The 286,201-nt window shown below is 42.1% G+C and overlaps 23 protein-coding genes and 4 non-coding genes across 63 annotated transcripts in view; 11 read left to right on the forward strand and 16 right to left on the reverse strand.

Moving 5' to 3' along the window:
* The window catches only part of LOC121599113 (polyserase-2-like), a 2,178-nt gene extending 2,030 nt beyond the window's left edge, over positions 1-148 (reverse strand). The window contains exon 1 of the mRNA XM_041926640.1: positions 1-148. This exon is cut by the window's left edge and continues 644 nt beyond it. Coding sequence (XP_041782574.1) covers positions 1-143 — 143 coding nt within the window. The 5' untranslated portion in view covers positions 144-148.
* A 6,312-nt stretch (positions 149-6,460) lies between these two features.
* On the reverse strand, positions 6,461-9,919 carry LOC121599343 (trypsin-like). The gene is made up of 3 exons (XM_041927078.1): positions 9,875-9,919; positions 7,280-7,615; positions 6,461-7,209 (listed from the first exon to the last, which is right to left on the reverse strand). The coding sequence occupies exons 1-3, from the start codon at positions 9,889-9,891 to the stop codon at positions 7,014-7,016; spliced, it is 549 nt and encodes a 182-aa protein (XP_041783012.1). The 5' UTR covers positions 9,892-9,919; the 3' UTR covers positions 6,461-7,013.
* A 10,603-nt stretch (positions 9,920-20,522) lies between these two features.
* On the forward strand, positions 20,523-20,594 carry Trnad-guc. The gene has a single exon. It is a non-coding gene; the product is annotated as a tRNA-Asp (tRNA).
* A 4,886-nt stretch (positions 20,595-25,480) lies between these two features.
* On the forward strand, positions 25,481-25,552 carry Trnad-guc. The gene has a single exon. It is a non-coding gene; the product is annotated as a tRNA-Asp (tRNA).
* Positions 25,553-26,884: 1,332 nt separating this feature from the next.
* Trnad-guc lies at positions 26,885-26,956 on the forward strand. Its single transcript has one exon. It is a non-coding gene; the product is annotated as a tRNA-Asp (tRNA).
* A 1,541-nt stretch (positions 26,957-28,497) lies between these two features.
* LOC121599443 (protein toll-like) lies at positions 28,498-32,939 on the reverse strand. Of its 2 annotated transcripts, none has more exons than XM_041927246.1 (3): positions 32,344-32,939; positions 30,800-32,270; positions 28,498-29,276 (listed from the first exon to the last, which is right to left on the reverse strand). In XM_041927246.1, the coding sequence occupies exons 1-3, from the start codon at positions 32,937-32,939 to the stop codon at positions 28,926-28,928; spliced, it is 2,418 nt and encodes an 805-aa protein (XP_041783180.1). In that variant the 3' UTR covers positions 28,498-28,925. The 2 variants fall into 2 exon arrangements, with proteins under 2 accessions (XP_041783180.1, XP_041783181.1); XM_041927247.1 differs by having other exon boundaries at positions 28,500-29,255.
* A 502-nt stretch (positions 32,940-33,441) lies between these two features.
* LOC121599441 (protein toll-like) lies at positions 33,442-49,106 on the reverse strand. Of its 11 annotated transcripts, none has more exons than XM_041927235.1 (7): positions 42,478-42,499; positions 40,757-40,954; positions 40,042-40,694; positions 38,183-39,376; positions 36,639-38,109; positions 34,203-35,115; positions 33,448-33,537 (listed from the first exon to the last, which is right to left on the reverse strand). In XM_041927235.1, the coding sequence occupies exons 4-6, from the start codon at positions 39,346-39,348 to the stop codon at positions 34,909-34,911; spliced, it is 2,844 nt and encodes a 947-aa protein (XP_041783169.1). In that variant the 5' UTR covers positions 39,349-39,376; positions 40,042-40,694; positions 40,757-40,954; positions 42,478-42,499; the 3' UTR covers positions 33,448-33,537; positions 34,203-34,908. The 11 variants fall into 11 exon arrangements, with proteins under 11 accessions (XP_041783174.1, XP_041783169.1, XP_041783171.1 ...); XM_041927237.1 differs by having other exon boundaries at positions 40,042-40,242; positions 40,330-40,954; XM_041927234.1 differs by having other exon boundaries at positions 34,203-34,855; positions 34,918-35,115; positions 40,042-40,954.
* Positions 49,107-54,094: 4,988 nt separating this feature from the next.
* LOC121600471 lies at positions 54,095-58,322 on the forward strand. The gene is made up of 2 exons (XM_041929095.1): positions 54,095-55,213; positions 55,282-58,322. Exons 1-2 carry the CDS (start codon positions 54,246-54,248, stop codon positions 55,322-55,324), a joined length of 1,011 nt encoding a protein of 336 aa, XP_041785029.1. The 5' UTR covers positions 54,095-54,245; the 3' UTR covers positions 55,325-58,322.
* A 2,615-nt stretch (positions 58,323-60,937) lies between these two features.
* Positions 60,938-64,543, reverse strand: LOC121599994 (probable ATP-dependent RNA helicase CG8611). The gene is made up of 5 exons (XM_041928172.1): positions 64,392-64,543; positions 62,631-64,309; positions 62,391-62,557; positions 61,174-61,426; positions 60,938-61,109 (listed from the first exon to the last, which is right to left on the reverse strand). Exons 1-5 carry the CDS (start codon positions 64,434-64,436, stop codon positions 60,953-60,955), a joined length of 2,301 nt encoding a protein of 766 aa, XP_041784106.1. The 5' UTR covers positions 64,437-64,543; the 3' UTR covers positions 60,938-60,952.
* A 2,223-nt stretch (positions 64,544-66,766) lies between these two features.
* LOC121600363 (actin-related protein 8) lies at positions 66,767-68,913 on the forward strand. The gene is made up of 4 exons (XM_041928870.1): positions 66,767-66,884; positions 66,967-68,136; positions 68,206-68,404; positions 68,498-68,913. Exons 1-4 carry the CDS (start codon positions 66,858-66,860, stop codon positions 68,794-68,796), a joined length of 1,695 nt encoding a protein of 564 aa, XP_041784804.1. The 5' UTR covers positions 66,767-66,857; the 3' UTR covers positions 68,797-68,913.
* A 779-nt stretch (positions 68,914-69,692) lies between these two features.
* LOC121600210 (succinate dehydrogenase cytochrome b560 subunit, mitochondrial-like) lies at positions 69,693-70,763 on the forward strand. The gene is made up of 2 exons (XM_041928625.1): positions 69,693-69,855; positions 70,041-70,763. The coding sequence occupies exons 1-2, from the start codon at positions 69,833-69,835 to the stop codon at positions 70,543-70,545; spliced, it is 528 nt and encodes a 175-aa protein (XP_041784559.1). The 5' UTR covers positions 69,693-69,832; the 3' UTR covers positions 70,546-70,763.
* A 517-nt stretch (positions 70,764-71,280) lies between these two features.
* On the reverse strand, positions 71,281-109,476 carry LOC121598374 (protein enabled). Of its 10 annotated transcripts, none has more exons than XM_041925094.1 (12): positions 109,376-109,476; positions 105,736-106,500; positions 101,473-101,794; positions 101,053-101,378; positions 79,936-80,098; positions 78,971-79,321; positions 78,770-78,892; positions 78,348-78,636; positions 77,342-77,427; positions 77,008-77,235; positions 76,730-76,875; positions 71,281-75,802 (listed from the first exon to the last, which is right to left on the reverse strand). In XM_041925094.1, the coding sequence occupies exons 2-12, from the start codon at positions 105,738-105,740 to the stop codon at positions 75,697-75,699; spliced, it is 2,145 nt and encodes a 714-aa protein (XP_041781028.1). In that variant the 5' UTR covers positions 105,741-106,500; positions 109,376-109,476; the 3' UTR covers positions 71,281-75,696. The 10 variants fall into 10 exon arrangements, with proteins under 10 accessions (XP_041781028.1, XP_041781031.1, XP_041781030.1 ...); XM_041925097.1 differs by having other exon boundaries at positions 78,372-78,636; positions 78,770-78,901; XM_041925096.1 differs by having other exon boundaries at positions 78,369-78,636; positions 78,770-78,901.
* Trnas-cga lies at positions 104,450-104,531 on the reverse strand. Its single transcript has one exon. It is a non-coding gene; the product is annotated as a tRNA-Ser (tRNA).
* A 15,098-nt stretch (positions 109,477-124,574) lies between the features above and the next one.
* Positions 124,575-129,641, forward strand: LOC121598424 (leucine-rich repeat-containing protein 4B-like). Of its 4 annotated transcripts, XR_006005552.1 has the most exons (4): positions 124,575-125,008; positions 126,470-127,669; positions 127,956-128,033; positions 128,133-129,641. XR_006005552.1 is itself a non-coding variant. In XM_041925266.1 (3 exons), the coding sequence occupies exons 1-2, from the start codon at positions 124,989-124,991 to the stop codon at positions 127,662-127,664; spliced, it is 1,215 nt and encodes a 404-aa protein (XP_041781200.1). In that variant the 5' UTR covers positions 124,575-124,988; the 3' UTR covers positions 127,665-127,669; positions 127,956-129,641. The 4 variants fall into 4 exon arrangements, 2 of the variants coding, with proteins under 2 accessions (XP_041781200.1, XP_041781199.1); XR_006005551.1 differs by having other exon boundaries at positions 126,470-128,033; XM_041925266.1 differs by having other exon boundaries at positions 127,956-129,641.
* A 191-nt stretch (positions 129,642-129,832) lies between these two features.
* On the reverse strand, positions 129,833-152,336 carry LOC121598423. Of its 7 annotated transcripts, none has more exons than XM_041925261.1 (8): positions 152,265-152,336; positions 139,842-141,707; positions 132,271-132,713; positions 131,567-132,176; positions 131,086-131,196; positions 130,769-131,008; positions 130,597-130,705; positions 129,833-130,525 (listed from the first exon to the last, which is right to left on the reverse strand). In XM_041925261.1, exons 2-8 carry the CDS (start codon positions 141,342-141,344, stop codon positions 130,224-130,226), a joined length of 3,318 nt encoding a protein of 1,105 aa, XP_041781195.1. In that variant the 5' UTR covers positions 141,345-141,707; positions 152,265-152,336; the 3' UTR covers positions 129,833-130,223. The 7 variants fall into 7 exon arrangements, with proteins under 7 accessions (XP_041781195.1, XP_041781197.1, XP_041781196.1 ...); XM_041925263.1 differs by having other exon boundaries at positions 152,252-152,324; XM_041925262.1 differs by lacking the exon at positions 152,265-152,336 and adding an exon at positions 152,154-152,243.
* Positions 152,337-184,201: 31,865 nt separating this feature from the next.
* Positions 184,202-188,987, forward strand: LOC121599217 (ankyrin repeat domain-containing protein 13D). Of its 2 annotated transcripts, none has more exons than XM_041926849.1 (5): positions 184,202-184,660; positions 185,051-185,183; positions 185,257-186,351; positions 186,677-187,022; positions 187,437-188,698. In XM_041926849.1, exons 1-5 carry the CDS (start codon positions 184,562-184,564, stop codon positions 187,552-187,554), a joined length of 1,791 nt encoding a protein of 596 aa, XP_041782783.1. In that variant the 5' UTR covers positions 184,202-184,561; the 3' UTR covers positions 187,555-188,698. The 2 variants fall into 2 exon arrangements, with proteins under 2 accessions (XP_041782783.1, XP_041782782.1); XM_041926848.1 differs by having other exon boundaries at positions 184,204-184,660; positions 188,605-188,987.
* Positions 188,988-190,083: 1,096 nt separating this feature from the next.
* Positions 190,084-192,633, reverse strand: LOC121599218 (flocculation protein FLO11). Its single transcript, XM_041926850.1, has 3 exons — positions 192,207-192,633; positions 192,020-192,092; positions 190,084-191,915 (listed from the first exon to the last, which is right to left on the reverse strand). The coding sequence occupies exons 1-3, from the start codon at positions 192,246-192,248 to the stop codon at positions 190,759-190,761; spliced, it is 1,272 nt and encodes a 423-aa protein (XP_041782784.1). The 5' UTR covers positions 192,249-192,633; the 3' UTR covers positions 190,084-190,758.
* Positions 192,634-200,746: 8,113 nt separating this feature from the next.
* Positions 200,747-201,562, forward strand: LOC121599720. The gene is made up of 2 exons (XM_041927751.1): positions 200,747-201,104; positions 201,207-201,562. The coding sequence occupies exons 1-2, from the start codon at positions 201,067-201,069 to the stop codon at positions 201,358-201,360; spliced, it is 192 nt and encodes a 63-aa protein (XP_041783685.1). The 5' UTR covers positions 200,747-201,066; the 3' UTR covers positions 201,361-201,562.
* On the forward strand, positions 201,496-202,203 carry LOC121599719 (mitochondrial import inner membrane translocase subunit Tim10). The gene is made up of 2 exons (XM_041927750.1): positions 201,496-201,649; positions 201,732-202,203. Exons 1-2 carry the CDS (start codon positions 201,499-201,501, stop codon positions 201,857-201,859), a joined length of 279 nt encoding a protein of 92 aa, XP_041783684.1. The 5' UTR covers positions 201,496-201,498; the 3' UTR covers positions 201,860-202,203.
* On the reverse strand, positions 201,951-205,922 carry LOC121599718. The gene is made up of 2 exons (XM_041927749.1): positions 205,361-205,922; positions 201,951-205,282 (listed from the first exon to the last, which is right to left on the reverse strand). The coding sequence occupies exons 1-2, from the start codon at positions 205,410-205,412 to the stop codon at positions 202,302-202,304; spliced, it is 3,033 nt and encodes a 1,010-aa protein (XP_041783683.1). The 5' UTR covers positions 205,413-205,922; the 3' UTR covers positions 201,951-202,301.
* Positions 205,923-206,835: 913 nt separating this feature from the next.
* LOC121599110 (7-methylguanosine phosphate-specific 5'-nucleotidase) lies at positions 206,836-209,830 on the reverse strand. The gene is made up of 4 exons (XM_041926636.1): positions 208,698-209,830; positions 207,775-207,967; positions 207,439-207,672; positions 206,836-207,371 (listed from the first exon to the last, which is right to left on the reverse strand). Exons 1-4 carry the CDS (start codon positions 209,060-209,062, stop codon positions 207,255-207,257), a joined length of 909 nt encoding a protein of 302 aa, XP_041782570.1. The 5' UTR covers positions 209,063-209,830; the 3' UTR covers positions 206,836-207,254.
* A 553-nt stretch (positions 209,831-210,383) lies between these two features.
* On the reverse strand, positions 210,384-211,083 carry LOC121599112 (putative gamma-glutamylcyclotransferase CG2811). Its single transcript, XM_041926638.1, has one exon. The coding sequence runs from the start codon at positions 210,963-210,965 to the stop codon at positions 210,516-210,518; it is 450 nt and encodes a 149-aa protein (XP_041782572.1). The 5' UTR covers positions 210,966-211,083; the 3' UTR covers positions 210,384-210,515.
* Positions 211,084-211,177: 94 nt separating this feature from the next.
* Positions 211,178-212,580, reverse strand: LOC121599111 (troponin C-akin-1 protein-like). The gene has a single exon (XM_041926637.1). The coding sequence runs from the start codon at positions 212,010-212,012 to the stop codon at positions 211,533-211,535; it is 480 nt and encodes a 159-aa protein (XP_041782571.1). The 5' UTR covers positions 212,013-212,580; the 3' UTR covers positions 211,178-211,532.
* A 1,472-nt stretch (positions 212,581-214,052) lies between these two features.
* Positions 214,053-216,571, reverse strand: LOC121599109 (zinc finger protein 454-like). The gene is made up of 3 exons (XM_041926635.1): positions 216,267-216,571; positions 215,963-216,196; positions 214,053-215,893 (listed from the first exon to the last, which is right to left on the reverse strand). The coding sequence occupies exons 1-3, from the start codon at positions 216,471-216,473 to the stop codon at positions 214,850-214,852; spliced, it is 1,485 nt and encodes a 494-aa protein (XP_041782569.1). The 5' UTR covers positions 216,474-216,571; the 3' UTR covers positions 214,053-214,849.
* A 674-nt stretch (positions 216,572-217,245) lies between these two features.
* Positions 217,246-219,241, reverse strand: LOC121600045 (aladin-like). The gene is made up of 3 exons (XM_041928325.1): positions 218,951-219,241; positions 217,929-218,880; positions 217,246-217,847 (listed from the first exon to the last, which is right to left on the reverse strand). Exons 1-3 carry the CDS (start codon positions 219,011-219,013, stop codon positions 217,507-217,509), a joined length of 1,356 nt encoding a protein of 451 aa, XP_041784259.1. The 5' UTR covers positions 219,014-219,241; the 3' UTR covers positions 217,246-217,506.
* An 801-nt stretch (positions 219,242-220,042) lies between these two features.
* On the reverse strand, positions 220,043-234,824 carry LOC121600042. Of its 7 annotated transcripts, none has more exons than XM_041928319.1 (7): positions 234,427-234,824; positions 228,161-231,203; positions 227,278-227,590; positions 221,657-226,584; positions 221,447-221,570; positions 221,173-221,352; positions 220,043-221,074 (listed from the first exon to the last, which is right to left on the reverse strand). In XM_041928319.1, exons 2-7 carry the CDS (start codon positions 231,187-231,189, stop codon positions 220,676-220,678), a joined length of 8,973 nt encoding a protein of 2,990 aa, XP_041784253.1. In that variant the 5' UTR covers positions 231,190-231,203; positions 234,427-234,824; the 3' UTR covers positions 220,043-220,675. The 7 variants fall into 7 exon arrangements, with proteins under 7 accessions (XP_041784253.1, XP_041784257.1, XP_041784256.1 ...); XM_041928323.1 differs by lacking the exon at positions 234,427-234,824 and adding an exon at positions 233,808-233,963; XM_041928322.1 differs by lacking the exon at positions 234,427-234,824 and adding an exon at positions 233,693-233,781.
* An 11,994-nt stretch (positions 234,825-246,818) lies between these two features.
* LOC121600044 (phospholipase D2) lies at positions 246,819-255,856 on the forward strand. The gene is made up of 9 exons (XM_041928324.1): positions 246,819-247,963; positions 249,466-249,973; positions 250,046-250,235; positions 250,304-250,486; positions 250,563-251,342; positions 252,923-253,826; positions 253,902-254,472; positions 254,545-254,785; positions 254,851-255,856. The coding sequence occupies exons 1-9, from the start codon at positions 247,900-247,902 to the stop codon at positions 255,289-255,291; spliced, it is 3,882 nt and encodes a 1,293-aa protein (XP_041784258.1). The 5' UTR covers positions 246,819-247,899; the 3' UTR covers positions 255,292-255,856.
* Positions 255,857-286,201: the final 30,345 nt, after the last annotated feature.

Below are 286,201 nucleotides of genomic sequence, written 5' to 3' on the forward strand. Positions count from 1 at the left end.
TCGTCCTGTGCAAAACTGTAACGCACATTATGTAGTAACAGTATAGCAAATAAACCAGCAAAACAAATATGCCACGGTCCAGTGCCGTGGACCATGATGTGATCTTCTCCGACGCACGTTCCAGTTCGTACTGCCAGTTTCATTCGATCGGCAGTTTGGTTATCGGTTTAATATTTAGTAAGTTGAGAACCTCGGGAAAATCCAACATTAACTTTCGGTGTTGATTCTTAAATAAGGGTAAACCGTAAAGAGTCTTACAAACAAAAAACGCTAACTTTTTTATATTTTTCAAAGAATTTTACATTTGCTTCGGGCAAAATATTGTGTAGCTGAAAATGTGTATTATTATTGAAAGGTGTACTTCTCGTCAAGAGAACAGGAACAGACACTTTTCGTACAACCTATTCAAGCTTCATCAGCAACTGATGCTCTGTTTTGTTTGAAACCTAGATAGTTTGATTTCTTAGAGAGTACTAAACAGGTTTGGACACATCTTTTACACAATGGGTTTTTGGCTCGATGAACAGCAGCGACCTTGAACAACACTGTACGGTACAATCCAAGAACCATAGATGAAACATAAACGATTGGACTGGATCCTGGACTGGAATAAAACTGATACCAGTTCCTCGAACGATAAGGGTTTTTGATCAGTTCCAGAACCGGTATGGGCTCATTTTCACGTAATCACGGTATCACGATGCATATTTTTATATTTCTTCTTTTTTTGGTTTGCCGTAATCGTCTCGTTTCTCTAAACTCTTTCTTTGCTGCTCTCTCTTACCTATTCTTTGCTACTCTCTACTGCTCAATCGATTTGCCTCATCATCGTTAATGTTAGACATACTTGAGTGGATGTCTGTGGAGCAAAGAGTCACCTACATGACTGTGATCTTTGTATAGAAGCTATTAAACGGCCAATTGCCAGATTATCTGACGCAGCACATCCAAAGAGACTCGGATATTCATAACCATAGAACATGCAGTGCCACTATTCCTAGATTACCATACGTCAGGTTAACATCAGGTAGTAATCCGCTACTTTTCAAAGGAGTCGTGACATTTAATAGCATGTCAAGAGATGTAAAAGATCAAATAACTCTAATAAAATTCAAGCGAACGTGTGCAGAGTATATTACGACTAGACCTAGATTATAATTAGTTTGTAGAGTATTTATTTATTTATTTGTGAGTTATTTGTTAAATGAGATTGGTATTTATAGTGTGTATGTTTGGTGCGTAGAACCAGACGATTGTATTTGTATATGTCATAAATGTATAGTATAGTAGTCAAACAGGATCGACCGTCAACACCACTCTGTGATGATGATGATAAGAGAAAAATATATAATAACAGGATTGCATAATTTCGAGCCACGTGCGCGAAAACTGAGCATTGATAAACTCCAGTCTGAAGAACTGATCAGAAAACACCTCTAACACCTAGGGGAAGGTAGGTAAAGACGGACACTGCGGGTAAGATGGACACTTCTCATAAATGCATAAAAAGGCTAATTTTCGAAAAAATCAACAATGCAGCATCCTAACTTAAAGTTAAACAACACATTTGAGAACTTTTTAAGCATAATTTTTAATATGCAAAATTGTGTGAATCCACGAATAAAATAAATTTTCAATCGTGTGCACCCTTGTAGATCTAATTTGACTACTGCGGAGCTTAAGCTCTACAACTTGTATTGTTTATATTTCCGGAATTTTTTATTTCATAAATTAGTTGTCGCGATTATCAATGAAAAAACTGGCGAAAGAACGAGGATGAAAGCAATACAAAATATTGTTTTCTGGTGGTTTAAACATCCTGACACCAAAGCGGGAAAGACGGACACTTTGTTGTAGGGAAAGATGGACACCAAATTTATTGATTTATTTTACTTCTTGTATCAATTGGTCATGAATAGATTTCATCAAATACCTTAAATGAGGGTATTTGAAAGATGTAAACCATCCAACAACTAGATAAGTATGGAAACATGCGAGAAACGGCACACTAGGCAAAATAGTAGCTATTCGTTATGCTATTACTAGCTCGACGCTGATGAGGGGCTTCACGAAATCAAATATCTTGTCACGACTTGGACAACTTTAAGCAATAAAAGGATGATGCATTGATACGACATCGTTCAGGAATAGATGAGAGATGCTATGGGATTACAAATATCAAATGTTGAATTTTGACATGGTGAAAAATGGCTTAAACTATTAACAAGTCCCTCAAAAAATACTGAGATTGTGGACTTTTCGCGGAGTAATTTTTCAAAAAGAAGTTCTAGACTGTTTTTCTGTAAGCTGGAGCTACGTCAGCTGTTAGTGCGCGATATTTCAAGAATGTGATAATTTTAATAATATAGATTCTGCATTCTACGATACATTACAAACGCCGCTTACAATTCCTAAATTAACGGCTGAATGAACCGTCGTTGCAATTGGCCCAGAATTGGTTTATGTACGTACCAAGATTCAAGCCTAGAATGGACATAATTCCGGAAATGTGTTCCGCAGAATTCCAGAGCTGCGTTCCGACGCATTAAATGCAATTAACCGATGTTACCATGGCCAAGTTGGTTTAAGATCCTGAAAAACCGATACCAAAAATTCTAGGCTAGAAACTTGGATGTTTTCTTCCACAATTTCGCACTAACACCACCTCAAGGCATGTCGGTCAGGCACACATACTGTAACAAGCAGTATGGAATAAGACTGAATATTGTTAATAATAAACTATTTGCGTTTCGAAACATTACGAGAACGGTCACTTCAGAGTGTTCTTCTGTTGAGTATCCATCTAGCTGGTGCGTGAAGCTCAACAATTTCTTTGAGCCTATATTCTTTTAACAATATTCTCTATATTTGCTTCCACTTGTACTTTGGTTATAAATTCAATTTAAGAAGTTATGCTCCAGGTTTTATTTATTTGATATTTATTGATTAAAATTCAACGGACCACGAGTAGCCTTCTTGAAGCGGTGAATTACATACATAACATTATGGTTGTCTGACAAGCCTATTCGATCGTTTATCTGGTCTAGATTCTGGTATACATTCAGAAACGATTTTCAATTCCCCTTTGAAATTGTGTTGCGTCGAATATTGCATACGGTTTGAATTGGCTTGCACTACGTGATAAATTCATTGCTCTGATTGACCTCTGATCTGATTGACGGAAAAAATAATTACCCACCAAATGAACCAAAATAAAAGCAAAAAATCTGTTCCATTAGTCTTCCGTAAAAAGCTGTCCCATCGCATTCCAGCCTCCGATCCCGGAACCGAACCGATGCTTATCCTGCGTAATAACGTATGGGTATAAGTATTACATTTATTTCTTTTTTCCGGATCAAGCGAGACTCATCCAGACTCGCCAGACATTTTCACGAGATTGCAGAGTCGAGTTTGATTAGGGTACGGAGTTAGGCTCAGTTGGGTACGACTACTCGGCGGATTACAACCAAGATGTTAGTCATTTTACGAAAATGCTTTAATCAAATAACACTGTGCAGCATTTATTTTTTAATACATTTTAAATTCCCGCATGTGTTTTAATAAATGACCCAATGGCAGGAGTTGTAACTTTAGCAAAAACGGAAGGTGGACTACTGTCACAGGGTATTCCGCCAAAAGAAATGACACCTGTTAGCTTGCCTTTACAGACCAATGGGCCTTCACTATCGCCGTTACATAAATTTCCGTCCGTGTCTTGCTTAGTGCAAATGTTCCTAAAAGTAAAACAATAAGATAAAAAAAACCTAAAAATTTTCGGATTGGGGTACACACAGTGAGCTGCAGTCAACGCGTGATAGTATGTAATAACACTAGCTCCACATTCACAAGATTTGTTCTCAAGTAGACATACTACGTAACGGTATGATGCGATATTAGCATTCTTTCCATTAATAATGCGCCCTGAATAGGAAGAATTGCTGGTTTCAAGCTGTAGTGAAGTTGTGAACGCTTTTTGAATTGCTTCTTCAGTATAGTTTTCCATATTAATGTCACTAGCAAACACATGACTTGGGCACGACACCAAAACCACGGCACAAAAGACCTTTACCAGTGATACCATCTTGATACTACAGCAACTGTGGTACTGTGGTGAAGCTCTCATGGTATTTAAAATACATCAGGATTATCTTCTTACGTTCTTTGGCATTTATTTGCGTGTCAGCTTGCAACAGCCGCAAACCCAGACACTCATTTTTACAAGTGTTGTACCTCATCGCACAGTGAGATATGGCAAACATTCATGACATTTTTTAAAGACAGATAAACATATAACAAACAGTAGCACCAAACTCCTGGAAAGGAATAGTTCATATGTTCACCGATCGTGTGGTCATGTGACTTCCTGGACTGTTCCTTGAAACAGTTTTCAGAGTACCTTTTATCACACATCGATGAGGATACTCTTTAGTTATGGTCTTACATCCATCCAATTCAGATCGAAATACACTTTCTGTGTAAGTGTTTTCAAGATAATAAATGGCTAATTTAGTTTTTTACATAAACTATTCCTTTTATTTTATAACAAATATCTGACACTCAAATGTTTCGCAAAAACTATAAAAATAATCAAAAGCATGCAGACTCTCCCTCATGTACTTCGATGAAAAACATTTTTCTACGAAACTTCATGATCTTAATGTTAGTTGTTGCTTAGTTCAAACATTCGTTTGAATTATATGTAATATCCTTGGGATTCTGCATACTCCTATTTGATTCAACCAGTTTTAGTAAGCCATAGTCTAATTGTGTATGTAACCAGTTTTAGTAAGTCAGAGTTCCATGGTGAACGTAAAATCCGACAGACATTATGCATTGACGTCATAGATTTTGTATTTGTTGTTGTACGTTCCGGAAATGTTCGTATATTTACACAGCTGAACAGTTGTTTCGCAATGCAACATTCGCTTTTACATTTCATATGTTTTGGAGCAAGAGTCGGACAAAATCTTAATAGGTTGTTGTAGTTCTATTTTTAATAGCCTATTGTAGTAATTCAGAGTATTATAAGAAAATCTCATAGCATTCGTTTAATTGGAACAGTTTGTAGAATTTAAATTGTTTAAGAATTTAGGTCTAGAGTTACGCGATGAAACGTTTTGCTAACACTAGCTACGGCCGGTTACAGGGCTTCATTTCAAGCATACGCAAAAACCAAACCATTTGATATTTTATTTCTTAAAGAGTGTTTTCTCATATTGTTTCATCGTTCCTGTTTCTTAGTTTAAGTCTTCAGCAATAGGTCACACAGTGCCAGGTCCGGTTTCGCGCCTTCGTTTGTGAGTCCGTTATCCCGGCCTTAAGGGCGTACGCCTCCACGCCATCTTGCCACCTCATTTTAGCCCTACCACGCCTTCTCTGTCCTTGTGGATGGCCAAAAAAGACTTTACTTTACGCTAATGTTACCACCATCAGTTTCGTCTTTGCCTCGTTTATCTGCAATCCAAGGTTCTTCTCCGCCTGATCGATCTCTTGGTAGGTTTCTGCTACATAGGAGAGTCGCAGATCAATGATGTCTATATCATTCGCGTATGCCAGGATCTGGGTTGACTTTTAAAAGATGGTTTTCGAGTCCCGGATGGCTTGCTCTAGCGACAAGTGGAATACGAGACAGGCAAGCCCTTCCCCCTAGCCTACCTTTGGTGGTAGCAAAAGGCCCTGACAGTTTTCCATCCACCTTCAACTGACAAGTGACATTGGTCATAGTCATTCTAACCTTATCAGTTTGGCCGGGATTCCATAAGAGCTCATAGCGTCGTACAGTTTTACCCTGGCTATGCTATCGTATGCGGCTTTGAAGTCTATGAAGAGATGGTATGTGCCGTTTCTGTATTCAGCCATCTTCTCCAAGATCTGGCGCATGGTGAAGATCTAATCTGTGGTTGATTTTCCGTTTCGGAATCCTCTTTGATAGTTTCCGACAATCTCTTCGACGTGCGGAACAAGACGATCCTGAAGGATCAGGGAGTAGTGGCGGATTAAGGGTATCGGGGGCCCTAGGCGGTAATACGAGTTGAGGCCCCCTTGTAAATGGTAAATGGTGTTCGAGAGGGGGGGGGGGGGGGTTGGGGGGAGGATCGAAAACTAAACTTGAAATGCCCCCACAATCATCAATTTTTTGCTGACGGGGGCGGGGGGCTGAGGGGGGGTGCAAATGATTCGCCATTCTCGGGCCCATCCATCCTTCCGGGGGCCCTTGTCGCTAGTACTCTGTCCATAGGGCATACTATAGACTTGCGATCTACGGGGCCCCTACATCGGCGGGGCCCCAGGCGGCCGCCTAGTCCGCCTACCGTTAGATCCGCAGAGAGTGGTCAGGGAGAATATTTTATATGCGGTATACAACACCGTAATATATTATAACCCGTTATTTAATATTTTAATACCGTATTAAGCACAGATAAACCTGTTATCCCGAACTCAGCTTCTACCAAATATTCTAATCATACTTTTTTCATTTTTGGCCATTTTATTTGCTTCTGAGGTTCGTGATACCGGTTACATTTTTTGGTGTTTTCCAAATCTTGCTTCATAATATGGTCCAGAGACCTTGTTGTAAGGTTTTATTGAACACATCTACCTTCATGTACGCGTATACTAATATTGCTATTATTGATTTTTATAGAATACTATTACGTTCATGTACCCACATACTAACATTGCTATTATTGTTTTGAAATACATTGGATCATATTGCTCTCTTTATCCCGTTTAAATGGCCTATCCTACCAGATCCATGTTTCACTTCAGGCGACTGACTCGATGACGAAAGACTACTATTATTATGCGTCCCTGGCTTGTTGCTTTTGTTGTACTTTTGAAAATCTGAATATAAAATTGGGAAACATACCTGGAATGATAAAAAGGATAATGATTCTGCTCTTCTAAGCTCATCAGTGTAACAGTTTGCACACGCTTCAATAGTCGTTGCTTTTCAAGCGAAACGGTCCAAGAAGTCCTGCAAGTAACGCAGGAATAGGAGGAGGAGATGTATCTCAAATTCCTGCATAAGTTTTAATAAAAAGTCTAATAGCAGGAGCCGTAATTTTAGTGAAAACAGACGGTAGTTCACTCCGGCAACCTTCTCCACCATACGAAGTTACTCCTGTTAGCTTTCCGTTACAGACCAATGGACCTCCGCTATCGCCATTACATAAATCGCCGTTTTTGCCTCGCTGAGCACAAATATTTCTAAAATTAAAGCAGGTGTATGTAGAAAAACAACAATTAAATAATACTGAAAATCGTATTTCCAACTCACTCGGGTGTAGTTAAGCCAAACCATGCTTCTGAGCATTGCCGTTGTGATATTGCTAGCAGGGCGGCATATTGCAGATTGTCTGGATATGTTTTTCCATTATAACCCCATCCAACCACGCAGCATAAAGTATTGCTAGGAACTTCCGCGTTTTGGAGAGGTATGCGAGCAATGTTTTTGTATCCTTGGAAGGAGTTTTTCACCTGGATTATTGCTGCGTCGTAATCAGCTGTTTCAACGTTAAACAATGGATGAATTACGATTTTGCTGGCGTAAAACACGATGCCACCTTTGCCCAGCGACGCACTACCACCGTATAGCGTGATCTGTAGAGGTAGACTGTGAGAAGCAGAATCAAATTAAGACAGGTACGTAAGGATGCCTTCCTACCTTCGAAATATTCTGATTGAAGTATACACAGTGAGCAGCAGTCAATGCGTGCCAGTACGTAATAACACTAGCTCCACATACACAAACGTTTTTCACGCGCAAACCCACTATGTACGGGAATGATGTGATATCTGCAGCCTTTCCGTTAACAATTCGTCCAGAATGGGAATATTTGTTGGTCACATGCGGCTGTGCGCTTGTGGATACTTTTTGGATAGCTTTCTTATTATGGTTATCCATATTAGTGTCACTGGCAAACGTATTGCTTAGGCACAGCACCAACACCACGATACAGTTTACGTTTAAGAGTGATTCCATGTTACTTACTAATGATAGTAAAACGCTTTAATTTTTCTAGCGCTTTAACCACAAGAGGACAGTCCTCTTATGTTGTAATTCATTGCACAATGGGTTTTGGCAAACAATTGATGGGAAAAAAATCAACGCTTCATGTAAAGCAATTACAGTCGTTGCCAGCAAATTTGGACTTAAGGCATCAATTTTTGACTCTAACGCATCTATTTTTGTCTGCAAGTCATCAATTTTTTACTCTTGTATGAATTATGATATTTTTACAGGGTATTTCAGTACTTTTTTGACAATTGTTATTAAACATCACATAAACTATTTTATTATTTTTTAAGGGAAAAAAATAATAAAATTTTTAAGCCCTTGCTTACTCCTAAAAATACAAGGCATTTTTACTCCATAAAAATTTGTTGATTGAACATTGATACTTTCGAGACAAAACTAGGTGAGTTAAAGTCAAAATTTAGCGGTAACGACTGTTTTTAATATACAGATATGTACACGTGCTAGACAAACACACAGTTGCAAGCGAGTCGCGAAGTCCTGTTCCAACGGAAACCGCAGTAGAAGCAGGTTCCCACGATAACCGACGAAGATTGCGACACGTGCGGTGTCATATTGATGGGATGGACCGTCCAACATGCAGACGACACCATGCAGACGGGATGAATATGATCACATCAGGTGGTTGTCAACGTGACCGGCAGTCGGAAGAACACCTACCAGCACCGAGACCCGAATCTAGCAAATTAGTTTTAGTCCAGGCTTTCGTGAATACAGATCCCCAGATTCGTTTACCTTTTTTTTAGACTTACTCTGGGCAACAACACACATCATTATAAGCTATTATAAAAGCTATTGTAAAAAGTAGTATTACCGATTTGAAGGCACTTTTACAAATATTATTATTTTCATTTCGTCTATTGCGGCATTAGGGAAAATATTCGCCAACAAAGATTCCAAACAAAGATTAGACCATATAGCCTAACTCTTATTTCTTTGGTATTTCTTAGTTTTCCCATCTGCTTACAGATAATAAATTTTGCATTTAATTATAATGGGACTATAATCTCATTGTCCAAATCAAAACGACAGATTTTTTTGTATAGCAGTTTTTAATTATGTGTTTGTAATTGTACTGAAACGTTTCAGACATTTTCTTGTGTATACTCAGCTGAACAGTTGTTATCCAACGCAATATTCGCCTGCGATTCGAACACAACAACAATGTGTGCGATTTTAGAAACAGCTGGGGAAAAAATACGTCCTCAGAAGTTTGTTACATCTATATTTTATGCAGCCTCAATAATAACATTTGAACTGATCTTGTGTTTATGTCGACTCCCTCTCTCGACTTAAAATGCCTGACACATCCATGACTGACTTCTATGAAAACATCAACAAACCAATTCAAGTAAGAAGAATAAGAATAGTATTTTATTATGTTTAATGCACATCTTTTTCTAGCTGAAATCTAGTAGGTTCTAAATATTTTAAATCTTTAAGAATTATGGCCCAGTCGTTTTCAGTAAAGTAAAGTTAAGTAAAGTTCTACATTAAACTTACTGTAGCATATCTGCTAAACAGAAGTTATTATAAACCACACTTTCAGCTGTAGATACATTGTAATACACTTCGGAAAGCCAGACCACACCATTGCAACCTACCGGGTACACGCAAGTTGCAAGGTGCTCACAAACTCGGATTAGCCCGTAAACTCTGGAAGTATGAGATGTAGCAAAACAACTCATGTGCTTACAGTGAACAGACGATTTACATATATTACCTATACATAGTATATACAGAGTATACATCATTTTACCTTTTGTTTTGGAACCACAATCCTTTGCTTTTACGACTCAATGATTTGTATTTTAAAGAATGTGATGTTGTACTTACTTCGAATTATTTGTCATAAGGATTCGTTTTCTGCTTTTAAAGATTAGTAATATATCCTGATTGCATTTTGAAAATCATATACTATATAGTATTGTTGCGTCCAGCAACAAAGCTCTTTCTTTCGCGAATTTAAAGTTGAAACATCAGTTTTCTTAATTCACTTAATTTCATTAAACTGTATTAAAAATTCACTGAACTTTCTTCTCTTGGCGCGATGGTAGAAAGAGGTCGATTTTCGTCTTCGTGCCCGTTTTAAAACTTCACGCAAAACCGATTGCGGTCATTCCACTTAATTTGCGCAGGTTCATCCGTTGCACGCGAAGCTCCTTCGGGATGAACCATTCCTACTCTCTCTATTTCGCCCGTGTTTGTTTCGCCTGTGCTACCTGTCCCTCTCTCTCACTTCACCACAACGCATCTGTCAAACTAGAACCGCTGTTGGTAAACAACAAGTATGTTTTTATTGCAATATTCATAGACTGCTCAAAAAAAAATTAGAAGCAAGACCTCTAGTTCGACAATGATTTCATTACAGTCAGTCGAACTATGTGCGTCTAACAGTTGAATTACGTTGAAACGTCAACAACTTCCTTGTAGACGATGTTTTTCGTGGATACTCCTTGATCATCTTGTTTTTCAGGATTGCCAATCAGTATGCTCATATTATCCCTAGACGTGACGCGCAACAATGCAACATATAGTTGACCATGAGCAAACACATTCCTTGGTAGATACAAACCCACATGATTGAACGATTGTCCTTGTGACTTGTTTATCGTCATCGCGTAGCAAGTTTGGACAGGAAATTGCCTTCGACGGATCTGGAATAGTGCGCCTTTGTCGTTACTATCGCAATAGATTCTTGGAAGCAGCACGTCATCACCACGACGCTTGCCTGTAAGAATACGGACATGAATGCAATTCGCCTTCATTTCGATGATCTGCAACCGTGTGCCATTGCACAATCCCATCGCGGTATTGAGGTTGCGCAGCAGCAAAACTGGGACGTATCTCTTTACTCGCAGACGGTGTACAGGTATGCCGCTCAAGTTAATTGAGTTAAGGTACTCTGGCGGCAGTTGAAAATGTTCCTGCTCCTCTAGATTCACAAGTGAGTCAACTGAACGGTACTCCATGAGCCTCTCGGGTAGTCGGTCCAATACAACATTATTAATGGTAGTAACATCAGCGTTCAACGGCGATAGTATGGATCGATCCGAGAAGAATTTTGGGTCCCGATAGAAGCGATGGAGTTCTGGATACATCTTGGTGGCGCAAATCATCTTCGAGTTTGTTGGTGCGGGGCAAAATCATGTCAATTGGTAGCTTTGCCAGTGATTGATCCAATCCGGAAAATGTAGCATGACGCCCCTCACCAATTTGAAGCAAAAAGTCAACAAAGTTTTGCAAAACGCTGGCATGACTTGCGTCGGGTGCCGATCGCACTCGCATGTTGATAGTCAGCCGCTGCTTGATAAAATGCTGCCAAAGTACGCTATGCTTGATGCACTGATCGATTATCTGTGTCTCCGTTTCTTTAGGTACAATCGGAAGAATCTGACGGAAATCACCTGAGAGCAACATAACTTTACCTCCAAAAGGCCGCCGAACACCGATGATATCTTGAAGTGTGCGATCGACTGCTTCAAGCGCGTACCGACTGGCCATGGAAGCTTCATCCCATACGATAAGCGAAGTCTCGCGTATTAACTCGGCTAGTTTAGACTGTACGGGTATAGCACATGTAGAACGATCGTCCAGATCGAGTGGTAGCTTAAAGGTCGAATGAACGGTTTTACCACCGCTAAGCAGCAAGGCAGCAATCCCGCTCGACGCTGTCGCTAGTGCGATTTTACCTTGACGTCGCGTATATGCAAGAATCGTCTCGAGTAGGTACGATTTTCCGGTACCTCCTGAGCCGTCAAGGAAAAATAGTCTTTCATCATCATTGTGTGTGGAGTCCAAAGCATTTTTTAGTTGGTCAAATACCCTACGTTGGTCCTCATTCAGCAGATCCACGGCAGCAAGTGTATTATCGAGAACGCTCGCAGAGTAGTTTCGTTCAGCGGCGATCAATGAGTTCGTACCGTCATTGATTAGGTACTCTTGAACGTGAGCATAGTCGGCGAGCTGCGGCATATTCGGATAGCACGTCAGATCCTTTGGCGGTGTGGCACGTCGAAGGAAGTGATCAATTTCGCTGAGGGCACAAAAAGGCTCGATGTCACGCAGTAGTCGGTTATGGTCATTCGCTTCATCCGCCGTGTACCGGTCTCGATTTTCACGACGAAAGTCTTCTGTGAAATGCTCAGCAAAAGTGTCCCATAGAAGTGGTGGATTCTGTGGTTGTCCACACGTTAGTATTGTGACGAAGCAATACCTTAGCGATCGAGGCAGTTGCAACGATGCAGCTTCTCTAAGAGTCCTATCCCACACAGTGTCGTCCTGCAGCAGACCCTCCATGACCGCGGCTTGTTGGTAAGTGGAGCACACTGTTCCACGGACAGTGCGTAAATCCAAAAAAGACTTGGGTCCTTTGCGGTAGCATAAAAACAGCCGTAAGCAATATCGCTCCATATCCGTCATGGGAACATATACTATTCAGCCGATGATCATTTTTTCGTTACGGCTGCGTCTAATCCACTGATTGCCTGTGCCGTGCCACTGCTGTCGCTGAGCTGCTGTAGGTTTGGTAAAGCGATAATGCGTTGGAATTTCGTGATATAGGAGATTCTTAGCAAAATCGTCATGCGTTGCAAGCTCGAAAAAGCAAGTCAGCATGGCATTTTTACCCCGTTCCAACACCGTTTCAAGCGATTCCTCTGGCCTGGAAAGGACACTTTGCTGATTCATCAGATGGATCGGAAGGGTGACTACGACATGTGATTTCGCCTGCACTTCGAAACGCATTATTCTCCAGCATGCTTCGGAAGCCGAAATGTAACGCGCGTCCTCATACATTTTGATTTCATTCACCGATTGTCCTAGTAATATCGCTGCTCGATCATGTCCCTTGAAAAGGTATTTATAAAGATACTTGACTCCTGTAATAGATGTACATATCTGTACGTTAATATGACAATCATATTTGTGGGATAGACACGGGTTGTAGGGAACAACATGTCGGTTGTCTAGCTGTACCCCTTTCACCGTTACGGTACGTCCGTTGTTCCGACGACGGTATTCTGGGTAGCCGTTATCGCTGGCATGCGTCTGGTCGCAGAAGGGTTTCGGGTAACGTTTCGAACAAACCCCGTCCTTCATACACGGAGATTGCCGATTGTGACTTCCACACGGGCCGTGCATCATGCACTGAGTTACGGTGTGGTAAAGTTGTTCGTTGGTCGGGTCCGGGATTTCGGCAGAAACGAATTTATCATAATCATCCGGCGTCTGAGGCTTGTCGTCGTCCCCGAGAATAAGTAATAGATGCGCATGTGGCAATCCACGCTTCTGAAATTCTATTACGTACACATTTGCGACCTCCACGCCAAGTGCACCTTTGTGTAGATCGTCCAGTATTGCGTTTTTCTTTTCATGGAAAACTCGAGCCGTGAGATCGGGGCGATCGTACGCATGTTGACCTGGTAGGAGATTTTCCGTGATCTCAGGCCACTTGGGATTGCACGTGATGGTTATGAAAAGATCTGGTTTTCCAAGAGCTCGAACGATGGCCATCGCATCCTAGTACTGTGCTCGCATGTACCTGTCGCCTCTGCCATGGACCTGTCCTACCTCTGCCACCGACGGCCGGTTGTACCGACGTTGATCAATACCTTCGATCCGAGAGTGCAGACGGATTTGAATGTTTTGGCATGAACCTGCTGACATTCACTCGTACGCGTGCTTAAATACCCCCGCCAAAGAGTTGTGTTCTGTGACTACACGTTGTAGGATCGACATGATGGACCGATCCAAACCCGAACAGAAGGACATCCTTGTCTCCAGCATTACGTTGTACTGGTTAGCATCACTGGAGTCATAAAAGTATAACTGAGCAAATGAAGGCGCACTTCCAGGAAGATTTGTCAGGGAACCAATGCGGTGACATAGTGTTCCCTGTATACGGTAATTATATACCCCACCAGTAGCAACAGTCTCGTCTTGTCGTACGGGGTCATTAGCTCTGGCCGAGGCGCCCATCGACGTGAAAGCAAACGCGTTATTGTACTTACGGATGTCCTTAATAAAGGTGGTATTGTTAAATAATTGAATCAACTCTGATGGAGGTCGGTCGAACGGTGACAATATCACCTGGCCACTGTTGCAGCATACCGTAGGTGCTTCACCAGGCCACTTAGGCGCACTACAATATGCACAGATCCGTTGTGAACCCAGCGGATGGCGTTCTGGGTGGTTGTAGTGCTCATGGTAACCCAATCCAACACGCAGTGTGCTGCTACCATGTCGCGCAATGAGCCGACGCTGCCGTGCTGCTTCGGTCTCCCGACGTAGTCGCAAATCATCCGGATTATAATGCAGCATAGAAGGCTGCTGCGGCAACGATGGCGCAGCTGATGGTTCAGGAAGCAAAGTCTCCGGTTGTACAACTGTTTGCAATTGTAGATTACGACGATAAAAAGCTTCCAGCTTACGTGCAAGTCGTCGTTTTTTCGCTGCAGGTGTTTCGTTTGGAGGGGTGGCAAACTCACCATCCAACGATACGTCCAAGTCAGAGCCGACATTGATTGTGTTCTGTCCTTGTTGTAGAGCAGCAGTAGATGTGGTTATGGAGCCCGTCCTCGGCTCTGATACATCCTCCAAGGTAGATTCCCGTACTCGTTTGCGATGCCGGTAAAGCGCACTGTTAATTCGTGCAAAGCGCTTCCTGCGCTCACCCGTCGTTTCGAACTGGGGAGCGGGATATCTCGCCCGAATTTCTGCTTCAATCGCTTCTTCCTGCCTAGCGCCTGATGTACCTCCGACTCCGTTCATGATGAGAGCAATTTTTTGTTTTTAACTGTTTTACCAAAAACATTGAAAAGATCAAACATGGGCACACATTACACACACACATAGCCAACACATAATAGATAACTCTAAAAAACACCACAGGCACTAAGAATCTTACTTGCAACGGCCGCTTCTCTTGCACAGCACTAATTGTTCCACTTAAGCAATGCAATGCAATGAAATCTTTTCCGAACCTCGGAGAGATCTACAGCTTTTTGTAATACTAATCAAATGTTATGTAATGTGCTCAAGAAGCTAACTGTTAACATACAGCATCCTTTGATCCCAGTCAAAGGTATAATACCAAGGTGGCTAGATAGAGTACAGTTGGGTTGTTAGGTTAAATTTGGTAGCCATGATGGATGGATTTTCAAATTTTGTGATATGTGATATTTTTATTAAAAAATAATACAAATCATGTTTAAGTACCATATTTTATTAATTTATATATAATAGATAGGATTATCAAAAAAAATATTCCACCGTAAAGATGCTTCACATTTCTCACAATCGGCAAGCCGAAAATCTAAGTAACCTTTTTCATTACTCTTTCATGTTCACACACACTGGTTGAGGGATAAAGAAGAGAGAGAGATAGGAAGAATAAAAATACGTGGTGGATGATATCTTCACACGCAACGCAACTTAGCAACGCGCGTTGCTAAGCGAGCTCTGCTCTCAGCACCCTCTCTCTCTCCTCGCTGAACGTTTGCTCTGACGTCATTGTGGCGATTTTCGATTTTATATATAGTGAGATCAGCAAATCAATCCCCACCATAGCAACACCGTTTCATACCATACCGTTCATATAAAAACAATTGAGACACACTTATCGAAAACAACCGAAACACGCAATTCAAGCGTTACTGCAGCAAAGTAGACAAACAGAGAACGGGAAAGATCGACCGACGTTCTTAGGCTAGAACAGTTTAAACTTTCTAGAACCTTCTTAAAATCACTAAAAACGCAGCATAGGCACAAAATGACAGATACTTCACTATGATACAGTGTATAAATTGCACCTCATATCAAGAATCTTTAATTGGGACAAAAACAAATGTACGAAACCCACAACATCTTTTGAGAATAAATAAAACCAACTGATGGTTGGTTGGTGGTAAACCAAATGGATGGTAAACCAAATGGTATTGAGGGCCAATTTTCCGTTGCCTGTATCTAATGCAAACCTTTCAATTTCGTCTTTATAAGAAAATACTAGCATAATATAGAAAACTCCTATAGCTTTCTATTATTTGAACTTGGTATACGTCTCTAAGAAGCAACAATTGCATTTCTTTAAAAATAGTCACAATAATTTACTATTTATTTTAACCTTCACAAAGTTGCTACGGGCTGTATATTAGGCTCTCGATGGCCGCATGCGGCCCGCGGGCCGTATTTGGAGACCCCTGGCCTGGACGAGCTAGTGTCGAAAAGTCCGTTTCGAACAAAGTGTTATTCTACCTTGATACATGGCAGCGAAACGCTGACCTACCGCGATGGTACTCGATCGTACAGGTTGTATGATCATCTCATTATCACATGGCGACTGTAACTATCTCCGAATTTACTACATTACATTTTAGGTAGGATATTTAAACGTATATCGTACAAGAGTGCAACAAACGTACAAAAGAGCTGTTTCAAAATGGTCTAGAAGAAATAACTGACTAAAACACTTAATAAAAGGTTTCCGAAGTCTCCACCCTTAAGTCCCTTGGGGCGTCGGAATTGTAAATATTGCGCGTTATTGTTGCTGAACTATTAATACCTCCAACAATTTTGGCAAAAACACAATAGACAAAAGATTTCAGTTCTGGGAAGTTACGAGATCAAATGTGGTGTATTTCCCTCTATGTCTTTACTACAGTTTACAGAAGCTTTCAGTAGTTATTCGTAATGAGTTTGATGCTCTGATCGTAAAAATGCGGTAAAATTACGTCCCATTTGAAAAAAACAACATGTATTTTGCAGCACATTTGTCAGAAAAACAACTTTCGATTCGCTTTTGTTAATATGTCAAGGCAACCACTACTGTACGAAGCCACGAACTGTGCCGTAATATGTCATTTACTGACCAGCTTTTATAGTCATAGTATATAAAAGGATATCTGGCCATTGGAACGAAAACATCAGTATAGGAACTTTGGGTAGTTTCGACACCTTAAGGGTTTCCCCTGATTGCAATACTTTTGCCAATGTAAACTTACTAGTAGACAACGAAAAAGCTTTTTTGATTCATTATGTGTTTGATTCATTATGCTTGTGCACCAGTTCTCCCCTATCGATTTATGTACCTTACATAGTCTATAAGCACTAATTTAAGTACATTCATGTAGGATCTTCAAGATCCCGATGGATTAATCAATAAACATATTAAACACATATTAAACACTTTAGTTATAACTTTTAAAATTATAAACTCAGGCCAGTTGTTTTTAATTGAAGTTCAACAAAGTATTTCGTACCAATTTTATGAAAAATTAACACAAAACGTTATTGAAATATGGGAAAGAAAATGAAGTTACAAGCAAAAACAAAAATTTCATTACAAATAGCATTGGACCAGACTCCATATAGTAGAAGCTGCGGCAATATCATTTGGTTTACGGAATGAATGATAAGATAAGATTCCTTTAAAAAATAACCTGACAGCCAGTATCTTCCAGTAATCTTTTTTTTTTTTTTTATAAAATTGAAAGGTGTTCAATTTTATTTTTCTCTGCCAACTCGAAAGCTAAAAGTCAATGTGATTCCATAACAGCGACTATTTTTTTCTTCAGTTAAGCCCGGCCTAACGTAAGCATACGGTCAAATCCATATTAATATTAATTTTCATAAGCCTAAGCCACAAATTAAGTACATGTTATGAGTCAGAGTTTGGCAAACTTTCTTCTTCTTCTTTGGCTCAACAACCGATGCCGGTCAAGGCCTGCCAACACACTTGTGGGGTTGGCTTTCAGTGACTAATTGATTTCCCCCCATAGCAGGATAGTCAGTCCTACGTATGGCGGCACGGTCTATTTGGGGCTTGAACCGATGACGGGCATGTTGTTAAGTCGTACGAGTTGACGACTGTACCATGAGACCGGCTGGCAAACTTTCTATGAGAGAATAATAGCTAAATTCCATAATTATAACCTCCTTAGTTTGTTGACATCACGAGTTTTAAAGCTTCTAAGGTAGTTTTGATTGCGTGTTTGCTCAGCTTGATAATTACTTTTGCAGTACATAGTTACGGGATATCTGTAGAACATATAAGCACTTTCAAATTACGATATAAAAAAAGTTAACATGCTACAAATAAGCATTACACTACTATCGAGTGTGGTGTCGATTTTACTCCCATTGCCACACAAGTTTTAGTGATATTTTATACTATATAGTTACATATAAAAATTTGGCACTTTGATACAGAACTAATCAAAAATGTTTATAAAAAAGACTTACCTAATTAATCGCACATACATCGCGAAAATTGTTAAGCACATGTCCAAAGAAATAGTCAGCAGCTCGGGTGTGCCACAAGGAAGCAATATTGGCCCGCTTCTCTTCATATTGTTTATCAACGATGTTACCCTGGCTTTACCTCCCGACAGTATCAGTCTGTTTGCCGACGACGCAAAAATTTTTGCGCCTATTCACAACACAGGTGATTGTACATTCCTGCAAGACTGCATCGAAATTTTCTGTTCGTGGTGCAAGCATAATGGACTGACTATCTGCATCGAGAAATTGCTACTGTGTGTCTTTTAGTCGATGCAGGAGCCCAGTGACTGGGACCTACTTCATGGACGGCTCTGCAGTTAATCGACAGAATCATGCCAAAGACCTGGGCGTTCTGCTTGACTCTAGTTTGAACTTTAAACAGCATATCGATGACGTTGTAGCCAGAGGAAATCAATTACTTGGCGTGGTTATCCGGACAACTAATGAATTCCGCAACCCCATGTGCATCAAAGCTGTGTACAACTGCATCGTTCGTTCGGTTCTGGAATATTCGTGCGTAGTCTGTTCTTCAATTGCTCGACTCGAGGCGATTCAACGTAAGCTCACGAGATATGCCCTACGCCTACTTCCCTGGCAGGATCGCAATAATCTTCCTCCGTATGCTGCGCGGTGCCGTCTTCTAGGCCTTGAACCTCTTTCGGTTAGAAGACGCAATGCACAGTGCTCTTTCATCGCTGGATTGCTAAATGGCTCTATCGACCCATCGCCTTTGTTGCATCGAGTCGATATCTATGCACTATCCCGAACACTTAGGTCTAGAGAAACTCTACGGCTCGCTCAACCCCGTTCCAGTGCTGGTCGGTCTGACCCTATGTTCCGCATGTCGGCTGTCTTCAACACTGTCTCGGATTGCTTCGACTTCGACATCTCAACTCAGTGCTTCAAGGAACGTCTCCGGCTTTTGCCGTGGCCGCAGTGAATTGCGATGTAAATCTTATTTTTGCTATGTATTTTTTTTTCTCAATTGAACTGTTACATCTTAATTAGGCCATACGGCCCGTTGAAGATTAAATAAATAATAATAATAACAATAATAAAAACAATACTATTAACACGGAAACTATAATTTTATTGAATTAACGCCACAATTCCTTAAGTCCCAGCAGTAAAAAATTACATCGGTTGTCAATATATTTATTTTGTTGTTTTTTGACAATTGACAGGTTTCTGATCAGTGAAATGTGACTCAAATATTCGAAACAGTTGACATAAATCATGTGCACTAATTTTTTTTTTCAAAAGTTCTATAAATACAAAAACGATAAGGGGTCGAACTTACCCACAGTGTCGAACCAACCCTGAAGATTACAATTATGTACCTTTTCAATTGTTTTTTTTTTTTTATTCGACCAAAAGGGAAATTATTTTACATTTGAAAACTGATATGTCAAATTAGTACAATTTGCTCAAAGAAGTGTCAAATTTAAAAATTGCGTGTTGCGAAATCGTTTATATCAGGTATAAGGCCCTAAGGGGTTTGTATGCGGCCTTCGACGTTGAGAATTTATGGATAATACAGTAATCCAGGCGTAGATATTGCAGCCCTGAATGGTTTTTTGGACTAGCAAGTGGCCGGCAAAACAAATGAGTTTAACTCACCTGGTGTATATCATCGCGTATAGCGTATAACGGGTAATACCTTTATGTCAGCAAATATTTGTTATCTTTAATCACAGAAATGTTGCAAAGATAATTAATGCAATCGTGTCCAATTCGTGCTAAGTGTAAACGAAATAATGGTAATAAATACACTTATAAATATTCTGCTCTGCCCAGTGGCGGATCTAACGGTAGGCGGACTAGGCGGTCGCCTGAAGCCCCGTAGATCGCCATTCTATAGTATGCCGTATGGACAGAGTATTAGCGACTAGGGCCCCCGGAAGAATAGTCGTTGGGCCCCCGATGCTGGCGAATCATTTGCGCCCCCCCCCCCCCCCCCCACCAGCAAAAATTTTAGAGCCTGTGACTGATGATCGAAGGGGCCCCCGACGGCATTTACAAGTTTACTGTTAAATCTCCCAACAGCAAGTTTAGAGCCGCTATCACACACCCCCCCCCCCCCCCCGGCCCAACAATATTTACCATTTATTAGGGACCTCAACTCGTCTTTCCGCCCTGGGGCCCCCGATACGCTTAATCCGCCACTGGCTCTGGCTGAAGTTACTTGTACTTAATTTGAATAACATCCTCGATAGTATAGTGGTCAGTATCCCCGCCTGTCACGCGGGAGATCGGGGTTCGATTCCCCGTCGGGGAGAGAATTTGTTTTGTTTCTTTTTTTAAATTATGATTTAATTTAATCGTTATTCTTCTAATTTAACTATTGATTAAATTATGCTTTATCGGATATTATTTATATGTAATCTATATTTATATAAATTTCACGTTTCAATTGTTGATTTCTTTGCTGAATCAAGAATAAGTGGTATCTGGCAGAAGAATGCTATACAGTATTTTTACGAATTACACGGTTTTCGACTGATGCGGATTCGGAGATACACGGATTTCTTAATTTAATACACATCAAATGTCAAATCAGTACAATTTGTTTCAAGAATTGTCCACTGCAGCATAAATTGTCTTTTTATAAAAAAAATGTCCTCTTAAAAGCCAGAAATATCGGAATTTTTTGCACAAACCGTGAAAATCGAGTTTAATTTAACACACAGGCAGACCCCGAGATACACGATACCTCATAGATGCGGATTAGTAGATACGTGTTTTTCCTAATTTGACAGTTGATTGAGCAAGTTTTACGGATTTGACACATCAATTGTCAGATGTAAAATAAATTCCCATTCGGCCGAATAGTAAAAATCATTCAAAAATATTCCAATTTTAATTTTTAATGTATCATATAATCAATTTACACGATAATTCGTGAACATTACCGCGCGGCTACATGAGGTGAAATATACAGCGAAATGAACTATTTGACAGGTGAAATATCTGACAGGTATAGCTAAAGGGTTGGAGGAGACACAACATCCGCTTTCGAAATTCTATTTAAAATAATATCTTCTCAAGCAGAACATTCCCTAATTGGAAGAAATTATTAACTGTTGACTGAAAATTAACGAAGTACTCTATATTGAAGCTATTTAATGGATTTAATTACGATTTTGTGCACGTTATTTGTTTACATTGCACATCAGCTGGTTGCTGTGATGCTTTATCCGTCAGATATTTCGCCTGTCAAATAGTTCATTTCGCTGTATATTTCACCTCATGTAGCCGCGCGGTTAGCATCTTTTACAACTTCGTTAAAATTACTAGTTTCAACTAATAGAGTTAGTCATTGAAAGTTTAGTTAAATTTTAGTTTAATCCAATTTTAACTCATATTATGCAAAATTGAACAAGTGTTCAAATCTTTAGATGTGAATCTTTAGAACAATGTAAGATATTACGATGTTTCGATTAAAATTGGTCATTCTTAATTTACTACTTGTTGCACTATTGCTTTTTGAAAAAAAAAACAAATGAAGAAAATGCGCCTTACATGCTGCTACCGTAAATAAATCTTGCTATGCAGATCAAATAGTCGTTGCCCAACGTAATTTCTTATTTATTTATTTATTTATTTATTTCATATATATAAACCGACGGACCATCATGTCTAATCGGCAACCTTATAATTAAATTAAGGAGCATATAAATAAACATCTAGTTATAAGCAAACATTACATGTGGGGGGAGCGAACAAATTGATGCTGGCTAGTAATGCCGGGGAATCGATCTCTCCGTTAAGGAGCCGAAATATGAAAAGACATTGGGCGTTTTTACGTCGAGAGCAGAGTGGTTCAAGTCCGAGAAGCAGACACCGCTGATGGTAGGTGGGCCGAGCGTGGTGGGATTGCCATGGAAGGAGTCGAACCGCGTACCTGGTGAGTCTCCGTTGAATGGCTTCGAGGCGATTGATGTCACCAACGCCAAACGGGCACCAGATCGGACAGCAGTACTCCAGGCACGACCTTACGATGGCACAGAAGATCGACTTGACGCACATGGGATCGGTAAACTCGCTACAGGTCCGCGTAATTAAACCAAGTAGCTGATTTCCCTTCGCAACAACGCTATCGATGTGAGGGCGAAATGACATCTTCTGATCGAGTAGCACCCCCAGATCACGGATACATGTCGTGCGAGCCAAAGCCGTGTTGAGCATAGTGTATGTAAACGTGATGGGGTGACGGGCTCTGCTGAATGATATACACTGGCATTTATCAGCACACACTTGGAGAGCGTTTCTGCTGCACCAGCTATCCAGATTCTCAAGGATCGTTTGAAGGCGTACACAGTCACTGTCGTTTCTAACTGGAGCGAATATTTTTACATCGTCGGCGTACATTAGGTGTTGGCCTGGCGGTAAAACGAAAGATAGATCATTAATATAGATGAGGAAGAGTAGCGGTCCCAAATTACTCCCTTGAGGCACACCGGAGGAGCTGGTGAAAGAGTGAGAACGATGAGATCCTATACTTATGTAGTACGAACGACCAGTTAAATATGAACGCAGCCAGGTGATGTGCCAGTCGAGGAAACCGAGTTTTTTTAGCTTCGAAAGTAGAATATCATGAGAAATACTATCGAACGCAGCCCTGAAGTCGATATATACTGCATCAACTTGAGTACCACGATCCATGTTGTCGAAGCAGTAGCCAACAAATTCAGCAAGATTTGTGGTGGAAGATCTCCTTGGGAGAAATCCATGCTGACTAGGGCTCATATAGTTTTGAACTGCTGTGAGTAGCGGATTGTATAGAATGAGCTCAAACACCTTTGCACAAGTGCATAGGGATACAATGCCACGATAATTACTAGCATGAAGTCGACTGCCTTTTTTATGGATAGGAATCATTCGCGCGTGTTTCCAGGACTCAGGATACGTGCCACGCATAAGGGAATCATTAAATATTTTGGCAAGAATGGGTGCGAGTGATTGACGGCAGTGCTTCAATATGTATGCGGGAATATTGTCAGGTCCAGATGATGTAGATGGTTTTATATCGTTGAGTGTGCGCGCAATTAATGCTTCGTCAATTGTGGGTATAATAAAATCGATAGCATCCGATGGAGTATTGCGGGTGGCCTCTGCTAGTGTGTTAGGATTGTGAACAGGAAGGGTGAATGCATCAGCGAAACGATTGGCGAGAGTGTTGCAAATATCGGATGTATCGATACTAGTTTGGCCATTGTAGCTCATTGACGGAGGGATACTTCTTATATTGCGCCGTTTGTTCCAGAAGCTCCAGAACCGTGTCGGCTTAGAAAATAGCTGCCTTTCAGTACGGCGAATGAAGGAGCGGTAGAGCACACGATTATGTCGACGATAATTGTTCAGTGCATCGAAAAATATTCTCCTATGATCTCGTTCTACTGTAATCCGCGTAGGCTTTAGATTTTATTTTTTTCAAACGTCTTAAAGATGCATTAGACCAATCGGGGCCAGGCTTTCGTTGAGCAACAGGAACGCAGGAATTAATCGCTGAGCGCATAAAAACGCTAAAGCAATCGGTGGCTTCGTCGATAGTGGAAAAGTTGGAGCAGTCAAAATTACGGTCAAACGACACAATAAGGGCATTCATACGTTCCACATTCGTTTTGAAGAAATTTCTATTGACTGTACTGCGAGTGTGACTGTTGGTGGTGTGGGATAGTTGTACGGGATAATAAATCATCATATCCAATGAAGGATGATGAAAGTCCTCACTTAGAAGTGGAATACTACAGTGTGTTACGTATGGGAGGAAGTTCTCTAGAGCCGAAGTACCATTCACAGAGTGCAGAGGTGTGATTGAGTCGCACAAAATATTGGTTGCGGCAAGGTTTGCGAAGACCAGATCCAATTGACGCCCAGATTGATTTGCAATACCACTCAACTGAAATAATCCGGTACTATGCAACCCATCAACGAAATCGGTATTAGCCACGGAATTGCATAAAGGTGCATAATGCATGACAGAATAACATGGAGAGCAATCGGTGGCTTCTGATGTATTAGTCAGCTCCCATCTGATATCAGGTTTATTGAAATCTCCGAAGACGTATAATAAATCGCTCTCTTTAATGCGGCTTGAAATTTCACGTACACTATCATGTAAAGCGTTCATCACTGCGGGGTCATTCGCATGACTAGGCGGAATGTAAACAACGCCGATGTAAACAGAGACACCTGGCAGCAATGTTTTGATCCAAAGTTGTTCCAGTATGGTATTAGGCGATGCGATTTCACATGTCGGTATTGAAGAGGAACTTGCAATTAAAACACCCCCACCGCGTGAGAGGGCACTGTTGGAAAGATTCCTATCGCACCTGTAGATATGATAATGATCGTCAGTGAGGAGCGAAGAAGGTATGGACTGAGTAAGCCAAGTCTCGGTAAGAATGATAAAATCATATTCTGATTCTGATAGCGCCAGGCGAAGATTTGTAGTTTTCGTTCGTAGACCACGTACATTTTGGTAGTAGATAGAGAGACTGGGATGAGCTGAACGAGGTGCATCGCCGGATGCTGTGCAAGATTGCTATTCATCCGACGGGCCAGCGTCAGCAGATTCATCAGTCCGTTTAGCGTTTCGCTTCGATCGTTTTTTAGGAGCGGCTAAGCATTCGGGAGGTGACCTAGTAGGTGTGGTGGTAACAAGCATTCGCTCATTAAGGTCAAGATGTGGTTCGTTTGTAAACAAAGCTGCGTCTGTAGTGGTCATGGCAGGTGAGGAAATCGTAACGGGCTGTGCGAGCGTATCTGTTGTAGTAGTTGGCATCGCGGCACTCCCTCCAGAATGTGAGAGAGGATTATGATAAGTGTCGGTAGCGGGAGTAACGTTTTGATCGAGCATCGAATTTGTTTCAGTTGTTGCACAGGTATTAGTGTTATAATTATTGGTCCGATAGTCTTATGATTGCCTATTACAAAAAAATTCTATCACATCAAGAATATCAAGACAGAACAAAACTTAGAGCTACAGTTTCTGTTTGTAGCAACTAAAAATTTAAATTAAGAAATTCAATTTGTCACATTCATTTTTAATCAATTTGTCCGGTAAAAATAGATTAGACACGATCATAGACATGATAGCTGTAAGAGTCTCGGCTGCTATGCTGTTAATCTATGTTGTAATTAAACACAAAGATTTCAACTTCCTCGATAGTATAGTGGTCAGTATCCCCGCCTGTCACGCGGGAGACCGGGGTTCGATTCCCCGTCGGGGAGAGAATTATTGTTTTATAAATGTAGAATTTGTTGTGCACTTTCGGATGAGAGTAAATAAAATAAAGCAAGCAAAACTCGTTTCTTTGCTTTCTTTATCTAGAATTACTGAAATTTGACAGAATATGCTATTCTTATAAAATTGGTGGTAGTTTTGTCTTCTTCTATACAAAGCTTCATTTTTTATCTAATTCTTGGAAAGTTTAATTGAATCTCTGACAGAAAAAAATGATTTTGCGATAAAAATAATAGGAAGTTGAGACTATTTAATAATAATTTACGATAATTTATTCACAAATATCATTATATTACATCAGGGTTCCATATTCAACAGAGGATCTATAAATCTTGCAAATTTAAAAGCAACAAAGAGTAGCAACGATTGAGCTCTAGATAAATAGTTTTTTTTTTTTCATATGTTTGGAATGGAATATAGAACCGTATTAATGGCCAAGATTATTATTACCAAAATATTCATTTATTTAGAGTGTGAATAAAATAATTTTGCACTAGCATTTTCTTGATCATCGAACTATCGATTCTAACTATCAAGTACCAAATTGTCAAAATAAATTCCGGTTTTAAATACTAACATTTATCAAAAACAAAACAAATTAAGTAAGAATCATATCGAATAACGATTTTTAAGCTAAACTTGATATTTTATATGAGTGTTACGAAATTTTACTCACAAGGATATTAAAAGTACAGTTTCTCCGCGGTCCTCATTAATGGCGCATCTAATGAACAACCTGTTTTATGTAGCAACTAGGGCTCCCCAAACTAAAAAAGGTTGATTTAAATTCTCAATATTCTTATTTTTTATAAATAAATGCTCAACGTTTAAAGAAAAACTACTCGATGATATAATTATTTTAAAGGGATTTGAATCAGATTTGTTTAAAACTAGTTTGATAGAATTGCACTCAAATGAAGCAGAACGGATCAACCTATTCCACACCGAGAAGCAAGAAGATGTAATATAACACGATGTGTTGACGGGTATATTCAGTTATGATTGCATGATGGATTGAATGTTCACCATCTCAAGCAATTGAAAAACAAATTAACGGCATGTTGCTGATATTACTGATAAAATATCTATGGAAAATCGAAGCATAACATATCAAGCTGTCATTTTCATTTCTTCTCAAAATGTTCGGTAACAGTAAGATAATTGAGATCATAGCTGAGATCTCAGTTGTGTGGATATTGACTTTTGAGATCCAGGGCTCCGAAAATAATTTTGAGAGTGGCGTTATTTGTAAAATAAAACTTATGTTCTACCAAACATGCTGCTGACCAGTCCTCTAATTACGCAATTATTATTTAACATCCTCGATAGTATAGTGGTCAGTATCCCCGCCTGTCACGCGGGAGACCGGGGTTCGATTCCCCGTCGGGGAGGAGAAGTTTTATATTTTGCCGTACAATTAACATGAACAGTTATAGCGTTTAACTATAATGAAAATAGACACTTTTGTAAGTATTAGCAATTACATTGAACAAGAAAGTAAGTCAGCAAAGTGTTTTTATTTGGTTTATAACAATCACATTAATTGACAATTTGGGAATAGTTCCGATCGTTTTTCCTCCATTCAATACCAGTGCAATGGAACGAAAGCATATGTATACTCATGTGAGTTTTTTTGATACGATGCGATATAATGTAATGATCGGTTTTAAAATAAGCAAAGCAATTGTTACTTACCACTCAAAGTGTAAAGAAATATCACACGAGTAAATTTTTTTTTATTAGTTTTTGCGAGGAGGTGTAAACCGTCCTATCAACTTACTTGATTTGCTTGATGTGGTAGCGAAATGTTTTGATGGAATTGAATGTTTCCTGAATGGAATGTTGTTTATGAATTTTAAAATATATTTTTCACATACAACAACTCAAATGCACTGTTAAACTTAAACCAAAACACTCAAAACCACGAAAATTTACGCTGCCATCTCCTTCAATCAAAACCAAAACGTAGACTGACAGTTAAGTCAAAGCCTACGTAAATTTGAAATAACTATCAATCTTAGTTTACACTTGTTAGATAAACTGGTTTGCTTACAAGCACTTTTGCGTTAAAAATGCGTTACAGTTCTTATGTAACAGTGGCCGGTAAACTTTGCAGCATACATAACAAAAACTGAAAAAATAACGATATGGCTCACAATCATCGTCACAATGCCACATGAGACTTCATGGTTCATCCCAAGGCCTCGGGACGCTTTTGCGATTCCATCACAGCGGCACCATGCTTGAAACGATCGTGATAACCGGATAACACGGATACAAAACTTCATTCTAACGTTTCTTCTTATTCTACTTCTGCCTGGGCACTCTGAAGCAGCCCTTGAACAGTGTTAAACTATAAATAAACATTTAACGACCAACTGAATTGCTGATGCTTTGCTGAACAGCGCAACGGCGCAGGACGGTACGCCAAAAAGATTAGTTTTTGGACATTTACAGTTTATATTGGTTTCTCAGTTGTTTCAACAAGATTTAATTGTTATAAAACCGGTTGATAGTTTTATTTCATAAATAAAATATCACACCACCCATGATTGATGTCAAATCATCAGGGCCAATTAAATTACTAAATGAGAAACAGAACACAATAGGCATTTTGGCTCAAAAACGTCTACTCGTATTTGAGATCGCTTTGAGATTTCTTATGTGTATGTTAGCCATTGCCGTTTACCGCGACGAATATGTAGAACAAAATGCATACTAGGCCATTTCTCATGGAGCCGCCACTGATCTGCTGTTAAGATGGGTCCCTAAAATTAATTGACATTAAGAATTTGGCATAATTATCCCAAAGAGGACAAGCTTATTCCAACAAATTAAACTGTATGTGCAGTTGTATGGGCGTCATCTCATAGTACAAATCCTTTGCAGCTGTATTATCAGTAAGCCACTATATTTACAAACTGTCATTCTTTTATAAATTATTTACAATTAATAATAAGATTTTATACTACACTTTACGCTTATCACTACTTAAATCCAACGCTCCTAGTGCTGTAAATGACATGCCAATTGCATGATCAATTCTTTATTTTAAGCTTGAGTGAAAATTGATGTGAAATTTTGGTTTGTTTGCTTATTGCATTAAACATTCATCAAAATATGGCTTATCGTACACCAAAAGAAATGAAATTTCAATTCCTCAAAGTTTGCCGTCAGCGTTCTTACGCGTTCCACTATTGACTTCCAACTTTAGCTGGATATGCCATTACTGATGATTAATGGCGACATCGTGAACATTCAGACAAGGACAACATAGCTAGCCAGTAGACACCCTTTTGCAACGCCTTTTTACAGCCACGGCGTATTTGATTGGAGGCATCATAGTACTTTCGGCAAATTTTATTTATCCACTGAAGCCATGTGCATGTTTTCGATTGTCTGCACATTCTTCGGCCTACGCTTACGGGGCATGGCGTAGTGCAGCTTATCCCAGAACCACGGATCGTCCCAGCGGACATACGTGTTGGTCTTGAGGTACGCCCGGAGCTGTGGATTGAGTTGATCAATATCTCCAATGTCTTGATAAATGATGGGAATAACGCGGTTGTGCTTGTCTACCAACGACTGTAAGTACGCCGTGCTGAATTCCATTTGGCCCCACATGGACTCGATATAATTGAGCGAGAGGATAATAATTGTACGACGCGAGTCTTCAACAGCTTTCGTTATCTGGAAGTAGTAACATAACAGCTACAGATAAATAGAAAACGCCAATTATTGCTGTATGGAATGAGAGCTAGTTTAACGGGGTATTTAAAAATGTACAGTCTGTTCCCGAGTTACGCGGTTTGTGCGTTCCAGAGGAATCCGCGTAACTCAAATATCCACCAAAGTCAAATTTCGCAGTTTTCGACCGAAATAAAATTGGTGACTCAGTATTTTTATTCAATTGAGTACTTTTATACACTTTATCATTTATTTGATACAATTTAAACAGAATATTCGAATGTTTTTAAGATTTCGCTCATAAGTGGGTTGAATTAATTAGCACAAATGCAATTTATACTGCATTGGACATTTTTTGAAGCAAATTATACTGATTTGACACTTCATGTGAATTTCGAAAACCGCGTATCTCTGAATCCGCGTAATCCGAGAACCGCTAAACTCGGGAACAGACTGTATAGAATAAGTGAGTTAAGCATTGGTCTAATGTTGTTGCGCGCAACATTGTTGCTCGGCAACATATCGATGATGTAGTCTAAGAATGTTGCTGGCAACATTTGGATTTGACATTTCATAGCGTTAAAAAGTAGGGCAATTCACAGCTCCGAGATTATTTTTTATCATTTTTTTGTTGAAAAAAACATTCAGTACACGTTGAAAAATTCAGTACACGTTGAAAAATGAATGCCCCGGTTCACAAGAATAGAACGCTATGGTTAATTTGTTATATCGAAATAAAATAAGAATCAACAAGATGAGTGATTGTATTCATTATCATTTTGAACAATTTATGTGCAAAACCATGAAAGTTCGATTTTAATTGCGTGTTGTGTTGAAAGATTGTCAGTATTGGCTTACTATTCAGGTGACCAGGCCACCCGATATGTAGTCTACCGTTTTTCGAATGGTGTACTGATTCACAGACTCTAGAGGTATAGCTATTTTTAAAAGAACGAATGAACCGAAATCACGTTCATGTTCATAATGGTGAACGACTCGGTTCATTCACGTTCACTTAAAAGAACCGAAATGTCCACCTATAGTTTGAATTTGGTCAGAAACAAAGTTGCGCTAGCTGTGAAATCCATTCATTTTGCCAGCAACAATGTTGCGCGCAACAAGATTAGACCAATGCCTTAAGAATTGAAAAATAGGAAACAATCAAAATCCATAAATTAGTACAGGTCGGTTCGTCTACTGTAATTTGACAAATTTTCATTTGACAGCTATGGAGTTACTTAGCAACTCTTACAAAGTTCTTAGCCACCCTTACTCCCTTTGTGCCAATCTCCATACAAATCTTCATTCATCATAGCTACCAAAATCATAGCAAACGACCCACCCATAGTATGTCTAGGAACCTTGAAAACAGTAGAACAGATGGTTCGAATGTTAGAAGAGAATGATCTAGTGTAGATAAGAACAGTCTATTAATAAATCGATGATGGGAAGGTTGACAAAAAATATTTAGACTTGAAAAACTTGCAAATTACAAGCAATTTAAAAAAAAAGTGTTACAATCATGGAAAATCAAGACAATCACTAACCTCGTTGGCGATCATCTCCCCCGGTATAAAGTCACGCACGTGCCAGCAGATTTTGAAGTTGAGCTCTTCGCTCTCAAGCCTCGGCAACAGTTCCTTCGAGACGAAATCCTCATCCTTGTGCGAGTACGAGATGAATGCGTCGTACCTCTTATTCGTATCAATTTGTTCCTCTGTGGCAAACCACTGTAGCAAGTTATGCTTGAAGAGCCACACTTTGATCGCCAAGTTGAATTTTGCATACAGCCATATGCAGAGTAAACAGCCAACGGACGCCATTGAAATTGCCACGCTGATATACAAACGAGACAAAGTTATCGTACGACACAGCTCTTTCAAAGTAGCCAGGTTGATCGGTCTACCGTCGATACACTGGAGGGTATAATAATCGGTTATGCGCGCTACATTATCGACTACAAAGGTAAGCAGTTGATTTTCACAATAACAATTCCATGGATTCAACGCAAGGCTGATGTTATGCAGGGTGGATTGATTTAATTTGACTATGAAGGCGGCATCGATCTCGGTTAATTGATTGCCAGAGACATCGAGCAGCTCAAGCATTTCGGGTAGACTTTCTGCAGACAGTGTAATAAGGCTGTTGTTTGATACGTTAAGCCATCGAACGAAATTCCATCCCTCGCCCGCGTTGGATAGATGATGCAGTTTGTTCTGTGCAAGATGCAGCTCAATAAAATTGCACCCGATGTTAGAGGGGCTGTGGATGACGGGCACACGGGTAAGGTTCGCTGCGTTACAGTTCACAATGGCACATTGATCTACGGCCCGTTTGTAGCATTTACACTCGGCCGGACAGAATTCCGTGAAGGTATCAATTTCGCAAACCAAATCTTCTAGTTGCACGTCTTGCGGTTGGAGTCCAAACAGTTTGGACGGCTGAGTGCATTCAAGACCCTTTAGCAGGACGGATTTACTGGCGTATGATATCGCTTTCAGATATGTAACTAGCGGGTAGGACATGCAGTCACAGTTGAGTGGATTATCAGCTAGAAGAATTTCCCTCGGTAAGCGATGGTGCGTTTCAATCCGGCTACGGTCGAAGCCGAAATGGGTAATCTTGTTTGACTCCAAATTTACTTGATCGATATTGGGTGATGGAAATAGCAAGTCTTTATATTCTATGTGTGAAATCAAATTGTGGGACAGGTCGAGCGTTCGAAGACCTTCCATAAAATTTTTAAAAGGATCTAATATTTTTACGATTGCATTATACGAAAGATCCAGGACCTGAACTTTGTTCAAAGTGTTGAAAATAATACCGGACGTGATGTTGATTGCCTCATTGCTGTAGAATACATCTCTGTTATCTTCATTTAGCGTAATGCTGTTAAGACTGAGATTGAGCGTTATTAGAGACTCTGTCTGAGACGTGAACGCATCCACATCGATCATATGTAGCTGGTTATGTTCGAGATGTAACTTTTCCAAATGCGTTAGATTTTTCAGTAGATGTCTAAAATAATTGGACGAGATGGAATGAAATTACTTGGATTTATTTTCTGCAAGGAGATATGAAGTGACCTTACCTGTTCAGCATGGTTAGTTTGTTATAGCAAAGGTGAAGAACACGCAAATTGATTACATCCTCCAGCAGGGTGTCTGGTAGCATTCTCATTAGCTCGTTGTTCTGTAAATAAAGCCACCGCAAGTTGGACAAACCACGAAACAAATGTTCTGGAAGGCTTTGCAGCTTGTTGCTGCTGAAGTCGATAAATGTTATCCCGGTGGCTCCAGCGAAGAGACATTCCGGTAGCGTTGTTATTTTACAGTTGGATACAGACACTTTTATAAGCCTCCTTAGATCGGCGAACAGTTTATCTTCTAGTACAAGTCCGGAACCATTCTGATTATCTGCGAGAAAGTTGTTCAGGTTCTTGTTCATCCGCAACAAATTGGCTGATAGCCTGGATAGTTTATTTGACGACAGGTCAATAAATGTGAGGTTTGGCAGTTCATAGAACATCTCATCGTGTAGTGACATCAGTTGATTCGAACTGATGTTAAAATAAGTCAAGCTTGGTAGCTTCGCAAAGTGTTCGACTTGCTTAAAGTTATTTCTGTGGAGAGTCAACATTTGAAGATTGGGCACCATGGAAACCAACCCGTTTGGCATTATATTCATTTCCCAATCACCTTCAGCAATGGTCTGGCGGTGCTGTTTTTCCTGGAGCTGGTGTAAAATTGAACCCGCAAAGCGATTGACATCGCTTGGCAGTTGTTGGAGCGGCAGTGGTTTGTCGAACGATACAGCAAAATTATCGATCACAAGAGTTTGTAGTTTGTGGAGTCCGACAAATAGCGGCGGATCAAGCGTTACATTCGCTGATAGGTCTGCATTGTTTATTAAAATCAACTCAACAATATATGACAGTTGGGTGTGATCGAGAAAGGCTGAAAGGAACTCCAGAAGCGACTGATAACCAACCGGAAGTTGGCAGTCTTGATAGATCAGCTGGTCGAACGTGAGGCTGCGTAGATTGGGTTGGTCCCGAAGCAGCTCAAAGTTTGGTTTGTCGGAACAGGTCACATTAAGTTTGCGATTTTTGAAGTTGATCGAGAAATGAACATTTGAACCTGGGCATTCAACTATCCAGCATATTCTAGACCTATTTGTTATGGTACAGTCATTGCCGCTGGTGTTTGGTACCAGTAAAACCGTCAGGTAAACACAGTACATCCAAACGAGGATCATTGCAAAGGGTTGGAGATTTGTTGGAAATCTGGAAAGAAAATCACAAGATTAGTTATCAATAGAATTGCTTTAGAGCCGGTCTCATGGTACAGTCGTCAACTCGTACGACTTAATAACATGCCCGTCATGGGTTCAAGCCCCAAATAGACCGTGCCGCCATACGTAGGACTGACTATCCTGCTATGGGGGGAAATCAATAAGTCACTGAAAGCCAACCCCACAAGTGGGTTGGTAGGCCTTGACCGGCATCGGTTGTTGAGCCAAAGAAGAAGAAGAAGAAGAATTGCTTTAAGAGGAGATCATAGATAACATAAGAACACGTGGAGATTAGTAAACAAGGCATAAAGTAGCCGCCACCTAATTTCGGAAACATAAGTTTGCCTATGAATTACACCAGATATGTGTTAATTGTTTGACGAACAATAGATAGTTACTTGAACCATAATTACAATAAAAGCATCTATATAAAACATGTATTGTCATAATCTTTGGCAAAGGTGTATTTTATGAATTTCTGATACTACTGTTTAAAATGCATATGAATATGCATATGAAGTACGCGGCTATTTAATACCCTAATGATGAAGTACCATGTGAGACCTTTTGGCTTACACTATTGAGTAATAGCTATAATTGATCAGTAACTACTGCTACTGAACCATTTTTTAAGCATTGAAGATTATGATCTCATACCTGCATGAAAAATTGACCAGATTTTTTACAAGCGTATATTGGTACGGGTGTTATTGATCATCACCACACTTCCCGTCAAATCCATCTTCAAATTATCCACAGCTGGCTTCTACCAAAATACTGTCCTGACAATGGGAATATTTTCAAAAACAATAACACAAGTTCACCATACCACCATCCGCTGTGTTACCACCATCTGATCTATACCGACAGATAAGTACAAATGATTACAAAAGTTGTGGAATCTACAAGTGTGCAAGTGTGCTTCAAGCTTGAATCTGAAACTACCAGTGAGCCGAACATCCAACAACTGTGCAATATACCGAAATCACCCCAAGTCGCATTCTGCTGGATTCTTAGTCACACAAGTATTCACAAAACGGAATAGCAGTGGTCCAAGTAATGCCTTAGCGGGCGGTCCGGCCAGTATTCCTTGAGGCACAAGAGAGTTTTAGTGGGTTCAAATCCAGCTGCATACATAGGTACTGGTGCTCTTCGTATCGTGTGTCCTATGATAAGGTTCTCTCTTGTCTTAAACGGGGAAACGAAATAGCAGATCGACTAGCCAACGCAGGACGTAATAACCCGGCCTGCTATCATAACACCCTTACACACCGTGAGAGAGACGAATGTAGTCACGAGACTCAAAGTCGCTATAAATAAAACAATCTAGGGTAAGTGTACCAATTATGGCTGCAATATGTCATTAAGATACCGATTTTACGCCTGTAAAAAAAGTATTGTATAAAATGATGGGAATAACGCGGTTGTGCTTGTCTACCAACGACTGTAAGTACGCCGTGCTGAATTCCATTTGGCCCCACATGGACTCGATATAATTGAGCGAGAGGATAATAATTGTACGACGCGAGTCTTCAACAGCTTTCGTTATCTGGAAGTAGTAACATAACAGCTACAGATAAATAGAAAACGCCAATTATTGCTGTATGGAATGAGAGCTAGTTTAACGGGGTATTTAAAAATGTACAGTCTGTTCCCGAGTTACGCGGTTTGTGCGTTCCAGAGGAATCCGCGTAACTCAAATATCCACCAAAGTCAAATTTCGCAGTTTTCGACCGAAATAAAATTGGTGACTCAGTATTTTTATTCAATTGAGTACTTTTATACACTTTATCATTTATTTGATACAATTTAAACAGAATATTCGAATGTTTTTAAGATTTCGCTCATAAGTGGGTTGAATTAATTAGCACAAATGCAATTTATACTGCATTGGACATTTTTTGAAGCAAATTATACTGATTTGACACTTCATGTGAATTTCGAAAACCGCGTATCTCTGAATCCGCGTAATCCGAGAACCGCTAAACTCGGGAACAGACTGTATAGAATAAGTGAGTTAAGCATTGGTCTAATGTTGTTGCGCGCAACATTGTTGCTCGGCAACATATCGATGATGTAGTCTAAGAATGTTGCTGGCAACATTTGGATTTGACATTTCATAGCGTTAAAAAGTAGGGCAATTCACAGCTCCGAGATTATTTTTTATCATTTTTTTGTTGAAAAAAACATTCAGTACACGTTGAAAAATTCAGTACACGTTGAAAAATGAATGCCCCGGTTCACAAGAATAGAACGCTATGGTTAATTTGTTATATCGAAATAAAATAAGAATCAACAAGATGAGTGATTGTATTCATTATCATTTTGAACAATTTATGTGCAAAACCATGAAAGTTCGATTTTAATTGCGTGTTGTGTTGAAAGATTGTCAGTATTGGCTTACTATTCAGGTGACCAGGCCACCCGATATGTAGTCTACCGTTTTTCGAATGGTGTACTGATTCACAGACTCTAGAGGTATAGCTATTTTTAAAAGAACGAATGAACCGAAATCACGTTCACGTTCATAATGGTGAACGACTCGGTTCATTCACGTTCACTTAAAAGAACCGAAATGTCCACCTATAGTTTGAATTTGGTCAGAAACAAAGTTGCGCTAGCTGTGAAATCCATTCATTTTGCCAGCAACAATGTTGCGCGCAACAAGATTAGACCAATGCCTTAAGAATTGAAAAATAGGAAACAATCAAAATCCATAAATTAGTACAGGTCGGTTCGTCTACTGTAATTTGACAAATTTTCATTTGACAGCTATGGAGTTACTTAGCAACTCTTACAAAGTTCTTAGCCACCCTTACTCCCTTTGTGCCAATCTCCATACAAATCTTCATTCATCATAGCTACCAAAATCATAGCAAACGACCCACCCATAGTATGTCTAGGAACCTTGAAAACAGTAGAACAGATGGTTCGAATGTTAGAAGAGAATGATCTAGTGTAGATAAGAACAGTCTATTAATAAATCGATGATGGGAAGGTTGACAAAAAATATTTAGACTTGAAAAACTTGCAAATTACAAGCAATTTAAAAAAAAAGTGTTACAATCATGGAAAATCAAGACAATCACTAACCTCGTTGGCGATCATCTCCCCCGGTATAAAGTCACGCACGTGCCAGCAGATTTTGAAGTTGAGCTCTTCGCTCTCAAGCCTCGGCAACAGTTCCTTCGAGACGAAATCCTCATCCTTGTGCGAGTACGAGATGAATGCGTCGTACCTCTTATTCGTATCAATTTGTTCCTCTGTGGCAAACCACTGTAGCAAGTTATGCTTGAAGAGCCACACTTTGATCGCCAAGTTGAATTTTGCATACAGCCATATGCAGAGTAAACAGCCAACGGACGCCATTGAAATTGCCACGCTGATATACAAACGAGACAAAGTTATCGTACGACACAGCTCTTTCAAAGTAGCCAGGTTGATCGGTCTACCGTCGATACACTGGAGGGTATAATAATCGGTTATGCGCGCTACATTATCGACTACAAAGGTAAGCAGTTGATTTTCACAATAACAATCCCATGGATTCAACGCAAGGCTGATGTTATGCAGGGTGGATTGATTTAATTTGACTATGAAGGCGGCATCGATCTCGGTTAATTGATTGCCAGAGACATCGAGCAGCTCAAGCATTTCGGGTAGACTTTCTGCAGACAGTGTAATAAGGCTGTTGTTTGATACGTTAAGCCATCGAACGAAATTCCATCCCTCGCCCGCGTTGGATAGATGATGCAGTTTGTTCTGTGCAAGATGCAGCTCAATAAAATTGCACCCGATGTTAGAGGGGCTGTGGATGACGGGCACACGGGTAAGGTTCGCTGCGTTACAGTTCACAATGGCACATTGATCTACGGCCCGTTTGTAGCATTTACACTCGGCCGGACAGAATTCCGTGAAGGTATCAATTTCGCAAACCAAATCTTCTAGTTGCACGTCTTGCGGTTGGAGTCCAAACAGTTTGGACGGCTGAGTGCATTCAAGACCCTTTAGCAGGACGGATTTACTGGCGTATGATATCGCTTTCAGATATGTAACTAGCGGGTAGGACATGCAGTCACAGTTGAGTGGATTATCAGCTAGAAGAATTTCCCTCGGTAAGCGATGGTGCGTTTCAATCCGGCTACGGTCGAAGCCGAAATGGGTAATCTTGTTTGACTCCAAATTTACTTGATCGATATTGGGTGATGGAAATAGCAAGTCTTTATATTCTATGTGTGAAATCAAATTGTGGGACAGGTCGAGCGTTCGAAGACCTTCCATAAAATTTTTAAAAGGATCTAATATTTTTACGATTGCATTATACGAAAGATCCAGGACCTGAACTTTGTTCAAAGTGTTGAAAATAATACCGGACGTGATGTTGATTGCCTCATTGCTGTAGAATACATCTCTGTTATCTTCATTTAGCGTAATGCTGTTAAGACTGAGATTGAGCGTTATTAGAGACTCTGTCTGAGACGTGAACGCATCCACATCGATCATATGTAGCTGGTTATGTTCGAGATGTAACTTTTCCAAATGCGTTAGATTTTTCAGTAGATGTCTAAAATAATTGGACGAGATGGAATGAAATTACTTGGATTTATTTTCTGCAAGGAGATATGAAGTGACCTTACCTGTTCAGCATGGTTAGTTTGTTATAGCAAAGGTGAAGAACACGCAAATTGATTACATCCTCCAGCAGGGTGTCTGGTAGCATTCTCATTAGCTCGTTGTTCTGTAAATAAAGCCACCGCAAGTTGGACAAACCACGAAACAAATGTTCTGGAAGGCTTTGCAGCTTGTTGCTGCTGAAGTCGATAAATGTTATCCCGGTGGCTCCAGCGAAGAGACATTCCGGTAGCGTTGTTATTTTACAGTTGGATACAGACACTTTTATAAGCCTCCTTAGATCGGCGAACAGTTTATCTTCTAGTACAAGTCCGGAACCATTCTGATTATCTGCGAGAAAGTTGTTCAGGTTCTTGTTCATCCGCAACAAATTGGCTGATAGCCTGGATAGTTTATTTGACGACAGGTCAATAAATGTGAGGTTTGGCAGTTCATAGAACATCTCATCGTGTAGTGACATCAGTTGATTCGAACTGATGTTAAAATAAGTCAAGCTTGGTAGCTTCGCAAAGTGTTCGACTTGCTTAAAGTTATTTCTGTGGAGAGTCAACATTTGAAGATTGGGCACCATGGAAACCAACCCGTTTGGCATTATATTCATTTCCCAATCACCTTCAGCAATGGTCTGGCGGTGCTGTTTTTCCTGGAGCTGGTGTAAAATTGAACCCGCAAAGCGATTGACATCGCTTGGCAGTTGTTGGAGCGGCAGTGGTTTGTCGAACGATACAGCAAAATTATCGATCACAAGAGTTTGTAGTTTGTGGAGTCCGACAAATAGCGGCGGATCAAGCGTTACATTCGCTGATAGGTCTGCATTGTTTATTAAAATCAACTCAACAATATATGACAGTTGGGTGTGATCGAGAAAGGCTGAAAGGAACTCCAGAAGCGACTGATAACCAACCGGAAGTTGGCAGTCTTGATAGATCAGCTGGTCGAACGTGAGGCTGCGTAGATTGGGTTGGTCCCGAAGCAGCTCAAAGTTTGGTTTGTCGGAACAGGTCACATTAAGTTTGCGATTTTTGAAGTTGATCGAGAAATGAACATTTGAACCTGGGCATTCAACTATCCAGCATATTCTAGACCTATTTGTTATGGTACAGTCATTGCCGCTGGTGTTTGGTACCAGTAAAACCGTCAGGTAAACACAGTACATCCAAACGAGGATCATTGCAAAGGGTTGGAGATTTGTTGGAAATCTGGAAAGAAAAGCACAAGATTAGTTATCAATAGAATTGCTTTAGAGCCGGTCTCATGGTACAGTCGTCAACTCGTACGACTTAATAACATGCCCGTCATGGGTTCAAGCCCCAAATAGACCGTGCCGCCATACGTAGGACTGACTATCCTGCTATGGGGGGAAATCAATAAGTCACTGAAAGCCAACCCCACAAGTGGGTTGGTAGGCCTTGACCGGCATCGGTTGTTGAGCCAAAGAAGAAGAAGAAGAAGAATTGCTTTAAGAGGAGATCATAGATAACATAAGAACACGTGGAGATTAGTAAACAAGGCATAAAGTAGCCGCCACCTAATTTCGGAAACATAAGTTTGCCTATGAATTACACCAGATATGTGTTAATTGTTTGACGAACAATAGATAGTTACTTGAACCATAATTACAATAAAAGCATCTATATAAAACATGTATTGTCATAATCTTTGGCAAAGGTGTATTTTATGAATTTCTGATACTACTGTTTAAAATGCATATGAATATGCATATGAAGTACGCGGCTATTTAATACCCTAATGATGAAGTACCATGTGAGACCTTTTGGCTTACACTATTGAGTAATAGCTATAATTGATCAGTAACTACTGCTACTGAACCATTTTTTAAGCATTGAAGATTATGATCTCATACCTGCATGAAAAATTGACCAGATTTTTTACAAGCGTATATTGGTACGGGTGTTATTGATCATCACCACACTTCCCGTCAAATCCATCTTCAAATTATCCACAGCTGGCTTCTACCAAAATACTGTCCTGACAATGGGAATATTTTCAAAAACAATAACACAAGTTCACCATACCACCATCCGCTGTGTTACCACCATCTGATCTATACCGACAGATAAGTACAAATGATTACAAAAGTTGTGGAATCTACAAGTGTGCAAGTGTGCTTCAAGCTTGAATCTGAAACTACCAGTGAGCCGAACATCCAACAACTGTGCAATATACCGAAATCACCCCAAGTCGCATTCTGCTGGATTCTTAGTCACACAAGTATTCACAAAACGGAATAGCAGTGGTCCAAGTAATGCCTTAGCGGGCGGTCCGGCCAGTATTCCTTGAGGCACAAGAGAGTTTTAGTGGGTTCAAATCCAGCTGCATACATAGGTACTGGTGCTCTTCGTATCGTGTGTCCTATGATAAGGTTCTCTCTTGTCTTAAACGGGGAAACGAAATAGCAGATCGACTAGCCAACGCAGGACGTAATAACCCGGCCTGCTATCATAACACCCTTACACACCGTGAGAGAGACGAATGTAGTCACGAGACTCAAAGTCGCTATAAATAAAACAATCTAGGGTAAGTGTACCAATTATGGCTGCAATATGTCATTAAGATACCGATTTTACGCCTGTAAAAAAAGTATTGTATAAAATGATGGGAATAACGCGGTTGTGCTTGTCTACCAACGACTGTAAGTACGCCGTGCTGAATTCCATTTGGCCCCACATGGACTCGATATAATTGAGCGAGAGGATAATAATTGTACGACGCGAGTCTTCAACAGCTTTCGTTATCTGGAAGTAGTAACATAACAGCTACAGATAAATAGAAAACGCCAATTATTGCTGTATGGAATGAGAGCTAGTTTAACGGGGTATTTAAAAATGTACAGTCTGTTCCCGAGTTACGCGGTTTGTGCGTTCCAGAGGAATCCGCGTAACTCAAATATCCACCAAAGTCAAATTTCGCAGTTTTCGACCGAAATAAAATTGGTGACTCAGTATTTTTATTCAATTGAGTACTTTTATACACTTTATCATTTATTTGATACAATTTAAACAGAATATTCGAATGTTTTTAAGATTTCGCTCATAAGTGGGTTGAATTAATTAGCACAAATGCAATTTATACTGCATTGGACATTTTTTGAAGCAAATTATACTGATTTGACACTTCATGTGAATTTCGAAAACCGCGTATCTCTGAATCCGCGTAATCCGAGAACCGCTAAACTCGGGAACAGACTGTATAGAATAAGTGAGTTAAGCATTGGTCTAATGTTGTTGCGCGCAACATTGTTGCTCGGCAACATATCGATGATGTAGTCTAAGAATGTTGCTGGCAACATTTGGATTTGACATTTCATAGCGTTAAAAAGTAGGGCAATTCACAGCTCCGAGATTATTTTTTATCATTTTTTTGTTGAAAAAAACATTCAGTACACGTTGAAAAATTCAGTACACGTTGAAAAATGAATGCCCCGGTTCACAAGAATAGAACGCTATGGTTAATTTGTTATATCGAAATAAAATAAGAATCAACAAGATGAGTGATTGTATTCATTATCATTTTGAACAATTTATGTGCAAAACCATGAAAGTTCGATTTTAATTGCGTGTTGTGTTGAAAGATTGTCAGTATTGGCTTACTATTCAGGTGACCAGGCCACCCGATATGTAGTCTACCGTTTTTCGAATGGTGTACTGATTCACAGACTCTAGAGGTATAGCTATTTTTAAAAGAACGAATGAACCGAAATCACGTTCACGTTCATAATGGTGAACGACTCGGTTCATTCACGTTCACTTAAAAGAACCGAAATGTCCACCTATAGTTTGAATTTGGTCAGAAACAAAGTTGCGCTAGCTGTGAAATCCATTCATTTTGCCAGCAACAATGTTGCGCGCAACAAGATTAGACCAATGCCTTAAGAATTGAAAAATAGGAAACAATCAAAATCCATAAATTAGTACAGGTCGGTTCGTCTACTGTAATTTGACAAATTTTCATTTGACAGCTATGGAGTTACTTAGCAACTCTTACAAAGTTCTTAGCCACCCTTACTCCCTTTGTGCCAATCTCCATACAAATCTTCATTCATCATAGCTACCAAAATCATAGCAAACGACCCACCCATAGTATGTCTAGGAACCTTGAAAACAGTAGAACAGATGGTTCGAATGTTAGAAGAGAATGATCTAGTGTAGATAAGAACAGTCTATTAATAAATCGATGATGGGAAGGTTGACAAAAAATATTTAGACTTGAAAAACTTGCAAATTACAAGCAATTTAAAAAAAAAGTGTTACAATCATGGAAAATCAAGACAATCACTAACCTCGTTGGCGATCATCTCCCCCGTATAAAGTCACGCACGTGCCAGCAGATTTTGAAGTTGAGCTCTTCGCTCTCAAGCCTCGGCAACAGTTCCTTCGAGACGAAATCCTCATCCTTGTGCGAGTACGAGATGAATGCGTCGTACCTCTTATTCGTATCAATTTGTTCCTCTGTGGCAAACCACTGTAGCAAGTTATGCTTGAAGAGCCACACTTTGATCGCCAAGTTGAATTTTGCATACAGCCATATGCAGAGTAAACAGCCAACGGACGCCATTGAAATTGCCACGCTGATATACAAACGAGACAAAGTTATCGTACGACACAGCTCTTTCAAAGTAGCCAGGTTGATCGGTCTACCGTCGATACACTGGAGGGTATAATAATCGGTTATGCGCGCTACATTATCGACTACAAAGGTAAGCAGTTGATTTTCACAATAACAATCCCATGGATTCAACGCAAGGCTGATGTTATGCAGGGTGGATTGATTTAATTTGACTATGAAGGCGGCATCGATCTCGGTTAATTGATTGCCAGAGACATCGAGCAGCTCAAGCATTTCGGGTAGACTTTCTGCAGACAGTGTAATAAGGCTGTTGTTTGATACGTTAAGCCATCGAACGAAATTCCATCCCTCGCCCGCGTTGGATAGATGATGCAGTTTGTTCTGTGCAAGATGCAGCTCAATAAAATTGCACCCGATGTTAGAGGGGCTGTGGATGACGGGCACACGGGTAAGGTTCGCTGCGTTACAGTTCACAATGGCACATTGATCTACGGCCCGTTTGTAGCATTTACACTCGGCCGGACAGAATTCCGTGAAGGTATCAATTTCGCAAACCAAATCTTCTAGTTGCACGTCTTGCGGTTGGAGTCCAAACAGTTTGGACGGCTGAGTGCATTCAAGACCCTTTAGCAGGACGGATTTACTGGCGTATGATATCGCTTTCAGATATGTAACTAGCGGGTAGGACATGCAGTCACAGTTGAGTGGATTATCAGCTAGAAGAATTTCCCTCGGTAAGCGATGGTGCGTTTCAATCCGGCTACGGTCGAAGCCGAAATGGGTAATCTTGTTTGACTCCAAATTTACTTGATCGATATTGGGTGATGGAAATAGCAAGTCTTTATATTCTATGTGTGAAATCAAATTGTGGGACAGGTCGAGCGTTCGAAGACCTTCCATAAAATTTTTAAAAGGATCTAATATTTTTACGATTGCATTATACGAAAGATCCAGGACCTGAACTTTGTTCAAAGTGTTGAAAATAATACCGGACGTGATGTTGATTGCCTCATTGCTGTAGAATACATCTCTGTTATCTTCATTTAGCGTAATGCTGTTAAGACTGAGATTGAGCGTTATTAGAGACTCTGTCTGAGACGTGAACGCATCCACATCGATCATATGTAGCTGGTTATGTTCGAGATGTAACTTTTCCAAATGCGTTAGATTTTTCAGTAGATGTCTAAAATAATTGGACGAGATGGAATGAAATTACTTGGATTTATTTTCTGCAAGGAGATATGAAGTGACCTTACCTGTTCAGCATGGTTAGTTTGTTATAGCAAAGGTGAAGAACACGCAAATTGATTACATCCTCCAGCAGGGTGTCTGGTAGCATTCTCATTAGCTCGTTGTTCTGTAAATAAAGCCACCGCAAGTTGGACAAACCACGAAACAAATGTTCTGGAAGGCTTTGCAGCTTGTTGCTGCTGAAGTCGATAAATGTTATCCCGGTGGCTCCAGCGAAGAGACATTCCGGTAGCGTTGTTATTTTACAGTTGGATACAGACACTTTTATAAGCCTCCTTAGATCGGCGAACAGTTTATCTTCTAGTACAAGTCCGGAACCATTCTGATTATCTGCGAGAAAGTTGTTCAGGTTCTTGTTCATCCGCAACAAATTGGCTGATAGCCTGGATAGTTTATTTGACGACAGGTCAATAAATGTGAGGTTTGGCAGTTCATAGAACATCTCATCGTGTAGTGACATCAGTTGATTCGAACTGATGTTAAAATAAGTCAAGCTTGGTAGCTTCGCAAAGTGTTCGACTTGCTTAAAGTTATTTCTGTGGAGAGTCAACATTTGAAGATTGGGCACCATGGAAACCAACCCGTTTGGCATTATATTCATTTCCCAATCACCTTCAGCAATGGTCTGGCGGTGCTGTTTTTCCTGGAGCTGGTGTAAAATTGAACCCGCAAAGCGATTGACATCGCTTGGCAGTTGTTGGAGCGGCAGTGGTTTGTCGAACGATACAGCAAAATTATCGATCACAAGAGTTTGTAGTTTGTGGAGTCCGACAAATAGCGGCGGATCAAGCGTTACATTCGCTGATAGGTCTGCATTGTTTATTAAAATCAACTCAACAATATATGACAGTTGGGTGTGATCGAGAAAGGCTGAAAGGAACTCCAGAAGCGACTGATAACCAACCGGAAGTTGGCAGTCTTGATAGATCAGCTGGTCGAACGTGAGGCTGCGTAGATTGGGTTGGTCCCGAAGCAGCTCAAAGTTTGGTTTGTCGGAACAGGTCACATTAAGTTTGCGATTTTTGAAGTTGATCGAGAAATGAACATTTGAACCTGGGCATTCAACTATCCAGCATATTCTAGACCTATTTGTTATGGTACAGTCATTGCCGCTGGTGTTTGGTACCAGTAAAACCGTCAGGTAAACACAGTACATCCAAACGAGGATCATTGCAAAGGGTTGGAGATTTGTTGGAAATCTGGAAAGAAAAGCACAAGATTAGTTATCAATAGAATTGCTTTAGAGCCGGTCTCATGGTACAGTCGTCAACTCGTACGACTTAATAACATGCCCGTCATGGGTTCAAGCCCCAAATAGACCGTGCCGCCATACGTAGGACTGACTATCCTGCTATGGGGGGAAATCAATAAGTCACTGAAAGCCAACCCCACAAGTGGGTTGGTAGGCCTTGACCGGCATCGGTTGTTGAGCCAAAGAAGAAGAAGAAGAAGAATTGCTTTAAGAGGAGATCATAGATAACATAAGAACACGTGGAGATTAGTAAACAAGGCATAAAGTAGCCGCCACCTAATTTCGGAAACATAAGTTTGCCTATGAATTACACCAGATATGTGTTAATTGTTTGACGAACAATAGATAGTTACTTGAACCATAATTACAATAAAAGCATCTATATAAAACATGTATTGTCATAATCTTTGGCAAAGGTGTATTTTATGAATTTCTGATACTACTGTTTAAAATGCATATGAATATGCATATGAAGTACGCGGCTATTTAATACCCTAATGATGAAGTACCATGTGAGACCTTTTGGCTTACACTATTGAGTAATAGCTATAATTGATCAGTAACTACTGCTACTGAACCATTTTTTAAGCATTGAAGATTATGATCTCATACCTGCATGAAAAATTGACCAGATTTTTTACAAGCGTATATTGGTACGGGTGTTATTGATCATCACCACACTTCCCGTCAAATCCATCTTCAAATTATCCACAGCTGGCTTCTACCAAAATACTGTCCTGACAATGGGAATATTTTCAAAAACAATAACACAAGTTCACCATACCACCATCCGCTGTGTTACCACCATCTGATCTATACCGACAGATAAGTACAAATGATTACAAAAGTTGTGGAATCTACAAGTGTGCAAGTGTGCTTCAAGCTTGAATCTGAAACTACCAGTGAGCCGAACATCCAACAACTGTGCAATATACCGAAATCACCCCAAGTCGCATTCTGCTGGATTCTTAGTCACACAAGTATTCACAAAACGGAATAGCAGTGGTCCAAGTAATGCCTTAGCGGGCGGTCCGGCCAGTATTCCTTGAGGCACAAGAGAGTTTTAGTGGGTTCAAATCCAGCTGCATACATAGGTACTGGTGCTCTTCGTATCGTGTGTCCTATGATAAGGTTCTCTCTTGTCTTAAACGGGGAAACGAAATAGCAGATCGACTAGCCAACGCAGGACGTAATAACCCGGCCTGCTATCATAACACCCTTACACACCGTGAGAGAGACGAATGTAGTCACGAGACTCAAAGTCGCTATAAATAAAACAATCTAGGGTAAGTGTACCAATTATGGCTGCAATATGTCATTAAGATACCGATTTTACGCCTGTAAAAAAAGTATTGTATAAAATTTTAAACTTATTTATGTTTTTATGTAGCCTACAATGTGTAGAACACGAGAGTATTTTTTATTTTGACTCAATGTTCAGCGAAACAACAGAAAATTACGATTAAAAATTGCATCTCAAGTTACCAATTATGGCTATAGTGTTCCTAGCAATTCGCCATAGCTGTACCAATTGTGGTTGTAGGCCAAAACTCGTGGATATTTACACCAAAAATTACTTTGTGACATTGTTTTAACTGAAATCAAGTAAAAATAAGTTCACTGCACCAATATAATGTATGTAGCCACTATTAAATACGTAAAAATAACATTTTAAAATATCCGTTTTCTAACACTGGTTGTATTGATATCCACGCTCAATTAATCCCACAATTGATGAGGCTAATCATAAAAAAATACTTTCGTACACCTTTGACACCGTACTTGGACACACACCTGACAATCTTTCACATCACCTGGAAGCTATACCGAAGCCAGCCACCGTTTCAGCGCGATACGAAGAGGAGCACAGACAATCAGGGTGGTCTGTTGGAATTTGTTTAAATAAAGAATCGTAGCCATAGTTCAGCCTAGATAGCTAGCCAAGACTAGCACTAACTATCGATCAGGGAAGAACAAAAGCGCATTTGGCAATAAGGCGACACGAGCGGCTTCAGATTTCGCTTTCTTCGTATGAAAGTTCCTTCAAAGCTGTATTATTTTGTTGAATCTGATTCGATTTCATTATACTGACTTTTCCACTGATTACTGATTTGAACACTTTACAAGAAAATGATGCTTAAAAGACAAAATAACAATTTAAAATAACAAAATATTGCGAAAATAACAACGAGAAACCCCGATTTGATCACTTGTAAACTACGCACTACGACCAAAACGACAGTTGTCAACAAAGCATCCATAGCATACTGCGATATTTGGTACACCGAAGGTTAGTTGTACCAATTATGGACGTACAGAAAAAAAGCATATTTTCGATGAAATTTTGGTGAATTTTGATTAATATTAACTAATAAACGTTAAATAACTAATATTTTGCACCAAAATGATGATTTTGAGATGAAGTTATGGTTAGGAGTCTTGAAAATCGCTAATTTCCTACAGTGCTGCTCTTAGCAAAATGGTAAGAGATACCAAAAATCTTGCCAACACATTTTAATAATGAATAATGGTGATATTTAACAAACGGAAGTGATCAGCATGGAACTAATGAAGCACAAATGTGTTAAAATGTTCATATTTGAAAAGAAAAATCCTTCCGTGGTTTTAGAATGCAAAAATACTGTTTTAGAGCAAAAATAGTGTTCGTTATAGCCATAATTGGTGCTATAGCCACAATTGGTACACTTACTCTACTTCATTTGCCTTAGTAAAACTATTATCGCCAATAGCTGCAACGGTGATTAGTTTAGCAGCGGCCGGTCTCTCCTAGGAACGATCAAAACCACAACATCACCATGGCGAGACATATCAAGATCAGAGAGTGTTATCACATCTTCGGATTGGACAGACCCGGCACTACCATATCTTTTTCTACAACGAACCCTGTGAATCCAGGCAGAGAAAATTATGAAGCGAGCAAAGCAGTGTGGAATTAATAATGTTATCATTGCGACTCGAATCAAGATTGCTACACACGTAGCAACATAATGTTAAGCAGTAACTATAGTACTTATGGAGTTAGTATTGGAGTTTAGTTTAACCGGTAACTATCGGTGTATTCAAACCGAAATCGGTCGCAAAATACTGCGTATCTCTAATTTCCCCTTATGTTAAATTTTAGGATTTTCCGCCAAAATATCATCTATTTTCGTTTAATTTTTCTAGATGTGATAAGGTTTAGAAATTATTAAGTATAATTCTGACTGTATATGACAATTTTAAACCTTCTTTAATAATTACATAGTTCAACCAGAAGAAAATTTATTTTGCATTTGACAATGTATGAGTCAAATCAGTTCAATTTTCCTGTCAAATTTAGACAACCACGTATCCCCGAATCCGCGTATAAGAGGTACCGTATATCTCGGAGACCGCCTGTACTTCCACCCAACCAAGATACAGTGCTTATGGCATATTGAGCTTCCTGTCTATGATACCAGAACAAATATAAATCACTTGCCTGGACAATTTGTGTCCCTTTTACTGTAGGCAAGATTCTGTGAAATCGGTTGACTGGAGCTATTGCGTTGATTTGGCACAGAACACAAAACACAAGCACACTTATAATAAGCACTTACAGGGTTTTTGAGCTACTTTCCGCTGACAAAGGCATTATTCTCTGCCCTCGGGATATTTTTTATCAGCTATTAGATATTTTATTTACCCAAAAATAATATGTTTTATTTCAATACAAATACAATATGTGAAAGCTGCTGAATACATCAAGCAAGCAAAGGACAAATATGTTCACATTTGAAAGCCACTCGGTAAACCCTGTATCGTGGTCAAACGACTCGCACGAAAATCCGTACTTTCTCGCGAACTGCTCAAAGCTTACTGCGATGCTGCGCAAGAGTGTGAGTCCGTAAGCGTATCACTTGGTTCGCAGACTCTAATGGGGTGGCGCTATGTGTTTGCGCCCTTCCATATGCGCTGGATTACATCTGGTACATGCAAACAAAATGAGTCAAATCACGAAGTTTTGGATTGCTATGCGGAATATTCAGGAACATCTCCAGACCACTTTGGAAGCAAATTCTATACAAAATCTTCATATTAGCTGTAATCTTTACAAAAGACACCTAATACAGGCAAAACGGATATAGATTTAATGTAAGGGCCAATTATGTGACTCGTGTGTTAGAGAAATAAGTATCAAAAATACTGATTTTATATTATGATCCGTGTCAGACATCTTGGTTTATCTCTCGTTTGACATATCTAACTGAAGAAAATATATTGCATTAGTGATGGGCGAGTCGACCCGAACCTACCGGGTCGGAGTAACTTATGCTTTCTCGTAACTAAATATCCGGGTCGACTCGAACTCGTTACACCCATGGGTCAGATTTGATTCCCATTCCGACCCGCTCTACCCTCAGGTCGGAAATGATTCCACCTGGCTCGCATGGCTAACGAACAAGGTAGTTTTAACAGAAAGAAACAACATCATAAGCTATAAAGCAAAGCCTTTGCGAAGAACTTTAGTTTGGTCCACAAAGGCTTTGTTGAACATTGTTGTATGTGTCCTTCTTATTCATCACAATCGTGGTATGTCAAACAACTCACATATCAATTGTGAACTCACTACTTAACACACAATCGTATCTCAACCAGTGAGGTCATACTGTATAAACCAATTAACCGTGACGTTGATGATGTCAGTCAACTATGCAGAACGTACTATAAATTAAACCAAACTAGCTGCTAGATATTGTCCATAGTACCAAGGGTCTTGCATCGCTTATCGGATAGTTATTATGCTCTCTTACCCACCCCACTGCGCAGTGGCGGGTTTACAGTGTCGGGGGCCATAAGCAGTAAAAATAGTTGAGGCTCCCTATACATGATTCACTCGTCTTGGATAATGAAACAGTTCAACTTTAAAAATTCTCGTCGCGAGTCTCGGGTTCTCGGGGTTCATTGAACACGAGGCCCCAACGTCCATCACCCACGAGACCCTTCTTGATAATACAGTGCCATACTCTATCAACTGTTATACATGCTGAACTTCAGATACACGGGCCCCTCATCGACAGGGCTCCCGCAATTGCTTACTTCGCTTATCTTAGCATTAATCTGCCAATGCGTACTTCTTTCTGAATGCTTTCCGTTAATCTGAAAAAGAACAAAAATGCTAAGATCTGTCGGCTCTTTTTGCCCTGGAGCTAATAATGGCTCACTGGACATTTTGATACAGTGAATGGGACATTTGATGGAATGGGTGTAGAACGAGGAAGGAAATCGTACAGAATGTAACGCCATTGTATAAACATTCCTCGCGTATCGGTTACGTCACTCGTTCACACTTACGTTGAGTTCAAAAGACATGCGCGAAGCACTTGCTATGTCGGCATTTTGGATTCGGAATCGCGGGTTGAGTCGACCTTGCGCGTCGAGTGGATGATCGAGGCAGAATTTGAACACCGTGGGAGAATTTGGTGGAGTGCGAGAGTGCAAACATGCACTTAAGTCGATGAGGGAGTATTGCTGGTCGATCAATCTAGTGTACAACTGATAACTAAAAGTGACTACCAATTAGGGCAGAACTTTCCGCGCTTTAAATGCAGAGAAACACTAGTGCTCTGTTCGCTGGGTTGCGACGGGTGTAGGAGCGTTACCGAAAATAATCAAACATCACATTCGAACTCATACAGTAAATGCAAACGGAGTTTCGGAAATTGGACACTGTTGAACTATAAGCCATCGAGGCTTACGAGGGGGGAGGGGACACCATGGAATTACTTAAACAAGTTTATCTTTTTTTACAACTACGATCTGATCAGCGCGACTCAACTACATATAAGAATGAATCTCAACGAGTGGGTGCTTATGCGCTGAGCGAATGCGTGTTGAATCTCTTGGTGCGTGAGTGAGAGTGTGCTCTGGTCTTATCGTGCATCTTTATTTATACGATTATGTTTTGCGGTTTACTTTCGCTTTCGGTTTTCTGTCATTTGGTTGCAATTATCATGTAAGGTCAGTTTTTGGCTTTTATGTTTACGCAGTGGTTTTTGTCTCGTATTTCATAATTTATGAGCTGACGGTTGCTGTTTAGAACGCGACAATTTTAATTTAATCAATTATTTTAACGAACTTTCTATTTATCTTTTACGGCGAAATTCAAATTCGAAATTAAAAGATTTTCTGTAACGACCAATTCTTGGAATCGACATGAAAGACATTTGCTTCTTTATCTTGAGCATTAATTTTAAACGGATAAAATTATGAATTTAAAACGCATGTAGCATTTTTCAAGTGCCTGGCAAACAAACGTGCATCAGCGCGATAAGCAACAATCGAGTATAGCGATCCTTGAAACAGCATAAGCACCGACAAACCGACATGACACTGGCGTTACAAAAGTGTCCCACACGAAAGTACTGTCATTTACCAGTGAGGCGAACACTTCTGTTAAAGTAAGCTCTGTTCACTGCTGCTTCGATGTAAACAACTTTTCTAAACACAAATGGCGAAGGAAGTGTGAGGCAAGATTTTGTGAGAATTATTCGACAAAACACCCAGGAAAATCATTTTATAAGTTTCCAAATCAATGCAAAAGATGTGAGAAGTACATAAAACAATACTCATTGGAATTTGCGAAGAAAAACAAAAAGGGGGTTTAGCAGTTTCTTCTCTGTGTCAGTGTAGTAAGCGAATCATTATAGAGATGGCGCTAGTGTTTAACGTATTTTCATTTGAAATAAGGAGACAACTTTTGAAGCTCATTTTGTTCGAAGTGTCACGTCGGTTTGTCGGTGGCATAAGTTTAGACATATATTACGCGCCCAGTAAGGCCAGCTGGTCCTTCTTGACTTGCACGTTCAAGCAACTAGAAAATCAGAAACGAAACCTACAACGGTTCAACCTAGGATAACTGCATGCACATATGACTGTCGTCAAGCGAGGACCGATTGTGAGAAGCGTAGGAAAATCTTACATTTATGTGTCTTATAACCGGATAATAAATTCAAGAAAGCAGTAACTTTAGCAACTTGACAGTGCAGAGCTACTGTTACGCACGCGATTCTAAATTTCTTTTTTTTACCAATCTGATCATAGTAACCATTATTTATCCTTCCACGTGAAAATAAGATGTTTCTGGAAACACGAATTATCCCGTCCGAACGGATCTTCGGGTAAACTTCTGAGGATAAATTTAGTATAAAAGTAGGCGATATTTTAAATAAACCAGGATTCAAACGCAGAAGCTCTTGGAGTAAAGAGGTTTAATTCTAAATATCCGAAATAGGACAGAGCCCCTGGATTTCCGAGCCAAACACCCCCTTCCGTCTGCATAGGCTTCCCAACCTTGGATCAGAAGCAACTAGCGGGAAGGACTGGTTAGTAGGCGAAGTATCAAATACTCTGTCCACTCTGCTGCTGTTTGTTTCTCCTCCGTTACAACCCTGCAACTCTTGCTGAGGGCCAAACCTTCGCGTGGCCTGCCGGAGAAGCTCGGTTCGTAACATTTGGTGGCTCCAGAGAGGAAGAAGATTTCGCGGAAAATTACGATTCCGAAACTATCGGTTCTTGAAAGACGGAAGAAGATTGAACAGAAAATTTATTTTTCGAAGCTATCGGTTTCTGTGAGAATTTTCTCTACGAAGCATTCGATCTAGAAGTCTGTTGTGTCGGAGACATAATTTTTCTGCTTGTCGAAAGGGATCTGTGTATTTTTTGCTGCACAGATATACTAACTTTCAACAATGGCGAGCAGAAGATCATATTTTGTTGAAAATGAGCAAGGTGCTTGTCGCTTGTGCACTAGGCCAGATGAAATTGATGATATGGTACGCTGCGATGAATGCGACCGTTGGTTTCACGCTTCATGCGTAAAGGTTATACGATTGCCCGATGAAGATGAAGAATTTGTTTGCGTGAAATGCAGAAACGATAGGGCGGAGTATATGGAAATTTCGCAATCCACAAATCAGGATACAACCCTAAAGGCACTAATTGAAGCGTTGAAAATGAGTGGTTTGACCTCATCAACTCATATCAAACGCATGACCCTCAATAGTTTGCCAATTTTTAATGGTACTTCAAAAGATTGGCCAAAGTTCAAACGTGCCTTTGAAGAAACCACCGAGGAAGGAAGTTTCAGCAATGTAGAAAACTTAAATCGTTTACAACATGCTTTGAAAGGAGAAGCAGAAAGATGTGTTCGTCGATTGTTTCTCGAACCAGACAACGTTCCAATCATTATGAAGAAATTAGAAGAACAGTTCGGGAGACCAGAACAAGTGTATCAAGATTTACTTGGAGAAGTATTAAAGGTTAGAGTCGAGAACCAGATGAAGATACCGGATCTGTCAGATGCTTTGGAAGACATGATCATCAACCTCAAAGCTATTAAAAAAGAGGGATACCTTCAAGACCACAGATTAGTGGATGAATTAATTTTTAAATTTTCGACCGATAAACAATTGAAATGGATCGAATTTAAGTTTAGCCTTGAGAAAAAGAACAAAATACCAACACTTGAACATTTTAGTGAATGGCTTTATCCGATAGCAGAAAATATCAGAAAATTGCCGAAAAGGAATGAAAGATTTCGACAACCTGTAAACTTTCATCGTCCTCAATTTTTGCCAAATCAACAACGTCCAGCGGAAATAAACAACAATCGTCCGATGAATCGTCCACCACAACCTCATAATTCTCACCCGATGAACACACAAACCAGACCATTCAATACACGTGTGCGGAACGTTCAACGATTTTTCCACCCATGTCCATGTTGTCAGGGTTCTCACGCACTATATCGATGTGAACGTGTTAAGAATATTCCGGTACATGAAAGGCTAGAAATAGTGGTAAACAGCCAGCAGTGTCAAGCATGTTTGACATCGAATAATCATAGCCAGAACAATTGCAATGCGGCTAGAGAATGCGGTATTCAAGGATGCAGAGAAACCCATCATCAGTTACTGCACACTGGCGACACAGTGCGGATGAATTATCATCAAACAATCCAAAATGTCTACTACCAGATTGTTCCAGTGGTTTTGCGAAACAATAATCACACGTTAGAAACGTACGCATTTTTAGATGCCGGGTCATCTTTAACACTCATCGAAGAGAATACGGCAAATAAATTGCACTTAAACGGTGTAACCGATCCATTAACCCTAACATGGACACAAAACCTATCGGTGCAGGAAAACTGTAGCAGAAGAGTGAGCTGCATGATCAAAGGAATGAACGAGAAAAAAGAACATTTACTTAATGGTATACGGACTGTGAAAAATCTACAACTGCCAAGTCAAACGTTATCTGGCAGCATATTAGCAGCACGTTATCCGCATCTTAAAGGCATCAAATTATCCGACTACCAGAAAGCTCGTCCAACTGTGCTGATTGGATTAAACCACAGTCATCTTTTAATGCCGGTTGGTCGAAAGATGGGACGACCGGAAGAACCAATGGCGATTAAAACCAAACTTGGATGGTTGATTTTTGGCATCGACAAAATATGTCTATCAGAAACAAATCACTTAATGATTCACAAGAGCGAGGATTTGATGACTGAAATGATGCGACGATATTTTTCCACCGAAGAGTTTGGCGTTAAACCGGTGAAAACAGTAAAATCTCAAGCATTAGAGAGAGCGGAGACCATCATCGAGAAAACACTGAAGAAAACGGATGGTAGATACGAAGTAGGCTTGCTATGGAGAGATGATAACGTCATATTGCCGAACAGCTATAGCAACGCGCTCCGTCGCCTAGCAACGCAAGAGAAACAGCTAGCAAAAGACCCTGGTTTGAAAAATTGGCTGTGCAAAACATTTGAAGAGTACCAGCAGAAAGGATACATACGCAAGCTTACGAAAGAAGAGTTGAAACGGCATTCACAAAAAATATTTTACATTCCTCACTTTGTGGTAGTGAACAAAAATAAGCCGATACCAAAGCCGAGGTTAGTATTTGACGCAGCAGCAAAAATCAACGGCGTTTCACTAAATTCACTATTATTAACCGGTCCAGACGAGATGGCATCTTTATTTGGAGTGCTCCTTCGATTCCGTGAAGGACCCATCTGTGTGTGTGGTGACATCAAGGAGATGTTTCACCAAGTGAAAATTCGGAAGGAAGATCAAGATGCGCAGCGAATTTTATGGCGTGACGGCGATAGTACCAGAACACCAGATACTTACGTCATGCAGGTTATGACGTTCGGAGCAACTTGCTCACCGGCATGTGCGCAGGTAGTGAAAAATCGCAATGCGGAAGAAAATAGTGAAATGTACCCGTTAGCACTTGAACCAATTCGAAACCAGCATTACGTGGATGATTACCTCGATAGTTTCTTTTCTATGGAAAAGGCGATCAAAACGGTGACTGAGGTGATTCAGGTTCACGAAAATGGTGGATTCCATATAAGAAATTTCATCTCGAATAAGCGAGAGCTAATGGAAGCTATTCCTCAAGAACGACATCAGGTGAAGGCTATCGTCGATATAAAGGAAAAAGACTCGTGTGTCGAGAAGATCCTGGGAGTCCAGTGGAACACACAATTGGATTGCTTCGGGTACAAGGTAGATCTTGGACGAATAAATCTGGAAAAGAAGCCAACCAAAAGAGAAGCTTTGAGCTTCGTAATGAGTGCATATGATCCACTTGGCCTCATTAGTCACATAACCATCCAGGGACGTATTCTAATGCAATCTATCAACGCCGCAACAAATGATTGGGATACGCAGATTCCTGATAGTTTGCATGGAAAATGGATCGAATGGCTCAAAATGATCACCAGCGTTAAAGATTTAGCCATCCCAAGACCAATTGTTGCTTCAATTATGAATCCAGTTGAAATCCACATATTTGTAGACGCTTCACAGGAAGCATTTGCTGCAGCCGTATATGCAAGAAGCAATTTCAATGGGTGCTTTGTCGTACGACTAGTTGCAGCAAAGTCTAGAGTGGCTCCAACGAAGGCTTTGTCAATACCAAGACTAGAGCTACAAGCAGCAGTTTTAGGAGCCAGATTGACTGCTAGCGTAATTAAGGAGCTTAGATTAACGATTAGTCGTACAATATTCTGGAGTGATTCGAAAATTGTTCTTGCGTGGATTAACAGCGAACATAGAAAGTATGAAGTTTTCGTATCGCATCGTGTAAGTGAAATATTGGACACAACCAGTGCCAACCAATGGAGATGGGTATCCACAAAGGATAATCCAGCCGATATTGCCACGAAAATCACCAGTAATTCGTGGACATGGTACAATGGCCCACAGTTTTTACAAGAGCATGAACGCGACTTGCCTGGAGTACATGAAGTAGGTGAAGAACAGCACATCGTTACCGTTCACAAAGAAACAATTGCTCCAGAATACTATTTTTCATCGTGGGACAAATTGCTGAAGCACCAAACAGTTATGAAAAAATACGTCGATTTCTTGAAGAACCGGAGCAATTTTTCTCGAACCATATCGTACAGGGACATGGAAACGGCTAAACTCTCATTACTGCGAAAAGCTCAGTGGGAAGGTTTTCCTGAAGAGATGGAAGCTCTCGAAAAAAGAAAGGAGATTTCGAACAAAAGCAGTATTCGAACACTAGTACCGTTTCTAGATGAAAAAGGAATATTAAGATCAAGAGGCCGTCTAGAAAATGCATCATGCTTGCCATACAACGCGCGTTTACCAATCATTTTACCACAAAAGTCACGTGTTGTGAAACTTCTCGTTCGAGACTACCACGAGAAGTATATGCACCAGGCAGATAATGTTATAATCGGAGTTTTAAGACAAAACTATTGGATTATCAATCTACGAACAGTCTTAAAAAATGTGAAAAGTTGCTGCCAAAGATGTATTTTGAACACCGCTGCTCCTAAAGCACCTCTCATGGCACCGCTACCAACATTTAGAACGCATCCATACAATCCTCCATTTCTACATACAGGAGTAGATTACTTTGGTCCTCTAGATGTTACCGTTAAGCGCTCTACTGAGAAACGGTGGGGAGCGATATTTACCTGTATGAGCACAAGAGCTGTACACCTGGAATTAGCAGAGAAACTGGACACCGATAGTTTCATGGTGTGTTTGAATAACTTCCTTCATCGCCGCGGAAAGATAACACATCTGTACAGTGACAACGGAACAAATTTTGTTGGCGCAGAAAAAGAATTGAAGAAAATTGTCGAAGATATCGATCTAAGAATGGGACGTGAGGCTGCACTAAAATATAAAATAGAATGGAAGTTCAACCCGCCTGCAGCACCGCACTTCGGAGGTTCCTGGGAACGTCTGATTCAAAACATAAAGAAAGCATTGCGACATATGGTTACTGAATGGAAGACGCGGCACCCAACACCAGAAACATTAAGAGCGACTTTAATTCAGATCGAATCCATTTTAAATTCGCGACCTTTAACACATTTGCCGCTAACGTCAGAAGAAGAAGAGGTTCTTACACCATTCCATTTCTTAATTGGTAGAGGTGTAGATTCCTTACCAGCACCTACTGAAACTTCGCAAGTGGATCGGCAACAATTTAGATTGGCACAGCACAATGCTAAAACATTCTGGGATCGATAGAAAAAGGAATACCTGCCTACTTTGATCAAACGAAATAAGTGGACGTGCAAGGTAGAACCCATCAAGGTTAATGATATAGTGATCATCACGAATGATAACGCTCCACCTGGACAATGGCTTAAAGGAAGGGTAGTAGAGACTGCAACAGCACCAGATGGACAAGTTAGATCAGTGTCGGTCAAAACAGTCCAAGGTGTAATAAAACGACCAGCAGTGAAAGTTGCAGTCATAGACGTTAAGCAGAAGGAGCATTTGCTGGTTGTGAAGAAGCCACCGCCATCACCAACAAAAAGAAAAGTGCTATCTGAAGTAAATTTGCAGAAAGTCCCGCCAAAGAAACGCATGATAGCTCCATGCAATTGGGCTCCGAAACTTGTACAACAGTTGAAAAAAGAAGATGATGTATGAATCGCGGCCAATATAGCATAATCCATTGGGATGAATTATGGTGGGGAGAATGTTACGCACGCGATTCTAAATTTCTTTTTTTACCAATCTGATCATAGTAACCATTATTTATCCTTCCACGTGAAAATAAGATGTTTCTGGAAACACGAATTATCCCGTCCGAACGGATCTTCGGGTAAACTTCTGAGGATAAATTTAGTATAAAAGTAGGCGATATTTTAAATAAACCAGGATTCAAACGCAGAAGCTCTTGGAGTAAAGAGGTTTAATTCTAAATATCCGAAATAGGACAGAGCCCCTGGATTTCCGAGCCAAACACCCCCTTCCGTCTGCATAGGCTTCCCAACCTTGGATCAGAAGCAACTAGCGGGAAGGACTGGTTAGTAGGCGAAGTATCAAATACTCTGTCCACTCTGCTGCTGTTTGTTTCTCCTCCGTTACAACCCTGCAACTCTGCGCTGAGGGCCAAACCTTCGCGTGGCCTGCCGGAGAAGCTCGGTTCGTAACAGCTACATTCTAAACCAGAAAATTAAAGAGTTAGGTACAGTTCTGCCAAAAAGAAATTTCCTATGCGATGCAATCAAGTCTTCATCGAAAAAGGCAATGAAAAAAAGTATCGCAATTCCATCCATAATGACAATAAACAAAAAACTTGGGACACTTCATAGGAAGATACCGTAGGCGCATCAAAAGGCGTTAACAAAACGGAAAAATGCGTGGAAAGGAGAGAACATATTCTTCCCACGTTAGAACATTATGCCAATAGTATATAAACTGTAATTGTGGATACAAATAAACACTTGCTATTTAGGTCTCAAACTGAAATGATCATGTGTGTGGATCATAGTGTCTGGAAATCTTTCTTCCTCGTCTTCTAAAAGGTGGTACGACCAGCGCGTTGGCAACAGTCTTGTTTAGTCGTCTGATCGAGCCAAAAATGTCTTGTAAATGCCTCGAAATTTTAAAGTTGCTATAATGTAATGCTATGTTTTTAAGTGCGTTCTAATAGATTTTTGTGTTTGGTCATATTTTTCTCAGCCTTGGAATTGCGTGTTGATGTTTTATAAGTTGTCGTAAATTTTCTTGAATTATTTTCCAAAGGTATTTTATGGGATCCAGACATAAGATTGAGGCTGCTAAAGTATTTTGCACTCCCTAGTTGATGTAAAATTGAATCGATTCTTGGTAGTGGACATTTTTTAGCATTTGTTTAACTTTTTTGTTCAATTCCCTGAAATCTGCTGCAAGTCGCCATTTGTTTTTACCATCTGTTGCTTTCTGAGGAGCAACTATGATAGACGAGTTGTATGGTGAAACTGAGCTTTCTGAGGAGCAACTATGATAGACGAGTTATATGGTGAAACTGAATGTTCAGTTTGTTGTAGTGGTGGGAGCTTGGAATCGGAACTACCCGATTCCGATTCCGTGTTCGGAATCATGTCTGGAACCGATTCCAATGCTGGAACTTATTCCGATTCTGAAGTCGATTCTGGAGTCAATCTAGTAGCCGATTCCGGGATCGGAATCGAGAATTTGCTCCGGGATGAGAATTAGCTCTTTAATTGAAATAAGAAAATTCCAGAAGCGAAATCACTCAGAAAATCTCCATGAGAATGGATCGTTTACATCCTAAATTTTATTTTTTTGCCGTTATCAATACTTAGCATCATTGGACCCAAACGCCTATTCCTATGGAGTTGTCGAAACCGACTCCGGTTCGAAGGCAATGCTGATTTTGGAGGTAATTCCAATGCCGGAGCCAATTTCGATTCCGGAGCCAATTCCGGAACCAATTCTGGAGCTGATTCCGGAACAATTTCCGGAGCCAATTCCGGAACCAATCTCGAAGCTACAATCCGTAATCGATTCCGGAGAATAGTTCGGAGCTAGCCGGAATCGATTCCGACGAAATCTTGATTTCTCCCATTACTAGTTTGTTGTGATAAGTAGAATACACCTCTAGGCATTCAGGAGCTGCGATGTGCTCTGGTCTAGCGAGTGGTCGTCAGGATAGTCATTATGATAACACTGTTACACTGGAAAGCAGGCACACAACGAGTGATATCGCAAAGCAGATGTGTGCAAAAGTCACAAGCGATAAAATTTTGCCAGCCACAGGGCGATTAATCAAGCCGCGTTAAAACACTGGAATAAGCAGGAGCGATCAAAACCACGTCTGTGCGTCACCAAGCGGAGAGAGTGAGTGATAATGATATTAAGTAATAAGGCCACCTCACTCGGCCAATTACTTCCACATTAAACTATACTATACTATACTATACTATCTGGTATCGAGTGATAACAGATATACAAATTTTGGGAACAAGAGTTTTTTTTTTAAATATAAAATTCAATGTTACTTTTCCTGGTAATGGGAATAATTTTCGCCAAAAACCTGTTTATCAGCAACGCGCGACGAAGAACAAGGCTAAAACGGAGAACAAAAAACTGTTCAGAGTTGTCACTCGGACAAATCAATATAAAAGCTCTTTGCTTGCCCGAGTCGGGACACGGGTAAATTACTGAATGTGTTTAAAACAAATACAACAGAAACGGATTTCCGTCGTTCAAAGCCCGTACTCGCCCAGATTATCTATTCCAACAGTTACATGAAGTACTAGGCGCCTCCATTAGAAAACACCAAATTACTATGTTTATCTCTTTTTGATCTTTCATAACACAACAACTGCCAGCTTCAGAAATTAATTTATTTTTGCTTTTTTACGAACTGTTTCGAGTCCGCTTCCGAATTCAGACGTATTTAAAACACGAGAACGAGACGATAAATCAATCAATTTTTGTAGTCCCATACCCGGCTGCTCTAAACCTCTTTTTCTTGGGCGCGAATCGTCGAAGTTTCTGAAATAAAACAAAAAAATGCGTTTTATAAGGTGGATGATTTTGAAGATCACTGAATATTTACCTATTTCTTGACACGCTTTTGGATTGCTTGGTATCATCTCTTCGGTGCAGTTTATTTGAATTTCTTGATCTCTGTGAACTTGCTTTCGATGCCTTATCCTGCTTAGTGTCCGTATGGAACTGTAGCAACTGTTTGGGAGCTTCACTAAGACCCAAACACTTCGCGTAGTGACCCAGGTGGATAGCTTTGATGCAAAATATGTTTCTCAGTTCCTTTTGGAAGTTGGAGTAATATCTTACCCACGAGACGTACGCTGTTGACAATGGAAAAAGTAATTTTTGGTTAGTCTTATGGAAAAGTTTTTGATTGAAATGTATTGCCCACAACAACGTTAGACCTGATCCTAATGGTTTTGATTTTTTTTTTATTTATTTATTTATAGAGACTTTGAGGGCCGATCTGGTGGTACAGTCGTCAACATGCCTGTCGTGGGTTCAAGTCCCGAATAGACCGTGCCCCCATACACACGACTGACTATCCTGCTATGGTAACAATAAGTCACTGAAAGCCAAGCTCTCACTTCACTCGTGGGTACACAGGCAGGCCTTGACCAACAGCGGTTGTTGTGCCAAAAAAGAAGAAGAAGAGACTTTGAGCCTACAGACTTCTGCATTCGCTCTTGCATTCGATCGAAAAATGATCAAAATCGGAAGAGGCGAACGTAGCCAGCAGGAGTCATTGAATACAGATTTACATTAGGGGCCATCCATAAATTATGACACGTTCTTAGAGAGGCTGAGTATATTAACTTCATCAGGAATCGACGAATATTGGAAAAGAGCTAAAAATAGAGATATTTTAAACAAAAGAAGAGTAAAGCAATTTTCACCCGCCTTTTTAAAGATATATCTAAAAACAACTGATGCATTTGTCTCGTCAAATGCTGCAGTTGCGTTCAACGTTGCCACGCTTGCCAAATCAAGCAAAAAACAATGTAATTCTACCAAATCCACGTTTTTCAATGAATCCAAGTTCGGATGAACTCATCTATGCTGAAATGGCCTCACCAAGTCTAGATGTCTAGCCTCGCCAATTAATCTAAACTCAGTAGCAAAATAAGTATCTTTTTGCACCCAAAATTATGTTACTCTTTGCTAGAATGTTGGCTAGAATGAATGTGAGAGTCTTGGCGGACCAGAACTGTTCGTGGAATGCATTTGACACGCTGGCGCATTAGTTTCACATAAATTTACCCCATTTAAATAAAACATACATACCCTTTTTAGCGCTGTCGAATAGTTGATCCTCTTTCTTTATGAGGCGCTCGTAACGGTGCTGTATCTCGTACGCCCAATGGATCTTATTGATGGGCTTGCGCTTCTGAGCACGGTTCACAAATAGTCCAAAGTTTTTAATAATTCCATCTATCTTTTGCTCTTGGATTCTAAAAAAGCAGAAAGTACTTCATTGCAAATACACTGATTTGAAACAAACTGTCTGATATGCTGTAACATTACCTGATGTGTTTGTCCGTGAGGTATTGAATGAATTCTTGCTCGGCCGGTTCGAGGAAAATCACTGCCTTGCCCGTATGCCCTGCACGCGCTGTCCGACCCACGCGGTGAACATAGTCGGCCAGTATTTGCGGCGCATGGTACTGCACCACCAGATCCACCAGCGGGATGTCGATACCGCGGGCCGCAACGTCCGTGCAAATTAGCACCGCTGCCGTGGCTTTGCGGAACTCGTTAAACACCGAGATACGCTCCAGCTGCGTCATGTGTCCGTGCAGTTTGTAAAATTTCAACCCAGGCAGTAAAACATTGCTGCTATCCGTGGGGCCGTTATTATCGTCGTTGATATCTTCTTCACTTTCGCTCGCTTCATTGTCGACAGTGCTGCCGAACTTTTGCAGCGTGAGCACCTCCGTCATAACGTCATAGTGAAAATTTACCAAATCCTGGGTAGCCATGAAAACCAGTATTTTCGAAGGCTTCTGGCGCTGCTCATGTACGATCAGTGCGCTCAGTGCAACGAGCCGCTGCTTGGGTACGGTCACTAAGTAGCGCTGCTTCACTGTAGCCGGTATGGACACGTAGTCGCCAACGTTAAGAAGCTGATCGGTACATATGTTTGCGCCTTGCTCGACCGATGGCGTCTCACGCTGTACCACCTCACTCGTTTCAACGTACACCGGATCCTGCAGAGTTAGCCCAGCTAACTCCTTAACCGATGCAGTTAACGTAGCGGACAGTAAAACGGTTTGCATCTTCATCGCTTCGTTTTCATCCTTCTCCTCTCGGGCTTCCCGCATTGCTTCGATAATCTGTTTCACATCCGTCTCGTATCCAAGCTCGAGCAAACGATCCGCTTCATCCAACACGAGACAGCACACATTGCCAAACTTGAGCGATTCCGTATTCCGAATGTGATCACACAGGCGTCCCGGTGTCGCAATCAGTATGTTCAAACCGGCCCGCAGTCTAGCCTTCTCGGTTTTGCGCTTCTCGCCTCCAGTCAGATACCCTGGGACGATCCAGGTGAAGGGTTTCAGCAGCTTTTGTATCAACTCATACGTTTGTACAGCAAGCTCGCGCGTTGGAACGATAACTACCGCCCGAATCCCATCGCTGCGGTGGATCTGTGGCCTGATGGTATGCAGCCTTTCGATAAGGGGCAGCGCATAGGCGAGCGTTTTCCCCGAACCAGTTTGGGCGCGTATCAATGCATCGGTGCCCTTGAGCAGTGACGGTATTGCCATGCTTTGCACCGTTGTTAGGTGTTCATATTGTAGCAGATCTGCGATATTCTTCTTCGAGTGAGGGTGAATATCAAGCGAGTCGAAGGATTGCTCACTGAACAGCTTCTCTTGAAATGGACGTACTTCAGGCGGCCGAATCGAGTCAGTTGGTTTGCTCAATAGCGGTCTGTAGGCAGGGGTTTCTGTTTTCACTTTACGTATCTCTTGCTTTACCACCTGTTCTGTAGAGCGCTTTTCGGCGGTTGAAGGAACATTGCCCTTGGTTTCACCATTCTCTCGTGGGCGTGATTTTTCATTGCTGGCGCTATTCTGAACGCTCACTTGGGGTCGTTTTTTAGCAATAATTGCTTTACCCGTTGGCACTTTGGTAAAACGTATCGGAATTTCATCCTTGTTATTGACTGCGATACTGGTGTTCTTGGGGGGCTCTGAAACCTGTAGAACAGCAAGGTTTAGGTGAAAGTTAACCAGGTAAAATTGTGTGTTTAGCTAAGATATAATTTAAGACTATTTATACCTGTGGATGTTCATCGACGATGAAATTACTCAATATGATATCCATTGTTTTGATAAAGCGTGTAATTCACAGTTCAGATTCGGGCACCACACATGCCGCTCAACACGAGGCGCATATGTCAACACTGTATTCTGACCAAAGTGTATAAGGATGGGATGAGCTCAAAGAAGAGTCAAGGCTAACATAGTCCCATCCCACAAATCAAGAATGCCCAAGCTGAATACCCAAATAACAAAATGTGATTGCACTGTTTTCCAAGGCAGTTTCTAATGTGATCAGCATTATTCGCGACTCGCAGACTGTTTTCCAACAGCTTTTCTATATCTGTGAAAGCTTTGCTGTTGAAAAATATCTCGCGAGTATTAAATATTGATGTAATATTGGAAATTGACTTGGATTAACCTTATGTTATGCACCTGATCCCAGTATAAGGTTGAAGATTTTCGAAATACAGTGGAGCGCCGTTTATAAGGGTACCTTTTATCCGCCCAAATAGCCAGCTCGTACTTTATAGCTGATTTGAGGCTGTTTAACGAAAAATCGTTCCGATGTCGTACTTTGTGGCTGATTAAAAGATAGACGGTACTTTGCGGAACTATGGAGCTTTTTAACAGGCACATGGTACTTTTTGGAACTTTGCGGCTGATTAGCACTATGTGTAGGGTTCATGATAGGACCTTAAGGCTTGGTAAGAAAGTGTACCGAACTTGGTGGAACTTTATAGCTTTTTAATGCATGACATCGGTACGAGATGGCTCTTGCCAAAGTGTCAAAGACAGACGCCGGCAATAATCTCATTGCTGCTGCACAAGTTATATTAGTTAATTGAAGGAGGAATATTGAGTGAAGTGATTGTGATTGTACAGTAAATTGTGTGACATTTTGTATAATTCATGAATATTAAGGATTTAAAAATATACAAATGAACACAAACAAAACAAATCCTGTTGTTTATTTCATCGATGACGCTTGCTTGAAAATAAAACACAAAGAAAAAAAAATCCCCGGCACCGTAGCATAAGGAAGCTGCTTAAGCGCTGTTTGAAAGACCCACCTAGAACTTTGGTGCTGTTTATCTACTGCAAAAGGCGAATTAGAGCAGCGATCTTTAGAGTGCCAAAAAGAGCTGCTTAAGCAATTCTGGCTATTTGGGGAGAGTGGAGAGAGCGTTTCATTGGCTTACAATCGTTCATTCTCTTTCTGATCCTCAGAGACAAAGCGCTACTGCAATATGCGCTATCTCTTTCTTCGCGCCGCAATACTCTCTGCAGAGAAGGAGAGTGAAATACGTTGAGAATCGAAAACAATGCACACAGCGCCCAGAGTGTTAAAAAAATGAAAATGAAAAAAAAAGAATTAAAAAGCGGCACCAATTGGGCGATGGAAACTTCTGTCATTTTCGTTTGGTGTTTTTCTGCCAAACTCAGACTTTGATACAAAACAATCTGCCGTACATGTCATAAGACAGAGCAATTTGAACATAAGCATTTCGAGTGGCTATTTGGGTCTTATCTTATACTTTGTTCCAAACCCATGTACAAACTGTCAACGGCAACATTTCCGAACTGTCATATCCATACATTTTTCAGCAAGCGGAATTCCGCGGCCGCGAAATTCTGGTCCGTGTATTTTCGGCTTAATGCAAAATGCCAGCGCCCAGAGTGTTAAGCTACCGTTTAGCAGTCGGATTCCTTTAACCGTAGAGTTGGCAACCAGATTTACACACGTAAGTTGGCAACCGGCATACCCAGGTATTCCACACGTTTTGATGCAAAATATTAACGATTTTCATAGGTAAACAATGCTTTCTATATTTTAATGCTGTAAGCAAGTAATGCTGACCATATATTCTCTTCTATTTCATTTATTCATTAAGTTTTTTTTTTCATTTTTTGATATAAATAACGGTCAAATAGAAATTTGGAATCGCTTGAATTTGACTCGAAAATAAGCACAATACGAAAAGAGGAAGAAGAGAAACGTCATTCTCCATACAAAATGTATGGAATACCCGGGTATGCTGGTTGCCAACTTACGTGGTAAAGTTTAAAAAAAATCAAAATAAAATACTTACAGGCTGTTTAAAATTACAACTTATGCACCAAAAAATCATAAATTAAAAGTTGGGAGGCTACGGAAAATTTCAGGTCAATAAAAGCAATGAATCAAAAGTTATTGCAGTTCGAAGCTGAAAAAAATACCCGGGTATCCGGTTGCCAACTTAAAGGTTAAGTTCGAGAGCTCGAGTCATTTAGACACCGTTTAGAAGTTGTTTCATGGATTGTAGGCGCTAGAGAACTGTTCCTTCAAATGCGGATCAAAACTTTTGCTCGTTGGGAATTTCCGTACACTGCGTGACAGCTCGTTTATCACAGTAGAGCTCGCCTCAATCAGCGTTGTGTTTGTTTACAAATTTAGCCGGTCAGTGTGTATTACGAAGCCCACTAGCCAGTGAAACAGGAAACCATGTCCGCCGTAAAAGATCAATCAGAAGTACGTGTCTTGAATCTTGCCACAATCGCAGACAAAGCACCCGAAACCTTTGCTTTTGCCTCTACTTTGTGCTTCGTTTCAGCACCAAAACCATGCCCAAAACATAATTGTAATCCATCCCGGCTCGCACTACCTGCGCATCGGGCGTGCATCGGACGTGAATCCGGTGAGAATTTTGCACGCGATCGCACGACGCCGCAAACCGGGTGGAGAAACGCACCGGGACGGTTTGCTACCGCCAGTGGTGGAGAAAACGAAACAATTGCTGCAGGAGCTGGAAGATGGCCGGTTACAGATAACGCACACCCTGCAGTCCTGCGTGCAATCGAACGGACAGCGTCGGTATGCTACACCGCCCCAGCAGATTGCCGCCTTCAATCGACGCTCCCAGCCGGAAGTGTTACCGGACGGTCAAACCGACTGGTACGATAAGGACGGACGGGATGTGGTGATAGGAGAGGACGTACTGCAGCTCAATCCCACCGGAGAGTACAATGTGCACTTTCCGATTCGACGCGGTGAGCTGAATCTGCACGCCGGTGTCGGTGGATCACTGTTTGCGGTCATGTCGGATCTGCAGAGTATATGGGAGCACGTGCTGCATACGCGGCTCGAGATCAAGCCGAGCGATATGAAACACTACCGGGCGGTGCTGGTAATTCCGGACATTTACAACCGTGCTCACCTGCGAGAGTACGTGACGCTGTTGTTGAATCAGATAGGGTTCGGGTGCTGCTTTCTGGTGCAGGATCACGTAGCGGCCACCTTCGGTGCGGGGCTCGGTTACGCCTGCGTTGTCGATGTTGGGGACGGAAAGACGTCCGTGTCGTGCGTGGAGGATGGCATTTCGCATCCCAACACTCGCGTCCGGTTCGACTATGGTGGAGCGGACGTAACGCAAGTGTTTTACTGGTTGCTGCAGAAGTGTGCCTTCCCTTACCGGGAGTGCAACGAGCAAATGCCACTGGATGGTGTGTTGTTGCGTCGCCTGAAGGAAGACTTTGGGCATGTCAATCTGGACGTGTGCGGTTCGGTGGAGAAATCGTTCACGGTTCAGCATCCGGCAACGCCGAAGCGTCAGTACACGCTGCAAGTAGGCGATGAGGCGATGGTTGCTCCGTTAAGCATTTTCTACACCGAGCTGCTCGCAATAACGGGCGCAAATCGGACCGCGCCGAAGACACAGAACAGATGCTCATCGCAACCTCATCCGGAAGATTGTTTCGATGCGGAATATATCAGAGAAACGGGGGTAAGCGTTACATTTTACTCTCGAACTGTGGTTTAGCATATCATCAATACGTTTTGGTTCAATTTGTAGCGTCGCAATAAAGACAATCTGGAACAATCGGCGATCGATAGTGGAGCGCTGGCAAACACGGACGCGCCCGATGAGGATCTCGTGGTGGATGGGTTGGAGCAGGAGCGGGAAGCAAAATCCAATGATCGAGATTATCTGCTACCCAGTGGACAGCTGGTCGGGCTAGATCAAGCGGTTATTCAAAGTATCGAGCGATGTCGTAAGTTAACCTTATTTTCGATATTTTCATGCCTTACATTATCCAACTTGTTAAACAACATATCTCCACTTCTTCCCCATTGCCACTGGGCAGCCACCGACGAACTGAAGCGTAAAATGTACAGTTGCATTCTAATCGTTGGCGGAGGAATTAAATTCGCTGGCATCGCCAGCTGGCTGCAGAGTCAGCTGGCACGTAAAATTCCCGCTGCCTATCGGTCGGAGCAGAGTATTGTGTCGAGCCCGAAGGATATGGATCCGGAGATTACGAGCTGGAAGGGTGCTGCGGTAATGTCGTGTCTGGAAAGTGTCGTCGAGCTGTGGCTAACGGAACCCGAATGGACGCGGTATGGTTTGCGTATTTTGCGCGAGAAAGCCGTTTTCATGTGGTAGGGGTGGTTGGAGATGGTGCTTTTATACAGTGAAATACTACAACGAAACAAGATTTGTAATTGTAAATTTTTAGTTATATAAATTCAATAATATGGTCGTTCGATAATTCTCAATGGATAATCAAGTGTTTTCCGTAAATAATTTCGTATATAACACACGCTTTAACGATTAAAACACGATTAACAAACTCTAACCGTCTTTAGATCGGCATTTCAAACCGCTGAATAAAATTCGGTATGAAACTTTTCGTATAATTATCACTGAGGTGAAACATTTCAACACCATCCAAAGAATAGAAATTTGCCACAAAAGAAATGTGTTATAATAAAGGGAATGTTTTCCTATGCTTGTACTTTTAAAAATGTTACCAAATGAATCAATTTAATTAAATATCTAAAACAATCAAAATACATATACAGGCGGTCCCCGAGATACACGGTTAATGGGGACCGAAATCGGCCGTTAAATACCGCGTATCTCGAATTTCCGCGTAAGTCGAATCTTGTGATTCCCAGCCAAAATATCACTAATTTTCGTGCAATTTTGCAAGTAGGGGGTGATTTTAGCCACCAAATTAATTATTTGATATGTTTCTAATGAATTGAACAGTTTTAAACCTTTTGAAATGGTATTTTACATTCGATCAATACGGAAATTATTTGGTATTTCACAATGGATGTGTCAAATCAGTACAATTTGCTCAAATATCTGTCAAATTTGGAAAACCGCGTATCTCTGAATCCGCGTATAAGAGGTACCGTGTATCTCGGGGACCGCCTGTACCTTGGACTGAAGAACAAATGATGTTGACGTTCATGACATCCCAAAATGAAATATTTCACTACCCAAAAAGCAAATCTGCCAACGGCCTTGCACAACACAATTTGACGTTTCTGATTTGCACTTGTTTTGCAAAAAAATAAAACATACACACACAACACTACTTCACTTTTCACACGAGTAGTCTGTCTTCGGACACGAAATTTCTTTCGACTTTTCCTTGTGGAACAACGTACCGCCAGATCGCATCATAATAATGGCCGCTTCTCTCCTGCTGAGGTAAGTGGTGAAGGTGTGGAAAAACGTTGAGCAGCAACCAGCCTCTCCCTTCCTCCAGTGTGGAACGGGATGGATATCGAGCGCTGGCCACTGTTGCACCTTCACAACCTGGTGAAATTACATAATGTTGAACATTGTAATTAACGTCCGCGGTCCGTTTGTTGTGCTTCCGTGTGCCGTTGTAGGAACGCTTGCCGCCGTACGCTGCTGCAGGGCTACCAGAGCACCAATGCCGCGCTGCCCCTGCTGGCCGCCCGTACGATCGTCCTGAAACCGGTGCAGGCGGACGTCCGTCCCGGGGAGTCGCACGATGACCGAAACGCACGACTGAAGCGTCCCCAGTCCCCCCATCTGACCATCTACAGCTTCCAGCTGACGAGTATGCTGTCGATTACGCACCGTTTCACCGGTCTGGCCCTGACCGGATACATAACCGCGCTCGGACTGGGCGCGCTTGCCATGCCCCACGATGCCACCCACTATCTGACAATGCTGGAGGGGCTCAGCGCTCCGACGCTGATTGCGCTCAAGTTCACCATGGCCTACCCGTTCGCGTACCACACGGTCAACGGTGTGCGCCATCTGTTCTGGGATATGGGCAAGTTCCTGACGATCAAGGAGGTGTACACCACCGGCTACACGATGCTGGGCGTGTCCGGTGTGCTGGCTGGACTGCTGACCGCACTGTAAGGCGCAACGCTCGGAGCGAGGGTACCGGATCTTAGAGTGGCGAAGAGGCGCGTGTGTTGTTGGTGTTTTGTACAAAATAAAACGCGAATGTTGTGGAAGGTAACGGAAAGGAGGCTCCAAATTTCGAACCAGTGCTAATTTATTGAACCCCGTTGCATAGTAGTGGAGACGAACAAAACAATTGTCGAAATAATAAACCAAATTAACACACAAACCAACCTAACGAGTGGTGTCGTTAAGAATGTGGTCTGCAATCGAAATAAGGAAAAGAAAAATATGCTATTATAGGAACAGCAATGTTCTACAAATCAATTAAATGCACAAACTAGCTTAATTCATCAAAAATCATGCCATTCGTCTAAATTTAAAGATGCATAACAATTCAAAACGGAATTTGGAGTTCAGAACCATTAATCTGCTATCCAGGCAAATTCCAATCATTGTTTTTTATTTGGTTTTGTACTTTCGCATTAAATATCACAAAAAAGCAACACAGTTTCTTGTTTACGTTTATTTTAGTTTTTCCACTTTTTTTTATTAATCGCAATATGTTTTTTGTTGTTCTTGTTTGTTAATTTTATAAAATTTGTAGGTTATCTATAATAATGTGTGTTTGTGTTGTGTCTGTTCCTTTTTTTTCTTTCTTTTCATTTTCGGTTGTAGTCTAATGTCCTTGCGACTGTATGTATCGGTGTCTTGTCTTGTGTGTCATTGTTGTGTGTTTCATTTCTCTTGTCGCCTTTCACTCATTGACCATTATTATTCAATCCAAAAACAAGTCCATCCATACCGCGCGTTTGTGGATTTCGTACCTTTTCGTTTCCTGTTTTCTACTTCTTTCTTGTTTGATCTACTAGAGAGTTTGATAACTGTGTGTGTGTTTTTTGTTGTTGTTGTGTTGTTTAATTAATCTCTATCCGCCCTTCACTGCGCCGTTACTAGCTGTTCTCTCCGTCCTGTGGGCTGCACGCTCCTTTTGCCTTTTTTCGTTTGAATCACTCGAATTGGTTACGGTTTTTTAAGCTTTTACTTCCGTTTTTTTAAATCCATTTTTTTTTCCTACCAGCAAACAACCCCATTCCGACCAATTAATTTCACCTAATATTTATGCGCTCTTTTGCGGTGTTCTTTTTTTCTTCTGATTCGTTTCTTTTCCTCTTCGCGCATCACACTACTCTATCTCTCTTTCCTGGCGAATAATAAGATAAATGTATATGTGTATGTATATACCAATAGTCACTTTCTTCACGTCCTTATTGTAAAAATAGGTAAATAAAAGTAATAATACAAAATTATATAGTTAACATAAAATCACAAATCATCTAATATATAGCATGATGCAGCTCCTCCTCCTTCCGCAGCTTTTTTGTTTTGTTTTTGTATATAATATGTTGGTGTGCATGTGTCTATGGATAGATCTAATAAATCTGGAGCATCATCCTTGCTGACTCTGCATTACAATCCAGTCCGTCCACTCGCTTCTGTTCTCTGTTAAACCCTGTCAACACGCCGGCCTGTCTCATATAAACCACCTCTATCTATCCTAAGTAGCCTGGCTCTGCTGTTACTGCACCTCTGTCAAAACAGTAATCGAAAAAACGGATAAAAATCGATTCCATGGTTTGAGTAGTACACACACCAAAAACGAAGCAGATTTCTCTCATTTTCTCTTTCTCTTTCTCTCTCTTTCTATGTCGCCATCGTTACTCAAAACGATCACAGTTTAAAATTAGGGGAGCAGTTCTGTCAAACGGATACGGAAAATAGTGTATTCATCCAATTGTTTTGTTGGCTAAAATTCCACCATTTTTAATCCTAAATTGCTGCTGATAACACTACAGCAAACCGCAACCTTAGCCACCATCATCATCATCTCAAGCAGTAAAAATTCGCAAAAGCAAGCATTAAAAAAAAAGCATACTCCTCCGCACGTTCCTTACAAACCCCTCCCCCCGTAACAATACTTAGCAAACGCTCCCGGCAACGAAATTGAAAGACAAACTAATTTAATTTGCACGCAAAACTACAAATTATTTTGTACGATACACCATCAATCTTTTGTACACACACACGCCCCTACATAACTGCTTCACCCACTCCACTCTCTTCTACACCCTTCTTTTACTTTCTTTCTTTCCCTCTCTTTCACATTATCTCTCTCTTTGCTAAATTTAATCATCTCTAATACTGCTTTTTTACGACGTTTGATCCATTCCGTGCCCGTTTTCGTTGCGGTTCGCGTAGAACCAGGAGGAAGAAGAAAAGTACTATATATGGAAGTTGAAATGACTTTTTTTGGGATGAAGGGAGCAACTGAACTAATATAAAACTTCCCCCATCTACTTCCTTCATCTGTTTTCTTCATTGCTTGTGCTTTACCAACGATTCGTCACCTGTTTCTTAACATGTTCTGGGTTTTTTTGTTTTACTGTTTGAATTTAATTTGTATTTTTTTTTTTTCTTCATTCTCTGTGTTGCATCGCACTGTTGCCAAATTGTTCACTTTCATTCAAGTTTCTTTTCAAGATCAACTTCACATCTTTAGTTTACCATTCCTGGCCAGCACTTGATCAACGATATTTTCATCTTCATGGATATATATGTGTTCTGTGTTTTATCTTGTGGTTTAGATTTGTGTCTGTAGCTTTTCGATTACGTACATATTTTACGTTTCGCTTTCTTTATACTGTTTGCGATTTATTTTCCCTTTTTTTCTTTACTTTTTCTGTAGCATTTTCCAGTCTATGTGCGTCGTCAAATTTGCAGTGGATTTTTATTAACTTGTTGCGCTGTTTGTTTGTGTTCTCAGAACGGAAATCTTTCTGTAGAGCGTTAGCTGGTAGCGGTGTAACTGTATTGTTGTATTCCTTGCAAATGCTTTTACTCTTGCAAATTTCTCTCTCACTCTCTATCCCTTTCTCTCTCTCTCTATCTTTACTTTCATTTTTTCGTTTCTGTATTCTGTTGTGTGCGACATATTTTTACTTTTCTGTCACTGTGTGTTTTACTTCACTCAAAACCAATTTCGATGGCAATTTATTATTCACCCGTGATTTACACACAAGAACATTTCCATTTTCAAACATCCAAACCGTTCCTCCAGCTCCTTCAAGACAGACATTCGTATCGAGTTCATTGTGTTCCAGAGTTGTAACTTGTGAAATTTTAATATTTTCTTTTACGTTGCTTACTATTTCGCTGTGCTTCACTGTCCCATTAGCGTTCGTTTAGTTTGTATAGATCGGGGGTGTGTAACGCACCTCCTCGTTGCGATCAAAAATTAAAAACAAAAAGAGAGAGCATATCTACCGTTTCGTTTCGCCAAAATCAGCAACACATAGTTCGTGCCGTTAGAGGATGACTAAAGATATATTCTACCCTCGACTCGCTTTCATCTAGCTCTAAATGCTTTCTACGCCTTTGCTTCGCACTATTATCGCACGAATTTCCTGGGGGACGAGCAACGGGACCACCCTCACACAAATAGGAGTCAGTTCAGTTCCGAGGGACGATCCATTTTATCTTACCGCACCGTGGCTTATTTTTCGAGACTGCAGTCTGCCCGCGTACAACCCGATTTCCACACGCGCGAAAGGAAAACGCTCTCCTTCGCTTTTGACTATGTACCATCGATAGGACTATACTAAGGAAAGCTAGTCGCTAACATGTGCCCTTCTCTTTCGCTACCTCCGATATTTCGTCCGATTTTTCCATTTCATCACACAACTTCTATTCTCTCTCCTCCGATTACCGTTTAGTCTTTTGTTTATGTACAAAAAAAATCGATCGTGTAGTCCCCCCCTCTTCAAGACTTCATTCATCGTCGTCTTCTCCGTGTCGTTTAGATGCTCAATCGAGTTTGTGCACACGCTAAAATTCAGTGCGTGTTTGGGTGAGTTCTTCCTTCGGCTAGCTTGCCAACTAACTAACGCAACTTTATTACGATCCCCTCGCCTAAATCACACATCGTTCGCCGCCCCTATCGATTCGATTCAATGATGTGATCACTAAATTTAAGCTACATTTTGATTTAATCAGCTTGATTTGCTTCGGTGTGCAGTTTTTTTTAACTGATGCGTTACGCAAACTCCGCGTAACATTTTAGCTGCGAGTGTTGTTTTCACTCAACACTACACACTACACGGCATCATTTTACTATTTTGCGCATTTAGACCAAAACTAGAATGAAGAGAGAAGAAAGCAAGAACTAAAATAAAATTAAACACAACAAAGCTGTTAGCTTCCGAGTTGGTTTTGTTCTGAATTTTTCTGCCTCTCTTCGTTACTCTTACATACTTAATTCGTCGCACTTAAGTATTTAGTATCGTTAGTTTTAATTTAATTCATGTTCCCAATGATTTATGTTACGTTTTCATAGTTTAATGGTTTTTGCTTAGCTTTTTTGCCTTCTTTCTTATGTTTTTTTTTGCCTTCTCCATTCTTCCCTTCCCGAGAGTAATCATAATGAGACAGATAATATGGCTGACACATAGAGACACATGGATAGACATTCGATTCAAAGAACTGTGTTTTTGTTCGCTTTCACCTTCTTTACTGATACACGCACACACATACGCGGTCGGTCTGGTGTGTGTTAGAACACGACCCCAATTTCCATTTCGATTTACCCACAGTAATATACGCAATGCAAGTGAGGAGGAAATGGGGTACGATGCAAAATCACTTTTTCCCCAGTTGCGGTCCACCATTCTCAAGGAGAGTTTATATGATGATTATGATGATGATACTGCCACTAATACTACAACGCGATACGGAGGAGAATGTGGCGTGAATGCCAACGCAGTGTGTATACATACACACTCACGGACCAAAACGGTTAACCACAACAACAATGGCGCACAAAAAATGTATATCAAATTTTATACATGCATTATGATGCGTCGGCAATGCAATCTGCCATTCGAATACGGACTCTGCCCGCGAGATCCGCGGCCACGCGGTAAACTGCTGCACTCGCTATGTATATTATACTAGTTTATTAGCTCATATTTCGACTACCCACCTTTTTTTTCAACTGCACCACAATGTATTACGACGTATATGTATAAACGTTTGGAGTCTTGTAAGTTCTGCATTTCTTCCGCGTAAGTGAATGGTGTGTTCGTTTTGCTTCTGTTTTCTATATAAAGTTTACACGCCACTTTCTCTTGGTGGGAGATGCACTGCCACTTCCAATGCTTGAGAATATGCACCCCGGGTTGGTACCGACACTGGCTGATTAAAACATATTCGAATACTGGAATACAAATTACAGAATTAAGATGGCAACAACAGTCGGAAAGCCAATTTATGGGAGTTTGGGCAAATAAAAGCAAGTTAGATAGATTTTTGTCCGTGCGTCAGGATATTGGTAAGCGGCCAACTACAATTTCCCAGTATGGTCATATTGTAAAGTTGACGCATCGCACCCAATCTGAATTTGTTCATCGTAATTGTTTGCTTCGTACCATCGTTCTGTTGCTCAAGCAGGCTCCAACGGTCATCAGTATCGGTACAACCCTCTATCCTCCTGTCGCAAGTCAGATGAAGTCAGTCGCACCTTTTTGTTTGCTATTTCAAAGCACCTTGCCTTTAAAAGTTCTAGCCAGCAGCAAGTTGTTAATTTTGATTGATTGAATATTTGTTTCCAAACTATAGATAAGAACGTAAGGTTCTGACAAAGGGTAAGCATTGAAATAAATAGCTTTCGCACCCATACGATATAACAAAAAAAAAATGAAAAAAATAACTTACGCATGAGTATGTACGTCTTCGCGTTTGACGTACAGATACAATTGAAATGAATACAAAATAAACCCTCCTTACGCAAGAAGCCGTGAAAAGGGGAATGTGTCATATGAAGTAAAATCTGCACCAGCAGTAGTAAACCTGTGTCTTACGTCCTACATTCGAATGTCCACCTCCGTTGTAATCATATCGTTGCCTGCGTTGCCTCTGGATTCTATGACACCATTCGATGCACCTCCTCTTCCTCTCCTCATCGTCACACTTCCACTTCTTACGATAGCTTGCGACTGTAGTAAGATATTTGCGGGTATTTGCGGTAATAGAAACGGTGTATCGGTGTGTCTGCGTGTATGTGTGTTCATGTGTGTGTGTTTCGGGGCGCTCGGTTCGGTCGCGCTAAAGAAACAAAGAAGCAACATGATCCAGCAGCGTTTACCTGCGGTTGAATTCGGATTTGATAGCTTCTATGATTTCTTGCTTCGCCTTGGCAATCTCGCTGCGCATCTCGCGCAAAATGTCTTCCTTCAGATTGTCGAATTCGACCGCAGTCGGAAGGGAGAAGCTATCACCACCATTGATCTGCTGTTATGTTTTCGAGGTTTTTGTTGTTATACAAAGCAGTTCCAATGTCATGAAAAGAAAGGAAAAGGTTGTGCGTTGTTAGTCCAATGTCCCCCATTCGCCCCCTTCACTACTCGGTGAAAAGATACTAACCTTCAGTATCGTTTCCTCACTGGCACTGCCGAAGCGTTTCCGCGACGGTTTCGGTGATTCCGAACCGCTCAGGCTTGCACCACCCTGACCGCTGCCAGAGTTGGAGCCTCCTCCACCGCCGGCATTGTTGTTGCCGCTGCCCAACTTGTGTGGCAGTGTGCTCGATTTTTCCCAGGCCCGCTGGCGACCACCGGATCCTGCTGCACTTCCATCCTCGTTGGAGTCCGGCTAGAAAAATGGGGAAGAGCATGGCGAAATATGTTAAATCAATGCAGAAAAGCGAAAGACGCATTCTAGGCTAATAGCCGATTGATGACGGTACGGTACTACGGACCTCCTTCTTTTCTGCCTGCGCTCGTCGCCTGGCAAGTGTTTTCGCCATTTCATCCATCATCGATGCCATACCAGATGACGACCGTCCTGGTTTTTGGAAGCACAAATAGGGAAAACCGCAAATTAGTGTAAAATGTTACAAACTCTAATGAAAATCTACTCAAACAAAAGAGACATTCATTTTCAAACTACAATTATAATAATCCAACCTGTATCCGAATAGTTACCCAAACACATACTTATTACAGTTGTTAGACATGCTTTGAAGCCTTAACGCTTTTCTTCGTGAGTTAATTGATTTCTAGCTAATTGCATTTGGTTGACAATGAATCTGGTATGGGCCAGACGGTCAAGGGTTTGTTTTGACATTTTGTTCCTATGCTACCCGAAAAAAAAACAATCCTGCCAGACGAATCCTATTAGCTGTCTACACAGTTGGTTGACTGCGTTGCGTTACAATTCTTCTTGAACAAATACTCGGGCGAGTAATTTGAACATGGAATGTATTTTTATATACATTTGACATTTCAAACTAGATAGTAGTTGTGATTGGACGGGAAATGTCATCAACCTTTTGCAACTCAATCAACTTAAGGTCATTTTAAACTACTGGCATGACCACATAAAACATCATGATGAAAAAGACCATTTTTTTATAACAAACCGTTTACTGAACTTTACATGTGTACGCAAAACGTCGGGTTATTTCCCAGCACCAGAATCACTCAGTTACTTTCTTATTCTACATGATGAGGTGAGGTGGTACAATTGTGACCGTTTTCGGTGACACAAATTAGCATCGTTAATGAGCAGGTAGGAAGCCGAAAAGGTGTTCGTATGGTTGCGAAAGGACAAAGGAAAAAAAAGGAATGCAAACAAAAGAAAACACACAAAAAACTACCAAAAACACACAGACGAGTGAGAGTACTCCGCGATGATGCAATGGGCCCGGTGGTATGGGGGGATTAGTACAAGCAGCAATGTTAGTATGAGTGGTAAGTGCTAACCTATGGTTCCATAATTACCACTACCTCCGCTCGATGTACTGCTGCCGCTGTTTTCCGTCACGGTGGACGACACGGCATTGCTGCCATTGTTGGCGGAGGAAGAGGTGGACGATACGCCAGCGGCCGGCGAGCTTTTCGGCGGTTGGCTGCGTTTCAGTTTGGCACTGGCCAGCTGGAGGGCCAAGGAGTTGATTTCTCCCGGCTTTACCGCTGGCATGCCGGGCGGTGGTGGCGGCGGCGGTGGAGCAGCCGCATTATTCAGATTTGGTGGCATCGGCGGTGCTGGTGGCTGTTGTACGAAAAAAAAATGGAGAGAGAGAAGCCTCGTTTTAGGATTGTGTTCGCCCACGGATGCCTTTGCTAATGCGGATTATTGTCTCGGAACAGTCGATACAATCGATCACCAAAAGCACACGATTTACCTGCGGTACGCTAGATGGTGCCGACATCGGGAACATCGGCGGCATCATTGGCGGTGGTGGAGGAGCATTCGTTTGCTGCATCTGTGACGGTGGTTGCTGCTGGTGCGGCGGCTGCATTGGCATCTGTGGAACCTTAAGATAATGGCGGGAGGGTAAGGTAAGACACGTACAATGTCCAAGCGGACAAGCCTTGCCACTTACCGGTGGTATACCGTACTGTGGTTGACCAGCACCGTACGGACCGCCGACACCATTCGATGCTCCGTAGCCGATCGGTGGCATCATCATCGGTGGCGGCGGTGGAACGGACTGCTGCTGCTGTTGCTGCTGTGACACGAGCTGCTGCTGGCCGGCGTAGATCGGGTTCGCTGGATTGCTGTTGGTCGCACTCGGGGAGCACGTGGCCGTCGCGTAAATCGAACCGTTCGAAAGGTTCGACGGTAGCTGCTGCTGTGGTGGCGGTGGTTGCTGCGGCGGTTGCGGTGGCAACACCGACTGATTCAGCATTTGATGATTTTGATTCGATGCTACGTAGATTGGCTGCGGATACGGCTGTTGGGTAATGGGAGCGTTCGAGAAACACGTTTAATATCAGTACTTTGTAGAAAAAGCGCATTAAAATTCTGGTACAGAATACTACATGAAGTTTTTTTAGGATTTCATACACAACAACAAAACTGGCATTGTGGAAATGTCAAGGTGAGGGCGATCCGTGACAATCCCCCTTTGCTATCCCTTTCCCACTATGAACCGTCCGTTTCAAAGGATATCTTCACTAATGTGCGAGTCACGTGGTACGTCAAATCGTACCGTCTTTTCACCAACAACCACACACACACACACATACATTTCCACACGAACGGCAAATAATTCCAAAAATATGCCATTATTATTCACTCCACCCTGCACGGCAGCAGTCGGCATCGACACTCTGCGGCCATTCCCCGCATTAACCGATCAACACCCCCATCATGACAGGTGCCTGATGGGAAATCGAATTTTCGAAATGGGGAACGTTTTCAAGGTCATCACTGGTTTGCTTCCGTTCTGGTTCCGGTCGCAATGCTTCCAAAGAGGTGCACACACTGGTATCTTCCCGGTCGATTTTTACACTTGCGCGCCCCTAGCAGGTGACCACCACCGCCGCCGTAGGAAAAGCTACTTACCGAGTTGTTTCCATAGGTAATACTGTTGGTACTGCTGTTGCTCTGCTGTGATGCATAGATCGGTTTCTGTTGCTGCTGTTGCTGTGCCTGTGACTGCTGCGATGCCTGCTGCTGCTGCTGCTGCTGCTGTTGTGTCGGTAACGCTGGCGGGACCGGTGGTGCACTGTTATTTTGCGTTTGCAAACAACACAAGAGGGCAGATGAATCAACCCGAACAGGGAATGAGAGAGACAGAGAGAGAATGGTCAAATTAATGATATGTGCTCACAATGGGGCTCGCAATAGGGGTAAACAATAGTAATGTTTCAATCCTAACTCTAAATTGTCGCGGATTGCGGATGCTGCCTTTTGGACAATTTGCTTTGCTAGTGCTACACGCTACGACACAGCTTTGACACCACCTCTCGGCTAATGTGTTATGTGTACTCTACTCACTGGTAACACCACACCAGGCGACATACAGCTCTCTACCGTACTATTCGCCAGATACGAGTCCCCCTCGTAGTTACAAATGGATGCTACACTCTAGACAACGTATTCTCTAGCTTTTGTGCTCTCCCGCGTTGTGGTCTCCCTTTTTCTCGCTGGCCAAAAAAAGAGATGCAGGTTGGTTCCGGAGGGGGGGGGGGGGTTATCTTCTCAAATTCAAATAATCATCATTCCAAACTACTCTGTGACGTGCCAGGCATGACACACCAGCTCACCACACCGCCAAAGTACGAAGAACACTGTTTGACAACGGCAAACAGGTGCACGTGCGCGCGCTCCTGCAATTGTCTCCCCAATTATTTTGTGTTCTATTTACTGAACACAATGATACTAAAAAAAGCTTTACGCGAGATGTACATATTATTATGGTAGCACCCCAGCCCCAACATCCCGATGTGCGCTCCCAGAGTTCAGCTTCCTGGGGCATATTTTCCCGCCAACACCCAACGTTATTTAAGGGTGTGCCTCCTTTGTTGCTCTTTTCGTTCTGGTTTTCCGTGAATCTCCACCACCTCTCGCTCTCCTTCTCTCACTCTCTCTCTCTCTCTATCTCTCTGCGATGAAGCCAAATTGCTCTCAACACCTTTAAGCGTGTTTATGGACCCGATCTCCCACGGCCCCAATAATGTATCCTTAGGCATCCGCATAAGAGATCCTTCGCGCGTGACACTCCGAGAGCGCCAGGATGCTGCTGAGACACTTGGACCAGAGATGCCGTGTCGTGTCGGACAGCAACCAAGAGCACGGATCGCCGCCGTTGCCACCGACTGCCAACATCTGCATCCGTGTTAGCGAGAGGAAAATTGGAAAACAGAGAGCCTTTCGGAGGCTGTAACGCTCTCCGAGATGCTCTCCTCGTGCTCCCGGTGGGCGGTGGTATGTTATGATGTTATGAGGATATTTGCAAACACACACACATACACGCACGACGACGAGTGTTGACCGAATTCTTTTACTCGGATCGAATCCATTGCGCATACCCGCGTTCGCAAAACAGATGGGTAGATAGCATGGGGAAGGATGGAAAGGTGGTTCGAAAAAAGGGGAACGAAATTTTACGGCATCTTGCCAACAATAGACCTACAAGAACTGCATTTTAGCCATTCTTTCTTTGCAGTATGTACCGATGTCATAGATACCCCTCTTGCGGATCCATACGGATATTCAAGAAACTGCTCGAAAATATAGATGCATAAGCCTTCTTACTTACTCATCTGTTGAGTACAGTGAGTTCAGTTTGTGATCACACTTAAAAGTATAAAACATTTAAAAAGTGTCCTGGTAAGTTGAAGACACTCGATAAGGTAAAATTTAAACTAGGACTGGTACTTATACTGAGACTTGAATAAAACAGAATTTTAATGCTTAATTACAAATCATATAAAATCTATAAGCCATTTGGGGAATTCAACCAATCATGCCTATCAGGGTCATCATCATAGGGGATTTCAGGGTTTCTCATATTTTTGGACACTTGATTCTTTCTTCCGGGAAGTAAACTTAATGTGACGGGAGCTGGACCCTCCAGCACCCTTTTTGGACATGCATATTGGAAAGCACATATAAATTTAAAATGTGCCTGTCCAAAAAGGGTGCAATAGAGTCCAATTCCCGTCACATAAAGTTCACTACCCGTACGATAGAGTTAAGAAATTGTCCCAAAAATATAAGAACCTTTAAAACCCCTTTAAAGTCACATTTGAAATATAAAATCAAGTTAAAAAACATAGCTCATATTTCCAAAAAACTCAGAAACCCCAATTGTATTGTTAGTGCTATTGCTACGAGTCAATACTTTACTATGTTACCGACTATTATTTAATTTACTGATAAACGATCGCATTTGTATAGAGTCAAATACGGGATTTTGTAATGTTGAAACATTATCTGCACAGTTGAAATTACAAAGAAAATATTGTTCATCGCAAAAATTCCTGCACTGAAGCATACAGTTTGAGATGATTCTAGGCGAGCATTAATGATACTTCCGTGTTCGGGAAAGATGTTCAAAGGCAGGTTTTTGAATAATTATAAGATAACTAACTTAAAAAAAAGACAACTTTAATTAACATATTTTGCATCGGTAATAATTTAAAACATAATTGAGCATTATTCCCAATGACATTTAAAGAGCAAAAACTTCGTGAGTAAGTGATTTTTTAAATATACAACTCAGTAAAGTGAGAATTTTCATTAATCGTGTGTTGCCTCCTGAACTTCTGCTATCAGGGAAGTTTATTTGTATAATGTATTTTAAATGTGTTTGTAATTAATATACAGGCGCCCCCCGAGATACGACGTTTCGCACATACGACGATTTTAATTTTAACAGTTAAAAGTTGTCATTGAGAATAAATTTATGATTTTATTAAATTAATAATGATTTAATTATAATATATAATAATCGATGATCGTTACGTACACATTTCCATGTTACGTACATTTACTACGCTTCCCCAACTACCCGATTTTGAATATCTATATCTTGTAAACGGCTTTTGGAGTAAAATTAATACATTATCAACATAATAGCTAGCTCTAACAATGTACTGTGGGATAGCGGCCATTGCTAATAAACCCACTGCACGTACAAGCGACAAACAATAGGGTTACAGAAAATTTTGTTAAATAGTGCTGAACACAGTGGAAATAAACTCCAACACAAACACAAAAGACATAAAAAACAATTATCATTGCATTTTGAATGCCAATAAAATCGTCAATCATGTAGCTATTGGTCAACACAACTATGTGGGCTCAAAATGTGTGTTATCTACAACGTCTTTTTTGTGGAGGACAGGGTTAGGAAACACCAGCCCATAGCGGGGCGGGGACCAATACAAACAAATAAACATCCGCAATCAAGAATCACGCTCGCCCCGCCATTCCCCGCTGGTTTCTCCATTGTTAGAACCTATTGTTTTCGCATCGCCAGTCGCATTATTGGACGGAATCGAAAGGCGTCGTTATGTGCGCCAAATAAAGCAGCTGGCTCTGCTAGTGGGCCGATAAAATTATCTACCGTACCGTCTATCTTACGTACCGCATGAGCCAAAGGCATAGCGGTTATAACGCACCGGAAGTAACCTTAAAGGTACCTCCAAAGAAGAACTGGTCCGTATCCTCTCTCTCTTTCTCTCTCTCTCGCTCTCTCTGGGTACACCAATTTGGCGGCAGCAAAATCGTTATTGCTTACGCCGTCATCACCGACCCGATGATACAACGTCGTACACGTCGGGTTCTGCAGACGGGTCCGCTCATTCATCCCCGGGACCTGACACCGGACGTTAATTAGATGACAATCGATTCATCGTTTCCGGTGGATTACCCCACCATTTCCATTCGGACGCCTTCCACCGACCCCAAAAAGTTCGATAAGCCAAGGCGTGGGTGACAGAAAGGTTAGCTTTTCTTGCTGTTGAAACCGAAAGCACGATAGCGGGGCGCGAAAGCTAATGACACGATTTACCGGCTCGGGAACAGGATTGACAAACAGGTACGAAGTGAGAGGGAGGCTTCGGATCGGTCTTTGGCTGTTCAGAAAAAAAGCAATCGACGAGCTATATATATTTAACCCGACCGTCGTGCCTATGCGCGCCTCAATCCATCAGCAGCACCAGCAGCAATGTGCCATGAAAGCGTGCAACATCATTTTGTGGAACATTCGAAAATCGATGCGCCTTAGATTTGTGTTTTCGTTACGTTGCTTCGTTACGCAGACCAGTCAACAGATTAGGAGCAATGAAACGGGACAATAAACAGTCGCAAAAGCGCATTAAGCCTAGGCTTAAATTCAAGAAGAAGAGAACCAGGCGGTAATGTTCACGACAAAGAAATGAGTGCAATGTTTTAGGCGCCCATGGAAAATTGCATCTTTGACGCAGCACAAACTTGGAAGCACTTATACCACCAGCGCTAGAATTCACGTGGGAACCAAACTTTGAAACGAAATGGGGAAACCATCACGGGTTCAACTCAAATCAGTCAGCAGTACGCGGCAGTAAGAACGGGATAAAGTTTAGCTGCAACCATCGAGACTTTCCGACGAATGTTTGATGAGTAACCTGTGTTCTTTTTTTTTTTTCTTTTTCGGAACCCTTCGCGCTATCTTCATTTGGAGCTCAAGCCGGCATGTCTCATGAGGTTTAGTGTTTGTCGAGCACTTTGAAGTTTGTTAGGTGCTGGGCGGAAAAGTACTACATTCTGCTTAGGAGAGGAGGACAAAAGAATGGATATCTTAGAGCATCATTGTGCAGAATTCAACAGGAACGACGGTTAAACGTATTAGATTGCCTTCACTGTAAATTAAATTTTCGAGATAGTGTTTCAAGGGCAACACAAACAAAAAATGGGGAAAAGTTCGGAAAGTCGAACCCGTCTTCCAAAACGAAAAAGCCGTAGCAGTAGAGAGAATATGCTTTCTCCACAAGCGAAATCCTTCCAATTTTCATTTTCATGGCACATATTTCACAAACTCTATAATGAAACTATGAACAAAAACACAAAACATAACAATGACCCGTAACCACTCAGCCGGAAACAGGCGGAAAATGTCCATCCGTCATCGTTGGTTTTCGGCTTTCTTGATGTTTAATTTCCGCTAACGATTTTCTTTGTTTGGGAATGATTTTTCAATTTTCTACCCCCTTTTTGCGGGCGCTAATGACAACCAGGAGCTGTTAACTATCAGATTTCAACACTAAACGTACCACAGACACACACAAACACACACACGTACATGGGCATAATGTCGAACGAAAGTCGAAACTCCTTTCCCAAAAATAGAGAGATTATGTGGTTCAGCGTTGCTGTTAGAAGTGTTATATTTGGTTTAGTAATGTGTTTTTGGAGTGGAACAGTGAGTGTGACACAGTACATATTTAAGTGTAATCTCCCTTAAAACATCAAAGTGGAAAGATATACATGTTGGCGAGATAACACACGTTATGGGTTGAAATATTAAAAAGCAAAGACAAATTTGAACAAATCAAATTTCCATTCTCATTTCCGAACTGCTTTAAGCCAATCCCGTGCACCTTAGCATATTGCGAGCGAAGTACGAAAGAGTAAATGTGTATTACTCCTACAACTACAGTGCACATTGCTTCACATCCACGTGGAGAAGAGCGTGCGTTTGCCAACGAGTGTACAATGTTTATACTTGAATGAATCATGGCCAATGTACGTAGCATTTTCTTTTTGTCCACCACACCTTCTCCACCTTTCTTCCAATATCTGCTGTACCATATTGCAGCCACCTCTGTCATCCTAACGTGGTTAGTTGCGTGCACGGGATGTGTTTGTGTGTGGTAACACCATATTCTTCCGTCTGTTTTGCATATGGCCTTTAAAAGAAAGCCTTTCTTTACGCACCACCAACCACCCTGGTTTGGCAGATGGGTGTGTGAATGTCTGATCCAGCAGCTCGTGGGGGATGGATTGTGTGGGGCCTTTGGGGTGGATTCTCTTTCAACAGAGTTCCCATACCGATCATTTCTACATCGGTTCTTGGATTTCACATGAGCAACCCGACCACCACACCAGACGATAGTTGGATTTATAAAGGTTTGCTGCTATTCTCCCCACCGTCAATGTCCCAAACGAAATCGGAGAAGCACTCTGTTTATTAGGTTAGAAAAACAATGGTATTAAAAGAAACGGTAAAACAGTAGTATGAGATTAAATTCTTCGATCGGATGAAAGACGGTGAGACTGGGGTTTGGTTGCTAGAATTCTTGGAAAAAGAAGTGACAGACTTCACCCCAACACACCCATACCCACAAACAAATGAAAAATGATGGTTTAATGTACGCAAAAGACTTTGGAGAGGATAGGTCCATAACCTCCTCTAACTGGTTCCGAAAGCAACTACTCCACATATTCTTTCCACTTTGCACAAAAGTAACTCGTCTCTAAAATCACTCCACAAAATAGAACATTAGTGGGTGAGATAAAAAAGTGAAACATAATGTAAAAATATGTAACGCTTCCAAGACGGCAACGGTCGCAAAAATACAATCCTACAGAAATCACAATGAATATGGGGACCGCACAACAGCTTTACCGCGCTCTGGAGAGGTGACACAGAAAACAGAAGTGGCAAAACAATGCAACGCGAACAGGCGAAGTTAATGGAAGTAAGTTGAAATGTGCTTGAGACGAGTAGTAGTACTACTACTACTACTACGTGGGTGCGCCCTTAGAGCACGCAAATCTGCAGAGTAATGTACTCTCACACACACTCCAGGAATTTCATCACTCCCGGGGACGTGTACAAGGGTGAATTTAACGTGTTTAGTGTGTGTGTTTGTATACGGGAACGTCGGAATCGGTAGTAACAGTAGTGGCAGTAGCAGTTTCTACCCATTTTTTTTTTCATTCGTCGTTAGAACGCGACCCACTTTTCTTCATCTTTAGGAAATTACAATCACACTACCAGCAGTAGTGTAGCAGTGGCGGCGGCGGTAGGGCACGTGGAAAACGAGGCCAAGAGAGCAGGGAGCGGGATTGGATACAGGAAACGGTCGGTCGTCGTTCTGGATGATGATATGCACGTTTCCTAGTTTTCCTTCGTATTTATTTGTGCGCCTCCTCTTACGCGCGCTGTGCAGCTCTCGTTGACGGTTGAGATTTATTCGAATGGAGAGTTGGGTACGGTACAATAACACGGTGCGCCTTTCACAGCCAAGACATGTTTAGCAGTTCATTTATCATAACCCACAACAAGCAGACAAGAATTGCAGCCAGGACGACGACGACAGCGAATCCGTGCGATAGGAAATTGTGGGTAAAATTAAATGTGACATACTGTGATGGGAAAGAAAAGCTGAGATCAATACTTGTAATAGATTGGTGTAAACTTTTACCATTGCTGTCGAGGAGGCTGTTAACTTATTGTTTACCCACACCACTATCATCTTATGACATTCTACAGGATTTCAGATCAATATTACAAAAGCAGATCAAGTCACGAAAGAATAACCGAATACAAATCTGATCAAGATTATTAATTCTGGATACATCTTTGAAAGTGATTGAAAGAATCCAAATCTTGTTACAGGACAATCTACATAGATGTTACAAAGAACGACCAAAAGTGTACCAAAAGAAGGTGACACATGTTTAATGATTAATGACTCTAGAAATCAATTAATTTCAAAAGACTCATGACACTTAATTCCATCATTTACAAATCTCGTGAATCTACGACGACGACTGGTGATGCGTAACTCTTGTGAACTCTCTAGTACAACATTATATGAATGATTACATTGAAAATTCTGATAACATATATTATATTGCATTCAGAGATTTCGGATTATAATTTGTTGTATTTGTTGTGTAATTTCCATTAATTTTTAGATCAAAAAAGCATGATCACTTCCACAGATAAAGTTAGAACCTTTGTTACATTTGTCTTTCTTGTTACGTCAAAGTATCAGATTTACAGAGTATTTCAAAAATCGAATTATTCATATTATAACTTATTATTAGGCGGTTTTGAATTATAACCAAAGTGTGTAATTATTTTGCCCATACTCCTTATACAAAACTATCCTTTGTTTATTCGATCCAATTAAATTTAGTACCAAAATCCCTCTGCATTTACATCTCTTCATGACAATCCAAGCTTGTGGTGGAATATCAGAATTGGACCTATCGAATTCCGATACGGTGTTCGGAATCAACTCCCAAGCCGATTCCGATGCTGGAATCGATTCCCATTCCGCAGCCGATTGCGGAGCCGATTCCGGAGTCAACTCCGAAGCCGATACCATAAGTCGGTTCTGGAATCGGAATCGACCCGGTAATCGCAATTTGCTCCGGTAACAGAATCAGAATTTACTCCAGAATTGGAATTAGCTTCGGAATGAGAATTAGTTTGAATGAGAGTTCCTTGAATTGAAATAACAAGTTTCAGAACCGAAATCAGTCCGGGAATCTCCATGAGAATGGATCGAATGGAAGTTAATTTTGATTCTTTGCCGCTATCAATACGTAAATCATTGGACTCAAACGCCTATTCTTATGGAGATATTGAAACCGAATCTGATTTCCAAGCCAATACGATTTTGGAGCCGATTCCGATTCCGGAACCGGTTGTAATTCCGAATCCAATTCCGGAGCCGATTCCAGAGCTACTATCCGGCATCAATTCCAGAAAACTTAGCAGCTAGCCGGAATCGATTCCGTTCTGACGAAGACTTCATTTTTCCCATCACTAAACCCCACACTCCAGCCTTCTCCAACTAAAGATACCATAATTTCGAAATGAATGTCCGACCCGATGCTTAGGCTTGTAATGACCTATGATCTTTACCGACCACCCAACCACTTTCTTACACAATTGTGACGAGCAACAGAAGCCACAGAATGGTTTTTTAATGTTCCCGCTCTGATTTCGGTTTCATTCCGTTTTCGGCTGGGGTTTGGTTTGTGCATCATATTTTTTGTCTTCTTTCTTTTCCACTTCCAGCTGCTTCCACTGATAGTGACACTATCGCTCCCCTCACTAGGGAAGCTCTTTGCCTTTGGTCCCCCTTTTCTTCCACCCCATTGCCCCACACATCTGTTCCAGTGGCGCATATAAATGAAATAGAGGGATAATCATGGAAAGTGTGGTCGGAAATGAAACATAACTACTTCCAAAACGTGGTGAGATTGTGTTTACTCTTCGATTAACGGCGGTTTCATAATTATGCCCGCTTAAACGAGATGGCGTTTTGGATGCAGCAATAAGATCATGTTTGTACGGGGAGATTTTCAACCCATCAATAGATGGGTTAATTACGTTGCAGAGCCATAACGAAACAGAAACCGAAAAGAAGTTATTGATATTGGTATTCAGTGTTCCTCTGCCTTTGCTTTGATTTCAATCCCAAGTCAGCAGCGGGTAGCTTCCAAGAGAAGTTTTTTGCAATATTACGTACATACACGATGCGTAGTGGTGCGAAGCGATATCTTATCGCAAAACATTTACGATAAACATGTATGACTGTACGACGTTTGAAGAATCAAACGACGCCAAGTTCTTCACAACCAAGCAAAGCAAAACATGATTAATTCCTTCACACATTCGCGACTGATAAGCAAGACTCACGATCAAGACTCCTTAGCACCTTTACAGCAGGTTCAAGGAAATCTTCCACTCTACGCAACAAAGCAAAGGTGAGGTGTGAGTAAGTGCACAACAAAGAGAGCCTGGCGCTCGCTGACACCGGTTATTACTGAGAAAATTACAGCTGTGACGAATGCACAGCGGATGTTGACGATGCATGCATTGCAAAATAGGTGTATCGCTGGTAGCTGAGTTGCCGTTCTGTAAGGTGCGAGAAGCTGCATTTTTAAAGCATTACGATGACTAGTTGATAGGAATAACCTAGAAGCTTTATGCATCTGATGAATGATATAAATGGAATCAAAAGCATTTAGCTGCTTTAGAATGCATTTGATAAAGATTCGATAAGCAATGTCATTGCTATAGCTTAATATCATAGCCATGCTTTTTACACAGTTAGTTTATTCAAATTATGCACATGGCATTACGTAGAAACTGTTTCATTGTAATCTACAATGTAAATAGAGTCATCGCTAGTTTACGGGAGCAAAGAATAGTACGAGTAGTAGGATCATCATAATCAACACCGTTCATCATCACGCTGTCTTGGCGATTTTGCAGCAACACCGCTGACACGTAATTCCGCTATTATACAGTCTTTACCACGGCAGTACAAAAAAGCGAAAAATTGTCCAACTGAACTCCTGAAGGCAGATTACAACTAGACCGCAAAGTTTTTGGTGGTAAACTTTTTCCGACACCCATTATTCGTGAGAAAAAGTAGGAAAGAAGACTTGTGGACTTGTGGACTTGCTACACCGCAGATCCATTCCATGCTACGGGTTTTACATTCCCAGCTACTACAAAACTATGAGCTACAGCAGAGCTCAGAATGGCCAGCACCTCACTTTTCGCGATTTTGCAACATTGCAGTTGTCGTTGAATGCGAATCGGTGAAATCTTCAAGCAGTACAGGGATGAGGTACATAGAGGATAGATACAACAATCAACGACTTTTCCACGCTGTATAAAGTTCATGGAAAGGAAAGGAGATAGAGCATTCGTAACTGCGAAGCCACTTTTTCCCGCATGCTGCCGTGCTCATTACCTCTCGGCTTAAGTGGCACTCTTCCGGTGTCGTCCAAGAGAAGAACGCCAAACAACGGAAACAGTGAAAATGACGGTTGGTACCACCAGGTTAGCGAAGAAGAGTTATTGATGGTATTAAGCATATAGCTTAAGCTGCAGAATTTAGATTTTAGACTTTTTTGGTCTTGTTTTGAATTAGAAACCCCTCTTAAATAATTTATTAATAATGAAATAACAATGTCAAATAGCAAAAAAATATTGAAATTGAAGCAACCGTGCCGATCCCTCTCAAAAAAGAAATAAGAACGAAATCGTAACAAAAAGCTTAGAGTAGTTTTTTTAAATAAAAAACAGCCAAATTAAAAACCACATTTAAGAAACAAACAAAAAATGCTTAATTTTTATAAAACAAAGTCACAAAATTGTAAACTTAAAAGGAAAATTTGAAAAAATTATAAATAATTACAAAGAAAAGATATTTTAATCAGGAGTGACGACTTATAAAATAAAAATTAACGGTAAAGAATGATTGGATCCTCCAGAGAAAAAAAAAACATAGAAACTAAGTCAAGAACACTCCAAACAAGTAACAAACCAGATGATAGTTCAAAGGTAGCACACCTTGCCAGCTGCTCAAGATTCAAAACCCAACTGGCAGCGAAGTAAAGTAAAGAAACTTCAAAGCGAGTAATGAGTGTGCAGTCCCAGCTTTTCCAAAAGGGCAGAAGAAAGAACAGAAAACTCTCAACACAGTGGAGGAGTGAGTCTGGGTTAGTTTCCGGAATCTGTGTCATCGGATTGTTTTGGGTTCCGCTTTTCAGCTTGTTTTTTTTTTGCCTGTTTTTCCACTTTGCTGACCTCTGCATTTCAACGCGCTCGCTTAAACGTTTTTAATTGTGGTAGCATCATTTGTGTTAGTGTGTGTGTAATCGTGAGGGAGACTGAGGCACCGTAGCAAGCAGCCACCACTATGTGCTAGCAGGAAAAAGAGCACAGACTGCACAGCACAGAAAACTGCTACCCACGGTGATAAACACATGCGGGATGGACGATGATGATGATGCGGTTGTGGTTGGACAAAAGATAAATCATACTTTGTCCGGTGCGCACGTACTTAAAGCTCACCCCTGCTACGGGCACAAAGCGACACGGAGAGTACTTTTCGTTTAAGCAACAATCAATGGTAGCGACCACCACCGGGTACAATTATAGTAGCCTAGCAAGCAGAAGAAACTGTACTTCAAAAGCCCAGCAGTGCAGCACTATGGGGTAGGGCGCCCACGCGGAAGGAAAGGAACAACTAGACCATAATTAAATCACAAAGCCTTCCTTAATTATTCTAGAAAAGAAGAAACGAGCCATCGCAACGTTTGGCGCACTGTACCCACAATAAAGTCGTCCTCCTCCCCGGATGACGTCTCTGGGAACTTTGGGCACATATCAGTGTATTGAGTGTAGCAAATAGAAGACGAAAAAAACATACAAAAGAACATCAATCTTTATTCCCAAGCGGTTATGGACATAAATGCACTGCAAGTAAAAAAAAATGTGTACTGCAGAGAAGTGACCACCATTAGGTCCGCCGCACAACATTCTCTGTTGTAATCCAATATCCGTTCGTTATGCGGAGGGAAGTCCTGTCATCAAGAATAGATCGACCTTCAATGCGAATGTATGTATAGTGCGTTATATGTGGTCTAATGTTTGATAAGTCTAGAGCAGGGATCGGCAAACTTTTGGACCAAAAAATATAGTTGTTTTCGTTAAATTGTTTGTTTACTTTTATAACAATATACTAACGAGACTTGTACATCTTCGTATTACAAAAGCTTGATTCATCAATTCTTAGATAAAGAACAATTTGATTTGCAAAAAAAAACTCAAAATAATATAATATTTATTGTAACCTTTACAAAGTCATGGTTTGCCGCATGCGGCTCGCGAGCCGTACTTTGCCGATCGCTGGTCTAGGGTATTGGAGTTTCGCTATAAAGAATGCAAGCACATACTTGAACTTGTGGAGGCCCAAAAACGAATGTGAGTTGATTATTAATTTCTATTCAACAAAAACCTCTGCTTCAGAGAATCTTTAGATATCATACTTTTTCGAAAATATGACACGACTTTAATCTTCCGAATGTGGTAAGAAGTTTTCAATCTCTCTAAACGTCCTAAGTTTCATTGTCTAACTTCTGCGGTAAAGACTACTTATATCCAACAAAGTCTTTGGGACCATGATCATATGATCTAATTTCACACATCATTAACTGATAAATACATCAACATATCTAAGATACCCTCCATATTAATCCGGACCCTTTCTTCTCCTAAACCACTTTTTATAGCCCTTGTTAACGCTCGTCGTCATTTTCCCATAGGTATTGTTTCTAAATGTCTGACAAAACAACGCGATTAAATCACAGCGCTCTTTCTACTCTCTCTCTCTCTCTCTGCGATTTCATCATTCTATATTCATCATACACATCTCATCATACATATCTTATCTTTATCGATTTTCACACATAACACAGTAGCAGCAATCTTTGAGTTTGTTTTCAACTCGTTACCATAACATCCAATGCTGCTGTGGATCCAGTATCTGCAATCAGTCTGATCTTAATTGTAACTTCTTAACATACCACACAAAAACAATAGAGCCCAGACTACACACCCACAAGGCAGTACGTGCGATAGAGTCTTGGCATGAAGCAACGTAAAGATCGAGATGCGCGAATGATGATCGGCTTGCATTCCTTCGCCAATTGCATTGTACAGATTCCACACCAACTGCGGGACCAAATTACTTCCCTGAGAGAGCAGCCTGAGTAAAAATTTAATAAGTAAACTGAGTAAATTTCACTCCTCCAAAACTTCCAAAAATGTATACACACATAGAGCGAGACGATAATAATGATCCATCAGTTATAGCTTCCCCTTTTTTCGTTTACCGGGCGGCGGATAGTGTGTTGGGATGTTTCGCTTGTCTTCACTATTAAGAGATGCCACACATTACTTGCGTGCCGCCGGCTTTTGCAGTTGCTTTAAAGCAACTTCCTGCAACATAACATTGAATGGCATGTTTGCAGTGCTCGGGAGCAGGCGCTCACGAAAAGCATGCCTGTTTGTTACGCAGTTTTCCCCTTCAGAAGGTAATTCATCCGAGGCGGACTGTAAAAGAAGCAGGTGTGAACAGGACAAATTGGTATTTGCTTTTTTGTTAACACATTCGCCACTTCCTACCATCGCCTCATATTTTTTATGGATTCAAAAATAATTCAAGTTCATTATATGCTCCAAAGATCGCTCGAACTTCGAGAATAATTGCCAACTAAGTAATTACTTGATCGCGGCTCAAATTACAAGACTATTAGCTGACGCATCAGCCAAGAACCAAGACACTCTTGACGTATCGGAAACCAAAATCTGCTCAATTTCCATTACCGTCAAGTCTATAGAATGATGATGATAGCGATACGGCATGTGCTGTGCGTTGATAAGGCCACTGCCATGCCATGCTGCTACACACCTTAAAAGCGAATGGTTTCTTCCTCTTACAAGCGCTAACAAAGGCCTGGAGGGACAGTAGAAACAAGAGTTACCAACGCACGCAGACACCAAAAGTGTACCAACCGAAAGTGATGTAAATGCTTGCGCACTCCAGAGCACATATATCCCCCCATCGGTCTGTGGCGTAGTAAAGGGCTAATTTTTCAATCAACACACAAGAGCCATTACATACTCCAGAGCCGTGTAGATAGTGTCGGGCGCAGGAAGGTTTGCCATTGTCGAGGAGAAGAAAGAAAGAAAGAAAAGAAGAAACCGTGCAAGCTCCAGTAATGATGTGACGACGGAACAGAGCAGGGGAAAGATGAGATAAATAATCTAGCGTGAAAGTAACAGCTAATTCGCGGAAGTACATTTTTAGCTTCCTGCGTCTGCAAGGCACATATCTCGTTGCTCGTTGCTAGATAGAAACAATTGAAGGGAATGTATCGTGCAAGCGTGTATTACAAGCGGCAAACATTTCCTGCAACAAAAGTTCTTGCTAATGCTGCAGGTTCTAACGACAAAGTGGGCTCACTCTCGCTCTTGTGTTGCGTCAAAAGGGAGCATGTAAATTATTCGCTCATAAATATCACACTCTTAAGAGGTTCAATTGCAGCACACATAAAACTGTACAAACACAAGACGGCAAGAGTTAACCTTATTAAGCAAGACATACCATACAAATGCACCCCAAATCGTTCGATCAGGCCATACAGATGGTCTGGAATGCAACTGACCCTTTCCCCCTCCGACAGCCGAATGAATCATTCGCCTCCGATTGATGTAAAATAGCGGCTTCGGGCCCTTGTGCTTAATCGATCGATTCGTCCTCGTTGGTTGGTGACAAAATATGGTGACAAACGCCCTTAATTGGTGACATAATTGAGTATGATTCAATTTCGGTATGTTTACCAAACTACGAGGAGGCTACAATGCTAGAAGAGAACCTATGCAACGCACACGAATAAATCAATCGAATTAAGACACATTGCTTTTTGTGTGCCTCATATTCGGCAGAGAAAAAAGGGTTTTTTGTGATTCTTTGCATCCATGAGTCAGGAATTGCTACTATTTAGTATAATTATTTAAAGTTATTTTTCTTCTGTTATCATCGTAGTCCTACAAACAGCAAACTATAAGTGACTGTCAACTGGATCAATGTCAACGTTCCATTATATGCCTGTGCAGCTCTGAAACACAATACCAAACACGGGCAGAAACTGACAACGCCAAACCGGAAGAAAGTATTGAACAAACTGCACCACCCAACCAAACCAAACGCATATGCAAAACAAACTTAAAAAAAACTCACTCACTCACTTGCGGGACTATAAACAAGTGAGGCCAATTAGCAGCTGGCAGGACACAATACCAATAGAGACAAAGCGAGAAATGTAACCACTGTAAACCAAACACGGCAGAAACTAGTTCAACAACTCCCATTAACAATTGATGGTGATGATGATGATGGTTTATGCGTGTGTGTGCGTTTGTGAGAATCAGCACTCAGCACGACAGCTACTTGCATGCATTACCTTCCTTCACTATTGCATCCCACCGGCTACAAGTAAAAGGGGTTGAGGTAGAAATGCATAACAAATGCAAATATGCTACGAACGAGCAAAAAAAAAATTAACACACACGTGTCCCAAGCGGCATTCTTCGCATTATGGATTAAACGCAAAATAAAGCTGCACATTTATCATACCCCGCTAAACCATTGAGAGTAAAAGTAAGGTGTATAACACACATGTAACCGAACACATATTGCATGGGAAAGGGTTTATATTTCTGTTCGTTGCGGTTGTGGCACGTGATACTAAAACAATGACTGGATCGATTTGTTATCTATAATTATTTTAAAAAAAGTGTAGCGTAACTCGGGGAAGGACTGTATTTCCATCACAATAATGTTTCAGTTCTTTCACATGATTTTCAACACGCCTCAAGCTGGACTGAGTTTGACAATTTTTTGTGGTTTGTTGAAAATCATGTGTACGATATGAAATTTTATTCTAATTCCAATAAAATATGTGACAACTGTTAAAAACATCTTGGAGGTGCTGAATAATGATGTGCACATTCGAAAGTATCTTAGAAAATCCTGTAATGCACGATGTCTACATTACATCCGAATCCATGATCGCATGCATGGTCAGGCCGTCTCTATTCATCAGGCCATCAATATAATATAATGTACAATGCCATTATTGACCATTTAAACAAAGATTCATGAACTCCATCATTTTGACGGATGGCAAAATAATTGCGTGTTTTGGCCATTTAATTTCCATCAATTATGGCTGCTAATGCGTTGAGACTTCAATTGAGAGTAGACACAAGGTAGACAATACGCTTGCTGGAAATTAACAAAACAAACTCAATATATCCTTTCCCACCAAACCCATTTAAACCAGCTCTACCGTGCAAATTTAACAAAATGGTCCAGTGAAGTAACAAGAATTACGTAAGTGCTGCGTGTTTAACATCCGGTACATGTTCCCGGCACGGGTCGTCCTCATAGGAAAACGGCGTTCGGTGGTAAATGCTCTCAAACACGCATTTTATTGTACACCCGGGGTAAGGAAGATAGCACCCAATCGTGCTGACCAGTGTCCTTCGACAGAACCATTTACATACCATACACATCTCACTCTTTCTCTCTCTCTCTCTTTCCCACTAGAATTCCCTCCAGACAGCAGAATTCAAGGCCACAGCGACCACAACGCCACTCGTCGCGCGCTAATGCAACAAATTGCCCGTGAATTCATTGGAAAATTGTGAATCCTTCACCCCAATAATCAGTAACCGACACCACCGGCTCGGCTCTCTCGGAGCTTGGACGAAAAAATATCATCAAACCGCTTCTTTACGCAGCCCACTAACCAGGCCACTGTGCCAGCGCACGCAACGGACCGCGAAAGACGCGTGTCGATTGTATGCTGATTAGCTTGGCGGCTGACTGACTGGCTGGTCGGCTCATATGTGCGTGTACGCACATGAAAAAAAAAATATACTAAACTAGGCATGAAAGACGTATGAAGGTGGGCGAGAGCAAAACATAACGCTTTCGCAGCGCGTTTGAGAAAGAGTGAGAGTGTGAAGCGGTAAATTGAATTTTACGGCTCGCACATTTCTGAGCTTAAAGACCACAGCTTAAATAATTCACTTGCGCTGTGTTTGTTCGGTATTAATATGTTGCGCATGTGCCACACGCATGAAATCTGGACATATCTGGTCGATTATCATCTAAAGACAGATGCAGGGGACAAGCAAGGGATGATCTACCATATCGAAATAACAGCACGGTTGATGGTAGGCGGAAAAAATAGTAAAATCAGCTGATGTCTTCAATAAACATAATTCAATTTATAGCTTGTTTTCCAATGTATTTTATCGCCCGAAAAAAAACGACGAAATTTAATCTATTTATGAGTTATAGTTTCTGTATAGCCACATAAATAAATCCTGCCAATCGCAAACAACCTCATAAAATAAAGACCATACACGCATAATTAACGATCGATTAAGGCTAATGAGCCACACAAAGATCAAGAACGCACCAAGAAAGAAAAGCACAAAAACACGCGTCCCCGACGTAACCACAATGTACGGGGAAAGCAGTTGCCTAATCCCTGATAAGTGATAGGATAAGGAGAAATAACTTCCACTCAATAATGCACACAGACAGGCACAGCCCCACATATGCAGCATGATGAATAAATAGCGCTCTAATTTTTCCGATCAATCTTCGCGGCTCTTATGCGTTTGAAGGGTTCATCATCTTCATCCCTCCCTAGAGAAATCAGCCTTGGAAGTGCAGCGTGCAGCACAGACCACTTTTCATCATGGTTCAGTAGTAGTGCCTCAAAATTCTTCCCCATATTCCACATGTAAAGGGATGGCTAGTGGATAAGCGTCGTACCAGACGGTTCCATTCATGATTCCGTTCCAAAAGCTAGCTGATGCGCGGAGAACAGAAAAACGTCAGCCTATATGCACCATCATTGAGAAGAGTGACGGCTAGACACTCATGCTACGCTGTAGCCTGTGTAGTAGCATTCGTCGAAAGAAATGATAAGTGAAAGTTCAACGATCCTATATTCTGAACCGCTACTCGAGGCTAAAGTAGCTCTGGACCGATAGGAGTTATTTTTTTATGTAGCAGTAGCAGTAGCAAGGAAGTATGAGTTACGGCAAAGATGCGATAAGGGCTAGACGTATCGCCTAACGAAACCAAGAGCCAAAGATACAACAAAACTACCAGCGTCCACCCTCGAACAAAACAACCAAGCATCGTAGACAAAGCCGTCTGCAGTAAGGGGGGATTGGACAATCTGCTCCCGTCATAATCAGAATCAGCGTAAACGACAACTACGCGAAAGGACGATAAACCGAGCAAAGCAGTACCGCCGTAGAATTGCATTCACCATTAAAAAAAGCACCCCAATTTGAAGGGATGCAGCAGGATGGAAAACACTAGAGACCACTTTTCTCCAAATTCTCAATTTATTTCTCTTGTTTCGTTGACCACATACAATAGCGATGATTTTTGTGGTTAGAGGGGGGGGGGGTATGCTAACAGGGAAATAACATTCAATGACAGAAATGCTCCGTAATTCTCACGGAAACTTCCCGTCTAGAGGAAATGTGCTGCAATGAAGATGTCCCAAACCTGTTCCGATCTTGCTTGAATTGTGTAACATGAGTCACCATGAGACAATCATAGGTTCCCATCACACACGACACTGGACCAATTGGACTATGTCGCGACACTGAACCGTTGATTTTGCATCTGTCGCAAATACAGTTTGTGCACCATGCAACGATAAATTGCCCGCGCAAATCAAAGTAATCGGGGCGACATTTGCTATCCGCTGTTGTCTCCGTTGCCGCTGTTACCTCCATTTAAGAGGTCGTCACCTTCGGCGCCTCCTGTCTGACAGATGCAGCAGCACATTACCAGAGCGATCCGGATAGTACCCCCACCAGACAGACTCGGTACGGCGCATATCATATCGCATACGCAACGGAAGCCAAACGTGCCAGAGAAAGAGACGTAAGCGAGACAAACGCGAGAGTAATCGATCAGGGAATTGCTTTTCTACCCCTTCACCGTCGTTCAATCATAATTGAAGAGTATGCGCGACTGGGCCGTAAATACTATCCCATGGGCACGAGGATGGAGATGAATAAAGCCAACATACCAACAAAACAAACACTTGGACACTCCTCTGCTTTCTGTGCCGTGTGTGTATGCGGCTTGTTGTTGCAGAAAAGGTATTACACTTTCTTGCCGCTTTCTTCCGCCGGCGCTGGATAGGAAACGAATAACACTAATAAAACGATTACATGCGTTCTTCTGCCGCCTCTTCTCATCCAAAGGGACGCGACGCGGTAGTGTGTGCGCAGACGAAGAGCGCGTCTCGTGCCTTATTGGTGTTGTGTTCCGGTTCCGGTTGAGATGAGCTGCCCGCACAGTCTCTTTGTATGGAAGCGTCCGATTGGCAGCATCTACCAGCACAAAGTTGCAATGTGTGTGCAACACGCTCCCATCTTCAGCGCTACTGCTTTTCTGCTCGTTCAGGCAAGAAGAGACGTATGTTTTTGTTTCCAGATTAAGTTATTATAAACTGATGCCTGCGGATAAAGATGTTTGTTTTTACCAAGCTCAGCAAAATAACTGCAAGGAGTAGTGTCAAAAATCATAAATATGCAACTGAATCTCAATGTTTAACACTCTTACGGTAGAATATTCCTTGCACCTCATATCTCACATTCCACAGCGTTAATGCAAAAAAGCAAATGTGCATCTGCACCAAAGGAATGCACCGCATCCGGCAAGAGATAGCAATTAAACACGTGTGTGTGTGCATGGAGAGTAAGCGCAATGTATTTATTCGCATCGTAAAGTGAGTGGCGTGCCGGGAGCGACGATAACTGTGCCGCTACGATTTGTTGGAAAAGAAGCAACACACACAACAAACAAGGCAACAAAACACACACGCTGGTTGATTATTTATTTCTCCCGCAGTAGGAAAGTGTCCGTCCGCGGCAGCTCATAAACGCTCCAATGGATATATGACCGCCACTTGGCAGAAACCAATCTCTTTCGCTAGTTGGATCTCTCCGTGGTGTCCGGACGCTGGCCAGATATGATGTGCACATTTCTCAGTTTGCACACCGGAATCATTGGCGTAGCACATACATGTAAGGTGGAGGAGAATGGGAAAAGCTTGAGCTATATTTTATGGAGAGATACCACAAACGACACAAGAGCACAGTTGTACACACATCGGAACGCTACCTTCCTTCCGGTTGCACCTTGCAGCGGCGTTACGGACGTGCTTTTCGAACGCAATGAGATGCCACGCCCGCGCGTTCCCTTTCGGTCGAAGCTCTTTTGACGTAATTCTTGCGAGTAAAGGTGGAATGTAGTCCCCAATGCACACACACACGTGTGATGGCCAACTAATTAAGAAACTTATCCACGCTACCATCGTGCACAGCCAGAAGATTCAAAAGTGGTGGCCGTGAACGACTCCGGCAAGATCATTGACATCGAAAGTGGGGCAAAAGCGGTGCAAGAGAACTGCAATGTAATATTGATACCTTTTGCATTTATGCATTTATGGATTATGGATGTTTTTAAAAAGAAAACTGTTACATTACGTCCTACCGAATATAACCTTCTTGAATCGTTAAGTTTGGTTCGAGCTAAAATTGGGCAACTGCACCGTCTCTTATAATGATGAGACCCAATTTCGCAACACCGAACCGCTTGAGTGTATCCACCCCGTACATCGGTGCTAATAGTGCACAGCAGATAGAGCATTGTACACTTTAGCGTGTAACCCCAACGGTCTACATTATCCCTCCGTCGACAATTTCGAGTTGAAGAGAGCCACTTGCGAAGGCCAAAATCCCCCTCCTACCTGTTTGTACGATGATGCGTCTGTTGTTGTTGCTGCTGCTGCTGCTGCTGCTGCTGCTGGCTGGCTTGTGATGGCAGCGTTTGAGATGTCGGCGTTTGCGGGGATAGTATGCCACCGCCAGGGCCCGGTATCGAGTTCGGCGGTTGCTGTGGTGGTCCCACGCCCGGCGGTTGACTAGTCATTTGCTGCTGCTGTTGCATGATGGCCGCATCTTCACGGGTCATCGTACGGTAGCCCATGTCCTCCTCGTACGCCGCAGCCATCTGGCTCGGGTTCGGATTGGTCGTTTGCATGGTCGACGAGGGTGGTACGCGTCCACTCAGCACCTAAAAAGAGGAGGAGAGAGAAGGGGCAAAGGATTGATTCCAAATTAATAGGCAAATTCGTAAACAATTCTCCTGGCAAAACACAGCCACTTACATCCAGAGCGTGCATCATCGCACGGGCAAACGCTTCCGCGTCCATCGGGCTGGAGAAGTTCAACCCGTACACGAACTTGGAATCGCGCCACTGGTGAAACGTGGCGGTGGCCTGATTATACTTCAGCCCCTTGATGATCGAACAGTTGATGACGACCTCATGGTCCTGCAGCTTCCGGCCGACGACGCGGAACGTGTTGTTTTGCTGATGGTGGAAGATTTGCACCTTGCTCAGACCGGACGAGCTGCCGGACGGTATCCACTTCCGCTGCACATCGTCGTACACCATGACCGATGCCCGGGCCCCAATGATGCTTTGTTCGCTGTTGGTGGAACGAGAAGGAAGGGTCAAAATGCCATGAAACCATATTCAGAATTAACAATTAGTGTATATTTAATAAATCAAATTCTTTCGAAGCTCAGAGTTATCCCTGTGACAAATTTCTGGTTCTTGAGTGTACTTCACTCTCCCTAGGGGAACATATTTCCAACAAAAAAAAAATGAGGAAAAAACAAAATGCTTCGTTAACATTTCCTTTTACCCGAGGAGGGTGTGCACATTTTCTCTCAGCACGGTTCACTTTAATTTTTATAACCAATTCAATTTTCGACGTTCGAGGTCCTGTCCCTTTTACTGTCACTACAGAACACGGATCGGCCCCTAAACCTAACGATTTGCTCGCGTGCATTCTATCCAAGCAGCAATCGATTTGCTTCTTCTTCTCCTCCCCGTTTAGCGATAATTGCTTTTTATTGTCAAGGCCAACTGGTGCTACGGTAGGACGCGTGGGCCAGAAACGTTCCTGCCCGGAGGGTGGAAATTGGTATGTTTGTCCACACATGAACTCTTCGTTCATTTAGGGTGTGCGTTTTTTTTTTTGCGCATGTGGATGACCAAGTGCCAGCTTTTCCTGCAAACCGTCAAGAGCTGGTATTGCAACGGGCAAATAACGGGCAAAAAGGAAGTGAAAGAAAATAGTGTGTAAAAACACAATCCGATGTAATAGGCAGCACTACTACCACACGCTCAACGGTAGGTCGTCTGCTTTATGAATCATACAGCACGGTCACAAAGGGAATTTAGATGACGCATTTTTTTTTTGTGTGGAGATATTAAAAGTTTATTTATTGGGTTTGAGTCATGTGGTGTCCTTACTACAAAAGGACACAGCATTTAGTTATGGCACATGCATTTCATATGACGTTAAAATATAAACCTAGCCTAACCACTCATCAGATGCATTTATAAAAAAAAAAATTAAAAGGGAGTAATTGACTATTTTGTAGTTGGGTAGTAATTTACGTCATGGGTTCAAGCCCCGAATAGACCCTGCACCCATACGTAGGACTGATTATCCTGCTATGGTAACAATAAGTCACTGAAAGCCAAAGCTCACTTCACTAGCAGGTACAAGACAGGCCTTGACCGACAACGGTTGTTGTGCCAAAGAAGAACAAGAATTTACTATTAAAGTACAAAGCAAACAGAACAAGTAAGTTTAAAGTGTTCTGTTAAAATAATAAAAAATGTAACCGCGCGGCTTGGCTTCTTCTGCTTCTTCTATTTGGCGTAACGTCCTAAGCGGACATGCCGGCATATTGCAGGCTTTCGAGACTTAATTCATTACCACTTAGCCGGATAGTCAATCCTTGCTACGGGGGGACGGTCCATTCTGGGCTTGAGCCCATGACGGGCATGTTAATGAGTCGCTCGAGTTGACGACTGCACCACGGGACCGCCCTTGTGCAAAACAAATTTTTACACGATATTTGAGATCGATCGGTGATCTGTCGAACCGAAATAAAGGATATATATACACAGGCACACTGATAAGTTCCTCGCTTATAGTATAATATCATATTTGGTTCAGCTAGTATACTGCTTCTTGCTTAACAAATTCAATAATTGTTACCTTTGTTTCTGATTTGCAGAAGAATTTTTTTATCGTCTTTATCGGGAATGTTCTGCTTAAGAAGATATTATTTGTAATAGAATTTCGAAGGCGGATGTTGTGTCTCCCCCAACCCTTTTGCTGAACCTGTCAGATATTTCGCCTATCAAATAGTTCATTTCGCTGTATATTTCACCTCGTGTGGCCTCGCGGTAATGCATTCAAGAAACACTATTTTATAGCTCTGCGTGATTTCAACAAACAATCTTCCGGAAAATATGTGTTTAACTAGTCTACTGCTTCCTCTAACAGGGTTCCTCTAACCAGATCAATATTTACGGCAAAAGCTACAGACGCGTAAAATAGACTCCACCTACCGTGATAAACGAACTTTCTACACTTTTGAACACTTTGAATTAAGGTAACTACACTTTAGTACAGGCGATCCTCGAGTTACGACGATTCGCAGATAGCACAATTTTGACAATAAAAAGCTGTCATTCAGGAGAAACTTGTGTATTTTTTTCAAAGGGAGTTGATGTATCAGGTCGGCTTATCTAGTGCAATTTAACGTCTAAAAACTAAAAGAGGAAGAAAACCTGGTTTGACAAATAGATCCATAACAAACTGGATGCTTTGATGATTGTTTTATGTACTCACTCCTAAATCTATCCTAAATTTTCTCAATTTTACACGATATTTGAGATCGATCAGTGATCTGTCGAACTGAACTAAAGGATATATACACAGGCACTCTGATAAGTTCCTCACTTATAGTATAATATCATATTTGGTTCAGCTAGTATACTGTTCCTTGCTTTCTGACTGAACGGATTCAATAATTGTTACCTTTGTATCAGATTTGGAGAAGGTGATATATATTTTTTTATTGTCTAACCTTCAAATATTCATTTTAATCCAAGAACTGGCCGCTACACGCAAGATTTTGGGTTTCGTTCTTCGTGCTTCACCTGAGTAAAACCACATACCATTCCTTCTTCTTCTTCTTCTACTTCTTATTTAGCGAGGAAAGGTTTATCCTCTTATGTTCTATCAGACGTAGGTCCGAAAAAAGACTTTCTGTGACGCAGCCGGTAGGATTCGAACCTACGCTCCCAGAGGGAATCTGATTTCGAGTCAGACGCCTTAACCACTCGGCCACGACTGCTTGTTACATGCCACTCCTGTGCGACATTGTTTGAACTGGATGGCATACTAGATTTTGTTATGGAACAAACTGTAAAATTATGTGTCGATGTTTTGGTGAGGAAGAACACCCACCTGATATATACATCCACTTTGTATTAAAAAAAAAACAATCTTTTATTATAACCGTTACATACCCATTTATAAATATTTCCCTGCTACTCAATCTTGAATATTTTCTTTGGAGTAAAATTAACACATAATCGATGATTATTTTAAATAAAATACACGATATCCTAGATTTCTCGATTTCTCGTCTTTGGTTATAAACCTTATATTCACAGGTTTTCGGCATACTACTTTTTCGACTTACGCCTAGCTTTGGGACATTTTTTCAGTCCCGAATACAGTCGAATATCGGAATTCACCTGTATTTCTTATAAGATAAAAAAAAGCTTTCTAACTCACATATGCTGTTACCAGATTGTTAGCTTCTTATCTTCAGGTATTTATTATAAGAAATTTAAAACATATGAATGCATCAAACATACGAAAATGTATTTTTAAATTGATGTAGATTTTGCTATTGTCGGTTTTTTGTGATGTACAAAAGAATAACTGTAGTGTACAGAAAACAATTTAGCAAAAAAAGAATCATGTCAAAAAATGGAAATGGAATGGAATACACAAAATAAAGGAACATTCTGTCTACTGCTCTAAAGTCTACCATCCTTTTGATAAGCAGAACCAAACGTTCACTAGGTCACAAAATTGCTATAAATTCAATGAACTCAAGTGAACCCTAAATCATTTAGCTCCTCAAAAGGAAAAAAATACACAATAGAATTGGCTACACAAAAAATCATAAAATACCTCCCTCCTCCCTCTCTACAAAAAGCCCACTGGTGCGCACCAGTCAATTCATTCGGCCGGTCAGGCGTTAGAGCCAAAAAGGCCACGCTAATTGGGATGCCCTATTTTATTTGTTCACCTCATTCTTTTCACACAGCGCGTGGTGCGAAGGGACAAGAACGGGAAGCAGGGCGAAACGATTGCTAGGCTAAGACTAAAGGAGCGAAAATGTGAATGTCGGCCCAAGGGAAACTGAAACTGCACCAAATCGGCACTGCATTTTTACCGGAGGGTTGGATGGCGGTTATAAAAAAATGTGAAAAGTTAAATAACCTTGCACTCCACTACGTCCAACATTAAAACATACTACTCACCTCATCTTGCTGTTGTTGTTGTGCTTAAGGGAGACGATCCGCGATCGTGGTTTGTGCTGTTAAGATTTGATGCAAAACGCCTTTTTTATTGGCTCCGGGATGGATCAGGATCGCCGAACCAACAGCTGACGGACGACGGGTGAAATGACTGGGCAGCCTGCCTTATCCCGGTTAGCACCACAGCCTCGGTAGTCGTTGCGGCAGTGTTGTCTTCCGGCAACGGTTGCTTTGCTCGCCGTTTTGCTCGAAGGTGTAGTTGTGATGCCACTCAATCCAACAGTAACCGGCGCAAAATTGTATTGCTTTCTCACTCTCTTCGCTGTCCCTTTTAGCCCGTGTTTGTGCTTGTGTCGCCGCTCTGCGGGGGAGTGTGCGCGTGTGTTGAACGGGAGGGTCCTTTGCCGTAACCGTAGCCTACTTTACAGCTTTTCCACCAACAACAGCGCAGAAAAATTCACCCCGTTCACGCTGCGTGCATGTGCGGTTCACCAAGCCACAAGGCACCGTCGAAATTTACTTCCTCAAGGAAGCGAAGGGGGGGGTGGGGGTGGGGATTGCTGGACGAAATGGTCGCGAGGGAAAGCTCCTCCACCTCACCCGGGGAGATGATTTGCCGTGATTGCTTGTTGTGTTTTCACTCTCTACCTTTCCTTTCGCACTCACACACTCACACTGCACACAACAAACTACACCCACTTTTCTTCCTTTTTCTTTTCGCTTCAATTTAACTCACGCACACTACGCGCTTTGCTTCTATTTATTAGCCTGTATTTTGGAGATAAAGGAAAGGCGTGAAAATAAAATCACACAAAATTTTCTAACCCACACGCCTGTTTTACTAACACTAAATCCGTAATGCACAACCACTATTGAACGGACAATTCGTCACGAAAAGGAAAATTAGAGCTCATTTCATTTACTACACGCCCGAGTCGGGGGCAAAAAAACCCAGGATATTCGTACAAATACACGCACATTGAACATACAAACACACACATAGAGAATCGAAAACAGCACACCCTTCGTTTTGCACAGTGGACTCCACCACACACAAACACTCTCGTACGCATCCGACAAGGGGCCGCCTTGTTTCTTTTACACGGATCCTTTTAACAGTGCACGTGACGTTGGCCCGTGTATTTCCCTTTATCCTTACAAGGGTTTGAGCACGCATACAAACACAGAGAGTGATCAGAGGTTTGAGCACAGCAGTGCACAGCATATACACATACACACACACACTAACACGCACACTACACAACGCACTGTGCTGGCAGGATCGTTGGTAAGGGACATGTACCAGCAGCAGCAGCCAGTACGCCCTCTTTTCTTACTGTCAACCGGAAACCGAAAACGGACCCAACTTGATGGATCTTATGCTTGCTTATGCTTTTTGCTTTTTGTGGAGTTTATGCACAAATTGTAACGCAATTCACTGTAGGGATGTTCCTTTGCCATTTGCGATTTTCATTTGCTTGTTCCACTTTGTCCACAGTGATTTGTGATTTGTCCATTGTGATTTGCTGATACTTTTTCGCAATATATCAACATTACTTTGCATTCGACACATTCGACGTGGAAAAAATATGTTTAATCGAGCATTTTCATATTCTATTGCTGCGCATCATACCGCACCTCGATTATTTTGGGCCTTTTTTTGGATTACAAGAAACTAACATTTTGCAAACCAGTAAGAATAATACAGTTTCTCTATCGCAATACTTCATTTTGAAAAGCTTTTCCCACAAAAGTAATGAAAAATGAAGTTTTAAAAGCGAAATTCAATTTCCCCCATAGAAAGGGGAAACTATGCGGCCCGTTTCATACTACCAGGAGGGCCCTCTATGCTCAGCTTCGATGTGTGGCAGGCACTCCCGCATAGATGTACACGCACAGGAGGACGAACAAAATACAGTCACAAACACAAACACGCACACCATCAGCGAGTGTTGCACAGCAGGGAAAGAAAAGCAGGAATCTTTCTGCTGTTTTTCACCCAGTAGACAAATTTACTTTTCGAACAAATATATTATTTTATGTAGCTTGATGCTTTTTTCGGCTTGAAACAATAACATTTCGCGAGAAAACGTGTTTTTAGTCTACACCACAGCTACGTTTAGCTATCTCGCAAATAAAACACCCTCTTTTCGGCTTGTTTGATACCCATTAGAACCCGGTAAATGCGGAAAGCTGCTGCTAGAGTAGTATGTGGAACACCATCCACACCATGTGTACGTACACACACCACTGGCGACGGCGCAGGAGGTCTTTCATTTTTCCAGCCAGAATGTGTTTTTGTTCCATCTTTTCTTCGCTCGTTCCCTACAATCCACACCCGTGCAGGGGGGCCACAAACGATGCACTTGTGAATTTTCTTGTCCTCCTATTTCAAACAGTATTAGAACCTAAGAACAAAAAATCCTTCAAGAACACAGCAGCGTCAGATAAAAAAAAACTAGCTTGAGCTTTTCCACTGCTCAATCCAATACGGTTGTGATGTTCGATTGAAGAGTTTTTTTTTTCTTCACCCCCAGACAAACCCCGTACGCCAGCATACAGTATCGTTCCGATGGCTAAAGAAGTTGACCTTACGGTCGGGACCACGGTAGAACCGGTCTTCTCCACCTGGGCAATGATTTTCACGGGAAATTCCCTTTGTTTTGTGCCAGCCAGCCAGCGAGCGTTTTCTACTAAGCTGTATGTGTGTGTGTGTGTGTGCGTAAATCTCCCCGTCGGCCAGATTCGTTCTCTTTCTAACTTTCAGGGCTTCGTAAAGGGCTGGGGTCGTCGCCGTGTCCGTCTACCTTTTTATTGCTCAGCTTTTTGCTGCATACTGCACACACAGGCTGCAAGAGGCTGGCACAAGGCTGGTTTGCCTGTTGCGATTTTAATTGCAGTGTAACTTCGTTAACGCACACATACACTGTAGGGACCGGCAGAGCACACATCTTGTGCGGCTGGACCAGCTCCTCAAGGAAAACTTCTTTCTCCCGGCCCGTCTGCGCACGCCACACACACATAGCGCTCAAACACACCCAACGAGCAGCAGCAGCAGGCGAACCCGATCGAAGCAGGCGACACAACGCAAACGGGGAGTTGCGGTTTGAGTGTTGCGGAAACCATCACCTCACCTCCCTTTCCCTGACTTCAACGAAAAACTTTTTTTTTGCATACTTCACACTACTTTTGCATCTTGCATACTTCACACTACTTTTAGTTCACTATTCCTGTCCTGTAAAAAAAACTATGTTCATTTAACACCGTTCCTTCCGTCTTTTCAGTTCCTTGCAATCCGACTGGTTCGACCAATATTGCAGATTTTTAAAACTCCACTCCACAATGAGCGACAATGCGAGCACACTAACACACGCACATGTGTAAACCCTCGACAAAAACGCTTCTTTTACCCGGTTTCCCGGAGCCTTCCCGTCCATCTCCACTGAACAAGCTGCCAATGTGTGTATATGTAAACGTGTGTGTGTATCTGAGTGTAGATATAGGTGTGTGCACGATTCAGAACAAGATAATTTCTAACCAAAATTCACAACGGCAATCTTCACGCACTCTTCCCACTATGTACGGCAATTCTTCACACTCGCACGCACTGCAACTCTACACAATGCCAAGTTCCAAAACCTACCGCGGGCGACTTCACACACGAAAAACATGGGAGCAGAGCGTTTCTCGGTCGTGTTCGCTAGCGCATCATGGCGTTTAGTGAGCTGTAGGCGCTGCTGTGCGTTTTTGCTGTCTGTATGTGTTTGTGTGTATGTTGCGCTGCCTTGTTTTGACTGTTTTTCTTGGTTCGGCTGTCAAGTCGTTTAGATGTCCGGGTTGTCTACTTATTAAACCGATCTAGGGTACGCTTACACCTAGCGAGAACATTGCACGACAGCTCCTATTTGGAACAAATGATACAAATATTGCGTGTAAGCAACTTCACCAGAGAAATACAATAATCGGTTCTTTAACCTTTAAGTTGGCAACCGGATACCCGGGTATTTTTTTCAACTTCGAACTGCAATAACTTTTGATTAATTGCTTTTATTGACCTGAAATTTTCCGTAGCCTCCCAACTTTTAATTTATGATTTTTTGGTGCATAAGTTGTAATTTTAAATAGCCTGTAAGTATTTTATTTTGATTTTTTTAACTTTGCCACGTGAGTTGGCAACCAGCATATCCGAGTATTCCATACATTTTGTATGGAGAATGACGTTTCCCTTCTTCCTCTTTTCGTATTGTGCTTATTTTCGAGTCAAACTCAAGCGATTCCAAATTTCAATTTGACCGTTATTTTTATAATAAAATGAAAACACTTAATGAATAAATGAAATAGAAGAGAATATATGGTCGGTTGCTTACTTGCTTCCAGCATCAAAATATAGAAAGCAATGTTTACCTATGAAAATCGTTAATTTTTTGCATCAAAACGTGTGGAATACCCGTGTATGCCGGTTGCCAACTTACGTGTGTAAATCTGGTTGCCAACTCTACGGTTAAACCAGAGTATGTACTAGTGATGGGTAAAGTTGGCAAACATCCGGAGTCGACTCCGATCCGACTCCGATAAATTCGGAATCGACTCCGGAAGGTAGGTCCGCGCTGCAATATCCAGAGTCGTTCGGAATCGTCCGGAGTCGTAAGGAGTCGCCCGGAGTCGCCCGGAGTCGCCCGGAGTCGGAGTCATCCGGAGTCATCCGGAGTCGTTCGAAGTCGCCCGGAGTCGGAGTCGTCCGGAGTCATCCGGAGTCGTTCGGAGTCATCCGGAGTCGTTCGAAGTCGCCCGGAGTCGGAGTCGTCCGGAGTCGTTCGGAGTCGTTCGGAGTCGTTCGGAGTCGTCCGGAGTCGCTCGGAGTCGGAGTCGTTCGGAGTCATTCGGAGTCTTTCGGAGTCGTCCGGAGTTGTTCGGAGTCGTCCGGAGTCGTTCGGAGTCGTCCGGAGTCGTTCAGAGTCGGAGTCGTTCGGAGTCGTTCGGAGTCGTTCGGAGTCGTCGACTCCGGAAGACTCCGAACGACTCCGAACGACTCCGAACGACTCCGACTCCGGGCGGATCTAGTGGTTCCATTTTGCCGGAGTCGGAATCGAACATACAATAGTCGGAGTCGGATCGGAGTCGTGGGTGCGCTTCATACAGCATATCACTAGTGTGTACAGTGACGTTTGCATGAAAAAACATGGATGAAAATTGTGGATTTGTTATGGTTTTTCCAAGTGCTACAAATCCACTAAACGACCACTAAACAGGTTCTAAACGGCTCAAGCTCTCAACCTAAACGGAATCTAAGGCCGAAAATACACGGACCGGAATTTCGCGGCCGCGGAATTCCGCCTGCTGTCAAACCCATATAAAAAGTATCAACGGCAACTTTCCCGAACTGTCATATCCATACAATTTTCAGCAAGCGGAATTCCACGGCCGCGAAATTCCGGTCCGTGTATTTTCGGCCTAAAATGACTTCGTTTAGCAGACGGTAAATGACTGATGCATTCTAAAGGCCGGGCTACATTGATTGTACTCGCAAGTGTAATTTCGATTTTCACTAGCGCATCTGGCGGCACTAAACTTGCTGCTGGGAGATTTAATAGTAAACTTCAAATGCCGTTTGGGTCCCCTTCGATCATCAGTCACATGCTCTACAATTTTTACAGACGGGGGGGGGGGGGGGGGTGCAAATGATTGGCCAGTCTCGGGGCCCCAACGCCAAGTGTCAGGTATCTTCATAATCCAACGTTGATTATTCTGAACTGCTATCCGCTAGTACACCGGGAACGTCCCCAGCAACGAAAGGAAAAAAATAGATCCGGAATTTTCAGTCGACGGTAAAAACGGTATTCCGCAATACTTACATTTTCATCCTCGTCTTCTCGCAAACAGCTAGTTGGAAAGAATCGGCTCGGCTGTTAACGATCTTCCCGGTGGTTCGATCCAGTAATTGAAATCCATTCGGCTGCGATGAGTGGCCAATAAAAGTCATCTTTTGTACTGCTGCATCGAACTTCAATCGATTCTGCTTCGGGATCCACACGTAGGCTTTCGTGCCAAATACCAGTAGGAGCCTTACATCTGGATTCTCTCCCCATATGGCTTCATATGGCGTACCATCTATCGCTTTCGTTTCCAATCAGTTTTGTAGGTAATTTGCAGTATTCACTGCCTCCGCCCAGCACTTAATTGGTAACCCTGCATCCAGCAGCATGCACCGCGCCATCTCATACAACGTAAGGTTTTTCGTTCTGCGGTTCCATTCTGTGTGTGTAGTGTCGAAAACTGTTGCCTGATGCCCTCTTGCTTCAATAATCTCTCCAAAGTCATGTGCCTAAACTCTCCTCCGTTGTCAGAGCGAATAGCCTTCTGCGGTCTGCCAAATAGGGTCTGGTCTTCCATCACGAAGTCCCTTAATTTTTCCTCAGCACCGAATTTAACGCAAAAAATACACAGTTGTATAGCAAGTTCGTTGATGACAGTCAGGAAGTATCACATCCTCCTGGATTAACAATTTTCATCACTCCACACACATCTACGTGGATCAGGTCCAACGGTTGCTTCGATTGCCTTTTTGATTGTTTCAGAAACGGGAGTTTTGAACATTTTGTTTCACATCAACACTCACATTCGGTCCAAATGCTACAGTCATCGATTTCTGCCGATGACCAGATTTCTTCTAAACAGCATCGTTGTCACGAAGACCCAACTTCCGATGCCACGTGTGCTGGCGATTGGTGGTATGCTTGTGTTGGTCTACCCTAATCGCGTTATAGGCGTTCTTAATGCAGTACAATCCGTCAGACACAAACGCCACAGCAGCAACATCCGGTTCCTTGATAATTCAACAGTTATCGGTATCAAAAATCAGCTTTCCACTCTTGGTGTTCTGGTTTGTAACCAGTGTTGGTACATACAACGTGTCTGAAAGCATAAGAGTTTGTATGTTACTCTCCAGATCGCATAAATCTACTAGACACGTTCCTTTTCCTTTTGTAGCTGTCGTTTTCCCGCCTGCCAGCGTGATTTTTTGGGCCTTGGTTTCGTCTAAGTCCAGGAAAGATTATCAATCGGCACACATGTAGTATGTCGCCCCTGAGTCGACGATCCATATCCTCCATATTTACCAGTCCTTTTCGCTATGAATGTGTAATTTTCACTCCTTCACTCGCGAAAAACATTTGCCTCGGATGGAGTTGAACGATTTAAAGACTACTCTGCACCAGCGCAACCTGAAGTTTTGTATCCAAGCTCACTACTACTCAATCCTCCAGCAAATACGATACTTTAGAGGTGAGCCACGGTTTCTCGAAATAGTGTTGCAGCTTGACCCTCGCTTCACGATCCGTTTTTGTCGGCTTGATACGCCCGTGCTGGTTAGTCTCCATCAGCAGCCCGATTTTCACTCACGCTCGTTGATCTTCGACAGCAACAATGACTTGGCCTGTCCTGCCTTGCGAAGTACTTGCATAACACTTCCTCGCGAATAAGCAGTAGTTTGGTACTGAATTTCATACTACTATCATTCGATCTTTTTAACTTGAGGACTTAAACTTTTTCCATTTTCAGGAATTCAGAAATATTTCGCTCCTGGGCCCATTTCCTTTCGCTCTGAGGTAAAACAGTAACGAATTTAAATTTTTACATAACTTATTCAAGTTATCTATTCATTCTACTATACATCGTGCTTGCCTCTTTGATGTAGCACAGGTCAATGCAAAGCCCGTTGCTAGGTTGCCATTTTAAGCTCGCTTTTGACAGTTTCATGACAAGCAAACGGAAATGATAGTTTACGCGGAAATGTAGACGAATTTACTATAAGGATGATTCTATTAATTATTTTAATTTGTGAATTTGTGTACTTGCGGTCATCTCATGGAGAAAAAAGGACAAGTAATTGCTGTCTACTGTATTCAGCAACATTGATGCCCTTTTTCATTGTTTGCCTTTGCGTGCCACCGATTCATTACCATTTGCAACAGTCCTGCTGGAGGAATGAAAAGTTTAACCGCGCGGCCACATGAGGTGAAATATACAGCGAAATGAACTATTTGACAGGCGAAATATCTGTCAGATAACGCATCACAGCAACCAGGTGATGTGCAATGTAAATAAATAACGTGCACCAAGTCGTAACTAATTCCATTAAAGAACTTCAATGTTAAATATTTCGTTAATTTTCATTCAACAATTCATCATTTCTTTCATTGTGGGAATGTTATGCTTAAGAAGATATCCTTTTAAAGTTACTTTCGAAAGCGGATGTTGTATCACCCGCAACCCTTTAGCAGCAGCTGTCAGATATTTCACCTGTCAAATAGTTCATTTCGCTGTATATTTCACCTCATGTGGCCGCGCGGTAACAAGCATAAAACAGCACAGCATATGTTCCAACTGGATAAAGAAGTCCTTTTATCTTTCAATTAAACACTGAGAGTAAAATGAAATATCCAATCGGCACACACTAGTTTAATATGTATACTGTCTTTTGCTTATAACTCGATGACGAATGATAAATGAGATCCTTTTATCGAATCTGCCATAGAACATGGTGTAGTAAGTTCGGAAGATAGTTACGGTCGCCATGTAATGTGATGAGCGTACATACGGTACATACTGTACATCGATCAACGTCGCGGTAGGTCAGTTTTTACTGACATGAGCTGAGGTGGAAAAACACTTTGTTCGAAGCGGACTTTTTAACACTTGATCGTCTAGGCGATCATAGGAACCTTTAGGAGGTTTCCCTTACTGGAAACGTTGGAGTTTAGAAGCCTTACCTTGGGTAGGGGGACATAACTAAACTCTTGAAATAAGTTGGAAGGCAAAGGAATTAGGAAGCGTAACGTCCTATCTTGGCAGTCCGAACGAATCTGACTTGCCATGGTTGGAATTGGTTTTATTTATACTCAAGATATGTTATGGGTGTCGTACATTTGGTTTTGGAATATGTTTTTGTCCTAATTAAATGTTATTGTTATTGGCAACAATTTATAAATTGAAATGGTGTAGGGTGTTTGTCGATGTGTGTCTATGCTTCGGTTTTACTGTGTTGCGAAAGAAGGTTTCAGCTATTGTTGCTAAAGAATGGATGTTTTCGTCGCTGAGCTAATGACTTGCTATGCGTTCTCGGTTCACCTAGTTTGCCTGCAGTAACGCCTGATTTGCTTATTATGCGTCTTTCGGGTGTTTTCAAGAAGTGTGTCACAATTGTTTTTATATGAACGGTGGGGCCTGAATTCTTCCGGTTGCTTTGTTATGGTATGATCTGATTTGCTGAGTGTGTTATAATAAATGTGTTGCAATGGTGTGATTTGGCTTTCCGAAGTGTGTTACAATGGGTCTATACCCAAGCGACAAAATCAACATGCTTTCTCGCTCTCTCACGTTTACTGATCTATTGAGTAGAATGAGAAAGCATGTCGATTTTGTTAGTTGGGTAGCTGATAGTGTTTATAACAAGTTCTATATAGCAGATATACTACGATGGAATTTGTGTAATTTGGAACAAACAATGAATCCAAAATAGTAAAAAAGACTCCCATTCGCTTCATAACAACGCCCATAAACAATGTTTAATTTAAGTGTCAAAATTTTCCCTTGGCGCATCGACCTGTTCTCTTTCATGAACCTTGGATGTACAGTATCGGACAGAAAGATAGGACCCTGGTTTTTCATCGCACCGTGCACTTGTTTGACCACGTTACTTGTGTGTGTGTGTGTGTGTGTGTGTGTGTGTGTGTGTGTGTGTGTGGTGTGTGTTGTGTGTGTGTGTGTGTGTGTGTGTGTGTGTGTGTGTGTGTGTGTGTGTGTGTGTGTGTGTGTGTGTGTGTGTGTGTGTGTGTGTGTGTGTGTGTGTGTGTGTGTGTGTGTGTGTGTGTGTGTGTGTGTGTGTGTGTGTGTGTGTGTGTGTGTGTGTGTGTGTGTGTGTGTGTGTGTGTGTGTGTGTGCGTGCGAGTGCGCGGGTTTTTGTCTGAAGAAACGTAGCTGGACATGGTTTCATATTGCGTTGAAAACATTCTGATTATGTGTGTTATCATGTGAAACAGCGTGCGTTCACACTTGGATAAAAGCTAAAGTTTGCATCGATAGCAGCGAATGTTCTTCGGACGAGAACGCAGGTGTGCTGTTTCATGAATGTGATTGCGACAGCGGTGCGAAATGGAAACGCGCACAATAGCAATGAACTCGGCATTCCCTCACAGGTGTTTCTCCAGTGCACGACATTGAAAGGCCAGCGTGCATCTCCGCGTTGAAGCTGGTGTGTGCATAGGAAACTTTGTGCGTGCATTGAGCGGGCGCGCAGATGTTCTTTTCAATGAGCGTTTTGTTTCATGAGCGCGGCAGTATTCTGTTCTCGATTTAAATGGGTAGACGCTCACTCGCTTACTCATAGATAGTTTTTATCCATACGCTTTTTTCGCTGCTCGACAACGATGTGATTCATCGCGTATAAAAGCAGAACGCAGGCTGAGCACGGGATCAGCCATGTCCAACTTTTTAACCAGCGCGTTCTTGACGGTCCAAGCAAGCAATGTTAGTAACAATGGGTCGAGGTAAACATTGTACCGATTATCAGCACCATATGATAAAGCGACTGGCTGCTGCTGGCATTAAGCGCAAAACGATCGAGTTCGTGATGGAACGATCGCGCACTTTTGTGGCAAACGCGCTTCGGACAACCGAAACGTGCTTAGACCATCAAAACGCGCTTGGACAACCGAAACGCGCCAGTCAACCAGACGTCCTCAGAAGACCACGGCGAAAGAAGACCGTAAAATTGTTAATATATCGAAAATACACTGATCGCGAGGGCGGTGGTCCTGCTTATTACATCAAAAACCTAACCCAAAACACAAAAAAAAACTACTAACAAATCTATCCGAAACGACATACTTGTGAAACAAACACACACACCAATACACATTCAAACATACATACACACACACATGCACACACACACACACACACACACACACACACACACACACACACACACACACACACCACACATAAACCTGTCCCAACGGGTGCATGCTGCGTTGAAAACACTAGGGTCCTATCATTCTGTCCGATACTGTAGCACCCAGCACTTAAAATACATGCCTACTTCAACAAAATATTAGTAATTTTCTTTAAATGTTGCATTTATTGTGTGGTTTTAGTCACTATATTAATGCTGTGAGCAGCCGTGCCGATCCCTGTACTTGATGTGGCAGTTGCGCGTTGAACGGAGTTATTACACAGTGAAAAAGATCAGAAACTAAATAACCAACTTGAGTGTAATCATCAGCAATACTTGTTTTCCTTTCAGGACATCGAAAAGCACTTCGAATCCTTTATCGGTAATTTTACTAACTGATAACAGGCTTGTCGTCAGAGATGGTACATGGTACACCCCCTGTTCAAGGAAATTTTCTTGCGTGTGCCGTTTCCATCCATGGAAACCAATTTGCAGCTTCGGACACAGCTGATTTGATGGAATCTCCATTCGCAAATGAAATCGACGATTGCTTAGAATTATCCAGGCGTAGCGGAATTTGGGGCAAGTGTGCCACCTTAAGCATTTCATGTTATAACTCACTAAAAAGTGTTTTTCAAAAGCCAATTCACCAAACCAATTCAAAATCTCATAACCATTTAACATCTATTTCCTCACTTATAAATGAATTTCGTTAGAAAAACGTGCAAGCAAAATTGTTTTTGAAGCGTTTTAAAAATACGATGTTTTTTGGGCTATGGGGCAAGAGTGCCACTCGTATGGGGCAAGACGGCCACCTGGTTAAAATAAACGTATTTCTTAGATAATTGGAAATAGTTACGTCTGTGGCACTAGTGTATGTATTCCTACATGTCTTGAGTCACCAATGAACCCTTTTTATCACAAACTGTATTGCAATATGGTTTGTTGCTGGTCTGCTTTTTCCGGGGTGGAATTCGCTCGTAATAGTGCACCATACCGTTGCACGCTACAACCCAAAAAATTCGCTTCCATCTTGAATTTACATATTGCGTAATTTCGAACGTTTAATTGATAAATTGGTTTAATTGGTGACGTGTGATTCGAACATGTTTCTAGGTTTAAATTTTCAAGTTTCTTCTAGATTAAAACTTCCGAGAATTTTTTCAATATCACACAACCTTAAAACTTGTTCGACAGTACTTTTGGGCCCATAGCCCACAGCTGTTGAGCGGAGTTATTACACAGTGAAAGAGATCAGAAACTAAATAACCAACTTGAGTGTAATGTATTCGAAACAAGACTAACTATAATGAACATTTCCTAAAGACTACTGATGATGTCCATCCTCATCTACTTCATAGTACACATGTTGCTTACTCAACATTGCGCTGCCATCGGCCAACGTCCAAGGACGACAGTGTGTCACGCACGATTCGCAGTAAACAGTCGTCATAGACACAACCCAAATAACCAGCTTGAACTCTATAGCTGATTTGAGGCTGTTCAACGAAAAATCGTTCCGATGTCGTACTTTGTGGCTGATTAAGAGATAGACAGTACTTTGCGGAACTATGGAGCTTTTTAACAGGCACTTGGTACTCTTTGGAACTTTGCGGCTGATTAGCACTATGTGTAGGGTTCATGATGGATCTTGAAGGCAATTCTGGCTATTTGCGAAATTAACCCAAGCTAACCAAATCTCCACCAACCCGGAGATTGAATGACAAATGCTGTGGCTGTGTCCAATCGCCAACATCCAATGCGCTGGTCGATATGTAAAAAATGTATGTGACCACTAATCCCATTTTCAAAGCTCTTCAAATGGAATGAGCTACAGCAGCGGTCGGCAAACTTTTGAGACAAAGTTCCAAATTTAACAAATGATCTAATGCCGTGGGCCAGGAGAATTCGGGATTTCTATTATTGTGCTTTAATTATTACATTATAAAATTTTAGAAACAAAATAATTGGTATTATGCTGTTTTCCTACAATTGTTTCATCCAAGCATGGTTAAAAATTGATAATAGCTACTTAAAAACTAATTGTATCTTTTAATCATTTGAGGATCGCTAAAGGGCAATAGTGTGATAATTCAAAACATAACAAAACAAGATCAATATCGCTTCTTGATGACCCCATCCTCCCATGCCGCAAAAAATATTAAGGCTATTCTGGGGATGATACAAAAGTGTTATTGACTGAAAAATTATCGAGGCAAATATGCATTTAGTATTTATAAAAATGTTTTATGGACAAGTTATGCCATGTCAGATAATTTGATTAATTATTTCTTATGAAAAACTTTAGCACTTTTACAATCGTTGTACTTGTAAACAGGAACAGCGTGGAATCGTCGTTCTCGTTAAAACAACAGGGTTTTTTTTAATGTTCATATTTGTTTTCAAATACGATGCAAAATCCCCCTGAAGCAGATAAAAAAGAAAACAACTGATTTGTGTGAAATTAAGATGAACGAATAGCAGAACAAATATTATAGCAGGAAAAATGTATACAGCTATTTCACTGTATCTAAAATTTTGTTTTCCATGTATTACGTTGATGACAGTCGCATGCAAAACTTTAAATATATTCATTGCAACCAGACTTTAGTGTACCTTATTTTTGTTAAATTTCATATGCGACATTCATTTGGACTGTCAAGTCTTATTGTGTTAAAATAATGTTAATATTACAGAACGGTTGCAATAAAAAATGGACAACAATTGTCGATTTTTAATGGGTTTATCTTAACCCGCACTAACAAAACGTTAATTGCACCTTGGGTAGTAGTATCCCATTAGTTAGCAGCCTAATTTGGCACCTCTATCAGTCGAACTCTAACCATGATGGCCAAAAAAGTGAATCAAAAGCGTGCGCGATCAAAGAATGGCACCCCATAGCGTCTAAAATGGACTCCGTGCGGAAGTTTGTGGAGGTCGTGTATACCCGTTTCGGCATTTTGGTCGCCAACATCTTGGCACTATTAGGTAATAATCAAACCATCGAAAGAAATTCCAGCTTCATTTTTGAGGTTCCAAAAGAAGTTGAAATGAAGACAAAGGGACAAGCAGTGGCGGATTTAGGGTATTGGGGGCCCTAAGCGTTAAAAGGAGTGGAGGCCCCACGGTTGGTGTCGAGTGGGGGGGGGGGGGGGTGCATATTGTTGCATTAGGTTTTGAATCAAACACACTTTAATGGTTTGCAGATGGGGGGGGGGGGGGGGTGCTCAGAATTCTCTGTGCTGGGGCCCTATAGTTTATGAGTCCCTTCATCCATTCATCCCTATCTAGCACAGAAGCTCTCGCTGATACTACTGTACACATTGTTCTATATGCTGGAATTACCATACACGGGGCCCCTACATTGACGGGGCCCCCCGCGGCCGCTCAGTCCGCGCACCGTTAAATCCGCCACTGGGGACAAGTGGCTACATTACTGCGTTAGCTGGATCGGGAAATCGATGCAATCCACCAAATAGTAAAATAATACCTGGGAAACATGAATAAACAGATCAGGATGTATACATCGTATCCACTGGCTTCGCAGTGGCAAACAATTACGCGAAAACTCAATGCAATCATTTCAGGTGAATTTCGACAGAATTTCGATATGACACCCTAGTCTGCGAATTGGTCCAACATCCGTCACCTGTGTCCCATCGATTTTTTCTGCATCAACGTGATGCAAAAACTCTACTCTAACAATTTTGTAGCGAAAACTTAGGAGGAATTGATAAAAATCGAAGGTAGAACTTAAATCATGCATATCCTTGTCCACCATGGTGAAAATTCCTGATAACTGAAGAAAGGCAATGCGCAAAGTCTTTACTTACATATGCAAGTAAGCTCAAATAATTACCTTTCAATTACTCTTTTTCCTGCAGCCAGCCGAAAATGGCATATTTTTTTCATGCAAAAGTTACGGGGATATTGACCTCGAGTTCGAACATACTGTACGGTCCGTCATTCCATAGTACTATAATTAAAGTTGAAAATGTACGATATATTATATTATACAATATGGCATACTAAAAGATCTTCAGTAATTTTGTGAACGGATCGTTTCTTCCCATCTTTCAAAATCAGTCAAATCCTTTCGCGGGCCGGATTTAATGTTGTGGCGGATCCCATTTGGCCCGCGGGCCGGACTTTGCTGACCGCTGAACTACAGGGTTTTTCAGGGGTTCTCATACATGCGGGTTACTTTCGATACTTAGGCAGTGTGTTTCATTTATTATTTCAATATGTTTTATAGCCTACATAGTTGGGAAATCGAACATTCTTTCCATTGGTGTACGAAATATTCTGATTACAATACGCCATATTCTGATTACAATAGAACGTCGATTATCCGGTATGCTCGGGACCGGACGGTTGCCAGCTAATCGAATCCACGAATAATGGTCCAACAAATGTCAAATTCATATAAAAATTATAAAATGTACTGGTTTTACTAACAATTCACTTTGATCAATCGGTTAATTATTAGTAGAATATTATTTTAATCAATAACTATAGGTTTTTACAACTTTTTATGAACTGAAATGAAACTCTAAAATATCACTAGACACTAGATGGTAGCAAAAAAAATGGTTTGCCAACTATAGCTGCAAATGTTTGCCACGATTGAACAGCTGTTAAATTTATGTGCACGGTAAAACCGCCCGCCGGTTAATACGTCCCCGGATAATCGACGTTTTACCACCGACAAACCGACGTGACACTTCGAACAAAATGAGCTTCAAAAGTTGTCTCCTTATTTCAAATGAAAATACGTTAAACACTAGCGCCATCTCTATAATGATTCGCTTACTACACTGACACAGAGAAGAAACTGCTAAACCCCCTTTTTATTTTTCTTCGCAAATTCCAATGCGTATTGTTTTATGTACTTCTCACATCTTTTGCATTGATTTGGAAACTTATAAAATGATTTTCCTGGGTGTTTTGTCCAATAATTCTCACAAAATCTTGCCTCACACTTCCTTTGCCACTCGTATTTAGAAAAGTTGTTTACATCGAAGCAGCAGTGAACAGAGTTTACTTTGACAGAAGTGTTCGCCTCACTGGTGAATGACAGTACTTTCGTGTGGGACACTTTTGTAACGCCAGTGTCACGTCGGTTTGTCGGTGGTTTTACTGTAATATTGAATGAAATATAGTAGAAAACTTCAAAATTTCACGTTCAATTCTAATGGAACTGAAATCCAGGTTTAACGAGTGAGTCACTAATCGGCATAGAGCGTGAGTGAGTATAACCCGATAATACTATATAATTTTTGAAATGATATGTATTTGTGTGAATATTCAAAGATTGACCTAAAGCTTAAAATCGCTAAGGTCACTCAACTTTCATCTCTAATTGGAAGGCCAACCCTATTTGTTGGGAATTTGTCCATGGCGTCATCTGGTGACAAGTAGTTGTAGTACTAGAATGAACGGTTTTAGAACATGAACATGGAACACATTTGAATACCGAATAAAGCTACACTTTTTAAGATTAATTAAAGAAGTCTTGCCTATTTTAATAATATCATGTATGAATTAAGATGTTTGTAATAGTCACAAGAATGGATATTCATTTTGTCTTTTTTACGACCACTCCTTGGTGCGTTGATGCATTTGTTGATTCCATTTATTGATTCGTTCGTTATTCCGCAGCACAATGCCACAGTGGGCAGTTTCGAAAATAATTAGGGATAAAATTATTATACACAAATTGTTGGTTTTTATAGCTTGTAGGCAACCCAAATAGCCAGCTCGTACTTTATAGCTGATTTAGGGCTGATTAACGAAAAATCGTTCCGATGTCGTACTTTGGGGCTGATTAAGAGATGAAGCGGTACTTTGCCGAACTATGGAGCTTTTTAACAGGCACATGGTACTCTTTGCAACTTTGCGGCTGATTAGCACTATGTGTAGGGTTCATGGTGGAACTTGAAGGCTTGTTAAGAAAGGGTACCGAACTTGGTGGAACTTTATAGCTTTTTAATGCATGACATCGGTACAAGGTGGCTCTTGTCAAAGTGTCAAAGACGTACGCCGCCAATAATCTCATTGCTGCTGCACAAGTTAGATACGTTAATTGAAGAATGAATATTGAGTGAAGAGATTGTGAATTATCAGTAAATTGTGTAAAATTTTGTGTAATTCATCAATACAAAGGATTTAAAAATATACATATGTGTTTAAACGAAACAAATCTTGTTGTTTATTTTATCGATGACGCTTGCTTGAAAATAAAACACAAAGAAAAATAATACCTGGCATCGTGGCATAAGGAAGCTGCTTAGGCGCTGTTTGAAAGACCCACATAGAACTTTGATGCTGTTTATCTACTGCAAAAGGCGAATTAGAGCAGCGATCTTTAGCGTGCCAAAATGAGCTGCTTAAGCAATTCTGGCTATTTGGGAAGTATCATGATAGTATATTACATAGAATATGAAATTAGCATCCAAAACATAAGGAAGAGCTACATAAAATAGCGTTTTAAGGGATTTCCGAACAGTTCAATAAATGTTGTACTTTTTTTCTTTTATTTGGTGTATAAAATTTCAAAATATCCTGTAATTTTCCAGACTGTAAGAAAAACTTCGTATACTTTAGAATAACACCGGTATCTGTTTACCGCTGACTAAAGGGTATGTGTCATTGATTTGCTTCATTATATTTAATTATAAAGTTAGACTAGAAAAGAAACTTACATGTTCGATGAGTATATGAAATTGGAACATGAATTATCAAACACATTTATCAAAATAGGTTCATATTCAAAAATGTTACAAAGATTCAAAGTTCAAATCAAATCAGAAGAGATTAAGAGCTCATATTATGATTTTTTTCTTAGTTTAAGCCTAAAGATTGAAACCTTTTCTTTAGAATTACGTTATTACGAAGTTGGTTTTTTGAATTTTATTCTGACAAAAACCCATTGTGCAATGGCCAGATTATTCAAATTAATAGTAAAAAAAATATGAAATTTAATTGGGAAATCTATAATGGGAAAGAACAACGATTGTAATTGAATACAGTATAATCTCACTGACTGCTTCAGGTTATTCTTTATTAGTCGAGTTGTTCACTAGTTGGCACCTCAATAGTTGGGTAGTCAACCCAAGATCTATTAAGGAGAACAGGTCGATGCAAAGCCCGTTGTTAGGTTGCCATTTTTAGCACGCTTTCGACAGTTTCATGAAAAAGTGTTTACAAACAAACGGCTAATAGTTAACGCGCAAAAGTGGACGAATTTACTATTAGGAAGGTTATATTGGTTAAATTTCTTGCGGTCAATCACTTCTGGACAATAAAGGAGAAGTTATTGCAGTCTACTCTGTATTCAGAAACATTGTTAACCTTTTTCATTGTTTGCCATTCCGTGACCACAAACCACTACCGTTTGCAACGGTCCTGCTGGAAAAACGAAATGTTTAACATGTTCAACTGGGTTAAAGAAGTCCTTTTTACTTTCAATTGAACACTGATAGTAAAATGAAACATCCAATCGACACACACTGCTACAATATGCATACCGTCATTTACTTATAATCCGGCTACGAATGATAAATGAGATCCTTGGATTGTATCAGTCATGCAATTTCTAATTGGATTCTAATTCTTCAAATATTCTAACAGTAATTGTATGTAAAATGCTGAACAAAACTCTCATTCACCCCATAGCAACGTCCATCGCTAAAGATAAACAATGTTCACTTTAACTGTCAAAATTTTCCCATGGCTTTCTGTCAATTTACTCTAAGCGCTTCGACCTGTTCTCTTTCAAGGACCTTGTAGTCAACCAACCAACGAGGTAGCTTTGACAGAAAGAAACACCAGCATGGTTGTCATGGAGCTAAGAATCATAGCCCTTGCGATGCATTTCAATTTGGTGGACAAAGATTTCAGAACCATTTTATTTCTGTGTCGTTTTTATTCATCACATTTGCGGTCGGTCAAACAACTTAACTATCGAGTGCAAATCCACTAGTGTCGCAACCATTGAGGTCATACTGTATATTATTAAACCTCCCTTCAAATATGCATTGCATTTTCACATCGCCGTTAAATGTTCTAAAACCAAGACAACAATGCACTCCACTATCCACATCAAAATCCCGAACAACTGCAATCGACTATTTTTAGTCCACTGTTTGTTCAGAACCACTCACTGTGCGATTGGGGTGGGTTCGTTCTGGTATCCTCTACGAGACACTTTTTCAATCTACAGTGAACCGTCCACTAGAGCATAAGTGTGTCGCACCCGATCTCAGATATCCCCAAAAGCATCTGGTTTGAATAGAGCTGAAAAATGATTCCTCAAACAAGTTGGTAAGTACCACCCCATTGAAGAAGTGGATGTTTTAACAAATGTGATAGCGATTTGTGCAAGTGTTTTTACAAAAAGTAGAACGTTCTATACTGGTGTTATCGGTGCTACTGCACTCCCTAGACGGGCACACTTGACAGGGTGGTGGTGGTTGTGGTATGCAGTCGATTGTATGCTGACGAGACGGTTGAAGCTATCAATTTGCGGTTCGGTGCTAATTTGCAAAGAATATGCCAACACACATACTATTACCATAGTCCCGGCAGCCGGCTATCGTCGGGAAGAAAAGCGAAAGAATTTCCACGCTTGCGTACAACCGGGCGTGCTTAGACAGATTTTCCCTCACCCAAAACGGCCAACACTCGGCTGTCACGTTTTGGTGTGTTTTGGTTTTTGAAAGCCGCGCCGACGTCTATAGGACGTCTTCGTACCGTGTTGCTTGTCAACGTGTCTGAGAGAAAGCAAGCCATGAGTGCGTTGAAGATTTTTCCACTTTTTTTTGTCTGTGTTGGGTTTTGCTCTTCAAGGGGAAAATGCAACACAGTAGCCATTGAAGTTTTGCTGTTAAACAAGCAAAATAAAAACAGAAATAAAACGCAGTAAGGCGATTTCGTGCCGCTTTATTATGTATGACTTTTGCTTTCTTTCTTTTTTAACTTCCTGTTCATGTTAAGTAATTGAAATGTAGGAGTGGAATGGGTTTTTTTTCACAAATTCCATTAAAGAGAGCTTTGTCTTTCTAACGGGCAACTGAATACGAAAAGTATTATGCGTTCTATGCATTTTTAATCAATAATGATTAAGATTTGTTTTGATGAATAAATCATATTTTCAAACTAGCCAGTTTAGGCCAACTCTTTATTGAAGTTCTGGATGGCATTTTCTACGATAGCTTGCGTTTATTGGAATCGACATCATTGCATCCAAACGATTCGCTTTCAACCGCCTTGAGGTGATAATTATGTGTTTACTATTTCAAACGATATTCGTTCATCATCTTTACATTTACAATTCTCATGCCTATAGCGCTTGTTTAATGGGATATATCTTTTCCTTCTGCGTTCCTGCTGCACTGAACTCGCTAACGGTTGCACCTAACGCGGACAGAATCTTAGTACAAATGATTGCCAACCTCGGCCAACCCATTTTATGGTCTTTTTTGTGTGACCGTTTTCAAAGCATACCTACGTTAGTCAAAAATGCACACTTGACCCGGTCAAACGAGAATAATTTACAGTTTGGGACCCGATCGGTTCGATTGGTTTCGTGCCGTATGTGCCGGCATACATGTGTGCGGTATGTTTATTTTACCGACAGTGAAGCGGAATAAACACGCTGCACTGTGTTGTGGCAGTGTATGCCGCTGAGAACACTGTCCAGACCATGGCTTATATGGGTTTTTAAAGCATTCCCTGCATCTCAATAGTTTGTTAATAGTTATTCCATTGGTACAATCCTTTCAGCCAACTGGTCGCATTGCTGTTCGGCACCGTACTGCTGCTAGTTTCATCTACCGCCGCCGACCAAACATACGAATGTGCGATAGAGAAGCGCGAGGACGAAAGTGTATGCATGTTCCGCAATGTCGTATATACCACCAGTATGACCGGCATCACGTTTAAGGCACCAAACGCCAAGGTACAACATGTGGCGTTCGAGGACAGCACGCTCGACCGCATCCCGGCCGAGCTGCTGAATGCATTTCCGAACCTCCGGTCGCTGAGTGTACCGAACGCAAATCTCAGCTCCGTGGTCATACCGGCGAAGCTGGAGCGGCTGTATGCCTCGGACAATCAGATCTCGCAGGTGATCGTGCACCAGACGCGCGACACCACGACAATGCTCGAGCTAATACTCGACTCGAACAGGCTGCACGATATTTCCAACCTGACGCGGCTGGCCAAGCTGGAGATATTGAGCCTGAGCGGCAACAGGGAGCTGCCGATCGATGACACGATCGAGCTGGGCCGGTTCAAGGGTATGGACGGGCTGCGCCATCTGCTACTCTCCGACGTCGGAGCGCACGATCTCGAGAACGAGCAGGAAGTCTCACTGCCCGCGCTGGAACTGCTCGACCTGTCCAGCAACAACCTGCCACCCACGTACTTGAGCGTGAAGGTATTTGCACCGTTCAAGTCACTGCAGATCTTGCGACTCGCCTATAACCAGCTGCGGGACCTGGATGTGCTGCAGCTGACGAAAAACAATCCCCAGCTGAAGCAGATCTACCTCGAGGGCAACGAATTCCCGTGCAAGCTGCTGACCCTGATGCTGAAACACTTTAAGAAGGAGGGCATCGAGACGCCCGTCGCCAACCCGAACGTTCGCTGCCTGTTGGGTTTTGACAAGGAACAGGGTTTGTGCTGCATGGCGGACAATATGAACCAGAGATATGCCAGCCCAGTTACTCCACGGATTCCCCCGGTTAGTTTGGCGACGAGCGAGTCACCCGCGGAAAATACGGCCGTGCGTACGGGTGCCGGTAGTGCTGAACTGGGGACGAGTACTATGTCGACCACGACCATGGCTGCAGCCGGCGGTCCTCCAGCCAAAACGGACGATGGCTACAGCATGGCTTCGATGGCTCCGTTAGGCAACAGCTGGCTGCTAGCCGGTCTGGCGGCGGTGGTGTTGACCCTTATGAAAATGAACTTCTAATCCGGGTAGGCTATTACCTCATCATGAGTCATTTGCATGAACACTGCTGAACACTACCCTCCGGGTCATGTCATTGGTTTGATGTCTTCGTCTGGCTTTTTTTGCGCAACACACACACACACACAATTCAATGCTCAATACCTATACAGGACTACACACCACCACGAATCGGTATCAAAGGTTGCGATTTGGAAACAACGCGCATTAAGCCTTCGTACACTGATTAGTGTTTACCCGATGTACTTGATTGCTAAACAAGCTTCTTTATTTGTTATCATTATTTTCTTTTAGCAACAACAGTTAACATTTTCGAACGGTCCGTGTATGTCGTCGTAGTGGTTGTTACTTATTTTCTTCTAATTTCAAGCGGTAACTATGACTGCTTTCGTTCACGTTGCCCAATCTACAGACCACCAACAGTAGTAATGAGCTTACAGGTATTAAATAACACTTTTTCCACATCATTAGCTTCTCGTAGATGATCGAACCATAATTACGGTGTAAACGGTGTGCGTACCCTTCGCCAAATATCAAAGTCCTTTCCAGTCAATGTCAACAGTGCAACCTACCGCACATACAAACATGCGAGTTTTCTAGAAAGCATTAATTGATAACACTCATCGGAAGCTAGCCAAACAGCGTGATTGAAGTATGTTCTAAATCGGTTTGCAACGGAAGGCAATAAGATTGCAATTAGAGAGGAGGAAAGGACATTAAGTATTTCTTTCCAAATTGTGTGTGTGTAAATGCATCTGCGTCGTTGTAAAATTAAAAATAAGAAAACAAAAACACACACAGTTTAGCATCGCGTGGATAATAAATGTAGAACGGATAATACTTATTGTCTCCCAGGAACAGCTCGTGGCTTGGCATGGACTACCGTTCCATCAGTACCAAAACGTAACTCACCGGCTAGGACCGTCATAGAATGATGAAGAAAATGCTTAACAAATTGGCGCCCCTAACACTCTCACAATTTTACGCCACGTGACTCAGTGTAGGAGCATGATAGAAAACTAGACTTTTAGAGTGGTAAGTTGCAGGCGAAATCCATACACACACACACACACACACACACACACACAGAAAAGAGCTAACAATTATCAAGTATTCAGTAACATCTCATTAACATCTAGTCGTAGGAAACCAACCAGTAACATAACATTGCTATTGATGATATCGCGACAGAAGGGCAGCACTGAACTCCTGCCAGTTCGTGCGGAAATTTCATACAACGATTTTAAAACACATGCAGCAATTTTTGGACAACCGTTTTTTTTGCGTATGTGTTAGCGTAAGCGCTACGGATTTTGGGGAAGAGTGCGACAAGACAGCGACGACTAATTTTGTCGGCATAAAATGGTAAAGCCGACAACGGTGCTATAGTGAGGCCAAGTGCTCTTAGGTCGGAATCGAACCGAAGCCAACATGTAACAAGCGAACGTAGAAGAACGAAGGTTAACAACTGCGCGACCGTGCATCGACACCAACACCAATGTTGCAAATGTTTGTAATGGGACGTAACGGACGAGTAGCGCGCGGTTTTCGCGCAAACCGGTGGTGAATAAAATGGATGGAGAAATGGATTTACTGCACGGGAAGGGGGGAACAAGTGTAGGAGCAGAACAAACTGTCATCCTATATAGCTACAAGCACGCGCTCGATCGCTTTTCGAACACTTTGAACCACTGTCACGTTCTGCAAGAATCCGTCTTTAAACAAAAAAGAAAGAAGGAAGATCACTAACGCTTTTGTAGGTAAGCTGCAGAGCTGCTTGTGCCATGGCAGGGCCATTCAGATCCTTCAGCACACTTTGGCCATTTTTGTGATTATATTGCGTATTATTGGTGCTAGCGAGCTGAATCCGTACGCGCAATTGCTACCATTTCTAGTGCCGTTCTATTTCAGGCAGTATTCCCAATATTCACTGTACTCTCATGCTTTATCGTGGTAGAAGTAAATCGTTTTAAAATCTTACATCACAGTTGGATTGTTTGAATGGAGATAAATGTAATTGAGAAAACTATTGACGGCAATAGTTGTGGGTAAGTATCACATGGTGAAACAGAAATCTAATACATTCTCTAATTCTTATGCATGTTTAAATGTTATCAAATTAATAATTAATTTATGATATTATCAACTTAATAATATAACATTTTTCCTAATTTTAAATATAAATCTTTTACTCACTTTATTCACTTCCTCTCAACATCCTATCGTTTACTTCGCAAAACCGTGTGCGTTTGATAGTTTTCTTTGCGTTTCGTCATATCTCGTAACATTCTATCCACAACCTCCGCTTATGTACATTCGATCCATTCACGCACTTCGATAGATATTTTACTCACTCCAGTCTGTTACCAGGTGGCGCGCTTAAACAATATTTCTAGTAGGAGAGATTGCTTTCGATGGTACTACATTAGCTATTCTTTCTCTATGGTACACATACTGCGCTGCCTTCGTTAAAATCAATAATGCGTATTGCGTTCTCTGCTCTCCTGCTTCACTTTTACAAATACAACACGAGCTATTTACACCGCACCAGCCTGTATGTCGCTACGGTATCTCCTCCACGTACGTTGCCGGAAAGATGCCAATCTGGCCGCGAAGTGCTCCGAGCCACCAGCCGTCCTCCTGCTTAATGTGCACCTCGAGAATGTCGCCCGGCTGCAGCTCCAGCTCGTCGTAAAGCTTTGGTGTGTAGTTAAATAAGGCTCGGCAGCGGCCCAATATGACCGGCTGGCCGGCAACAGCGTCCGGATGGTCAACGGACGGTGCCGGATGGCAACCGTTTTCGAGCATCTGTTTCGGTGCCACCGAGCAGCGATCTTCGTCTTCGTCTTGGGAGGAAAACTCATCTGCAAGAGAGTGAGCGCGAGTGTAAGTGTAACGGGTGTGCTACTATTGCTACTATTTCTACGGAACTTACCAAAATCGGAGTCGGGTTGGTTGGAGACTCCATCGGCAACGCCTCGATCCCAGGCCGGACCGTGAAGATGGTCGTCCTGATGTGCCGATTTGCCAGCCTTAGTTGTTGTCTAAAATTGTTCAAGAATTTAAGGACCTCTTCTTATTTCTATACCTGTTCCAGCATTACTTACATAGTGTCCTTCGTCCCCATTGCATCCATTTCGTGCGTACTTGTGCACTATGTGTTTGATGAGCGTATCGTTTTTAATGTCCAAACATCCCTGATCGGAGCTGTCGTCCGAACTGAGGATTGTCGTTTGACCGTTGGCTGCTACAGACTCTTGCGTACCCTCTTGGTCGTCCTGTTCGTGCTTTAGCCATAACGGAACCTTCAGTACGCTTGTTTGCAGGCCGGTGCGATCTCGCGTGATCTACAATTGTGTGACGAAAAGAAAGACAGTAACATCTAGTGTACCTTCGAAATAAGTTAGAGAGCTACGAATCTTACCTGAATGTGTTGTGCTAAGGGATGGCTGGAACGTGGCTTGTGATCGAGTTCGAGAAGAGCTGACTGTAGTTTATATCGCGCTCCTTCTAGATATGTGAGCATCGATCGAATCTGTGCAAAACAAAGCAAAAAGAAAACGTTAATCACACACAAACGTAGTTAGGGGCACATCCATTCAGTACGTAACGCTCATGAGTATAAGGAAGAAGGAATGAAGTTTGAAATCTCATTACGGAACACAAAACTAGAATAAATCTATAATTGATGTATAAAATATTGGTTTTGCAAGATCAACAAAACTGAGAAACAACATAATGGTTAGAGGGGAGCTAAACCGTCTGGTAATTAATAAAAGCATATTACTTGCAGCGTTAAACTTTGCTCCATTTGGGGGAATTGGGTAAAATTACTAATTTTTGACGTTTCGCAATTACTGGATGAGCCCTAATAGTCATCAAATCTCCTTTTTGAACACACTTACGTGATACAGCTTGTCGGCAATGTTCTGATTGCTTTCGCCGTTCTTGTCCAGCGTCTGGGAGAAACCCTTCAGCCCATTGCGCGAGCGTCGCTCCCGGTCCAAATCTTGCCGGATCAGCTGGAGCAGCTTCACGAGCGACTGTTTCCGTCGCTCCCGATTCATGGCGAGGGTCGTGTGTTCACAGTAGAAGTCGGGCAGTAGCTGCTCGCTCGGTCCTTCCGTCGCCCGCCTGATGTTCTTTAGCACGTCCAGATCCTTGGCCACGCTGCACATGGCGACCTGCGGACTGAGCCGGTCGATCGTTTTCGTCAGCAGCGGGCTCATCTCGGCCGACAGCTTGAGGTAATCGGTGACGTACGTCTTGAACTGGGCCAACCGTTGGCTTTCGAGCGTTTGCAACATGGAGGAGCCTCGCAGCACCGACATCTCCCAGTCGACACGCGCCCTTTCCGCCCGGATGCAGAGCGTGTAATATTCTACGTCCGCCTTCTTGACCGCCTCCTCGGCCTTCTTTCGCTTTCCCTCCAGCTTGCTGCTGTCTTTCTCTGACAATTTCACGTCCTTCTCGCTTGTCTTGTGGAGCAGCCCGATCGAGGGAGTTCGCTGAAGCCTGTTGGAAAAGTGGGAAAAAAGTTTTCCACGAATTTTAGGTTGATGAAATATACATAAACCCCTTGATAAATAGAGTGCAAATCGCTACTCACTTCACATCGAGCATAGCGTCCTGCAGCTTCTCATTTTCCCGCGCCGCGCCGTGTGAGTTCTTCTTCGCCTTTATCTCAGCCGTCCGCCACTCCGCCAGTATGCGGGCCGATTTGTCCACGTTGGTTTCGATCGTTTTGCGCGCTTTGTGCTGATTTTCGATCACTGTCTTCAGCGGTTTGACCACCTCCTCCGCCAGCGAGTTGGAGAACTGCCGGTGCACTTCACTGCGCCCCTCCAGCTCGGTCGAAACGGAGCGCCAAGATTCGGCTATCGTGCCGGGCAGGTCACGACATGCTTTGTTCAGCTTGTTGGCAATCTTGGACAGGGATTTGGCGTACAGCTGCTCGATCTCGGTGCGCTCGTGCAGGATTGCTACCAGATCCTTACCAAAGTCACCGCCCTGCTTGACGAAGCGGCGTACTTCCTCGAAGCCATTTTGACCCTGTGAGAAAATAATTTTTAAAAAAGTTTAAATTAGATATTTTAACATTATTTGTGTAATTTGTGTTAATACAATAATCCCAACAATAAAGGTAGAAGACGAAGTTTGAGATTTGTTTTTCCTTCAATTATCATATAAAGCAGCGGTTTTCAACCGGGGGGTTGCTTATTTAGGGGTAGGGGGGGATTTGGAATAAAAATTTCGCTAAATACCATAGATTACCACGCTCATGAACTTTTAGGGGGGAATGAAATCCTACACACACCCTTCATGGGGGGAAAAGCATTAAGGTTGAAAACCACTGATATAAAGGCTAACTCTAAAAGATTCCGTTTGTCATTTTGACATCTTTATTTGGGCGTTTAATTTGTTTCAACCAATATCTAATTCACTTGATTTGATTATTTTCTGTTGTTTAGTTTATTTTGTTTCGTTATTCTGTTACTGTGTTTCATTTATTTATTTATTCATTACTTTGCTCTTTTTTAATTCATGCTTTTTTTTTAAATACTTTTAAATCTGAAGTACCAGATTAGATGTTCTAAACTTGTTACTGTATTTTATTATAAAATAAAAAGATGCATAATAAATTACGAGAGAAAAAAATCCATCCACAATAGCAGTAGAAAAAACACCCCCAGTACAATTAAGATCCATTCTAATGATAATTCCAAACATTCCAAGCGTTCACTTTAAGCCAATGCCCTCTTCATAGCAAGTTGTACAATTTGTCGCTATTTATTGTTATGCAACACATCCCTCCTCCCTCTCCAGACACCCTTCGCTCGCAGATACAGCGTGTAATATTTGCACCCGGTATCCATTGCACCACTGGCTGTACGAAACGAGCAGCACTGTAGCATCAAACTGGTAACGCTGATGGCGAAGACCCAAAGAAGCACTACCAGCCGACAAATAATGTCACCGCCGGCAACCGGGTCGTCAATAGTGTGCACCGCCACTGAACCCGGTTCCGTTCAAATTAACCCCGGTTGTGCAGCAGCTCCAAACAAGTCCCGTTTCAATCACTCCTAAATAACGCCACGTTGACGGCAATTGGACAATGTTTTCCCATTAACGGATGCTTCCGGTTCGGTGGAAGAGTTGCACACTTCCACACAGCACCATAGTGCATCGTGGTGGCTCGAAATGACGTTTCGGAGGGTTCGTTTTTGCGGAGACTGTTGTTTACGGCCATTAATAAGTGGCATATTACCAGATTTGTTTGCAGCGTCCGTAGGGTGACAGTGGGTCCATTCAATCTAATCTTCTCTCTGGTGTTTTGAAGGGTTGTAAATAAATACGTGAATGTAACCAGTCTGGTTTTCCTTACCCATTAAGGATGGATATGTTTTTTCCATCAAATCAGGAAATGATAAAGAAATGCCTGTGCGAAAGAAAGTAGTAACAGTTTGTTTTGACTGCGACTCTTCGTCGCTTCATCTTACACGCGTTAGTCGTCCGATAGTATCTATCCAGCAGCGCAGTGGATCGTCACCGATCGCTCGGTTTTCATTAAGCTCATTTCCTGCCACTGGAACACAGCAAACGCTAGTGGAATGCGCTGAAACACGTTTTGAAGCACATGTTTTACCGGGTCTGATTTGTTGTATTTCTTTTTGTTTGGTGTCGCTTTATCGACAATCAATAACAAGCTCACAAGATGACGGATTACAAATGCGTTGGGTATAGATTGAACCACTTCCCGGCGCCGTTTGCAATTGACGAATTACCTCCTGTGTACACTCGATACGAGAGACGCACCGAACAGCGTCCGCACCGAACGTTTTAATTAGAAGAATACTTTCGCATCTCAGGTAAATTGAATTTGTGGCTGACGGTGGCGTAGAAAAGCGTAACACACAATACTTGAAACGTTGAGATTGCGTTTTTGGACTTCCTGTTTCCAAGTTGGGTGAGGTCTTTAACAGACACTTTGTGTGCTGCATTACATTCCAAGCGCGTACGCCGATGCTCTGCGGTAGACATCGAACCCAATTGATCAACGGCCAAATACTAATAATAACAATTCCCTTCACGATCGAAACGCGCTAATGGGAAAATGTGTAGCCGGAGCATTGACGACTTGTGTAGCCGATCGAGCGTACTTCCTGTCTTGCAGGCGTGCCCCGGTGAAACTTCCTTCATCGTGGTGATAAAGATTGAGAAACGATGTGATGAAAACCGTCACAAGCAGTGGTGGTTGTGGGGTAATTAAAGGCGATCGGTTCGTGATTGCAAGCGGAGATTAATGCCGCTTAAGGTGGACGTTTAGTTTATAACTAATTCCGATCTGTTTTTTCAATTTATTAGTTCAATTTCTCTGTTTTTCACAATGTTGTTGTTGTTGTTATGTATAAAACATAGATTACATTGGTTAAACACTTTATATTATTGATATTAGTACAAGTACTCTTCTTAGTTCTTCTTCTTCTTCTTCTATTTGCCATATCGTCCTACGCGGAAATGCCGGCCTATACAGGCTTTCGAGACTTAATTAATTAACACGCAGCCGGATAGTCAATCCTTGCTACGGGGGCACGGTCCATTCTAGGCTTGAACCCATGACGAGCATGTTATTGAGTCGTTCAAGTTGACGACTGTACCACGGGAACTCTTCTTAGTTAATGTGCCATAAGGAAAGAAGAAAGTATAGATAACATACTTGCAACATCAAAAATCCCATCCCAAAATTATCTTTATGCTGATCCTTATGTCTAATTTAAAATATTTTGATTTTTATTAACAAAAGAAATGGCTTCAGCTATATTGCTTGAAAAATGATTTATGATAACTAAATAAAAAATCATTTAAACTAGTGGTTAAACAATAAATGAACAAAAATAACGCCTGGCATCAAATAATCTAGCTAGAAGGAAATATATATGCAATATCAAACTATATTAGCGTGATAAGTGGTAACAATATGGCTAAAAGTTTTTATATTGAATGAACAAATAAATAACAATAATGAATAAATTGAAGAATATTGTAATGATGAACCACAGTCACACCAAGGAGTACAAAATCCATACAAGCTAAAATGTGTGTTCTTGTGTACACTTCAAGTTTTGCTTCAAATTATGAACACATATTTAATGCACTGTATGTGTTGATTTTCGTAGTACACTATTCTGGATGGTGTTGGGTAATGTCATTTTGATAATATTGGGATTTTGCATACATAAACATAAAAATATAAATTATGGAATAAAGTGTGGCGATGAGCTACAAACCAAGCGATAACTTCAATAAATCAATAAAAAATACATATTTTTCATAATCATAGTTATATGGCCCACAGCAATACACTAGTCTAGAAATTAAAAATAAATCACAATATGTAAAAACTCCGATAAACGCAAATGATCAAATATATGTCACTGCCTCGGTAACATACTAACGACTAACTGTCGCAAGAAAATCATAACTTAACCAGTGACGTTCCCGGTGGCTTGTTCCGCTCGGTAACAAATTATGCGCCCTCCTCTTACAATCAGATAGTAGGATACAACCGTGTAGTCCGTCCCACCAATTACAAGTCAAACAAACATGTGAATACAGCGCACGGTAAATGCCAAGCCATGGGCATGGCTGGAAAGCCGCGCAGCTCCAAATGTTGGTGATCTTTAAGCACAAATACGGCGGCACGTGCATCAGTGCGTGTGAGAGGCAAATAACGAATTGCCATCGTTAGACGGTAGCACGGGATAAACAAATTACTTCGACATTCGATCCGACGCGATACGTTTCGGTTTCGATTGTGGAGGGAAAAGGTTTCGTTTCATGACTCAATTTGGAATGGTTTGGGTCCGATTGGATTTCAGCTGAACTCCCAACCATTAAGACATTATCTACACAACGTATAATTATGGTTAATATTTTTCTAAACCATCTATTATAGATAAATTTTGCACTGGACCAACCTGTTCCAAAGCAAATAAAGAAGATATTAGTGGCAAAATAGAACAAGCAGCAAACAATTATAGTTATCTTATTTGTGGGGATAATATACAATTTGAATGATCGTTTTCTTAAATATTACCCAAAGAAAAGGGTTAAGCAGTATAAACAATGATTTTTTTCATCGAGCTGGTAAGCTTGGATGCTAAGCTTGGTATGGTAGTTGGTAAAAAAGAAAAAGGAGCTATTAATATAACGGCTCTGATTCGATTTGCTCAACATGTGTTCTGTTCTATTAACACTGGAACTAAAAAAGAAGCTGTTAATTTTGTCAAAAACCGGTTACATTGCAATTCAAATAATACATGTTTATCTCGATTGTGCGATTTTGATGTTTTGCGGTTTTGATTGTTTTAAACAGTTGGTTAATTTTACATGTATTATTTAAGTCATTCTTTTTTTTTAATATTTAATCATTTATACTATATGAAATCCTTGAAAATAGGGTTTAGCTAATGAAGTCATAATTTTGTAATATATTTCGATTAATTATGTTAAATTACTGTAACCACTTAGATTATCCCTACACATTTTGTCATGGAAAGCTTATATACTGACTTTTTATTTAATTAAACAACTAATTGTTTATTATTGTAATTTTTTTTATTTTACAAACAAACAATAGCATTGTGTACCTTTATTTTATAATTAAAGTATTTACTGCATTGTATAAAAATGTTGTGGTTGACTTGATTTAAACATCACTGACTTTCCTTTCATGGGCAACAATTCACCATTTATTCATGTAAAAATCGAGCACGATCGTATATATACAAGTCAGCGAAAGCGATGACGTCAGAGATGCAGTTTTGTCGAACAGGGTGCAACAAACACACGACAGGTGAGCTTGAAATGACAAATTATAGCAAGAAATATGCGTCCAATATACACCGAGAATAAAATTAAACCCATTCAGCGCGCGCGCGTTCAAGGTTTTGAGGTTAGCAGTTTTAAATAGGACGAACGAATTTCACCGACCAAGAGCTACCACTATCCTCACGCACGTCGAGTGACATTCGTGGTACTTCCCCCTGCTAAGGCCCTACAACGTCGCACTACAGTACCTTTTTCCGGTGCGAATGATCGTTTAAGAGTGGAGCAAGGGAAAAAAACCAAATTCACACACACTCTAACCAACCATGAAACCTGCTGCACCGTCGTTTTATGGCCTTGATCCGAGCTGTTTCGCTGTTCGCTTCCCCGTTCCCGTTTCAGGACGAATCCGCCAAATGTCGCGTCTCGATCGAAAGTTGCCGCGTGCGTGCGTGCCGGGACAACTTTCCTGAACTGAGTGCCCGACTAGCAACCAACATTTATCACGTCGCACCAATCCCATTCGTCCCGGCGAACGCGGAAAGAAGCAAACCGGTAAGCGCACCTTAAGCCGTATCGGATTCAAGGACGCCCCAGAGCGGGAGACGTTTTGCCGGTTTGCTGGTGTAAATAGGTACGAGAAAAAAAAAACTTTCTTTTTTTGTTCCTTGCTTGTGAACGCATTATGAAATCTCAGGAACAACCATCCAGATAAGATGCAATAAATAGAGCTTAATAAGCTCTTAATAACATCTACCTTACAATGTAAACTTAATGAAATGTAAACTGAAACAAGATGTTTGAGCCGATTCTCTATAAATGAACTGTTGCTTATTGCTGGTGGAGCTACAATAATAATAAAATAAATAATAATCAATCAATATTTTTGTTTGTACGTCTAATCACTTGACATTTTAATCCCGTACGTCGATAAATATAATAATTAAGGTACTATAAACATTTCAAGTTCATTCTTCCTAAGTTTGCTCGATGTATTGAGAAAAACTTTATGTAATTATAATTGTGGAAATAAAACATTTAATTGAACATTACAAAATAATTAAAAAATAATACAAAAAATATGACATACAAATATTAACTTGCAAGTGCAAACAGATCTTATTCAAGCAATTTGCAGATTTTTGAATTAAATGTCGATTGAACAAATTATCCTTCAGCAACTTATTACTATTAATCTAAATGGTATAAAATGTTTCCGAAATAAGCTTAATTATGCAACATATGAAGCTCCTACAAAATTCGAACGAATATGACTCCCTTTCGAATCGTTCCCCCGTAGCAAAGATTGTCTGTCTGCGACTCGCAACAGGATTATTAACTTTTCCTGTATAATTCCTGCATTTTCGAGAAGTATCACATACGAACAAAAATGTCTTATATCTGACAAACTAATGTTTTTTTCATTCTACGACTTGTATTCCAGTTGAGCGAATTTGTTTTAACTTTTCAAATACGACAACAACCTTTAAAAACTATGTCGATCATTCAGGAAACCTAATAAAGTTATGCAGACTATATAACAGAAATATAACAGAAACGAGTGCAAAATCATATTACAAAAAGTCAACCGAACGAGTGACACACATTTTACTATCTATTGCGAATACATCCTCAAGATCAAAGCTCTTGCCTTCGCCGTAAACAGATCAGTCGATGTATGCTTAAGGAACGGGTTTCCTAACAAACACACATCATTAATTTATCATCCTATCGATCCATCTGCCTCTGCTGCTCGAACCGGTCGAACACGGTGGGGTGTTGGCTGTTGTGAAAAATGTTGCAAAATGGAATTTCAGTTTGAAACCGATCATCTTCGGTCGTTGATGTGAGTCGCTCTTCGGTAGGTTCACTAATTGATTTGGTTTTACTGAGCAAAGAAGCGTGAACATTGGCAATTAAAGGGATCGCTACAGTGCGGATATGGGCAAGCAGCTGATGATAGGTGTTAATGTACATAATGAAGACGATCAATCATCATTATTCACATGGATGGAACATACGCTTTTGTTAAAAAAATAAAACGCTGCAAAAATAATTCAATTAAGCGTTTTGATTTCCCCATTGATGTTGTAGGTCTTCGAAGCATGTTTTCTTACAAAGAAATTTGAATTCCATATACTTCTAAAAGAGTGCTAACTCGTTATAAAAAAAATAAATCATTATCACAGATTACACGGATACAGATTTTATCAGAACATTGATAAAAATAATAAAAAAAAAAAACAATTATCTGATAGCACCATTTTAAGCCGTCACGCGATTCCAAGAATCGTGGAGCACCTGCGTAACAACAATCTCAGTAACAACTGCATGCAAAGACACGAACATTACCTCCAGTATCTCTGCGTTGGCACTCTTCCGGTGCATCGTCCGTGCACCTTCCCGGTCCTCTGACGATAGCGTGCGATCCCGCTGCACGACACTCGATTCCGGTGTCGTCACCACCGTCCCCTCGACATCCTGCCGCGAGTCTTGATCGCTCGCGGTGAGATCGCTGTTAGCGCGCTTCACCGCCTTACCGCCCGTACCGGACGACTCCACGCCGACCCGCTGCATGGCGGCATGCTTCTGCACCACCTCGCGTATGCGGCCCTGCTCCTCCCCGATCCAACTCTTGAAGCCGCTCCACTTCTTTGTGATCTTTGCCTTCCGCCGGTCAAAGTCGATCAGGTGCTTGCCGGACACGCTTCGGTTCTTCATCAGCGTCAGCCGCCGCTCGGACGGATGGAGCTGCTTCCGATGCTCGCAGTACTCATCACTGTCCGGAAGCGGCGTGCCCAGCCCCACCGTCGACTGATTGATCTGGCGCGTCAGCTCGTCCAGCTCGTCCATCGATACCGCTAGCTGGTTGGCACCGGGGCCGGCATCAGCCAAGCTTTGAAAGCTGGCCGACTTCAGATCGAACTCCTCCTCCTGCGTCGAGTTGCTGGAAGAGGCGGACGAATCGCGACGTCGCCGCCCGGACGACGCCGGTGGCACATCGTACCGTGCATCGGCCGGGCTGGGCAGGTTTTGGTACAGGTGGCTGTCATCACTCACCAGCGACAGACTGATCTCGTTCAGCACGTGATGGGAGCGCGTCAGATCGTACGACGAATCACCGTGCGGCTTCCGGATCCCGTCCGACCGGGTGCTGCGCGGAAAGTCGTAAATACTCTCCACCGCCGGACTGTTCGGTACGGACAGTGGTGTTACGATGGCACCGTTGGCCGTGCTGGCCGATATATTCAACGATGGTGCCTTCGCAAGCGAAAGCCGCATCTCCGACCCGGCATGATGCAGATGCAGGTTGTGCGCCGACTTGGAACGACTCTTCTCCAGCATCTGGCCACCACCGCTGTGCCGCACGTTTTCGTCCTGAAAGCTGCGACAGTTGTTGTTGCTTTCCGGCAGAAAGGTAAACTTGATCTCGCCAAAGTTCGGCAGCGAGCTGTTCGCATCCACAAACACATCGTTCTCGCTATCTTCCGACGTGGACGGCGTCGCTACCGAGCGCACGCGCCCCCCGATCGTTGGCACACTGGGCAGCGGTAGCTGCTCCACCTCCGAGTCCGTATCGAAATCGAACTTCATCGTCTTAGAGATAAGCACCGGTGCGCCGATCTCGGGCCGGAAGTCATCCGACCGGTTGCCGCACATGTCGTAGCTATCGGACAGCGGTTCCGCCACGCCACCCTTGCGGCCAGGCGTTTTGCGCAGGAACCGGGCGCCTATCACGCCCGAGTAGCGCTTGCTCAGCTTGTCGAACAGATTGGACGACGACTTTCCGTGCTTGCTGCCGGCCAAGCTGCCAGCCGCCGCCACGTGCTGCACATCGTAGTTTCGTTTCATCATCTTCACAACCGATCTTCACAAACACACACGCATATAAAGGTGAAGGAAGCTCCTTTTCACTTCGCGCTTCCACCAGTAAACGGATTGGAGGGGAGGGGGGGGGGTTCGTTTTCACAACGTCGTCATTTTCACTGCTTTTCCTATACGCTACTTGTTCGCTTATCACTACTGCTTGCTGCTCGTTTTCCACACCGCCGACACTACCGCTGCTCGAGCAGCTTTGCGGAGACACCACCAGCGATCGGTGCCGCTTTTCACATTTTCTGTCGCACTTTTTCTTCTTTCTTCTAGAGATTTTTCTTCAAACTTTAAGTGCCGTTCACGTTGGCACGTTTTCTTCCTCGGTTTGTGGTGCGATAGTAGCTATCAATTAAAGAAATAATTTCACTTTTATTTATCCGTCTAGCACACTGTTTTTATTTAAGAAAACGTGGTCTGCCCGTAATGGCCCGGCAGCAGTCGGGCTCGATTGGAGGGTCGGATTACGATGGGTGCTAATAAAACGGGCGAAATCACACACGCAGAGAAGCAGACAAAAATCCTACAAAAACGCGCAAAATGGCATGTCATACCGGTTGCTTCCAAATCCCATCAACACGTTCGCAAATGTATGCGCAACGCCGTAGAACTCAGCGATGCATCAACAATGAGTCCGACCTGTCCATTAGGAACAAAATCAACATACGAAGCTCCGAGTGTGTGATGATTATTTTGGATGCACATGTTCGGCCACACAACACACACAGGCACCAACAATCGTCGGAAAAAATGTAAAATTTGCGAATGATTTATCGTCAACTGCAAAATAGACAGCAACAACAGACGGAGCACTGAGGCGTTGTAGTTCGACCGCGACTTTGAAAGATGGAAAGTATCTGATCCATGGATTAATTTAGCACATCCATAGGCTGCACAGTCGGGCCGAGGTACGATAATTTGCCTCACTGATAATGCTGACAGCCGGTGAGATTTAGCGATGTTGACTTTTGCTCGCTGGCCGGGGAGATATAATAAAGGGGCCGACCGTAAACCGTTAGCATAACCGAAAAAATATAACAAGATATAATCCATCGCTAGATGAAAGCGAAATTATAAACGATACCCACACCTTGTTTCATTTTCGCAACGGAAGTCTGTGAAAATGAAACACATTTCAAAGGGGAGGCACAGTAGTTAAAAGAGCAGTTGAAAAAGCTTGATGAAACGAAAGTGAAATTGTTTGTGGCAGTAAGTTTGGCAATCTGAAGGTGGAGCACTATCTCGTACAATGATGTCTAAGCGGTACCGTGGATTTTACTGTCGCCAGCAGTTCCCAACAGTACAAACAAATAATTAGCTTTCAAGGTGTAAAGTGCTAAAGAATGATCAATTCTTGCAGATCTACTGCAACCCATCAAAACAAAACCATAACGTTAATCTTCTCACGATTATAATCCACGATCGCACTATTGCTTCACAGTCGCCAGAGAATTCGGCAACAGATCGCTATCCTATCGAGTGGAAAAAATGGACACCTTAAAGCACCGACCACTACCAATTAGCCAGTACCGGACGGCGGCAATGTAGTGCACCGTAAAACTGTCACAAAATGCCACCCGCGTGACCTCCATCCGCAACAATCTGCCAATAGTTTCACACATTTTTGTCCCGTGTCGGTCGGCGGTCGGGCGCAATGCCACGGCGTCGAGAATAAAGCCATGATGGACCCCGTGATGGACTATTTTGTTTCTGCGCACGCTCCAACCGGAGGGTCACTTCTGCGCAAGGGCGAGAGCACGTTACACACCATAACGCACACCAGGTTTTGGGGCGGACTGGCTGCGGGTGGGACAGGTCTCACTCATCCGCCGGTCAAAGAGTCCCACGAAAATAGCAACATGAAAATGGTACTGCTTGGTGGTTCCCGCCACACAAATAAAACTGTTATTTTTGGCTGCCAGTGCTGACACTCAATTTGGTTCGTCAAAAGAAACAACTAGAGAAAAAACACTTGCCCCACCGTAAGAGTGAACGATGCTAGGTTTGTAGCGCCCTTTTCACAAGCTCCCTTTCGTTTCCATCCAAACTGAACCACAATTCATATAGTCGAATCTGCCCCCACCGTTGCAGGTGAGGAATGTTTGAAATTCCATAATTATGGCCACTGCTGGTGTGCGCTCGCTAATGATCTTATCGTAACACGGGGTGGAATGTTCCTGTGGTTACTGAGATGCTTAACGATCATCCAAGTAACCTCTTAGGTAATATCAGAAGACGCGTATACTCAGTCATTGGCACAGCACTCACTAGCCGAACGGTTCAAAAAGAACCAACTGTGCTCCGCTACGTTTGAAGGCACTCGACCCCGCTACTACAGCTAAACAGGAAACTCCACGCACGGGATAATGATGGATCACCGGTCAGTTAGCGTTCAGCTGGAGCTGATTCTGGAGCTGCTGTTGAAGTTGGTACTGTATCTGGCCCTGCTGAATGTAGTGGCGTATCAGGTTGAAGCACAACACACAGTACGTGAACACTTCGAACGCCACACAGAGCAAGATGTGGATGATTTCTAGCTGATAACCCATTGGTACGATGGTTTAGAGGATGCGTTCCGGCAAGTACAGAATATCAGTTAACGAAGCTGAACGAATCGAGAACGCGACGTCGCACACACTCCACCACCAGTTGAATACTGGTGGAGCGTGTGTCTAATGTCTTCCCAAAATCAGAGTTTCCTCAAAACGTTGGGTGATTCTAATGCGCCTGCTAAATCTGAATGTCAAATTACGCAGAGCGGGAGAGTCGTACGACCTCCCCGACGATGTACGCTCTCAGAAATCGGGATAGTACGTGAGGTTTGATGGGTTCGTCTCGCACTGGGGCATAGCGTGCGATTGTCTGAGACAACACTAGCAACCGAAGAATGCACCGCGTCTGACAGCAGGAGATCATCCGGCTTAAACGCGGAACACATCGGTCGTACAGTGATCTTCGTTCTCATGAAAAGAGTCGTGCTCCATTCGTGTTACCAAGTTTTTTTTTGTTTATAGAGATCAGCTCTGCACGTTAGAACATAACGAATGATCGCTTTCTCCTCTACTTTAGCGCTAACGAAACGCATCCAAGCTAGTATTGCTAGGAACAAAACCTAGCATTGAGCAACAGAAAACGGAACCGGGGGTATTCAACAGCGATTTAAATCTTCAGATTTATGGTACGCATATCTCATCGGGAGAACCCGCCCGTTTCGGCTTCATTTACCTTCTGCCTTGCATTCGGTTCGCTGGCGCTCCTGTGAAAGTGCTATGGCGTGAATGTTCACGAGTTTTAAAGTGCAGGAAGAAGAGAGAGAAAAAACAAGAATACAGGTTTTATTCATTTTAGTCACAAAATATCGCTATTCTAGCTTTCCTTTGCCCACCCCTTTAAAAAAGTGCTTCTACTTCAAAAGGTTGTTGAAGTTGTGAGTTGGAGTGTGGGTAAAGTGGTTTCAGCGTGTTCATAGACCTGCTTGAAAGAGTTTTTCCATTTTTCCAAATTAGTCCAGTTTCGACTGCCCGGTTCCGTTCCGTAAGATGCGAGTCATCGAAAAAATTAAAAATACGACATGGAGAATGTTTCTCCATAACGGCACCACCGATGTGTGTCGTAGCATGATCCAAGTGATGATGGATGTACACGACGACAAATCCAATCGAATCATCGTTGAAACACTCAACATTACGCTCTTATCTGGTTGATGGTGCTGAAGCCACATTTATACGATGTTTGGGGTTCTTTTCCCTTTTTTGGTGCAAATAACATCGATCAATGTTTATTTCTCTACGCGTCATCATGATTATGATGATGGTCCATTTTTACTCCGTCCCCGATCCTTTGGAAGACACGAAATCAGATCATCAGTTTACAACGGCGCTCACTATCGCTTAGAGTTCACCAAATGTTTCGAGGTTGCGTAAATATGTCTAAACCAAACATCCATCTTAATGTTCGGCAACAAAAAAGTTAACCTGCTTTTAAGTGAACGCTATACATTAAATATCCCTCACGTGTCTAGCCGCATGATTAATTCTTCAGCATTCGTAACTGGTGGCGCATCATCAGACTCAGTGGGCGTATCAGAAATTCCGACCAAATTCCATTCTTCCATTAAATGATTGGGTTGGGGTTATTTCCGTTGACATGATGCACCTGTGTTTGGCGTGGCCTCGCATCGTTGAGATTGAGCCGCATTCGTAGGGTAGCCCATGCTGCCAAAGATAGGGTCTATTGATCCGTGATCTTAATTTGAATCACTTGCGTTAGTAACGTTTCGTAACGGTGATATGGAGCGTCGCAAATTTGTTTCGAATAAAAGTCCAATGTTATACAAGGATAGTTATAACACACACATGGAATGGCAATGAGATAGTTTTGAGGTCTATTTACTTCAAAGATTCTGCATATGTTCTTATATCTTTCAGATTAAATTCTTCCCAATAAAAACTAAGTACTCGACCAACTGAAAATTAAGTTAAGTTGCTTAACCAGTATTTTCTTCAAGAAATACCAAAATCTAATGAAAACAGCCCATCATTCACACATTCAGTACATTGAAGGTTTCGGAGTTCAGAAATTAATGAGCTGCCTCAGACTGCCTGGTAGCGGAATGTGAAATTGAAAACCCAACCCCACCACACTCGTGGCCGCAATCCGTTCGGTTATTATTAAACAATCATGTTGACGCATTACGGTGCTCATAATAAATGAATGAAAGCAAAGCACGGACGGTGATGAGATGCCAGCAGTTCAATTACACTCTCCATCAGTGCCTTGACGCATCTCAACCCCCCAAACACCTAGCTAATAATGCAATGTCTAAGCATTGGTCGATCCCTGATTTTCAGCTGTGCCTTTGCTTTCCCAACGCTCATCCCGGAGCAGGATGGGAACGGTTTGTGCGCAGCAAGAACATTTCCCTGTGCGTGGGAACGCAACACGATCGGCAAAAGTACGAATGCTACAGTGCGGTATGAAAACACACGCATAACCGACGGCTTTAGGGATGGATTCGCGCGGATACGCTCAAAAACATCTGGTCGGGGGGTAAAATTAAATGGTTTTTCTTTTTTCTTTGTCGTTCTAGCACCGATTTTTTGCTGCTTTGTTGTTCGGGACGATTTTCCGAGTTCCGGGAGAAGTCGCCCAGAAATGCGTCAATCGTGTACCATACAGCATACATAATGTACTGTAAGTAATTCCTCTACGAACAGTAGGTTGATTTGGTACAATTCAAAAACAAAATTTAAGTGTTTTTTCTTATTTTTTCGTTTATGGGCAGTTTGTAACGGGTGCAATTGGAAACACTTTGCTGAGTGATGCTTTCGTTTGCCGTTAGCGGCTGCACTTCATCGCTTCGTCTGGCTAATGTTCTAATGATTCTGCTTCTTCGAAAAAGTGTGCTAAATCCACTTTCTTTCAGCTTCATAACAAATGCATTACACCACAAAGCAGTGAGTTTCATGCAGTTACTCTACATAATTGCAAATTAGTTTGAAAGCTTGCGGGGAGAAGAGGATTTGCGTACGGGCGGGTACACCTAAAAATAGCTGCAAATGAAATCATACTCAAACCAAACCTCTGCCAAAGAAGGTCACGGGTATTATTAAATGCTATTTTCACTATTTACTACAGCATCAACAGGTACATCAACAGGTACATTAACAGGCTGAAACGCCTCGGACTGATGCTAAACTGCATTTAATGCTAGGTTTCGGAAATTTCGTAAACCCCGTCAAACCAACCATTGTGCCAAAACCCATCAGACCTTAAATCTTCGAAAGATCGATCGGGTCCCAACATCAAAAACACACACACAACCTTGGCACCCGAAAATCCAACCTCCACGGAGCAGGTGAGAGTTTGGCTTCGAAACGGTTCAAATTAATGGGCGGCAGGGGCTTTGGAAAAATATACCTCCCACTTGGATGCCCCAAAGTTTGCCAACGAATCCACACAGACAACAGTGAAACAAAGCTCTCATCGAAGGTAAATATATTTAAGTACAGTGTAAAAAAAAGTGTGTATGGAAGCTTGATCGCGTTTCTATTTGGCCCGGGCCGGATAAAGGCCCGATGAAAGGGAGATGATTAATAATTCAAACATGTTAGATCGGAGGGATGAGATTTTCTTTTTTCTCTATTTACTACTATTGATTTTGCGAGAGAAACTGAAAAAGCGACGAATCATCCTGCACAACATATACACATCTCCCGGGATGTGGCGTCTAGCCGTAGGCCCGCTTTGTGTGCACCTACGCGCATTTATAAGCCCCAAATAATAAGATGAGCCGAAAAGGGAACCATAATAGAGAGTTTACAGTGAAAAAGCATCAAGCGACGAGGGCTGAGCATTAGATAGACTAGCGCTGCCGTTCCTCGTGAAGCATTCGGATTTCCGATGCGATAATGATGGTCCGCCGCAAGGGGTTGGCAACGGGGGCAGCAGTAATTAGTTGGCCGGTTAAGAGTTTCTCGATTTCCCGCCGGGGGAGATTTCTTCTTTTAACGCGTTCGGGAGTGGTCTCGTGCAAGAATCCCATCGCGGGCAACCTCTGAACGCTTTTGGTTGGTGTGGAATGGCGGCAAAGAACTACACATAGCAACCCGCTTTTCGAGGTTCGAGGCCATTGTAATGATCAATATCCGGGAAGCTTGAAATGGAAAATGCAATCACGTCAAGCCTGATTGGGAGTGAAATAAATTCTCGGCGTTTTGAAGTCACCGTTGAATAAGAGGTGCGTTTCTTAGTGTTTGTTCTGTTTACATTTTGGCAGGGACTTTCCAAAAGAATTGTTAAATGAAAACTTGGAAATCTGGACAAAGTAGCAGTCGGACGCAACTTAAGGGCAAGATTTTGCTTCCTGGAGCCCAATGAAATATGAACCATTCTTAAGGATAACTGGAACTTAAAAAAAAAACATCTAAAAGATCACCCTTAAGTCTACTCTCCAAGAAATAAGTTTGATACCACATACTCATTTTTCATTCTACACATCTCACATAAAAGACACTCTATTGGTGAGTCCCATCAAACTTCAACCATCCAGTATCGATGTCTCGGTCATCAGGTACAATCGTTTCGGCAATTAGCTGTAACATGAATTTAGCCTCCCTCCAATGAATCTAATGCATGAGGACAAATCGGTTCTTACAAAAAAAAAACAACAACAACTGCTACGGTGTATCGCGAAATCGTTTTGGCATAGCTAATTCCATTTTTTCCTTCATTTTCATCACTAACCCCTGAGGTAATCGAAACCAATTTAACGAAAGTTTGAGCATAGAACAGAGCTTGGCGGGAGGAAAAAAGAAAAAGAAGGAGCCGCAGAGGAGAAAACAACCCACATCAACACACACATACACATACTAGACATTAACGACTTTTTCCTTGTCTCACCCACCCTTCCATTTCGCCTATTCCCATTAAGCTCCTGCAATCCAATCGAATTCGCGACCGTAACTGATGGGGCTTTTCATCGTCCATCCCCCTTCAGCTTACGGCGAACGCCTGGTCTGATATCTAATTTACGGACAACTGGAGGACGGAGTGGCCTGCTAGTTTTGAGCATCGAATGTCGTAGAATAGGGCCGGTTTAACGGCTGATCCACGGCTCCGGTCGCTTGGTTTACCTTGGAGGCGCACGTTACACGAGAAAGCTGATTAGCGGGAAAAGGAACTGGCCACTAATCCTTCTACCGGGTTACGTTCGATTAGACATCGGGCGGAAGACTGTCCGCTGTCTGAGCTGTTAATGAGAATAAAATACAAATTCTTAGGGTCCTGTGCAAAACAAAGGAACCCGGAAATGACCATATGAAGAATTTTACTAAAGGTACTAATATGACATTTAATTTCCCATTAACTACCGCAGTGCTAAATGTATGCCGGAAAGTCATTTATTGTACAGTAACTGATACACAGTGTCAACCCCAAAAGATTCTTGTTTACCAGCTAAAGAGACATAAAAGATAACACCACTTCAAGGGTACTGGTAGGGAGATAAAACGTCTGCCTCCTTCCTTTGAAGGTTAAAATTAGCACTGGACATGTACTTCGCTCTAACACCTACTAGCAAACGATGTTAACTAGCGCACGTTATGTACCTCGCCAGAGCGAATGTTTAAAAGTGTAATTTATTACACACCCATGCCGTGTAACGCTAACGGTTGCGTTATCTTTTGGTGACTTAAGGTTCTAGGTCTTGTTGTTGAGAGCTGTAACCAAAGCGTGAAACATTTCAACCATTCCATCCGATTGTTTTGAATAGAGTCTCGTTCCAGTCCTAACGTCATCTGTACGTGCTCAGACGAAAAAAGACTACATTGTATTTGGTGTGTACGCATTTATGTAACACACGCACATACATACAGGCGCTCTAATATATCACAAGATCGAAACGTGGATAGCATTGTTGGGATAATCTTGCTCCAAAGGAACTTTGCGACAGTGACACCGAATGTGGTGCGATTAAGCAACACAAAAAAAAACACACCGAAACCTGTTCATAGTTGATCTTCGGTCTGGATCGTTTCGTTTGCTATGCGAAGTAAAATAGAAAAAAAACGACTCCCATCGTGCCGACAAACGTGCCGCGGCAGTATGCCGATTGCACACTCAAAACAGTTTGATGATATTTGATAAAGCGAAACAGTCTGCATGACGCAAACCGGCACTCCATTTTCTTCCGACCAGCTCCAACCGAGCCCACGAGACACGAGATGACGGGGATGCGCCAAAATCACTTTGCCGGACAGCGAAATTAAAATCTTTTACACACCAATTCTCACACTACGGCAGTTTGCATTCCACTAGCACACAAGATAAAACAAACAACCACCACAATATACGCTATCACTGATAAAGGTATTTCGTTTTTCTTCTTCTTCTTCTTCTCTTTTTGCTATTCCTACAGCTGCCTTGCTGCGTCAGTTTGCACTATGATAAGAGACGATAATTAAGATGACTCCTTTTGCGAAGGATTTAATTTCTAACACAATCACACAAACACAAGCGTACACTACACACGCAACAACCGCAAGACAGGCGCGAGAGCGCACGCGGACACACTTGGTACGATTCTTGTCGACACGATAGGCGAGCGGTGAATGATGCCAAGATGAACCACTGAGCCGAGCACCTAGTGGCCCGGAGCATGTTAGCCGAAAGCCGAAAACGTACGAATGGCGCCACGCTGCGCATCCTGCGCGTACTGCGAACGGGGCCGGGTAGAACGAAACGATCGCACAGCAGATCCGTGAGGTGGTCAAAAATGGTTCCAGCAGTTCTGGATTTGTTTATAAAGTATGTGCTTTGCAACAATTAGGAAACTCTTTAATACAAAACACAAGAAGAAAGTAATGTTCACAATAATATCTCTAAATGTTCTTAAAACATCTTTTTTACTTTACAATTGTCATTACATACATCGACACATGTCCCTAAAATATTCAAAATTAAAAGACTTCCTTTACTTCCTTGAAATATTCTATGAACTCAATAAATCAATAAGCTAACTATTTGAATAATTAATCAGAGCAGACTTACTGCTAAAAACCCTCAATGTTCTTTTCTCCCATAGTCCAGTAGACGAAAGAGAACAAAACCGGGAAACCGGTATAAGAGCATTCCCGTACGCACAATGTGCGTAGGGTTGGAAAACACGTCGGAAAACCGTACGCTCCACAGAACTGCAAACGAGTCCCACATAAACATAAACACACACACACACACACACCCACTTGGACAGTTGCGATTGCATAAGCAAACGCGGCAACTTTTAATCCAATTTCGGTTCTGCTCGTGCTGCGCGCGCCAACACTGGATGACGACCGTCACCCAGTTTGCGAACGTGCTTTGAGACCGCGCTCGTTGGACACTACCAGTGAAAGGGTTATGTTGCTGTTGTTTTTTTGTTTTGTTTTTTTCATTGGGTTTCTGTTTACGTTTTGTGACATTTTGCCCCGTTCCCTTGCGGGGCTGTTTCTTGATCTAGCGAAAGAGAACCCCACTTCCCGTGAGCACATTCCCGCTTTATAAGGCCTAACGATACGAACCGATGTATTCTAGGAGGTCTGAAGCGTTATTTTTTCTCCAAACAACCTCACAACGCTTCCGCAACAGGTTAAAAAGTGCTCCAATCAGCACTGACCAAGAATGTCAGTATCAAAAGGCATGCGTCTTCTTGGCTGTTTTTACCTCCCATCCCTTGGGTTCTATGTTTTGATTCTTCACGAGCGCTAACATGAGCAACTGGACAACTGGCGCATTCCGTTGCTTACCAACCCCGGTGGAAGCCACCCGGACTTCCGTACAGTTAGCAGAATTTCACAAGCTTATGCTTAGAGCTACGGTCTGGCCTGGTTCTTCGGTGCCCGGTGCAGTCAACTAGTAGTGCAATGAATGTGGGTTAGCATCTCGGTATCAAATCCACGGGCCGTGCCTCAAGATATCGCCCTCGGTAATCACCGGTGAGGTGTATAGCTCACTGACACACTTAACGTCCGGAAGATGACAGTTATAGCATGTCTCCGAAGGTAGCTAAACGCTGCTGTCGATCACGTGAGCGTTAATGAGTAACTGTTTTCGATTAGGTCCAGAATGGTGGTCCATAACACCCTGGGTAGGATAATGAATAAGACCTATTTTATCTAGATTAGATATGTCACTCAAACTTCACACCACTAAAGCCTAGCTGGATATGATGGTAGTTATCCAGGTGTCTAACACGCCGCCACACAAGCACACATGAAAGATATAATTCTCGCACTTCTGCTCAGAACAGCGAACCTGATAGTACTACATGACACGATCACACGAGCTTGACAATGAATTAGTATCCACACCGACCGAACCGCGACCGGCGGTTGACATTCGACGAGACACACCGAACACGGCTACCGTTATAGTGGACGATGGCTACGAACAATTCGACACGACAACACCGACAACTGGGCCAGCTGCCCTCCGAATCTGAACTAACTGCGCACCCGCGAAACTAGCAACGTACCGTGGCCGGTGCGACTCGCTCCGTTTTGGGCAGCTCCATGTACACCTTCATCGCACAGAGGCGGCCGCTCTTTTTCGGCTATCTCACAACGTGGGGTGTGGAACGGCTTGGTTTTTCTCTTTTTCTGATACATATTTTGGATATCTACCCTCGCGTAGAGGGGTGGCGGCTGCTATCGAGTACATTATGGAGAGATACCGACCACCCAACACCGACCATGGGGCTGTCCGACATTCGACAGGCGATGGATAGATCAAGTGCTCTCTCTCTCTCTTTCTCTATGTACCTCTGTATCTCTTTTTTTCTCCCTCTCACATCCTTCCATCTCTATTGTCAAAATCTTCTGACGCGATGGGTTAAAAACGAGATCGATGGTGGACCGCTCCGAGTTGCGTTGTGCGGTTGGGTGGTTGATTGTGATTTAATTAAAAATCTTTCCCCAATACGTCGGGTTGCATGTGAAAAACCACAAAGTGCTATGGGAAAAAAGCGAATCGACCGATCAAACTGGAGCAGATCCGGAACGGCAATCGAACTTCGAACCGTTCGGACACCGCGCTTGAAATCAGTCGGAATGAGTAATCGGAGACTTCGGTGGCGGTGTAACGTATGATCATCTCACCGAGAGGGAAGCAAGGGGCAAAGGGAAATGAGATCAATGGATCGAGCTTTTTGATCACGTGCTCGTTCACGGTTCTTGAGTCCCGTAAGGCACTGCGCGATATGTGGAGGATACCTCGATGGCGTTTTCCTCTCTCGCTGCATTATTTATCGCTGTTTGCTTTTCTCCCGCGCTCGTTTACTTGAGCAACCTGTGCCTAGCCGAAAATGGGTTGAATGTTTAACAAGCCTTGTTTTTTTTTAGCTGCACCTGCCTCCAAAGTATTCGGTAAGTTTTATTGGAGCAATTGCAATTGCGTGGTGGGTTGATTTTTGCACCAACCAGCGCTAGTATTGGCGATTACGCTGTTTCCTCAAGTTTCGCAACGTGCAATCAACGTACGCGCTCCATCCGTAGATAAGCCAACAGTACCTTCAGTCGCGCAGACTCGTAAATTGAAAATCTAACCACCTTCTTAGATAATGTTGCCAGATACCGATAGATGATAGCGGGAGTCATAAAATCACGGTAGCAGTAGCAGCAGGATAACATCGCAATGATCGATTACTTTCACTCCCGTGCCACGGGTGGGTAATATTATTTATAGCCGGCATTTTTATGGAAGCTTCCGGCGTGGAGTCCGTCAGTGTTGCTTGACGGTTGTGGCAAAAGCGTGGGCGAAAATTCGGGTATATGTGTACCAGTTTCTTTGGGATTGAATTCAAATGATAAACAAACTTTTGAACCAAACGCAAATAAACACTTGAGGGTGATCTGTAAACTGAGGTTAGTGAACAAAAACATCGCCTACGGCAGATTCTAGCCAAACATAACATTTCATTCTATATTAAAAATAAAAACTACCTTTTACATGATAGCATAATATTCCACAATTCTTTGAAAGAGTCTAAAGTTGTTAGTATTGCCGCTGTTTCTACGTAAATTGCATATTTCATGGCGCGATAGTAACTATTTCTCAAATCTCTAAGTACAATAAAAACTCTTGCTTTCCTTGCTTTTATTCAGTGTGTGAAATGAATAACATGTGCAATAAATAATGTCAATATTTCATTCGAAAAACATGACCTAAAATGTTAAAATATTTTAGAGACCTTCTACTTTTTAGCTTGACATAAGAATTTAAATATGTTTCGAAAAAAACTACGCCATAGTACTCCGCTACAAACTAAATGTTGAAAACTTTTAAAATATCCAAAGAGTGAAAGCTAAACGTATAAAACAACACAAATATAAATCCTACCATGTACAAGAAGTACAGTTTAATCCTACCAATATGTGGATTTTTTCTTAAATTTCCTGTTTACTGTTCATCGACTACTTTTCCTCTCGGCCACTAACAAGATCGATTTCCATTTTAAATAGAAACAGTGAATTGAAACCTATCTGCGTTCATATGCGCCCACAGTTCCGTGATCGATTTTCGGACGTAATGAAATCACTTTTCCCCGTACCAAACACACCTGACGGCTTCAATTTCCCCTATTGAATTACTTTCCACGAACGTTGATCGTAGCAGACAAGTTGCGTTGGAAATTGTATCCGTGCGCGATCTACAGCCTGTGTACAAGGGCGAGGATAGTCTCCAGGAAAAAAAGGAAGGCTGGCCTGTATGCGTTGGATTTCCACGAGTGAGGAGAAAACTCGCTACTAAAACTTTCACCCCCATTTATCCTTCACTGCTGCACCCGAGCTGCATCCGAACTGCATCCGAAAAAGGGCAAACGGCGTACGATTCCCACGGTCAATCGGCGATACGCTGGTGCGTAGGACTTTAGACTGACTTTGAGCGCAATAGCACTCAGGCGTGTGACAAATTGGCGCTAATCTAATTTTAAACGGCATCTCTGCGTCGCGTCTTACCGTCGTGGGGGCAACGGTAATTCGGTAACACGGAAAATTCGTACCTTGTCGTCAAGTCGTCAAGGGCAGCAACGTGTAATCGATTTTCCCACCGCTGCGTGGACCAACGGGACAAGATACGTTCGCTATAAAGGGTGGAAGTGAAGCCGATCTACCACTGAGATGGTGACTGGTGGTCGGTGCGTTTAATTTTAAGCACTCACTCAGGCAACCCCCACATCGCGTGCGAGCGATCGATCGGCGGATTAGATTGATTTAGTTTTTCGCTAGCTCTATGTCGAGTACTTTTTTTTATTGCTCTTTATTGTTATTTGCAGACAAGGTAGTGGGGTAATGGACAGCAGTTAACCTTAAACAGATGATATTTTGAACAGATTGGATTTATATCCTACGGTAATTTGAACTAAATGTTACTCTTATATTGTGTTTTTCGTACACATTTTTATTACAGCCATATCCATATATTGCATTGGATTAATTGATGTATGACGTTGACATCTAGTATTTGAAATGTAAAAAAAAAAAAACAAAACACTACTTGTTAATAAGTTTTACATTCTTCACATTAGTATGACTTCTCTACATCTAATAATAAGCTATAAATAAAATTTAGAAGAGTTGTAAAGGCTGATATCATAGAAACATAATTCTAGGGCATAAACACAATTGAATAATAAAAACATAGCATCTATTTCAGGCTTTCGTTATATAAGAGTTCATGGATTAAGAAGTTTATTCAAAAATATTTTGAATCGATTATTTTATTACAATGACAGCTTTTATGTAATATCAAAATTGTTTTGTAGTTGCTGAAATGCATGAAAACTCAGTATTATTAAATAAAAAAATAACAAATAACTTCATAGCAATAAATACAAATTTGTTTGAGTATATCAAAATGTTTGAGTATATCAAATGTTGTTTTAACTTTTTTTTAATTATGCAATCAAATATAGTAAAACAACATTTATTGTATTTTCAAACTATCAAAATCCGGTTTCATATTTACACCTTATGAAACTGCGATTAGCTCAGACGTGAGAAGTTAGCCTCCCCTGGCTACAACTGCTGCAGCGCCATCTATGGAACAGTAGCGTAAACATATGTTGGACGCATATCATCTGACGAGCGTGCCGTTGCAATTTATTGGATTGTTTGAATTATGTGCTATTTTATATTTTGAAGCAATGTTTGAACAAATCATCTAATTTTAATTCATAATATTAAAACACACATTTTCCCCATTTATCATATCATATATGATGTTAAAACTTAAATAAATTGCAGCTTATTTGTCGCTTATAAAATGTAATCATTTTATAAAAATTGCAACAATTAATAACAATAAAACTACCCCTGAATTGATTTATCAAATCAAATAATTCTTTTGGATGTTGTATATAAAAAATGCTGTATATTGTATATAAAAAAATATATAAAAAACGAATACAAAAAATAAATATAGGTGTATATAAATAATATAAAATCTATGTAACCTACTATTACCTATTCAATATTTTACTAGGATACTTGTTAATAGATTTAAAAAAAACCAATCAGATATTGTAAAAATTGTCATTTTCGATAATAAAAAACTTTAGAAGAAAAAAAATCAATCTCATCACGTTCCTTCTGAAGCGGATGTAAAATCATACAAAAACCAAGATGGTCCCATTTTTCAAGTGTCCCATCGCTCTCCCAAACCCTTAGCCAGTATCGAAATGCAAATGAGCTAGGTTCGTCGTCCTACTTCCCCTCAGCTGCTCAGCGAGCTGCAGTTCATCATCGATATATTAACTCCATTCAAGTATGCCTTGCAAGGCGCTTGACCCAGTTGTATTTTGCGTGCACGTCCCGAAAAAACAGGCTAACGAAAATAAAATAAACACTCGCATAGGCGCACACCATCGACAACATACGAGTGTCGTGCAGGCCCTCGAGGGTGTGTGTAAAGGTCGGGCTACATTGATCGTACTCGCAAGCGTAATTTTGATTTTCACTAGCGCATCTGGCGGCGGCTAGTGGAAGCTTTTTTTGGTCATCGAGGGAATGGTCATGCCGGATTTCAAAATTAAGTAGTTTTTCCATCGTTTTCCATTGCAAAAATGGATGCAATGCGTGCAAAACATATGTATCTACGTTTTACAAAACTTTTCTCCTCCGATTTAAGTGAAAAACATGGAAAAATAACGTATTTTCTGGAGCGGCTCCGAATTGTTTGGCAAAATGCTTTGGTCAGCCGCCGCCAGATGCGCTAGGGAAAATCAAAATTACGCTTGCGAGTACGATCAATGTAGCCCGGCCTTAAAGCTTTTTTGTTGTGTGTTTTATTCGCGCCGCGGTTCGATCTTCAATAATTAGCGGTACAGAGTTTTGCCAATTTTTCTTCGCCCATCAATCCCTTCCTGTACGTACGACTACGCTTCCCTGCCAGCGTTACCTACCCGTGTTGCAAACCGGGTTCAGAGCCACCGGGGTGGGATCGTCCGATTTCGCCGGCATTATCGGACGAACAACGCACACTTCCGTGGGAAAGCGAACGCGCAGCAAGGCGGTACCGGCGGATAGAAGCGAAAGTGCGTGGAATTGCCGACATTTTTGCCAGCCGCCCATCCGTGGAAGGGCTCAACGGTGAGAAGAAACAATCGAGCCCGTCTCGTAGCCGAGCAAGACCTTCAACTTTGATCGCTCCAGCTCCCTTGCCTGGGGCTGTACACCCTCCTTGCCTCCCCGCGTATCCCGCACACTGAGACAAAGGACGTCGACATCGACACATTACATAAAAACATTCGCGCGTACTGCACCACCACCAATCCCAGCAATGCAGTCTACGCAGTCTGTGCACCGTCGTAGGGGTTGCCATTGCTTGTGCAATTATGCAACACAGCCAACAATGAACTTATTTGTAGTTTTTGTTTTGTGCGCTCTGTTTTTTTTTGTTTTATGCAGCGATAATGCACATCGCCCAGAATTCCCCCTGAACGTCGTATTGCGTGTGCATTATGCAGCTGAGCAAGCGTTTTGCCCGCCCTGACTCTGTTAGCGGAGATTTTCCTGGTTATTCTTTTTGTGCGATCGTGTGCGAAAAAAAAGATCGAGAGTGATTTTCCCCGCGTTTTATCCCCGGAACGATCGGTAAACGGATTGATCATCTATCAGCGTCAAGTGCTTAGACATTAGTCACGAGCTAATCACCGGCCAGATAGATGGTAGGAGCGATAGGCAACAAGGAAATTCATTCAGCTTTACCAAGCGTTATAGGGGGTGTTATTGTTAAGTACTTATTTCAAGTGTACCATAAGTGAATTTCTTGTTTGAATAGGTCTCTCAGCCAAAAATACTATAGTACTCAAAACATTGTGTGTTGTAAATTCTTTAACAAGTCATGAAACGTACTATTTTAAAGTTATTTTGTGGTGCATATTGTATAGCTTTAGGCGTTTTGCATTGTTTCATGCCATATGAGATCTTTTAGAGATAATAAACATAAATTGGAGTACCGTCTTTAGACACTGATTTTCTATCGTTTTTTACTGAGCTGCAAGTTTGTTTAGAAACTCATCTACTAAAGCATTGCAGGTAATTATCATGTTAAAATCAAATCATCATACGGTGCAATATAAAACAAATGATCGATCCTATTTCTTTATCAACAATAACACACGCTAACATCAACCGTTTACGAAGCGATTAAATAAAAAGAAGGCAACCTGCTAGCCTTTCCTGTGTGTGCTAACCTTTCACTACAGTTAAACGGTAACCGCACGTCAACTGCATTCTACCACACCGTCTGACCTTAATGAACTTGTCAAACGCGTTTCACGATCATGTGGTTTGCAGCAAACTAGAACACCGTAATCAGAAAAAAACGTATCACAGGGGAAAATTACACACCAGAACGGAACGGAAGGCAGTTAGAACGAGTAAACGAACACATCTAATGTAACCTGCATTTCGAGCGATGACTACGAAAGCGTGATTGATTGAGCGGGTGTGTTTGTGAGTGTGCTATGACGTTACTTAACCCATCCACTTACCTTCGTTGCAACGCTGATCGGCAGCAGATTCAGCATCGATTCCGAGCGTGAAATCATCACCTTTTTTTCGTGTATGTTAGGCGGGAGGGTGGGGGTGATGGAAGCATGAAAAAAATGAAAAACAAATATGAGAAACATTGCCATTAATGTGCACTTTACCACGGTTGGGGGGAATGAGTCGAGTCTTATACAGGTTCGTACACGTGTTGCAGTGATGTGTATGTGGGTGTGTTAGTGTACAGGAGGTTAAATGATTTGACACTTTTATCAGCCGACAGCAATTCAACAAATATGCAAAGGACGCAAAGTGAAGGGAGTTGATTCTTAAAATTATATCAATTATTACTGAGAAACGACAGCGTGTGCAATGCTTTTGTGCTATGAAACATATTGTGTAACATTTATTGAGATGGACTAGCTAATCGGGAATGATGATGTATAATGGTGACATGTATAACATGTAATAATATGTTAGTAAGATTATGATAACGATGTTTATTAAAATTAATATTATTACGACTTTGGCCGTATTTTCACTACCTCAACGATTACTTATAACGACTTAGAAAAAAAGTTACCGTATTACTAAATCTATAACGTTCGCGGGTACAACTACCTCATGTGTTTTTAATTGATGTCAAAAGATTATGTTTAAATATTTTTGCATTTCGTTGCGCATATAAAATTAAATTACAAATGGTAATATGAAATATAAAATTGTTAAAATTATCTTCCTTAAAAAATCAAGCACGGTTTTTATTAATACCACGACATTCAGCTGTTTTTAAGTCCCGTTTCTTGTTTTTATAAACATTTGTCGATTGCAAAAAAAAGTGATATGACTATTTAACTTGCCAGAAATAACGTTCAATGTAGTAAATAAATGAACTCCTCTTTATTAAAATTAAATTTTAAAGTTTTCTGTTGAATAAAGCAGTACAAAACTACTTCAAATGTTTTTACTTAATTTCAAAATCTCAGCATAGTTCAAACACAACAACGTGCTTGTATATATTTTCTTTAAAGCTAATACCCACCAGTAAACTGACTTCCTTGAATTTTCGTCTTATGGATATAAAAAGCAACAATTAACCAAAAATATTCTACCAATTTCCTACACACGCCCCCACGCACCCATTAAGAGAGCACGTTTCGTAATGAATCGGCCGCTGTTTTTTTACGACCCACCTTCAATCCACCGGAAATATGTCATTCGTTTAAGTCTAACGACCAGAAGGTTCTTCTTCTGGGCCCGATGGCACAATCGATCGCGAGTCGGTAGCACGCATCACGGTTGAATGATCTCCAATTCTATGCCCGTTTGTTTTCTTTCCATCTGAGAGGTTAGCAATGGTAACGTCTCATCTGCGTTTATTATTTTGGCCTGCTCATCGATCTCACGAATGAAGCCAATTCGTCTTGTTTTTTTTTTTTGTTCGTTATAAAGTAGGACGATCGTTTTGGTAGGAAAAACGTATGTTTCGTTTCAAACCTGTCCGACCCGGTAGCAAATCTTTCATCAATTTCGTAACAGGCCCGGTTGATGCGGGACCATGCAAGCCCGAAAAACGTTTCGATATGCAAATCAGTAACCGATTTCATGTAATAAGTGAGCTAAAATCTATGTAATTTTACACTCATAACAATGTGCATTCTTAGGTTCCTAAATCTAGTCTATCTCAAACGAACGGAATGACATTGGAAGTACCGGTGGGAATTTAAACGGGCAGTGAAAGTGTTTCTATTTTAACAGCACAACACGCGGGATGGAAAATGGTTACTACTTTGGCGGGAAAAGCAATCGGGCTGGTGAGCGTAACATAAATCGGAAATCATGCGAGAAGCAAAACAAAACATACGTAAAATAAAATCGAGGATCATGTCATCAGTGACAGAAACTGGGAAAAGGTGTATGGAAAAGTTTCGTCAGCTTCTGCATGTAATTTTTTTTTTTGGCCAAAGCAGCAGTGACAATAAGAGAGAAATGTTTTCACAGAGACAAATGTTGGTAACTAAAAACTGTTGTAAAATGTTTAAGAAAATCTCGCTTGAATCAATAAGATAAAACGTATTAATTAAAATGTTTTATTATATTGTATTAATAGCTGCCTGGCGAAGGATTCACACTGTTTTTCGAATCATTTACCAATGGTGCGTTATTTACCAACAGTGTTATTTAAAGCATGAGATAATTTTACAATATATGTCATATATTTGTATGTGTGAAAAAAAACGCCTTGCAACCGTTGCAAAATGATGTTAACAGTTGAAACTGACGCGGAAATCAGTGTAAATGTGTCCATTTTTACCCATCTCAGATCTGACAATTATTTGTTAATTTACACGTATACGGAGAGCTAACCGTCCTTTTCTTATCGTTCTTTTTTGAAACTCACTACATCAGCTATCTACAAAAAGGTATTTATCATTTTACTCATCGCTAACGTAAAACGATAATATGTTTTCCCTATTCATTCAGCATGAAAATGCTTTGTACAAAAAAAAAACATTTCCAATAACACGCACTCACATATACAAATTTTGTGACAACCTAAAATGGGCTTTCATAAAACGGGTGCACATTATTTGTGGTTCCATTTCAAACGCGGCCACGTTCGGGGCAAAGAAAAACGACCCACCCCATATTCGATCGGTTACGTTGCGCGCTGCATACCAACACAAAAAAAAAGACGTTCCACCCGGCGGCCGTATGAAAGCCGTGAAATGTTGAGCGGAAGAAAACGCGGTGCGTGCCACGATTTTCCACTACCGATCAATTCATTGCGGCTCAGCATTCCGCGGCTGCTAGTTACCGCTGGTTCAAACCCGCTACCGATTCAAACAATCGTATCATTTGCATACAAATTACTCTCCCTCGGTGCAAGCCACTCGTGTAGAGAGTGCATTTTCAATTGAATGGCATACCTTTCGTTCAACAGCCGTTCGGTGCGTTGTAACACTCTCGTTTACTAAATCTTTTTGTATCATTTCAAAAAAAAACTGAAAGTTACTAAAGCCGCACTGCAGGAATTTTCACGTCTATCTTTAAATGCTCGATTCATTAATAGCGCTCCACTGGTCAATATTCCTCCGCCATACATTTTTCCATTCTATTTTCTGTTTTCAAACCGATCTATACATCACACAAAACAGGGTTTTCAATAAGGAAAAAAACACACCCACAAATAAACTCATTCACTTTTATCTCTCCAACAACTACGATCGATTTATGTTCTTTTGGGCCTTTGGCTAGACGCTAACCGTTTATGGGCGGCTGCTATTTCTGTACCACCCATCAAACGATCGCTTTCGCCCGCGCCACTCGCATCATAGAAAGTTCTTTGAACTGGCCCCCGCCGCAGATGAATCACAATAATGGCTGAGAAATCTGCGTCATAAGAATCCCGAGTATGCGGAACGGAATCGTTCCTCCACTCGAGCGCTTTCGGCTCGTTTAACCGTATGGCCCACCGACAGATAAAGCAGGAAGTCCAAATTGATTGCAGCAGTCGAAAAGGGAGCCACAGCAGGGGGATGCAGATCATTCGGATTCGAATACAGATAGACAGCAAAAAAAAAACGCTCAACAACGAGGAAACAACGAATTGCTGCTAATTGAAAGCCTCACTCGAAGGTTTATCATACCCGCTGGGAATCGGAAAAACTGCCCCCTTCAATCCACTTTGCGATATGAGATATGCACAATGCAGCATACCCTTCATGAGGCGTTGGGGAAGTTGGACTGGGGAGTTGATGATATAATTGCGCACACTGCGAGAAAAAGCTGCTTAAATCACACAAAATTGAAGATAGTTGTAATTTGAAGTATTTTACTCGCTCCACCCCCCCAACTACAGCCCCAAACAAAGGTGCCTTTTAAATGCGTTTATGAGCATAATGCTGGACCATCTTATGTGGGCATCCAACCACTCGGGCAGGTAAGCATTGTGAGGTCGTGGAAAATAGTAATAATAATTGCCCGGTCTCACCATGTCTCAAGCGGTTCACAAATCTAAGTGAAGAGTGAAATTGTTTATTTGACACCACGGGATCCTTTTGTTTTGTTTTTCCTGCACCGGGTTGAAGTGTCATCTTCAAGCTCTTCAAGCTGGCGTTGAAAGGGACACTAGCGACAGAAAATGTACCCCTAGCTGCGGTTTACATAACGATGGTAATTAGATCTCGGTGAAGGCGCTTCACTAGCTGCGGCTCACCGAAACGATACGATCGAATTAGTATACAGCCCTTCCACCGATGGAGGGCCGCAAAATACTAGCGAACGTTTGAAACCGAAACGACCGACCACCAGCAAATAATGTGTTATGTGAGCATTATTCCTCAACACCATTACTGCTTCACCCGTCGGCTACCAAATCAACCAAGCAACTACTACTTCATCATCAATGAAAGGTGCAATGGAAAGTGTTTTTTTGATCAGACGATCGCCCTCACCAGCATAATGAAGGTTCGTCGTTCATTTTAATCGACGTCCCATGCATTAAAGTGGTACTGCAATCTGAAATCGTTACTTGATCGTACCCAGAGGGGCCATAGCAGTAGGAGGGGAAGTTGATGCACACTTTGAGCGCTCTATTTGCTCAGTATTAAATGTTTAGCGTAGCGTAGTGCCTGATCGCATGAACACGGACGAAACTAAATCAACCGCAAACAATCCCCGGCGCAAGCACAACGTAAGCAAGAAGAAAAAGTGATGATCTCGCGTTAAAAAAGACATTGAATCTCTTTTCACCTTCACCTAATGAAGTTAGCCCGCGCCAGGCTCACGGACCGAGAGGCGCTTGCCATGGTTTTGGTTTCGCTTATTCGTATTCTAAGATTGCGGGTTTGATTTATTGCCACACGGCTTTGGTCGCTTCCTTGGGCGACCTGCTTACACCAAAGCGCACCCTCTTGCTGACCTTCATGTAAAATTCATTTGCCGAAATTGTTGAACCGCACACCACCGGACAGGACTGTGGCCGGTCAAGCATGGACGAGTTGAGCTATGGGGCGGCAAAAACGTACCGTTCTTTGTTACCGTGGTGTGATTAGCTTTGGGGTTGAAAGCAAAATAAAAAGTACATTGTTTTGTTATGGCACAAGAACGACAGGCATGGGTTTGTTAACGGTATGTACTGAATACATATACAAGACAAAATTTTGCACCCGTTAAGGTAAAAAATTTTAGCAACATAGCCTTGGCGTTCTTTCTGGCTGTGCGAAATATCATGCAGAAACATGTATAATAATTCAGCATTTAATAAGTCGTAAGCTTTTATATCAATGGGGATTACAACAACAAACAACTTCATGCACAGGGACAAGATACTTTACTAAATCTGCATGCACGATTCATTCAACGGGTGCTTCAGATTCAAATACTACTAAAACAATATATTATTTATTCGTGTCATAACGCAGTAAGAAGGAATTTGTTTATCAAGCTGTAAGTTAGTAGTTAAAACTTCTCATCGTATGAATAATACCGCTTTACGATTAAAAATAAAAAAAACATCAAGTTATAACTGAAAATGATTACAAGATATGTCAGGTAATATTTACTGTTATAAAAAGTTTCAAATCATTTATTACGTTTCAATAGATAGTAAACCTTTTAAAACGCATTTGTGAAAAGAAAAAGCAACTTTTATATTATCCTTGAGGTTGAGCAGCAGACAGTTTTTCAAGACATAGCCAAACAAACGAACGCCAAATTATTTGGTTTGCTAGCATGAGCGCTACACTGTTTAAATTTGTTCAAATGTGTCAATGTGTTAGAATGCGATAACATTATTATTTAACAAACAATTGTTAAGTAAACCATTTAAGACAACTCTTCTGAGCCCACAGAAACGTGCGATCATTGTAAATATGTTTGTATCGTTTACCCCAAACTCCTCCCAACATCTTAAAAAGTAGACACATATTCCCTTTTTAAAGCTACAATTACAAATACCATCGTGGTTAAATAGCAAAAGATACCAAAATCCGCCTGTCGCATACTACCATACAGTGTAATAAATCTACTGTCTTTAAATATTCCATCCGTGTGCATTTGGCTCAGGCCACATTGAAAGCAATAATCTAAACCACTTTCTCTCTCGCACCATAACTATCCTTTGTGTGTAAAAAAATGGAATGATAAGAAGCCCACTGAATCACTTAAGATGTCACCAACTCCTGTCAACCATCTCCAGGAAGTGTACGGGGGTATAGTTTTCTTCCGTCATTATGTCTTTTGCACTTAGATTAGATACTGCCACGCGCGTATAGAGCGGACGAACATTCATCATCGTAGTAACCCACCCTTGGTTATCCCGTACCGTGCCGCACAATTCGTGTGCGTACGATAAAACGGCGCATACAACCGCACAGACAATACAGCTATTCAACGAAAACCTTTTGGAGGTCTAATGTGGGTATATAAAATCACGTACCAACGCCATGGTCCCTTTGAACGACACACAGAAGTTGTCTACTGCTGCCAAACAAAAAAGCACGTGGAACTAGCCAACACATGAAAGCATATTCCCCTGAGCTATGTTATGGGCTTTTGCCGCAGTGCAGTTGGCCCTTCGAACCGGAGAGCAATCAACGATGGATTGCTTTTATGCACGCACAAAGTTCATCACGCCCGGTGATACGCTTACTGCTTCTTTGTGTCACTATACCAAGCTTTTAGTGCAAATGCAGCTGACAAAAAACACCTTTGGCTTTGTCCTACGCACTCTTTCATTCCCGAGGAGGTTCGTTGTCTGTTAACTGTTGCTGTCTTTCTATGGTTTCGCTGTAGCCAATGCTGCCTTCACCTGGAAAGGATGCTGCTTTGCTTTATAAGGCGTGAGCTGTTCGATGCATGATTTCATTAACTAATGCGTTTTCTTCATGTGAGTTTTCTCAATATCAAGTGAATCAACATTGCTGGTTATGGCGGTGGTTTCCGTCATCGGAAAGCGGAAATATAACACAAGCAAAGCTACTACCGCTATCCACACCGTCGTAGAGTACGCCGGACTTCCTTTCTGTTGAGGTCAAGCTGACATTTATAATTCAGACATTCAGGCGAAGATGCATCGTTGCAGCGATAAAAAAATTAGCATTTTCTTTATGGGGTCGAATAAAAAACACCGCGAGTTTACGAAATGTTCTTGTTTTAAGAGTGACAAGACATGCCCAACATAAATTTTGTTTACTTTATTTCTTTGTTATTTACTTTATTTACACAATTTAAGATGATTTAGACCATCTCGTTTGGCTCATTACAACTCAAGCACAATTAATCTATGTATGTTTAAAAAAAGAAACCGATACTAGGCATTTTCACACAAACAAGCTAATCAGCACCGAGCAGCTTCAGGAGAAGATACAAGAGCAGGAATCCAGTTAACGCAAAGAAGAAAGCTGTTTGCGCTAAGCGAGGCTGGAAACTCATCCGGTTAGTTTCACCCGCCAACAAACTTCGTCCAGATCCAGATCCAGCACCAAGTGGCCTAATCTCAAGTGTCCCACTTTTACAGAAAAGCAAAGAAAAATATTAGTTCCATCTCACGGGCTCCGGCGACCGTATGACTGCAACCTGTTCTAGCAAACCGCTCATGCCACCGATCAACATACAAAATCCACATGTTCACTCACACACACCCAACTCTTACTCTCCCACTGGGGTGCATCTGCGACTCTAGTGGCGCCCATGATCACTTCCGCTTCTCGTCGTTAGTAAAAACCGTACCAAAGGGACAGTGTTTTGTTTTGTTTTTGTGCCACAAAATACCCTGACAAAAGGGGCGCCTGTATTGCTTACTTTGTCTCATTAAAACGAATCGAACAACGGTGATGCAATGGGAGGAAGTACGAAATTTGACACGTAAAGCCATACAAGCCTCACAGCTGCCCATCAATCAATGGAAAATGCCTAGTCAGCTCAAAAAAATGGATGCAAAATCGACTGCGACACTGTAGCGCAGCTGAATACCCAGCATCAGTTGCCGAGTTGATGAAGGGTGGTCGCGCACAGTACGTGACAAATGCTCTACGGGTGTCTTTGCTGTAGCTGACAGTTTAATCATTTGAATAGAGCAGCGGTCGGCAAACTTTTCAGGTATAGGGTAAAAATTTAGAAATGCTAAAGAGTTGCGGGCCAATTTTTTTTATTTTCACGCTTAAATTAAAACATGTTAATAAATTGTAGAAACAAAATAAAAAGGAACACTATTTAACCAGACTCATCGAAAACCGACTCCAACCAGATGCTTCAATAACATGGATAATCGGACTTATCATGTTTTTTTTATCACAAATTGAAGTTTGTTAAAAAAATCATTATTTTTTGGTATAATACACTAAGTTTTGATGAACTTCTAGTTTGTTTAATGGAAACATTTGAAATTTGCCATGAAATTTTGATGTTTTTGTTATGGAAATATGCTCCGATAACGATTTCTTCGAATATCATTCTCAGCACGCAATGTCATCATTGTAGTGAATTATCATTTCTCAAGAACACCGTACGTATATCCGGATAGCCGATTAAAAGCTATCCGGATAAATGGCGTCCCACTGTATTTGGTTTATAATATCCAGCAATTCGATTGGTGATATTGTTATTTTCCTGTAATAATGTAATGCAAGCGAGGTTCGAAATTCGTAATTCAACTTATGAAAACTTGTTTTAAAGATTAGTTAAGGATCAGTCAAAACAACAAAGAAAGATTACCGGGGGTCACTTATTGATGAACCCCTCCTCCCAACAGCAAACATTTTTACTGATATTTTACGAACGGTACAAAAGCCTTAATGGCTGGAAAATCATTGAGACAAACGTATATTTGGAAACTATCAACATGCTATTCGAACAAATAATTCCATGTCAAACAAATTGATAGCTTGATTCCTTATGTAAAATGGCTTTGACAATCGCAGTACATGTAACGAGCAATGTAATTGTCATACTCATATAAAACAATCAGGTTTTTTTTATTATATCAAGTCAATATCAAGTAGAAGCAATGTTAATGTTACAGGCGAGAAATTTAACCTCAAGTTTGACCATATCGATTAGGCCGTCAATCCATATTTCAGTAATCATAGTTTGAAGAGGTTGACGATTTCAAATCTTACTCTTCCTAAAAGATATTCAGTAATTTAACATGTGGTATATAGTAACAATAAAATGTGATCTATATAGTACCAACAGTATATAAATAGGTTCTTCCCATCTTTCAAAATCTAGCGACTGCTTTCGCGGGCCGGATGGAATGTCGCTGCGGACCGGACTTTGTCGACCGCTGGAATAGGGGAGTGGAAAAAATACTTAAACGTTTAGGAAGATTAAATCATGAAAGTATTATGTTTATAATAGTACAGTATAACAGTTATAAGGGAACAATTTTTGAGGGGTGTATAATTTTTTTTTTAGACGAAGCTTATCTTACACGTTTATGCTATTTACCTTATTTTAGCGTGGAAAACATTTGTATCTTTTAGTTTTGCAAATTTTAAAAACAGCGAACACAAATTTGTCCATTTCACAAGTTTGATAATAATTGTGGATACCCATGTACCAAATTGTCTGTCTCTGTGTATAATCGAGTTTATTGTCTCAAGTGTAATCGAAACGTTACTGCTCGTGTAAACGACCTCAACAATCCGATTTTTATCATTATAGACCTAAAATGGTGTCGTTATGCACGCTAAAATACGGTACTACTCTACTGGCTGGCCAGCATCTCCAACGTATTCGATGGTTGATGTGTTTGGTTGATATTGGACACGCACGACATACTAAAATGCGTCAAAAATAAGGAATCGCATGTTGTACCGTCCACTAAACGGGTTTTCAAATGCTGTAATATTTAAAGCAATGAAAAACACAAACCCAAAGTTTTGGTAAAGACTTTAGTTTTTACTTGCGTTATGTATTGTGTTTTATTTTATAGCTTGTGATTTTCAGAACATCTTAAAATGATAATATTTGACACTTCAATTTCAGGTTCTAGCCTTAGCCTTTAATATTTCCATTTTTACCCTTTTTTATCAGATTCAACATTCTCTTGGCTTTTAAAATCGATCGATAGCGTTATAAAATTGTTTAGCTACCGTTTGAAATACTGTTTTAACAATATAAAAAATCTGCATAAATCGTTCGTGTTGAGAGAAGCGCTTAACAAAGACATATACCAATATGCAACACCCGCTCTATAGCGATTCCTGTAGCGATTCACAGGAAATTATTCATTAATATGACAATTGAAAGTAATCTTGGAAGATTGAAAATCCAAACCAATAAATTCTAATCCATAAAATACATTATGTTCCGATAATGCCATGTAAAAACTGATAATGCCACACCGAGCACTGCACTGTACTAAATCTAGTTACAGTTGGCGCACCGTGCTAACGAGATAAATAGCTAAAGCAGTTCATTCGATCGGTGCCGGGACAAACAAAAATAAAATCCACCCTAGCGGCTAGGCCCCCATCACTTGGCGAAGGTCAGCCAGCGTCCGGTGTGCGCGCCCCACACAGCGTCAGACACACCACCAGCACCGAGCGCTTAGTGGGAGATCCCGCGCTACCTTGCCGCGAGGCAGCCGGCCTACGGGCGCGACTTATTTTTTGCATTACATGACTTTGTTTGCACACAATTGTGCTGGAACCCGCGGCTGAGCCGAAGGGGGTTGTATTTATATTTGTGTAGTATTTTGCACTACCCCATCCGAGCGCGCGAGCACTGACGTAATGCCATTTTTCTTCACCCGTTGACAAGTGTCTGAAAGGTGAGCATTCATCCGCGCTGTGGAATAATTGCACCGCGAATGAACGAGGGCACTCAACCCTCAAAGCACGGCAAAAACTATACCGCTGAAGCTGTAAAGAGTGTGACTTTTTAAAGTGCTTGAAGCAAGAGAAGGTTTACTGCAATTTTTGTTTGTGTCACAAACCACAGATGATGACACGCGGGGCTTAACACTCTTGTTTTCGATGCCCTGTGTTCGGAACCATGTACCGGTTATTTGAGATACAACCAAAACCGAAGCTCCTGAAATCTGTGCAAACACATAATCCTTCTCCTTTGTGGAGCTCCCTCTGACACACATTTCTAACATGCTCCTGTACCTATGCAAATCGACCGGGCAGGATACAGACAGCAACATACAGCGACTCCTCTGTTCTTCGCACTTTCCCTCGGGAAAGGGTAACGGAAATTTCTACTCATCACCTATTCCACTGAATAAACAAGTAGCTCCCTGTGCGCTCGAAAGTTGTCTGCGCTGCGAGTGTGCATTTGCTCGTCTTAATCATGGGGCTCGGGTGGTAGGGTTGTTAAAGTCATGTGTTCCCATCCCATTCCCTTCCCCCGACGTACTTACCTTGTTGATAGCAAGCGTCACGTCGTTTGCTAAACTACTCGCGCAAAAAATAAAACACCACCCAAGACGGCCGAACTGATTGTGGCTGCTAAAAGATGGCTTTATCCGCTTGCCCGAAAGTGAAACGGCCCGGCCGTGGCTCATTAGGGAAGCCCTGTGAAACGACTAATTTTCATTACATACCCTAACGAAACGGCCACCGAAACGGCACGCACGCACGGTGCAACAATCAGTGTCTGGTGCGTCGGAAAACTGTAACTTTTCCTTATGCAACGCGGCCGCGTTCACGCTTTTGCCGGTGCGCGTTGTGATACTGCTCGGCGGATGGTAATTGCGTCTTATAAAAAAACGGCGGCACAAATCGAATTCTCCACACTGAACGTAATATCATACGGAATTGGTTAATCACTTTTTTAACGTCATCCTGCGTCGAAGCACTTGAGACGAAAATATACCATCGGTTTCAAACGCGTCTCGCACGTCCGTGATGGTGGTTATTGACAGCGTCTTCTTGAGCATTCTCAAGAAGGTTCACAATTGAGCCTGCTTGCTCGACGTTGCCCTCTCGAAGGTGGGTACAGCGTGATACAAAACGAAATCAGAAACAAATATGCGAAACAACAGTCAGCTAGGAAGAAACCCGTTCTTCCATATCAACTTGTTCGCCCAAGGTTAAGGCGTCGTTTTCCTTTCCCAAGTCCAGAATAGAGAATGTTGAAAGCAAAAAAGGTCATCCACTAAGGTGCTCACAAAACCTCCTTCGATAAGAGAAGCTGGCATCGTGTGGGATGGTTTTGAACTTGAGTGGACAATGTTAGGCGATGTTGTAATTTGGCCCAAAGCACAAACGGTAAGCCCACGGCGAAACGACGCATCGGAAACTTGCTGTATCCATCTTCGGACAGCGATTACCATTTCAACGTGGGCCACACACTTTCATCTCGCCGTTGTCTACTACCCATCGAACGATCGATTCTCACATTTAGAGAAAGAGTTAGTCGAATAATATAATACTGTTTCCACAATAGACACATCACAAACTGTACCAAGCACGAACATGTTTGCGGTCACAAACACAATAACACACCTTCGGGCCGGATACTATCGATCAGAGTGCCGAGGGAAATGGTGATGGTACATTTTAACGTTCCGCTAGCATGATCACATTGCATGGTGAGAGGATGCACAAACCATATTTGCATGTGAATGAGGAGAGAATCTGTTAGGGATAGGTTCCAGCTATTCATTTTCTGGTGACGTTTTATTCACCATCGCTGTGGTTTGTGTGCACTGCGCGCTGGATTAGCCGCTGGTAGTGGTATGGACAAACAAATGCCACAAGCGATGCATTTTACATGCACAGCTTGAGACAAGCCCAGTGCAAGCGTGAATATCATTTCCGCCGGTGACGAGAGATTGCTTCCTGGAAAGCACTTGAGCGCGCCGGATCAGAAACCGCAGGAAAATGATCAAACCGCAAATTGATCTACGGATGAATTGGTGCAGAAATTTGTAGTTGATCTCAACCGTCAGGCTATTCAGATTGTGAGCTATCTTTGATTGCAAAGTGGAACTGTTCTGTGAACATAGAAGTAGATTGCAATTATATTTACTACGACTAATTTAAATGTAATGACATTGTGTACGATAATACGAAATGTTTTCGGAACTACTAAGTCATGTTTAAAAGTTGAAGGGTTACGTTTTGTATCGTAATCTATATATTTTAAGATGTAAATACATAAAAATCTTGAAAATCGCACCGTTCTCCAATTATAGCTACAACAACTAAGCAGATTCTATTTTACATGATATTTCATAATTCTTCGTTTAAATCAAAACGCCAGTCCCATGGTTCAGTTGTAATATCGTACGCCCATCATTGGATCAATCCCGTATGGATCCTGCTATGAATAAAAATAATAAATCATAGTCAAATCTATTCATTTCTTATCTTCTATTTGGCGTAACGTCCTACGTGAAAATGAAGGCATACACAGGGTTTTGAGACTCATTCAGAATCACGAAATCGAATATATAGAACCTTGCTACGGAGGAGATGGTCCATATGAGACTTGAACCCATGAACGCATTAATGTCTTATGAGAGGCTTAGGAAAAATCAAGTGAAATGGGTTTTATACATAAATATTAAATAGAACCCATTGACAATTTCTACTCGATGTTGTTAAACTACAATAAATTAACAAATGTACAATCAATTAAAATTTGGACCATGCATTTATCAAGTAAATTTTTGGTTTTTACTTGAAAACGTAACAATGTAGTTATGGTCGAATAACCCCACTTGAACCGCTTCGCGATTCCGTACCTACAGGATCATTACATCATTTTAAGCACAGAGATTGATCATAAACTTGACCATAGTAAACAGGGAATGATTTTTAGTAGGTGAATTAAATTTTACACATTTGCAGAAATTTGCTGTCTTAAAAGAATTTTTCTTACTCATTAGTGGTTGAAATATTTTGATATCACTACAGGACAAGAATTTTAATATCATCATCCTAACGACCTTGTGATATGTGACGACCCAACAAATAATGACCATTAAAAGCAGTACCTATTTAGAAAAGAAAACTCACATACTCATATAATTGCAACCGTAACTGTTGCACTAATCACACAAGAGGCACCCATCACCAGCATGGCTTATTTTGCGGGCCCATCCTCTTTGGCACATCACAATAATAGTCACTCTCGCGATATCCTACGGTGCAGTAGCATCAGCCGGCGAAGAAAATCAAACGCAACTCAGTCTTCAGTCGAAACAGTGAAAGTTGTGTGGCCGTGTACCACCGGTCTACCCCCAAGGAGGCGAGATCAGTCCGCACCCGCAAATGAAAAGGAATTCCAACACCACGTTTAACCGCCAGGGCCCCCATTAGTCCTTCACTCAAGGCTAAATCTCAAGTTCAAATTCGAACGGCGAGATTAGCGAACCGTTCCGTGTATCGGGGCCAACTCGGGGCAATAAAGGACGAGCGCCAGCGTGATAAATGGGCGATCGGGGCTTGTAAATGTAACTATCAGCAGCACTGTTTCCGTGACATCCTGCAGACATCAAAACAAGACCCCCAAGGGTCTGGAAGGGGGTCTTGTGCATAGCGTACAGTGGTGCTCAAAACTATAGTTCCCGGAGAGTTTTGAATGTGTTGTTAATGTTTTCACTCGCGCGTTGTTACGCCCGGCTGCTTTATTTATTTGATCAGCCGAACAGGCTCATGTCCGCCCTGCCTACCTACTCTCCACCCAGTTCGCAAGATCTTTGCAAGATGGATGGATTTTTAATCGTCCGATAGTCACTTTCTATTATCGCCCTTCAAAACGCCCCGGGAGCGAGAAAGAGAATGTGTCGTACTTATGAGGTCAGTTCCGGATTGGCACGCTGTCTGTCTAAGCCATCATTTCAGGGGCCTGGTCTTGTTGTCTACGCCGTACGGGATGTGTTTACCTCGGGGGGTTGCGAAGTATATCTTATCGCAATAAAAACACGAAGGCTTTCCCCTTTTGATGTTTCCACCCTCTGGCACTGATTGCCGAGTCGCACCGTTGGTGGTTCATTTTTGACATCATTTCGGTGACAAGGCAGTACGGTAAATAGACCGGTACAGTCACCAGACACCGTTTTGCTCGATCTATTTCCGGACGACACGCAATATCTATCTCTCTCCTTCCAGATTTTCCACTGACAGATGTTTTAGTGTTCTTCCAGATTGACTTTTACCGTAACAGCTGCAGCCAACCATAAGTCTCAAGCTCAAGGACATAAACACAATACGAACTAGGTTAATCGATGGAAGATTACACCGGGACTGTTGACTTTGGGCAACTTGCTCCGGGTTCGCGGGGCACCATTCACTCACTGACATTTCGCTGTCGGTCGCTAGCCGTGACCTTTCATTTATTGTGCCTACGAGCTGGTGCGCGAGCTTCTTTAATTAATTTATCTTCCCCTCCCTGTGCGACTCGATGCATCCTACGCACAACACCACGATATCTCCATACCGATCGACCGCTTAGAGATGGACTTCGTAAAACAACACTTCCTTACGGTGCCTTCGGGCTATACGGCCGCCGGTAAAAGGGGCCACCAACAAAACAGAGAACCGGTAACGCATCGTCGACTGTCCGAAAAACTGTATCCCATGTTTCGTCGTCACGGTTCCCCAAATCGAGCCCGCGCCGCAGTACGAAACGCAGCAAACGTGCGATCATCCCGAGCACGCGGTCGTGCCGGCGGTGTTCGCGTCGATCGTTTTCGTTTCGGCTGGATGCGTGCCCTTCCACGTTCCCCCGGTACAGGGTAAGCGCTTTCAAAATCGGAGCATATTGCGGCCATTGGCCCCTTTTTCGTGGGATGATGGCACACGTTCAGGTGCTTTATTCTTATACCGCCAACACACACATACACGGGCCACGGGTCACCTTCCTAAGGCTGATGGGGATCAGGAGATGTTTGGATCGTGATTTAACTGAGCGCGTAAACAACAACATTCGCCCGACCGGTGCTTAATTAGGCAAACGAAAAGGAAGCCGCTGGGTGACCCACAAAACAATGAGCGACCTCAAACGATGATGGATGAATCTGACATTTTCTGCTGCCGTTTGGCGGCGGACTGCATTAGTCGCGGTGGGGATGCATTTGCGTGGAACTCACGTAATAGCCACAGGACAGCATTGGGAGATGGTAAACGTTGATAGTTATATTTGAAAGGCAGTTTAGGCAAGTGTTTTTTCTCTTTAAAAAAATTGTTCCAAATACATCTCATGAATTGGTGCCATGACTAGGATATGCTCATTAAGCTCTCGGATACGCAACAATAAAATAAATCCAATAAATGCACATAACCGTTTGGCCACAATTTAAATCTATAACATTGCACAAAATTTTATAAAAACTATAGCCAAAAACATCAAACACACTTGGCATTTCTTTCTATCGCCCTCTCAAAGGCTCATTGAGATCGCAAATGGAGGCCCGTTATGGAAGAAAACACACAATTCTTGATAATTACTCATAAAAAAAACTGTTCCTCTTTCTCTCTTCAAAGCTTGTAACCCTTCCCTTCCCGTGCCCTTCGCATTAAGTCTTCATAATTAGCCCACTATTCCAGTAACCATACCATTCCCGACAGCAATAAACAGATAGCAGAGCTCATCGCGTTGTGAGATTTGGATTTAGAGCGACATCAACATCATACAGAAACCGCTACGCCCATTCCCATGCCGGACGTTCGAATGCCGTCGAAAGCTGAAGACCTCCTTTGTTCAGGGGAAAAAGTGGAGAAAAAAAGAAAACAAGCAACACACCCTGCAAATGAGTAAACGATCGAAATCATTTCGATAAACTCTATTGTGCAGACACTTTTTTGAATAGCATAGAGGCACATTTCGGGAAGGTAATAGAGACAACTCTCTGCAGGCAGAAAACAGAAGGTGTTTCCGCCTGTCCGGTCTGTCCATCTGTCTGTCTGCTGCACTCACCCGTTCGGTTGATCACATTTTCCTTCCCAAACAAACATCAGCACACGATTCTTTCACACTGAGGTGGCCAAAGCGGATGGAATTTACTTATAATTGTTTTGCTGGTAATTTCCACCCGGGCATGGGAAATGTCCATTTTCCATGCATCGGGCCCCCGGCTCCGACGAACGAAAAGTAGAACGGAATCATCGGCCTAACCCGACCGATTCAGTCACCTTCTTTTTGCTTCAACACTCAGATCCCCAGGCACGCAAATCTGGGCCGCTGGGTGATCGCTGGGCGAAAGCGAAAAAATGGAAATCAAATTACATCCTCAAGCGCCTCTCAGTCGTGCCGCGCGCACAGGCAGTGCGCCAACAACCTGATCGACGATCACTTCATCCGCGGTACCATTACCGAGAGGATCGATTACCGTTCGGATGTGGATTTTTGGCAGTAGGGCTTCCCCTCATCGTGAAGGAGCTAATTTTCTGCCTTCCTACCCCATCTACGCGCCATTCGGTGTCGGTAGATTCAAATGAGCAACAGCAGTGGCAGCAATATCTGCATGCAACTCTCACTTTCCCATTAGTTTTCCCTACCGTGTCGAGCAGTTGGTAAGTCCTTCCATTTTTTCGTTCGCAAACAACTTCACGTGGTGTCGAACTTTGCTATTAAATCCATCAAGATTGGCTATGCTGGAATGATCCGTTTCGACGATAAATTGCCGATTTGTGGGTACGATTGATTGAAACCCATTCCGAGTTGTGCTTCGGCTACGGGAAGGTGCGATTTTCCGCCATTTGTGATCGGATTGTTGCTGATTAGCGCACCGCGAACAGCACAACTATCGGTACACGTCTAGCCAATAGCCATCATTCGAGTTGTTTGTTCCGGTGTGCGGATTCGGACATTGTGGGATGCGTATTATTTTCTGCACGTACTACTACAAAACTGTAGTTCCACAACACATACTCAATTTACAAGCGGTTTCGTTTGTAGCTGTGTGCATGATCTTTTTGCGTAATGTTAACGAAATCTATTTTTGCTAACGTATATTCAAGCCTTCTTTCGTAAGCCACGGTCGGTTTCATGTGTGCAGATCGAGTTTGATTTTCAAAAAAAAAAGATCACGTAAATTATCCGCCCGGCTCTCGTCCGCTCATAAGATATCGATCATGTGTTGAATAATCCATTTGTAATGGAATTAATTTTCGGGTATTACAAAACAGTTACTTATGGTGTGGAAGCTCACTTCCGTTGCTGCGCTCGCTAATTGCTGCACTCACATAACCCGACACGAGGTTAAGATAGTAATTATCACACCAATGCACAATACAATTAAAGAAAAATGGAAAATTATACATGTATAGGCCACGACATGAGCGAAATACTGTCAAATTTGTCACATATGAGGTTTTGTCACTCTTTTCAGCTTTTGTCACATTTCGTAATCTGAAACAGTGACAAATTCAAGTTGACAAAACCTGACGATTAATCAATGCTTTGCAAAACCATCAACGATGATATTTGTTTGTTCATTGTTTCAATCATTCTTTATTTACTAATCCTTTCCAAAGGTATTGTCATGCTCTCATTATTCAAAAATTTTCAAGTTTGTCAGTTTTTTTTGTATCATGGCCATATAACTTATGATAAAATAAATTTTGCAAGAAGGTTTTTCCGAATATAACAATCCGTCAAAGAATGTAGTAACTTAGTAGGGGCTAAAGAAAAAGTTTAGTAATAAATGTAAATTTATGTAAATTACTAGCATAGACTAGTTAAATTTTACAAAAATATCATCTACATTCAGTCAAGAAACCTTTATAAACAAAACAAGTTATAATGGGTAAATTATTTTAGTAACTTTATGTTCATGAATTTAGTCATCATCATCGATGATGACTAGGTTGCAGAATACTTAGAGCATATTACAACACACAAATCACGGATAGATATTTTGTCCCTAACGCTTTTCCATTCGCATACGAATAACTTGTCTTTGCTTAAATTAATAGAAATTACTCTCAATTGTAAACAATTCCACATTTCTTTGTTGTTTTATGCTGTGTTATAGGAAAAAAAACTCAGTAAGCACAGTGAAAACACGTTCATTTAGATATGTATCGCGTCTTCTCAACTCCGCTGGAAGACGGAAGTTACTCAGAATGTATCTGCCCCACGAACAACCTGCTTCATCATTTGTAATGAGTTTCGTTGCTGCTCGTATTTACTCTTTCCATGGTAGCACACGTCCCTACTTACACAGACGCGCTTCAACACTCCTCGTTTACTATCCAGCAAATGTACCGCAAAAATGTAAGTGTGTACGTGTTTTCCCCCCTGTCATTAGTAGTACGGCTGTTACACTTACCCACGAGTTGTCTTTAAACTGCGCCATGTTGGAATGGCCGGCTTACAGGTGATTCGCTGTTGGGTTACTACGCTTCTGGTGTTCACATTCGACGGAAACAGTTGTTACCTGGTGTGTTTAGAGCGTTTATTTTTTTTCTAAACGGTTCAATGATCGTCAAAACATTGTCAGTGTACACTGTGTGGCCTATCAGCCCCCTTGCGCCCTTGGTAATTGATCAATTGACACTCGTCACACTGGTCACTAGTTGTAAGCGTTTGAAACTCGCACACCCGGACACACAGATACAATGCTTACACACGGTGCTATTTAATGGTAGAAGCCTTTTTTGCCCTTTTAACTACTACACACCACGTTTCAATAACAAGGGACTGGGGATAACCAATAGACACTATGTACACACACCAAGTAAGCTCATTCACAAAAAACGGCACTATTTCAAAAAAGCCCTTGCACTAATACACAGATTGAAAGCAAACTTGCGTGAGAAAGTGTACCATTTCATACTCTCAAGCAAAGGCAAACTAGCAGCATCACTTTTGGGGAATGCAACACCGGCCTCAATGGAAAACCGTCGGAAGAAATCTTGGAGTAGAAAGCACTTGACACTTTTTATTTTCGGGCGAGAAAGATGACAGAAATGGACCACTTTTAATTTGCTGACAGTTATGGTCTGTCACACGCGCGATATCTTCCAATCGCAGTATGCTTTGCCTAGTTTTTGGGACTGGGCTGCACGATGGTACTTTTCACACTGAAAGTGGGCTAGAAAATTTAATTTTCCTTTCAAGCACTAGCACACCATTTTCCATCTCCGTACGGTCTAGCTTTTCCTTTTACTTTTCGTCTAGCACGGCACCATCAGATGCTCACGATCGATTAACACAGCCGCAAGGCTTCCACTCTCGAAGTGCACTCTTTCGATTTTCTGGGCGAAGCTGCTTAGCTCATTTCTTTTTCGGATATTTGATGCACTCAAACTATCGCATACACACACATACAAACCAGGGGGACGTGAAGTAAAAGTAACAAAATAAAACCTTCATATACACACTAGCAAGCACATCTGTTGCACCTTTGCACCGCTGCCACATACTCTTCTAGGACGCACGTGTTAATTCGCTGACTCGCGTTGCTTTAGCTTTTTTGAGGTCGACACTGCGAATTTGACTAAAACCCATCAAATGACAGCGTGACGCGCAGGGGATTTTCTCCAATTTCGCTTTCGCACGGAGGTTTTTGCTTTTATTTCCACTATGTTGGTCTGCAATTAAACACGATGAACTTGTACGTTTTATTTTTGCTGTTTTGTTTGCACTCAGTAAAATGAGACGAACGGAAAGCGAGTACAGCAACCGTCTACACACAATGCTTCCTTTGATCGAGCGATGGATGCCGCTGCCGAAGCACTCTTTTCAACACACACGAAAAAAGTGGACAGATTTTCATCAGCAACCGATTAGCAGATTATTCGTCCCGTGACGATGAACAACATGATTTTGTGTCATTTGTCGTATTCGAACGCCACCATGCAAGCAGTCGGGTTCTTTTTACTCGCACTGTGCGTGTGTGTTTGTGTCACTATCCACACGCGGTTTATTTTTCGTGTTTGTTTGCTCCCGCCGAGCTGTTCTACATTTTCCACCCGACGCCCCCTTCCCACCGCAAACGCGGCGCTATTTTGTGCGCAACGTGACGCGCTCTAACGCACTGACGACAAACAACTCTCGCTGGAAGCTGTGTCTTTGGGGGGTTCTTGATTTATAAGCGATAGATTTTTTTTCACTCTGCGATATTTCTAGCTCGTACTGGAAACCATACAAATGCTCGATCACACGTCACTGACCCACAAAGCTTCAAACACTATCGCCGCGAATGGTTCGCTCCGTCTTGTAGCTTGGTTTTGGTACTGTATCGTGTGTTAACGCTCGCGAATTAAATGCCGATTTGCCGATGCCGACCAAAACAACGGTTCGTTTGAACGCAATGGACCGCGCAGTTGAACAGCAAGCACCCTGCGAAAGCAACAGTTGGAAAGACTATGAAACAACCCTCGGACGATACCGGGCCCCTAGAGACGGGCTCCATGAAATCGCTCGCGACTTGCTTCAGTGGTGGTGGGATGTGTTTGAAAAAAAATGGCGGGTAAACCTAAAAGAACCGTACCTTGACTCGGTTTGTTGGAATTATGATGATACGATTTTCCATAATTATCAATAGTTTTGACCTGCCTTATAATTTTTTCAAGATTTTTCAAGTTTTAATATTTATTGTTAACCTTCCTCTCGTAGATCCATTACCAGACTGATTCCTTTCTTTTCGGCACCTTTCTCTAGAACCTGTTGCTATGTATACTAGATCGTTTTCTTCAAACATTATATCCATCCCATTTACCAGGCCTGCTTTTGTATAATTGTCAAATCTTCATTAATTTATTGTAACCATTGTAAAAATAACTCGTTAATCATACTCTCGTTCTCTAGAAAGATCTCATGCGATACTTCTTGAGCTGTGAGCCGCTATACATAAATTGATTTTATATAATGAAATTCTCGCCTACATCAGCAAGTAACAAAGATGATTTACCAATTATGTGCTCTTAATGAATCAATTTGTACCAATTGTATTTTTTCACAATGTATCCATATAATTTGAAATCAAAATATGTTACTCATAATGCAAGAATATGTTTTTCTGCGTTGGGTAATTTCAAAACATTTAGATTTATTCCTTATGCTAAAAACGTGTTAAAATGGATGTTCGTTATAAGAGAGTAATAAATAAGATGAAATTAAATGAATCTTTTCTAGAAGTGAATGTAACTTATTTTTAACAAAACAGTTCTATGATGTCTTATAATATAAGCTCAAAAAGAATCGGAGAAAAATAATAATGATTTCTGTTTTGGAAATCACTTGATGCAAGCTGGTATTAGAACAAAGAATTATCGTATCTTATCTTCTGAACATCAAACCCAAACATTGGACAAAGAGACCTAAAGGCCCTGCACCTTTACGATACACCTGTAGGCTAGTACGCATCAGCCACTCTCTTTGTGCCGAGCTCAGCAGAAATTGAGAAACACACATGGAGAGCGAACACCTCTCTCGTTTGAACGTTTGAGAGAATATGGCTCATGTTGGCAACGGTTTGTCAATAAATGTTCCCTGCCATACTAATCCATTCATAAAGATGTTCATTTACAAAAAAATGAAATAAAATAGCCAATGAGTGAAATTATGTTTTACTTTATGGTTTATTCTGTTTGTTTCCTGATTTAACCTAAGGTCATAAAGTAACTTAAAACAGAAAATATAAAGCTTTGATTTTTTCTTCAAAATTGCTTAAAGATTTGTATAATAAGTTAATTTAAATAAAATATCGACAAAGGTTTCACTATACATTACAAAACTAATTACGCATCATTGTTAATGTAAAATAAACTAAACGGCCCGTTTCTCTCCTACAACGAGGCTAAGCTCCTTCACATAAGCAAATGCCCACGAACTGCCCACTAGACAGCCGGTTTATCGATTTCAACTTGCAAATTAATTCACCAACCAAGAAATGCGAATTGCGTTCGAAGAAACTTCTTGTAGGATCATCGATGCGTGGACACGCACCAACAACAGACAGAAGAAAAAAAGAGTTAACAGCTTTACAACAATCTGCTCACGTCCCCGCGTCGGCGATAGTTCCGCTACCGATGGCCTGATAGAGAAAGCTGTGCGATCGAGAAAGGTTCTGCAAGAAAGAGTGTGCCAATTGTTTCGAACACGTGTTCCGATGCCTCGATCGATTGCTATTGGCTAGCGTGTTAACATTGCTGCGTTGCTGCTCGATTATCCTAAAAAGCTCTATAAAGATGGGCAGGTGAAAGGGGTAGAAAACAATTTAACTTTCAATTAAACCCCACCGCATCATCTGTGATTTAGACGTTTAGAAAATAAAACTGATGCTGAGACGAAGGAAATAATAAAAAACAACCGCATAAACAGCAAATGGAAAACGAAAGCAAATGAAACATACTGAACCCGTTTCTAGATTGATCAGCGCATCAATCGCGTCTCGCTTTTATCAGCTCGACGAAGTGGTAGAGATAGTGTGCCCGAAAACTCGGCACCTAAATTGAGTGATTGAAATTTGAATCTCAACGGTTCGCTTTCGGTTTGTTTGTTTTAAGCTCCATTCGGGCCATTACGCATACACTCAACACGCGACGCCAAACCGTTCTAATGCTGAACAGCGGTTGACGATTTGTGCGGGTTGATTATAGGAAAACTAATGTCTGTTCGTTCTGGGATAATGCGGAAGGCAGTGGACAACCATTTGACGCATGGCATATTAATCAGAGTAAATAATATCCAAAGCCACAGTTGTACGGTGTGTGTTCGGGTGGATAGGCCATAGCAAAATGATTTTTTTTTGTTGCTTATTTGGCGTAGCTTGGTACCACAAATGGGTTTAGCAATGAGTGACTTATAAATTACCCGTAGTAAGACAGACATTCTTAAGGAGAACTTACTTACTTACTTACTTACTTACTTACTTAATTACTTACTTACTTACTTACTTACTTACTTACTTACTTACTTACTTTACTTACTTACTTACTTACTTACTTACTTACTTACTTACTTACTTACTTACTTACTACTTACTTACTTACTTACTTACTTACTTACTTACTTACTTACTTACTTACTTACTTACTTACTTACTTACTTACTTACTTACTTACTTACTTACTTACTTACTTACTTACTTACTTACTTACTTACTTACTTACTTACTTACTTACTTACTTACTTACTTACTTACTTACTTACTTACTTACTTACTTACTTACTTACTTACTTACTTACTTACTTACTTACTTACTTACTTACTTACTTACTTACTTACTTACTTACTTACTTACTTACTTACTTACTTACTTACTTACTTACTTACTTATTTACTTACTTACTTACTTACTTACTTACTTACTTACTTACTTACTTACTTACTTACTTACTTACTTACTTACTTACTGACCTTTGACCCAAGATAGGTGAATTGTGGGACAACTTCAAAAGTACGTTCACGTGTCTGTACGTGTCTGTTGCCACCATCAGTTTGGTCTTTGCCTCGTTTATCTGCAATCAAAATTTCTCTGTCGCTTACTCGATCGCTTGGTAGGCTTCTGCTACATAGGAGAATAGCAGACCAATGATATCTATATTATCAGCATATGCCAGGATCTGCGTTGACTTATAGAAGATCAAATTAAATTAGAGCAGTAAAATGAACGTAGGTGGAGGGAAAATATGTGTCAGATAAATAGTCGCATTGATAGAATTTTTCAATAGAAAAATCGTGCTGTGGTCGATTAATAGTCTGCTTACGATTTTTATTCAAATGGAAACTCCTTTATCTTTTTAATTACTCATGCAACAATTCTGATAAAAATATGTTAGAAATATACAGTTTTCAAAACTTGTAGGGCCATTTTGCTGTGAATATTATGTAAAGTTCTTCTTCTTCTTCTCTTTGGCTCAACAACCGTTGTCGGTCAAGGCCTGCCTGTACCACACTACTTGTGGGGTTGGCTTTCAGTGACTTATAAGCCTCCATATTTGTTTATATCAAATATGTTTTTGCCAGTGACAGGGTTAAACACTTTTTTGTAATTTTTGTTTTACTAAATAAATTTTTGTTTATTCTAATCTTCTTCTATTTGACGTAACGTCGTACTTGGACATGCCGGCCTATACAGGATAATCAATCCTTGCTACGGTCCATTCTGGGCTTGAACCCATGACGGGCATGTTATTGAGTTGTTCGAATTGACGACTGTACCACGGGTCCACCCCTTCTAATTCTAAGTTATTCTAATAAATAACCCATTAGATATCCCTATATTTTCCTATGTATATCTCTTTCTTTTTATTTTTGTTCTTGACTTGACTGAAACCAAAAACGGCGTCTTCGACTAACATGCAGCTCACACGCTCTCTTGAAGCTGCCGTACAGCTGCACAACAGCGATCAGCGCATGACAGCAAACGCAAAGCAAACCAGCTGTCATCATTGACGGCTCGAATTCGGTACTTGGGTATTCGCTGCACAGAGAAGAGAAAAAAAAACTTTCCTCGGACGCAAAAATCTATCCTGTTTTCCATAATTATTCTTTCCTCACTTCCCGGACACTAGCAACGGCACTGCAGCGGAGCAACAGTGCAATCGTCTGTCCCAATCTTCCACCAACCGAAAATCAATCGGCAAGGCAAAGCTTCCAGTTTCCGTGATACAACACCGACAATCTCGGTCGCCAGTGCTTCCCATCTTTTGTTATTGTGGCCACTGTGGCGTACGCTGCACCGTGTTTGATGCATTTGGCTGCCAAGATTTGCTAGAGTCGAGTGCTGAGTGATAGTGCGACGGTCCGGTCCGAAAATGATAACCATCGATAAGATCAAGGAAAACTTTCCCATCCATTGGCACGTGTGGAATAATGATTATCAGGAGCTGCAGCAAGCCATCGGCGAGAAAACGGTAAGAACGGAAACAACGGAAAACAAGTGCTCCTCTTCCGGGACGAATGTGGGTTGGATAGCCTCCCACCCTTACACAGGATGCCCTCAGTAGAAGGCATACGTTGGCACGAAAAAATGTGATTAATCTAATTAGTGTCCTCGCGGTCGCGGTCTAATTCGATTAGACCGGTAACAACAATGGGCAGCCGTTTTGTGTGCGAAAACAAATAATCACGCCATGGAGAGGGGGGAGGTGGGGGCCACAAAATTAATGAATCATTCAACTGATTTCCCCCGAGACGCACATTGATCGGTGTGGAAATGTTTCTATTTTCTCGCTTTTTTCCCTCTCCCCTCTGACGGTGATATTTTCTCATTTTTCACCCTCACCCGCTCACTGCCGTTTTAGCATGACCTGGAAAAGCTGGATCCACGGGGTCGAACACCGCTAATGCTGGCGGTAAAACTGTGTCACCTGGAATGCGTCAAAGCGCTGCTGGCCGCTAAATGTAACGCCAACGTCGAATGTGACGGATGGTCAGGTATGTTGCGCGCGCCCCGACCAAACTCTGCTTTATGCTCACTCACTCGCCTTTGCTTTTTTGCTCCTCCCAGTCGTACAGGAAGCCGTCTGCTCCGGTGATCCGAACATTCTGACCGCCATCCTGGAGGTGCGTGATCTGCAACGGCACATCAAGCGCGTTTCGCACGTGCCCCAGCTGCTGCAGCACCTGCAGGACACGCCCGACTTTTACATCGAGATGAAGTGGGAATTCACCAGCTGGGTGCCGCTAATGTCGCGCGTCTGCCCGAGCGACACGTACAAGGTGTTCAAGCGAGGCTCGAACGTGCGCATCGACACGACGCTGCTCGGCTTCGACAACAACACCTGGCAGCGGGGCAACCGGAGCTACATCTACAAGGGCCAATCGAAGACGGCGAGCATGATCGAGATCGATCACGACACGGGCGAGGTGTCGGTCGAGCACATGCGCAACATCGAGGACGAAAACATCGACGGCATCCGGCCGAGCCGGGAGGCGGTGAACCTGCGCCTGCAGGCCCCGGTCATCTGCAACCACATCGACATGGACAAGATCAGCTTCGAGCGGAACAAGTCCGGCTTCTGGGGGTGGCGCAGCGAGAAGGTCGAATCCATCAACGGGTACGAGTGCAAGGTGTACGGGGCGAGCAACGTGAAGTTTATCACGCGCACCCGCAACGAACACTTGGGCAGTGAGCAGGCGAGGGTGAAAAACTCCCGCACCCCGCTACAGCACTTCCTCGGCATGACGGAGGAAGACTACGACCATGCGGCGGTGGCCGGTTCGAGTACAAGTGCGCTTAGGGGAGGAGAGCAGCCGCCGCCCAGTGCCCCGTCGTCGCCGTGTAACAATGGTTCGGAGGATCGCACGCCGGACGGAGCGGAGGGCGAGTGCAGTGGCACCGCGCAGGATGCGGCACCGTCGGCCGAAGAGTACTTCTCTGACGTGGACCTGAACGGGCGAGACGTCGGTAAACCAAAGCGAATCACTGCCAAAGAGCAAATGTTTAAGGCCAACATCTGGCTGAGCGAAGAGTTCCCGATCAAGCTGCAGGAGCAGGTGCTGCCGATACTGGACCTCATGTCCACGATGGCCAGCCCGCACGTGTCGAAGCTGAAGGACTTTATTACAATGCAGCTGCCGTCCGGATTTCCCGTTAAAATTGGTACGATTTTCGTACGACACGTAATACAGGGTTTCCCACGATTTATTGGTCAGTTCCCATGATTTTTTGTTGCGTTCCCACGATTTTTTGGTCGTATCCCATAGATTTTTGGTTCGTTCCCATAATTTATTGGTATTTTCCGATTGGATATCAATACAATTGGACCAAAAAATTCTGCGAAACGACCGAAAAATCGTGGGAACGCACCAACAAAATATGAGAACCCACCAAAAATTGATGAGAACCGACCTATAAATCGTGGGAAACCCTGTAATGCCGGGTCTGTTCAATCATACTAATCGGATGTCTTCACTTTTGTTTTTAGAAATTCCACTCTTCCACGTGCTGAATGCGGTCGTCACGTTTGGGAACGTTTTTGCGATCGAAAACCCGGTCCCGCATGTCAGCCATATCCGCGAAAGCGACGAGCGGGTAACGTGCGTGATCGATGACGCGTGCTTCGAAGCGCCAAGCGGGTACGGTGTCCGTCGGGGCATCGCCGACTTCCGGCAGCAGCTCACGTTCGAGGACGAGGACGAGCTGATGCAGTTCGCCATCCAGCAGAGCCTGGTCGATTCGGGCAGCGAGAACGACAAGGTGGACATTTGGGAGGCACTCAAAGCGCCGAGACCACTGACACCGCTGTACTACGAGGACGAGCAGCTGCAAAGGTATGGAAAGGGTGCTGCCGGGAGTGGTAACTGTGAAGTTTTGGGGAAAAGATTGTTTGAAATGTTTGGTCCAGTATACCCGTTCACTGCATAGATTTAGAAGATCTGTTCATCTTACCTGTTTGATTCTACTTTTTTTTCTAATCGTTTTGTGTTTTTCGATCCTCACTCAAAACCTTCTTCCCTTTTTTTAACTCAAAACTAAAATCCCGGATTTTTAATACTCTCTCTCCGTTTCTATTCTTTTCTCTTTTTCTATTTTTTAACCAATCTAAAAACGCACACATGTTTTTTTTACACTAAAATCCCTGTTGCGTCCATTTTTTTAAATGCTTTAATGCAACATCATGCTTTCGCGAACATTCCTGTAATTGTCGACTGTCGTGTCCGTTTTCCCGCATAACATCCCCGTAGTTCCTCTGGTCGAGCGACCTCACCCGAGACGAAAAAATCGGGAAACTCACTGATGGGTGGCATGCTGCCCACTTCCATCGCTAGAAGTCCGCTAAAGAATTTGTTTTCCAAAAGTTAATCAGCTTTCGCTATACGCGCTTTTTAAATGTGTGTTATTGTGTGCGTGTGCGTCACTGCTTAAAAGTACTTTTTATCAAAGCAAACTTTTGTGTAAGCTTTTGTGTAGTGATCAACGAAAGGAGGGCACACAAAACACACATTCCCCTGTGTCTGATTTATCAAACCATCCCACCAGAAAATTGTTTAACAATTTAGTGTCAAATTTGATTTCGAATTCCATAGTTCTAAATTACTGTCCACCAGGCATACACGTTGCAAATAGAAACGACACGTTCCTATGGTCAATTGACAAGAATCTCCGTGCACAGACTCCTCCTCCACCACCATCATGTGTACTACTGACTGTGTGCGTTTGCATACATGTAGTGGTGCGTAGGCCGCCACATCGCCATAGTAACGATTTCGCATATTTTGTCCACGTTGCCTAACGATCATTTTTACGTGTATGTACCATGCGTTGTACTGCTCCCTTCGTCGCCATCGACTATTCTCTGTTGCGCCCTGCCTCTGTAGGAAAGCGGATGAGTCAGGCCGCTGCTGCTGCAAACAGAGTACGAGCAGAACTTTGTGATGTAATGAACAAATTATTTATTATGTGTCTTGTAAGTCAAGCACAATTATGTAGCGCATCTAATCAAGCATTTAAGTAAACTTATTTATTCTACCCGGTAACACATTTCATTTGTTGTTAGGCTATGTTGTTTATGATAACGCTTTAGTGCTCACTTATGCATCCTTTATGTTTTACGGTGTTACACTCAAATTACATTTCGTTGATGAATATGTTTCGCTTCGTGTACTGAATTCGCCTCGCAGTGTAGGAAATGTATATTTGCCAACCCCCTCCCTTCACAAACACTGTCCGCCGTAGATGCTGGTCCACTCTCCACCTTCCCTTCCTATTGAATAATCTGCATCTCCCAAAATATGTGAGTCGATTTCGCTGCTGTAAAAAAACCCCTCAAAATCCCCCAAAAAAACCGTATTGCTAGTACAACAACAAAAAACCCACACCATGGTTCGCTTCTCTATGTTGTGTAATTCACAGAGCTTTGCAAGAATCACTGATAACCGGATTTCAAAGCAGTAGCGCAGCGACCGCCGCCGCCGCCTCCACGCTCCCTCCCGCCCTAGCCCTCGACCATCCGGGTGGTCCAGCGGATGCCTCGCCGGACGAACCCGACTCCGTGCCCGACTATCTCGACCCGAACCTCGAGCTGGCAATCAAGCTGAGCCAGGAGGAGGAAACGCGCCGCGAAGAGGAACGCCGGCGGGAGGAAGAAATGTTGGCGGAAGTGTTGCGGCTCAGCTTGCAGGACAAATAGGGACACTACGGCCGCGGCGAAGCGATTATGATGACGTTGGTGAAGGTGTGGAAAAAAATAGATGCTTCCGTACGAAGGTGATCGAATGCGATCGATCAACTGTAAACGAAACGACGGGTGACATTGAAATGGAGTCCTATGCAGACACAGACCCCTGCGTGCATCTTCCAACGTGCAGAAACCTCATCCCCATCCCTTACGAGGTGCTAAGCGAAGACGGGCGTAGTAGCATGGAATTTAGACCCGGTGCGTATTATTTAATTCGAGTTAACCACAACGTATCGCAGAACGAACACAAATGCGCCAAAGGGTGCACCATCCTATCAAAGCCAAGCGCTCACGCACGAAAGGGAAAGTACAACGTGTGTGGAGTGTGGGTCGCATGCGTCAGTTGTCCCGAACCGATCCCACTTTAAACCAATTGGTACGCTGCTCCCCGGTGCTGCTCCTACCTAGTGAGTATCGCGGCCCTTTATGAGAACCACTCTTAACGTCCAATAGCTTCTTATTTATTAGTACCGTGACATTAAGTGATGCGATAGAGCAATAATGCAAACGCAAATCTTTACGCCCATTCCCATTATTCGGGTTCGAAAAGAAAACCTTCCGTTCCCGCGCAAACAAAACAAAAACTTACCCCACACAACAAAGAGAGGGAAAAAACAATTGAAAAGGAGGTATGTTTCCTACATAGATTTATATGTACGTACGTATGAACTACGCGCTCATACAGGTACAACAAACCAATTGATGCGTGCGCCAAAGCTGATCTTGCGGATGATTTTTTTTCGTTTTGTTTCTGTTTTTCGATAGCTGTTAATTAATGTACACTATACCTACTACCTGAAAGGCGTAAGTAAGTAAGAGCCAAGATAAAGCAAAAACCCTAAAGTGAAATACAAAACTATTTTATACTAATCGCTTCATAATCACAGTCAATAAATTTTATCTATTTATACTATTTTGTTTAGTATGTTTAGGCGATTTTTTGGTCTCACTCCCGGAGCTACTACTTTGACTAAAGCACGTAATGTAATTATTCAAAAATAACCCCCCCCCCCCCATACATACCGTTTCCGTTAATACTTCTGGTACAAATCTGCTTCCCCGAAGCAGACAAAAAACCCGTCTAAATCGCGTTAACGCCTACCCTCTTTCTTTCTGTGACTATCAAATTGGTGTCAACTATCAAAACACGTGCGTCTTGGTTGTTGTTTTTCTTGTTTCCGTTTTCTTTAATTTACGCTTTAATACAATCTTATTTCACAGTTACTGCGCTAACGTGGTATGCTTTTCTTCTAAAGGCAAAGAAAATTGAGTGCAGAAAGCCCAATTTAAAAAAAAAGACGAAAAAACCGAACCAAACCTCATACACACGCAACCCGCAGTGTGTACGCGTTCTTCCGTTCGTTTGTACGACCATCCGGATCATCCGGTGTGACGCGAGGCTTCTGGCCCCGTGTCAACAGTTTCCGGTTTAGTGTGTGTGTGTGTTTTGTTTTGCGTTTTGTTATTACTTCTCTTCGTTTTGCTTGACAGGCTTTACATGAAACCTATTGAATGTTTGGTAAAACGTATCCCTCCGTCTCTCATCCTTTCCGAGGTGTTTGCTTTCTGGGAAAGTGGGCAGACATGACGCATAACACAATTGCTTGATTTTTGAACACACACACGCCCACACACACACACAATTGGTACTATTTACACTCATCACATCATAGCAACGGTTGAGTTGGGCTGTTTGGGTTTAGGCGACAATTAGCTTTAGGGACAAACGCTAGCGAGGAAGGACGGTACGCAAAACCACTAATAAATGCTGTAACTGTAACGCATCTCTCGCTCCCACACACCCGCGTATGCCCACACCCGACGGTAAATTAAATGTCGTCATAATCCTCGTCCATCCCCGGAATGGTGGACGAGAGGGCGGAGAATAGTGGTGGTGCCGTCAGTGCCGATGCCACCGGACTTTGGACGGCCGCAGAGTTGGCGGCCAGGGTTGCGGTGCTGGTCGTGGGTGATGCATACTGTTTGCTGCCTCCTGCCCCTCCTGCTCCTGTTTCCGTCAGTTTTTTCGGCGTCCGACTACCACCATCTGCACCGGACAGTGCGGTAGTGCCGCCGGTTGCTAGGCTGCTGAGATCGATTTTGATCGTAGGCTGCAGGGAGGAGGAGGATGACGACGGCACCGGGACGGGCCCGGTCGATCGGCTCCCGTGCGGGGAGGCGGACGTGGCCGGTAATCTTAGGTTCGAGTAGTCCAGCTTTATCACCGGTTCGAGGGACGGTGCCGACGGGGCGGCTGCGGCGAGTCGTTCAAAGTTGTACGTAATCTGTGGCGTTATGGCACCGGATGATGGTTGGTGGGTCGAGACGGGTTTGGAGACCGGGCTGGACACGGTGGTGGCGCTACCGGCCGGTAGGTTTGGTAATATATCGATCTTGAAGGACAGCGGAGTCGTCGGTGCACCACCGGCCGGTGCCGAGTTGAGCCGGTTCAGCTTCGGTGGCGGTGGACTCTCCGTCCCCTCGAGCGGTATCTCTTTGTAGAAGTTCAAGCTGCCACCCTGGCTGAGGCCTCGTTTGCCGTGTGACGGCTGACTGTTGTGGTGGTGGTGTTGTGGCAGTAGCGAAATGGATGCCGTGGCCGGTGTGTACGACTCGGAGCGCTGGAGCGACGCCGGATGTACCATCTCGTACGGCAGGTGGTGGTGATGACCCGCGATGAGGGATGCCGAAGCCGATGCGGTTGCCGCCGCCGCACCACCATTCGAGTAGGACGCGGAGGATGATGAGGTAGAGGTGGAGGCCGGCGAGGTGCCTTCATTCCCGTAGCCCGCTTCCGACCCGGACAGCTCCTCGTTGATGCCCATGTCGGGGATGTTTTTTACGAGGTCGCGCAAAAAATCGAACCGACTCTCCGATATGATGCACTGCTTCATGTGAGATGGGGAGAGCGTCTTGGCATTCCGGGCGTTGGTGATTTTGAGCGTTTTCGTTAGCAGCGATTCGACGAACAGCTCCAATGTCCTAGGTACTCTGGCGGAGAAAGCAAGGTGCGAGTTAAGGAAAACCGAGAGCAAAAATTGCCCAACACAACGGTAAAGAAAATATGAAAGCATTTGTTGAAAAGGATATAGATTATGACGGGCACTGCCTGGGCCACCTTTCCAACCTCCTCGTCCGTTTGCATTATCTTTTTGATGCGACCCTGCAAAGAAGAGAGGGAGTGTGAAAACAACACACATTAGCATAACACACACACAAACGGGAGCAATCAAAGCAAATACCGGCGACGGATGCCCCCCTATACTGCGCCACTTACCGCCGGAAAGCGTGCATTGTACTTTTTCTTTTTCGAAGGCATCGCTCGATGACAACGTTAATAGTCACTCAACGGCACTTCCTACGCCGCAAACTGTAAGCCAGCGAACCCACACACCAGGCTCGAAAAGGCTTATCTCCGGTGCGTCTTGTGGGGCTTTTGAGTTTATCAATTTTCCGCCGATTCCTTGCTACCTTCGCAAGAACGGCGACCAGCAGTTTGCGGTCTTTCCTCCCCTGGCGTACGGACGATGATGTAATTGCCCGGTTCAATCCGTGCCGATCGAAGCGTGTGGTGTTCTGCTGTTCTGCGTGGAAAGGTAAAACCAAAACAAAACACTCCGATTTCGATGTGAGCGCTTTAAAATTTTTGGCGTTCTTCGAGGCACACACACAATCTTTGCTAGAAGCAAAATGTTGTCCAAAAATATCAGTTTGACAGGCGGCGTAGATGTCATCTGCGATGACAGTTTTCTATGCGGGACACAGGGTGGCGATAGAAAAGGGAAGTTCATCAAGGAGTAGAATAGTTCTAATTTTGTAAAACTATGTGTTAAATTAGCTTTTGTACAAACATTAAAAAACCATCTGCTAGATTGAATAATTTGGGATTTCCTGAATGTATGCTGGTTTTGAAACACATTTATGCTGGATAAATTTCTATTTTTGGGAGTATGCTCGATCCGATTCCGGACTCGTTCGGACTCGCTTGAACTCTTCCAGACTCGTAGACTCCGGACGAGTCCAAGCGAGTCCGGCAAGTCCGGGCAATCCAAGCGAGTCCAAGGGAGTCCGTACGAGTCCGGTCAAGTCCAAACGAGTTTGAACCAGTTAAAACCAGTTCTAAACTTAACCTAAGCGCCACCGTCCCAAATAGCCAGAATTGCTTAAGCAGCTCATTTTGGCACGCTAAAGATCGCTGCTCTAATTCGCCTTTTCCAGTAGATAAACAGCACCAAAGTTCTAGGTGGGTCTTTCAAACAGCGCCTAAGCAGCTTCCTTATGTCACGATGCCAGGGATTTTTTTCTTTGTGTTTTATTTTCAAGCAAGCGTCATCGATGAAATAAACAACAGGATTTGTTTTGTTTGTGTTCATGTGTATATTTTTAAATCCTTAATATTCATGAATTATACAAAATGTCACACAATTTACTGTACAATCACAATCACTTCACTCAATATTCCTCCTTCAATTAACTAATCTAACTTGTGCAGCAGCAATGAGATTATTGCCGGCGTCCGTCTTTGACACTTTGGCAAGAGCCATCTCGTACCGATGTCATGCATTAAAAAGCTATAAAGTTCCACCAAGTTCGGTACACTTTCTTAACAAGCCTTCAAGTTCCACCATGAACCCTACACATGGTGCTAATCAGCCGCAAAAGTTCCACAGAGTATCATGTGCCTGTTAAAAAGCTCCATAGTTCTGCAAAGTACCGTCTATCTCTTAATCAGCCACAAAGTACGACATCGGACCGATTTTTCGTTAAACAGCTCTAAATTTGAATGGTTTAACCATTATAAAAAATAATTTCATATTGTTCCTACATAACCTGCATGATTACATTGACAGATAAAATCGGATGCGACGATCCGACGGAATCAAAAAATTTTGATTCCGTCGTACGACGAAATCGCACGTCCGACGTTATCTGTCAAATCCCATATAAATCTCGTCCGATAAAATCGCATCGGATGAGCGCTGCCACGGGCCTGATACACATTGGAGTTTGGTGTTTCATCGCCGTTCTAGTTTTAGCGAAGCATTACTTCAATGCGAAACCATACAACAGTACAGAGGGAATGAGAAAGCTCTCCAAGCGAGGAAGCTCTACAAGTTGGGTATCTCACAGGCAGATAGCGCCACCTGCTTTTTGCTATTTTTAGAATACACGAGTGCATTTAGTGGTCGTTTAGTGGATTTGTGGCACTTGGGATCTATGTATTAAACTATCATTTTTCAACAGCACGGATAAAAGGACAGCCGAATAAAAGATACCCGGATAAACGGCACTCCACTGCAATTATATGCTTATCACTACGAGAAAGCAACCCGAACACCATCTCTACCTCCATGCATCCTCGTTCTATCCTGTGAACAATCAAATTATCGAAAGCGAGACAACGTGTCTGTTTTGTTGGTTGGGTACTCAGAGATGGAATGTAGAGGAAGTTCAAAAACAAATTCTATGCACAAAATGTGAAAAATTACTTTGTAAAATGTTAACAGCAGCACTTTTCTTAATTATTTTTTTATTTTTTCTAATAAACTACGTAATTAAATACATTCAAACTGTCACTTAAAATGTCCGTCGTTTTGTGTTTACAAATTCCCACACAACTGTCACTGCGCAATCTAGAAGCAAAACCGTGTCCTACACAAACCGTTGCACAGAACAGATCATTCCTTTCAATAGTTTAAAAAAAATAATCCTTTTTCAACCAGAACCGATAAATACCCAATTTTGGAGTGGCGAAAAAAAAAAACAGTTTAAAAATAAAGTGTCGTGTTGTTCCTATTTTCAAAGTATCCCTACAAAAAAAAAACAGATACATACTGAGTGGAAAAAAAAATCAAGCAAAGTGGTAGAGAGGGGAGAGGAAGATGGGGGTCATAGACCCGGGAGGAAATAAGACTTTCGGGTCTTATTTCAGCATCTTGGGGGAAACATCAAATAAAAACACCAAAAAAAGAAGAAAAATAAGAGGTGAGCGTATCAATTTAAATTTCAGTGAAACAGTGAAGAATGAAGAGGTTTTTATGGTGGTGGAGAGTAAAACTCCCGGCAAAAGTGTGGCATGCTACAACCCATTCCTGTTCGCAAAGGCAACTGAAATGGCGATTGGATGTAGGCCATTACAAACGTCCATACTTAGAGACGGCAAAATACTGATGCGTGTTAAAAATGAAACCGAAGCCAAAAAACTAAAAAAAATTAATTTAAAACACGGTGATTGTGCTATCGAAGTGGATGTTTACGAACATAAAACTTTAAATCAAAGCAAGGGAATAATCAGAAGTGATGCGTGCAGGTTCTTGAGTGAAGAAGAGCTTCTAGAAGGTCTTCAACCTCAAAATGTATCAGAGGTATACATAATGAAGAGAAAAGGCCAAGATGGGGTTCTCAGAAACACAAGAACCGCCATCATAACTTTCAAATCTACAGTGCTTCCCAGGAATATAGAAATAGGTTACTTCACCGAAAAAGTAGAGTTATTTATTCCAAACCCAATGCGGTGCATGAAATGCATGCTTTTTGGGCATACAAAAAATAATTGCAATAGAGAAAAAATTTGCGCCAAATGTGGAGAAAACTTTCATGAGAATTGCACAAACCCCCTAAAATGCACTCAATGCGGTGAAAACCACTCAGCTTTAGACAAAGATTGTCCAGTATGGAAAGACGAGGTGGAGATAAAAAGAATACAAACAGAAAAAAGAATAACAATAAGAGAAGCAAGAAAAATTCGAAGGGAAACAGTACCAGCCATTCCTAGAATATACATAAGAGAAAATTTTTCATCAATAGTGAGAGGCAATCAAACGCCTATAACGAACGAAAAACGAAAAATAGACGAAACAAGTGAAGACGATAGAAACACGCCTAAATCAATCGAAAACACACTAACAAAAAATAACAGAACAACAAATAATAAGTACCTAGATAATAACACAGAACCCAAAAATAATACGAATTTAACAATAAGTACCAAAGATTCAGAAAACCACACAGAAATCGAAAACACAGAAACTCAAACGAATCCAAACGCAACAAATGAAAATGCCACCAATATCACTTATTTAAGTGATGCTGAAATGTATCTCAATGAAATAGACATTCAAGGAACAATCGAAATAGACTACAATGAAACATCACAGTAAAAATTACAAAAAATTTACTATTTTTACAAACTATTTTTATAGCTAATTACACAAACAGTCTTAATAATACCTAACCTTTTCCCTATAAACAAATAAAAGATGGAACAATTAAATATACTACAAACTAACATACAAAGCATTCGGAAAAATAGGGACGAACTAACACACATACTACATGAACAAAAATACCACATAGCTTGCTTACAGGAAACATGGCTGAAAAATGAAAATAAAATAACAATTAAAGGTTTTAACATAATAAGAACAGACAGGGAAGATGGATATGGAGGAAGCTGCATTCTAGTTAAAAAAGGAATTAAATACAAACCAATTAAATTAATAGACGAAAGCGATGAAATTCAAATAACAACAATACTGATACACTCTGGAAATTTCATTATAATATCAATATATATAGCTCCAAATACCACCAAACAGACAATAAAAGACACTTTAGCAAAAATAACACATAACACACAAACTTACACAAACATAATAATAGCTGGCGATTTTAATGCACATCATACATACTGGGGAGATGATAGAATCGATCAGAAAGGAAACACAATAATAGAAGAAATAGACAATTCAAACCTCATCATCCTCAAAAATAACACCTACACTCACGTCCCAACAGATCACAACAAGAGACAGACATCCATTGATTTAACAATCATATCCAAAAAATCTATAACATAATCAACAAAACTATACTAGAAAAACACATAGGGGCAAGTAACCACAAAATAATAAAAATAACAATTAAAAAACACTCAACAGAACCGATACAACATACTATAATAAACATGAATAAGGTAATTACAAACATTAAACATATGAAAGGGAAAGATATAATAAACATAAAACATTTCACAAAGAAAGTATACAAAATCATTCAAAATAGTAAACAAAAAATCAATTTTACACTAAAATCATGGTGGAATGACGAAATAAAAAAGGCCCTGCAAGACAAAAACATAGCAAGACAAACCTTCAACAGTACAAAACTTATCGAACATGCCATAGAATTCCGCAAAAGAGCAGCAATCTTCAAACTTAAAATAAAACAAGCAAAAGAAAAACAAACTGAGAAGAACATGGAAAAAATAAACAAAGATACAAGCAGTAAAGAACTATGGAATCTATTAGGAAATATTAGCAACATCAACACCACTAATAAAGAATCAAATCTAATTCACAATGAAGAGAACTATGCTAAGGAATTTATGAATTTAAATTTCACTAACAATAAAAAATCCAAATTTAGAACATTTTTCAGCACAAATCTACCGATAGATACAGAACTTCTAAATTCAGATATATGGGCAAACATACTCAAACAAAAAAAAAATACAACACCCGGCTTAGACAAAATTACATACCAAATGCTGAGAAACATAAACGACGAAACACTAACACAAATCATAACAGACGGAAACAAAATGTGGGAGAATGGCAAATTAAACAAAGAATTAAAACAAATAAGAATAATAGCAATTCCTAAACCAAAGAAAAATATAAATGATCCCAACAACTACAGACCTATAGCACTTATACCAACAATTACCAAAGTCCTAAATTCAGCAGTATTATTAAAATTAAATAAATATATTGAAACCAAAAATATACTCCCAGAAAAATCCTTTGGATTCAGAAACAAAAGAACCATAAACCAATGCATTAACTATTTCAACAACCAAATAAATCATAACCAAAGACTAAATAGAATAAGTGGAGCAATATTCATAGACTTGGAAAAAGCATACAATAATGTCTCAACAAAAATCCTTATAGAACAAATGATAAAATCAGATATCCCACCTCAAATCATAAAATGGACCTACTCCTTTCTTAGAAATAGAACCTTAATAATAGAGAGCAACAAAAAAACACACAAAATGCTAGTAACAGATGGACTACCACAAGGAGATGTTATGTCACCAACACTCTTTAATTTATATACCAAAGATATACATAAAGCTATAAACCTAACAAATAACAAAAACACTATAATACAGTACGCGGACGATTTCGTCATTCTCAGCAGTGGAGCAAACGAAAGAGAGCTTCAAAATAACCTACAAAACGCTCTAAATGCTTTTGCCATAGAAACAGAACAATTAAAATTTAACATAAACTCAAACAAGACCAAATTTATGATTTTCGGAAAATCACATCACACTATACAACTCAACATACACAATAATAGCATAGAACACACAAACACATATAAATATCTAGGAACAGTAATAGACCCAAAACTCAATTTCCACAAACACATCGAACAACTACGTAACAAGGCTACAAACAGACTAAATTTCTTGAAAATTATAAGCACGCAAAAAAATAACCTAAACCCCAAAAACAGCCTAAAAATATACCGAGCAACAATTAGAAACACTATGGAAACGGGAGCTTCATACACTCTCAATAGCAACAAAAACAAATACAAAACAATGAACACAACTATCAACCAGGCACTAAGGAAAGCTACAGGTTGCACCAAAACGACCCCCATAAATACTCTGCATGCCATTGCAGCAGAAATACCTTTCAACATCAGAAGTAGATTTATAGTACGTAAGGAAATAGCCAAAGATTTAGTCTACTCACCAATTATAAGACAACAACTACAAATACACCAAAGAACAAAATACAAAAAAAAGAAAAAAACAATACATGAAACAACGTACGAAAAAGACAATAAAATTCTAAAACATTTATACATTGCAAAGAGCAACGATATAACCACACACATAAAAATAAATACAAAAATTAAAGACACGATAGAAACAAAAACAAAAACAAACACTCAAATTTTGAAACAAATCACCATTGAAAACATGAACAATTATGATAATAACAGACCCACTATCTACACTGATGGAAGCATTGCTGGAAATAGAGTAGGCATAGGGATATATATAAAAAACAAACCACAACAATACTACTATAGCTATAGATTAAAAAATTTCACCTCCATAACCACCGCAGAACTGATAGCAATCGAAAAGGCATTACTTTTAGCACAAGAAAATAATATAGACAACCCAATAATTTTCACAGACAGTTTAACATCATGTAACATTCTACAAAAAGCAATAACAGAAAACAAAATAGAGGAAATTTGTTACAATATTATAAAAACAGCAACAAGTATCAGAGCAGATATAGTATGGATTCCATCGCATGTAGGCATTGATGGAAATGATAGAGCAGATGAACTGGCAAAAAAAGGCACCCTAACAAATTGGTTCTATAAGAACAAAATCAGATACACAGACGCTACCCAATATTTCAAAAAACAAATGGAAGAAGAAACAAAAAAGTGGTACACAGACCTGGGCAGGGATAAAGGGAAAAAGTTTATGCAATTCCAGAAAGTTTTCAAAACTGAACTATGGCACAAACAGGTTAACCTAAACGGAAACGAAATAAAAACAATTAACAAAATACTGGCAGGACATGATCTTTCCGAATACTGGCTTCATAAAATGAAAATAGTCGAAAATGGAACCTGTGAGAAATGTCAAGTCCCAGAAACAGGACGACACAAAATTTTTGAGTGTCAAAAATATAAAAGACATAAAGACATCTCTCTAGACACTTTACACGAAAAATGGATGGAAACAAGTGGAAATACCTGCAAAACAATTTTAGAGTTCATCAAAGAAAACAATATTACGTTATAGTACTTCATCACACACATTTTCAAATAAAAATAAAATTAAATAAAACTTTTTTACACATTCCCTATATATTTGCCTATATAACTCACAACAAAGAGACTGCACTCAACACTTCAGCAAAAAGGATAGCAATAGGACAAGTACTCACCATTTATTTATCTATCTATTATAATTATTACATCTATTGCATTTATTATATTTATTACATTTATTCTATTTATTCTTTCTATTCTATTTATTATATTTATTACATTGTCTGTATAACGAAACGTTATCTCATGTTTTTTTTCCTATTTATTCAATTATTTAAAACTATTTATTCAATTATTTATCTGTACCTTATTTATTAATTCATTTATTTAATTATTTAATTATTTATTCATTGGTTTCTGGTATTACATATATATATACATAAAACATCACCTAACTGAACACTCCAATTTCAAACATCACACCACAAAAATAACAAAAAAAAAAACCCGACTTCACACGCATCAGGGCCTCCTAAGGTTGGGTACTCCGTTTGTTCTGGCAAACACGAGAAATCCAAAGACATCCTTTTCTATCACTAGAGGATAGAAACAAGATGCCAAAAGGACCAACTGAAAGGGCCTTGTAACAAAACCAGCACACTCACAGAAAACCCTTTTCAAACTTCACAAAACAAGCCACCTCAAAAAAAAAAAAAACCCTAACACAAGAACAAGAACCTGTACAAAAAAAAAATAATAATAATAATAATAAATAAAAAAAAAAAAAAAAAAACCTCATCCTCTCTCAAGAAAAAAAAATACATATAAATACATATACATACAAACACCACAAAGAAAAAAAAAATTGAAACCCACTAAACCACAAGCAAACTTAAAGAATGGAACAACACTATCTTTTGAATACAAACTGAAAAGAACACACAAACTATCAAAAAGAAAAAAAAAACGATAGGTGATTTCACGAAAACCAACACACTGTGCATCAATCAGAAAGATCTCAACCACAACATATAAACATCAAAGAAACAGCAATATAAACATCAAAGGAGAATGGATGATTTCCCCTCCAAAAACTGGTAGTTAAACCTCTGATTATACCTTCAAAAAACGGATCGTATAGGAGGCCTCAACCTACCAACTCTATTAAGAAGAAGAAGAAGTGTGCTTCGCCGCCGTACAGTGTTTCGTAAGAACCTTCCCTCGCGTACCGGGTTCAAATTCAGCGCAGAAAGTGAAACAATTCAAGCACGTTTGTTGATGTAGTGAATATTTCCTTTTTTCCATTGCATACGATTATGCGCCTCGGACATTTGGGAAAAATCGGAATCGGCTGGTAAGAGAAAGAACCATTCCCGGGGTACACCATTTCACCCATATTTCATTCAATAACATCATGTCCTTCCCATCGTGTGCGTTCCCCGTTTTATTTTTCTAGGGGCATCATCAGTGTGCTAGGCATTGGAGCGTTCGTCGCATCGAAAAATTCGGTCGACAAGAATCGCTACGAGAATATGAAAATTCGCGAACGAATGCGCCAATCGAACGTGGGTCAATACGAAGTCAAGGAAGCACGACGGTTTGACGCATAAGGGAAGCAAACGAAACACTCAGAGCCTACCCCGCTTGAAAGAGGCAGCAAACGCAATAACAATCGACAGGAGCAATCAATTATAACAGCTTGTGGTTATTTGTGAAAGCAAGAAGCAAACACCTCAACCGGCCCCACCATGAGCATGCCCCAGCTGGACGCGGCCCAGCAGGCCAAACTGCAGCTGATGCAGGAGATGGAAATCGAAATGATGTCGGATCTGTACAGCCGCATGACACAGGCTTGCCACAAAAAGTGTATCCCACCAAAGTATGCCGACTCGGAGCTGGGTAAGTAACTTGAGGGGGTCGCGGACAAGGACACAGGAAGACTTTTCGCCGCTAACGCATCGATTATTTCACAACTCCACAGGAAAAGGAGAATCGGTGTGCATTGACCGGTGTGTGGCAAAGTACCTGGAGGTGCACGAACGCATCGGCAAGAAGCTGACAGCCATGTCAGCGCAGGACGAGGATCTGAAAAAGAAGATGGGTGTGTAGAAAGGGTGAGCTCGAAGGAAAAGGCACTGTTAGAGTTAAATCCGTACACGCATGGTAGCCACCACGTGTGTTGATTCGTTTTTTTATTTTTATTCAATTATTGCTTACTAAATGGTAAGCGATATTGGTAGCAGCAGTTTAGGGAGGGCTGGGAACCGCGTATGTTAGTTTTCAGTTGATCATTCGATGCGCATTTCGTCGTCAGCCCATTTCGTCTTATATTCATCTATTCGGTTTGCTCGTCCGATGCCACACAGTTGCAGCGTAGATTACATTACATATGCTCGAAATCGATAGACTCGCCAGAGTAGATGAATAAAGCAATGGATTGACAGAAAGAAAAAGAAACGGACTCGTGTGCTGGACTCTCCTTCAGCAATAAGAGGAATCCATGAAGACTAATAAGTAAGTAGGATAAAAATTACCGAAAACCCTTTTATTGTTATCCTTCACGCAATATAGCCAACTCTTCCGGGATCGCGTGCACCCGGAGCTGCTTTTCCATCATCAAATCAAGCAGCTGGGACAGTTCCTGCGGTGCGCAGGACGCCCCATCGAGGTAGAGCGCCTTGTTCCACGGGCACGCTTCCAGGGCCACGTACAGCGTTCTCCGGCACTGCTCCAGCACACTGTATCCGGGTGGCGCGTTCGGTTGATCGAACAGTTCCCGCAGGTACAGCCTCCAGAGCAGTGCATTGCGGTGTAGTACGGCCGCACTGTCCGTGCTGGTTGATTTCAGCGCCCCGCCGAGCAGGTTCAGGATACGTTGTTTGTAAGGCGATGCTTCCGTGGCAATGAAGTCGTCCAGCGTTTCGGCCGTACACGCCTCACGATACCGAGCAGCAATGACCAGCAGCAGTACGGCTTGCGGGGTGAGATGTTTCCCCAGTACGCCGCGCAGCCGCAACCAAGGAAGATTGTCGTTAAACACCACCAGCCGCAGTGCGTACAGATTGGCAGGGAATTCGTTCAGCGTACGATCGACGAGATCAAGCAAGCTGCGCAAACCTTCCGCTGGCAGTGGCTGCTGGGCCTGCTTTCTGCCATGTCGTGCGATTTCGAACAGCTGTAGGTAGATCTCGAACAGCTGCTCGCGCAGTAGCCTTTGCCTTGCGTTCGTGTGATCGTTGAAGAGGTAAAGGAACGTTTCCAGCTGCTTGGTCGCTTCCGATAGGTTCGATCTTATGAGTGCCAGATACGTCACGTACGCTTTGATCGACGTTATCAAGGGGTGGGCCAAAAAATGGTGCTCCGTGCGAGGGTTTAGCTCCGTGTCGGGTTGGGACTCAGCACGGACGGCACGGTTAACACGATCGCTGAATTTCTGCAAAGCGGAAAGCTTGATCGTATCTGGTACAGTTGGCGTGATGGTCGTCGTTTCGAACGTCAGCTCGTGTCTTTTAAGCGCTAGATTTGTCAGTGTCTGAATGGCTTCATCTTTCTGTCCTTCCAGCAGCAGCAGCTCCACCACAGTCAGCACAAGATGGAAAAGATCGTTATCATCTTCTTGCGTATCATCGTCACCGGACGGTGGTGCGGCTTGTTCGGATGAACAGTGTACCTGAACGGAGGTGGTAAAAATCTTCCTGCACGCTACACTAAGCCCAGTCATTTCGTACTCGAGCAATCCATATTCCGCGTACACGGGCAGACTGTTCTGGTTCGTGCTGTGGGTGTGCTTTAGCACGTGCTTTACCCTGGCACGGACCGGTTTCGCTTGCGCTTCTTCGAGAGTCAGTTTGCTCCCCGCGGACAATGCTTTTTCCTCGCAGACCAATATGCGTTCGAGCTGTAGATAGAGGGTGAGCAACACGGCACTTTCTGTACCGGTGAAGTGATCTATCGCTAGGGTGAGCGATTTTCGCACCAACTCAAGGTACGATTCGTGCGCAATATTTGCCCTTATATACGATGGTGCTACGCTGAGCTGTTTGATGGAAGCGTAAAGCGCACTGTCCAGCGTACGGTCCCGAAACACGTCCAGAAAGATGGGCAGCAGCTGTTCCGGGTAGTCCATTTCATACGCTTCCACCTCACGGTCGTACTGCCGGCGGTAAGGGAATTTCATCAACTTTAACGCCGTCAGTGTTAGCTCGAACGCACGCGTCTTGTTGATGAGCGGATACACGAAACCGACCACATCGTCCGTCAGCACCATACGCTGGGGATCGCTGGCCAATCGACCTCCCTCGAACGGTAAGTAATGGAAAGCCGTACGCAGCTGCTCCACCCGCAACCATATCTCGTTCATTGGGAGGCCCGATTTTAAAATCAACTCCTCGTACTCGATCAGCTGCTGGAAGTGTTCGGGCGAGGCAAACGTACCGTCCGTCCCGTACCGTCCACTCACGTTCATGCTCAGCGCGTGCTGCACCATGCCGAACATAAGCTCACACAGACCCGCCTGGCGACAAAAGGTGGCACAGTTCCGGAACAGCTGCAGCATCGTTTCGTCGCTACGCCGGGCCATAAACAGGGAGCGGGTACTCTTCTCGTACAGCTTCAGCACATCCGGCACGATGCACTGGGCCATCGCGCACTGCTTGTTGCGTATTAGCGAACGCCAGAGCGTCACGTTCGTTTCGTCTTTCGTGATGGCGCGCCGTATCAGGTTCAGCACCTCGTCGGTCGGGTGGACCTGCACGATCGCTTCCAGGTAGAGCTGCAGCAGCTTCTCATCGTACGGAAACTGGCGACGGGCTCGTTCGATCAGCGATAGCTCCCGCTTGTGGTTCTGGTAGCTGTCGAAGTGGATCGGATGATCCTGCCGGTAGCGCACGAGTTCGATCCACTTTTCCACCGTTTCCTCCGCTCGGATCGACCGTTCCAGCTCTGCCTCGCGGGCAAATATTTCCTCCTGTGCCTCCTTACCGGTATGAGCTTTGCCTTCTCGCTCTTTCGCTTTCACCGTCCTGTAGTATCGTGTGTATCGTTCCCGACCGGTACCCTTGCCATTGAAACGAACACCTAGAGGGTTGAGGGTAACTAAACGATACCGGGGACAAGCCGGACGGTGCAGCTTATCCACTGTCAGGTAAATCTTGAGCGGATCTACATCGGTGTAGTAGTCGACTTCGGAAACGCGTACCGCAGAAGGTGCCGGAATTGCTACAGCAGTGCATTTTTGCTTTTCCGTTTCACTTTCCGACGAGGAGGAGGAGGAGCCGTGTCGCCGTTTGGAGTGTTTTTTCTTGTGTTTCTTTTTGTGTTTACTTCGGTGGCGCTTGGAAGGTTTGCTATCTTCTTCGTCTATTGTGGCCGTATCTGGTCGACATTCCTCATCGGCAATGTCGGACTGATTACCGTCCGGCGTTTTCGGTGCGGAGTTTTCGGATTCCGTTTCATCGTTCGTTTGCTTTGTGCCAAACGGAATGAAGCTTTGATTTGTTAGCCAGGCAAGTTCCGAAGGTGCACTTGTCGTTGCTGTTTATTGTAAGAGAATATGTATGCCTAGTTAGGGGCGAGTTTAATAACAAATGGCGGGATGTTTAAATAACTTACGTTCACTTTTAGCCAGAACGGGTTCGGTGTTGTAGGCCGGGAATAACGACATCGCAAGGAAAAGTATCGCTACACGAATATTTTTCACAAAAATGTGATGAACCGAAATCTATGCCTTTTCGTACATTGTTTACAAACAATTGCGGTGCTCAAATTCCACGGCTTCGGATTATTCGTGTGTCAGACGTTTTTGACAGTTTGCGTGTTAAAATTCAACGACCAAAAACAGTGGAGCTCAACGCACACCATTCGTCAACGGATTCGCATTCGATTAAAACAAAAATATCGAAATCCATAATTATGTTTTATTATGGAGTTCTACGACTAAAATATGTTACAAAATAAGCAGTGATAAAAGCACAATAATAATATACAATAAAAAAAAACCCAGAGACCTGCTTGGGTTTAGCTACTGTTGAACTGACAAACAGCATAGAAAACGGCGCTTTGGATCAACGTGATCAAAGTACTCTTTGGATTAAAAAAGATAGATTTTGATGCCCATCTTCTTCTTCTTTGGCACAACAACCGCTGACGGTCAAGGCCTGCCAAGTACCCACTAGTGAAGAGAGCTTGGTTTTCAGTGACTTATTGTTACCATAGTAGGATAGTCAGTCCTACGTATGGGGGCACGGTCTATTCGGGACTTGAACCCATGACGGGCATGTTGTTACGTCGTACGAGTTGACGATGCCCATAGAGAAGCTAAAGTTTGATGTAGCGCTACAAATCTTAACATTAAAAACAAGTGTTAAAATGTCTCAAGGGGCAGCTTTTGAAAATCATCTGCTGCATGGCGATAAACCACCATCGGTAATGCCAGTCATGAATCATTTCACATCCTAGCTGCCTATAGCAAATCTGAACAATCTGATTACGTTGTGATTCCTTTGGCAAGGACGCTTAGAGGAAGACATTTCTGAAAGCAACACTTCTACGTCCCACCAAAATGATGCTGAAAACTGAGAATGATTCGTTTAGGAACCTTCACGTAAGTTTTCCTATAATTTACAATACTTCTATTGACGTGCAATTGGCTATCGGCGATAAATTGGTTTTTTCCTCATGAGCATAGTCAATGTTGAGTACGGAGGGAAAGCCGTACGGTCTCTTCGAGTATATTGGATTCCAATGGGAGCATGTTTTTAACCCTTGCATTTTAAGAATTTATCGCGGGACAGACCTAGAAAGTAGGTCTCCGGCTTACTTTTTAAACCGTTTGTATGAGTTTTCAAAATCACTCGCTGAACATCCTGTCTACCATAACGAACAACATGCGCTTTTATTGTTTGTGTTGATATTATCCTGTGAATCCTAATTAGTGGTTAACTTCCGATGTAGATTTGAAAGGGTCACCTGCGGTTATTCATTATTCCTGCTCTTTCCAGCGAGTAAAATTGTATTAATTCTCAAATAACAGGACCAACATGGTCCTTTTCTTAGCATCCTCACCCCGGCACATATAAAACACAGCATTAGTCCAGAATTTATATTTTCCTTTAACTTCACACTTACTTCGAACGAATCTTCTGACCTAGCGTGAAACGCTTACAAAATGCTCAGAAATGTGTCATGATGTATGAAAAAAAAAAAAAAACATTACAAGACGGAACCAAATCAACAGAACTTCCTATCGAAAATCGATCACAAACACTGGAACAAAAACGCAACCAACTCACGTTGTTTGTCCTCGCGCTGAAAACGTTGAGATACATTCCCGGCAGTAAAGTAGTAACGCACAGTATAATTAAGTCAACCGAGGCCGGATGGTGCGCCAGTCGCCAGGCCAGCGACGATGGCTTTGTGATGGATGGCCACACGCTCCGAAAACCGTTCGAAACGATGAGCGACCATTGAATGCAAGGTGCTATTGCTCGGGACAATAGCTGCTAGCTCACTCGTGCGATTGCTTCTTTACCATGTCCACAATTGCCCGCGGGATGTCCATCGTTTGATCGTCCACCAGCACGATATCGAACGCGTCCATGTACCGAGGTAGATTCAGTTCCGGCTGTCGAAAGGCAAACAAAGTAGAGTCAAACTAACAATTTCAAGTGACGCGCTCGCGCAACACTTACATGATCGAACAGAAATCCTATCTTCAGGATGTGGGAGGAGGATGGCACACCGCTGGCCATTCCGGCGTCTCCGAGCGAATCGCCCATCACTATGACGTGGTCGCGCGAGTGTACAATGTCGTAGTACTCGGTACCGTCAAGGACGGTTTCGTTTTTGTTGAACGTGTGAATCATTGGATTCTGCAGACCGTTTAGCATGCCATTTTCGCTGAACTGCAGGAAATTAGACACTAGCTGTAAAATGGACGAGGGCGGGAAATTAGATATATCCAACGCACCAGCAACGTTTCATTGTTGTCATTCGTCGGTTGGGCGTTCTGCTTGCTATATGCTTACCTTTACATTTGGGTACATGACGTTGGCGTGCTTCAACACGGACGATACGCAGTTGCCCAGACCGGCTGAAAACACAAGACAGGGCACGTTCAGCTCGTGCAGCTCCTTGAACATGTCGTGCGTGCCATCGCGCAGCCCATCCTTGTACCGTTTTGCTACCTCGTCGATGTCTTCCTGAGGTAGCTTGAAGCCTCTAAAATAGGAATAAGCAGTATATAAATAATTCGATTTAAATTGTATGTGCTATTTACAAACTGAAATTCGTTTTTTTAGAAAAGTTAAATTTGATTGAGCTTTGATTTTTGTTGATAATATTCAAAATATGACCAATGCATGATTATTAAAGACTAATCTATAAATTAGATCATATTAATAATTCATATGTCAGTAAAATATTCTAAATTTGAATAATCCCGTACAAAATTAACAAACATTCAACTCCGATTACTCGCTTGTCTTTTAGGAAAATAGGCCCAAAACAAAACTAAAAATTTTAAATTGACAAAATTAATTTCATCTTCACCATAGTGAGAAATAATTTTGACACATTAAAAAAAATTAGCTAATATTGAGCAATATCAATGATGCTAAATGAAAACACCTTTACACACATTGCTATAGCAACGACAACAACTGTGTTAGATTTCGCCGAGCACGTTATCAACGATCGGACAAAGAAGCCTGTGTCAAGCCTTTGCGTAGTATAATCGATAGCGCGCCCAATGCCTCCAATCTTCGAAGCATAGCCTAAACAACACTCATTGTGATTGATGCTGTACAGATAACCGGGCCGCGTCTGATATGATAAGCAACAAATTGTACATCTCAGCATTGTGTTATTTACAGGACGCACAGGGGGGTTATGTCCTAAAATGGTAGGATTTAAAAAAACAACAAGAAACATCTCGCATCAAAATGCTTACCGCAGCAGGTCGCCCGTTTTGGCCCACCATTCAATCATGTAGACCACCTTTTCCTCATGCGCCATGTGCGGGTCGATTTCGATCGGCCGGTACTTGTGGTAGAGGTTGCGCTGCTCCAGTATCACATCCTGCGGGATCGATTTGCACTCGTTGAACATGCCGAAGCTCGTCAGCACCTTCTCGCCGTTCGCGAGCCGCTGCTTGGTGATTGTGTAATCGAAATCGGTCACCACCTGCAGCTTCTCCTTGCCGCCCGCCACCAGCTCGTTCAGCATCAGCTCGACGCGGGCCGGATCGCGGATCTTGACGTGGTCCCGCTGGAGGGCGGCCACCTCGCTCAGCTGAAACTTTCGCTGTCCCACCATAATCGTGCGTCGTAGGACCACTTGCCACAGCGTAATTTTACTGACTGGCGTGCGTCCGTCGGCACGCACCAAAACCCGAAACGCGACGACGTCGACGACGACAGCGACAACTACCCGAACGAGTGTGTGTGTATTTTTTCTTCCTTCCTTCCCTTTTTCGTCTCGGGTTGCTTTGCTGGTGCACTGTTGTTATGACCAACCACTAGATTCAAACGATGGCGCGGGGTTAGACGCGGAAGGGTGTCAGACCTTTTACGTTTGTTGCCTTTGCCGAAAACCGCACGCGAACGAAAATACGAAAAAATGCTATTTTTACGCCTGGTCCCACTGACTACGGTACTACGGGGACGCGCTGTTGTTGTGTTGTGTCAACCTCACCGCTTCCTTCCGTTGCTTCGCCTTTCCCGGTCTCCCTAGTTACTTGTTGCACTTTTCACGCACGCCCCCCGTGTGTGGGAAGGCCAATGTACGACGCTCTCGCTGATTGTTTGGGCAACGCACACGACAAAGTGTGTATCGAAAAAACACCATGGATAAACAAACACACTCTGCGTACACAATGCCTAGCTGTGTTTGTCGCGGTGGAACGGTACGTTTTCGATAGAGAGGCGAAACTTTGAGCTTCACGAAGATAAAATACACTAATATTCGGTTTGGTTGGAGATAGAGATAAATCTTGAATGTGAATAATTGCAAGGATATCGGTTTTCACGCGTCGAGTTGCACTTTCTGCAGAAATTTGCACACGGCCGTACGAAGAAAACAAAGATGTAAACAAGTAAACATACTCACAGCTGTCAAGCGCTAGTTCAAAACGGTTGCTTGGGAACCGTTTGAGCCGTAGGTGGATACTGGGAAGCCTTGCGGTCATATGTAAGATTTATTTGTATTTTCATCAGTTAGATTCTTTTATTTTATTTAATTTAAATGATATTATAATGCTGTTTAAAATTTAAAACAAAGAAACACATGAGTCCGAATCATACATAAAATACTAATTTTGCTCATTTTTTCTTTAAATCTAAATTGATCTTGTTTGTTCTCATAGTCATATCCTTGTACGAATGTGATCTAAAATTGATAATTATTTACCTGATCAGACCCATTGCACTTGCTGAACAAAGTTAATTTTTTTCATAAAATTCAAATTAAAAGTAAAAGCTTTTAGCATTGGATTATAAAATTAAAAGCTTTTGTGACATCTTCTACATGTTTTTTTTTCTTTCTGTTTGTTCCCATCATGTTCCCCAATGTAGATTTTTAAAGATGTGTTTAAGCGATTTCAAATGACCTTCAATAATGTTTGACGACTCATTGCGAATCTGTTGGCTCTTCTTTGCCGCTGCAGCTTATCTTTATTTTTGTTGTGCACGCGCCCTGAATGTCTAATTAGTACCACCGGCTGCTATTATTGGCGGCATCGTACCAACCGTACCGCCCCACCAGACACAGATCACTCATCAAACACGATATCGTCCGATTCCGCGTACGGCTTTTCGGGCGTGTCCTGGTACTCCTCCAGCAGGGGCAGCTCCAGCAAACGCTTCGGAAAGCTTCGTATCAGATAGACCCAGCAGCACTCCACCGCACTGCTCGTCTCGTTCCGTATCTCTTCCGGTCGGCGATCGTACAGCCGCGGATAGTCCTCCAGCACGTCGAGCCGGCCCAGCATGCGATCGTCGATTTCGTAAATTTCGCCCACGACCGAGTGCCCGGTGCCGGGAACGTCTAGCAGAAAGGGCACGTTGTGCCGGGTGGCAACTACGAGCGGATAGCGCCCCACCGTACGACCTTTGGCGATGAAGCGGGCCTGCCCGTTGGCCGCATCCGTCAGCCAGTGGTGGTTCGGTTCGCCCCTCTTCAACGTCCCGTAAACAAACACTCGGCGCAGCGTGGTGGACATGTTTGGAGCGACGCTAACTATGATCCGCTACTGCACGCAACCGCATACGAATCAGCACACTGGCGAACTGTGTGGTGAATGATCTCGTACGCTGAACGCTTGTACGGGACAAGGCAAGCGCACTATGCCAATCTCATTATCTCGCCGGCAATAGATAATTTCGTCTAGGCACGCCTTGAAGTAGTAGTAAATGTTTTTCTAACACGAGCGAATCTGGAGGTATTAATTGCTTTTTTCTTGTTTTATTCTAACTGCTTAAGATTGGTTCCGCACTTCCGCCCACGGACACATTGTGTATGGCTTGACGTTGCTTTGGGAACTTCGGAATAAATTGACGTTTGTTTGATTTATTACCATTATTACACTCCACCATGTAATACTAAGTACAAAATAAATTGTGTGCGACCTTGTAGGATTCACGTAAAACAACCCGTTAAGGGTTTTTTTTCGACAACATGCAGAACGCAGAAGATTTGTTCTGCTTCCTTTCCCCCCGCTAACCACCTATCACTACATCTTTGTTACCCCTTAACCCACACATACACACAAACACAGCATACGCACACACTACTCATCACCCTTGAGCAGTTCCTCGAAGATGTTCACCTTCCCGGGCGGCCGGCGCGAGTACGGTTGCTCCAGCGAGTTCCGGTACTCGGTCAGCATCGGCAACTTCAGGAGCCGGTCGGGGCAGTTGCGCAGCAAGTACAGCCAGCACGGCAGATTGCCCCCCTCGATACCGACGTTAATGTCCTCGACCTGCCGATCGTACAGCTTCCGATAGTCCTCCAGCACGTCCAGCTGCTCGAACAGCGGATCGTCCACCTCGTAGATCTCGCCCGTTACGTAACTGCCGGTGCCCGGTTTGTCCAGCAGGAAGGGAATGTTGTACCGGGTGGCGACGATCAGCGGGAACCGCCGGTTCGTCGAGCCCTTGCAGATGAACTTGGCGTATCCGTTGTCGGCATTGGCCAGCAGATGGTGGTTCGGTTCGCCGCGCTTCAGCGTACCGTACACAAACACCCGGCGCAGTGCTCTCTGGGCCATTCTTGCACGTTCGCTGTCGGATGTGTTTGCAAGTAACTCTCTTTTGCTTTGAGGCGCTAATCCAGGTGTTGTGACCTTAAGGCACGGTGTGCTCCAGCTATTTTGGAAGCCCCGGATGTAATGATTAGGAATGCAAATCAGTCCACTTTGGAGAGGTAGTTGGTTTCGATTTGTACGCACCAAAGCAATGTTTCACGCAGTTTCACAATATTTGCTCTTGCTGTCGGACGCGTGCTGCTCCCGAATGTTCCAATATCACACAACACTCACAAGATATGGGCAAAAGAGATATGGAAGAACGAACACGCCCGTGCACGGCGAGAAGACGACGACGCACTGAGTTGGGGCCGGACAATGTAATAATGGAAATTAACACTTTACAGCCAGAATAACACACGCGTTGGGGATGAGATTTGGTTTTACTGAAAACCGGCCAACAGGGATACACGCTGCAAGGGAGAACGGAAAAGGACACACACACACCGGTTTCGGATTGGTTCGGTCGGTTCGTCTGGCAAACCGGTTGGGCGCAATGCTCTTTCCGCGGTCTTCTTCGTCATTGCGCCGCATTCGGCGGCCCCGGTTGACAGTTGCGCTGCGACTGTGTGCGTTTCTATGGTATTTGTGTTTTTGTTTTTGTTTTGTTCTTTTTCTTTATTTTTATTTCTGCGATGTATCGGCGTGGGGGAAGCTCTCCAGCAGAAGGAGGTTCCATTTTTTTTTCTAATGCACCAAATTCACAGTAAAATCTATACATAAATGAATGCCATCGTTTATCAACTTTTTCTTTCATTTACTTCTACCACTACCATCAAAGCGCAAGAACGCAATTTTCCTTTCATTCGGGGAATCGTAATTGCAGCTGTAAGTTGTAATGCTCTAGCTAAAACCGGAACGTGTCTTTACGGTCTGCAAGTGGAGAGGTGGTTTCTAGGTTTTATCCCGTTCGTTCACAGTGGAATAAAGTGAATTTCTTGAAATCTTCTTTATCTCTGCTAGGAATGCATACCGGAGCAAGGTTTTCAATGCGTTTTAGTGCCTTGTTCTTGTTTATTGTTCTGCCCGGTTTTTACGGCCTACTCGTAGTCACGCTGACCTTGTATAGACACTTCCTGGTTGTCGAGTGGGACGTCTACCTGCCTGCCAAAATCAATCTTTTCTGAAAGGTGACTTGAGGGCATATCTGCTAGGACGACCCGATGGCGTCCGATCTGTGCCATTTTGGTTATAATGCCAGTCGTTTTAGCTTTGTAATGTCCACTTCTAAACTACTTAAAAAATTATCAAACTCACTCGGCGGTATAAAGACGGACGCCGGTAGCAAATTTGCTCTTCTATCTCCATTCAAGGCATTAATGCAGCACTGGGATTAGTTTCTTTAGAATATCCTTAATGTACTCAACGACTGACACTAGATGGCTGATAGTAGAACGAATATTAAAAGCTTTTTTTTGAACATATGATCATGCAGATATTTTATTTTCAGCCTGGTTTGCACAATAAAGCCTATATTTATATCTCTTGGTTCGCACCCTTATAGAACAGACATCAGAACGGGAATCAGTCTTTAAAAGAAAGGAAGATGTATTCTTCTGGCACAAGTAAGTAAGTAATTAAGGGTCTAATTGCAAGCCAGAGAGCCAGAACACTTGCTGTATGGAAGCATTTGAATATTCTGCACCAATCTCCGTCGGCAGGGCTTTCTTCTTCTGGTCTGGCTACATAACTTATCTGCAAACAACTTACTAGTAAGAGCATGAGTTCAGCTCCTCTTGTTTCTCTCATGTCTAATCTATCGTATCATGTCGTTCATCGGCTTGGTCGGGGTATCCGATTCGCCATACCGCCATTTCAAAAGTCACGAGTTCTTAAAATCTTCAGGATTCTCAGGAAATCTTCCTCAAAAATTGGAGTAACCCGCACTGAACTCAAGCTAGATTTGTCCGAAATTCCGATTGAGGCAATGTATAACAATTTATTTATTTGACAAGAAGTTTTTCGCGGACGTTGAATGTTTAAAAATACATTTAGTGCATTAAATATGGCGATCTTCTCCTTTTTATTCTTCTTTCTTTTGGCGTAAGGACATCCGCGTTAATTCCGGCGGCTTATACAGGTTTTCGAAACTAATTTAAGTACCACGCAGTCGGATAAGCAATCACTTTGCTACGGGAGAACGACCCATACGAGGCTTAAACCCAGGACGAGCATTGTTCCGGGCCCGACGGCCAAGCCAACCGCGAAGGTTTCGGTCGTTCTGGAGCGCTTGGTAAACCGTCTGCTGCCACGGAACAGCACGTCCCGGGCAAAGGGTTTCGGGAGCGTCAACGGTCCAACTCTCCTTCACCAAACTACTTTCAGTATTGGCCTACCAGGCTAGTTACCTCTTTTCCAATGTAAATGATTTCTGATTTCGTTAAGCGCTGTCGAGAAGGCAATCGTATTCGCCCAAAGCTTCACCCGGGAGAATCTTAATACCAAACAAAGAAACGCACTCATCAAATGCTGGTGTAAGACTGATTTATTATAATTATCTCCTCCTTTTATACTCAAAATTACAAGCTATCATAGCCTACTAAGAACAAAATATAAATTATTTAATTACAAATTCAAACAGCCACCTTCGATGTGGTCGCTACGCAACAAGCATGGCCTTAAGTCGTGCGAGTTGACGACTGTATCACGAGACCGTTCGTATGGCCTAGCAGATCCGTAAAATATGTTAAGATCTACGACACATTTCAGTGCAGAGAGCTACCCATTATGGCCCATATGGCTCATTAAGACGAACTTATGATGAAAAAGTCGCTAAAGAATTCGACACACTTCCCGACAACTCAATACTTAGCATTCGAAGCAACCAGCTCCACCGTATCCGTACACTTTAAATGCCCTTTATCATCGATCAAACCGAGCGCCACCAGCTCTTGGGGATGTTTGGCTTTCATGTGCACGCTGCGACCCTTATGATGCGCAAAAGCCATTCCACAAATTCGGCAGCACAATGGCTTCTCCCCAGTGTGTGTACGCATATGCACGGCCAGGTGCGTGGTGGTTCGGAAGCGCTTTTCACACACACTGCAGCTGTGGGGCTTTTCACCCGTATGCACCCGCAGATGCTTGTTGAGCGTCGTGCGCAACAGGAACAGTTTGTCGCAAATCTCGCACTTGTGGTGCTTCTCCTGCGAATGCGTTAGCATGTGGCTGCGTAGCGTTCCGGCAAACAGGAACCGCTTCGGGCAGAGATCGCACGCATACTTTCGCTCCCCGCTGTGTATTCGCATGTGTCCCTTCAGGTTGTTGTTCTCCAGAAAGGCTTTGCCACAGATGTCGCACTTAAAGTCACGCTTGCGCAAGTGTACACCGTTGATGTGCGATTGTAGCTTATGGCGCGAGGTAAAGCTTTTTGGACATTGGTCGCATCGGTGCGACCGTACCGAATGGATGATCATGTGCGACCGGATATTGTTCACCGATGTTCCACAAACGGAGCACGCTATCTTCTCCTTGGTAACGGGTTTCTTTGATTCTAAAGCTGTCGCACCACTATTGCCGATTGGACATTCGTTCTGTATGATGATTGTAACTTCTTCGGGATTATCGCCTTCTTCTAAATTATCATCCGTATAGGTGAACTCTATTTCCTCTTCGAATGTTGCACATTTTCCATCGTCATTTAATGCCTCTGTCACCCGATCCTGCTCTGGAACTGCAACTTCATTTTGTACTTCCGGTTTGTTTTGGTCCTCAATCCATGCAGACATAGTTGCTCCCGACGATGTGATGCGGTCTGCGGAAAATACTCCATTTTCGGTGTTTTCTTCGACATCTTTTTGAGTTGGATTGGCTGATCTCTTCTCTACCCGTATTCCTTGGGGTAGCTGTAAGTGATTATACGTGAGATTATTCCCGTCTCACCATCAAGCAAAAAATCCAAAATTATGCTTTACCTTTTTAAGTATTTCTTCACAATTATGTTTCACTCGTTTGGTGGTCGATTTTCTTTTGCTTTTGTGTGGCAAAACATCAGTCTTCTCGGAACGATTTGTTTTAGCCTTCTCTTCCCGAATTCGATGCAGAATTTGTATTGACTCGTCGCATTTGCGTTTGAAATTTACAATAACGTTCAGATTCTTCTCACATGCTTCACAAAGAAAGTTTGGCAACGCATCGTTCTTGTTTATCTGTTTCGGGGAAACGAGGGTAAATCATTATTCATTTTAAAACTACATCTCAACTACATGCCGTGCTCACCTTTATCTTCAGCAAATCGAGTGCAAACTTTACAAAATTTCTTATAAAGTACACATTCCGTCCCTGTACGTTGCAGTAGATAGAGATCAACCGTTCCCGGGATAGACAGAGCCGGCATAAACGATCAAAATCGCCGACATAGGATTGCCAATCAACAGCCATTTTACTCCCCATCGGCTCAGAATTTGTGTCCATTTTGGAGTCCATGGAGGATGTTCCAGTGTATGAAATTTCACAAACAACACACAACACAGCTGGTTCCACAGCCCGAAACGTAAACAAAACCGGCGATTGTCAGTTTAAAAATTGGGCTTCGTTTATACTGCATGGTTTACTTAGAGTTAGATCGTGTAAAAGAAGGAAATCGCGCCATTACTACGAAAAGAAAACACATGGTGTTGCGGCAGTGTAAATTTGTAAGTGTGTGTTTTCTAGAAATGGAAAAAGATGAAGAGTACGATTTCATGAAAGAAGAAGCGTATTTGTAGAAATTCTTCTCTTTTTCGGGACTTTTTTGCGGCTGCATCATCAGCAGCATCTTCTGATTGTTTGCATACATCCTTGTTGATTCCTACGGGTTTCAGTTGACTACGCATGCTGCGTTCCTAGTTTGTTGTTGTATCGTTAGTTAGCAGGAGTGTAGTATACTTTTCTTGAATGCCATGCGGACATCAATTTTTCTTTATCGCCATATTGGATAATGCCACAGCTATAGACCGTCGCTGGCTCAAAACTTCCGAAAGTGGTGAGGTCTCTTGCAGCTTCTGCAAACATCCCAGTGCACACACTTAACGACCTCCACCAAAGACTCAATGTGACGGCGTCATGGTTACATCTGGTCACATCTGGACAGTTAGAAGCTACAAACTGTAGAACAGGTGCCACAACAATTGCAGCTACAGCTATCAGATAAGTTATTTTTGTTTCAGGACATTTCGGATATTATTCAGAAACTAGATACTCGACCTATGTACTAATCATTTAACTCAATTAACAGTCCGTAGTCTCAGAAGAGAGGGAATTCATTGCCCTGACATGATTTATGATGATCCTGCTCAATATTCAACAGACGCAACCAATTTTATCAATATGAGAATGTTCTATAAAGCAGAAACTCTCACTCTCTTTCTCGCTGTCCGTATTAGAACACCATATCAACATATTAAAAAAAAAAAGATTTATTTAACATACGTGTGTGCAGTAGTAGCAGTCCTGCTCCATCTTGGCATCGATGTAACCCCTACAACGGATAGTACTCAACGCGACCGGATGACCAGCCGATCGTGAGCACAGACGCACAGTCCGAGTCGTACTCCTGCTGATAGTTTTCCTGATAGCACATGCACGATGGATACTCTACGCCCACGCCAAAAATGAGGCAGTACGGATCGATGTTAATCTGCAGTCCGGCCAGATTCGTAAAGAAGATGGCAATGGCCGCGGTGTTTTTGAACGATATGGCAAGAAAGCGGTCCCGCGGGCACCAGGAGAGTGATTGCGCTTTGCCACCGATCGCTAAACCACCGTCGGTAAGTTTCTGATCGAGATCCACCAGTGGGAAGGCCAGCTCGTACGATGCGCCTGTGGAGTAGAAAACACCAACAAAATACGTTAAATAAGGTGCTTGTTTTGTTGTTTTCCTTGTGCGTTAGCATCTCTTACTTTTCAAACCGGACAGACGCATGTAGAACAGCTTCATATCGTCGGTGGTGACAAAGAGGAGATGCTTCTCGTCCCGGGACCAGGCGAAAGATTGCAACGAACCGTTTGCCGTACTCCAGCCGACCCGCGTGACACGCTCGGGCGGTACCGTGCAGAGGTAGAAATCTTTGCCAATTGTACTAGCGATCATGTTGTAACCGAGCGGCGCATAGCTGACCAGGGCACAAGGCAATTTCACGCGATGCATCGGAACGCATCGCTGCTGATCCACGTTCCACACTAGCAGATGCGTGTCGTTGATGCTAGCCGTCACCAGTAGCTCTCCGTTACTGCTCCAACTAACGGCGGTGACCGGTTGGTGCCGTCCGTTCTGCAAATGAACCGCCTGCGAGAGGGGCCGCGTAATCTGGCTCGTCGGATCGACGCTCCAGATGAGCACGCCGCTTTGGCATCCGATTGCAAGCTCGCCTCCGGTGTACGGTCGCCAAGCGAGACAGGTAACGGCTTTTTGGAGACTGCTGCGCAGAATCGGCGTTACGCCGGGGTTGCGCGTGTAGATACGCACCGTATCGTCGATGGTCGCAACGGCCAGCTTGAAGCACAGCGGATGCCAACTCAGACAGCGTATCGTGCTCTTCTGCCAGTTGCGTGTTTGCGAGTGCTTTGCCACCAGATCCATGGACAGTTCGCACGGGTACGACTGCCAGTACTGCTTGAACCGTCGGCCAATCATTTGCAGGTAGGTGGCGGCACGGGCAACAAACCGTGACTCGGACTGGGTCGCTTCGCCGAGCGCTTCGAGCAAACCGAGCTCCATAAAGATGGCCAGTATGCGTTTCGGAAGCGACTCCGTCACTGGCACCATCACATCGCGCGTACTCTCCGACCGCCGGCTGTGTCCGGGAGGGTGCAACATTTCACGCGTAAACACTATATCCGGATAATGATCGCGCTGCAACGGGGACGAAAAGCAGAGGAGGTTCAGGCGAGATGAAGGAAACCTGGGGCAGCAACATACTTACGGATGAGAATCCAATCACTTCAGCGCTGGGAGGGAAATTGCTAAGGTTTAGTGCACGACTCATTTTGTAACTTTTTTATTTTCCCAAACGGTACAGAAAGCGATTGAACGGGAACTGTTTACAAACGCTCTCAAAAAAAGACCGGCTCTTTACGACCCCCTTCCGATTGGGCGCTCTTTTTCGGGCTGTCAATATTTGCCCAATTGTCAAAAGCGGCATCCTTGCTTGTCACTTGTTTCAAATTGATTTAAAAATAACGTTTTTACTTAAACGGAGTTGAGCATGAGCTTAATATAATTAATTCATGATTTAATGTCATTTGAAATGTACTTTTTTCTAGACAAAAATTTAATGTCTTTCGTTCCTAAAGCGTTAGCTATAATTGGCAAGTTTGGTATCCTTATTTACAATATGCTCGTGCTATTGATGCTTTTTTAATACATATATTAGACTTCTATTCATCTTTGGTGTAACGACTTAGGTGGGCATGCCAGCTTATATAGAAGCTTCCTAGATGTATAAAACACCACGTAATCGAAACAGTCAAAACCTTCATTTTAAGGGATAATCCAGATGTCAATCGAACCCGTTCCGGCCCTGTAGAAGTCGTCGACATTCATCGAATAGACTTCTGGGGCGTTGCTTATCGATGATGTAGTGCAATGATATGCTTTGCCTGCAACAATTTTCGAACACTCCAGATCTTCGTCATCCAAAACTTTGTTATTGTCAGGTGATTTGCAGGAAAAAGCAACCAAAGACGATCTTGATTATTCAGTACTGGAGCTAGAAGGGTTTCGTACCTTTATCATTCATTATTTGTACATCGCCTAAAAGAACACTATTTGTCGGCAGAGCCGTTGATGATGTACCCAAGAACCGCCTCGTTCATCGGCATTCCAGGATTCTACGTCACCTGCACAAATCCTTAGACAGGCTTCAGTTACGTACAGGAACTGCTAATCAATGATGTCCAACTTTTCGGAGTATGCTTACAACTGGAACGACTTGTAGAAGATGATTCCCGAGATCTTCCAATACCTCGGGATCGGTTTGCAATCATGCGAAAATAGAAAAAGACAATAATACCACTACTTTTGAATTCTGGGTTTTTTTGATTTGTTCTTCCACTCGCTGGACACATTAAAGTTACAAAGTTCAGTACAGTTATGTTTAACCATTTATGTGTATCAATGCTTAATTCAAAACTATCGTTTTTGGTGTGAGTGATATCTACAAATTAACTTTTCTATACATCATACATAGTGTTTGCCATTTGTGGGGCCTAATGCATAACCTTAAACCTCACAAACCACAAGTGTCATCCACAATTACTTGGAGATCGCGGATTGGATGCAAACCCTGCCAGCCTTACAGCGTACTGAATTTATATCATACACTTCTAGCTACCCTTGTATTAGCCATCAGTTCGTAGAGAACCGAGTTCAAATTGATTGATGAACCGGTAACACAAAACATACATTAGTTGCCTTTTCCGCGCCAGGGGAGCATTTAACAGAGGTCCTTAAGATGATTCCCCCGACAGCAGCAACGTGCTGGGTTGATGCTGGTGGGGTTTTAACATAATTTTAAATTATAACAACAAGCAAGTTGCAGTGCTTTGGACTTGGACCTGGCTTTGGACGATGAACACGAAATGCTAACGCACACACAAGCGCCAATGTTCAACAAAATCGATTATTATAGTGCCTCGATTTTCACATACTAATCGTCGTCAATTACGATCACGGATTCCTGATCACCTTTGCTACCGCTCACGTCCGTCGCAGGAGTATTCTTTGCGGTCGAATTCCTTGCGATTGAATTCCTTGCGGTAGAATTCCTTGCGGTCGCGTTCCTTGCGGGCACATTTTTTGTGGGCGCATTTTTTGCTGTCATATTCTTTGCGAACGCATTCTTTGCAGACGTATCTTTAGCAGACTGTTCCGTAACAGATTTATCCTGTGCAGACTTCTCCGATGAATCATTTCCTTCCGCAGACCCCGAAGCTTCTTTCAGTTGGCGCAGCTTCGCCTGATTAGCACGACGTTGTTTCATTAAGTGTTCACGCTGCTGCTGCAACCACTTGCTCTTTGCCTTCACGGAGGTGATAATTCCAACCGCCTGATTTGGAAAGAGAAAAATGTTGTTGTGTTTAATTTGTTTGTTGTTTGTATGTATATAGCCAGACAACAAAAAAAAACGTGCAAATGAAACCTTACCCGATCATAAATTTTGTCATCGTTTTCGTAACATTTTTCGTCCTCGTAGAGTTGCTTGTTGTAACACTGCATGGCTAGCTTCATCCTCATAAGATCTTCGTACAATGCTGGCAGGGTGGATTCCACCGATTCCAGCTGCTCTTGCTTAGATACATTGATTATACCATACACCGTAACAATCTAGAATGATTATGGAAGCGGAAAAAACAGAGTATGTAACATTAATGTACTCGTTCCCTGTTCGTTCAGTCGTTCCTTCGGACACGGTACTTACGCAAAACTGGTTGATAACGCTGGTCATCCTTTCTTCCGGTCGTAGCGGTAGCGAACGCTCCTTGAACTTCCACTGTATGGCTAAATTGTACGGTCTGAACGCGTACGTATTGCGCTGGATGAACCTGTGTGGTACAACGAATTCAACGAAATTGTGTCAGACACATCGATGCTATTTAGAATGTAGGAGAATCGTTCGTGCAATACTTACTGGTTTAGCAGCGTCACGGCAGCTTCAAGATTGTGAACGCTTACAAGCTGCTTCTTTACCGTCAGTTCCTTCATGTGTATGATCACCTCGCGTTCAAAGCGCACCACCTCCACCAGTCCAAGTCCGGGTATTTTCGACTCCAGCACGCCCCTGGTAAATGGATGCTCGCCCAGCAGCTTCTCCTCTTGTGCTTCGCTCAGGTACTTCAGATTATCGAGCAAACCGCCTGCTGTTCCAGCCGATCCGGGCGGGGTGACACTGTTGCCAACGCCTCCGTCTGAAATACGGCGAGCGCCAGCAACATCACCGTACCTCGCTGTTGCGGCAGTAACTGACACACGTGGCACCACTTTAGTCCGCGGCATTGTTATGGTCGATGAGGATGATGACGACGATGATGGTGATGGAGTAGCGGATGCATTTAGAGACGCAGATGCTGGTGAAGGGGTGGCTGATGGTTTTGCGCTGCTGCTGCTGCTACCCACAACGGCCTTTCCATTCAAGGAAATGGACGATACTGATGGCAACAAGGATTTCGCATTGCTGCTCAATATTCTAACCTCGCCTATTTTTCCATTCACGACAGCAGAGAGCGCTGACTTGGCGCACGTTGTACCCTCCTCTAGCATGGCATCGTTTTTGATGGAATTTAACAGGGAGCGTTTCATCTTGAGCAAACCGGACGCAGGGTTGAAGCTGTAGCCGTCCTGTTGGCCCGTTTTGGTTAGGTCCACTCGTCGCGCTATCATTGCAATCTGTTCCTGGCTGAGAATGGTTTTCTGTGCGTATGCTGTAACGCCATTGATGGCGTTCGATCCAGCAACGACGACGGGGGTGGTGGCGGCAGGGGTAACGGAAGTGCTGCTGGCTGCGGTACGATCAGCATTTCCACTTGCCGAGGCTGGTGGTTTCATCTTTTCGTTGCTGCTTTCGTTATCATCGTCGAGCCAAACTACATCGTCCTCATCGTCTGATTCCTGTACTACCGGAGCAGGCCTGCTGACCTGGACACTGACACGCTCAACGGCCACGGAGTTTAGCCTCGGTCGCTGTTTCGGTGCTCCTGCCACACCAACAGGCTGACGACCTGACAATTCGTCAGCCAGGCTTGCTTTCGTTGTACTCAATGCCCGTACCGGGACACCCGGCGGAGCATTCGATGGTCGCGATACGCGAAGAGCGTTTGGCACTACTTTGACCGGTACGTTACTTTCGGCGGATTTCAGTGGGGCAATTGTGAGCGTGCTTACACCGTTGATCGGTCTTGTGATCGTAGTTGAACCCGACTTTAACGTCTGTGGACCCGGTAACGATATTCGTGTGAAACTGTTCCGTGCAATCGTAGTGTTTGCTGGAATTCTTACTCCACTCGGTAAGGCTCTTTCGACACCAGCAGCATCAGTTATTCGGATCACTTTGGCCGCGGGTGCATAGTTGGCTGCAGGCGGTAGCGGTGATGATTGACGCTTCCGGTTCGGCTCATTGCGATTCTGATCGCCGGACACGCTTTTCGTGACGCGTTCCTGTTCCAACACTTTCTCTATTTCGCGCTTTTCTTGCTGGTTTTGCTTCATCGTTCCTTCCACCAGCCGGAACAGATCTATACCGATTTGTTCGACCGCAAACTCCCGCCGGGGTTGTTCGTTTGCTGTGCTGCTATTCTCCGTCGACTCCTTAGCAGTGCCCAAGTTCTCACCTTCGTCATTGTCGTCCGAATCCAGAACAACAACGTCATCATCTAGGTCGTTCGGAACACTAGCGCTCGGCATTTGGTCTTTTTCAACCGCAGTGATTGACTGCCGTGCCTGTTTTTCCGGACCAACGGTTGCCGTTGCCGGCGGCATGTTATTTCGCTTGAGCAGTGATCGTTGTGCGGTATTGCAGCTGGTGCTAGCTACCGTCCCACTCGGTACCTTAATGGCTTCTCGAGGCCGTAACGAATTGAACGCTGTCTGACGTATCTTGCCCTGCACGGATGCTACTCGCGATGTGACCGCATCGACCCACCAGCCGACAGTTCGTTTGGTGTTCGCAGGCATCGGTATTCTGTTCTGCCTCTCGTACACTTCCCGCTCGTACAGGCTGCCCTGCACGCTCTGGCAAAGAATCACATCGATCTTGGTCTCCGAGCTTTTGTACGGACCAAGGAAGAGCGCATTCCCTTCCTTAGGCAGCGCATACATGAACGGTCGCTGCTGCTTTTGAGGCTGATTCGGTGGGGCAGGATTGTCGAGGCGAATTGCTTGCGCCGTACGACTGGCATCGTAAATGGCTTTCTTGATGCGGCCATACGTTACGCAGCACTGCCAGCTCGGCAGGTACATGTGGCTGAAATCATTCTCGATCTTTATCCGCATCCACCGGCAATCCGACGCACCGCCATCCGGCGTGTCGGCAATACCAGGCAGTAAACCCAGCGGAAAGTGTACCGGTTGCAAGGCTTTGGGCACAATCTCAATGTTCGATTGGGTGCTGAGCATGCTGGTGGACGGTGCCGGTTCAATATGACTGCTGCTGCTGCTGCTGCTGCTACTGCTGCTTGGCGTTTGCTTACTCGCTGTGGCCTGCTTGGTGGATTGCTGCGCTGTGGTCGTCTTAGCGGTCGTCGCCGGCACCGTTTTGCGCTGGTAGTCATTGAGGCGTGTACGAATCTTTGAATTGGCAATGGTGGACGGCGCTTTCGGGATGTTCGAATCGGTTTTGAAACACGTTTCGTCTACCTTGAGAAAGCCGCAAAAGTGCCAGAAATTTTCGTTCCCGTACAGCACTAGCGCGAGCTCGTTCGTTTTCACGTTCTCCACATTGCAGACGACCATTTTCATCAGCAGCGATGGCCGTTCGGCGGCAATCATCTTGTCGATTGTGAGCCGCCGCGCACTGATCTGGTGCTGCACGTTCGGTACGAGCTGCTGCTTGAACGGAGCTGTCGCGATGACCGTCATTTCAAGCCCGTTGGTAAGCGTCAGATCCAGCACGTCGATCTCGGCGAGCGCAAACGCGTTCAGCAGCTGGTTCCAGCGGCAGATGTGCATGATACCCTTTTTCGCCGGGTTTATGTGGAGCGTCTCACGCCGCAACAGCTCGTTGATGTGGCGCATCAGCGAGCACAGCTGACGGTCCGTTTGTTCTATCGGGCTGCTGGCGTTCTGGTGCTGTGTTGCCGCTTTGGATACTCTTTGGGCGTAGGCAGATAATTTCGGCGGCTCTGGGTATGGTTCAATGTCGTCTAGATCGTTCGTCGGTTCGTTTTTCATTTGTGGGACACTTTCACACGATTGCGCCTTTTCAACAGCAGGTTCTTCCGATTCGGTGCTTTCGTCCTCCGAGCCATTGCTTGCCGACAGTATCTGCACGATGTACGTGGTGCGGTTGCGGTACGGCATGGTCCGTTCTGGTGGCATGCCATCCTTAAACGCCCGTCGCGCAATAAACGACCGTCGATTGCCGTTGATGACCAGCTTCTTCGAGCCGTCGGAAAGGATGTTTAGCTGTGGTTCATTGTCGATGTTTTCCTCGGTGTCTAGCAGCAGAATGTTTATGAAGGCCAGCCTGACCTCCGTACTGGACGTATCATCGGGCGTTTTCTTCACATCCGGCGAGTTTTTGTACTCACTTAGCATAAGCTGTTTCAGCTTGCGCACCGACATGTACTTGACCGGTATTTCTGCGGTGCCTTGATCCTTCGGTTTGCTGGGTGGAGTTGATTTTTTCGTCGTAGCCTTCGATGATGCTGAGGGCAGATGTACCATCGGTGCAAAGCTTGCATTTGTGGGAATTCGCTTCAGAATGAGGTTATTTATGCCTCCGGAAGCTCGCTTCGGTTTGACGACAGTGTACTGAGCGTCGGCCCCGGTGGACTGACTTTGTCCGGGTGCTTTGAACACATCATCATCCTTCTGATGAACTACCGATGACCGTCGCATGGCTAACGGGTCACACTTCCGGGCAGAACTAGCTGATTGTCCTGCATGCGCTACTGAAGGGCGCCGAGCGGAGGCTACCGATCGAGCAGACACCTGCCCGGGAACCACTGACGCACGTCGGGCACGGAGGGAAGAAGCACTGGCGGTAGCGGTTTTCTCTTCCAACGAAGTGTGGAGCTTCTTCTTTACAACCTTCCGTTCGTTCGGTGGTTTGTAGGATTCTTCCGAACTATCCCGTCGTTTCCGGCTGACAGGGAGAACACCTTTGGGAGACTTGCCATCGCTGCTGCTGCTGCTGCTGCTACTGCTACTGTGCGCAGCCGGCTCGGTATAAGCCTTTTCAAACGAATACAACCGTTTACGGACGCTGGCGATTGGTGCAGTGTCGTAGGTAGATTGTGATGTATCAGGCGTGTGATTCTTAGCCCCCATCATACGACCAGAGGATGTGCCACTATCATCGGCCGGCATCAGCACCAACGAAGCATGGTCGGCCGAATACGACCGATCCGATGGGAAAGTCTTTCCAGGCGAAAGGCATCCCTCTTCTGTGAAGGAAAATGGTTTACCCTGGGTAGCCTTGCCATCACAGAAGCATCGATACAGATCGTGAACCATGCACAGCGGTTCGATATCGGCCAGCTGGGGCAGTTTGGTCAGTAGCACGTGCGCGTGACGCATACGATCCGCCGGCGACAGAGGTTTCGCATTCGGCGGCGGTTTACTAATGTACTGCGACACGTCCTTTGCGCTGCCACCATTCAGCAAACTCTGCATGCTCAGATCGTTGTAGTAGTCGTCGTACTTTTTGGGTTTTTTCTTCTGCCGGCGAGATTCGGTCTCCTTGTTGTGCACCAGTACGGTTGTGTTTTTGGTCAGGATGACGGTGTGCGTAAATTCACGTTCCTCTTTCGCCAACCGGGCCGTCGCTTTCTCCCGAAGATACTTCACGTCCGCGCTGGTCAGAGCAGTGGCTTCGCCCTTTCCCTCTGCAGCAAGATCCGTCTGAAGGAAAAGAAGAAAATATACATACGATATTGTACTCGTACGACTTAACAACATGCCCAATCATCAAGCCCCGTATGGACTGACTATCCTGCTGTGAGGACACCACAGAACAAGCCACAGATATTCAAGTGCATTGGTGGCAGTGCTGCAAAATGTCACTGTCAATGTCCAAAAAAAATCTGACTAAAACAAAATCCATGTCAGCATCACGTACTCAATTGTGATGACCAGAGGTGATACTCAATACAATTGGTGTGACCATCATATGCTTCGTGACATTTTTGCGATCATCGCATGATCAGTCATTATGTCATGACTTTTTTTTGCTGTGATCAGTTCTGCAAAATGTCAATGACATAGCCATGACAAATTTTGGCTGAAACAAAATCATGTCAGCGTCACGAGCTCAACTGTGATGATCAGAGGAGAGACTCATCCAGTTGGTCAAACCGTTGGTCGAAGTGGTCGAGTTATTTTGTAGTCAAAACCGTTTTTTCATTGAGTATCACCAATGCGCATCAAGCTACCAGATATTTTCATTGTTTTCGTTGGTGAATATCTCGTGATGCTCGTGACATTTTGCAGCACTGATTGGTGGTTTAGGCAGGCCTAGACCGACTAAGGTTTATGTGCCAGATAGGAATAGAAATCGTAGTTCATAAACAATCAGATTGAACGACAAGTACTTACCTTCACTTCCTGCGTTTGATTGGCAAGCTTTTCTTCAAATCCACAGCTGCAGCCAAACATGCAGCCACTCTGTCGGCAGTGCTGCCTTCGATCGGTAGCGGCCACAGCAGCGGGTTGGGAACTGTGCAGCACGTCGCAAATGCAGCCCAAGGAACAGTATTGTGGATCGCATCGTTGCTGCTGTTGCTTCTGCTGTCGGGTGCTTTCAGCAGAACTGACCGCGGGATCGCTAGGGTCTTCGATGATGGTTGCGTTGAGACGTTTCATCTCGCGGCTAGTGGGGAAGGGGGAAACGTTTATTACGTCAGTACACCTGTTTCAATGAGATTTGAGTGATGGGATGACACAAGCGGAACATGACACAAGCATTAATTAAGAGAGGATGAAGGTTTTTAATCATTTGCATTCCGGAAGTTTGGGTGGATGTAGCTTTCGAGGTTGTAAATTGCCATAATGATACGTAAATAATTCGGAAAAAAGATTATCTCCTATATGAAAACTCAAAGCTAGAAGTGACGATCATTTGAAAATTCAAGATACATTTGTTAAATTGGTATGTTTGCTGCATAGCATTAATGTTCATTAATGGGTTAAAAACGGTTTACCAAAGCAGACACAAAAATTAGTTTAGTTTTAGTTTTTCACACTAATATGCATTTAGGATCCATCAGGTTTCAAGCAAACGCAGAACATGACAATGAGTGAAGCGTGTTTAATTATGTATGAGATTGGATCTGGCAGGGATACATATAGTGATACAAAAAAGCAATCCAACGAAATTCAAAAGAAGCAACAATAATTTGTTATATGAAAGAATGTTTGATTAGTTACCCTACACGAATGCACAAACTAGAAACAGTATGATGTAAAAGGTTATGCTTACAGTAGTTTCAACTTGACTGGATCGACCGTCTTGCTGCCGGTCTCGGAGGACGGTGCAGAACCGCTGGGCTCGGCAGCAGGGGTAACCTCTGCACCTGAACCAACTTCACTGGCTGCTGATGCTGGTGGAGTGCAGATCTTCACATCAACACCCACCTCACCCGACACTGGTGGTTCATTCTTAACTGGCACAGGCTTCACATCACCACCCGATGGCGGTGTCTCAATCTTGATCGGCTTGGTCATCTGCTCTCGGGATGGACGCGCACCGTCCTCCCGCTTCACATAATCCACCTCCGGATCGTCCTTCCCCAATATATCTTCCGCAAGCGCGATAGCTACGGAATCCGTAATGGCGCCAAGCACATCGGCACACACCAACTCATCGGGATCGATTTCATCGCCTTTGCCTTCCTCCAACGCTTTGTCGATTGCTGACCGAAACGTCAGCTTTTCGTCCATCAGTTTCCTAAACTCGTCGACGTCACAGTGCACAGGCGATCCGGGGCTCGCCATAAAGCGACGCCTGATCAACATGCGGCGCTGATTGTTCAGGTACGGCAGCTCAAACACGAAAGATCGCTCTTCGCTCGCGCTGGGCACCGTTTTGTCCTCCTCCCGAGCACCATCGGCCGTCAGCGTTGAGACGGCAAACCGCGCCCAGTTTTCCGTAATACCGTCGTGCGGAAGGATCATCTTCAGGTACGGCTTAACGAAACCATCGAGCGGGCGATTGAGCTTGGGAAACACCTCCAGTTCCACCGGCGGCATTTTGAACACCTCCAACTGTCCCAGCGTCGGATCGTCGTCGGGCGACGGTTGCAGACACTTCGAGGACAGGGGACCGGGCTTTGTGCCCGGATAGGAACGTTTGTTTTGGTAGCCGGTATCGTTGGACGTGGTGCGATACAGGTAACGAGCAGCGTCGTTCATCATCCGTTCCTCTGCATCGGATTGGGAGGATTTGTTTCTGTCCTCTGAGATATTCAGCTTCACACCCTCGGGAAACGGCGGACAGTGACATTTGCTAACGTAGTGAATGCGATGACCACGGGATGCCACCACCGGGCTGGAGTACAGTGGGTTCCGCGAAAGCGTCTTATACCGATGATTGCCCCGACACCCGGACAGCTTGATCGTGCGGTTATCGATGGTAATCGTTTGGAAGTAGTAGCGGCCCTTCTCCGTTCGCAACCACGACAGCGCACGCCAGGTGTCGCGGGTGAACGGAATCTGCTGATCCTGCAGCTCCTTCATGCGGTAGAAATCGAGTGCGGCATCGATGTTCTTGCTGCGCTTTTTCAGAAATTGAAATATTTTCGACTCATTGTCGATCATCAGGTACCGCACATCGTTCTCCCGCTGCACCAGGATGCGCTTTTGGGCGACGGTTCGCGGTCGCACCATATCGTTCGGTCGCTGGGGACACTCGAGCCGCGGCGGCAGCGAACCGAACGAGATCAATCCTTCCTCGCGAAACAGATCGCTTCGCGTTTTCTCGCCCGTTTCCACACTATCTGCATCCATGCTGCTGCCGTAGGCAAGGAATGGAGCGAACGGTTGCGACTTTTTCACGATCGGCGTCGGCAGCAGCCCCGGCAGGCTCGGTTTGTCCAGCTTCACTATCTCGCCCTCGTCGAACCCATAGAACTCGGTGGACGAGTTGGAGTTTGCGCAGTCAAGATCGAGATTGAGCGTTTTGTGCAGCTTGCCGAACACCTTCGAGACGCGCATCTTGCGCGGCTCCTCCGGAATTTCGATGTACCTCGGCCGGGCGGCAATTTTTGTACGATCGCGCAAACTGCGGCGCCCCTCGCTACCGTCCAGACTGTTGTCGGAAAAGGAGGAGGGTACAGTTGCCTTCGCCGGTGGCGATAGGTTGAACTTGTTTAGCAGTGAATCGACGATCGAGCGATTTTTACGCTGCTCCAAGGGTTCCAGCTCTATATCGCACGTATATGTTGGATCCAATATGTCGGATTTGGACGTTTCGAGAAAGCTGTAGGTGCGGGAGTCGTCCCTCGGTTCATCTTTCACCGGTGTGCTATTGACACGGTTTAAAAGAACCGCTGCCGGTGACATCGTTTCCAGTGTACCGTCTAAAGGAACATTATTTTCTTTGTTCGGATCGGCATCCTCGGTGGAGCAGTTTGGTGACAGGTCGATTTCGGTTTTAACCAACGGTTCTCTCTCCGCTGGATCATCTTCCGTGGATGTGCCATTTCCTTCGACACCGTTCTCAATCGGCTTCGGCGAACCATCATCGAGGGGTGCCCCGTCCTCCGGAGCGTCCACGACTTTGCTCTTTTGCATTGACTCTACCTCCTCCATTCTTTCCTGCAGCATTGCCAGCAACAACCGAATGGCACACTGTATCGAGTAATACTCCTTGATAGTGCTGAGCGTGTCTATCCGATCAGTATAAGAAGTCTTTGGAGTTACCCGCACGAGTGCTGTACTTTCTTCGCTTGGCCGATCGATACGTGGCTCTTGAGGTGCCGCCGAAGATGGTTCTTCCTCCCGAACTTGGCTAATGTCACGACGTTCCTCCTCACTTTCCTTCGTTATGGCATTTGAATTTGCCGGGACTTCGCCTGCCGCGGCATCAGTCGATCCATCGGCAGGTGATGGCGCGTGGTCGGTCGCACCGTTGTGCGTTGAGGCACTTTGCTTTGCGGACAGCGTTTGCTTGATGCGCTTCTGGAAGTAGTGTGGTATGGCACGGCGGGCCGCAAACGTTTGCACCAGCCTGATGGCCCGTTTTTTGACCAGCGCCAGTCGACGGTTCCGATGTTGGCGCAGATCCGATTTGCAACTACCCTGGGGCAGTGGCTTATACATTAAACGGCAAATACGCAACCGGCACGGGTACGCCTTCGGATCAGCGTCCTTAGCGCGGGGGACTGATGCTAAGGGGTAAACCGGTGGTGCACTGTCAGCACGCAGAACGCTCGACTTCCGTTCCAACCAGCAGCTGCAGCTCGGGCATTCGCAAGGGGGGCTGGGTTTGTATGTGTTTGATAAAATCATACAAGGATGGGAACCTAGAACGATACGAACATCGATGGATACGATTATATTTTTGCAAACGAAGGTTCAAGATCTAGCACTTGTGGAGGAATCCTTCAAAATACATAAACAATTTTATGAAATTGCAGTGAGCCGACGACGTATAATAGAAGCATTTTTAATAAACTAAATGAAACAGGAAAGTAATGCACCACGGATTGTGCTATAAAATAACAAAGCAATTTGCTTATTTGATTGCCACCAAATCGATAAAAGTGCAAATAAAGATGGCGCCCAACACACACCTAGAAAAATACGCGATCATGTTTGTGTAAATGGTAATTATTTTCTAAAAATGAATATTTACACCCACAATCACGTTTAAGAATTTTTTGACCAAATAATCTTTTTTTTTATCACAGTTTCAGTTCAGTTATCACAGCAAAAGTTTCCGTGATTTAAAAAAAAAACTTTCAGTTAATTTACACTTTAAAATATGTTTTCCCCACTATAACAAACGCTCTGCATTTGCTTTGTATGCAACGTAAAATGAAATAATTATTGTAACTTAGTTAAAACGTATAACCAAAGGTACAGAGGGAGAGACTTAAATGTGGCCGTCTTGCATGAATTAGTTTTTCTTTTTTTCACCATTCATGTTCAATGCAAAATGGCCAAAGGTGAACAAGTGAATGACGGTAATGAAAATGTTACACATTTTTCAGCAAAATTTCTACTCCCCACCTAGCACCAGCGATGGCAGTATTGAAACACATTTAGTTTTTCGATTCATAATTATCCCCCTCGTTTGTGTGATTCTCTATGATTCTTCCGCTAGACGACTCGAGGCAGGAAAGGAAAAGCACACAACTGTCGTAAAGATAAAATGGCTGACTATATCGATAGGATGAATGGGAGAGTACGGAAACGACACTGACGACAGGGCTACAACAAAAGCAAAGGAAAAAAAAATAGATCAATCCCAGGATGACGACCTTGGACATTTGGATTTCAGGCACCATTTGCGCAACCATCGACATTAATCCTTCAAACTAAATTATAATTTTACTATTATTTTATTACATATTGATCGGAGAAGAAAAATATGCGAAATTAATTAGTAATGATTAAATTCTCTAGATAATCCGAAAAGAAATGGTGAATTATTAAGTAGAAACATAATAAAATAACACCTTTAATTAATTAAACTCATTACTCCATTACGCGGTGCTATAGCGGTAATATAGTGGCTGCCATAGAGACAAATTTAATATCCACATTCTCGCACTCGCCCATAAAAACCCGCAAACCGCAAGCAAGAAGGAGAGGGGAGGGAGGCGGAGGATGTATGTGAGGCCAGGCCGAGAAATAACTTCGTTCACCAAAATTCATCTTTAAGCCATAGATAAACACACAAACACACGCGCGCATACATCTATCCTTATCGAGCGACACCTACACTTCCCCTTCCCCTCTTCACTTCTGCCGTGCTTCCTACACAACGTTGGCAAAAAAACATAAACACAAAAAAGTCACTTCAATCTTCAAAAGCCATAAGATGCGCTTTTCTGCACCCCCCCCCCACACACACACACACATTTTCTTACCATTCCGCAACAATGGCCCGGACATGGCTGTCGCGGCGTTCATCGACCGAAGCGAGTAGTGGAAATGGAAATGATTGTCCCCTTTGCCACAGTCGCACACACCCCGCCACACACACACACACAAACGCACACAAAGCGGTACAAGCGGGACCAGGTATCACAGCACACCCGGGGGGATGATGCTTCGCTTCCTAAGCCCACAACGTCTGGTAGCTACGTCGTGAAGAAAACATTCTTCTCATGTGTCACACAACACCAGCAGCACCGCACACCGTGCATCGTGCATCGTGTTCATTAATAACACCGTCCGGGGCGGTACGGGAGAACTTCATAACGTTTGACAATTGTAACAACAAACAGGCACAGCCAAAGGGTCAGCACAACTAACAGTCAAAACTGGGACGGGGGCGATGCGGGAAAAGCACAAATATCATGCGGTTCTCGGTGCGTGATGGTGGTAGCGGCTGCTGCTTCCCATCCGATGCCGAGCACAATCGATACGCTGCTTCAAACGCAGTATATTTCCCGCAGCTGGCTACGAAAACGCAGCAGCAGCAGCCACAGCAAAAGGCGAGAGGAGCGATAGATAGAGAGAGCGCGACCGAGTGCGGACGAACAAAAGAATGACAGGTAAATTAGATAAACATAAAACTCACTGAAAGACAATTTCACGGAAACCCACTGTACCTGATGTGTTATGTAAGCGAACTGTAAACTCCGAAGCATAGCGTCCGACACGCACCCGAATTATGAGCAAATAAGCAATTCCACCCGAACCTTACATATCTACTCGCACCTCACAGAGTAGTGAAAATATTCAACCCCAGTGAGTCACCATTTTTCACGTACCACCCCTACACATCCGTTCTGATCGCGCACGGTAAAATCACCTTCTCTCGCGAATCTTCTTTCATTACCGGAATGTTCCACATGTGCACTCCCGAGCGTCTTTCTATCGAATGGCCGACGTTATTGCACGACGAAAGGGAAACTTTTCTCGATCGAACACAGCTAGCTAACCACTTCGCTTACCCGGCGGCGGCCATTTTGTTTTTTCATCAGGCAACACAAAAATGGCGATCGTGGTGCGTAGGTTGCACTTCACATTTCTGCACACAAACTTTGATATTTCGGTCAAGCTGTCATGGTGAAGCGAAAAAGGAACGTGCGGAATGGGGTTGAAAAATGAGCAACATTAACAGTTTTACAACGAGGCTGTGTTTTCTCTCCTACTACGAAATAAGCCTAACTGATCTGAGTAAACCCGCAGCCGCATCAAATCAAGGCGTATTTTGTTAGGTTAGCCGTTTCCGGTTAAGGCGTTTCACGATGACATGTAAAGTCTACCCGATGACAGCATCAATTCTGGCATGATCCTGTAACACTGGAACGCGTCTGACTCACTTCCGGGGTTCGGGAACGCATTCTTGGGGATCGGAAGTTTACTCGCGATGACAGAACTGAGAGGGGTTACGGGAAACAGATGCGTAGAAGGGCAGACGGGTTTGGGGAAAAAATCATTCGGGAGTTGGGGTAACACTTGACAATGGTTAGGAAACTGTTCACACTACCGGGGTCGTAATATTATCGAACACGACATCACACCAACACTGAACAAAAACAAAATAACAAGCAAACAAAAACAACTCACACTCAGCATCCCGCTTTACGTTCCTTCGCTAGGGATCCGAGGGCTCCAATCGTGGGGGATCCGACAGCCGCGCACTGTGGCAACATTTTAAAAATGGCGGCCAACCTCAACCAACAGAGCAAACGCGCCCCGTCGCCATTGTCTGGGATTTCGTTCGCAAACTTCGTTCCGACACGGCCGTGGCCCGCGCGAGTGATGTTTTCACCGACACCGTTTCCAGCGCGAAAAAACACTAATCGTCGCAGACTTGGACTTTTTCCCTTCTGCACGGCGTGGCAGATCTAGATCTTCTCTCATGCAGGCACACACAGCCGACCGTAAAACAGAATTCGATATCCGTGGTTGAATGCGCGTATATCCTCTGCGCCGCTGCACCCTGTTTCACTGCGAAGGAATTGCTTTTTTTTGCTGTTGTTTGCAGTGGGATGAGCAAAACTAACCTCCCTGTCCGAACTGTCAAAACCCGCAGGCCCGCACCGTTGTTGATATTCGTTCACCGAGCAGCAGGGCCCTGTGTGTTCGTGTACCAGATGATACGGATTCGATGTTCTCGGTGAGTAGAAGGAAATATATTTTACATGTTGATATTTTTGAATGTACGTAAAACAATATTAAGATGTGATTTAAATCGTACAATTAGAAAACGCGTGCAAAAATAATGGAAATCGTTTCCCGTCCGTTGCTGGGAAGGATGACAGATCGACAAAGCGAACAATATGTCGGCCGATCGGACTGAAGCCGGCTTGAAATGGGGGTGCCATGTTTGTTTTCGGCTCTGTTGCTAAAACGAAAATAAATTTGAAATGCATTAGCTTGAAGCAATTTGTTTGGGGCTAATAAAATTAATAAGAAAAAAATATATATTCGGCGGGCAAATAATAACATAATCATTTTGGTCGTAAATGAAATCGACTTTTACGTAAAAAAGTTTTTTTTATTGCCTGTTTGTCCGTTTTATTTCTTTCAAATGAATGATTTTTGTTTGAGTTCTAATGGTGCTTTTTAGTGACTTAGTTGTTATCTGTTGCGAAATGTATCTTGTGTATCTAAAAGAATTTTGTCCTCGGATGCAAAGTATACCACGAATGTCGTAGTTTTGTCGACTGTATAGAAAAACACGATAACGTTTTTCACTTAATGGCAGTTGGCCTGCTTTATGCTCTAAAATCTACACGATATTTGACAGATGGCAGTATGTTGTCAAAATCTTTCATCGCTGTATTGTGGATCGCCTAGAAGCACTGTCACAAAATAGACAATATTACATGTACTGAATAATTTTCTTCGTTTGTTTAAATCTTAAAAAAGTTAAATAACCTTATTTCAATTTGTAACTGCTCACCAACCAGCCTAGTAGGATGCGGTACATATTTGAACCACCCAGGTGCCCTGTGTGTACTAAGCATAACAACTTACAGAATAACTTACATGGCTCTGTTAATGTATGTTGATTAACACAGGATTATGTGATGTCTTCTTCTTATTTGACGCAACAACCGTAGTCGGTATAGGTCTGGCAGTACAACGGTAGGGGGTTTGTTATCAGTTTCTGATTGAATATACATAGCCGGATAGTCATTCCTGCGTATTGGGAACGGCGTCCAAACGGGGCTTGAACTCATGAGGGCCATGTTGTTAATTCGTGCGAGTTTAGAACTTAATTATGGCAGCCAGAGGCGTCACGGGAGGGTCCTGAGCGAAATTGAACCAAAAAAACCTATTACTGTAATATCAAAACCCATGGTGCTCAAATGCAGAGGCCCGTCAGCTTATGAAAGAAAGCAGGGTATCGATTCTCAGTAAGGCCAAAAATACACGGAAAGGAATTTCGCGGCTGCGGAATTCCGCTTGCTGAAAAATGTACGGATATGACAGTTCGGGAAAGTTGCCGTTGACACTTTGTATATGGGTTTGACAGCAGGCGGAATTCCGCGGCCGCGAAATTCCGGTCTGTGTATTTTCGGCCTAAGAATTTATCACCTCTGCATTGAATGTTTCTTCTGGATCCTTAAACTCTGCCGCTTAGGTTGGTTGAACGAGCAGAAGTCTGACTGAAAGTTATGTTGCCCGTGAAACGCATGGATTGGCATAGAATCCAAACAGAAACAGGGAATCTTATTTAGAAACTTTTCTGTTGAAACATATGAAATATGTAATCTTTTGAATACACTGTTCGAATTTCAGCGTCGAGAATGTAGAGCTCATGCAAACATTGTTTGGAGTGGACGGATAGATGAGCTTGGTGAATCAGTTTATCAATACGGGTATTTAATAAATTGTAAAGAAAAGTTTGAGCTAATGCAGACACACGATATTTTTTTTAATGTATGGAGAATTAATTTATTAGATCTCTAATAATAGTGGTACGCGTTTGCAACAACTACACGTAGTTCACGAGGTACAGTAGAACGTCGATTATCAGGGGGCGGATTAACCGGCTGTCGGCTTAACCGTGCGCATAAATGTGACAGCTGTTCAAACGTACGGCGAATATTTGCAGCGATAGTCAAGTGGGCAACCAGTTTTTTGTGCCGCTCTGTAGTGTATAGTGGTATTTTAGAAATTCATTTTTGTTCATGAACAGTTGTTAAACCTATAGTTATTGATTAAAATTATATTCTTCTTCTTCTATATGGCGTAAACGTCCTACGAGGACATGCCGGCCTATACCGGCTTTCAAGACCTTATGTAAATAGACTTTATATACAATAATATTCTACTAACAATTAATCGATTGCTTCAAAGTGAATTAATCATATACGGACGTCACACGAAGTGTAAACTTTGGCGTAAATTGGATTTCAGCCATACAACCTTATAATCTTTTGACAGGAAGTTTACGCTCTTCCATACGAATCACGTGTAAACTTTTTTAGTTTACGCCTCGTGTGACGTCCGTATAAAACTAGTGGATTCTATATTTTTTATACATTTCTTGGACAATTATCCGTGAAAATCAATTAACCGGCAACCGTCCGGTCCCGAACTGCCCCGATAATCGATGTTGTACTGTATTTAATGGAATTATTGAAGGAATTATTTTACGAAGACACTTAATGGGGACCGAAAACGGTAGCAAAATACCGTGTATCTCGAATATCCGCGTAAGTCGAATCTCGTGATTTCCAGCTAAAATATCACTAATTTTCGTGTAATTTTGCAAGTAGGAGGTTGTTTTTAGTCACCTAATTAATTATTTGATATAATTCTGACTGAATTTAACAGTTTCAAACCTTTTGAAATGGTTTTTAACATTCGATTAATAAGGAAATTTTTTGGCATTTTACAATTGATGTGTCAAATCAGTACAATTTGCTCAAAGAATTTGTGAATCCGCGTATAAGAGGGTCCGTGTATCTCGGGGACCGCGTTTACTTCTTCTTGAAAGAATCTACATTGGCCTGGACCAATACATTTTTTTCTGGCGAGGTAAAAGCTGTCCAACGCCGTTTGACGTACCAATTCCATTCCAAATTCTCCAATGTGATAGGGCCTTAAACATCGTCGTGCTTCTCGTGCAACAACAAAAAATCCCGCAAAATGAGTTCGTTCATACGATTTTCCAACAAATTTTTCCGCCACATTTCATACGATTTCTTACGATTTTGGGTCAGAGTTCATTGGGTCGTATTCGATTTTTTTAAGCCCTTGGCAGTGCCTCATTCGATGTGATTTTATCGGAAGATCAAATCAACCTTTTTTATTATTGCGTCTAATCGTTGACTCCGATTTTACCTGGCCATGTAATTGTGGAGGTTTTGTAGGAACCATATCAAATTTATGTTTTATTATCGTTAAACTATAAAATTTATCCCAATAATCGTAATATGAATCGAAATAGCATTTGACAGCACGTACCCGGCTCTTGGTTTTTACACGGATCATTTTTTATAACCCATCCCTACTCTAAAATGAAGCCTTTCAAATCGGAACGAACTTGATCGGAGATGATCGAATCGGAGCGGAGTGCGAAAGAATCGGAACTACTTCTGCGAACCGAAACGGCCAACACTAGTTGTCTAGACAATGCAAAACAAAACAAACAAGCACACATGATTATTCATGGGACGCGTAGTAGTGTGATCTGCTTGCTCTTCTTCTTTTATTTGTCTTCTGCCAACAGCGTTTGGCGATCCCTTCGCTAGAGTAATCCACAACACACTCCCAGAATGCAGTGTGTCAAAACTGTCCGTGGCAGTTATGGCAACGGCACCCGCGGAAGCACCGGAGAGATGAATGGAGCAGCATTATTCGCGAGAGCAAAGCATTTGTTCCTTGTGTGCGCGCGCGCCGTGTTGTGTTGTTCGGTCGGCAAAGCCGTTGATGGGTCCGCAAATCCATGAACGAACCGCACACACTCACACGCGTAATACTGTCGATCGCGAATGGGCTCTCTCCCGCTCCCAAGAGAGGGTGGCTGCACGGGTCCGCGTACGTTAATTCCATTTCGCACGATTAGACTGCGCTCGGCAGTGAAATTTCTCGGACGTGCGCATGTTGTGGATTTTGTGGCGCTTGAAGCTAACGCAGTAAGACACCGCGACAGCGATCCTTTTTGCTGCTGTGATGTGCAATAGCTGTGGGTGATTGGCGAAACCAGTGTCTTTCCCTCTATCTGTCAGTGTAGTGAAGTAGCAAAGGCCTAAAAGTAAGTTGCAACAGCTTGAAACCCAAACCCATGCAAAAATTGATGCACGACCACGGTGTGTGAGATGGAAATGTAAAACGTGTCGATTGGCTGAGGTGGCTGTGGAACGCACTGGCAAGGCCCCACAAAAAGAAAAACCATAACCAATCAATCAGCCAGTATAATGTGTGTGGCTCATTCTGTGGAAGCATCGGTAAACGATTTTCTTTTTCGTGTGTGTTTTGCAATACGTCATCAAGCCGCGAAACCCGTTTTTCTTTTCGATTAATGCTTGTTGGAATTTGGTAAACGCCCCGTAGTGAATGTGGCCAAGCATAGGCAAATGTGGACCATGCACGAACAGGCCTCTCCGCAGCTGATACTGATCATGTGTCACAATTACAGTGATCTTTGGTTGTGGCATACACTATATAGTGACCTCAGATTCTCCTTCCAACAGCGACGGCTGCTGCGGTCGTGCTTATGTTTATATGTGTGTGTGTGTGCGTCTTGAATTGTAGCAGGCTTAGAGGCAGGCCACCTGAATCACGGAGAGATAGAAGCTGAGCCTGAAGATCGTTCACCACACGCTTATCAATGTGTCTTCCGTGCGTTGCAATTGTTTTTATCTTCGTTTCACTTTCTCCAGCCCCGTAACTGGGTAGATTGGTGCAAAATTACCGCAACTGGAAGGGTTGGTACGCGAGTGTCTCTGTGTATTTGTGTGTGTGTGTGTGTGTGTGTGTGTGTGTGTGTGTGTGTGTGTGTGTGTGTGTGTGTGGTGTGTGTGTGTGTGTGTGTGTGTGTGTGTGTGTGTGTGTGTGGTGTGTGTGTGTGTGTGTGTGTGTGTGTGTGTGTGTGTGTGTGTGTGTGTGTGTGTGCGTGTGACTGTGTCCCGTTGCAAATTGTACACCCTTTTGTTGTGAAGACGGTAAATCGCCCAAAGAACACGTACATTTGTACATGACGCGCTTTATTTAGATTGTTGTTGTTGTTGTTGTTCCGGTGTCTTACGTCAAATCTCCGACCAGAAATCCGTGGCTTCACTGGAGCGTTGTTTTGTTGTCTTCTCCAATCAGAGCGCCGCAGGGTGGGAGCGCCCGTACCGTACCCGCCGCACGTGTGTGCTGTTTTTGCGCGATCGTTTGCTTCGTTGGGTCTGTGGCGTGTGTGTGGGGGGGGGGGGGGGGGGGTATTTTAACACTGGAAGCTTCCCCTTTGCGATCATTTCCTACTCGTTTTTCAAAGGGGGGGTTGAAGGGACCCCTTGGGTGTAGGAAGCTATGGGTAAAAATAACTGCTGGAATGTAGTATGCGGTGGTGGCTTATGCGGGCAAAGGAGTCGTCTACCTAAAGGGCGCTTGTATTGCATTAGATAATTAGCGCCGTACACGTGTTTGTGGCATTGCTTTGAGATTGAGATGGAGCGCAACGCCTTTCAAACGCGTTCTAGTGTACTGTCATATTGTGTCTGTCAACTGGAGCACTTAATTGTGCTACAATTACGAAACACAAATCTCAATGCCCTTTGGCAAACGATCACAATAGGTTCAGTGTAAAAGTAAAAGACAACCTGTTTGAACTATCAATTGAAACACGCTCCTCGTAAACGATTCCCGAAATGACGCCGTCTTGTTGACATTCTTCTTTTGTTGTGTTTGTGTGCGTGTGTAGTGTGCGTTACCCTTCGTTGCTATGACGACACTCCTATTTCCCTTCAAGGTTTGTAAAACGTTTGATGCCCTTGAGAAGCTACACGAAAATAGCTGTGTTTTGTTTTTCGATACAAGGGATGAAATTGGACAGTTTTTAAGCATTTAAACTACACAAAATGCAAAAACAAATGTTGAGCTGTTTGTGGCCCTTTCAAAATGTCATTGGTATTTGATAGTTCCTTGTTTACTAAACGTGCTTTGGAATTGGGAATGACGCTTAAAAAAAAAGATACGAACGAAGGGCATATGGGGTTGAGTGTTTTGACCTCGAAATAGAGGGCAGTAAGAGATTTTTCTTTTATTTGTGGTTTTGTTTATGAAATCAACACACCCTGCGGATTGGGTGAGGAGTGCCTTTGTGTATGTTACTGTTATGTATTTGTATTTGTAAAGCAAACGTGTGTCTTTGGAGGCAAAACGTTGGTTTAAAGGATTGAGGCGTCGGCTCCTGCAAGTGTGAGATGGTATAGGTTCCCATATGTACCTCCCTCAAAATCCATAATGTACAAACAAGTGGAAGTTCGGCATCGAACAATGTTGAAGGAGCCATCCTTAAGCTACGTAACGCTAAAATTGAGTGTTTTTTTAAGTGCTCATCCTTTATGAAATGTAAAACTGGAAGTATTGGCCTTTTCGAATAATCGTTTCTAATGTTAAAAAAATCAGCGTTATGAAACAAATACTTATTTTTTTATTTATGAATTGCATGACCTTTGTTGGATTTTGAGATAGGCAGAACACACCCTTAATTAAAAATTGAATAGGTTTACCACTCCCTTCAGGTTAGGCAATGAATTAATAACGCCCACACGTAGGCAACACGCACTACATCTGTTTTCCCATTAACCAGAAATCCTATTTAACTAAAAGTCCAGTTGGAATAGTGCATACTTGAACGAGAATTGTAGAGGAAAATGTATCCAACGCTGACGGAGCACGTAGACTCCTGATTAGAACACCCCAGAAATTAGTTACTCATTAACTACTAACCTCAGTAAGAATGCTTCAGTTAGCATGGCGGAGATTTGAATTCGGGATGCCAGCCTATTTCAAAGCTCTGGCTCGGAAGTTTAACTCCACGACACAGAGCAGGCCGTATACCCTACAACCTTTCAGAAAAAAGTACTCTTGAACCGAATTCAACGTAAGCTTACTCGTACTTAAGTTCTGATGGCTGCTGCTGATAGCTAAAAACTCCAATTAGTAACTCTACCTCTAATAGCTGATCAAAAACAAAGTAGAGTTTCCTGCCATAGCTTCTTCTTCTTCTTCTTTTGGCTCAACAACCGTTGCCGGTCAAGGCCTGCCTGCACCACTTGTGGGTTTGGCTTTCAGTGACTAATTGATTTCCCCCCATAGCAGGATAGTCAGTCCTACGTATGGCGGCACGGTCCATTTGGGGATTGAACCCATGACGGGCATGTTGTTAAGTCGCACGAGTTGACGACTGTACTACGAGACCTGCCATAGCACCGTGGTTAAAAAGTCGATCTCATTTTAAACCCATACTGTCCAATGTTGACACTCTACGTGGTCATATTGTTAAGAAATGAAGACTGTTCGACTTTTGTGGGACCGCAAAAATATTTTAAGCGCTGTTTTAACCTATCGATCAGGTTTTTTGCAGGAAGATAGTTATAGAGTGTCCTCAACGATATGCAAAAAAGTTTTCCGATAAGGCGTCATCAATCAATTACGTAACGCAAAAATTGCAAATTTTGGACCCTTCCCTCCCTACTGTAGCAAACTGTAACGTTTCAAGAACCCCCCCCCCCCTCCTCCCCAAAATTACGTAATAGAGTAGTGCCTCATGAACCAGAACTGTACGACTCATTCAATTAATCCTAAAGAACGCACGTCCATAACGTTTTATACAAAGAATAGTTGTCCCATGGGGCAATCAAAATGATTTAAAATTAAATAGCAGAAAGCAAACTCAAAAAGATTCTGATATTCGGATCCTCAGCACAGTTTGCAATGTTCTTGCATCACCATCATCAGAAGCTCATCCAGCCATCTTCCTGGTCCTCCATAAATATGTCCATCTTTCCAGAAATGCTTTAGATGTTGTATCATCATCAAATTGATTATTCTATTTCACATTACATAGATGGTTAACATGTTGCGCATGTCTAACAACTGAAGAACAAAATCGATAATGTTTGCAAGAGTTTTGGCTGCATTTTCGATGTATTTATAAAATTACCGGTCTCATTGTACAGTCGGCAACTCGTACGACTTAACAACATGCCCGTCATGGGTTCAAGCCCCAACTAGACCGTGCCGCCATACGTGGGACTGACTATCCTGCTATGGGGGGGGTAATCCAAAAGTCACTGAAAGCCAACCCCACAAGTGGTACAGGCAGGCCTTGACCGACAACGGTTGTTGAGCCAAAAGAAGAAGAAGAAGAATAAAATTACGACCAATGTCAAGTCTTTGAAAAAACGGCTGATTGCAATAACTCCATCTCCAATTTGTTTGAAACGAATTGGGTTTGTAAGGAGTTGGATTGGTATAACACATGTTTACATCGTTACAGTTGATTCTGGAAAGATCTTTGGTCCTACTTGCAAAAGTACACGAAGATTAGCGATATTTTGGCTGGAAATTACGAGATTCGACTTATGCGGAAATTCGATATACGCGGTGTTAAGTTTTTCCGTCTTTCCGTCCGTGGTAACCAAATTCGACGGACCAAACGACGGGATATTCGGCTGCGATGTACATAATAAGTAGCGCATTCTATTTTAGACCGGCAAAATCGCGAAGATTGTTAAGCCACGAAGAAGAATCTTCGCTTATTACTGTTAATCGATTTGTTAATCGACAAAAAAAATAAATAAAAAATAAAAAAATCAAGTATTTTATTTTGCGTCACGTAACAAAAGTTAAACTCCCCGTCTCCCCCATGTAACAAATCGCAACGTTTGACGACACCCTCTCCCCCCGTATCAGCGTTACATAATTGATGGATGACACCTAAGTGGTCTAAGGAACTGTTCAGTGTACCGCAAAGTCAGAAGATAGGAGAAAATATAAGGTATCCGACATTAGGGGGCCGCCTCTACGTATATGATTTTATAAATGCTAGAAAACAAATGAGTAATTCTCGATCTTTAATAATTTCTTTAATAGGACTTGGTATACATAAATTACTGAGCTTGAAGTCATAGCTCATGATTTTAAAAGAAATAAATCATTCTTGCTTTCTAATAGGATTATTTCAGTATATAATGTTTCAAGCATTCTATTCTCTATTTAGCTAAACATGTTTCATAATTTATGGATGACCCCTTAGCAACGCTACAGACGGTTCAACATTTATGCTGAAAAATGTTTTTGAAGAGGAATAACAATCGCTTTGCTACCATCATATAAAAAGCTAAACCTCACAACGTTTTGGGGATTTAAAGAATTCAGACATAGAATATTAATTCTATGCTGTGGTTCTTAAACAGTCAAACTTTTAAACTGTTTTCAACTGTTCTTAAACAGTCAAGCCGCAAAACATTCAAATCGAAAAATAAACGATACATGAAAAGGTATGCTGGCTGATCGGTTTGCATGTTGAAATGTGACGAATGAAAATAATAAAGTGCAAATGGCTTGGTTCGCTCTTGTTGGATGATGCGTATTATTGAATGACTTTCCGATTTGTCCTTTTGAAATGTGTTATACGTAAGGCAGCTCAGTGAAGGACGCACTTCATGGTGTCTAAAAAGTTGCGCACTATTGAATGTGTTCTGTATATTTTAATTTGCATTTTAGAACAGAAGGAGGCAATATCGAGTAGAATGTAAGAATACATGTTGACTTGCTTAAGATAATTAAAAGCTTATTTGTTTCGAACTCCATCTCTGTGATGACCAGTAACTTTCTGTTTATTATGTAAGATTTGAAATAGTTTCTGTGATTTTACCTTTACTGGTTTAACTGGCATTCACTAGAATCGTAACTAACGATATATATAGAATCGCAACACACGAGTAAACGTGTAATATACATATTGTTAAAGGCTAATTTATTTGCAATATTCCCAAACAGCTTTGAATGCTACATTCCTGCCATCCAAACAATCGGCCGCGGGTGCCGTTTCACGCAACAATAGCTCCGGCTATTTTGCTTACCATAGCTGGCCGATTGTGTCAGATACGGCGTTGTATCGCGCTAAGATGTGGAAGAAGTCACTGCTTGCGATGCTTTGCAAGACGGACAGACAAGATAATAAAAATGCGCAGTATCAGTTAACGTCTCGCAGACGAGCCAGCTGCTGCTCTAAGCTCATTCGCTAGTTGCCGTTGCCATTTGTTCACCGACTGTCGAGCTCTGATCTGGTGTGCGGGAATAGGCAGCACTGCTTAGTGTTTAATTTCCAGTGAGTTATTAATGTTCAAAGTGTTTGTTAAGTCGGGGACATAGTTAGTAGTTAAATTGTGGTACCGTTTTATGGTACGACCCTAGTGAGTCATCGCACTTAACAGTGCGAAATGCAAAACACGCTGACCGTATCGCACCCTCGTTATCTCTTTAGTAATGAACAAATTCGCCGTCAGCAAGCGATGTCAGGCTGAGAGTGAAGTCATTCTTGATTTAGTAAATTACACTTCTGATTGATAGCATCAGCGACACTCAATCGCGACACTGGTTAATCGTTCATGCAGTTGTGTGTGCTACTAAGATCTCACTTCTAAGTTGGATGATATGGTTCAGGTGCTTGTATTGCGAAAGCTTCTGCAATCTAATAATATCCTTCACTGAATCTATTTTACTCCAATGGTGTCAAGCTGCATATTAAACTGCATGTCAGACTACATATATTTTGGTTCTTTCAAAATATGCGTAATAGGTTTTGCCAATTTCACGACACGGTTTCTAGTACAATTGTTTTAAAGAAAGTGTAAAATAAACTGCATTTTCTGTTTCTGTTTTTTACATCTTAAGGTTTTTGCACTTCCACGTGCTAAACTAAATGCGGGCATGATATTAGTCCGTAATTTTAACAGCTGCACCATGCGTTAAGCTACTCATGTAGGCTTAATCGCATGATCAGGGTTAATAAAATTATCGACTTCAGTGGTTGTGGAGATTAGCAGTTTTCCACATTTGACAGTTGTTGGACTGTCAGTCACATCAGTAAAAATTAATGCTTTTGTATGACTACTATTATAATATAAATTTAGTACTTCAAATTATCAACATGAATTAGGGGGATAAACAAGTTACTATGTCGGGGACGCATTTAACGCGTAACTTGGAACCAGACTGTATGTTCTAATCTTGTCAGAGGCAGCGGTTCTTCCATCACCAAACATTCGGTACTTCTGGAATGTCCAGCCATATAACGGCTTATAAACATTTACTACACAAATTTAGTGTAGTATTGATTGATGTATTCAACCATTGAAATTGGGCGAAATGATCAAACGTTTAAATGAATGATTTACAATTTTTAATATTAACCACTATGTAAACCTTAATACATATGTTGAATAAATGTCTACCAAAGAAAATTAAGGTGGAATAAGCGAAGAACACAAGCAGACAACTACGGAAAAAAGAGGACGGGACATATATTATATGATAAGAACATTTCAAAATGTGATAACTCTGTGATAATACTGTGACCGAACTACGCGCTTGTGATTTAAAACCCAATTTGAACTAATTTGATCTATGATCTTATCAAAAAGAATAAAAACTACTATTAGTCTTCGTTACCAGGTACTTGAATACCACGAAGATCGTTACTCCCAGCTGTAGCAACAGATAAAGGATCATATGTTTGTGATAATGGTTGACCGATTGAGTGACAACGATGGAATCAGAGATACATTAAAGTAAGAATCACACACACACACACACACACACACACACACACACACACACACACACACACACACACACACACACACACACACACACACACACACACACACACACACACACACACACACACACACAACACACACACACACACACACACACACACACACACACACACACACACACACACACACACACACACACACACACATACATTTATGTACTGAGTAAATCCCCTACCTACTCTACCGTTGAATTGGCTGAGAGAGATAACAAATTAAAGAATGATCGAATCTGAAAAATCAACGAGTTTCGTCTGCTTGTTTTTCCTGTCTTCAAACAAACAACTGACACTGATACAAAAAATAAAAAATAAAAGAATCCGAAGAAAAGAAGATGAGAAGATCAGTAAAGGTGCAATGCGTTCGTTGCGTGGCATACAATTCGAACAGTGACGCACAATTGTTTACTACACCACGATCAACAAAAACTATCAAGCAACCACAAACATGATTCATCAAAGTAGTCTATCGTTTCCCTTGAACTAAATTCAAACCCATAACCAGAGCAGACGGTCGGTACGGTTCAGAGCGTTTCAGGAGGTTTAGATACGCGGAACTGTCGCCCCAAAATTAACACCACCTTTGCAGAACGACCTTGACGCAGAAATCGTCCTCAAAACTGTTCGCTTGTAGAGCAACTATCGATCAATCGCGCAAAGTTTGAACTTGGGTGCTAATTTCACTGTTTTTAACCAGAGCGCAAAGTCAACAGGAGTCGTGTCGCGCACGTGCGCATTCTATTGCGCATGGTGGTATCGCTACACTTGAAAAGCTCCTTAACTCGCTCGTTGCAGCGCAAGCAAAAAAAAAAGGGTCGTCATTATGATAAGCGCGTAACTGGTGGTGGAAGCCTATGGAAGGGAGAGGGTTCGAGGTGGTAATAGTGTGCGTTTTCCCGGTCTTTACGGGCGCACAATACGGCCGTACGGTGAATGTGCTGCTGGGCCACAGGCTGGTGTCTTATCAGTTCGTACCTGTGGCGGTGGCAGAGTGCCTTGCGTTTGTTTTCATCATGACAGTAGTATTATTTTGGCTGCCGGTGTGATCGTACGTGTTCGCGGTCAGTTCGCACCCATTCACCCGGCGGCATTATTGGTGCGCGACACAATTGCCCAATAGGAGTGGTGCGCAATGCCATAAAACCGAAACCCGTGGTACCCGTGGTTGCAAGCCGAAAAGAGTGATAGTGGTAGTTCTGGTTCTGTGTGATACTTGAAATTAGAAGTCAACTACACGCGACAAGATGGATGCGAATTTTAAGCGAAAAACCATCCACCGCAGCATATCGTTGCTGCTTCGCGATATTGGTAGGTGTAGATCAATCAGTTAGCGGGTGATCCGTTTGCGTTACCTACTGTAAAGATGCGGCTTGGGCAGGAACATTAATCGAGATATTGGTTTGATACATGTTCCTGTTCTAAATCGAGTTGGCAAAATTCACCTCTGACCTCAATAATTGGCTTCTCGGGGACTTTTTTCAATTCTTTTTTCTAGTGTTTGTTACTCCCCTACCCCCCTTCCCTCCACTGATCGTGCTTGTGTTAAGGGCATGATATCTAATCGGCACCACCTATCATCATCATCATACCCAACCCAACCCTTACCGATTGCGATACCGTCTGCGTGATGTGTATCGTGCTGTACGTCCTCAGCATCTACTATCAACGTTTCTTATCATTCACTCCCCTCTCCTCCCACATCACTCCACACCACGGTGAAGACAATGCGTTGTACTAAAACCCCCAAAAAACTTCACCACCATTCACGAAACCACTTGTAAAACAGTTGTCGAGAACAAGTGCAAAACTGTGTACGAGCGCGTGTGTGTATGTGTCCGTGTGCGTATATGTGTGTGCCTTACCGGATGTAATAAGTTTTATGCCTTCCGTATTTATGCAACCTTTCCCAACGTCGCGCCTACTTGTGCACCTCCGTCTACTTCGCTCGGTTTTGCGGTAACGGGCGCATTGAAGCGTGCTGCGTGATGTTGGCCGGCGACGGCAAGTGGCGACCGATAATGTGGCGGGTAATCTGCGATAAGATTCGAAATCGACGCTGATTCACGCTGGGTGGGGTGAGGAGTGTACAGGAAACGGCCCGAAGGGTTCGAGCGTGTACCGTGGGCTAGTGTGCTGCCAAAAATCGTTCTGAAGCGATGTGAAACGGGTTGTTGTCAGCAAGTGCTTGCGGGCGTAGGTTTGCGTTTTTATTTCTGTGCGATAAAAGTGAATTCGGTGACAAATCATGGCTGACGAATTCGAGCATCTTGTTAGTGGTAAGAAACGTGATTTGAAGGTAGTTTGAAGACGTATAAAAAGGCATCTTCTGATGTGTGAAAGTGTCTGGAGTGTTTTTAGTGTAGCTTAATGGCAAATGTGACATTGTAGGAAAACAGTGTTTTTATTTCACCATCTGGAAATGTTTGAAATTGACATTATGACATTTAAGGTGACACCGTTTCCAACGCAAACGCATCGTGTCTCAAGAGATGTATTGATTACCTGCCAGGTTCACGTGATTGCCTGAGTGAGTTGCTCAGGAACCACCTACTTATTGCTATGGTTACCGCCTGGAAAACTATCTACCCCTAGACCCTACGCTCAACTTCGCTGGTTATTTCGAGAAGCTAACATTCCTTTATCTTTCTCGCTTTTTATTTCTACCGATCTGGCTTATCGGGCCGCCCGATAACGCTATCGGCTGCACTTGATACAATAATGGAACGGTTGGCATGATTTTAAACAAACCATCTGTTTTCCTTCTCTTTCCACGCTCCGACTCTCCACCCTTGTCGCTGTGTGTTGGATAGATCAGATGTCGCTGAGCGAAATCGGCACCTCGAATCCGGCACTGAACTGCGACGATACTGGCACGGCGTCGTCCAACTTGACCGCCCAGCTAGACCAGCAAGGATGCCATGGCACGGACAGCAGGGGTGCGTACTACAACGGTATAACGGGTGGGAGCGGTGATGGTGGTGCAGGTGGTGGCGCCGGAGCCGGTGCCGCAGGACATCACGATGCCAGCCTGGCCTGCTACTCGATTCGCAGCGAGCCGGAAGAGTACGACGAAAATCTGGATGCACCGGACTCGGTGACGTACCTGTCGATCGGTGGCAACAATCCGGTGCTGGTGATACGGGAAAGCGATGCGGACAGTGTAAGCCCCGCGTCCGAGATCCCGTACAGCTACGTGTACAATACGCCGGTCAAGTTTGACTCGATGCGGCGGCACATATTCATACCGGGGCTGGAGATTATTGTGGAAATCATTGACTACGAGCGCAGCTTGACGTCACACGTGCTTAATCCGAACTTGTAAGTGTTTCGAAAAGTGTCTGTGTGTGTGTTTTATGGTTGTTTTACGAAATTATCCACTTCCATTCCAAGGTACACAGTCAAGCTCACCCATGGACCGTTTTCGTGGACGATTCAGAAGCGCTACAACCACTTCAGAAATCTGCATCAACAGCTGACGACGTATCGGGCCTCGCTGCACATACCCTTCCCGACGAAGAGTCACAAGGAACGGCGGGATAGCTTTCGGAACATGCACACCGTACATCAGGCAACGGCTTCGGTGAGTAGAATGTTGGTCTGTAAGATACAAAATCCAGTGTACTAAACTGTTCGAACACTCTTTTCCAGCCCGCGATGCAACAAAAGCTGGGTAAACCGCTGAAAAAGATCAAGAAAAGCGCATTGCCACGATTTCCGCTCAAGCCGGACTCGCTCGTCTCGTTCGATGCCATCCCGCAGCGGATCAAGCAGCTGGAGGAGTACCTGTACAATCTACTTAACATATCGCTGTATCGGAACTTTCACGGAACGGTAAGAGATGCTGCCACGTTCCTTTTGGATTTCCTTTTAAATTAACGGATCAACCTCTCCTGCTCGTGTTTTTAAGATCAACTTCCTGGAGGTATCGCACATCTCGTTCATCTCCGCGCTGGGAGAGAAAGGAAAGGAGGGTCCCATCAAGAAACGCACCGGCTCCACCCGTCCCGGCCAGTCGGGGTGCAATTTTTGCGGCTGCCTTGCCGGTGGGTGCTGCGTGCGGTGCAGCTACTTCTGCACGGACGTGCTCTGGAGCAAGTGGCGCAATCGGTGGTTCTTCGTGAAGGAAACCTGCTTCGGCTACTACCGGCCGAAGGACGGCGTGCTGCGGTGTGTCGTACTATTTGATCAGGGCTTCGACATATCGTCCGGCATGTACAGTACGGGCATGCGCAACGGGCTGCAGATAGCGACGAACTCGCGCTATCTCGTCATCAAGTATCCGACGCGCCGAATCGCGAAAGAGTGGATGACGCACATGAAGCGGGTAGCGAACGAGAGTGCACGCGATTTTACGCTGCCGAATCCGCACCAATCGTTTGCTCCGTCGCGGCCGGGAGTGCAGGCGGGGTGGTTTGTGGACGGTGCCGGGTATATGAGTGCGGTGGCTGACGCGCTGGAGGGAGCGACGGAGGAAATCTTTATCACCGATTGGATGCTCAGTCCGGAGATTTACATGAAGCGGCCGGCGATCGATGGCGATTACTGGCGGTTGGATAAGATTTTGAAGCGCAAGGCGGAGCAGGGCATTAAGATCTTCGTGTTGCTGTTCAAGGAGCTGGACTTTGCGTTGGGCATTAACAGCTACTACAGCAAGGCGAAGCTGGTGGAGCAGCACGAAAATATTAAGGTAAGGACACACACACTTCCGGACGACATGACATTAAACAATAAATGAAAGTGTGGAAATCGATTCAGGATCCTCCTGGATCGTCTTGTCCCTAGCGTCGAAGAGATAGTCGAAAACTATCAAAGAGGATTCCGAAACGGAATACAGACACGATACTAACCATCTCTTGATCGACTTAAATGCTGCATAGTCAGGTTAAAACTATACGACACTATGAGCTCTTTTGGAATTCCGGCCAAACTGATGTGGCTAGTTAGAATGACTATGACCAACGTCACTTGTCAGGTGAAGATAGATGGAAAACTTTCAAGGTCTTTTGCTACCTCCAAAGGGCTGCACCAGGGCAGATGGACTTGCCTCTCTCCTATTTAACTTGGCGCTAGAGAGAGTCATCCGTGACTCTAGGGTGAAGACTTTGGGAACCATCTTCTATAAGTCAACCCAGATCCTAGGATAGATGGCCCCCTGTAGATGATGAGCCAGGGGGGGGGGATAGAGAGAGGGGTGCTAATGTTTCGTCAGTCTCAGGGCCTTAGTACCTAGTACTCTGTCAACTTTTATACCTACTGCATACTATAGACTACCGATTTACGGGGTCCCTACATCAACGGAGCTCCAGGCGGTCGCCTAGTCCGCCAACCGTTAAATCCGCTGCTGCAGAGACCCTCGTATTGCGTATTGGCAACATCAGCGACCCTACCAATAACAAATCCAAACTTACGTAGGCGTGACTGTGTGATAGGCCAAAGCACTTTTGAAGTCGTCCTAGAATTCAGCTATCTCGGGTCAAAGGTCAGCAACGACAATAGCATGGTATCTGAGTTGCGCGCAAGGTTGCTGGCTGCCAACCGGTCTTTCTAAAGCCTGAGACATCAGTTCAAAGAACTGTCGCGAAGGACGAATAGTACCTATATAGTACCGGTACTCACATACGCCTCTGAGACATGGACATTGTCCAAATCTGACGAAACCCTCTTAGCCGCGTTCGAGAGGAAGATGCTCAGAAGGATCCTTGGCCCCGTATGTGTGGAAGGACAATGGAGAAGTCGCTATAATGACGAGCTATACGAGATGTTCGGCGACCTCACCGTGCAGCGTATCAAGCTCGCCAGGCTCCTGTGGGCTGACCATGTTGTACGCATGGAAATGGACGACCCAACCCGTAAAGTCTTTTTAGGCCGTCCACAAGGACAGAGGAGGCATGGTAGGCCCAAATTGAGGTGGCAAGATGGCGTGGAGGCGTCCGCAATTAAGGCTAGAATAACGTATTGGAAGACGAAGGCGCGAGACCGTGAGCGGTTTCAGACACTTCTGTGGCAAAGCGGTTCTAGCGCCGGATAATACTAATACTGTGAGGATTGATTTGGAGAATCTCTTTGAACCGGATTTTTTTCTACAAAATTTTTGAGGATATTTGCCAGGATATTTTGTTAATCTTCCGCCAATAATTTAGAACTTTAAAATACTGAGCTTTCCGTGGGAAAACAAACAGTTCGATGGCTAGAAGATCTATCATATAATCCAGTTTCATTCAATGAACTTTTACCTAATCAGGTTTTTGCATCTCTCAATCCGCACAGGTCATGCGCCATCCCGATCACGCTAGAGCTGGCATTCTGTTCTGGGCCCATCACGAGAAGCTGGTGATCATCGATCAAACGTACGCCTTTGTCGGCGGTATCGATTTGTGCTACGGCCGCTGGGACGACTATCAACATCGGCTAACCGATCTCGGCAGCATCTCCTCGTCGACGAACAGTTCCGCCAACAATACGACCACCCGCAAACCGTCGACAGTGGTCGAGCTGGACGAGAACGGATCGGTGGCGAATTTGCTCAAATCAAGCAAAAACATTGCCATTGCCACGGCAGTCGATCGGCAGGCACCGGCGTCCGTGGCTGTAAAGCGCGCCGATACTACTCACCCTGCCGCCAAAGAGCCTGTGGCCGCGAATGGGAAGCAAAAGAATCCGGCCGAAAAGAATCCGGAAGCCCCGGGAGCGATGGGTGACCCACCGGATAGGGTGCTGCAGGCAGCTGCCCTCGCACTAACTGATCAGCTACCGCTGGAGGAAAGAGACGAACTGCCGGAAAACATTAAGCAGAACACACCGGAAATGGAACGGCGTAACATTATGGGCATGATTAAGGATATGGGACGCGATTTGAAGAATCGTATCACGCTGTCGGAGCACCTGGACCATCCGCAAGGTACCGATGCGCTTGCATCGGGCGGTGCAACGGGCGGAGGCAGTGGGGTCAAGAGTAATGTCGGCAGTCCGATCTATCTGTCCGAGGAGGAACGCCGCAAGAAGCAGCTGTACGGTGGGGAGAAGGGAGCACCGCTGGGCGATCTAGCCAGCCCGCAACCGTTCAAGAACGCGGCAATCTTCGAGCTGGATGGGCAGGCAAAGCTGTGGATTGGGAAAGATTACATTAACTTCATCGTGAAGGACTTTACCAATCTCGATTCACCGTATGCGGGTAAGTTCGGGGCTGTTGTGCAAGGTTGCTAAAGTCGGTGGAGCACTGTACTAACCGTCGGGTGTGTTCTTGCAGATTTGGTCGACCGGACGACGACGGTACGTATGCCATGGCATGACGTTGCAACCGTCGTGCTGGGACAAGCGGCACGGGACGTTGCCCGCCACTTTATCGAACGATGGAACGCGGTCAAGCTGGAGAAGTGCCGTGAAAATGCCAACTTTCCGTACCTGCTGCCAAAGAGCTACAATGACATCCGCATAGATAGTAAGTTTCTGAACGTTCCGCTGCACCACGTCACCTGCCAGGTGTTGCGCAGTGCGTCGAGCTGGAACTGTGGCTTCATCGAGCCGGACTACGTGGAGCAGAGCATCCACGAGGCATACGTGCAGACGATTTCCAAGGCGCAGCATTACATCTACATCGAGAACCAGTTCTTCATCAGCATGGAGCTGGGCAACAGTGTGGTGAAGAACCAAATATCGGAGTACCTGTTCAAGCGCATCGTGCGGGCCCACCGGGAGAAGAAGGTGTTCCGGGTGTACGTCGTGATGCCGCTGCTGCCCGGGTTCGAGGGCGATGTGGGCGGATCGTCGGGAATCTCGTTGCGAGCGATTACCCACTGGAACTATGCATCGATATCGAGGTAGGAACCATCACAGGTTGGAGGAAACACTTTATGTACTCACTTTATTTTGCTTTTCTGTATGTTTTAAAGAGGAAAATCATCTCTTCTCGAGCGGTTACGAGCAGCCGGCATCCAGAAACCGTGTGATTACATATCATTCCACAGTCTGCGGACCAACTCGACACTGAACGGGATGCCCGTGACGGAGCTGATCTACGTCCATTCCAAGCTGCTGATTGCGGATGACAAGGTTGTGATCTGTGGATCGGCCAACATCAACGATCGTTCGCTGCTGGGCAAACGAGACTCGGAAGTTTGTGTTATGATAACGGTAAGAAATCGCTGATTTACTAGCCAATGGCAGGTTCTAGATTACTTTTCATTCTCTTTTCACAGGATGAATCTTTCGAAGAGGGTCGCATGAACGGTGAATCGTATCCGTGCGGCGTATACGCCGGCAAGCTGCGCAAGTTCCTGTTCCGCGAGCATCTCGGACTGCTGGAACCGGACCCGAAGCGGGCCCCAGTGGACGTGACGGATCCGGTAATTCACACCTTCTGGAATGACGTCTGGCGAAGGACGTCGCGCCGCAACACGCTCATCTACGACGAAGTGTTCCGCTGCATCCCATCCGATAATGTGCAGTCGTTCGCGATGATGAAACGGTTTCTCGAGGACAAGAGTCTGCTACAGTCCAATCCGGAAGGGATACAGCAGGCCGTCGAACGGATCGAAGGCTATCTGGTGGATCTGCCGCTGAAGTTTCTCTGCAACGAGATACTTACACCGCCCAACACGAGCAAGGAAGGTATCATGCCCACTTACATGTGGACATAACCTACCCGGGTGTGCGTGTGTGTGTGTGGGTGAGTGTAATGAACTTCATCGTTTCTTCGGTCCACCCATTGTTCTATTTAGTGTACCTTCTATCTATTCCTTCTAACCATCACAACGTGCTGACTTCATGGGGGACAGCCAACCTGAACGACTTTTTGTTTTATATGTTAATTTTTTATTTGCTATTTATGTGCTCTCGTATTACGTATTAACGAACTATGTGAACAAACGGACTATTTTTTTAATTATTCACGAAACAAACAACCTCAGCGTAGGGTAGATTTTATGTGTGCAGGACACGCTCAAGAGCGTAACATTAGCATGTAAGAAAAGCGGGTGTATGCTGCTCTACAAACTACACAGTATACACATTAAATTGTTCTTTCTGGTAGTATCCGAAGCACACATGGGGCTCAAACTGTTCAAGTGCAATTAAAAGAAAGAGGTCTGAAGAGAAGAAAAAAAAGCAGAAATTTAAGCGGAATGAAAGACAGATTGAATCATACAACAAAGATTTATACAGAAACAAGGTTCAAAACCGAAAATAAAAATATTTAAATTTTAATCAAAATGGAGTATACCAGCGCTGTTGGATCCGAATTAATGTTAAAATTACATTATGTTTGTTTATTTTAGGAAGCAGGTGAAATAATTGCCTTGCGGCTGAGACAGAGAACGAAGAATATTATCCTATGTTATGTGAGCAAAGTATTTACCAAAAAAGCAATATGGTGAGGATGATCTACTAATTCTGAGCAATATGCTGCGGGCAACTACTAGTTCAAAAATCTATCAGAGTAAACTGCGACAGTGATCATTCATCGCTCTTTCGCAGCAGACGAACAAAATCGGGCATTTTATGAGCTTGAAAAGTGCTCGATTTTGTTATGTGGACTGCTAGCGCCAGCTATTGCCGATAAAGAATAGGGTTCGTTTCTTCGCTCGCTATATCTAGTACTTAGTCTGACCGATAGGTGGCACTAGTATATATCGTCCACAAAATCATCGCCCAGGGTTGTTTTTCGATGTTTGCTGAACATTTTGTCTTTTCTCAAATAGGTTTATTCGTAGCACAATGAATGTTTTAAATAACATATAAAAAAAATTAATTCGAATTGTATCATGCCACAAACAGAAGTCTTCCATGTACAGTGAAATCTCTCTGAAGTGAATCTTCAAGAGACCGTCAGCTTAGAGAGATATTCATGTTGAAGAAAACCAATTAAGGTGTTGCTATGAACTATCCCAGAAACAGCGGGAAAAAACATGGCATCCTTTGACCAACATTTTTGTGAACTGTCATTCAAACATTCATCTTAGAGAATTTCGTATACAAAACCGCATATGCAGATTGAAGAACATTTGCCTTAGGGAGGCATTCATCTTGAAGAGACACAACATGTATGGAATATGACGGAATATATACACTGTAGTTCAAAATATTCATCGGCGTTGAACTAACCTCTGCTAACGCAATTGTTGGTATAGGCTAGTCGCTGGTTTTTCTTGAGATTCATTAATAAATGTCCTGGGAAAAATAACAATTTCTCCCCAAAGAAGCCAGCTGAATATAAACGTGTAAAGTAACCCCTTAAGATCATGTTCTCATGACGATAATTCGTGTTTTTATATCCGTAAAATTGGCTTTCAAAAACAAATACCGTATTTAAGCGTGTGTTTTAGGTAAAACAATGACCAAAATCAGATCGAGAGCGTCGTTATACACGTGTAGTAACTTTTGAAATGTAATGCAGTGCAATTGATGTAGATAGTAATGATGAGGATGACCGAATTGATAGTTCGTTTGAAACATCAAATATAATGACGTGATCGAACATTTCTGTGAATTGTTATGCAAATCATTAATAACCAAAATGTTGTGAATATTTGATCAAATTAAAAGCATTATTTTTTCAGAAATTTTGAACATTTCTTCCTTATACACGGCAAGTAATATACGCAAAAATTCGGTTCGTGTGTTGCAGGTTTCTTACTTGATTTTATGTTTCTATTTATTGTTGTTATGTTGTTTTACACTCATGCTAATTTGCAAATAATTTTGTTTTCTACTCTAGTCTTTGGTTTTAATGATGTTAAAGTAAATTTATTTAATTTATTTTATTTATTTAATTTGATTGTTTTTTCCTTATGATCTCTGAATTCAGTAACTCACGTTTATTCACTTAAACCGCATGCTTATTAGTTGAACTGTCAGCTACGGTTACCTATTGAACAATCAACTAAAAATCATGCAAATCAAGCTGCATTCTCGACATGCATAATCAAGTGCATACACAATCTTATCTGCTTCATTGTTCAAGGCAATTTGTTTTTGGTATTGGTGCAATAAAAACGTGTTTCAATTTTTTTTAGTATTTCTTACTTAACTACGTTTCATATTTTGTTAATTAGATTCATCCTACTACACGTGTAGTCACCATACATTGTACCATAACGTAACATTTATGGTTTTCTAAACATGGCTACTTGGGTCAATTCAAATACATTGCGCCATATCCAAGAAACAGAGACAGAAGATAAATTTCACCCTAGCAACGAATAGAAAAAAAGTGGAATCTATAGCGTAAAGTGCATTTGAGAGAGTTGGTGAAAATAATGCTCGCAAAACATCGCGATGGGACGAGCATTACATTTTCATAGCCAAAAGTAAGTAACTTCAATAAAAAAAATGTGTAAAAAAAACATACATTTTGAAGCATTAATGTACTACATTGTTGACTCTACATGATCGATACAATAATCTTAAAAATTACATAATCTTAAAAATGGTTGACTTTCTTTTAGTACACCTATTACACTGAAATGAAGATGTTCTAGCCATTCTATCCTCCATACACGTACATTGATTGGTGGTGATTAAAATTATAGCAACATTTTTGGAACTTCTTTCCTCTTCTTTACAGCAAGTAATTTAAAAAAACTAGAAATAAATCAAAGGAATAATTATAATTCTTTTTGACCATTTTCTCCTTCGGTTACATTTAATTGTTGTTATGAGAATATGTCTTCTGATACTAAAATTAACTATCTACGGTGATTTAGCAACACACCAATTCTCCATATTACACGCCCACAGATTATCGTGTTTTCATGCGTTAACATTACAGCAACATCACACGGTAATGATCAGATTCATGTACGCACAGGCAACATAAAGAATGAATGAAGTGATGAAGGGCCATTACGAGATGAGCAGCATTCCCAAAATGAAATAAGCAACAACAAAAAAATGCAAAACAAACAAACCGAAAAAAAACCGTCCCACTAGCACTACCGACCGACCACCAAAATTCGAGCCAAGGCAAAGGTTAATGTTTTCTTTTTCACGTTCGGGGTCGATATATATATTTTTTTCGCTCGCTATCTTTCCCTTTTGCCGTTTCTGCCCACAGTTTGTTGGGTCGCTGTTTTTATTTTTTTGGCAACGATGACCGACGGGTAAGTAAGTGAGCAATTTTTTTCACGGTCAGCTTACCGGTATTGATCGTGGCTGGGTTTGACGAGGACGAGAAGGGGTGATGTAGTGGGCATGATGCCGGTAGTAGTAGTAGTTCGTCAGTTTGTTGGCCCCGTTGGCCCGCTGCCGAAAACAGCAAAAGCGCGTTTAAATTGTGGTGCAGCAGCGGAACAGCGCGGGCTGGGAGGGATCCATGCTTCGCGCATTATGTCAGCAGCCGCGACAACCAGACAAAGGCCACCAGACACAGACACCACCGGGCACATGCACGACCGTACAGCAAAGGAAGGGAAGGGATGTGCTCACACAAGAGCGTCGCTGGCGTTGTGTGGCGCTTTGCATTTGTTTTGCTTTTGCTTTCGGTTGGATTGGAAAATGGAAGCGGAGGGAATGAATGGTGAAACACCACGCCACGCCACGCCAAAATCAAAAGCTCAACAATGCAGTAAGCGAATTTGCATTCTGTTTTGAGCGGTGTGAGTGAACGTGTGTGTGTAGTATGCAGTGTGAGGGGTTTTTATGATTGTTATTCAATGCGCTCGGTGCAGTTTGAACGAATGTAATTGTTTTTTTTTTTCCTTTTTCCATCACTAGAGACGGATACATTTAAAGCAATTAAAATCAACTTATGAACTTGAAACAAATAATGGTAATTAATCTTTTTTTTGTCTAAATTCTGAAGCTTGATAACGATTTACATAATTATATTTTATATAATTTGTATAGCTCTTTACAGCAACGCAAAGCCCTCGTTGTTAATACAGTTTATTCCCGAGATACGCATTTTATGTGTTCTCGAAGAATACGCGTGACTCGAATATCCACGTTTGTCGAATTCCACGTTTTTCAGCTAAAATAAATTTGATTGCTCGGAATTTTTGATTAAATTTTTTTCATTTCTATTTACTTTGTCATTTATTTGATACAATTCGAGTAAAAAATCAGATATTTTTGGCTTTCAAGAGAATCCTCTTTTTTTTTTTAGCAAAAATGTAGATTTTACTGCTTTGAATCCACTAGTTTTATGATTAATTCATCTTGAATCAATCGATAAATCGTTAGTAGAATATTATTTTAATCAATAACTAAAGGTTTAACAACTTTTCATGACCAAAAATGAATTTCGAAAATAAAACTAGACACTACAGAGCTGCACAAAAACTGGTTGTTCACTTGACTATCGCTGCAAATGTTCGCTGTACGTTTGAACAGCTGTCTCATTTATGCGCACGGTTAAGGCGCCCGCCGGTTAATCCGCCCCCGGATAATCGACGTTCTACTGTATAGATGGAAATTGTAATACTTCGAATTTACTTGTAATCTGTTTATAAATTTAATTTACATTTTATTACAAATTTAATACAAATTTTATTTAATTTATATACAAGATAAACAAAGCCACCAACAGCGCCTTGTAAAAAATGCAAAATGAAAAAAAGACATGTAAGGATCAAAATATCCATAATGAGTTAAAAACAAGAAAGCAAAGTCTTTCAATTCGTATTGATTTAATAAAACGTTTTAATAATGTAATAATGTTTAAATGACTGAAATATATTATAGAACTATAATTAGCCATCTCCACAGGTCATTAAATAAGAACAAAAATTATTTAGATTGTTTAAAATATGCATTAGTGAGTTTGAGTAATCTTAAGAGAAGATGACGAGAAGCTGATCGAACGATTAATAGACATAAATTCAAAACATAAACAACAAAAAAAGGTACCTTGCAGTCGTCATATCTTCCGTTTTAGCTTTCCTTTAAATTCATTTTTGGATTTTATAAAAAGTAGCATAAATTTGGTTGTTTGACTATTTTTAGATGATTATTTAGAAGGAAGCAACTTCTCAATTGATTTAATGGTGCAAAAAGAATGAAAATTTATTTTTATTTAAGAAATGAGGAAAGTAGGAAAGCAGCTTTTTCTTTGGCACAACAACCGATATCGGCCAAGGCCGGCCTGTACCACGTTGTTGAGTCGTATTGCACCGTCAGACCGGGAAAGCAAATAGCAAACTGCTAAAAATAGAAAAAATAGTAAAAATCTTAATTATTGTCTTTGTTGATTTAAAACAATAGAAGTATGATTTTCGCTCTTGTAACATTTTACTTAAATTTTTATTTTCTTTTTTTAATTTTTTATCAACATTTTAATTAATTCATTTGGTTCTGTTATGTTCAATGCTTGTCTCGTTTTAACAAGAATTATAAAAGTACATGATCTTTTCTCCTTTGCTTCCACCAATCAGTTTAATCAAGTTAATTTATTCCTTTTTCACAATACAGGAGACACCGAAAGACACGTGTTCGAGCACGGCGAAGAGCTTTTGCATTCTAATCTCTCGATTAGTAGTGCTGTTCGATGCTACTACTCTTCTCTCTTTTCTCTCTATTGCATTCTCTTGCGCTCTGTGGCTTTATGTATTCAGAGCTTCGAGGATATTTTAAGGTGGCAACTGCCAACGTGCCGGTTCAGCAGCCCAGACAGAACCCATTTGGGGGAAATTTTATTAGTTTACTCACCTTTCAAGCTTTCGAACGTTGCCGCTTCCTGGCGCTTTTGTCGTGTGTTGGGAATATGTTTTCGTTGCAAGTTCTTGTTCTTCTTGCAATTTTATCCGATTTCCCACCCCCGGGCAGGGACGGCTAAAAGGGAAACAAAGTGAACACGTGAAGGACAACATTGTTTGTAGCGTGATAGTAACAAAAAGTAAACTTGCAAACTGAACCTGATGGTGGCTAGACGGTTCGAATGGTGTTAACTATATAGCAGCTTTATCGGTTAACATTGACATAGATCGCTGGGGCGAAGTGGATGGGTGCCTGATGGGATTTCAGGTGAATTATAAGGTTCGAGAAAGGCGGCATGCAGCTAGCATCATTGGCAGAGTAACACGAGTCGGATATTGAATAAATGGTATGGTGAACAGAGTGGTGCATTATGTTCATCATCCGTGACAAACATTGGAGAAGTAGTTTTTATTAATACATTTGAAAAGGCTTGAATGAATGAATAATGAATAAAAAAAACAGGAGCAGTAATTTTGAGGAACACCAAAATTTTCAATATAATCAATATAATATATTTCAATATAATACAATAAAATCAATTATTATGTATACCAGTATTTTTCATATATACATAAAGTAATTTTTTTATGTAAATAAACATAGATGCAAGCTTCTTTTTTTTAAAGTTTATTTCACATTGGTTTTAGTTGTCCAAACGTAAATTCAATAATATATGAACTAATTAACTAATTTTAATACACAAAAAATAAAATAAATAAATAAATAAAATAAAATAAATAAAAAATAAAATAAATAAATAAAATAAATAAATAATAAATAATATAAATAAATAAATAAATAAATAAATAAATAAATAAATAAATAAATAAATAAATAAATAAATAAATAAATAAATAAATGAATCGATAAATAAATAAATAAAAAACAAATAAGAAATTAATAAATAATAAATTTATTTAATTAACAAATTAAGTAATTGATAAATTGGGAAATAAATTAATAAATAACTAATTTAAATATGGTAATAAATCAATCAATAAATTACCATGACTTAAATGAATAAACTAATAAATAAATAAACAAACATTTAAACAAAAAACAAATTATAAAGGTAACTGTAAATAAATAAACAAAAAAGAATCAAAACACAAAACAATTTTTATATTGTTTTATGTTTTGATTCTACAAACATCACATCAACAAACTATTATAAACATATGAACATAAAAATAGAAATAATATTACAAATAATCACATTAGCGAACCAAAGATGAAACAAAGTATAGATGAAGTAACATTGAATATCAATAAAACACAGAAAAAATGTAAAACAAGAAACTGAATGTTCAAGGATTGAGAAACAAAATATGATAACGATACGAATTATAATTAACTTTTAGGGAACAAAACAAAAGTATACCTTAATGGACGAAAAAAAGAATAAAATAATAAGCAAAATGAACAAATGAATTGATAAAACAACCACCATAAACCAAACCAAAAGTCGATCAATATCAGCGATGAAACAAGGCAATCAATAAGCCTCCTAAAAATATGATAATAACAATAGCAAACAAACATCAAAAGGAAAATGGTACAAATGAAGATAAATGTTCCTATTTCATTGCATTAATTTGTTTAAGTTTTCCTCCTTTCCCCGGATAATGCTACACCACCTAGAACGTACACACACGTGGCTGACAGTGGTGCATCAGTTTCCTTGCTTGATACGCCTCCTGTCCCGAAACTCCGTAAACTATATTTATGCTGCCCACGTTCCCAGTTTATGCGTTCCATCCATTCCCATTCCACGGAGTAGGGACAGAGGAACTGCCCCCATATCCTCGTGCCCTGTTGTATGTGTGTGCTTTGTTGTGGCGGCGGCATGTTTTCGCTTTCGTGCGTGACGCTAGGCGGACACGGCACGACATGCATACATATGTTGCACACAGCAGCACCGGACAGTTTTGTCCGGAACGAACTCGGTTCGCACCAACTCGGTCAGTGACTTTAGCGGAGTCTCTAGAAACCAGTCGGTGGGACAATTCTTTTTTGTTGTGTGTGTACATTTGCTTGCTTTCTTTGCTGCTTTGGTTTGCTCCTGTCTATCAGCGATTAATCCATCGGCAATGGTACGGTGGTACGGTGTCCGGTTCTCTTTCAGATTCTTCTACAGAGCAGTTAATGCAGGATATGAAATAACTTATTGTATTGCGGCAGATGTTACCGCACTGGTAGCGTAACGCACGTGGTTGGGTTGCAGAAGAGCCGAGCATTAAATAAGAGATAATTAGATAAGTGTTGATTATTGACGTAGTAGCTGTTCTTAATGCTTCTGGATCGTGAACCGCAGCGATGATTCCTTCCGTTAATGGGGAGAGCTTTTGATTTTTTTGTTTATTTTTTCTTCTCAAGCAATGGAAATGTTTGGGATCTGCAAATCTTCTCCAGCAGCAATGCACAATTTCAACTACACACCATCATTGCCGAGTACTGTGCTTTACAGCCATACATAATCCTATGCAATATGGATAAGCGAAGATAAGTGAGATAAATGCTTGTAATTAGATTTTTCAATTTAATTTTAAAAATAAATATATAAATATTTCAAAACTTCCTGTTAAATTTCTTATGAACTGGATCTGCAATACATAAAGCAGTTTATGCAAGCAATACATAAAGAAAGACAATCTGAAAAATAATTCTTGAATATATAGTTACTAGATATTAGAGTTTAATTGGCGTTCAATATCATTTGATTATGAAGAGTTTAATAATGATTACGATTTTTCATGAACAAGAGAAAACTTAACATGTTCAATTGACTATACAATGCCTCCAATTATCACTCATTTTGTACAAATTCAACTCATTCTCTTCAAATAACCTACATAAAGTAAAATACCATTTTGATTCATATTATGGACAGCCTTAAATTTTCGTCTTTCATCGTGTTTTAATAGAATTTCTTCATTCTTCAGCTACAAACCATCCCGTTTAATAATTTTGTATTACAGGGTTTTCCACGAGTTCTCATAGCCGTGGGACACTTAATGAACTCTTTCTAACGTAAAATGAACTTAATGTAATAGGAATTGGACTCTATAGCACCCAAATCCAATAGGAATTTCGAAGGAGTTTGTTAAAACAGGGTGCCTAGAGTCCAATTTCTACCATATGAAGTTCACTTCCAGTAGGAAAGCGTCAAGAAAGTGTCCCACAACTATGAGAACCCCTGGAAACCACTGTATTCCCATGTTTTACTAGAATCTATTTCACGATAGATAAGTAGTTTCTATCTAGTTTTCTAACTAACTCCAGAGTAATTTCTTCAATAATTCCTATTCAATTTTCAATAATGATTCTATAGTTTCATAAATTGTAATTTCATTTAATAAAATAATAACAGATTTGACACAACCCTGAATAGGCATAAAAATAAAGTTGTAGGCAATGATAATGTCTGGATTAAAGCGATAATTTCATATTTCATGTTTCGATGTATTTCAATGTCTGCCAGTAAGGCTTTACACATATTCTTTACACATATAACATATTCTTTTGTATTAATATGCGCACCTAGATCTAATCCTATTATCTCAACAAAGTAACGAGCCATTAAGACTTATTAAAAGACTCAATTAAAGACTATTAAATTTAAATTGCAGCATAAGGACAAAAAAGTGGAAGAAATAAAAATAGTTAGGATATTTGACGATTGTGGAAGGATGTTAGGGAAATGTGATAATCAAAGTGGTTGGAAGAAGCTCTCTCACTTGCAGAAGAGACTCTTTGCACTTATTAGCGGGTCACTACGACCAATAGCAATACGACGAGTAGGAATATTTGAAGAACGACGCATGCGAAGGCGAAAAGGCGGAGGGAAAGAGGTACAGAGGAGAGCAAAGCCGAAGCATCGGTGATAACCAGCAAAAGTGAGGCAATGGAAGCATAAGTAATGAAAGGACAGGCTTCAAGTGTCTCAATTGAAGGTGGTGATGTGACGATTTTATTGATGACGGTATGGAGAGGATCGTCGATCGTTTGTGAGTGGGTCCGCTGTCTTAATCGACATTCAGAATAAGGAAAATTATACTATAATGTTGTAAGTGTCAACACTTGTGTAAATTTTTTATGCTGTTCGGAATTTGAATCAAAATGTTGTGACAATTTCCTGATTTTTTTAATGTTTCGAGTAAAATGATTGGAAATCCTTATTCGAATATAAAAGATTTGCTCGTAAAAAGGGATAGACAAAGGAACACGCAATTTAATATATATTAATTAGACACTTTTATACTCGAAACATGCTGTAAGTGTCCGTAATTCGAAACTATACACAAGGACAAGGCAAACCGACTTATGCAAGATATTTCGGAGAATAAAAATAAAACAGCACTGTTAACAATTGTACACATTCAAACACACATTTGAATGTGTACAATTGTTTGCAGTGCTGTTTTATTTTTACAAATTACAAAAGATCATAAAAATACAATGTTGTTAAATCTTTTTTCTACAATCACTATGTTTTACCATAGGAGAATAAATTGAGGAGAAAAAGGAAGCATTTTTGGAATTAAATTGTTGGAGTAAAATCTGAACTGAGTAGAATTTTTGTTGTAACTTAGAGCTCTAGTGGAGGGTTTATTATTTAATTCAGGATTGCAAAAAATACTAAGATTGGTAATAAAAAAATTTGTAAACAATAATCAATAACCAACACTAATATTTAAACATTTCTTTTTTGCTGACTTACCATACAGAAACAAACAACTCGTTCTGATTTATCCTTAACATTATTGCATCTTTTCCTTCAACGCATTTTCCCCCCAATCCTGCAATCATTTTGAACGCTTCCGTTTTGGTTAGCTTTGCTCTATTGAACCACACAAATTCCATCTTGGTCGTGATCCTTTGTTCATCACCGATGGGCGATGAATCTATTGTGTTTCGATTTTGAGGGGGGAGGGGCACACTTCTCTACCGAAGCCACTGGGCACAAGAGCACATTACACCGAAACTTACACCGGAACGTTGGCCATTTCCGGACGCTGAAGCCGGCGGGCGGTACAGCAGCGAAACACAAACGCCAAGGGAAGACGGATTGCAGTTTTGTTTCGGTCGCAGTTACGCGAGCGAAAGTCAAGAATCAAACCAACTCCCCCCCCCCCCCTTCTGTGCCTTTTCGGGTCAAAACCCGTTCAGGCACTGTACTGGATCGTTTATGGGAATTCCACGACGGGGCGGGAGTCTAGAAATCAATGAATCATGAATGCGCTCAACCTCTGCTACAAGCTTCACCCTTGCACTCTGTCCTGCTGGGTGGAATGTTCGGCCCTCGTGGCCACAGGACTGCCTGACTGAAAGGCGGAGAAGGCGGAGAGGAGTGAACGAAAACTTTACGACAAGATCGTTTAGCTGCCGGAATTCACGTTGCAGGATTGATTCAGCTATGATGCCGGCATTAGGAAGCAGGAAAGATGGTCCGCTTTTTACGAGCATATCCGTCAGTGTGCGTGCCTTTCGTTGTCCGTATGGACGTTCTTGGGCAGGCGGAGTTTTAATGTTAACGCAATAAATTAAAGGAGAGAGAGAGAGAATGTTTTGGGTATTTGTGATTTCCCTAATAGATTTTGTTGTGCGAAAAACGTTCGGAAGCAATCTTAAATTGCGATTAAATGATTTGCAGCTAAAGAGGTACGAATAAAATGTAATCAAATTATTGTATAACAGAACTTCTTTTTTGTATAATACAGTGGAGCGCCGTTACTGGTACCTTTTATCCGGCTGTCCGTTAATCCGTGTTGTTGAGAAATGACAGTTCAATACAAAGGTGACATTGCGTTATGAGGAGGATATTTGAAAAAGCGGTTGTAAGAGTACATTGTCTCAACAAAAAACACTATAATTCATGGCAAATTTCAAATATTCTCATTGGAAAACATGAAGTTAATAAAAACTGGGTTATTTACACAAAAAAATAAAATAATTTTTCAAAAATTAATCAGGAATTGGTGATAAAATATATAATTTGACCTATTATCCGTGTTATTCGCATATCCGAGCGAGGTCAAGTCGCGAGAAGCCCGGATAAACGGCGCTTCACTGTAGTTGTATAACTTTTATCCTTTTGTAGAAGTATTTTTTTCGTAAATGTTACAATAAAAAAAACGTTTAAATCTATCTTTATCTCACGAAAAATTGAACTGAGCTGAAAAGAAATCCACACAAAAAATGATGTATTTTTGTGCGCAGCAAATAGTCACCAGCTGTCCATTCCCCAGTTGCCAGCTTGCCATACCAAACGAAGCATTTAATCCTCCGTAACATTACCCATGAGCATAATTCAGTGATCAGCAAACGTTTCTCGAACGACTCATTATCGCCGTCGTCGTCGTTGCCGTCGTCATTCTCTGCGTCTTCTTTTTATTTTTTATTTCACTCTTGCTGTTCCTAATGGGGCGTTAAAATTCGTTAAATATCCGCGCGGCTTAGCTGGCAGTGCTGTTGTTGTTTTTTCTTCCTTTTTTTCTTGTTGAATTTCCACGATTTTTACTACGTTCAGCTCAATTAACACCAGCCATTTGGCGTCGCCGTCCGAAACTGATTCGTCCGGAAATAGTGAGCATTTTTGTCGGTTCGCATGCGACTGCTCACACCTAGGCAGATATTTATCTGTATGTGTGTAAATGTTGTTAGTAGATTGGTATGTTTCGATCTACTGCTATCGCACTATACGAGCCTATATTATATTTAGTCTATGTTACATATGAACGATTTTAATTTTGTCAGCGTTTCTTTTGTTTTGATTTTTTTAATATTTGGTAGAAAGATGCACTGGTTCTTTTAATTTTTTTCAAACTATACAGACTGCTTCCGTGGCTATAGTATCGTGTGACTTCAGTAGCTCAAATTATTTATTTAACACTAAGTTACTCTATTATACGCAAGAGATAGAATACTGATCGCGCAAATACATCAAACTTCAATTCCATACAATTTTAACAGAATTACAACGTGTTTATTGCTAAACTTTGGACAGAGTAAGTATAGTTTCTGTAACTGTGTTAAGTTTGAAGATATAATTAATTATTCCGTTCTGTCAAGATACAAGCAAACTCCTTAATATCGACATGAAAGTTGATTCATTTGCTATATTTGCCTATAAATATCCTTTAAAAGGCTTATATGCTCGAAACCAATATTTTTTAAAGTTACTTTTTAAAGCAAAAATTAAAAAAAGTGCATCAAAACATGAGAAACCAATTAAAATCAATGAAGAATAAATGAAATTATTACCTTCTTGGACTATTAATAGGAATTTGGTGAAAAACGTTAGTTATTTAAGTTTATTGATTTAAAAAAAAGTATACGAAAACATGAAAAACGAATTAAAATCAATTAAGAATAAAATAAAATAATTACCTTCTTAATTTATCAATATTTATTTTGATACTTTTCATCTTTATTTACATTTTGAATCACAAAGGTTTGAATGAGTGATCTTGTTAAAAACATATGTAAAAGAACAACATAAAAAGGTATATGTTTTACCGATGAATAATAATGACCATTAAATAGATAATCCTTCTTTTTTTCCTCTGCTTGAATCTGTCAAACAAAACATTGATTCGATGCTCATTCACGCACCTTAATGTTTTCATTCACAAATGTTGCATCCCACGTCATCAATGGAACGGACTACGGTATCCAACCGGTCGGGCAAATGATTTTACGAGTGGACAACTTTTCCTACCACCTGCCACACTTGCCTTGTGTAGGACGACAAAGCTCACACCTAGACGAAATGTTTAGTAGGCGGGTTTTGAAATGCTAAACCACACCACCACCACGGTGTCAATCAGTGAGCGTGGGTTGCTTCGATTAAAAAGGGGTAAAAAAGAAGGTTGCCTAACAAAATCGGAACCCCTTCCCCATAAAGCCGCACACATTGTCTGCACGATTCATAGCTTTATTCATCTTTCACCCATGCTTCTGGTGGGTTTAGGAACTGACTCCAGTTGTCTACGATCCACTATACGGCCTGAACATGAGAAAAGGATGTGTTACTGTCCGTAGGCAGCCGATTGATACTGAAGTCGTTCATTGTCGGTGCAGGGAAGGAGGAAAATTCAACACTCGCCTGCAATCTGCATGTGTGGGAAGCGTGGGAAAATCGTGACAAATCATTTTCATCTACCCCAACTTACTTAGCCTAGTACTACTGCTGGTGAAAACAACTCGTGCGGATCAAGGGACGTGCCGGTGAGTGGCGATACGCTTTTTGCATGCCGGTGGATCGTGTTTCATGCGATTTTTATGTGAAACAATTCCTTCCACCATGTTTGGTTTTGTGCAATAATTGGGCAGTGTGTGGGAAATCGTGTAAATAATTTATTTGTTTTCATTTTTTGCCTATTTTATTCAGCATGAATAGTAGTATTTTATTTCCTGAAGACGATCATTGCTATCAATTATTCTTAGGAAAACATATGCTTGTTTTATTTTAAATTATTCTTTTATTACAATTTTTGTTAAAATTAAATGTTTGGCTTAAATATAACAATTATCTATCCCTACTTTTCGAATACTCATATAACTTGATCTTTTTTGTGTGTGTTTTTAATAATACTTGCTTCACAAAATGCAACAAAATAATGAAAGGAGTTACTGAGGCGAACCATTTTTAAATTGTATAGAGTTATCATATTCACATATTACAAATATTATTACTTTTGCTTCAGTGAACATATTGTTCATGTATGCTTAAAAATAGGAAGTACGAATTTTAAATTTTAGTATTTAAAGTAGGTAATATTTAAACAATTTCTTACACATATGACGTGTATGGAAGCATTAGGAAGCATTTTATGGTATCTGAAATAACACATTGGGTAACTTAACGTTTAAAAAATTAATTGTTTATAGCTTGATTGTAATTTATGATACCAATATTTACCAAGCATCATGTTTAATACTACCGACGTAAAATTGGATTGATATTGATTATGTTCAACTTGATTAATTTCAATTTGAACAATTGAAAGATTGCACGAATCATGAAACTAAAAGACTTGGCCTTTTGTATAAAACGGTTTTGGCTGGCATTCGAATTCCAAACGTTTAGTGTAAATTATAAAACTTTATTATTTTTTATCTGCATACTTTTCTCCTCTTCGAGCAATGTTTGCAATTGCTGGCCATTGATGTTATTATGCTTTGCACACACATCCCAAAACGATTCCTTTCCGTTCCTCGCGAACGTGTGCATCATAATTTGTTCTATTGCTGCCCCAAAGCGTTGCGTGTAAAGTGTGCAATAAAAGCAAATTATACACTGCCCAGGGATTTAGTGCCCTGCTTTAGTCTGCTGGACGATCCTCTGCTCATCGCCTACGTAGAAAAGGCCAACGAACCCAGCCGCCCAAAAACAGCTGCTTTCTTTCACCGATCGCAATCATAATAACAATAGAGAAGCAAGAAAAAAAACTCAAAAGTGTACACCACTGGTGCAGGGCTTTTGACCTCACGGGCATCTGAATATTTGCATGCTGCCTGAAGTGATGCGTGCTAATGGTTTCACCTAAATGTACACGACCGATGGACCGATACGTGAAACGGTCAGCAGAAGTAGAATATTGTACCTCAAAATATACGCACCGAATGTGGACGATTCTCAAGTAAAAACCACATGCATCGTTGACCCCATGGACCCTTCGGAGTGTTGGGGACAGATTTTGATCTGATTTAATTTTTTCCTTCCCGAGCTAATCCTTTATCAAACGCAGCTCATCCGTGAGAAGAATGAATAACTGGCAGAGTCATACAACAAAACCAAAACCAACATTCAACCTCACCGCACTCGGAATGCCGTTGTTTACCACTCGAGACACGTCTCCAGTGACCGGAATGAAATGGAAAATGAAGGAAAAATACATAAACATACACACACGCAGCGAGGAATAGTCAACCTCTGTCTCTCTGTTTCTCTCTCTCTCTCGCTGGCTCAACCAATTGCCTCCCGCAGCTCTGTCTGTGAGGGCTTATCGGATGGAACCGATCTAATCGTCATAAATTCCCTCGCACCATGCCCAAGACCCGTCAAGAACGCGACCGTACGACACGGGGCGCGGGCTAAGCAAAGGAGAACAAAACGCAAAGCATTAGTATTTTGTTCAAGAGGTCGTTTAGTTTTTTGTTTCACTGTTAATGGTGGCTCTTTTCGTGTCAACGAGAGCTAATGTTTAGGGGGTTCATCATCATGGTCAGACATTTTGAGTCACCACAAGACGCCTCCGTTTTATTTTCGGTGGAAAGCCACTCACTGTGACAGTGGTTTGAGGTGCAGACAGTTATTGGCATAGAAAATCGGTGTCCACATTGTTTCCGTTTAGTTTTTGGTGAGGGGAGGTTATACATAACACAGATGAGGAAGAATATTGTGAACAAACTATTTGCTAACCATCACCAAAAAGACTTATTTGAGCCGAAGTGAGTCAAGCAGCAGAGAAAAAAAGAGGAAGCATTACACCACTCGTACATGATGAAGACAATGAGGCTGTGTTTAGATAATGTATGGTTTTTGTTTGTTTGCATAAGAAATGTGAAACATCTATGGATGAATTGCATCTGTCAAGCATGCGTAGTGCAATCAAGTGTAATATTGTATTCTTGTTACGTTGGGACCGTATACTCTGTAATAACATTCGACAGTCGAGTCGGATTTATCCATCTTCTGGTCCTATGTGGTGGAACAAAATGAGGGCTTATAGCCATCCTCCAAAATGTAGGCAGAGTCGGAAGTTTATACAACGCAACAACTAATCGATTATTACAACCATTTCCATTTTTTATTTAAAACCGTATAGACATTTCCAACCTTTGATACGGGATTCTTTAATACGGGAATTTCTCACCGGGAGCAAAAACATCAGATTTCATCAACACACATACAAAACACTTAAATGGATGTACTCTGGAATAGATTTAGTTCGCCGTTGCTATGTATAAGAATATAAAAAAAACACAAACCCAAATAAAACCTATAAACTAGCCCCTACTGGCTGAGGCACACAGCAGTTCGTGAATATTGCTCTCTTGCTTTCATTGCCGTGTCTGCAAACATTTTATCGACATTATTGAACATTTAAAGGAGATTGCAGGAGAACCGACAATGCTTGCAATGCAGGATTTTTGTTTCAATTTAGTCAACACCATTTTTCCTTGCTTGCGAGATGTTATTCAACAGCGGTCAAATGTTGTATTTGCATAAAAAAATACACTTACACGTGATGTTCAACACGTTTCAACACGTTTTTTTACAGTTCTTTGTGATGTGTTAAAATCATGTTTAAGAACTGAAAATTTATTGTGATATAAATACAATGTATGACGGTTGTTGAAAATCATTGTATAGTTGGTGAATAATGACGTGAACATTCGAATATGATTTGGAAAACTCTGCAATCTATCTTTATAGCTAAACAACTTTATGAAAAATGTACTATTCATTTTGAAAGCAAGTGTCTACTATTTTGGAAGCAACATAATAATTTCAGCTAATTTCATAACATAAGCAATAATTTCAGTTGATTTCAGTCGAAATCTATACTATTAATAGAATTTCCTAAATATAGGGGTTTCCAGAGGTTCTCATAGTTGTGGGACGCTTCCTTAACTCTTTCTTACGGAAAGTAACCTTTGGACAGGCTCCTTGGAAATTCCTACTGGATTTGTCCATCAAGGATGCTATTCCTATTGTATTAAGTTCATTTAATGTAAGAAAGAGTCATCAAAGTGTCCCTCAGCAATGAGAACTCCTGGAAAATTCTGTAACTCTAATTTTACTTAACACGATATAACAGTACAAGCTATTGGCTAAAACTGTACGATATCTCCATTTTTCGCTCAGCATAATACTAATCTGCTAAGAAACACTTTTATGAATTAAAATAGTGCTCTTGGAGTTGCATCCTGTTTTGATATGGAAGAATCTGGCACAATCTTATCATAAGATCTAAAGAATAATCCACACTTTTTTAGAACACAATTCCATACAACACTGAATACATATTTCAAAGTGATGAGAATCATAATCGCATATTCTTTCACAAGCGCTTCTACATCAAAGGTATCATAGCATAACATTCTGGCCTAATTTCAAAAACGTGCGTCCCACGTGCATGATGCACCATACACGAGGCATACAGGAACAAATGTTTCACCAATGGGTCGTGAGGATAAAAGAGTAACGTTTCTTTGATCCTACTTCTCTTGCCCGGATGTGTGTAGGAAATCCGAAGAGAAAATGTCAATATTACGCTAGAATGACACAATATTTTGAGACAATTGTATAAATATTCAAGTAGTTTTGTAAATCTTTAAAAGAAATTATTTGAAGACAGGAAACAATATTTCAAAAAGTGTTTAGAGCAAAAGCATTCATAGTAGAAAGTTTAAAGATCAACAACAAACAATAACATGCAGCACAATCACAGATTCTTCCCGTCGGAAAAATCAAACGCGCAATCGTACATGCTAAAATTATCCCATACCGTTCCACTGCGAATCGATTTTAATGTTTCGCGCGCTGGCTGCTGAAGTGCCATTCACCCGGACGCTTGCCACGGATCATTGATGCCCTTTTTGTGCACGGTTGATGCAATTGCCGACCGTGCACCGATGCATCTCGCAAAAGATGCAAGCGTATCTCGTGCGATCCGCAACTGGATACAACAAGCAGACATGCAAGAGCAACGCGACGTCGATCCATCTCGCATACCATCCAAATAAAAGGCCGCTTTTTATTCGACAATCTCTAAGCACTGGTGCAATTGAAGAGCTGTGTGTATGTGTACGTGTACCAGCAGTGCAATAAAGATGTGCAAGATGCAGTGGGAGCAAATTTGATGCTCCGGGATTGCTCGATCGATGGTACCGTTGCTTGCTCGATGGTGGATTTATTGTGCCGGCCTCATCACTGAGCCATGCTCCGGGCGTAGGCTGAGACAGGCCACACGGTATGCCGTGCACATTGCAGCCAGCAGCAGTAGGCAAAACGTTTTGTACTTCTATTTTTGGTGCAATTTATTGAGATGCATGCTGGTGCAAGGGATTATGGAAAATGTGAAACATCATTAAATCGGTGCAACGGCACTTCTTCGGGAGGATTGATTATTCCAGACATTTAAACAATTAAATTAGCCCATGTGTGTCTTGATTTGCTGGCTGTAGAATCTGTTGATACATTGGCCACATAAATTATGGTACATCATTTGTGTCATTTTTTTCCAGTACGTTTGGCAACGTTTGCAGATGTAATTCTTGCGGTTCTATTCCGAATATGATTGTATGATAAATTCAAGATAATCCATTCTGATAGTCATATCAATCGATGAACATCAATAGGTTCTTAAATGGTGATCGTTATGGAAGATAATCGGACGGGTTTGAGTCATACTTCAGTTGAGGAATTCTCTTTCGATGTGTGTCTGCGACAATTTGTTGTACAATCCAAAGCACATTCTATCAAAGTGCTGCTTTGAAACTGACCAGTCTTATTCAATCATAATATTTTCAACAGGTGTCTCTTTTTTATCAATTTGTTAGAACTAGTCCTTGCAAAATACAAACCACAATCTAGCATTAAATGTAATTACCAACATGAGCATCGTCAGAGACATTTGTGATCGGGACCTTTTTGTGGCGTTATATCCAGAAATAGATAAACTAACAAGCGTAATATTTGTTTTCCATAGTGTTTAATTGCAAATTACAGTTTCAGTTGTACATTGATCCCTTTGAAAAAAATATAATAATGTATTGTGTTTTAATATAGCACAATGAAAACATCGGAGAATTTAACTATGGCATTTAAAAAAAAATTAAATTTGATGAAGTTACAAGGATTTATAGATGAAATACTCCATTGATTAAATGTATAACTGCAAAATATTTAAATTGCTAATTTTCATATTACTGCCATATTACTTATTTCTTACGGCACGTTACGGAAAGAATTTTTACCATTTCACTAACATTCGTGAAAGTAAGAGCTTCGGTTATAGTTCAGATTAAGCTTGAGCAAGACGGTTCATTTTCATGAACGTGAACATACAAGTTCTTTCTTTTAGATGAACTGAATCTGAATCGCGATTCATTCGTTCATTTCAGTTTATGAAAATATGATAAATTGTTTCATTTCGCAAGAAGAATTACTTTATTACAACTTGAAACTTATTTGGCAGACACGGACAATTTTTATTTCGATTTGTGAGACGTTCTTTTTGTGAACGATCTGGTCATACGGCTCACGTTCATATTTGTATGGGAGGAAATGAACGACATGGCTTTCTAGGACGTTCTTTATTTCGACGGGTAGGACGTTATTTTAATGAACAACACAGAACATTATCATTTATAAAGAATCGATGAACGTTGATTAGATGCACGTAGCATACTTTAACAGTAGCCTTTTCTTGCGTTCTCTTAACGTGGCGTTTACATTTTTTTTATTTGTTTTGTAGCGGTTTTTGGTCTGATGGCTGACTGTTGTCTCTTTCGATGCCAAATTTCATGTGTTGTTTCTATGACACATTTAAATTAATTGTTTCATAAATTTTTAGTTTCATAATAATGTAAATTGTGTTGGGCCGGTCTGGTGGTACAGTCGTCAACTCGTACGACTTAACAACACGCCCGTCATGGGTTCAAGCCCCGAATAGACCGTGCCCCCGTACGTAGGACTGACTATCCTGCTATGGTAACAATAAGTCACTGAAAGCCAAGCTCACTTCACTAGTGGGTTCAAGCAGGCCTTGACCGACAGCGGTTGTTGTGCCAAACAAGAAGAATAATGTAAATAATAATAACAAACAAAATAGTTATGTAAATGTTGTTGTTATACACGAATGTAATCAACTGTTTCATTTATTCTAAACTACACACGAACTTATCGATGAATTATATTTACTTTGAACACTCTCCTAAAGTAATGAAATGATGAAACCATATGCTTAACTTTAAAAGAAACTGGTAACTGTAATTGGTTTTAAAATTGTAAACATGTAACATAGAGTTCCGAATTCAGAGAAATATGGATTAACAGTAAAACGAAGAGTCTATCTAAATCTATCTAAAATTAAGCAATATCATTTCCTAATTGGCGTACCATAAATACAGTGGCCAAGGGCTTCAGAATATGGAAAAGATTATGGAAATAATAATCAGATCCTTTTTAACCAATAAAACTAATTCACTAATTCACAGCAAAAGTCATTATAACCGCTCGTTGCCGGAAAGAAGCTCGCCCACGGATTTTCTAGAAGTTTGTCGGTCCCAAAAGCGCAGCAAACCGCGCGGCATGAGCAGACGTTAGGTTTGGTTCACCCACTAAACCACCACCTTCGTTCAGCTGCATCCAAATCTTCTTGAAGTTCGAGAAAACCGGTTCTGTGGATTTGAGGTGGTGCGTGGTTTTGTGTTTTCGTTGTTAGTTTTTTTTTTGCCGTGATCTTCCAAAGATCGATTGCTCTCCTTTTCTCTCGTCCTTTTGGTGCTGCGTATCAGCTGCTTCCTTTGCCGCTCTCGAAGCCCGTTTACTTGCGTGTTGGTAAATGCGCGCCACACACTCACATTAGCCCACAGATCAACCACGTTTGCACCAACACCAGCATCCCGACGAAGGTTGCATCTATTTCCTTTCTAATGTGCACGAGCTTCTTGAATGCACGATGCACCACCACTGCAACCGTACACCCCAACCAGGGGCAAACGGGCTTGAGTTTTTCGCCTGTGATCTTGTTCAGATTTCCTGTCCAACTCCACCCGTATCCAGTGCAACAGTACTGAGAACATCAATCTTTCATTCCGTCTGGTTTTGGGTAACTTTCGTCGGTCGGTAGCTGAGCATGGAGGGGTGTGGATAGGCAGCGAATGGTGTACAGAGGATTGCCTCTAATCCTGGATTAATGGTGCTTAGCGGTCTTATTTTCGGTTGCATGGGCTCTACGCATTTGTCCACGACCGATCAGATTGGTTTTATGTAAGACCGTTCCATACAATCCATAGAACCATTCGGTAATGCTAGGGGCATAAAAATGTATGCATTGTTATGGTCTTTTTATCGCTTTTTTAAGCATTGCTCTCCCACCATACTCCTTGGCTATTGGATTGAAGGGAGATTTGAGCCACTTGCAGCTAGATCGATGTCTTTGAAAGATCGGAGGCATGATTTGGAATACCAAGAGTGTTATGGAACTCGTATGCACCTCCTGGATCCTGTTGCTCTCCTGCTTTGTTTAGTTTTTACCACACTGGCTCAAATAGTTCTTCCCAGCACTCCACTTTATGATCTTCACCGGTACATTACTACGGCAAGCATACAGCAACATTTTACGGTTTAAATTAGAATTCTAAGAGCTGTTCTGTGTGAGTGAGTGTATTTTTTTTTTCTATCCTAAACCATGCGGGAACGTGTTACAAACAGTCACAGTGTGGTCTCCGTACATGTTCCTTCCTACCATTTGTTTGGCATTTGTTTTGAGTGCTTATTTGTCGAAAGTTGAAATATGAGCGACGGCTTTTGTTTTGGTTAGGGGAGGATGTACATTTTCCTTTGCTTGCGCCCCTTTTTTCGTGTTCCGCTTCCTAACGCAGCATGACGTACGTAGGGCTAGGGATGAACCAATAAAACGATAATGCCCAAAATGGGATCACTCTAATAAGCAGCTGGGAGTGGTTTTTTATAAATTGATTTAAAATATCGTTTAATTATTTAAAAAAAAATTATTAAACTGATTAATCATGACGCAGTTGTCTACACCTGCATAAATACGTGTCTAGCCAAACTGACTGTAATTACTACATTTTCAACAGTTCTTCATCTTTAAAGAAAAATTAATATGGTAATATATTTACAGCTTCGATTTGCTGAAAAGAGAAGACATGTTATCAACAGATGTTGTCCTCTTTTTGACATTGTTTTGGAGATTTTTTTCAGTAATGTATTAACAGGTTTATTAATTTTAGTGGCGTAATTTTAAAAATAGATTTAAAGGATTAAATTTTCACGGGTTTCACTTTCACTAGATGTTTTCATCTGTTTGTGATTCTTATATAATATGACGTTTTTGATCAAGGCAAGTGACTAAAAAAATTAAATCAACACTAAGTAATTCTATTAAAATCCAATTCAAATCTTATCATGTTTAAAATGCACACACTTAAAAATATTTCACGACCTCGGTTAAAAAAACTGCCGAAATCCGTCGGCTCTTTCGATTCTTGCTGATATGTCAGTTGAAAAAACCCAGTAGCCGAAAATCAGTACCATTTAAAACTGAAATATCAGTTAAATAAAAATTTGAACCGAAACTCGGCAACACAAATGCCGAGCACATACGTTAACACTGCTGTCACCGAGATAATCCGTCAAAATAACCGAGAATTCAGCTTTACTACTTGGATTAGCCGAGGCTCGGTATTCTATCTGTCATTCGCCATTCTGCTAAGCTCGTGCTAATGAAACGAAAACCTTTCGGAGTGATGTTGTGATGTAAAATAAAAAATGTAAAAAAAAATGAAAATGAGTCTCTCAGCGTGAAAAAAACGAGAATCAGTAGCGTGCGATCGAGCACAGGTATGAAGCAGGGTTGGGGCTAGGAAACTCCATCAGCGCACGCAACCGGTGCTCTTCAGAGCGTCGCTCGGAGCAGTCCCTATTTAAGGATCAGATGTGGAAGCTAATCCGATTGGTTCAACCTTTGCCAGACCGTTCAGACTTTCAGGATTCATTTCCGGTCACCTACACGAGGTAAGTATCAACACTCGATCACATGAAATCTAAAAAGGGTTCACTCAGACTTGTTTCACTCTGCCCGCTTTACAGAACCGTGCCTGTACCAGTGCCCGCTCCTTGTCCGGCTCATTTTCCTGTACCGGTACCACATCCAAACGCTGTGCCCCATCCGGCGGTTGAATCGGCGCCTGTCCCAACGCTTTCCATCACAAAAAAAACCCATTTGATACGCAAATAAAATCACTAAAATAAAAATAAAATGTTTTTATATTTAGCCGAAATCTCGATTTGCTCTAACCGAATATCTCGGTTAAACGTAAACGTCAAAACAAAATGACATTAACCGAGATGTCGGCAACAGAAATTTAACCGAGATCTTTGCCGAGATCTCAGTTGTGCAGATCTCGGCAAAAATTAACCGAGATTCGGCAAAATTTCTTAAGAGTGCATGTTTTTGAAAATTATATGAAAAGCAATTTTTGCAGTACCGAAAAAATCGCGTATGACTTGTATTGTCAATTTTGTTACAACATCTGACAGACAAACGAGGTAATCGCGGTTCGTATATTGACTCATCCGAGGTCTGGTGACAATTGAATGTGTCAAATGGACATTTTTTTCATCAATTTGCGAGTCAAATGATTTATTTCACATAGTTTATGCAAAATAAAATACAACACTCGTATCTCGATATGAGTTTTCAAACAAATCCATCAGAAAAGCGGTAATCGGTTTCCCATAATCGCGCTACCGAGAAAATCTCTGCAGTGCCGAAGCAGAGTATCTCTGCGAAACATGATTGAAGGCGCGGAAGATTTGACAGCACAACTGTTCTACAAATGTTATAAACAAGGCGCGAATTTTGCAGTACCGCGACGATCTCGGTTCGTGTATTTCCAGCCTTAAACAAATTACAGTTTTCGTCAATTCAACTACAGGTAACGCTTCAGACCTGCTTTGATATACAGGTATTCCCCGATATACGTTATTAATGAGGACCAGAGGCAAAAGCGTACCTCTAACATAAGCGTAAGTCAAATTTCGAAGTTTTCATACAAATTATAGCAAGTTTTGATATCATTTTACTTGAAGTAGTAGATTTTGGCCACTAAATTAGATAATTGATCGGTTTTCAACTGAAGATACAAGATTGTATAACTCGACCAATAGGGAATTTATTTGGCATTTGACAATTAATATGTCGAATGTAGAAAATCGCATAAAGTGTACATCGGGGAATATCCGTAATACATTATGTACATCAAATTTGTTTGTAGTTTGCTTGAAATGAAACACTGATACATTAATTCTTTGAAATAAAATTCGCGAAGCTCTTGCTATTTAGAACTGAGCTAAGGATTTTATGATAAATTACTAATAACCCATTAATTTGATTGAAAGCTTTATAAATTCTGAAAACACTCAGTATGTACAACATAAATTTTAACAAAGATCCTATACCTTTATCATCGTTTACTATCCCAATCGAAAACATTTAATGAAATATGTCCCACTTCATTGAAAATTACTTTCCACTGTACAATTGCACCATCAATAACGAACAAATTTCACCAACTTCTTCCCACATCTCTAGCACGATGACGAAAAGACACATTTGCACAAATCACAAAAATTAAATCGTAAATCGATGAAAGCGTCAACGCAGCGAAAGGCATCAACGATGCTCGAAACGCTCACTGCACCACCTCCATCAGTGTCATCAGGAGACAAAACATGGAAATGCAGTCAAATTTGTTCCGCAAGCCATCCTGACTTACGATCAAAATTGATAGACGCACTCGCATCCCACCGTCTCAGGAAGTCGGTGACGGTGCAGTCACTTTTATTCCCGCGAACTGTTTCGATTGTTCGCTGTCAATCGGTGTGCCAATCTGCAGCCGCGTATCTCGTGGTCTGCTAGCGGCCTAGCGCTAACCATTTCGCTGCCTCGCGGAACAATACCACAGGAAACGGTGCAGCATAAAGTTAAGGCTGGTGCGTTGTGAATTCCGAAAGGCTTCCAATGGCTAGGCAGTGCAGAATGTCCGAATGCAGGAGACCAGGTACCTGGTTTATGGCTTAATGCTCGTAACATTTATGACCGGAATGAATGAATAAATGAATCGAACGTTACGAATGCAGCGAAAGGTCTTCGCTGGTTTATTAGCGGGTTGAATTAGCTGCATGACTGATACGTCTTCCTGTGAAGGGTTTATGCACTGCGACTCGTTCGATGAACTTTCGGAAAGCCGATGTTTTGTTGGACACGACACGAATTGAACGTGTGCTGATGTTGCTTTCCAATAAAACATCATAGTGTAGATTTTACAATGAGGAATAGATCCAACAAATTTTAAACAATGAGTAACGACATATTCATCATTATAGTATGCAAAATTTTCCTGTGAACTTTCAATAAGTTGTACAACATTTTACCGGAGTGTGGCTCCTTGAAGAAGCCAGTCGTTAAATTATTTCTAAAACATTTGTACAACATCAAAGCAAATGGATAGCAATCGGGATGAACACTCCCGAAAAAGCCCGCGACTATTACAACTTTATTGCGGCGACGTGTGACCACCGTTCTTTCCCGGCCAAACAAATGACCATGAAGAAGAAGTAAAGAAGGGGGAGAAAAAATGAGATAAACACAAACGACCAGGCACGCACTTGCCGCCAACGAATCGTTTAATGAATCGTCGTTAGCAGCGTTGGCGACGCCGCCTTTTCACCGCGAGCTTCCAGACAGATCAAATGTTTAACTTTCCCAGTGTAAATAGTGCCTCCACCGTCTGCCTCCCACCTTGAGGGGAGGCATGAAGCCACACCACGTTCAGACTGGGCAGAGTTGTCGGGTTGACGCCTTCGGTTGGCGGAGTCCTCGCCGGTTGTAGCATAGCGTTCTGGTTCGGTTGATTGTATTAGATTGTTTCCGAACGCGCGTGGAGGTGTGCCTTCGACGCGCATGCAATGGGTTGAGTGGCATGCTCCGAGTACTGGAGGGCTATCTAACCGCACCGTAGTATCGCGGGTGCTCTGTACGCCCTCGCGGCGGGCAACAGGAAGTTCACCGACGCTGTCACAAGAGAGCGGACGAGTCGATGCGCTTTGGCGATGACGGTGGTGGTGGTGGTTTTGTGGGATCTATGCTTCCGCTCGCTGTCTTTCCACGCCACAGTCAAAGCAGAGAAAATGGGAGAAAATCTATGGGTTGGATCTATGGAGCGAGATAGAGATAGAGAGTGAGAATACCGTAAGTTCCGTGTTCCATCATGTCGTCTTGCAATGCACGTAGATTGGATGATGAAAAATGGTTTGCTGCAGTACATAACGAAAGCGAACGTTGAACGAATGGAATGAACGTCGTCTAGTAGTTTGCGATAGTACGTATACGATGACACCACAGACGGCAGAATTAATTTGTGAAAGGCGAAATTACATTCATATCGTCTTGGTTATCTAAGGGTCCTCCCTTACAAGAAATTCGCTACTTTCGAATTCATATTATACTATTCTTTAGAGCTTGAATTCACGGGAATGTGAAGCTAAGAAATAATAGATAATATTCATGCTCAATGTAAGAAACTAAATTATCACTTTGAGATGTTTAGATGTTACGAGTTCATCGTTGGTAAACTCTGAGAGCTGTTCATTAGTTTAGGAAAGCATTTAATAGATCATAAAAAAATCATGTACATAAAAATTAATCAAGATACAAAAGTAAGCAAACGTTTGGTGTTTCAATAACTTCTAACGGTTTTAAATGCATGAGGTGCGCTGCGCTACGAGCAGCTACGAGTGAATATTGTGTGCTGGATATTTCCTTTTTCTAGTCAATCGTAAAACAATAAGAATGTTGATCACCGTTTGGAGTGAAATATAAACTGTATGGCAAAGAGTTTCTGAGAAGAATTGGGTTCACAGCAATACTTAATAGTGCAAAAAAAAAAACAATACTTTTCAATCCTGTATAGTAACAGCTTGTTCCGTTGAAAGTTGTCCTTTTAATTAATTTCGAAACGTTTTGGCCATTTGTCTTTCGAAGCAATTTTTTAACGTCAACTAACGCTGTTTTAAATGTTGATCCTTCCATAACTAGCATCCGGTTTTACGCAATTTGTGAATGATCATTTGATTTTTAAAATACCAATACACAACTTTTATTTTTACTCCATTAATAATTGAAATCCTTAACATGTTTAGTTTATTTATTGACTAAAAATTATACGTTTTAGCTGTTTGGTTAGCCATTTGTACAGATTGGAAAAAATACAAATTCAAATAAGAATCAAACAGGAACTCTTCCAGTGTAATCCTATTTCACATATATATCCTTTACGAAGGGTTTCCTGTTCAATAAGATCTTTAAATTAAATTAAATGTTATACCAATAAAGTATAACAGTGTGAGTTCTAACTAGAGAAAGGAGCCACTATATAGGTAGCTAAAGCACCGTACAGCTGCCGTTTCTAGTGAACTTTTGTTTTAGTAGTTTATATTTTTATTTTTTTTTTAGATAAATAGCCATAACTGGAAGTATCACTAAGCAATCGTAAAAATGAAAATCCATGAAAAATAAATTGAAATATGCAGTATGCTATTTTTGCTTTTAAGCGAATTTTGCTTTTTTAAGTAGTGTCATTATGACAGCTAGATTTTTTTTTTCAAAAAACACGGCATGGTTTATGAGTCAGTACAGGATGCTTTATACCAAACAGGACAAAATCCAGCAACTCATTAAAAGAAAGATGCAAACGAATCGATTCATTAATTCACCTTATCCTGTAAGTTGTCTGGTGAGTTTTTGGTGGATCTGCGTCAAACGAAAGAATGTTCTTTCAAGTTATGAAGTGATTCGTAAAAACAATCAACAATAGAAAGATTCATTTCCTCTCGGCACTCTAGAGAAATGCTTCAAACAAATGCACACAACCCTCGCCCCCTTCGCCTTGCCAAACACCTCATCTCCCCAAAACCAGGAAGTGCAATTTGGTTGACAATTGTGTGCCGGGCCACGTTTCATCCTACCCATCGTCTGCGCCAAGCAAAACCCCCGTTCCTTTTGCGGTGTCGGCATTTCCGTTTCCTTTTTTCTTTGTGCCGTTGTTTTATTTTGCATAAATTACGAGCTCGCACACGCAGGTACACATGTGGCCTCCTCCTACTTTCCCTCAGACGTGTACACATTGACGCAGACAATTGACAGCGGTACAGACACTTGACTCAAAACGGTAATTTCGTAGGCATTATGCCATTCGCTCTTTACTGTCACCCATTTACGCGCTGGTGTGAGTGCTTTTACCATGATGTATTCTAAGATTCTCAACTCTGACATACTGCTGAAGTTGTTAGCAGTTGTCACGGTTTTTTGTGCCTAGCGCTTCTATTTTCAGACGAATATGGTAAGGAAGAACATGCATGCCGTGCTATGGGAGTCGTTTTAAGCAAGTACTTTCCCATCTCTATTCTGTCAAGAACCCCGTAAACTAGCGAACAGACTCCGCCGCATGGTAAGAAGACAGTCATACACATACCAATTACGGTGGAGAGAAAAGAGGCGTCGAGCATCCAACACGTGCTGAAGTGGTTCAGTGTGTCGCGGTGACTCCGTTTCCTTCCACGGCGAAGTAAGGGGAGAGTGGAGTCTCCTTCGTGACTCAGAGGTTGCTGTTGCCGGTGGCCGGTTAGATCGTTTTGCCAGCACGCGACAAATCCCGCTGGTCGCCGAATGGCAATACCTCATGTCAGCCCGATGAAGGTACGCGCTTGCAGCAGCAGCAGCATCTCGTCGTTGCATTTTTGCCCCGTTGACTGTCAGTTGGTCTCCTATTTCGGAACTGAGCATATGAGCAGACAGACACGTAAAAGCAAACGCCAAACCACCCCAACCCTGAATGGTACGAAAAACCCTGCAAGCCTACCACTTGCGTTTTAATTACTGCTGCCGCCGGAGGGTGCTGGGGGGATGCACGTTTGCTTACCGCCCGTTGCATAAGGGGCCTTTTCCCCGTCCGTTGCAAATTCGCAGTCTGCGTCTTTTTCGCAACCTAGCTATCTAAACATATCTCGTTCTCGGGCCATGCTTCAAACGGGTCCGTTCCCAGTGCAAGGGCGCATGGCACCGCTGGTTTCCCATGTCCCTTGCTGGTTTGTGCATGCGGCTTGGTGGTGTGTTTCGGAACCTGTTTTTTCACAGCACGCGAACAACAGCATGCACTGTGGCGGTGCGTAGTCTCGGCTCCGGGTCCTCCAACCCGCCTTTCGTTAGCTTCAACCCCTTACCAGCTGAGGTAGCAGCTTCTTGCCGTGTGCAACGAAGACAGAGCGCGCGATCCGTTCGGTGGCAAACAGATTGCAATCGTTGGACGACTGCATTTTTCGTTCTTCTGTGTGTGTGTGTGTTTTGCGCTTTTGCTGAATCTCGGACCCCGTGGGCCGCCCGAGAGCACGTTCGGGGGTCGGGACTGGCACGGCCGTACCCAGACGGGGTGGTCTTCGACGGCAAGCGGTTCCTTTCTAATTCTGCAATGACGATGATGGACCCGTGTGCGGCCGGCCAGACGGTAAGGGGTACGTGTTGCACACACATAGTGCGCGCGGGATGGGGACGCAAAGGGAAATGAAAGATTGATAGATTTTGCAGAAAAGGCGTAGAAAGGCTGTGTGCGATTGTGTGTTTGTGTGGGGATGTTTTTGAGTTGGAAAAGTTAGTGAGATTGGATCGTTATGTAGTTGTAGTGGGTTGGTGTGTTGGCAAGGGAAATTAAATTGCTTGTTGCTCATAGCTGCAGAATTTTTATATTATACTAATTCAACTAATTACATACAAAAACTCGAGATGAATATCTTTGTTTCTCAAATCTCTTTATGATATTTGTTAAAGCATCATACGATATTTCTGTTATTTTTGGAATAATAATTTACTTCAAAAGTATCCCAAAGAAATCATTGATTATTAAATGCTTTTGAATCTGTGTTTTAAGATTTTTTTAACCTAACATAAAAAGATGTATAATGCCTTATTACCATTGAAAGCATGTTAATGAAAAGGAGAATCCAAATTTATTGTCAGTTACTAGCTTCTCTAAGTCTATTCT

This window comes from Anopheles merus, chromosome 3L (genome assembly GCF_017562075.2).
Source record: "Anopheles merus strain MAF chromosome 3L, AmerM5.1, whole genome shotgun sequence".
Classification (NCBI taxonomy): domain Eukaryota; kingdom Metazoa; phylum Arthropoda; class Insecta; order Diptera; family Culicidae; genus Anopheles; species Anopheles merus.

What these genes read in the sequence shown, in the direction of transcription:
- LOC121599343 (XM_041927078.1), bottom strand. An exon ending in TTTGGCTTAACTACACCCGA is followed by an intron (nt 7,210 to 7,279) that starts GTGAGTTGGAAA and finishes CTTTAATTTTAG; the next exon opens with AAATATTTGTGCTCAGCGAG.
- LOC121599443 (XM_041927246.1), bottom strand. Translation starts at nt 32,939, where the DNA reads ATGAATATAATGCCAAACGGGTTGGTTTCCATGGTGCCCAATCTTCAA. An exon ending in AAACTAACCATGCTGAACAG is followed by an intron (nt 32,271 to 32,343) that starts GTAAGGTCACTT and finishes CAATTATTTTAG; the next exon opens with ACATCTACTGAAAAATCTAA. An exon ending in GGGAGATGATCGCCAACGAG is followed by an intron (nt 29,277 to 30,799) that starts GTTAGTGATTGT and finishes ATTTATCTGTAG; the next exon opens with CTGTTATGTTACTACTTCCA.
- LOC121599441 (XM_041927235.1), bottom strand. Translation starts at nt 39,348, where the DNA reads ATGATCCTCGTTTGGATGTACTGTGTTTACCTGACGGTTTTACTGGTA. An exon ending in AAACTAACCATGCTGAACAG is followed by an intron (nt 38,110 to 38,182) that starts GTAAGGTCACTT and finishes CAATTATTTTAG; the next exon opens with ACATCTACTGAAAAATCTAA. An exon ending in GGGAGATGATCGCCAACGAG is followed by an intron (nt 35,116 to 36,638) that starts GTTAGTGATTGT and finishes ATTTATCTGTAG; the next exon opens with CTGTTATGTTACTACTTCCA.
- LOC121600471 (XM_041929095.1), top strand. Translation starts at nt 54,246, where the DNA reads ATGAATTATCATCAAACAATCCAAAATGTCTACTACCAGATTGTTCCA. An exon ending in AAGCCGATACCAAAGCCGAG is followed by an intron (nt 55,214 to 55,281) that starts GTTAGTATTTGA and finishes TAACCGGTCCAG; the next exon opens with ACGAGATGGCATCTTTATTT.
- LOC121599994 (XM_041928172.1), bottom strand. Translation starts at nt 64,436, where the DNA reads ATGGATATCATATTGAGTAATTTCATCGTCGATGAACATCCACAG. An exon ending in TCGTCGATGAACATCCACAG is followed by an intron (nt 64,310 to 64,391) that starts GTATAAATAGTC and finishes GCTGTTCTACAG; the next exon opens with GTTTCAGAGCCCCCCAAGAA. An exon ending in AAAAGCGTGTCAAGAAATAG is followed by an intron (nt 61,110 to 61,173) that starts GTAAATATTCAG and finishes GTTTTATTTCAG; the next exon opens with AAACTTCGACGATTCGCGCC.
- LOC121600363 (XM_041928870.1), top strand. Translation starts at nt 66,858, where the DNA reads ATGTCCGCCGTAAAAGATCAATCAGAA. An exon ending in AATATATCAGAGAAACGGGG is followed by an intron (nt 68,137 to 68,205) that starts GTAAGCGTTACA and finishes TTCAATTTGTAG; the next exon opens with CGTCGCAATAAAGACAATCT. An exon ending in TCAAAGTATCGAGCGATGTC is followed by an intron (nt 68,405 to 68,497) that starts GTAAGTTAACCT and finishes GCCACTGGGCAG; the next exon opens with CCACCGACGAACTGAAGCGT.
- LOC121600210 (XM_041928625.1), top strand. Translation starts at nt 69,833, where the DNA reads ATGGCCGCTTCTCTCCTGCTGAG. An exon ending in GCCGCTTCTCTCCTGCTGAG is followed by an intron (nt 69,856 to 70,040) that starts GTAAGTGGTGAA and finishes GTGCCGTTGTAG; the next exon opens with GAACGCTTGCCGCCGTACGC.
- LOC121598374 (XM_041925089.1), bottom strand. An exon ending in CACCATCTAGCGTACCGCAG is followed by an intron (nt 78,637 to 78,769) that starts GTAAATCGTGTG and finishes TTCGTACAACAG; the next exon opens with CCACCAGCACCGCCGATGCC. An exon ending in GTGAGGAAACGATACTGAAG is followed by an intron (nt 76,876 to 77,007) that starts GTTAGTATCTTT and finishes AAAACATAACAG; the next exon opens with CAGATCAATGGTGGTGATAG.
- LOC121598424 (XM_041925265.1), top strand. Translation starts at nt 124,989, where the DNA reads ATGATTCCTCAAACAAGTTG. An exon ending in ATGATTCCTCAAACAAGTTG is followed by an intron (nt 125,009 to 126,469) that starts GTAAGTACCACC and finishes CAATCCTTTCAG; the next exon opens with CCAACTGGTCGCATTGCTGT.
- LOC121598423 (XM_041925261.1), bottom strand. Translation starts at nt 141,344, where the DNA reads ATGATGAAACGAAACTACGATGTGCAGCACGTGGCGGCGGCTGGCAGC. An exon ending in GACGCTATGCTCGATGTGAA is followed by an intron (nt 132,177 to 132,270) that starts GTGAGTAGCGAT and finishes CTTTTCCAACAG; the next exon opens with GCTTCAGCGAACTCCCTCGA. An exon ending in CCAACCCGACTCCGATTTTG is followed by an intron (nt 130,526 to 130,596) that starts GTAAGTTCCGTA and finishes ACTCTCTTGCAG; the next exon opens with ATGAGTTTTCCTCCCAAGAC.
- LOC121599217 (XM_041926848.1), top strand. Translation starts at nt 184,562, where the DNA reads ATGATAACCATCGATAAGATCAAGGAAAACTTTCCCATCCATTGGCAC. An exon ending in AAGCCATCGGCGAGAAAACG is followed by an intron (nt 184,661 to 185,050) that starts GTAAGAACGGAA and finishes CTGCCGTTTTAG; the next exon opens with CATGACCTGGAAAAGCTGGA. An exon ending in GAGGACGAGCAGCTGCAAAG is followed by an intron (nt 187,023 to 188,604) that starts GTATGGAAAGGG and finishes TGTAATTCACAG; the next exon opens with AGCTTTGCAAGAATCACTGA.
- LOC121599218 (XM_041926850.1), bottom strand. Translation starts at nt 192,248, where the DNA reads ATGCCTTCGAAAAAGAAAAAGTACAATGCACGCTTTCCGGCG. An exon ending in ACAATGCACGCTTTCCGGCG is followed by an intron (nt 192,093 to 192,206) that starts GTAAGTGGCGCA and finishes TCTTCTTTGCAG; the next exon opens with GGTCGCATCAAAAAGATAAT. An exon ending in GGCAGTGCCCGTCATAATCT is followed by an intron (nt 191,916 to 192,019) that starts ATATCCTTTTCA and finishes CCGCCAGAGTAC; the next exon opens with CTAGGACATTGGAGCTGTTC.
- LOC121599720 (XM_041927751.1), top strand. Translation starts at nt 201,067, where the DNA reads ATGCGCCTCGGACATTTGGGAAAAATCGGAATCGGCTG. An exon ending in GGAAAAATCGGAATCGGCTG is followed by an intron (nt 201,105 to 201,206) that starts GTAAGAGAAAGA and finishes TTATTTTTCTAG; the next exon opens with GGGCATCATCAGTGTGCTAG.
- LOC121599719 (XM_041927750.1), top strand. Translation starts at nt 201,499, where the DNA reads ATGAGCATGCCCCAGCTGGACGCGGCCCAGCAGGCCAAACTGCAGCTG. An exon ending in GTATGCCGACTCGGAGCTGG is followed by an intron (nt 201,650 to 201,731) that starts GTAAGTAACTTG and finishes ACAACTCCACAG; the next exon opens with GAAAAGGAGAATCGGTGTGC.
- LOC121599718 (XM_041927749.1), bottom strand. Translation starts at nt 205,412, where the DNA reads ATGTCGTTATTCCCGGCCTACAACACCGAACCCGTTCTGGCTAAAAGT. An exon ending in CGTTCTGGCTAAAAGTGAAC is followed by an intron (nt 205,283 to 205,360) that starts GTAAGTTATTTA and finishes TACAATAAACAG; the next exon opens with CAACGACAAGTGCACCTTCG.
- LOC121599110 (XM_041926636.1), bottom strand. Translation starts at nt 209,062, where the DNA reads ATGGTGGGACAGCGAAAGTTTCAGCTGAGCGAGGTGGCCGCCCTCCAG. An exon ending in AAAACGGGCGACCTGCTGCG is followed by an intron (nt 207,968 to 208,697) that starts GTAAGCATTTTG and finishes TTCCTATTTTAG; the next exon opens with AGGCTTCAAGCTACCTCAGG. An exon ending in TAGGATTTCTGTTCGATCAT is followed by an intron (nt 207,372 to 207,438) that starts GTAAGTGTTGCG and finishes GCCTTTCGACAG; the next exon opens with CCGGAACTGAATCTACCTCG.
- LOC121599112 (XM_041926638.1), bottom strand. Translation starts at nt 210,965, where the DNA reads ATGTCCACCACGCTGCGCCGAGTGTTTGTTTACGGGACGTTGAAGAGG.
- LOC121599111 (XM_041926637.1), bottom strand. Translation starts at nt 212,012, where the DNA reads ATGGCCCAGAGAGCACTGCGCCGGGTGTTTGTGTACGGTACGCTGAAG.
- LOC121599109 (XM_041926635.1), bottom strand. Translation starts at nt 216,473, where the DNA reads ATGGACTCCAAAATGGACACAAATTCTGAGCCGATGGGGAGTAAAATG. An exon ending in TCGATTTGCTGAAGATAAAG is followed by an intron (nt 216,197 to 216,266) that starts GTGAGCACGGCA and finishes TCCCCGAAACAG; the next exon opens with ATAAACAAGAACGATGCGTT. An exon ending in GTGAAGAAATACTTAAAAAG is followed by an intron (nt 215,894 to 215,962) that starts GTAAAGCATAAT and finishes AATCACTTACAG; the next exon opens with CTACCCCAAGGAATACGGGT.
- LOC121600045 (XM_041928325.1), bottom strand. Translation starts at nt 219,013, where the DNA reads ATGAGTCGTGCACTAAACCTTAGCAATTTCCCTCCCAGCGCTGAAGTG. An exon ending in AAGTGATTGGATTCTCATCC is followed by an intron (nt 218,881 to 218,950) that starts GTAAGTATGTTG and finishes TCCCCGTTGCAG; the next exon opens with CGCGATCATTATCCGGATAT. An exon ending in GCGTCTGTCCGGTTTGAAAA is followed by an intron (nt 217,848 to 217,928) that starts GTAAGAGATGCT and finishes TCTACTCCACAG; the next exon opens with GCGCATCGTACGAGCTGGCC.
- LOC121600042 (XM_041928316.1), bottom strand. Translation starts at nt 232,818, where the DNA reads ATGAACGCCGCGACAGCCATGTCCGGGCCATTGTTGCGGAATG. An exon ending in GCCGTGACGCTGCTAAACCA is followed by an intron (nt 221,571 to 221,656) that starts GTAAGTATTGCA and finishes TGTACCACACAG; the next exon opens with GTTCATCCAGCGCAATACGT. An exon ending in ATGACAAAATTTATGATCGG is followed by an intron (nt 221,075 to 221,172) that starts GTAAGGTTTCAT and finishes TTTCCAAATCAG; the next exon opens with GCGGTTGGAATTATCACCTC.
- LOC121600044 (XM_041928324.1), top strand. Translation starts at nt 247,900, where the DNA reads ATGGATGCGAATTTTAAGCGAAAAACCATCCACCGCAGCATATCGTTG. An exon ending in AGCAGCACGAAAATATTAAG is followed by an intron (nt 251,343 to 252,922) that starts GTAAGGACACAC and finishes CAATCCGCACAG; the next exon opens with GTCATGCGCCATCCCGATCA. An exon ending in AACTATGCATCGATATCGAG is followed by an intron (nt 254,473 to 254,544) that starts GTAGGAACCATC and finishes TATGTTTTAAAG; the next exon opens with AGGAAAATCATCTCTTCTCG.